Raw genomic sequence first — 288,358 nt, 5'->3', positions numbered from 1 at the left:
AGATTTTAATTGTGGTACCAGTTAAATGATTAAATCCTACACACCAGAGCACACAGGCACAGCTGGGGCATTTGGCAAACACCCACACTAAACAGCTGTGGTAAATACCATGAGTGGGCTGTCCAAGCAGCATTTCCATCCTGGATACCACTCTTTCTTAACTTGACATTGCTCCAAACCTCACAACTTTCCAATGTGTAAGAATCACTGATTTGATCTATTTCATGTTTTATCGGCTGCCATTTATTTAAACTGGGTTAGAATTAACCTCTACAGGCTTGTTTGCCACCATGCCATTAAATCTGCACTGTTGTGAGGGATTTACTGAAAAAGTGGAAAAAGCCTGACTATAGACACATTGCAAAGTGACGTCCTCATCTCCCTGCTGGAGGGCAAAAACTGCTCACCGATGACTACCTTTGGTTTTAGCTGTCAAGTTGTCATCATAACATGCTAAATCTTAAATTTACATGTGATCTATAAAAGAAAAATGGACTCTGTGCCTTGCTACTAATTTTCAACACTACAACAACTAAATAACAAGATCAGGAAAAGTTTTAATTAAAAAAAACTGCAAGGAAAAGGGAAGTAGGTCAATTATGCTAGCTTGACTTTGCCAAATTTAACATGTAGATTTGGTGTTTAGTTTAAGTAAAAAAACAAAACGCGACTCACACTAACACTCTGGCAGATCATCAATACAGCAGGTGTTAAATTAGCTAATTAAAAACCGCAGATCACAAAATTAATATCAAACCTGAAAACACAACACTGTAACAAACTGAATGTTTTCATGTTTTTGGTGTTAACATTTGGTGTAAACATCTTCAAGTTTCATTTTGTTAAGGGAATTGTTTAACCGCAGCAGCATGGCAATGGATGGCAAGTAAAACAATTGTCTTTTTACCCTCCAGCAAAATTTACATTTGTAAACAATAACATGTAATAAGAAAAGGTCTGTTTGCTGAGATAAGTGGAAGAGAAAATTTAATGAGTAACCAGTGGGGTTAATTTAACCAGTCCAACACTATTAAACAAAAAATCATTGGCTTGTTTTCTAAGAAACAATCTGTCTACAAGGAGGAGAAGTTGAAAGTTTGAAGGTATCCCTCCATTGTTCTGTCTACATCCGTAAAGAAATCACAATAGCTGCATTTCCATTGCAAATTTTTGCGAGACATTTTGATTTTCACTAATTTAAAAAAAATACACAATTTTGCAATTTTGGTGTTGCAATTAAATAAGAACTACAATCAAAATCACATAGTTAGTCATTAAAAAGAATTCAACCCCATCATCCTCCTACCACTTCCTGTCTTCTTCTTCATCTTTTCCATCAGTAATAATATCTGGTTATTGTTCACATGACTTGTGTGATGTGAAAAAAGTATTTACATTGAAGTTTCGCAAAGTACTCTAATTTTGATACAGAGTCACCTCATCTCACTGCAAAAACTTTGTTTAGAAAAACATGTTTTCTTTTACAAAATTGCCTTTGCAAAAGAAAGCCAAATTTATTTTTGTAATTAAAATTTGTGCAATTATATCAGTGGAAGCATAGCTGATGGTTTTACCACTGTCAGTAAGGGTTTGATATAAGATCCAAGTGCAGGAAACTGGTGCAAATTACCTTAATAATAAAGAAGAAAAATCTAAAAAAAACAAACTCTTAGGGTAAAGTCAAGGATAATCAGAAAAAAACAGAGTGTAACAAAGAACAATGGAGACTGATGGAAACAGTGGATAACAATGAGGTTAGCCAAGTTAATGGTCACATAATCCTCCTGTGAAAGAATAATCCTATCCCTGACAAATTTTCAAAAAGTCCAGCAAAGTGGGTGGAGCCAAGAGACGCTGAGGGACACGGCCAAGAGACAAGATAAGCTAAGTGGGGCGAGGCTGTGGTCAGAATGAAAGAAGCACTTTTGTTGACTTATAAAATGTGTTTTTTTTTCTTTTAGACACTTTAATGGCAGCTGAAGTTCAAGTGTTAAAGCAGGGGTTTCTTTATGGGTCTGAAACCTTTCAGTCCAGGTTGTCATTAAACTGGATTCTTTGTGCAGCCAGTGATCCAGCTCTTCCTCCATCTTCTAGGAATTGGTGATCCTGAGCCTCAGTGATTCCTGTTTGTTTCAAGCAGTTTTCTTTCTTGTGAGGATGGCAGTTTTGATAGATGGCAGTTCCAACAAAACAGTGATTGTAAACAAAAAACATATTTGGTTTTGAAATATAATAAGGTATCATTAGGATTGTCTGACTGTGCAACCTTAACCCCACTGGAAGTTTGTGGACTATGCTCAAAAGTTTCTTCTGTGACAGAAAGCAGACAATTTTCTTACCCTATATAGTTTGATAAGAAAAGTGCTCATCATCATCACTCAGGTCTTTTTTCTGTTCTTGAAAATGAAATGAAATTAAATCAAAAAGTCAAAATTGCTAGTTGTAGAAAACGATTGCCAATGGTGTCACAACCTGGATAAGAGGTAAATTACTTTCTCACAGAATCAGGTTTGAACATCAAGATTTTTTTCTCTTAATAAAGAAAACTTATTTTCATGTGATAACTGGGAGTTTCTTTGGTTTATATTAACATTTACTTGATGATCTGAAATATTCAACTGCAACAAAAAACCAAGACCTGTAAAAGATACATAACTGTTTTATAGCATTTTGCATTGAAAAGAAAATATACTCCCTCTTTATAGCCATTCATTAATGTGTAAATATGACTTTTACCTATTAAGATTCTTTTACACTAATACCAAAGATTCACCTCCATAATCCTCAGTCTGAACTTTGGAACTTCTCTTCCTTGTTGGAAGTAAACTGAACCTTGAAGACAGTTAATTTTGGACTGAGTATTTGAAACCTTATGGAGGAGCTGTCCTCTGTTCTGGTATCAACTTTCTCATTGTGAGCCTATAGCACAGTTAGTGGAAGTTACACAAATCTGATTTTTTTCATATAAATTCAAGTTTGCAGCGGGTTTCCTAGAAAATGAAATGTAGGCAAGAACATTTAATTTTCTATTTTTTAGCCTATGACTGACTTCAACATTGTTTTGCAATTTTTCCGGCAGTTACAGAGTCTGAGCTTGGGGAAAATTTCCCCAGAATGTTCACTCCAGAGACCACCATGTACACTTCAAAGATAAACCAGCAACATCTTAACTTGACTTTTAATCTGTCTGTAAATTTTAACTGAAATGCCTTTCTTTGTTTGTAAACAGACTTTAAACATTATTTTTATTGTGGATTGGAGCTGTATAAATAAAGTAAAATTATATTAATTGATATGCATGCTTTTAGGCCAGTGGGAGGAACCTGAAATATTCAGAGTCTCAAAGCATACTGTGTCAATGTCAGTTCTATGCTGAAGGAACATTATGGGTTTGAACCAAAGACCTTCTTGCTGTAAGGACATGTAACATGATCTATATGACTATTAATCTATCCAGATACAATCAAATTGATCTTGTGCTGCATACAACAAACCATTGAGGTTCCCAGACAGCCTGAATACAAAGAGAACAATAAAAGTTAAAAGTGCTAAAGATGGTCTGCCAGAATATCTCACAGCATCCCCCGTCAAGTTTGAAAACTACAAAAAGATGAAATCTTCCCAACTATTTTGGTCTTGTTTCTTGTGCAAATATATTTGTATATTTGAAATAAGACAATAACTTAAATTACTTTTCAGCAAGATACAGGAGCTTGTTTCAGGTCAGTAATTCATTAATATTTATGAAAAAGTTCTAGTTCCACTGGTAAATTATTTCACTTACAAGACATTTTTCCAATGTTATTAGAAAAATAATCTGCCAGTGGAACTAGTACTTTTTCACCAATATTAATGAATTACTGAATTAAAACAAGCTCCTACAACTTCCTGAAAAGTAAGTTAGTTTCAAGTGTACTAATGCATTTGCACTAGAAACTAAGCCAAAAATATTTGGGAAGATTTTGTGTTTTTGGTGTTAAAGTGATGTTTGTTTCAACTTAAAAATGCAGCTGCAGAAGCAGTCATTTAGAAAGATAATCATGACAAAGAGGCTGAGCTGACGTAGCTGTCCCCATTAGAGTCACATCACCCTCCAATGGTACCAAGTAAAAGAAAGGAAGAATGAAAAAAAATCACTTATAAAAGGTTAAAGTAAATTTATAATTAGCGTTCTCAAATAATTCACATTTCTGTTTCCAAGTTGATTCACACAATAACTAAAATATACTTAGAAAAATGTGTCACACAAACGAAAATTTAGCACACCATATACTGCTGATAAAATCTTGATATTTTTTTAGCTAACTCAGTTGGTTGCTGAAAAGATTGCCCCTTTTGTAAGTTCTCCTGATATCGAATGCTAGATCCTCTATAGCTTGGGAACGTCACATCAGGAAAATCTAGTGTGAAGATGGCTGTGTTTATTTATTTTTCTCATTGTACTGAGATAGATAGATAGATAGATAGATAGATAGATAGATAGATAGATAGATAGATAGATAGATAGATAGATAGATAGATAGATAGATAGAGTTTGTTATTATTATTATTTATTTTATTATTATTGGGATTTTGCAATGAAATTTCGCTTAGTACATTTTAAATGTACAACTGAATGACAATAGAAGGGGTGCCCAAAGTCGGTCCTCGAGAGCCGGCATCCTGCACGTTTTAGTTCTCTCCCTCGTGGTAGTAACAACCTTTCAGCATGTCAATGTTCTTCTTAGGACTTCTAATAAACCATCATTGGATCCAGGTGTGTTAAACCAGGGAGAGACCGACTTTGGGCACCACTGCAATAAAGTCTGTTATCTGTCTATGTCTGTTTTATAGTTTCTCATTTTGTATAATCTACAAAGGCGGGGAGGTCCTCGCTAAACACACAGGTCAAGTACAATTGTGTAGTTGAACCAATAAAGGTTGTCTTAACCGGAAGTATTGGAATACACAGAAATAAATACAGAAATCTGATATTTCGAGCATGACACTAAACTTGTTTGTTGTTGCTAAGCCCCTCCTAACATCTGATTGGCCAGTAGTCAGAGACATCTTGCTCGTTATTGGCTAATTTTTTGTCAACATTTGGAGTTTTTTGTGCTCTGTGTAAAGCTATTTAAACAATGACAGAAAACACAGGACGTTTACCAGTTTAATGTCGGCCGTTTTTGTATTTTGTTTTTAGGTAATTGATCCAAGGCTTTCAGTTGTAATGATTTGAGTTCAAATTTTCGTAAAAACTACTGATTTTATAAGAAAGTACCGTAAATAAGTTGTTGACTGCGATTTATAACGTCAAAATGCAAATGTTAATATTATTTTGGAAGTGTTGACCGGAAGTTAAGCAGCGGCTGTTCACCAAAGTTGACGTGGACACAAGGGAGAGGCGTAGGGTGAGGTCTGTTGTAGTCGGGAAAATAATGGAGGAAATGAGGGAAGTTAAATGAGTGAAGCTTGTGATTTCATACCGGTTAAAAGCGTTATCCTACCGCTTTGACAGCCTCCTGCTGAGCTGCGGGCCTTCAAGTCTTCCTGATGTGTTAGCTGTTAGCTTCATGCCGCTACACCTGTGTCCGGCCAGCCGGCTTCTTTGTCTCACTTCATTATCATGCTCTGTTTGTCTGCCTGAGCTGCACTATTTTGACTTGCTGCTTCCATAGGGACAAAGCTATCCTAATAGAGCCGAAGATATCAGCACGGAGTGAGACCTCTTTCCTTCTAGAGATGCGTTATATCCACGCTGGATGCGTCCCGTTCACTATCATTCCTTAATACAAATAGACGAGCTAGTCTAACAAATGGCAGCCCTGAGAGCTAAAGCTGCATCCAGCGGGGACAGCTCCCTGAGGGATGGGAAGAGCAGCGCGGGCTGTCCCGCAGAAGCAGCAGCGAACAGTCGGATATACAGCCTGGATGAGCTGGAGACCATGGCTACTGTGGGTAAGTTTACATGTAGACACAACAGGGGAGGGAGGGCACGGATATCCCACTCAGGAGAAGACTCGGTTATTTTATTTAAAAGGGCAGTAAAATTCAATTTCGATGATATCAACATCATATATGTAGGTTAGGAAATCATAAAGTTACAACATTGAAATGCCTAAATTGGAGGAAAAATGTATTCAAACGAGAAGTTTTGACTCACAATTCTGGTAGAAATAAATTGAAAAATGTGGAATTTTTTTAAAGATATTGCCATGAAACTTTCACTAAATGTTTTGCTAGTGTTACACCTGTCCACTATTCGTATCCAAAGACACATAACCTTTCTCCCAATGCATGAAATTAAATTAGACCAAAGTGTTACTGTTTTAGGTCAGTTGGGATTACCAAAATGATACAGAAGTTTACATTCACCTCCTCAGTATTTGCTAGAATAAATCTTTAAATTTTATTTTGGGATTCCTCCCATGAGCTTCTCACAATAGTTTTCTAGAATTTTGGCCCATTCCTCTTGACGGAACTGGTGGAATTGGGTCATGTAGGCCTCCTTGCTCATACACTTTCTCATCTCTTTTTCTCATTTTCCTTTTAATATTAACATTGTATTTATGTCCAAACAGTTTGATTTTAGTTGATCACAGGATGTATCTTCAAAAATGTTACTGTCTATTTGTAAATGGTTGTTTATGTTGCTTTTGGAGAAATGGCCTCTTGTTTTCTGATCAGCCTTTAGCCATTTTGACGTCAAAATGCTCAATAATCTATTTTAGTCTGCTTATATTTTTGCTAAATTAGAATTGGAATAATAATTTGATATTTGTTTTGTTTAAGAAAGGGCCAGTCATCTAAGCACAGCTAATACTGGTAATTTAAGTTGCAGAACTTAAGCCTATTTTTGCTTAAATATTAACCAATGGAATTTGACACAGTAAGGAACATTGTCAAATAATTTTATTTGCTTACACAGATGCAAATTGAAGATTTGCATCTTTAGTGAGTGGACATTACCATGCTGTTAATAGCTGCAGATAATTGGACAGATGAACGTGGAACATTCACATTCCAGGACATTTCAGGTGGTCTTTCCAAATATTTTAGCAGACTTAAACCGGAAAAGTTTAGTCTGATTTAATGTCAGAAAAATTGCATTTTTAAACAGTTTATGTAACTATCAGGAGTTTTGTTTCTGTAATCTGGATTCATGTTCATGTTTTACCTCTCAGGAATTGTAAGTACAAGATACACATTGAAAAAACCCACAGAAACTGGTGACCTTTGTACAATGAAACTTTGGCTGTTTCAGTCAGAAGTTCTATATTTCAGACCTACATAGTGGGATTTAACCTTTGAAGTTGGAGCGGGTCTGTAAATTGGACTAATCTGACCTTTAAATGCAGCTTTTGAGACATAATTAACAGACTGGAACAGGAAGAAGTTTAATTGCATTTACATTTAAAATGTAGGCTGCATATTATGTTTACGGTGTACATTTTCTCACAATTTGGTTCTTATGAAATAGATTGAGTTAAAACAGCTTTCTAAATGCAGAAACAGTTTTCAGTATTTACTGAACATGAAACATAATAATCTAAATAAATCTGGTAAATCCTCATCCTGCAACCCATATCTAAGTAGATTTGTTGATAACACTTCATCCTTGATATATTATCCATCAGACGTGAGAAGCGTCCTTGTCTTATATCTACTCTTTTATCAGTGTTGCCTGGTTCCATCTGACCTACTTTGTTTTTTTTCTTGTTTTCCTTTTAGTACATTTGTCTGGATAAACCTTGAAGCTGGCTGAGATTGTTTGGGAGTAGTAATCTGTGTCATACATCCTCAGATCTGTTGTCTAAAATGCTGCTGTGGACCCAAAGCAGGCTTTCTGTGAGAGCAGAGGGACAGATGGTAGAGTTCTGTTGTGGAAAGGTTTATATCAAAACTTGCTTCTTTCTACAGCGTAAGCTGCAGTATGTCTGACGTAGTAGTTTCTCTCTGAAGGACTGATAAACTTTAATTTTGTACGGAATATTCCACATTGAACTAGAAAACATTTAAAACACAACCAAAAACAAGAAATAAAAACTACAAACAACTGAAACCATAAATAAGTCTTTGAAACCATAATTGCCCTTCAAAAAATTACAAATTTCACATTAGAAATTCTGGCTTAAAGGTTAAAATAACAAATTCAGTTGAAAGCAGAAGTTTACATACACCGAATAAAAAGACTCAAATGACTTTCTTTCTCACTATCTGAAGGGTTGTCAGTTAGAATTTCCAAAATTATTTCTATTTTCTAAACGCCACAATAATTGAAGAAAGAATATGTCAGACTTATTTTTTATGTCTTCAACATCAGAAGTTTACATACAGAATGATTGTCTCTTTAAACAATGAGGGAAACCTATTGTTTAATAGCTGCTGCAGTTATCTGATTTTGAAAATATTATAAAGATATTTCTGACATATTATTTCTCTTTGTTGTGTCATTTTGCAATTAGAAATAATTTTGGTAAATCTACCTGACCTAAAACATGATTTAACTTCAGACAATGAGAGAAAAAACGACTTTTTATTTGGTGTATGTAAACTTCTGGTTTCAACAGTATTTACCTGCAAACAGCTGATGTAGGAAATCTAACACACACATCGTTATACACACACATATAAACCCAATGTTACAGTTCCAGCATTTATATATTGCTGCATTATGCAGCCCTATAAAAGGATTTTTCAGTACTTCAGGATCATTAAGTACACTTTAATACGAGACAGAGAAAACATGAGGAAACAAATTTAAAGAAAAAAAACCCAATTTAATCTATTAGGGGAAAAAAGTTATCCAAAACAACCAATGAAAAAGTAATCAATCCCTAAACTAGACATCATTTTGTACTATGGATCATTTTCTTGCTGTAGAACTCAACTGTGTTTGATCTTAACAAAACAAACTGATTTCTGGACATTCGCCTTTCGGGATTATTTTGATTCAACTTAGTTGACACAGTGAAACATCTAAATCATACATGACTGCAGATGTTGAGGACTCACGGTGGACATTACTGACACTGATTCAAACAAATGCTAGAATTACTCAGACTCAACCGTCTTCTGATATTAAGACGGTCCATTTTGACCACAAAGATCGTAGTATCAAAGGAATGCCTCCAAACATGTTATAGGTCACACTTAAGGAATAATTGTAGTTTTTCAAACACCACTACTAACCACTGCTGAGGTGTTTACGTAATTTACTGAACAAGCCACCCAGGTAATCCTGGGAACTTTAAGTCTCAGGAATTCATGAAATGAATATCAATAAGTCTTTTTCAAAAGCGAGAAAATACGGTTAGGTCTCTGAATTTGTTGGGTTTAAAATGAAAGTAGCTGTTGAAGGCCTAGCATACTGTGTGTTCATTGGTTGACAGCATGTTCAGACTTGCCTTTGGTGAGTGCTTATTGCTTGACTCAGTTCAGTAATTACAGCTTCGGTTTCCAGAGAATCCAGAAGAACTTGGCATGTGAATTCATTATCCTAACTTGAAAAGTTATCTGGTAATATTTGAGCTGTTACTCACTCTATGTTTGCTGTTGCACAATTTAAACATAGAACATCACACTTGATAAGATTTCATGAAAGGTACAAGGTCAGATTTCTTCAACAAAGAAAAACAATACACAGTTCTACCAATTTTGGAACAAAGATATTATAAATTGATTTCCAGAGTGTTTTTGCAATCTGTAATTTGGCTTTTTATGTCGCTGTTGTAGTATTGGCGTCTTCCTCTCTGACTGGCCTTCCAGCCTCTGTTGCTACATGACATATCTCTTTGGATATGAACATTCTGAACTCTCAAGCTGTTATTAGATCAGCTTCTATCTGAATCCATCTTACAAAAAAAAAAAACCTCATCATCTGGGCTTCCCAAATTGTTTAAAGAAATAATAATCTTTCTTAGTTTATGAAAACCTTCTTCAATATGAAGAAGGTTTTTATGGAGCAATATTAGAGTTTGGAAGGTATATAGATTTAAAGTGTATTAAGAAAAAATAGTCTTATGAATTACAAGTTTGTTTGACTTTTTTATGTTTGTTTTTTTTAAATTGTTGTCACATTAAAAGTCCAGAAATAATTTTGATAAAACTTTAAATCCAAATCTGTCACATTTCTCCAGGGACTTATATAAATAATCAATTAAGAACCTGAAAATTCATGTGTCTTTGGTTATGCAATGACCTTTATTCTCAAAGGAATATAGCTGAAGCTGCACTGTGACTCTTATGCAGACAGATCATAAAAAGGCTATGGAGTTATGAAACCACTGAGTAATAACACAGCATCCCCCCAAGCCTTTAGTGTCACTACAAATGGTAATATTCTGCAGGTACATTTAACATTGTAATTTATGATCTCAGCCTGGAAAACTCTTTCCATATATGCATCAAACTACTTGGGCCACAAAATCTGAGGCTAGTACGTAATAGGACGGTGTGCAGCAGCAAGCATCATCCACACTGTGCTTATGATCCTCTAAAAATTAATTATCCAAAGTATTTTGTGTGATGAGGAGGATTTTCTGCCTAAAACTGAATAAAGCTCTTTATTTGAACACTGTTGGTGAATTCTCATGGAATTCAGGACATTGCTTTTGCTCTGCCAGTGTTTATTTATCCAGACTGGGATGACTGGATTTCTATAACATCACTTACACACTGATGGTATTCCTGGATACCATCAGTATCATTCCAGCTTGTACCCTGGAGGAGCTACAGAAATTCACAACTTAGGTGGGAGACAAATCTGATCTTTATGAGGAAACACAAGAAAACCAAAGTGGACAACAAAACATGAAACATGTGAAAGATGATACTCTGCTTAGTGGAGACTGAAACTCAACTGTTTCATGCAAAATGATCACATCATGGTGGTCCCAGCATCAGTCTGAGTTGATGGGGAGATGAATGGAGCCAAATCCAGGACAGTCCTGGAAGGAATCTAATTGGAGGTTGTAGAAGACTGGAGACCGGGTGGAGGTTCACCTTTCAGCAAGACAACAGCCCTAAACATACAGCCAGAGATACAATGATCATAGCCTTTTCATGTGTTAGAGTGGCCTGGTCAAAGGCTGGCCCATAACCCTATATCCAACTGAGAATATTTTGCAAAATTTCTAAATAGATTTTCACAAATGTTCTTCATCCAATCTGACTGAACAAAGACTGTAAAGACACTAGCAGCTGTAACTGAAATGAAAAGTGGTTCTCCAAAGTATTGACTCATGCCAATATGCATGTCGGGGATTACATGAAGTCCCAATGAAATCCATTAAAATGTATGGTTGAAATGTCTCAAAACATAAAAAAAAAATTCCAGAGTTGTACATAGCGCTGCGAGGCAAGACACTCCATGGACTTGTCACTTTAAGATTTTGTCCCCATGGTAGCCTAGCATACCAAAAGCTAGTTTGGGCTGAACAACGAGAAGTGATCTCAAAGTCCAGACCTCAATGGCCAGTGTCCTGCAACTTTTAGATTTCTCTTTGCTTCAGTACACATGGCTCCAATATTACTAGCTCATTAGAAGAGCTGTGTGGAGTGTGACTGCATGTTATTGAGGTAGTTTCACTCATTTAACTAAAGCGGGTTGGACAAGGGAGTCATCTAAAGTTGGAGGAATATGGCCCTTGAGGAAAGCAGTTTGAGGCCACTGCTATGGAGGTTCATATCTCTTAAGGCATCTTCTCTCTGAAGTGGCCTTTAGACGTGGAAGTGGCTGTGTGATTTCTGAACTCACAAAGAGGATGGAGGTACTTCATGTTTTCCTTTCTGTGATCAAACACATTGTTGACCTTATTTAACACACTCTCCGATGTGAACTGGCTTGTTGCTATGCATGACAAGGGTATGTAGAGTGAGCTAGTACACTTTACTGCGCTTCATTAGAGAGAAGAGGTAATCTCCAGTGTACCTCTTTTGGTGAATCTAGTATTGGGTTCCTTTGGTATCATTCGACCCGTAGAGTTTCTTTCACCTAGCTACATGTCCATAGAAATTGTGCATCATGCCTACTACAGATGTCATCCAAGGAAGAAAGATGTCCTTTCATTCCTAAAAGCTCTCATATTAAGGGTTCAGATAACGGCAGCTTTAGGCTGCTGATGATGTTGCTGTGGCAACAGTAGACCTGAGACAAAGGTTGATTGTTAGTATAGAAGAAGAAGACAGACAGCATATTTGGGATTGAGTGTAGCTGTTATGCCACACATTGTCGTCGGTCGCTAATGCTTCCCTCGGTGCTTATCAGCTCCACAGGATCAAAATGCCAGATGCCTCTCTCCATCTTTGGAAGGAAAACAATGAGAAGCAGAGGCCTAAGCGAGGCAGCACAAATTGTAGTGATCGTACTTTGGGAGGACACTTGTTTCTGTGCCTGCTGAATGTGCAGCCATTACTGCCCACTCTCCCTGCTTCACCATTTCACTGTGACCCGACACCACTCAGTCTGCTCGCTCCCGCTGTCTGAAAACGCTATCTTCTATTGTCTTCCCCGTCTCTACTGACACATGAATGTTATTTCTTATTACAAGAACAACAGCAACCCTACAGAGCACATTTAGCATCGGTGAAGGCTGAGCTCGGAGTTACATCCTCATATTTAGTGTTATTTCTTCTTTTTCTCCTATGATAGGTGTTCAAAACTTGATGTCAGCATCACCTGTGATACTATTATTGTCCTCACTTCGTACGAAACAATGAAAGGCTATATTACAGAGATGTACACTAAGAGCAGGGTGATATCAGTCTATAAGCAATATAGACAGAGATTACAGTGAAATGGTGCCCTGCAGGCAGATTGTGTCTGCATTCATAAAGAAGATGCTTATCATTTCAGCAGAGAATGGATGATTCTTTAGTCTTCACAGTGACATCACAATGAGGAACAACTCACATCAACTACCTTCTGTGTTAAACATTAACACAATCACTGGTGAATGCTTAAGATACATTCACCTTGTACTAGATCTGAGTACTGTGTCGAGAGGACGGGGGGGTTGCGCGCGTAGGGAGGAGACCGAAACCGATGCTGTTTGTGGGCTCAATGTTGCTGCGAAGACGCAACCGACAGAATCCGGTTAAAGGATTTTCAAAATAAAAGATTCTCCAGACTCGATACATAACACGGAAATATTTAATTATTTCTTGCGCGGCCCGGTACCAATTGGTCGGGGGTTGGGGACCACTGTATTAGAGTATCAGGAACTAAACAATTTTTTTATCTTCCACACTTTTCAGATTTTTTCTTTTTACTGTACTGTTTTACCAGATCCAATATTGGATCTAGAGAGGAGAGGAACCATTTTAAATATTCCTTTGTTCCCACTTCCATCAAAATTTAGAATAAAATTTTTAAGTAGATAGTACACTGAGACATGGAAGGTGTAACTTGGTGTTTTGTTTTTTTAAACTGCTGTGTATGTAGTCTAGGTTGTTCATTTTTTTCTTTTAGCTGTTTGTTGTTTATATGTAGGCCTGTTGCGACAAACGATAAATCAATTAATCGTACGATAAATTAAAACTATCTACCTCATTTTAATTATCGGCTTTATCGTCTCTTCCAGCCTTTTTCTCTTCCTGTTGATGACACTGAATGAAAAAAGGCTCAACTCTGGTGCTCTCCGCTGACCCTCCCTTCCTCATTTCCTTAGTGTAATGGCAGCTGCACACTACACGATCTTAGAGTTGTCGGCCCATTTTCAAAACCTGAGAGGCCACACATTAGCTGACAGAAGTTCTAGGTGTAACGGTTCAATCGGTTCGATCGTGTCGTGTGGTGTCCAACAATGGACACAAAATAATGGCTACAAGTCCAGTGAACTAATTTTAAAACAGGGCATTAGTCAATGCTTTACTACAATGCATGTGGTTAGTGTCAGTCCTAATTGAATGCAAATCATTATAACCTATTTATGCCACATTAACGAAGAACAGCTGAAAAGTTACCGGGTTTATCAACTACGGTAGTAACGCCTCCCCTTGTCATTTCTGTATTCTTTGCACAAAATGTTGAATAAACATTAATGTTGTTTCCACATATCATCTCCAATGTCCGCTGGACTTCGGGTTGTGTCAGCTATTAGGGATTCCCCCTCAGAAAGCATGGAGGGGAATCGCGCTTTCTGATTGGCTACCTGTCACATTCAACAAACTGTGTTTAACTTCCAGTGGGGAAAACCCTGATTTAGATCGGAGCAGCCACGACGATCTACTGTAACACACCACACACTACAGGATGATCGGTTATGAAATCACAAGTGACAATCGTAGAACGGCCAACGTTCCAAGATTGTCATAAGGGTAAAATCAGGGCAAAAAAAAACCCATGTAGTGTGAACTATTGCATCAGGTAGTCGATGTGCCCATTTTCTCTATTTAAATCTAATTATTACTGAAGGGCAACATAATATACAGACTTCATAATCTGCACTCTTTTGGTTGAATGCAGTATTTATTTCCACTTTGGCTTTATGTTGTTAAGTTTTTATTCAAGTACATTTTTTGTTAATGGAGACTAAGAATCCATTTTATTTTTGTTTTTGGTTGTTTTGTTTATTTTGTTTTTCAGTTCCAGTGTTAAGTCTTCTTTTGAAAATAAAGTGTATCTGTCTTTAGCAGGAAATCGCATGCATTATTACGTCATTTCCATTAAATCAGTGTAAAAAGGTCTTCAAACAATATTATCATTTATTGCAATAAATTTTTAGACAATTAATCGCTCAGCAAAATTTGTTATCGTGACAGGCCTATTTATATGTATTTTGTGTGTATTTATTGTCTATTTTGGCAGCTGCTCCTATGCACTCATTTCACTGAGTCCCCTACGGGGCAATAAAGTCCTTTTTTCTTTCTATCCTATTCTGTAAAGCTCCAGTGTAGTAATCTTCTCTCCCTCTCTACCTTAGGAACTGGGACTTTTGGTCGAGTCTTCCTTGTCAAGGACAAGAAAAGCAAGGCCTTCTTTGCACTAAAACAGATGAAGATTTCTGACGTGATCCGGCTGAAGCAGGAGCAGCACGTCCACAATGAGAAGGAGGTGCTGACAGAAATCAGCCACCCTTTTCTCATCAGGCTGTGAGTCCACTCCCAGCACATCACATCTCAGGCAAACTGCTTCATGAACAAACAGTGATGGCATAGTTACTTTGAAAAAGTAACTTTAATTGGATTACTGATTACTCCTAGAAAAAGTAACTTAGATTACTGCTTACTTGATTTCGAAAGTAACTAAGTTACATTAAAAGTAACTTTTCTAGTTACTTTCAGCAGCTGCTAACAACAACACTCCACCACCTGTGAAAATTGCTTTGATCTTTGCCAATACTTAACTGCAAGTTATTTTATAGTGGTAACATCAACAATGTGTCTCCACCTATAAGGTTGAACTGAAGGGGAGATTGTTTAATGGTTACAACAGTACAAAAAAACTTCAGAAATTTGTGTGTTTTTGTGTGTGTGTTCCAGTATTGTCTGGAGAACTATAAATAGGATTTTACCCTCTCCTCCCCCCGCCCCATCGTCCAGGTTCTGCGTTAACGGCCCTGCGTTTGTTGTCAGAGCGCAGAGGACAGAGCTCCTCCTGCCGCTCTACAGCTCAGATGTCCCACAGATTTGTGACACTTATTTCAATATTAATAATTATAATGGCATTTAGTTGCACAACTTTACGGACACGTTAATTCGTGGCTGTTTTCACGTTTATTGCGCTGTTCATATTAGTCTCGATGTTTGCAGTTTTCTGGAGCGCAACGCGAAGCTCGACGTCATTCACAGGTCATACATTAACTGGACATTAACAAAGACACAGCAGGATGGATCATCTGGGAAATAATGGACAGGGAGAGGACTAAAACTAACTGGATGTCAAACAAATTCTCTGTTTATTTACAAGGCCAAAAACCGCAACCTGCGACTCATTAAATCTGCAAGCGACTTTAGAAAAAACAAGCCCAAAGCTGCTTATAATAATCGGACTTGGCGAGCGAAACTCAAAATAGTTTCTGTTTTATCAGCAACAAAATGTCTCCCTCTTCCCTCCATTGTTTATGTTTCTGTTGCTGTTGATAACTGTCGCACAGAAATGGTGGTTACTCCCCAAGACGCGTAGAGGAAATAAAATTAAATTACAAAAGAAAATAGTAACGCAAAGTGATTTCGATAAGTAACAATAGTCTGACTACTGGATTTGAAATAGCAACGCGTTAGATTACTCGTTACTGAAAAAAGTGGTCCAACGTCACTGATGCGCTACTGACATCACTGTGAAGCAGCAGCTGGATTACAGTCCGATGGGACACATAATGAAGAATTCTAAAACTTTTTCGCACAAATATAACATCTGCTGCGATCATAACTATTGATACACCAATCCACTTTTTACATTTATGATACAGATACAGATAGAACCAGACACCAATTCAATACTTTTATTCGACCTGATTTATTTTTTAAAAGTCAGATATAAATGTACAGGACTACACATTTATTTAACTCTGCACCAGTACAGCACACTTAAATACATTAAATACATCGATAGCTTCACAAGCTAACAAAGTAGAAACAACACAACTTTAATTTGTTCAGTCACTGCAATTAGGAGTATAACATCCAATATCAAATAAATAATAAAGAAACTGACTGAAAATGTCTACCTTGGTCAAACATGTAAAAATAAACTGTAACAAACTTTCTTTCAAATGGTTAAAAAAGTGCAGTTAGGAATTCTAAATATAATGTAAAATAAATAGCAAAAGCATGATGCCTTATAGAGTACAAAGCATAGAATTAGACTGAATAGATTTGCCCTTATGGATGGGGCACATCGTCACGATACTCGATCTAGATTTTCTTCAGTTATCAGGACCAATACAGTTATTAATATCAGGTCGCTTCATCTCTAGTCAGAACATGGGTAATTTTCACTGCAGATGACAGGTTGTGTCTTATGAACAAATTTATTTGGTGATCTGTGTTACTTGGTGCTAGGATGACTTGGCTGCATGAGACATTTCAGTTTTCTCAGAAGTTTTTGTTATTTTTTTATTTTAGGATTTGAGTTAACATTTGGTTAGGCCATTTTATACTGCATAGAGTTGAGAGATGTTATCCATTTCCTCCTCCACAGTTGGGTGTAAGCCTCTGATCTAATCTGATTTCACCTCTCGTCAGACAGCACTTTACCCCCTAACTGCATAATCAGCCATGACATTTTCCGACAGCTTCTGGACTCACCATGACGATCGCTTCCTCTACATGCTGATGGACTACGTCCCAGGTGGAGAGCTCTTCAGCTACCTACGCAGTCGCGGGCGATTCAGCAATGCCACAGGCCTCTTCTACACCTCTGAGATTGTATGTGCCATTGAGTACCTTCACTCCAAAGAAATAGTCTACAGAGACCTAAAGCCTGAGAACATCCTGCTGGACAGTGAGGGACATATCCGCCTTACTGACTTTGGCTTTGCTAAGAAGCTGTCTGATAGGTAAGAGACATAAAGAATCCATATATGTATAAAATAATGAAGAATATCATCAGCAGGTGGTGATCTTTGGTTTGGAAGAAGGTCTCACGTGATGGGTTAACTGGTTAAATTATCTTATTTTTCACTCCTGCTGATGATATTGTTATATGAAAAAGTTTGCAGAAAAGGTTAACCTGCTTCCTCTGTGTTTTAATAGGACTTGTTGATAAATGTATTTGTACAGCATTTTTAACAAGTCCAGAAGACCCCAACATGCTTCACACAACATTCAGTAATTCACACACACACATTTGCATACTGATAATGCCATGCTACTGGATTGTAGCCCAAGGACACAACTGAGCGGGGATTCCAACTACGGGGCAAACTCCAACCACTGTCGCCATCAGGAAATAACAATAATCTGAGAAGTAACAAATGTCAGTGCCCTCCTAGTTGATCCTCATGCATTTTTGGTACGTTTGAAACCTGGTTTCAATATTTCATAGGTCTGGATGAGAAAACTAAAAATTAAGTTATGAAAAATCACAACATCTAAATTTCTGATTTTGTTTCAGTTGTTGACTACTTTAGTTTTTGAATTAGATTCTAAACCAGATAGGGGCATTTCATTGCTTTTATGATCTCTTGATTCCTTATATTTCAGTTTTTTAAATACACAAACTTTTTGACTTGGGTTTGCTTTAGATGCCAAACATGTTCTTTCAATCCATGTTTTTTTTTTAATTAAAGTCCATAATGATCATAAACTGGATTACATTGGGTGACTGAGGAAGCTGGGAAACACAATTGGCTCATTAGTGAAAACCCTGATTTGTTTGATCAGCAAAATGTTGTGCTTGACAAACAACAGTTTTTTTTAGTCTATCAGGTGCATTTACAAATGTGATGAATATGTATGTTGGGGGTGTGATATTGGCATCAAGTGTTATGACAAACTTTTGTGGCGTTATTATGATAACAATAAGTGACTAAGAAGTAGCTACTTCTTTTTCAGGTAATTGCATGGCTGTGACTGCATTCATAGCCCCACAAACACTAATAATGCTCTTGAAAAACACAAGTCACAGAAGTAACATGTTATGCGCTTCTTTTCTTAAGAGGTGTTATTTGTATCACTAAACTGCACACAGGCAAATCAATGTTTACTGATCCTCTCTTTGAACAAACTGGAGAAAATAGTAAAACTAACAATCCCAACACAATTCCAAAACATCATTAATTGGAACTTATAAGGAAAAAGCAAAATTTTTATCATAATGAGAAATTTATCAAGATAACTGATAAAAAGATATGACAGGATTATCAATATTTTTTTGTTTGCTAAATGGTAGAGATTTATTTTTACGTCTAATGCCAACGTTTTCAGAAATGTTGCCAGTCTTTGGTACAATAGCTGGATTTTGTTGCCCTGAAGTCACTTTGTGACTAATCTGGTTGTATGCTGAAGGACATTATCCACTTGAAAGACACATTTATGTTCAGAGTTTTGCTTCCTGGTTAATGAAGTGTACCAGTCCTTCGTGCAGTATGAGGCTACCGCCTCTGTTCTTCACCGTTGGGTTGCCGTTTTGAGGCGACAGAAGCTTATGAAGTCATAAAATCATCACCTGGGTTGTCCTGGACAGTGAGAAAAAATAAATTGTGTGTTATTTCATCTTGTATGTAAACAGACAGGGCTTTAGAGGCTGAAGTCTTCTGTCATACTGGATGACATCACTGCAGTTGTCAGAGTAGTTGAGTCAAGGTTGTTACCAGCAACAAGACAGCATGTGAAAGCTTCCTTTGTTGCTTCTTTTCATACATAAATTCTGAATATAGTGTCACAGAATTGCTCTATTCACTCTGAATGCTTGGTCGACATTGTTACTCTGTCTTTAACGCTGAACATACAGTAGTTCTGTATGTAACGCCTCATCCACTGTCAGTTTACATCACCACTCAGACACGGCAGGGCTTGCAAAGGGTAACTGTAGGTGGAACAAAAGGGATAAGGAGGAGTGTGTGGTGTTTACTGGCTGTGTGTAGGGTGATGACAGATGGCTGCCTGCTTTAGTACACAGAGATGTTACTGGTTTGTGACACAGCCTTTCTCAGCTCTCCGTCAGCAGTGTGTGGGGCAGCTGATGAATGCCAACTGAGGTTACTCAGTTCTCAGCTCAGGGTGTTGGAAGTCTGATTGATTGTCAGTAGAAAGCAGCAGCAGCTGTTATCGTCACCCAGTTTGTTCTCATTCTTTACATTTTTTCTTAAGTTGTGCTAGCTAACTGTCTTCAGATATATGAATGCTGTGGAAACTCTAAAAAGGTAGGCAGTGAACTTAAAAGAAGTGCATGTGGAAGGTTGTGTGTTTTAGACTCGAGGTTGCCAAGTACAGTCAGCAGTTTCTTGGTATTATTTAAAGGGCAAGTACTATTATTATAGAACCAGAAAAGGTACAAATCTTGAAAATATAAAATATTCACTGACCTGACATTTAATCAAACTTAACCTTCCTGTTTTAGATCATTTAGGAAACTCAATTCTGTCCAATGAATGCCACAATGAGAAAGAATGTTATATAACTTTCTAGAAATATACAAGTTTACATTCACTATAATAAATATTCCTTTAAGCATGTTGGGGTAGCTTATGTCTTTGTGACCTGTTTAATTCACAACATTTGAGTTAAATGGAGGTCAAACTGTGACTGTATTTTAAGGCAGCAACTCAAATAAAGTTAAAACTGCGTTATGTTGTGTTCAGGCATATTGACGATTGTTACATTTGGAGGAGAAAAGTTGAAGCTTACAAGCCTCAAGACACCGTTCCAACTGTTAAATACGGAGGTGGCAGCAACATGTTTTGAGATGATATTCTGCTGGAGAGCCTGTTGCCCTTTACAAAGTAAATGGCATCATGAGAAAAGATAATTCAATGGAAATATAAAAACAACTTCTCAAGACATCAGCCACGATTTAAAAGCTTAGACAGTAATTGGTCTTCCAAATGAACAATGAGCCTCAGGATATGTCCAAGTTAGCTACAAATGGCTTAAGGACAACAAAGTCAATGTTTTGGAGTGACCATCACAGTCACTCCAAACAGCCCCAGAAAACATTAGTAGTCAGACTCTGTATGTCTTCTGGCACATGCTTGACTCTGTAACTTGACAAGAAATGAGCCACACCACCAGCCAATCACAAATAGGTATTTTTTTTCATAACAATGTGTTCCTTGCAAATATTGTATTTGTTTGGACTATGTTTCTTTTCATATCTTTTGCTTTTAAATGTGAGCAGCATTACATAGCTTGCTTTCAGATTCACTGTCTGCTGACTTAATTAGGATTTAACTAACATGCAAAAACAATATTTATTTTAATTATATTTTGTACAATTTGACTCTATTGTTGGTGTTTAAGTACTGGTATTATTAATAATGTGTTCCAATAACATAAAAGGTGTCCAGATAAGAACAGAGAAACAACAGAGCCCTTTGAAAATGTGGGTTTATTTAATCATGGATTCATTTCAGATTCTCATCAGCTCATAACTCCTCATCAGCTACGTTCTAGAAACACTGAATGTGTTGAGATCTCATTATAAAATAGATGCCATCAGACTTACTGTCTCAGCCAACTTCAATATCAGTTGTAAGTTCCCTTGAAATACAGCCAAAGTTTCAGCTCAAAGTGATTTATGGGGCTTTTCTACTTCACTATTTGTCACATTTAACAGAACAGTGAATATCTGTCTCTGATTCTGCTTCAGTTCCAAGCATCTTGTGTCTTCTCTTTAAACAAGCTCCATCAGAATGTGAAGCAGATGTTGTTTTGAGTGATGGTAGCTTAGGAGGGAGGAGATCATCCTGTAACCACTGGATTGGGCCTTGGACAAGACATTTTACCGTCCTTGTGATTTAAAAAAGGCAACCTCTAGTTTTTGTTAAGACTTTACTGTAGAAAATTGTTGTCCTTTCTATGAATGAACATCTTGTCTTTGTTGTTAGATTTTATATTAAAACTACACAAAACTTTTGCCAGAAAGATGGATGCATTTTCTTTCATGGGATATTGCTTTGGGAAAAATTACAAAAGCACGTAGTTCCTAATCTGATGTTTTTGAACAGCTCTACAAGTTTATATGGAATAAATAAGCCAAAATACCTGCTGGGAGGTGCAGAAGTCTCATTATCTGAATCGCTTGATTGCAGTGGTTGCCTCAAAAGGTTGTGCAACAAAATATTAAGTTAAGGGTACCATCATTTTTGTTCAGGCCTGTTTCATGAGTTTATTTTATAAAATAATTTTGTTGAAGCATGTTAGAAAAGCGATGCGAGTGTCTTGTGTTCACCATCATAACATTTTTATTATTTTTATTATCTTTATTCATTCAAGTTATTTCTGTGACCGTTGTAGGTTTTTCTTTCATTAACCGAGGGGTACCAACAATATTGTCCACATGTGTAACTCTAGTAATCTAAGTTACAGGATTTTATGCACAAACTATTCTTGCTTCAATATAAACTGATGGAATTTGAAACAGTATAGAACATAATAGAATTGTCTTAAATAGATGTACTATTTGTTTACACTCTTTTTCTCTTATCAGTCACATAATTTAAACAGAATCTCTGTTTGAATAGAAAAACTGTCTGAATAGAAAAATTGGTTCTGAATCGAATCGTGACTAAAACTCAAAATCAAATTGCTAGACACTTAAAGATTCAGATCTCTAAGCAGAGATACACAGCTGCACCAGTCGCAGAAAAAAGGCTTCTTCAGGATTCTGTCTGCTGCAGGTCATCTTGATCTACAAGCTTCTGCTGCTGTGGATCAACTGGTGACATGGGATGAAAGCTCCTCCAGCACTATGAATACTTTAATTAATCTTTTCAAGACATGATTCAGGTTGGAATCATAATGTGTTTTTAAACTGAAGTGCTGTGATGGTCGGTAGTTTGTGTTCAGTGTTCTTGAAAACGCTCCTCTCCAGCAAACACTCAACCGTGCCACTTCAAGCCAAACTCATGTCATTAGGTAAATTAGAGGAAGAATGAGTGTGGCCTCATCACAGGAGAAAAGATCCACAGGGGAGCAGATGAGATGGTGCGCTGACCCCAGCTGACATATAAACATAATGGAGTAAGATTACATTTTCTGCCAGACTGGGGGAGCAAACAGATGGAGAGTAGATAACTTTCTGACGTTCAAGTGACCCACTTATATAAATGGAGGGCAGCAGAAAAGCCATAGAGAGGAGGACAACCTAGAGGAGGCGTTTCAGTGCTGCCACAGTGACCCCTGCTGGCAGACAGACTCATTGACACAACAGGGCGCCATTCTAAACAGCCTCAGCTCATTCGTGCCTCATTTCTGCCCAGCCCACACCCACGCTTTATTCCCCATGACATCAGCAGCCCCCCTCATCCTTCACCGGGACCAGCATTATTTCCATGCAAATTACCGTCACCATGGCAACTAGCCAAAAGAGGTCATTACCCAGGTGATATTGGTGGCAGACGATGAAGGGCTGGCACAGGGCCAAGTGCTCTTCATCAGAGGAGCAGCCGCTTTCACAGAGAGCCCTGCATGTTTGTTCTGCATGCACAGCTCCTGTCAGCAGCACATCATCCACTTCAGATTTCCCTGTTTTCCTCCCTCCTCACGCCTGCCAGACATGCTTCAGTTGTTGTTCACTGCTTGTTTTGCTCCTCCATTCATTTGCGTCTCATTGTGAGCAGCCCTGGATCTTTTTACTCCCACCATGGTTGAGGTCATACTGGTCTCATGGTGTTGGAGCATGTGGTGGAGCCAGGTCACATGGAACAGGCATGAGTGTGTTGTTCCCAAAGGGCCGAGTCTCCACACTGCATAGCAGATATATTTAAAAAATCAAGCATCAACCAGCTTTTGCACTTTATTGCCCTTTATTTTACTTTAATGAAACTCTAATGACAATTAGGGAGACATTGTTCTAAAATTGCGCTGCTCATAGTGGCAGCATGTTGGAGTATCGCTTACATTACATCTGATCTCTATCTTTTAGTTATAATTTCATGTTTGGTATTGGATGCCATGCAGCTAAAAGTAATGTTTGCTCTTTCTTTTTTTTGGTTTCAGGCAGTTTTTATATGAAAACTTGGGGCAACAAAAACAGTGCTGCTGTATGCAATACACCTTGTAAAAGCAGTCATAGTTGTTATGATGCATTCCCATGGCAACAAAGAATTGCTTTTACTACTGGGAGCAATTGATTTAACTTATTTAAGTCAAAAACTTAAGTCAAAAACTTAAATAATACTTGAATACTTGATCACAATACTTGTGATCCCAAAATCCCACAAGAGTTAGAAAGAAAGCTTCAAGGTTACAGAGCAGAACCATAGAGAGATTTTCCATTGATCATAATAGACAAAGATCTCTTATATTCTTGACAATATGGCCAGACAGAGTTAATGTGGAGCAGCAAGAGCAAATGAGATTGATTAGCAGTGCTTGCCAACAACTGTTTCTGTGATCCAGGACAGAAGATAGAATATTGGAATATTGTCTCTGGATATTGAGCTGTTATGATGTTACAACAGGATCATGGCGTAACAGTGTTTAGTCAAAGGCCTCTTCAGATTTGTTGCAAGACTAGCTGCATTTCCATTGTGCCCAAAACAATGTCGATATTCCGCTATTGTCAGAAAATCGTAATTTCACAATTGTGGTGTTTCCATTAGATCACAGGTGTCAAACTCCAGTCCTCAAGGGCCGGTGTCCTGTAGTTTTTAGATGTGCCACAGGTACAAAACACTGGAATGAAATGGCTTCATTACCTCCTCCTTGTGTAGATCAGTTCTCCAGAGCCTTAATGACCTAATTATTCTATTCAGGTGGTGCAGCAGAGGCACATCTAAAAGTTGCAGGACAGCGGCCCTTGAGGACTGGAGTTTGACACCTCTGCATTAGATAAAACCAATCAAAATCACGTGAATAAGTTTGTTCACACGATGAGTTATTAAAAAACATGCTAAGCCATCATCCAAAACAACTCTGTTTTTGAATTTATTTATTTTTTTGTATAAATTACTACCTCTATCAAGCAGCACTGTTTGCTTTTGTTTGTGTTGTGGCTCTGAATAAATCATAGCAGTCAACATCTGAATCAACTTGTCACACTTCATAGAAAACCCGAAAATCTGTATCTGTACAGAAAACCTTTTGAAATGTGCAAGCATTAATTTCCAGTGTAAGTGTAAAATTTCTATATTTTCTACCTTAAATGTGATACATCTCACTCTCAAAACTCTGCACTCACATTCTGAATCCTGCTTGTCTGCAGATACACTCAGTTTTGTGATCATATTGAATCCCTCTCTCAGAGAAATATAATTATGAAGGATTGCAGAGAATATCTGTATACAACTTGGGGTTTTATGAGCGACGGCACAGCTTTCAAAGCAAGCAGTAAAAAAGTATGCTTTTAAAATTTAAAGGAATATTTCCCCCATCTCTTATTGTTTTTATACAGATTATGGTGGAGTCCCCAAGATGATAGATCATTGTGAGTAGAGTGAAACTTTTACAAATTTTTATTTATCATTTTCACAATGAATTCCAAAACTCCCCAAAATAATAATAATAATAGTAGTCGTCGTCATCGGACAATTTCTTCTAAGCATTTCAGTTCAGGGTTGTCACAATAAATTTCTTTTATTGGTGGTAAATAAAAAAACAAAACTTACAGTATGATTACAAATGTTATTTTTACTATTTTCTATACTTTGTTCTATGAGACTTTCAATACTTCAGTTTGTTCAAAAAATGTAATGAAATGCAGCTAATGTGCAGTTTAATTGTATAAATCACACTCTTTTTACGTAAATAGTATCTTGGAGGAGCTTATTGGTTTGGAATATTTTTTAAGAATATTTGTTTGTGGTGCTAAGAATTCTTTGCTATGAATTCTTTTTTATTACTTCCTAAAAAATAAGTAATAAATTAAAATATTTAATCATAATCTTTATTGTTATCACAATAGTCCCTCAAGATATTGCAATACATTTCTTAGTCCATATTGCCTACCACTAGAGAGCAACTTTGAACAGCAATATTCAAGTCCTCTAGCACATTCTCAGTTGGATTTTGGTCTGGGCTTTTACTGGGCCGTTTTATACTACATGAATATTCTACATTTCAGGATGGTGTACCTTGGTAATTTTGTTTCGCATGTAGCAGATAACATGATACCTCAAATTATCAGTGACTGTGGATACTTCACATTGGACTTTACAAAGTAGAATCCCCTATGGTGTCAGTTTTTTACCTTGTAACATACTTTGTGGTGTTAATTTGTTTCCCCTGGCCCCCAGGACCTGGACTCTGTGTGGAACCCCTGAGTACTTGGCTCCTGAAGTGATCCAAAGCAAAGGCCACGGCCGGGCTGTGGACTGGTGGGCTCTGGGCATCCTCGTCTTTGAGATGCTGGCTGGGTAAGTGCTGGAATGTCCAGGGAATGGGTCTGAAGTGGGACAGAAGGGGGCGCTCTTGTTTCCCAGTGCACTGATGGCACAACAGTGCTGAATTAAAGTGATGCTAGCTGCGTTATCATTGACCTTAAAATTGCGCAAATTGGAATTTCGAACATAAATTTATTTAATGGCAACATGCCAAAGTCACAGAAAAAAAAACGTTTTTTTTTAATAAAAAGTTTTTGCTCTAGAATGAGGTGGTTTTTAAGCTCTATTGAAACTGCAGTGGAAACAGTTTTTTAGCATCACATGAATCATGTGAATAAGAACTGGATGTTACTGCTAGAAAAAAAGAAAAAGACGACAGGAAGTAGTATACAGATAATGGTGTATCATATTTTTTATTATCTTTACACAAGTAAACAAACTTAACATGATTTTAACTGTATTTCGTATTTAATGGAAAGACCACATTTAAATATTTATTAATACAATTTGCAAAAATAGTTTTTTCAACATTAGTGGAATATGAAATGAGCTCTGTGCACTGGTGCACACAATTGGACATCAATGATCCAATGCAACACAATAGTTCTGCTCTGCACTACTAGAGTCATGCTGAAGGAGCAGAGGGATTATTCAATTAATCCTGAGGCTGTCATTGTCTCAGTGTGTTTCTGCGTTCTTTCTAACGTTCCCAGTGAATAATAACCCTTGAGCTCGTTGGCATTCTCAGTGAACAGACTTGAAGGTTCAGATTGACTGAAACATTGATTAGAGTTTTGTTTCAGAACACACCAGGTGACTCATCAGTCTAGCTCCTAATTGATTTCAGCAGTGCAGGAGCAGAGGCCTGCCCTTCTCCATGCTGCTCTTTAATGGCCTTTATGGGTCATCTCAAACTCTTTTCATTTCCAACATAAGTGGAGAAAATTCACTCAAATGAATATGAGCTATCATACCACAAGCTTTAAAGATACGGTTACCAAACTGCAAACAGCATGTCCATAAGCTGAAGGCCTTACCAGTATATATGGCACAACTACTTAACCAGCTAACGACAACTTGTTTTACTGTGTTGGGTGATTTCTTGCTGCATCTCTCAACGTTCATCTGAACCTGCCCTGACCAATACGTTGCCGGTCAGAAATAGTCAAAAACTGCTTCTTTTTTTATATCTTATTACTCTGACAGCTTGCTGTGCTAGCTACACTCTTTATTGTACAAGTTGCTGTTGAGTGAAGACTCAACGTGAGCAACTTTTTGCATCAATGATGAATTTAAAATAAAACCCAGAAATGTAGGAAACAGTTTGTCTGCTGTTTGTTACATCTCCAAAGGAAAGCGGTACATCTGCTGAAGGCTGAACAGAGCACACCAAGGTTCATTTGCTCTATTCTTCTGATTTCTCCACCTCTGTCTGTAGTGGAACATTCTAGGTTTGGAGTTAATTGAATTAAGAAATTAACTTTAGGACCAAAATTCTTTGGGATATGCTCATGAAGATGATGTAATGCTAACTCTGCTACTCTTGCTAACTGCTAATGCTAGATGATGTCTTTTTAGAATTCCAGTTCAGTAATCATTCTGACTTTTTAATTGGTAAACTGCTGCTTTAAAGAGACTTCTCTCTTCCAGGCAGTATGACATCACCTCTTCTTCCAAAATAAAGGTTTAATGGTCAGTGGCAGCAAGAAGGCTAAAATCTGACATTAAAAAAATGGCATGGCTAGCATAAATATGACTGTAATTTTTTAAATGTTGTTTTTATCAGTATTACAAGTTGTTGTTCCCTTAGGATTTCTACTAGAAATATGTAATTATTATAATTATCATGGTCTATTACAAACTTTCTAGTAAAACTAATTAGGTCACAATAATTACGATAATTACATTTTTGTTTAAATTTGTCTTTTTATTGTAGCTTTAATACCATGTCTACACAGGGACAAAGAGCAACAGCCTTTAGCCAGAGGCCTCTTCAGATTCATCTCAGATTCACCATTCTCAACTTTTTGAAGACACTTGGATGATATCAGTCGCAACATTAAATTTTTTTTGGGATAAGCCATTTTTGAATTAAATTTTAATTGAGTTTTCACTGACATGTTTGTTGTCCCAGCTTTGCGTAGCCTAGTCCCTTTAAGCTAAAATTTTTGATAAAATTGTTATCTTCTCCCATATCTAAGCTATGTTCATTTAACACAACCAGCATGACTTGAACATATAACACAGATTGTATGCAGGTTTTCTAACACATTAAGACTGAAGGACTGTTGAAATTTTCCATCTTTTTCTGTTTTTTTTTCTGTGGTACTTTGAAAACTTGTTAAACCGTCAGTTTAAGACATTGCTTTTTTTTTGCTTTTTTTTATTCTGTCACGCTATATACAATTGTTCACACTTTCTCAGATTCCTGAGCAATTACAGCATCAGGAAAACACACACACCAACACTTAGACACACACTCTCTTTCTCACGAGTGGAGTCCGCGGCTCGTAGCCAGATCCCAGATGCCCACACGCCTACGCCGCAGACTCTGGAGCTCTTTACGGGCAATGCAAGCACCGTGTGACAAGCTGTTGCGATTATGTGCCTGTCTGCTCCATGTGTAATGTGTTTAGAGGCTGGTGCCATTATGTAATTTGTGGGTAATGACTTGTCCAGACCGGAGCAGAGGGAAGCTCAGGAGAGCTGGGAAAGCGTTGAGTGGAGTGCAGCAGCAGGAGGCATGTGGGTGTTTGAAGCACAAACACACACACACACGCCGTCAGAAAAGCTGTGATTTATCACTTCACGCCACCATTCTAAATATTGACCTGTTCATGTGTCACATTAAAGCAGCATAGTGGGCAGAATCTTCTGTCTGCTCTGTTACCTGATCTTGTATCATGCTAATTTTTTGCAGGCTGAGTTTGTACAATATATCAGTGTGTGTGCAGCCTCCCAGAGTGTGGTTCAACAATGTTTTCTTCCTCAGGTATCCGCCTTTCTTTGATGACAATCCATTTGGAATCTACCAGAAGATTCTGTCTGGAAAACTGGAATTCCCACGCCATCTGGATTTCTACGTCAAGTAAGCACTAGTCACAAAGCGGCTGAAATATTCGCTCCCTCCTGCAATCTGTTTACAGTATCACTGCATGCTCAGAAAGCATCACTTTGTTCTGCTTTTAGATCTTCAAATAAAACAGTTGAGAAAGACAGAAAGAAAAAAGACACAGAAAGAGAAAGACAAAGACCCAAAGAAAGGCAGGAAGAATCATGGGTTGGGAAAAAAAAAAACTCAAAAGGAAAGAGGGGAAGACAGAGAAAAACGCAGACAGAGAGAACAGACAGAAAGATGAAAAGAAAGAAACAAGAGAAAGATGCAGAAAGAAAGAGACTGAAAAACCTTTAACTCATATCTATCCATCCAAATTCTACAAAATACAATTACTCAGTTGTCAAAGGAATAAAAGAAGATCTCAAATATTAAAATCAACTCGCACCTAAATCCATGGAGGTAAAAAAAAAATGCACAAAGAAAAAACATTTGTTTAGGATTTTGCAGGACTGGGTGGAAACCCTGTGTGAGCCATTTTATACAGCTGTTGTTTTCAATTCCTGTTTTAATTCATTTCCTTTTCCAATTGGCAAAGTTAGCAATTTGGAAAGCAAGTAAAAATGAAACGTTTGGACAGAACTGGACCAATGTAGTGCTAAGTTTAAAGGGTTGGTTGCATGAAGACTAAAAGTGGATCATGCTTTTTATGGTGCCACTTGTAATTTGAAGATGTTTACAATCTTGTGGGGTATTAGAAATATTTTATGTTCACTGGGAGAAGATGACATGCTCATTCTGCATTTTAGAATATTTTTTGTCTTTGTGAAAGACCATAAAGGAAGAAAGACAGAACGAAAGAGCGGCAAATCTGTTCTTTTCTGCGATGGAGGATGCTTTGCAGCACCAGTTACATTCAGTTTATGATTATAGTGAAGCTTTAAGTGAGGAACAGTTAAAGTAACCTGGATAATTTAGTTCTTTGTGCTGCTGTCGCGTGGTATCTGTAGCCCTTAGATACCATCTATAGATAAAAAGCCAGACAGGATAAGCACATATTGCACTACAGATAATCCAAACTGCACATTACTGTCCTGAACATTTCAACACAACTTGTCTGTTTTGAGTTCTTCAGCCACACACAAACATTTCAGTTATTCTTTTGATAACTAATGTAGTATTTCCTCATCTTTATTCCTCCTGTGAAGCTGTGCTGCCCTCCATGGAGAGCCAACTCTCACTTTGAGAATCTCTGATTTAAAGCTTTATGTGCCTGGAAATAACACAAATCACATCAAAGCTGCTTGGAGAAAAATATGATTTTCTGTTCGATGGAGGGGAACAGACTTTTCAGGTATACTGTCAGTGATATTTTTGGGACTCATGTTTGTTATGTTAAGGGGACGCCCTTATCGCAAATGATCTGCTACAATTGCTGATGGTCTCAGTTCTAATCTAATCTACTTTAGTCACATCCAGCAAAGAGTCAGAGCTAAGTGTTCCTTCAGGCACTGCTGAAACTCACCAACAGGTGGAGCTGTTCTGTATCTGTCCCTACTGATGTCACCTCTGACCTCCTGTCATGTTTGAGTGTTTCTAATTGTCCCAGCGTTCCTTTACATGTGCTCAGTAAGAACCCTCCAGCTAAAGCAGAGCTGTGGGTGGAGCTCCTAATGACACACCTGACTTGTTCAGAGTTGCTGCCCTATTTCAAACACACACACACACACACACACACACCCCCACACCCCCACTCACCCACACACACACGGACTAATTTTGAGTTGCAGGAATGTACAAGATTACAGAACGGGGGTCTTGCTGCGAGTGTAAGAGCTGTGTCTCTGTTACTGTGGAGTAGCCAGCCACACACACACACGCACACAGCTCTCCTGATAATTCAACCAGCTCACAGCCATCCCTAGTAAAGCCATCAATCTTACAGCTGGCAGAGGGATTTTTTATATTTCCAACATTTTTATCACATTTCCACAGTTCCACGTCACACACTCCCATCCATCAAGCATTAAGAGGCCTTCCAGAGGCTGCAGGCAGTATGCTGCCTCTGCTGCAGCACAGCATAATCACAGAGACAGGAAAAGCCAGCAGGACTGGGCATTAGTCAGGAAGTCAGCTTCTATTAGCAGCATTGTTATAAACATGTGGACTCTGTATTGATCCGAAGCTTTACGCTCCTTCATCTCGTCATGTATGTGTGCTGGAGTTTAGCTCAGGTCTCTGGATGGAGGAGCTGCCACCTCAGTTTGTGGCATTAGTAAAATATGTAACATTCAGGTGTTTCATCTAAAATATACTAGAATAGTTCATTTTAAAGAGTTCTAATGTTCAGTCCTGTTTTTCCTTCTATCTGTCTTTTTCTTCTCTTTTGTGGACTCTAGTGTCCCTTATATGAAAGTAGGCTGACAGGAAAGGGAGAAGGGAAGACATGTGGCAAATGTTGCCGGGTCCGGGAATCGAACCTGCGACGGCCGCGTCGAGGACTCAAGGCCTCCAAACACGGGTCGCGCTATCCCCTACGCCACCACAGCCGCCTTCTTTCTTTTAATCTTTTTGTCTTTCTGTATATATCTTTCTTGCTCTCTTTCTATCTTTGTCTGTCTTTCTTGGAGTTAGCAGTCTGGTTATGTTATTTTCCTGCGGGATGTTTTGATTTCACCTTTGCAGTGCTGAGCCACCCTGCCAAGAAAAGCAGGAACATGAATGACCCTTGATAACCTTTCAAGCCACTCACACAAGGGAGTGTATGCTACTTAGCCTGAGAGCTCCAGGATTATATGCATCAAAGTGAGACTGAACCAGCTCTAAGTGACGGAAATAACAAAACATGTCTCATTTGGAGTTTGGCACTGATCCTTTGTTTAGGCCGTCTCATTACAAGCAGCAATAAACTGAGCCATGCTCGCAGAATTGCAACATTCTGCATCGTCTGCAAACTGGGACTTAGTGAATGACTCACAGGAAACGCAACTCCAACAGTAAACACCCAAATATCGGAGCGATATTACATGTTCCAAATACTCCCATGTTAGAAGCACCATAAACAAAATGAGCGATAAAAGGCGTAAAATGAACTGCATTTCTCGTTTTCTTCTTTTTCTTTTAATGTCTCAACAATGTCCTGATGAATTTCAGCGGGAGACAAAAACACAAATATTTTCCTTCTGGAATAGATGAAAATGTGACACCTGTCTCAGGCATATGATAGATTGAGGCAAACACTCAGAAACAGCTGATGCATCAACATCCAGCTGCTGTATTTATGAGCGTTCCAGGAGCTCATCGGATGTGAGATACACACCTTTATCTAGAGCTCGCCGCTCAGCAGCAGGAATTACATTTCATTCCTAAACTTCATGCTTCCTTTTTTTGTGGATTATTTTCATTTCACCACCTTTTAATGCCTCCAGAAGTCTTCATTGGAGTTTTTTATTTTGGAAGTAACCCTTCATCCTCTTTCACAGGCTGTCAAACGGCTTTAAAAAAGGACCCATTTGTCATTTTGACAGTGCGGTGAGGACATCAGGACAGTCTGAGAGGGAACGGTCCCTCAGAGACACTCTACGCTGTAGATTCACTGACTACTTTCTTTCTCCCTCCAGAGACCTCATCAAGAAATTTCTGGTCATTGACCGAGCCAGACGGCTAGGCAACATGAAGGTGAGCTGGTCAGACTTCCCGTCTACCCGAACCACATGGCAGCTTGCTATGTTTCATACCTTTGGTAGATGGCCTGACGTCAACAGTCTGAGGACTAGGACAGTGCAGGAAGGGCTGCTCCACATGGTTCCAATTACTCGCAAATGAGGGGAAGTGTACCAAAAAGGCTGACTTGTGTTTTTGCAATTTTAAAAGGCTGGACGACTGAATTAAATGCAAATGATGACATTTCCTTAGAGAAACATCATTTAATTAATTCAATGTCAATGTCAAATTTATTTATATAGCACTTTAAAAACAGGCATAAAACTGCACCAAAGTGCTGTACAAGAATGACAATAACACAAATGAATAAAAACAGAGTATCAAAACACTAGTTTAATTAAATGCTAAGGAATAAAAATGAGTTTTAAGAAGCAATTTAAAATGATCCAGGTTGTGGGCAGATCTAATTTGGAAAGGAAGATTGTTCCATAGAAGAGGACCAACAACAGAAAAAGCCCGATCTCCTTTCCTCTTAAGTCGGGTCCGAAGAACTGTCAGTAAAAGCTGATTATTTGAACGTAGGGTTCTGGACACGGACTGAAATTTTAAAAGGTCCCGAAGATAAGGGGGAGCTAATCCATTTAAAACTTTATAAGTTAATAAAAGAATCTTAAAATCTATTCGATAAAAAACAAGCAGCCAATGTAAAGAGGCCAGTATGGGCCTTATATGGTCAGGCTTCCTGGTTCCTGTAAGAAGTCGTGCTGCTGCGTTCTGGATGATTTGAAGTCGCTGCATCTGTGATTTATCCATGCCTCTATGTAATGAATTGCAATAATCCAAACGAGATGTAATGAAGCAAACACTCAGGCCTGATGGCCACAAATCAATTTTAGAAAACGTACAGTTAGTATGAAGAAGTAACTGCTGCTGCTCAGCAATCTGGGAAGGGTTGCACGACCATAAGGATGTGAAGTGTTGCCCTCCTTTCAGATTTCTTATGTTTTTTTTATTTTGCAATGTCTTCGTTCATCAAACACATTCTCATTTTAAGCAAAAATTACCTGCTTGAATACAAGAATAAGTTCCCAAATAATGATTGCATTATGTATATGCAAAAAAAAGTTTTTTATTCATAATTTAACTATGATTAAATTATTTAACTGTTAATTTTTTTCTTTCGAGTCACTGATAAAACCCAGGCCTGATTACTGTCAGAGCCATAGAATGAGGAAAGCACTTCAGCTGAATCCGCCCGGCAGCATGAAGTAGACTAAAACACCCTAGAAAGAAACACATCTTGCCCCAATTTAAAAGGAAAGTATTATATTAAACCAACTTTTTTTAGCTTTACATTATGTCATAATATGTCACCCACTCAGTTCCTTCAGACTAGTCAGCAGCAATTAGCAAATACCTGGTGGAACTGTGCATCTGTTGAGCTTATTATTGGAGCTGCTTCTCAGTGAAAAGCTGGTAAAAACTTTGCTCAAGGGTTAATAGAAGAGCCATGTTGTGATGACTTCCTGAAGGTTGAGTTTTTAAAGAGACTAGGCCCAATTTCAAGGCATTAATTTACAAAGTCCAATTTCTTTTAAATCATATTTGATATACAGCATTTTTATAACAACTGAAGGGTAACATAGTTAACTTTATTTTGCTATAAAATGGCACTGTGTTCCTGGAAAACACATAATATTGCCTCTTTCAAATTCAAGTTGAGTCTAGAAAGGGTTACAGTTATTCCTAAGGCTTTGGGACTCTAGAAATTCCCAGTGAGTTCATATTGGACCTTAACTTTAAAATAATTGAGAAAAAAATTAACTGAAAGAGTCTGTGGATGTTGGGATTTCCTTTAATAACAGAACCATATTTAGGTCAGTGTTTGTGTACATGAAAAATAAAGCCAAGATCAAAGGTACACAAAGATGTCCAGATGCCTGAAGTCGTCTTTACAGACAATTAGCTGTAGAAATTGTCTGATTTCAGTCTATTTCTGCTGCGTTCATTGCAGCTCTGGCAAAAGGGAAGTGTGTAGATTTTCATTGCAGATGGATATGTAGAGTATTTTAATGAAAGTTAGTGTGAGGAGCTGCTCTTAAAAAACAAATAGCTGACTGAAGCCAGAGATTAACTCCACATAATTCCAGACAGCATGATATTGATTTGAGAGTGCCAGGATGCCTCTGGAGAAGAGTCACAGCACTCATTAACACCACTCACTTATTGATGCATAGAAGCTCAACAATGCTGCCAAACTTTTAGCATATTTAATTACAATCTGCTGAGAAAAGGGCTTTGCTTTATTAAATTGTTGCTTTAGTAAACACAAGATTAAACAATTCCCTAAATTTCTCAGTTCAGTTGTCATATTGTCATATTTTAAATCATGATATATATAACTATAGTTAGTCATTATTTCTATCCACTGAATTAAAAAAATAAATTACTAGTACTGGTTGACTTTGTAATGTGTGAGTTTATAAGTTTGAGTTAATTACAGGCATTAGTTGTTATCCAAACGTTGCACCTGTAACGCATCAAATCTCTGCAGAATGCCAAGGTCAAATAGTTTTGGAAGTGAAGCCTTATATTCCCATCCACTGTATAAAAATGACTCCACTTCTTTTCCAACATTAAATCATCTTTTTCCCATAATGTCATACAAGGAATTAGTGGGTTTGAGGTGTTGCCTTAAAATATACAAACAAGTGTGCCCCCATTAACTCCAATGATGTGAAGTAACCTATCACAAGCTTATAAAATAATGACAGTCATCTGGGATTTCCTAAATTGTTTAGATACACAGTACTGATCTGATCTCTGATCTTTAAAAATGAAGGGAAATAAAATCTGGCATTTAGCAAACAGAAATAATCTTGTTAATCCTAACTGAATTAAATTTAGTTGGATTCAGGATTGATCTGAAAAATACATGCCCATGTCTTTTTGTGCTGTGCATAGTTATATTATCTTTTTATGCAGTTAGAAACTTAGAGATCTAGTTTTAGGCATCTCAAGAAATTTGCATCACAGAAAATAAATATAACCTTATTAGTGTCTATTAGCAAAAACATAGGGATAGTTAAAGAATTTCTGTTAGATTCTATGTTTTATATGGCCTGTGATATCTCACCTTGGTGTATCGGCTCCTTCAACTTACTATACGACTAAGTTATGCCTTTCTTCTGGCTCATGGATTAACCCATCAGCCCAGCTGTTAGATGTCACACTGCTGTTTACAGATGTAGGCACAGTGTCATAATTATGAACTTTCCTGTTTCAGAATGGAGCAGATGATGTGAAAAAGCACCGATGGTTCAAGACCGTGGACTGGGAAGCTGTTCCTCTGAGGAAACTGAAGGTAGGTTTGCTCCCAAAACATATATTGTTAAGAACTTTTAGGTTAAAACCAACCTGTCCAGAGGAGTAGTTTTGAACTCGCATGAGAACCTAGCCATGTAATGTCTTCTTTTCTTGTTTTTATGTTTGTGCCAGATTCTGCTTAGAGACTTCTTGAAATGATATTGTGTATTTTCAGTCTACTAGTCAGTGTTTCTTGTCTATCTTCTTGGTCTGGTTCTATGTAAGCCAGCCAGGCTCATAGCCACGAAGGACCTGGAAGTAAAAGTTAAACATGACAGTGCTCAGTGGTTAGGAAAAACTACAAACTTCAAACCTTATTAATATATTTAAAAAATTTAATTTAGGGGAGAAACCCAACATCAATGAGAATCTATTACTAGCTAACCTAAAGCTAACTAATTAAAGGCTTTGCTACCTACTTTGAGATTAAGCACTTTTATCCTTTAAAAATACAGTAACTCTTAACTAGTGACTGTTTTAACTGGTAGTTGCAGTGTTGTATAAAGTACTGAAATCTCAGAGTCAAGTAAAAGTATAGGTACCTCTCCAAAATATGACTTTGGTAAAAGTCCAAGTCACTGACTGAAATGTTACTTGAGTTAAAGTCTTAAAGTATCTGAAACTTCTTGTACTTAAGTATGGAAATTGCTGTAAAAATGGATGTACTCAAGTAATGTAATGAAAAGTACAAGTAAAAAGTAAAACAAGGCAAATGCAGTTTGAATGACATTTTTTATATTTTGGTAAACTTGTCAAATACACTTAAAATAATGTACCCAACCAAGTGCAGGCAAAATTAAACCTGCTAATAGATATACCTGCAGGCATCATTTAGTTAAGAAAATTAGGTGCTTTACCTATAGCACAAGGTTAACTTAACCTGCTTTACAACTGAACCAGCTTCTTAGTATACCCTCCAGGACAGAAAATACAAAGTTTTTGTAAGCCTTAAGTTTTCCCTTCAAGTAAGGTCAGTGCTGAAAATGAGAAAAATAAATAGTACAGAAAATGCGGCCAACATGAAGAAAAAGAGCTGTTACGATTACTCCACAAATCAGTGAATCAGTCAATGCTACAGTCAGTAGGTGGTGCACACAACTGGTCATTATGCAAAAGAAAAAAAGAATTGGGAGGGAAATGCAGCTTATTGGCATCTGTAAACCTGCTTTTGAACTTGCATGCCTTTCCTATATTCGTTAAATTTAGTCTAAATTGCTATCGCTATGGCTTCTGTCCCCCCTTGAACAGAGGAGTCTAGGTAGCCTGCTACAGTCAACATTAGGCCTAAGCTAAATACACCACGTGTGGAACTGAAACAATGCCAAACAAAGTTCATTTATACAGGTAACGTTATGGTCAAGATTTCACAATAGTGCCTAGTGACCAAGCTATAGTTACTGAAACAGGAGGATTATAACCATTTCATAAGACGTTGCCTCGATGTGTTTCTTCAAGTTGGACGGGGAGTTTTTGTAAGATAGAATTTCCACATCTTTGGGCAGGAATAACATAAACTGCATGCGGTACGACGAATCTTTAACACCCACGAAAGAGTGTATTGTGTTTAAATAAGGCCATGGGCTCTCATCACCAGCTGGTGGTTCCCCTGGAGCCGTGTCCGACGTAGTTGCAGTCGTTGTGGTCTCCGTCTCCTCCTCCATGTGGCTGCTGCTGATTGCGAGATTTGCTTTGTGTTTAATGGGAGAAGCGAAACAGGTGTATCCTATTGGTGGTGATGAACAAGCCCAGGCAAGTAGGCTACCGACTTTGTTCGGTAGCCTGCTTGCTACTTGCTAATCAGTAGGTGGGGTCAAAACACTTGCGTTTCTCTCTCTCGCTTTTTTGTAACGAGTAACTAAACCACACATTGAAAATGTATCGGAGTAAAAGTACGCAATTAAGTTCGGAAATATTGTGAAGTAAAAGTGAAAATTATCAAAAATGTTCATACCCGAGGAAAGTATGAAGTACTCCAAAATATACTTAACTAAAGTAGTGAAGTGTTTTTACTTCGTTACTATACAACACTGGGTAGTTGTGATGTTTTTCACAACTAGTAGCTCTACGTTAGCTAGAATTGTAGCTTCCAGATCTACAGATAGCTGCAGGTTAGCTACAACTTCTTGTCAACTTCTGGACACAGCACTGTGCTGCTTGAAGATATGTCTGTCCTGTAAAAAAAAATAAAATTGAAAACCGAAAATATCAGTCGACCTCAGTTTTTTGACAGCAAAACAATTTGAACAGGTTCCAAAGTAAAGTACATGAAACAGACTTCAAAATAAAAGCTGTTAATGTTCAAATTGTTGTAGTTTTCTAGGTGTAAATCAGGTGACTGATTTGGTGCGACAGAAAGGTGTTCACAACTCAATAACATGTTAAAGAGTCTTTCTGTTAGGCTCTTGTTGCCACCAAAACACACCTTCTTTTTTAAGGCTGTAGCTTTAGACACTCAAGAATCCCGGACAAGCCCCCAACCAAATGTTGATGTGACAGAAAAAAACAACTTAGTTCACTCTTTTGCTTTTAATGTCCAACAATAAAACTTTATAAGTTGGGTCAGGAACATCCTGCCAAACTTAAATTAATAAAGAGCAAACGAGGAAGAGATTTTAAAGTGCAGTTATCTATTATTAGACCCCTGCGCATCGAAAAGTTGCCTCATGGTCTCAATTCAGAGTGAGAACAAATTTTCTTTGCAGTCTAGTAAAATTTGAAGCATTTGATGCTTATTTCAAGTCTAGATATTAAGAAATGGATTGGGGACACACATACGTCCATCTCTCAGTTCAGTGTTTAATTAAAACCTGACCTCTGCAGAAACTTTGTATTTAGAAAACTCAGGAACGGAGGGTTTGAAAATGTGTAGAAACCCTAAGAGAGTCTTATTGCAATGAATGGGGATTGTTGCATGTAATGGGAACCTATTGAGCTCAGTACAGAGCACAGTAATAAGGACATTTTATCCAAATATTTGATTTCATGTCTTATCCTACACACATGTAGCACTTTCGTCCTGCTCTCTGTGGTATGTGGAAGTCGGTCAGCATTAATATGAACTCAGCCTCTTCCTGGAAACAGGACTGAAGATTTCTCCTCTCCTTTGTAGCTGTATGAAAGACTCCCTGCTGCTCCGACGATGTTAAACGTCAGATCTGATTCTGCTACTTCCACCAAAGTAGGCCTTGTAGAAGGACAGCCTTAGGTTCTAGATGACTTAGCTCTAACCTCTCTTTCTGGGTGGATTACAGCCTTTGCAGCAATGTTTGCTCTGGCTGCCTGATAAGAGGGCAGAGATGGCCTGAAGGTCTGCAGCACCTAACCCAATCTCTGACCCCCACTGTTGGCCTGAATGAGTGCATTCCTGTCACAGAAATGGGACACAATAATTTATTGGAAAATTGTATACCTTTTCCGCCTCATTGTGCTGTTCCTCTGAAAGAACAGCACAGTCAACATTAGGCCTAAGCTAAATACACCACGTGTGGAACTGAAAACAATGCCAAACAAAGTTCATTTATACTGATTTGTGCTGTTCTTTCCTCTGAAAGAACAGCACAATGTTCGCAGTAGCACCGAACTGGAGCTAGTGAGGCTCCAGTTCGGCCGACTCATATTGGACTTAGTTACTGGCATTCATAGAGCTACACTTTGGTGTTTAGAACTGAATCAGTTCTAAATTCCACGCTGTGTGTTGGCCCCCACAGCGTGGAATCAGTTGCAGTCTGAACTTAAGATGTCGGAAATGATTTCACTGGACTTATTTCGAGCAGTTCTTAAAGATAGGCAACACGATTCTATGAAACAGTGTCATTGTTTTTAAATTGTTTGTATTGTTTTATACCTGTGCATATGTATTAATTGTTTTTTATCTTGTAACCGGGTTGCTATGTATTGCAAATTTTTTTGCCCAGGTCCCTCTTGAAAATGAGATCTAGATCGCAACGGGGTTTACCTGGTTAAATAAAGGAAATTGTAATTGTAATGTTCCTGTTGCTTTTCCATGCAATTTGTAAATCGAGGTACTTTGACGTTTTCAGTTCACAAACTAAACAGCAACTGATTTCTAAATAAATATTTGAGCTACTGTGAAATCAGACGAAGACCACCTGAATAAATGTAGATGCAAAAAGCAAATTTCACACTCTCCTCTATATGAAACAGTAATAGCCCCCAAAACATATTTGCCACACTGGAAGGCCCTTCAGACATAAGCCCAAACTTTAACTAGACCATTTTCTTTAGTTGTTTGTGTTTTTTTTCTACCCATTTGGAGGTGGACTAGCTGTTGTGCCTCAGATCACTGTCCTGCTGTAGTGAGCCTGAGCTGAAGGTAACTACCTGTTAAACCAAGCATGTTCTCATTCTGTTCTCCTGCATCCTCAGCCTCCAATAGTTCCTAAAGTGTCTCATGAGGGCGATACATCCAACTTTGATATGTATCCAGATGACGACTGGAAGAAAGACCCTCCTGTGTCTCCGAAGGACCTGGAGATCTTCAAGAACTTCTAAGAACAACTGATGGATGGACACACTGAGTTGTAAAGCTGCTGCTCCTGCTACTATCATGGAAATTTTATCACTTTTATCAAAAGCAGGGGAGTCCCATCTTTTCCCTTAACATTGAACCCTAAAATAAGAACTAGAGAACTAATAAGAACTACAAATGCTGGGACGTATGAAACCACTCAAATTTATAGTTTTTTCCATTTTTATTTATCTGAATTCAGTCACACCGTTACTGTTTGAACTTTTTTTAAAATATATTTTTGAGTGTTTTTTTTTTCTCTGAGCCTGTTCATATGCAAAAAATGTTTCTTTTAAAACCAAAAGACTGTTACTTTCTAGAATATTCAGGTCTTTTTTATATTGTCATGTTTTCTAGTTTGTCTCTTTTTAAAATGTCCATGAAGTCCTGTTGAAGATGACTCCAGACTGGTGCTGGCTGACTTCTCGTACTGTATGTGCTCAGACACTTTACTGGAAAACGCGTGACAGGTAGCTCTCAGGAAGGTGCCTTACATCAATGTGATGCAGACGATATCACAGTCACGTAGAGTTTTCTTGATGTCCACCTTCATGGTCGGCCTAATCCAAGTACATGTGAGGGTGTGTTGAGAGCAGATTGCTGAACATCCTGGCTCTTCTCCGTTATTTGCCCTCATACTTCTGCAGCAGCTTCCATTACAGCCAAAGGACTTGGATACAGTGAAAACCTCATCTCTACATCTCATGTAGAAAAACACATGACTGTTTTTGATCTCTGTGGAACTTTAGATCTGACTAATCTTTTCCTGTTTTATGTCACCTAGTATTACCTAAATTATTTCTATTTGCTAGATGCCACAATAATGAGAGATTTTTGGTAGCTTTCCTGAAATTCAAAGGTTTATACACACTAAGAATAATATTACTTTAGTCAAACAGGAAAAACAGGGGTCTTAAAATGCAGACATCAAGGTCTGGCATCCTGCAACTTTTTGATGTGTTCCTGGTCCAACACACTTTAATGAAATCACTGAATTTCCTCCCCAGTGTGCAGTCAAGTTTTCCACAGTCGTGCTAACGACCTCATTATTTGACTCAGATGTGTTGAAGCAGAGACGCATCTGAAACTTGCAGGACACCGGCCCTTGAGGCCTGGATTTGACAACCCCTGACCTAGAAGATGATGTAAGCCTTTAATTTAGGCTAAACAAAGGCATAAGTGTGAATTTATTTTAAGGAATTTTTGCATCTGGATCTAGATGAAGGTTCCAAGTTCATCTGCTCAGTTATCTGCAAGTATGAGCTGCATTGGGAACCCCGGAACCAAAGCTACAGACCTTGATGAAATGATCCTGAGGCTGGTGATCCACAGCGATGTCTGTACCGACATGGGCTAAAAGGCCCTCAGAGAAGAAGAAGTCATCAGTCTTAAGGCAACATTAAATGCCAGACAGTTTGCAAATGTACTTGCAAACTGTAAGAAAGATGCCAATTTCTGTGGTCTGATGGAACTTAAATTGTAGTGTTTGGACATAATGACAAGGATTATGGAAGAATGCACGGGATGGTGCTACTGGAGGAATTGGTGCACTTCACAAAATAGACATAACGAGGAAAGAACGTTATATGAAAATATTGAAGCAACATCTCTAGAGATCAATGAGGAAGTTGCAGCTTTGACACAAATGGCTCTCCCAGACGGACAATAACCCTCAGCATACCATCACATTGGCTACAATGTGACTTGAGGACAACAAAGTCCTGATGTCAATCCCAATCCCAACGTCAGAGATAAAAATGTTTGTTTGAGCAAGAAGGCCTTCAAACCTGCTCCAGTTCTGTCAGAAGGAATGGGTCCAGTTTCCAGCAAACTGCTGTGAGAAGCTTGTGAAAGAAAATTCAAATGTTTAAAAAGACAAGTGTACCAAATGCAAAGTATTTTGTAGACTTCTATGGGAACCTCAGAATTTGAATAAAATGATAGATTGATTTAAACAAATATGCACACATATTTCTCATTATTCTGGCATTTACAATGACTATTTTAATTATGCTTAACTGGCGTGACATAGAAAAAGTTTGTTCTGATTTCATGTCAGTCACAGAGAACAGGTTATGTGTTTTTATGCAGTAGATGGACGTGTCTGGTTCTCACTGTATTTCCTAAACGTATTCCCACTCCCTGAACTTTTCCACATTTTACCACCAACTTTCATTTATTTTATTAGGGTTTTATGCAAAAGACAAACACAGTGTCATGCATCATTGTGAAGTGGAAAGATTTTATAAATAAAAAATCTGCAAAATGTATGTGCATTTTTATTCTTGTAGAGCCATGTCTGCCTGTAGTTCCAGCTGTAGGCCTGCAGAGGGATGTCTTAATTTTTTGTGGAACTTTTGTTTATTCTTCTTCACTAAACAACTCCAGTTCAGTCAGATTGAATGGAAGCTGCCATGGAGACAGCAGTTTCCCACTGCAGGATATTGCCACCACCTTGTTTCATGGATGAATAAAAACAACTTTTCAGAGCACTTTTGAAACCATGTGTTGCTTTACACACACCTTGTAAGAAAATGGGAAATAAGAAAAATATACAGAACTGTTCTTGTTTTTTTAAAATTGCTGAGCTTCCCAAGCATCACATGTTTGTGTGAAATGGTTCGTGAATGGAAATGAGAAGTAGACGCGTCTTTTATCATCATCTCCTGTCCAGCCTCTTCCTTTTGTCTTCTCATCTCGGCATCTCTGTGAAGGCCAGCCACTCTGCCTCACATTCAAGCCAAGCTTTTATATTTACAAAATGGAAGTAGCACATTTGGGAAATAAAGCTTTCACAGACGTTTAAAAGCCTCTGTGGCTGAGGTTTTTATGGTGTAATGCAGCTAATCCCTGAGCTCAGATTTCAGAGAACAGCAAAGCACAGCGAGGCAGACTGAACAGTCATCGAGTTCTTTTCAGATAACACACACTATTCATCTCCACACAAAGAAGCAACAATATATGGTGACTAATGCCATAATCTGCCATTATCCATTTCCAGATTCAACTTGTTTACATGAAACAGTAAAACTAGAGCTGAAAAGCACAGAGCCAGTCTTTCTATCTCTGATATACCCAAACATTTACAGTAGCTTGCAAAAATATTCACACCTCATTAACTTTTTATTGCGTTATGACAACAAACCTGAGTGTATTTATTATGTTTAGTACAGAATGATACTACTGCACAACATTACTGAAAAGTTGATTTAAACCCAACCATCAAACATGGTGGTAGCTGCATCATAGTGAGTGAATGTTTTTTCACGCCGCAGGCTTTGTTTGTGAGACTTGCGGTCACGTGGGTCGGTTGTGGGCGGAGCTTGGTAAGGTCCATTGTTAAAGGCTTCATAAAGGAGCCATGTTGGGTTGACTTCCTGAAGGCGGAGTTTCAGAAAGACCAGGATTTTTTAAAGACACAGAGGCCCAATTTCAATGTGTTAAAATACAAAGTCCAATTTCTTTTAAGTCATATTTGATATATGCAACATACTTAAGGATAGTTACTTTATTGTGCTGTAAAATGGCACTAGTTTCCGGGAAAATACATAATACCTCCCACAAATGTATCAAAAAAACCAAAAGAGAATAATTATGTCAGATAAGAAAAACATTTGAACAGATTTGTATGTCTGTGTTGCAGCTCTTCATATCAGAACCAGTCTGTGTCTTTAAAGGGGAGAAGGTTGTCTCACACTGGTGAATGCCTGGACACTGTGGGCCATTGCTGGAGAGATGTGAAGATACACACTCACACACACATTTAAAAGTAATGACTGGATGATGTTCCAACACCAGACTGCTGAGTGTGAGGTGGCCAAATTTCCATGATAACACATCAGTGCCGAGTCTGGATGTTTTCACTGACTTATTCATGATTCATAATGGGATGGATGAGAACTTGGCAGGGTAGGAATTTAATCTTTTCTCCTTCTAGAAAGTGGAATCTAAACATCCTCCTTGGCATGTGTGCTAGGTGTTTTAGCGATTGAGTTTCAGTGTGAGGCCATCTGCATACAGTTAAACACAGACCCAGATACGGAGACTTGTGAAGAAGACACATTAGCTGTCAGGAATATGGATGATTCACTGGCTCACAGCTGGCTGAATGAAGAAGGAAAGAACTGTCTGATTGTGCTGCTGGCTAGCAGCACAATGATGGATGTCTCACAGACATCACACAATGTTTAATGTTTTCTTCCACCAGGGCCAAAACCATGTCTCCAACGGTGCGGAGTCCCATATCGTTTTCCACAGTGAGATACCAGTGGAAGGCCAGGGCAGCAGCAGCTGAGTCAGGAGGCTAAGTGGCTTTAATTTGCAAACAGTCCTGGCTGAACGGCCTGGAGGGAGGGCAGAGCTAAGATGAAAATCCATGAGAAAAATGAAGTAATGCGAGGGCTGGGAATAAAATGTCAGGCAACGATTCAAAGCAAACTGAAGAATTTTGGGGGAAGCTGAATGACTTCAGTCCTACTGGTGTCTCCAGATGATCCGGGGCACTGAGAGGCTCAATCACATCCAGATGAGGGGCCGGGTGGTGATGGATGGGTCAGGTCTGTTTGCCGAGTTTCACAGCGACATGCACAGGAAGAGATCAGTGTCTTCAGAAACTCTCCACACTCCACAAATTGTTTTCACTTTAAAAATAATCCACTTCCACGTCCAGTCCAGAGGTTTTCTGAACAGCTTGATTGTTTGCATTACTTGAGCTTTAAAGAGCAGAAAGCCCCTAAGAACTCATAGTACCTCAGACCATCCAGCAGTTGGCAGTTTGCTTTTGTTTAGTCATTTCAAGTAGGGTCACCATATTTTAATTTGGGAAAACCAGAACACCTTGGAGTCGGGGAAAAAGCGGGGAAACTCCATACATTTGCGCTTTGTCATGTTGTTGGCATACTGACAGCCACGCCATCTATCTTCTGATTAAGAACAGGGCTGCCCGCACTGACGCGGCTCAGGGATTACGTCACACGCAGCGCCGTGCGCAGTGCCCTAGTGCCTGTAAATTTAATGGTCCAATGAAGGAAATTTTAAAAAACAGGACATTTCCTCACTTTCTACAAAAAACCCGGGACGCCCGGGACAGGACGTGAAATACGGACATGTCCCGGGAAATACAGACGTTTGGTCACCCTATTTCAAGTGAAGTTAGAAGTTAGGAGATTCAAACATCTGCTCGTTCAGCTACCTGCATTTAGTGTTAGAGTTAGAGTTAAGGTTAGGGAAGCTGAACTCCGTTTCATTACCTTAGCTCTATGATGTTCATCGTTATCAGGAACTAATACTTAATAATTAGCACTCCAAAATGTGTCCCTGCCCATCTCTAACAATCCAAACCAACTGTTGGATCACATGTTGAGTTTCCAGACGAGTCTCAAATGTTGACCCAAAGTCATAAACCTTGGGAAGAGAAAACTGATCCTTATCCTCATATTATTCCATTAAACGCTTGTGAAAATCCTGATTTGGCCTGTTCTTGATAACAGCTGTGTTTGCTAACGCTGCTGTAGTTGGAAAGGTCGAGCAAAAACATGTCATTCACAGTCTTCCACTGCAACGTCATGTCAAATAGACTATAAAAATTGGGCCTTTCCTGTAGTTTTCACATATGTCCTGATGTTGTCACTAAAGAACTAACTGTGGGGAAACTTGTGTTTGGTGTAGTCTGTACAGATAAAATCGGAAGTTTTTCTATTGGCTGAGAGATATTTTGATTACTTTCTTCAGATTCATTTCCTCAGTAGAATTGCCATATAAGCAGTCTGCCTTGGGTCAAATATTTTGGGCTTCTTTCCACAATATTTAGCTGACAATTTGACCCATTGTGCCTGAAATAACTTGTGTATCTGGGTCAGGTTTGAAGGCATCCGGCACAAATGTTCTGGCACTGACATCCTTCTCCAGTATTTCCACATAAACATTTCAACTTAGCTTCATCAGGCCACAGGAAATCTCTCCAGAAAATAAAAATGTTAGTTCCCCGAGTGCATTTGCACGCTGTTACCTTTGTTAAATGTTCCTTTGTAGCTTCTTTATCTCTGAGCGGCCTTTTAGTCCATGTTGGTACACGACTCGTTTCAAAGTAGTCCCAATAATAAACCAGGCTGACACTTCTCTTCCTGGTCTTTTTCTGGTTTTGTAAGTTTTTCCAAAAAAAAAAAGGGTTTGAGGTGTGAGAAATTATTTCAGTATTCCTAAATAAAAAGTTTAGGTTGAAGCTATGAGGAAACTGGTTCTGTGTGTGAATGGAAATGTCTGGTTTTACTTTTACATTGAACTACTATGTAATACATAAAAAGACTTAGTTATAGATCTTTTGTGTAGAAGTTGTGGGAGCATCCATGTGCTCAGTGTGTTTATCTGCTGTTGGTTGCCGGGATACAGTCTCCATATGTTCCCCAGCCTTCTATCTTGCACTGCTGCATCCTGTTAACCCAGAACACTTAAAGGGCTGTGTTTTCTTGTGCTTGCTCACAAGAAGCCTGTGTTTACCATGATTCACTGCCTGGCTCTGGTTTCTGTTTGCAGTTACCCAAGCATGTGTCGTCCGTAATCCTTCATGGTTCGATTGGGAGGAGGAGAATCATATTTTCATTTGTTCCAAGAGTGACTTCAGTTTGCTGCCATCTCCCCTCAGGTTCCAGAGCATCAAATATGCATTAAGTTAAACCCAATCTTAATATTTGCTGCATTTACAATAACTGCCAAATAAAACTCAGTTTCCTACTGGTATTCCCACATTTGGAGACTCCTATCAGAAACATTATGTTTATTTGACTAGAACCAAGGTAGCTGCTCAACAACCTAAAGGATGAGCTTTCGTCAAGATGATGTCAAAAGTCTTCATAAACCTTCAACTTTTTCACATTTTGTCACGTTCAGTTTATAGGTTACCGAGTCCCTCGAAAAAATGTACACTTCAACAATTTGTCCTTTCCACCTTAATATTTTTTATTCTGTTTAGAAGCAACAGCAAATAATAACTATCAGACATTCATTTTAACAAATCTGGTCCTTTTGGAAGAATGGTAGGAAGAATGTAACAGGTTAAAGAGTGCCAGCAGCATTCTGATGTTCTGTATTCACACCTGATGGACTCAGTTCCATTAGGGACCAAAACTGCAACAGTCTTTACATTTTCAAATGGGGGGGGGTTAGCTTTAAAACTGCACTAAAAGATCAAAACCCTCTGGTGGCGCTGTACCAAGAACCTCTAAAGGAAACTGTGATGAGGTGGTGGAGTGAAGTGGTGAGGCAGATACTGAGAATCCAGGTAGATGTGTGAATGATGGTTTTTAATGATGAACAGTCCAAAATTAGTCCACAAAACCAGACAGCACGACAGAGCAGAAGCCAGGGCTCAACATCGGTAGCAACTGGTACATAGAAGATGGAAACAAACGTGCACACCCAGGACAGACGCCAAAATGAAACGACGACCTGACAAAGACACAGGTGACACTAAATACACAGGAGGTAATCAGGGAACGAGACACACCTGGGAACTAATCAAGGGGAGAACAGGACAACACAGAGACAAAGAAAACTCGAAATAAACACAGAAAAACACAGATCCTGACAGAAACAACACAAACATCTCAAAAGAAGACTTAAGAGCAGCTTCCTTCTTTTTCAAAATGTAAACAAGCTTGGAGAGCTGAGTGAAGCTGACACTTCACGTCAAAGAATTCAGCAAATAGTCTGAGTGGTTAGTGCTCCGTTTGTGCAGGTTTGTGCCGTTAAAATTTTTGTGCAGCTTTGGTTTCTGAAATATTAAAAATGATTTTTTAGGTCATCCAGAGTTCAGCATCCCCCCATGTTGCTCCAAAACAAACCAAACTGGGCTACTTTGTTAGTGCTCCGTTTGTGCCGTTAAAATTTTCGTTTGTGCAGCTTTCGTTTTCGAGATATTAAAAGTTATCATTTTGGCCGATTACATCACCATCCCCCCATGTTGCTCCAAACATCAAAATTTTTGCTTTGCAAAATAACTTTCAATAATGCATTGTTACTAGTCTTGTGAATTGGCAATTTAAGTACTTGTTAAATTTTTATTTCCCTTTGGAATAAATTATCTATGTTTCAACAGGTTTAAAAATTCTGGACTTCAAATATAAGTTGTGAATTTAAATAAATTCATATATAAGCTATCCATGCATACATCCTCTCTGCTTTTATGGGGCTGGATTGCGTCGAGTCAACATTTTATATGAAACCTGAGCATTAATTTACTTACCTTGTTCAAAAATCAAAATCAGAGGGTTGGAAAAATTCCAAAGATGACTTTTTCAAAACAATTTCTTTCAGACTGCTAGAATAATTTTAAGGAGAGGTTGAAATTACACCTGCTCTGCTGCCAAAACAACACTCACTACAGTGTGGGCGGAGCCAATCACAGTTGACGTGTGAGAACTTTGTCAAAGTTGGCAAAACATTTAACATGCTTTTAAAAATCCTTGAAGCCCACGCATATACATTTAATGTCAGAAATTGGATGAAATGAAACTCGTTGCATTTAAAATATATTTACTAAATATTAAGAACATTACTTGGATGAACTTTGTTGAACCAATGACGCTGCCATGCACTTCCGGTTTTACTCTGCAAAAACTTTATTTGCTCAAGCAACTAGCATATTAGCTATGGATTTTTTTTGCTGTTGTCATTTTTTACCCTTTTGCTGCATAATCAGCAGAAAGTAAGTCAACAATGTGAATATAATTGTTGAAACCACCTCCGAAACCAAAGCACAGTTGAACAGTCATACAAATACACACATTATGTTACGGTCACGGCCGCATGTCCTGTATTGACAGGATTCAATTATTGTGGAGAAAGTTATATTGGTGAGAAAACATTACTATCTAAAAACATTTCTTGAAATGAGACAAATTTCTTCTTGTTCTAAATCTTTATTGAAGTTCAAAACAAAAGAAGGGCTGCACAGTGGCGCAGTTGGTAGCGCTGTTGCGCTACCCGGCTGGGAATCCTGGGTTCGATTCCCGGCCGGGGTCTTTCTGCATGGAGTTTGCATGTTCTCCCTGTGCATGCGTGGGTTCTCTCCGGGTACTGCGGCTTCCTCCCACAGTCCAAAACATGACAGTCAGGTTAATTGGTCTCTCTAAATTCTCCCTAGGTGTGAGTGTGTGTGTGCATGGTTGTTTGTCCTGTATGTCTCTGTGTTGCCCTGCGACAGACTGGCGACCTGTCCAGGGTGACTCCGCCTCTCGCCTGGAACGTAGCTAGAGATAGACACCAGCAACCCTCCTGACCCCATTAGGGACAAAGCGTGAACAGAAAATGGATGGATGGATGGAAAATAAAAGGTACACATTGTACAACAGCTGAAAATCTGCAGAATTTAACTTACACAATAACATACGAAATTAATAACTGCTTGCTTTGTGGTTATGTCCAGAGCAGGCCACAGTCATCAATTTAGGTGAAGTCAGTTGGTGTATGAAAGAAAATTATGTAATATCTCATAATGAGCAGTAGCCCACAATTAGGTTTGTTTTGGAGCAACATGGGGGGATGGTGAACTCTGGATGACCTAAAAAATTATTTTTAATATTTCAGAAATCACAGCTGCACAAACGAAAATTTTAACGGCACAACCCAGCACAAACGGAGCACTAACCACTCAGACTATTTGCTGAATTCTTTGACGTGAAGTGTCAGCTTCACTCAGCTGAAATAGCTACCCTTTTCTTACAATGGAAAAGGTTAAATATGACACAAAGTATTAGTCTGATCATTGATAATAAGTAAAAACACATTTATCCACATTTGTTAGACCCAAATCAGCATTTATTCCATTTATTAAACTTGCCTAAATACAACAAGAATTTGGGAAAGAAGGACCCAAATCTTCTTCTTAAAACAGAATAAATTTGGGGCGTGCTGTGGTGGCGCAGGGGGTTAGCACGCCCCACCTTTGGAGGCCAACGACCTTTGCCGCATGTCTTCCCCCCTCTCCTCACCCTCCTTCCTGTCTGCCTACTGTGGAAAAAATATGAGCCACTAGAGCCGCAAAAACTCTTCAGAGAAAAAGAAAAAAAAAACAGAATAAATTTGTTCATCTGAGCTTAAAGGATCAGAAAAATTGTGCCTCTTATTTAATACATCAAATGTGCAAAATACTTGTTAAGTTTTGGATCTACATTTTTTTTCTACAAAATGATTACTACTTTATTTTCTTGATTGTGGTATATTTTTTTTCTTGTTCGCCCCTAAATACCACTGTCTCACCGATTTTGACCCTCTTAACAAAAGGTTTTAACACCTGTATTTTAAACAAACTGAAAATGAAGTATGGAAATATTAGATCAGTAAATAGCTTTTATTATTCATTAAACTGGCAGTTTAATTTGAAGGTGTCTGTTTAAAATTGACATATTTTAGTAAAGAAGGGCTGTGGAGAGCTGTGCTGGGTTTTTCTCAGGTCTTAGTCATTATTTACCTCACATCCTCTGCTGACGTTCCATCCTGTCGGCTTCCTGTGAAACTCCAAACTCAGCTCAGGGTGTTGTTACCTGGGAGATGTATGAAGCTGAAAACACCTGACTGTCATCACACCAAGTGACGCTGACAGCTAACAGCTAACTGTGTCAGTTTTGTTTCCCTGCAGGGAAGCAGTTCATTTTCAGGTCATCTTCAGCCACTGGGCTCACAGGGATCCCAGACTTTTCATCTAGTACCACCGTTTATGAAAAGTCTATCCATCCTATTTTATCAAACCATCTATAAAACATGAACCTCTTTACCTGCCAGCTTCAGAGAACTTAGTTATTCCCTCTTGAATACATTCCTCTGTTTCTTCTGCGTATCACTGAAATCTCATTGACAGTTTTTCCATCTTTTCGTCTGAAGCTGATGTTTTTTTTACCAAGTACTTCTCATAACGTTCATGGAATTTTCCAGGTACTATCTGGAACATTCATGAAACTTTTTTGAACCCATAATTAAACACAAAATTATTCATACCTCTTCCAGATTTAGATTTAAAATGCTTGCCATTCAACCAAGAAGTTTGTTATTGGCAGGAAATGAGACGAGAATCTGTTTCCATTGACCTTAAATTTGTGCAAATTGGAATTGCAAAAAAAAAACCCTGCTAAATGGAAAGACTCCACCTTTAAAAAAAAAATAATAAAATGTATATATGGTAGAATTAGGTGATTTTTCGGCTGTATCAAAATAAGTGCATTTCACAAAACTGCAATGGAAACACTTATCGCATCACACAGGTCACATGTTTGTTTCTATTTGCATTTTACTTAAGAAATGTGATGCCCTTCTCAATGACTAATGAAAAATCTGTATTGGCAAATCATTAAGTTTGGAAAACCTCCTTACCATCACCCTAATTTTAGGTTTAAGTCAAAACATTAACATTACATTTTGTATTACAAAAACTGTAATATTGTAGTATTACAAAATACAATATGGAAATTTAAATGTAATATTGTAAATTGCTAAATGATATAGTCAACTAGGGATTTCACTTCCACCCAGGAAAATACATCATGATCCTGTTTATGGACTTCATAATCAACACACACTAATCAACAAACACATCCACCAGCATAAGCTCAAAATTTAAAATGTTTAAGAGCAAATTGGAAGTGAAGTCAAATTCCATGAACAACATGATGAACAAAGTTTATTTTGATTACATGAAAGTGGTAAATCTACCAGTGATATAAATAATGTTGTACTTTGCTGTACCTTGAACTTACCTGAAACTTTCCAAAGCTTTCCAAAAAGTGAAAGGAAACTGTGACGGACCTAACCTGGAACTCTTCCAGAACTTACTAGACAGTTTCTAAGAACTTTCCTGAAACGTCCCTCATACTTTCTTGATTTGATTATTTGTTGACATGTAATTTTTTGCCACATTACTGTAATGCACATCAATTATTAGACAAATAGTGACTAATGATATGTAAAAAAGTGAAACTTCCAGATGCTTCCATTCACTACCATTATGTTTTACAAAACCTCTTTGATGACTGATAAGATTACCTTTATTTTTAGTAGTAGTAGAACCAAAATCAGGTGTTTGGAGAACATGAAGTGCTGGAGAATTTCCATACTGATCAGAGAAACAATGCTGGTGGAGCAAATGAAAAGGCCTAAATTCTGCCAAAGTTCAGTTTTGTCAAATAACAATTTTATTCACAAGCTATTAATCACCAATTTTTAAAATTGTAGAGAGAGAGGTGTTAAATCTTTGGGTAAGGTGCCGGACTGTTAGGTCTTAAGAGAACATTTCACTTGAATTCCTCCACCTCACCAAGGAACAGATTTTAATTAAATCTGATTTTTTTTAACGTAAAATATTACTCTAATTTGTTACATCTAATTTAAATTTGCTCTAATTTGAGTGATTCTGAAATGAGAATTACCGCTTGAGCAAAACTGTTAAAATTAGCTTTAACAAATTAGAATAATTTTTTAAAAGTTGGTTCAAGGAAACATTTTTCCAGTGTGCTTAGATTCCCATAATTTCGTCTCTTTTAGATTTCCAGCTGCCTCGTATTGATTTTTTATTTGCACATTTATTGAGCTCAGACATGGAAACTCATATAAATATTGTGACCTACTAACCTGATTATGACTATGTAGACATTTCCATGCTGCTGGGCGTGGAGACATTTTCTCACACTTATGACACGAGTGACTGATGCCTTGTTGGTCTCTGATTGGTTGATGCTGGAAAATGACCAATTCGATCCCTGCTTCCTCTGCTGTGGGTGGAATTTCAGAAAATCTGGCTCTCTGTCTGCTCTTTTGCAGCTCTGCACAAACAACAGTTTGTAAACTCTTAGGGTTATGAGCCGTTATGGATCGCTGAACATGATTCTCTGGCGACATGTCCCTCTGCTGATGGAGACAAATGATTCTGGCTGGATTCCCTTCCCCCAGCTGAGACTGGCTGCTGCCCAGGGGAGCTGATGCAGCTGAGAGGATGCTGCTCCTGGGGGAGGGAGTTAGAATGAGTGGATGTGTCTAATATGTGAAGTTATTGTCATAGACTCTGATACCTCCACTGGGACCTACAGGAGCAGGGATACTGCTTTATTACCGTGAAAACAAATAATTGAAGCAACAAGTTTACAGCATTATGCAGTGGAAATCCAAGTCTTGTTAGGTTGCTATGAGTAACAGTGAGACCTTTCAGGAGTGAGACAAGCCAACATTACAGAACGCCTGCTCACAAACAGGTGTTCTCCCATGGAACTGCAGTTTGCACATTATTCATCTGCATAACTTTGTGATGACCAAACCTTCTGTCTGGTCCTTTCCTGGACGAGTTCTACTGTAAGCATGGAAGACCTCCCAGTGTGAAGCCACAAACACACTCAGCTTCTCTCTGTATGTTTTCACTGTCTGCTACATTGAACTTTATAGTCTTACTTGGTTGAAGCTCAGTGACTCTGTACATTAAAAGTTTAAGGAGGACGAATATTTAGCTTTCAGCATCACCAATGTGACTGAATGAAAACACGTCATCCTACAGTTTCCTGGTTTTGACTTCTCATTTGGAATGTAAAGAAATTCTTAATTATTCACATTTTTCACATTTTGTTCACATTAAATTGAACAAATTAAACTTGAGATAAGAGGATTATAAAAGTGTTCACTTCTTCCTTCTCCTTTTCAAAACGAAAAGTGTGAGATAATTTTGTTCTTGTTTATGTATGCACATGCTTTCTCTTGTCCTACTTTTCTTTGCTTTTAAAAACATGTTTGAAAAATATGAATAAATACAATACAAAACAATACAATTTATAAAACACTTTAAACCAACACTGTTGGCCAGTCATATGAAACATACATAAAAACAAAACAACAAGCTCAAAATGAGTCAAAAGAGAAAGAAAAAAAAATGATATTTAAAATAAACATTAGAACCACATATTCCTAGGATCCTGTGTTTTGAGGTTTGTTTATTCTTTAGTCTTTTATTTTATTTGTTTTGTTTCTATTTTACCTTACTTCAGTCCTTCCTTTGTAATTCTAGTTAATTATGTTTATTTTTGTGTCTAATTATTCCTTCTATCTCTAGTTTAGTATCTTAGATCTATTTATTCTTTACTGTTAGATTTATTTATTCCATGCCTCTTTCTCTCTCTCTCTCTCTCTTTGTTCTCCTCTGGCTCCCTGTGGTTTTCTTGTAAGTTTTTCTCATAATTTTTTTATTATTAAATTTTCAACTCCACTCTGAAAGATTTAAAGAGGACTGAATGCTTTCCTTACCCAGTGTAGATATGGACTTTGGGCCATTTTAACATGTGAACATGCTGGGATCTGTAGACCTCTAACAGGTTATCTTCCAGGCAGAGAACCTGCCTTTCTGTATTTGTATTCCTTTTGCTTTTATTTTGTGGATCATAGTTTTTTAATGTAAAGTACGCGCTTCACATTGCAGTATGTACTCTTATAGCGTTCTGCCTCAGAATAGTAACATAGTGATGCTACATAGTTGACCGCTTATGTATTTGTGTTTAATGTATATTAACTCTTTTCCCAGTCCTTCCTATAATTAGTGTTTCTGTTTCATGTGTGCCAAGTTCTGCAGCAGCTGGCAGCCAGCTGCTGTCTGCCCTGCTGCTCCGCCTCAGGTGGTTCTGCTTTAAAATCCCCAGCACACCGACCAGTCTGCTGCAGCCCTGCAAACTGGTGACATCAAGTTCTCTGCATGCCAATTTGCTCATTAAGATTTATAACATAAGGTATAAAAAGAGAGGGAAATATATTTCTTGAGCTTTTCTGCTGTAAATGGTCATTAATTATGTAATGAGCAGAGTCGCCTTCACACTGGGTGACAGGCAGCTGCAGCTGTTAAACTGGGCTCCACTCTTGTTAACAAAGGAAACATTTCACACTGTAAAAACACAAAAGTATTTTTGGTCCAGTTTCAAATGCGCATTCCTGAAATAAGACAAATTGAACTTACAAATGACGTTTCAGCAAAAAATAGGAGTTTGTTTGTTAAATCCAATATGGCAGACAGAGGGAAACACATGCCGACTAATCCAGTCCCTCCTTCTACTGTAGAGAACTCTTACAGGTAAAAAAAATATTGTGACATCAAGTAACCCCTAAACCACACCATGAGCAAACCATAACCACACACACTAACAGCTACTTTTTACACACTGATTTTTGTGATGGTTTTCCTTTTGTTTAGTTTGCTTGGTTCAGTTTTTATTTATTTAAAAGATTTTTTTTAATCCAGTTATAAAAACCTCAGAATCATGAGCCCAGATTTAATCAATTATCCTTAAATAGTTTAGTGGAGTTGTGTCACATCCTGGCCTGCAGACGTCACCTGGCACTCTTAGTCTCTGTAGCCTTTTAATTACACGGGAAGGAAAACATGAATGAGACAGGATCTGTTCTAATCCTCAACTTACTAAACTGTGTTTTAGCAGACTTTATGTCTTGCTGAATCCTTTGGGACAGCTCTATTATGGATTATAAATATTAATGGCTGCTTCAACCGAACAAGAATGACACAGAGGAGCCAGAACCCAAATCTCCTTGATACTAACACCTGATCCCTGAACAGACTCCTCTGACAGCCAGAGCTACACATGGGAACCTTTTACTCAGACCACAGCGTCTCAGTAATTACAAAAGTATTCACACCCATTGAAATTTTCCACATTTTGTCCCATTCCAACTAGAGTAAGCTAGAGCTACACCAACTGCTTTCTGATGTAGAAGATTTGAAAAACCTGCACAAGAGAAAACAAATGATGCACAATTCGGATACATTTTGTAAATAAAAATCCAAAAAGATCACGCCTTTTGGTTTTGCAAAGAATACAATTTTTTTTCTATGTTTCCAATCTGTTTCCTCATGGCAATGAAGTTTTCAGGATGATGTGCAATGTTAGATTTCCTCCATGCATTGTGCCTTTGAACAAAAAACTTTGTAACTGAAACCAGAATGAATAAAAACATTTTTTTCTCTGTCTGAAGTTAAATCTGACCAAACTCCTCTTGTTTAGGTTTAGCCTAAACATTTTTTAGAGATTTTTTTCTGAAAAGTCACTCAGTGAGGAAGAAGCTTTTACTTCAAAAGTAACATAAAAAGTTAGCTTGCATGCACACAGAGGTAAAAGCTTCATTGTTGGAGGCCTGTCCTGTGGTCTGATGGAACTCAGGTGGAACTGTTTGATCATAATGACTGTCTTTACATTTAGAGGAACAACTGGATGATTTCACCATCCTAACTGTACAGTATGGGGGTGGCAGTATCATGGTGTAGTGTTGTTTGGCTGCAGGAGGAACTGGTGCACTTCATAAAATAGATACCAGCATGAGGAAGGAACATTATGGAGAAATACTGAAGCAACATCTAAAAAACAGCCAGGAAATAAAAGATTGGACACAAAGTGGACTTAAAAATGGACAACAACTTTAAGCATGAGGCCAAAGTGGTTATGAAATCACTTCAAGATAAATTCAAGTTTTTGGTGTGGCCATCACAAAGTCCTGATCTCAGTCCTATAGAGAAGATGTTTTAAGGTCTGGAAAGGTGTGTGTGAGTGAGGCGAAAACAAGCTCAGTTCTGTCAGGAGGAATGAACCAGAACTCCAGCTATCTAATGTGAGAGAGACAGTTCTATCTCATCCTGACCAAATGCATAAATTCAAGGAAAGCTACAAAAACAAACTCTAAGATATGTCCTCACTAAGTTTTCCGGCATTTAGTAAATAGAAATAATTTCCGTAATTCTAACTAAGCTAAAATAAAAAACGTTTGGTTTGATTTAACTTCAGACAGTTAGAAAAAATATGTATCTTTTTATTTTTATATTATGTAAATATCTAATTTCAGCTGTAAATAACAGATATTATGTGATAGAAAGTGAAAGCATTCCTCCATCATCTGCTTCAGATCAGGATCTTACATGAGGTCAGAACCGTTCCAGTGGACAGAATCTGTCAAAGCTACAACCTGACAGATGTTAATATCTGTAAATGTACTTGTGATTGACAAGGTCATGACTGAGAATCCATCAAGCCATGACTTACTTTTTCCCCTCTTTTGTCCGGAACATAAAGCTGTCTGACGTTAATAGTTGGAGCAGCATCACTATCTTTCACTACGTTGTAATTTGCCTACTGGAAGCTGAAAATGTGCAGGCCTGTGAATAAATCTTAAAGGAATCTACTTAACCTTATGCTGTCATGCTCACTAAAAGCAGTAAAAGGGAATGAAGAATGAAGTGCAAATCTTTCAACCTTCTGCTGTCGAGTCAGCCTGAACACCGGGATGCACTAACAGATGTTTGAGATTTTATTGCAGAACCTTCCAGGCACCCATTAGGCTTCTATCGGTGTTGACATTGTGTCCAAACTGCAGCCAGTCATGCTTTGCTCTTCAGAGACTCTCTATCACATACAAGCAGTGGCTCAGTGAGATTTTTCTGTTTCTTTTCAGGAATTTGTGGCTGTTTGGGGACAGATGGACACAGATCCCTGCATGTTGGTTTAAATGCCATTTTCCTTCAGATACTGTGATTTTTGTTGAGAAAATAGTCTGGGTTATTCTTCACTGTCAAGTATGAGCCATGACACTTAAAATGATAACTCTGAACTTTATAAACCACCTGCCAGTCATGAAGGCTGTGAATGGAGACAGTAAATCAAGATGTTTCTATCCCAATGTGGATGATTGCTTTGCATTGAAGTAATGTCTTGTGCATCTATTTCCTCTAATGTGATTGGATGCTGCTTCCTTGGTTTCAAGCCAACCAATTACCTGTGTTGCACTATTTAATTGGTGTGAAGCTGAACTTCAGTGCTTGTGGCCTCTTGACTGCTGTGGTACAGGCTTAAATGCCTCTTTGATCTTGACTTGAATAATGTAACTTTGGTCAGGCTGCTTTTGGAGGGAAGAACTATCCTTTTGCTTTAACTGAATCTTCTCCTGTTTTGTGCTTGTGGGAGATTATTTTTTAGGTGTGTATATTTTCTTTCAGTGTTGTTTTTATTATGCTGACTAGAACTGAAGCTTTTATCAGTCTGCACCAAAATCAACTTAAAAACATGGCAGAAAATAAACACCTTAAATGCCATCTTCCATTTTTTTCTCCGAAGAGTTTTTGCGGCACTAGTGGCTCGTATTTCTTTTGACAGTAGGCAGACAGGAAGGAGAGGGGGGAAGACATGCGGCAAAGGTCGTCGGGACCGGGAGTCGAACCCGCGACGTCCGCGTCGAGGACTAAGGCCTCCAAACGTGGGGCGTGCTAACCCCCTGCGCCACCACAGCACGCCCCCTTAAATGCCATCTCGACTCCTCATTCACTGTCTAGAGTTACACCACTCCCTTATATCCACTAGACCAAAGCAGGGGATGCAACAAAATTGGGGGCTCATCTGGGATTAAATCTTTTTCTTCTTGAATCAGATTTTTTTTATATAACAACAGAGCAGAGCAATGTGCACATAACTGAGGATTCCATCTCACCACCACTCAAGAGCAATATGCCACTTTAACTTCTACACCTCAGGTAGAAACCTATACCTGACCCAGAGGGAGGTGTGTAGCTTTTTCTTCTGAGGAACCACTGGTTCCAAATTTAGGGGGATGAGTTTCATTCCAGCACCTTCACACTTGGCTGTGAGTGGCTCCAGTGCATGACAGGATGATGCCAGTAGACCCACATCATCTCCAAAAGACAGATGTGGGTCCCTGAGGGTCCCAGAACAAACACTGAGGGCTTCACAACTACGCTTTGACATCCTGTCTGTTAACAGGATGCAAGAGACAAAGGAAAACACAGTCTATCTCACTAAGGTCAACTTTCTGACACTGTTTTTTTCTTTCTTGTTTTTTTTTTTTTTTTTGCATTTAGGTCTGGACTTTGATTAGGCCGCTTTATCACATGAATCTGCTTGGATGTGAACCGTTGCAGCTCCAGCATATGTTCCTTGTCCTGCTGGAACGTGGCCCTCAGCTCCAGTCTCAGGTCTTCTGCTCTGTAGGACACAGGGAACTTGACGTCAGTGAACTCACTTCTTTATTTCTTTCAAAACAAACATCAAGCATCTGCTGCTGCAGATTAGAGGACATCCTGTGATTTAGGCAAATACAGCCCTGCATCCTACAGTTAGTATGTGTAACTACTTAAGACGCTTTTTCTTATTTCAAAATGGTGTGTGGCCCGTGGTATAAGAAGCTATGACAAACCATTGGTTTTGGTTCTTCCTCCTCTATTAAAACAGTCACTCGTTCCTCTGCTGAAACACATTTACTTTCAAAAGACTTTTACAGCCTAAGTATTTGTAGGCCTTTCACAGAAAGCACATTGTTGCTTTTCCACCCAATTCCTGTGGTCCATGATCCTCTCATCACAGACCAAACCTCTTGAAAATAAATAATTTATTTCACGGAGATGGCTAATTATACTTTGATTTAAAGCAATAAAACTTTTATAAAGACCCATTAAACGTAACTGAGCCAAATCTCATTCAGTCGGTGAGCTGGACGTGTTGAAGTTCTCTAGATTTCAGCACACAAGCATGGAAAATGTCACAAAGCAGGAGGGGAACTTGAAATTTGAATGGGACCACATCATAAACACCATGAGTGATGTACTGCTACCAGCTTTCTTTTAAATTCAGTTTTCATTCAGATGTTAGATGGCTTCTTAAATCACAAATCCAGCTGAAAACTGAAGCTAGAACTTTACATACACTGGAAAAAAGACTTTTCTCCCCTCCTGTTGCAGGTCTGGAGTTACCAAGATTATCTTTATTTACCAAAAGTGACAAAAATAATTACTTCAAGTTTATAAGTTTCCATCCATTTCCTCAGTATTGCCTATGCAATATTTTTAGTGAATTGAACCAGTTCCTCTTGGAACAAAACACCCTTTGCAATCTGGGATTGTTATCAATGAAGAAAGTAACAAAGAAATTAAAACAAATAGAGTAATAATAACAAAATAACTGGATTTACTCAACATCCTGATAAATTCTACATGACAAGATGGAAGTTGTTGTAGTTGCTCATTTATAGCTTAAATTAAAAAATGAATTAACCTCAGAAAATGTACAAAGAGAAGATGAAGTAAAAGTATCGTATTGTTAGTTGTGATGGATGTTTTCTCTCAGGAATGTTGCTGTTACATAAGTCTTTGATGAGGATTGATCTTGTAATTTATTGAAATAAACTGAGTCTGATAGTCAATTTAGTCTCATTAGCTGCCTGAAATGAACTTGGTCAAGTTTTAAGTGAAATGAAAGTAATAGTTTTTTATGCTGCATTCCACTAACAGGAACATGCAAACAGAGATTTTATATTTGTGTATCCAGATTTGAATGAACCAGGACAGATTTAGTGTTCTCCACTGAGGTTTCATCAGGTCTCCCATCGAGAAAATTCTGCTCCTGTGAGAGGAAATGCCCAAACTGTTTCCAGTTGCAAACACAAAAATATAGGTCATCTGGAGGTAAGATTATTACTATATGATGATTGTAAAAATTTTCTCAGTTTGTTTGGTGTCCATTTGCTCTGTTTAGACAGCTTGGTCTGCTCACTGGTATCAGGTTGTCAGCTTGATCTTTTTTTCACTGGAACGGCTTCATGCAGCTGATCTGTAAATCTCTCAGCCGTTAAACCCAAAGCTGCTGAAGTGGCTGAAAGTCTGTCTTGGTAATGAATCCTCAGGTTTTCCTGCTTCTCATTTAAACATTACTTGTGAGTCTCTGTGTCAAACTGCCCATCACAGTATCATCTGCAAAAACATAAGTGAAATTAATAACCTGCTGTTATGAAAAGTTGATCATCCAGAACCTGCAAAAGTATTCACACCCATTTTAACTTTTCAGCATTTTGTGCCACAAACAGAACAACACAAAGGAGGGTTAGCAGTGGCATGAAAACGATAATAGATATAAAATATGCAGTCGATAAATATTAGGGCTGCAGCTAATGGTTATTTTGGTTAGTGGTTATTTTATCAATTATTCTTATAATTAATCAATTAATCAGATTTTTAAAAATGGCACATAATGCAGATTTTTCAGTTAACCACTTTAGCCTTTTTTACACAACATTAGAACTACATTAAAAGACACAAATAATCAAATAATCCAATTAGTTTTTTCAATAATAAAATAGAAATTTTAGAGCCTAAAATGCATTGAAAGAATTCCTTTAAAATACTGTCTATTAATCGGTCTCTTTTTTAAATAATTTAACGGCTAAATTTACGTCATGGTTGTTGTTGTTGTGCACAGACAGAAGATTTTTTTAATCTTTAATGCAAAGTGTAAATATTTTTCTACAGTTTTGACTTTCTGCTTGTTTCAAGAAACGGCCATTTTTAGAGTTTCTGTATTCTAGCTAACAATTAATTGATTAATACATTTGTGGACAACTATTTCAGTAATCAGTTAATCACAATTACTTTGAATAATTGTTTCAGTCCTAAGAAATATACATCTGAAAAATGTTGCATGCATTTCTATTTAGCACCTTGTCTTCCTGTTGCTGCTGAAGTGAATCAGCCCCCTGCATGATGCTGCCACCACCATGTTTCACAATGGGAATCATTTTTTTCAGGATCATGTGCAAGGTCAGTGTTCTCCACTTTTCATGTTAACCAAAAAGTTGAGCTTTGGTCTAATTTGAGCAGCAGGTCACAAAGAGCTAACAGCAGGTTTCGTTTGGCTGCTGCTCCAGACCTCTAGTGGCTGGAGCAACAAATTGGGGTGAAATGTGATTGACACGAGTCCTTCTCTGATTTTCAGTGCAGCACTTTAACCAAAACACCAAAGCTGTGTGTGTAGAAGTGGAGCAATGCCCAAGTGATGAGCAGCAGCAAAGGAACTTGAAAAGCTAAAGTTTCCAGACTGAGGAGAGCCAGTTTTATCTGAGAAAAACAAAACCCATTGTGAGGCACACTGAGCTGTCCGTCTTCAGGCAGTCTTTGTCAGCTTTAGTTTTTCCTGGGTGGGCCGTTGCTGTTCTGGGAGTCTGCCTGGATGTGTCTGTGCCTGTCCTCTGCATGCTGGTTATGTGTGAGTCAGGGTTAATAAGAGGCCCATGTTGGTTGCTCCAGCACCCAGCTGCCCTCTCTTTACACTGACACATCAGGATGAAAAACAATGCTTTCTTACACCTTTTACTCGGACATAAGAGCTTACAGCTGAACTCAGTAGATGCCAGTTTTATCATAAGTCCTGCAAATACCCGTTAATTCATCTCAATCAAACTGTTCTCACACAGGAGACATAAAGGTGAGTCACATGTTTACATGCAGTGTAAAAAAACTGAATGGCATACCATTAGATTAAAGCTTTTCTGGTTTGGTTTGGTTATGTTCATTCAAATTATTTCTGTTTGCTAAATGTCAGAATATTGAGAGATTTTTACTGAATTTAATTAAACATGCATTTAATTAAATGTACTTTTATTCATGTTGCGCCAGTTCACAACAAATGTCGTCTTGACACATTTTACAAAAAATAAAACAATAAAAAATACAGTTAGGGCCCACAGCCAAATAGCTAAAATTTGCCCCCAAAATACGTCACTGCCTGTTTTCTGTCATTTGTTTTAGTTATGAAAAAAATAGTGAATAGGAACATTTTCTGTAAAGCAGTTTGGAGTCACATTCCACAGAAATGGTGGCATATAGTTCATACTGGGAGCTGTTGATCCGTTCTGTGCAGCCATATTGGACACCAAACTCGGAGCTGCTCAGCAAGCTTCACCTTCCGCCTGGGAAAAACTTCAGAAATGAAAGAGAATGCCCCATTATACTTAATGGAGACTCTATTGCTGCAGGTAGCTGTAACCTGTATGCAGAACATCCTGCAATCCCTTTAAATCAATGGAGGGTAAGAGAAAAATGTGACACGCCTGAATGAGGAAAGATTTTGTTTTTCATTTACTGACTTTGCACCAGTGACAGTTTTTGCTCTGCTCTGCATCACACTATTAAGTATTTGGTGGCTGATTCAGAACTTGAGTCCTGACAGACAAACAGGGAAACAAAGGGAGAAGAATCATAGCAGAAGCCCAGTTTTACTCCTTCTCATTGAAACATATTGTTCCTGCTGTATTATTCCTCTCAGCCTTTCTGTATTCAGCTGTTGAAGTCAGTCTTTGTCATTCTAATCAAAGTTATCCAAGCAACACTTCAGCAAGCATTCCTCCTTAGCAGCAGTATGCCTGGCTGTGGGAGCAAATGTTCTGCCCTCCTTCAAACTTTCCTTGCTCCTCCCGCTGCGTCTCCAGCGATCGCTCTGCAGCTGCTCCTTCACTCGCTTCAGACTGGGAGTGAGGACAGCACTCTGCTGCTTGGACCTAACACCATCTTTTTGTTTCTTTTTTTAAAAAAAAAACACTTCCAGTTCCAGTCTGTGACTCCAACTTGTCTCTTTATCAGTTCATGATTTTTAGCTTTGTGTTCACACATGACAAAATGGGACATGAGGGGCTTCCTGCAGAAAGGTTTTCAGTACTTTAAGGTAAGAGCAACTTGATATTGTAACAATGAGTTGCCCTTAGGTTTAAGTAACAATTTGCATTTTTTTCGCATTGTGACTGAAGTGACACCATCTTCACATTCATTGCAACATGTTCAAGATGTGAATTCAGTTGAATCAAGCAGATCACAGACTTTCCAACATTGTGGTTGTTGTAGTCGGGCCCTCCAAGCAGCTGCTGTGTCAGTCTCTCTGGATGAAGATGGAGCACTCCACCCTGTGGGTCCTCCAGACTCTGCTGGTGCTCCTGTCTCCTGTGGGGTCTGCTCCCTGCCCCCGGCCCTGCTCCTGCCCTCAGCCTGCTGAGCTCCACTGCACGTTCCGCTCCCTCCTCACCGTCCCAGCAGCGGTACCCAAGCACGTGAAGCGCATAAACTTGGGGTCAGTGGGTTTTTTTCCATCCTTGGTATTACCAGGATGTAGTAAGAGTGTGTTTCAGGTTGATGTTTCCAGTGCAGGTTTGTTCAATTGCCCTCATAGATTGTTTGTTTCAGGTTCAACAGGATTTATAAAATAAGTGACACTTCACTGTCTGGGCTGGGGAAGCTGGAGCTGCTGATGGTCCATGGGAACAACATTCACTCTCTGCCTGATGGAGCGTTCAGGGACCTGGCATCACTTCAGGTACATCAATCAATCAATGAATCAATGAATCAATCAATCAATCAATCAATCAATCAACCAACCATCCAGCAGAAATGGGCATGTATTGTATTGAACATTTATCATAATAAATTTCTAATTGAAATAAGAATTTTGATTTATTGTTGTCAAAATAAATTCCAGTTGATAATATTTTAACATTCTGAAAACTGTTTTGTGGGATTGTATCAAGTATTGACTCAAAGGTGCTGAACAGAAATGCATTTCAAACTTTTCAAATTCTTACTTTTAAGAAAATGTTCATTTCACCAGTACTGGGTTCACAGAAAGTATCAGCAGTGCTTATGCAGGACTTTATATGTTGGAAAAAAATAAATGGGTAGAAGTCATAGTGTTTCCAGTATTTACCACTTTATAAAACAGAGGCATTCAGTCATTCAAACACCAATATGCAGATCAGTGGGACTTTGGGTTGAGTGCCTTTCTGATTACAAAATGACTTTTCTGTCTCTTAGCCACAGTCGCCCCAAAAAATAAGCAGTGAAGTTACATTCAGAACAGAAATGCAGTTTAAATAACTGAATTAAAAGAACAAACAAAAAACAGATTTTTTTTTCCCTTTACCAACCGTTCTTCAATTTCTGAAAGATCATCAGTTCATATTAAACCAGCTGGTCTGTGGACTGGAATGATTACAGATTTTAGATTTTGCAAAGAATTTCCTTCATACTTACTTCCTGTATCATTCAAATGTTTTACTCATAACTTGGTTTGTGGACTAAACCACATTGATTCCTTCTTACATGTGAACTAGCAGCATTTTAACCGACAGATGGTCTGAATTTTACTTCAGTGGCGCCATTAGAAATATTTTAGCTGAGGAAAAACACTGATGTGTCCAATACTTTCCCATTTATTATGATTTATGTTGGGTTAATATTGAATAAAGTATTTCTGAAATATAAGATTAGAAATATTTTTTATCACTCTTTCATAAAACATTATTGAGGTTCTTGTTTTAATTTGCATGTAATTGTCTTGATAATCTGGTTAATATTGGAACTTTTCTGTTATACTTGTTGGTTCAGATGCTGAAGATGAGCTACAACAAGCTGAAGGAAATCAACAGGCACACTCTCCAGGGGCTGTGGTCTGTGACCAGGTTGCACTTGGATCACAACCAGATAGAACTCATCCATCCGGACGCCTTCCAGGGACTCACTTCCTTACGCTTTCTGCAGCTGGAGAGAAACCAGCTTCAACAACTGCATCCTGCCACCTTCACCACCTTCACTCTGATGGACCAGTTCTACATCTCTACCCTGCGACACCTCTACCTATCTGACAATGCACTCACATCCCTCCCCTTCCAGCTGGTGGAGACCATACCACAGCTTGAGAACCTGTACCTCCATGGGAACCCCTGGACCTGTGACTGCAGTATGAGTTGGTTGCATGACTGGGAAAAAACTTCACCAGGTCAGATTATAATTATTGTTATTATTCTTAGGGTTAAGGTTAGGTCCAGTAGACTCTGTTTGATTGGGGACTGAAACTGCAACACTTGTTACATTTTCATCTTGTGTGGTTCGCTTTTTCACACTGCACTGTGTCAACAATCCAAGACCCTTGTAGACCCTAATCACACTCTCACCGGTGGAGACGCTCCACCAAGAAATACTGAAGGAAACAACATGAAAACTCTGAAGACACTGAGCGCAACTTCCTCTTTCGCAAAATGTAAACAAAATGGAGTGGCGTCAGATTTTAGTGTTTGTTGGATTTCTCCTTTGCTTTTGGTAGTAAACCACAAGCCATTTGTCCTGTTAGCTCCAGACTCGTGTTTATTTTTGTTGTCTTTAACCAGAATGCTGTGCACTATAGTTTGCTTCCTTCTTTTGGCACAATCTCCGGTCTGCTTGCTGTTCACATTCAAACTGCACTAGATTTCACTTCAGACCTAAAGAATGACATGTAGATTTGTAGGTGAACCAGAGTTAGCTTCTTTGGTCCGCATCAGAGTTTGATTGCACATTCATTAACAAACCATGTTTTATAGGGAAATAAAGTAGAGTTCAATTAAACAGGGCTGCTGTGAATGAACCCTTATTCGTATTGTTTTTATAAGTCGTATGTTGACTCTGTTCTTCTTTTTTTCTGCTACAGGGGTTCTAAAATGTAAAAAGGACAGAGCCCTTCCAGGTGGCCAGCTGTGTCCAATGTGTTCTTCTCCCATACAAGTGAAGGAAAAGGAACTCCAAGCTGCTCATCCTCTGGTTTGCAATAGCCCAGTCATCAGTTTCCTTCATAGAACTACATCGCTAGAATATTCTGAAAGTGAGACATTGACCTCAGAGGACTTTAAGGAGCCCATTGGTAACATATCTCTTGGCCTCTCTGATGAGCATGGGAATGAGTTAGATCTGGAGTGCAGTGCTCACAAGCTAAAAGAACCTGCCAAGGTAAGCTGGGAGCAGGTCAACCAGCTTCAGCTGGTCGCAAACGTTAGCTTCTCAGTAGACCTTCAGTGTTCTGTTGACAGAGAAAAATACGAGCAGCTGTGGAGACTGATTGCATACTACAGCAACGTTCCAGCCCATTTAAAACAACTAGTCATTCCAAGCCAAGAGCCGTACCCACCACATGTATATAACCAGGACTCTGTGCAGGATGCCCACTACTACACAGGTCTTAAAGCCAAAGTGTCAGCCCAGCCTGCATGGCTGATGCAACCATCCATAGAACTACAACTGAACCGGCCTCAGTCATCAACCAGCATGGTAAAGTTAATTCTGAGGACAAACTTCTCAGAGACAGTGGACATCAAGCTTCAGCAAAGACTCAGGAGGAACTGGGTCATGATCGAGTCAACAAACAGAACACAGAATGCTATGAGTGTTATCCTTGGAAGTTCAAATGAAATGGCCTGTAACGTGCACAGTTCTGACCTGCCAGTAATTCAGTGGATGCTGCCAGACAGTTCCAAGCTTAACAGGCCATTTAGGAGTCCTGAAAACAGGGTTTCTGTTTCCAGAGATGGAAGGTTGAAAATTAAAGCAGTAACTCACAGAGACACTGGAGCTTACTACTGCATCGCCAAGGTTCAAGGAGATTTTGCTGTGCTTTCCTTCTATCTAACTGTCCAGGAATCCTCTAGTCCTCCCACAGGGGAGGACACATCAATTGCATCAATAGAGGAATTTGCAGGAAACTCCATTTCTCTGGACTGTCCAGCATCCAGTTCTCCTGATGCTGAAATAAACTGGATTCTACCAAACAACAAAATAATTTATTTCCGAGCTAATTATTCCAAAGCACTGGTGACTTTTAATGGTACTCTTCAAATCCTAAAGACTCAGATATCAGATAGTGGTTATTACAAATGTGTAGCAATCAATCAACACGGTGTAGACACACTAGTGAAAAAAGTTAGTATAGTTAGGCGCAATGGTCTAATTAGACCAATGCGCAAGTTTACAACAAGGCCTCAGTCAGCCTCAGGGGTGAACACTCAAATAAACGTCCCTACAGAGAATCCAGAAGAAGCATCAGGTGACAGTGACAGGTCTACAATACGCCACCGCATCAATAGTGTTAGACGTAAACTCCCAGTGAGTCTAGTCCCAGGAAGAAGAGGTATTCATCCATCTAGGAGCACCCGGCAGCGACAGCCTGTGCTCCGGAAACCAACAGGGTCTCACAATGGAAACCTGAAAGGTTTAGCAGAGAACAGGAGGAGGATTAATCTTTCTAAAAGTAAAATTGACCCAGAGAAATGGGCAGACATTTTAGCTAAGATTAGGGACAGAAATACTGTGACCTCGCCTCCTGTTTCTTTCCCAACAAAGATGAAAGCAACAGAGTTGACGACACAGTCATGGGAAACTTCTGATGAGCCATCAGATGGTGGGGGTGTACATGAGCGAGTGAGTCAGCATTATTCCATACGTCAGAGCCCTGAAAAACCTACAGAATACAGTACTCATGGTCAAGATAGTCATGTGACACCTGAAAGCATCACTGCACAAGATGCAACTCCTAACAGCAGATTTGTTACTATAGAGTCCCATCCAACAGAAATTGCATATACTACACAGCACACAACCTATGACAGAGAGTTGAACCTAATCACAAGTTCAAACAGTGGGTTTTTCCTCCCCCAGACCACATCTGTTCCACCGCACGCTATTACTGTCAGGCAGCCCAGTGCACACACTGCAACCAGCAGCACATTTTCTTTTTCAGAGAACCTAAGCACAAGTATTACTGCCGATAAGATTCAAACAGCTGATCCGTCTGAGGGGCTGCAGAGCAGTGAGAGTAGGAACAAACCAAATGATGTCACTAACTCCATAAATCACAGAGAAGCCTTCTTTATGGAAAGTCAAATTACTCCTTCAGCCAACCCAAATCACTCTGCAGCAAGTCAAGAAGGAAGTGGAAACTATTTGAGCGAGACTTCAACTCTGTCACAGTTTCAGTCTCATCCAAAAGACACAACGCTCAATGATTTGCATTCTGAAGTTGTTGACACGACAGGGTCTCCAACAACTACCTTCAATCTCCCTGGAAAAAGAAGGGTGCACTCTACAAGACGGCCAAAGTCACGCCTTCGGAAAGTCAACTCTCAGAGGAGGAACGGTGGCCGGAGGAGACGGCCAGACAGAAAGAAACAAAAGCTCAAAACACTTGGCAGCTTCATCACCACTGCACCTGTAAATACTCCCTTACCTACAGCCAAGACCTCTGCCTCTAAATTGTTAAACACAGAAAGATCAGAAATTGCAGTTCGTTTATATACCTCTGTTCCATTCACAGAGAGCCAAGTGGCGTCATCAGACAGACTGAGTCATAAAGAAAGCACAGTCTTCAGTCAGAACCACGAGGTAATCAAAGAGCCTTCCTCACTACCAACCTCTTCTTTAGGAACAAAGGACAGCCAAAACAAATCATGGCAAAGCACTGCAGCTGCACCATCATTTCCAAGCATTTCTCCAGGCTTAACTCATGGAAATACTACTCCTCACAGCACTGCGGAAATCTCAGACAGTGCATATCCTACAGCGATTTCAGAGATTCTCCCATCAATCCCTCAGCAGAGGTTTGCAGACAGTCCTCCTCCACCTGCTGAGCATTTAGAGAACTGGCATGAAACAAGTTTTACAACAGAATTGGCACCTCTGCTGCACTCTGAAAGTCCCTCATGGGGTTTGCAAAGTATGACAAAATTGACAACAGACAACAAGAATCAGCAATTTGTCCATCAGGAGACTTTTTCTGAGGAGGTTGAACAAATACATTGGGAGAAGACTGGAATGGATTCTTCACTACAGCCTTCCTATTTTACCCAAACTGCTTCACCCATCCAGGGAAACAAGACAGACTCTGGAGAAACTTCCAAAGGATCACTCTCAACTCCAAGGATGCTTTTTGAGGTCACCACTGAGAGACTTGCACCATTAGAAGATTTAAAGAGTGAAGAAAATGAGAAGAAACCTCTGAATGCTGGAACCGATTCTACACATATGAGCAGTGTAAAAACAACACATGCCTCAGCTACCTCAACATTGCCATATCATATTAAACCATCCAGAGAGATTCCCTATCTCTCAAAACCCAGACTTTCTCCTTTAGTACCTCTTCTAATTTCTTTATCAACATCCATCACTCAAAATGCCACAGTCACAGTCAGTACCAGCCAGGATCAACAAATAAAACCCATCTCTACCACATCCGTCCTAAGAAGATCATTTAACTTTCATCCTACAACATTTCCTCCAAATCACAAACCAATAAATACAATTCCAACCTCCCAGGCATCCACCTCTATACCAGTACCCACTGGGATCCCATCCCAAAAGACACTGTCACCAGTAACTCTGGATATGTCCACACAGCACCTAAACGAGCATGGATCTGTTCAAAGACGGAAGCCAAGGATAAAAACTACCCATTCTCAGACGATTACTGTCAAAGTAGAAAAAGATGCTAAGCTTCCATGTGAGACTGGAGGTCAGCCCATGTTTTTCCTGTCTTGGACAAAAGTTTCCAACGGTATGTAAGACTTGATCTAAGAACTCAGTTTTCTGTGAAGGTAAACTTTTTTCTGCAGGTTCTTAAAGAAAAGATGAAAGATTAAATACAATTATACAGCAGGATTCCACATGCTGCTGGAGCTAATATTTACAACACAACCATGTTTTCTCATTATCTCACATTAAAACAGAGAATATATTTCTGGTTTTCATCAGTTATGATTACCAAAATTGTTTCTATTACATTCTATATTCAGAATGAGAAGAGATTTTTTTTATCACTTTTTTCAAACACATACATTCACACACATGCACAACCTGATGCTGCCACCCCCATATTTCACATTTAAGACTGTTTTCAGACCTAAAACTTTTACCACTATTTCCTCCAAATGTAACAATGGGCATTGGGAACAATTTTAGTTTAGTCAAACCAGAGAACAAGTATTCTGTAATTCAGGTTTTTGTGAGAGAACATTTGCAAAATGTATTCACAAAAACAACAAAACCTTACCAAATATTTTTGGTCCAGTTTCTCATGCAAATGTTTTAGTGCACTTGAAATAAGACAAAACTAACTTGCAAGTAACTTTTCAACAAGACACAGGAGCTTTTTCAAGTCAACAATTCCTTAATATTGATGAAAAAGTACTACAGTAAAAAATGTCTTGTTATAAATGAAATTATTAGCTAATGGAACAAGTAATCTCTCTTCAATATTAAGGAATTATTGACTTGAAGAAGCTCCTGTATCTTGCTGAAAAGTTGCTTGCAAGTTGTTTGTAAGTTAGTTTTCTCTTATTTAAAGTTTTCTGAAGTGTACCAAGATATTTGCACTAGAAACTAAATCAAAATTGCATAGTACAGTATAGTGTTTTTTGTGCTTATGTTGTATTTAGAATAACGACATCTGCGGCTCTGAATGGCGTTTCAGCCATGTTGGTACAGGACTCGTTTCAAGGATAATTACACTCTTTCACCAGCTTCAGCAGCAATTATAGTGTATGTAAACTTCTGAAACCTGAAGTTTGATCTGTTTTAATTTCAGACAAACAGCAGAGAGGGTGGTGCCTCTTTTTATATAATATGTAAATATCTGCTTTCCTTTGGTTCGAATGTGACTGCTGTGTAGTTACATCAACAAGATTTGAAAGTAAATAACTACACTTACATAATAATTTCAGTACATATAGGTGACAACTGCAAACTGGGGTGGAAAAACTTTAATGAGGGAAAGGGTAATCATCTCTCAACATGTATTTTTCTATGTGAAGGATACAGATGAAACATTCAGACTCTTCAAGGCATACAGCTGTCTGAATCAGGAGGTTCTACTGGAATATTTAAGTGGATTAAATACTCATTAAAACACACCTACAAATATATCCTTTGTTTAAATGTCAAGTCCTGTGCACACAACATTTGGATCTGTTGGAAGTTAATTCAGTATTATCAGTATGCATGGATGAACCCTTACAGGCTTCAGATGAGATTCATACAATCTTTTTTTCTTTTTCATCCTAGAGTATGTTGTATCCTGTAGCGATTCTGTCTATTTCAGAAAGTATATCATGCATTCTGGCAGCTTATCTTGCTTTTAGTTCAAGTGGTGCACAGAATAGGTCAGAAGTTTACATGCACCCATAACTAACAATTTGATTTGCAAGTTGTGAATAACTGAAGTTGGTCTCTAATGCATTTAAAAATCAATTCATAATTATAATATGCCAACTGTGGTTCTGGAATATGAACTCATTGACTTCATTTTTTTCACCCTGAGACACTGAGGGCTGCAGACCTTTAGACTTTGGGTTCTCCTGAGACCTGCCAGATGAGTCACTAATGAGGTCTTGGAGTAATTTTGGAAGGATTGATGTTGCATTAGAGAGAAAGCTCAGTTATTTTACACACTGTGCCATGTTTTCCCCATTTGCTTATAAAGTTCCTCACTGTGCTTCTTGAGAGTCCCAAAACTTAGAAACTGACTTGTCTCTCTTCTGTCTGGAACCTCTTTAGATCAGAGAAAACCAATTTCTTTGACTGCTTGGTAGGAATTCACAGATGAAAATTAACATGAAACTCGCAAAAATCAGATAACTAAGTGCAAACATCTAATGTGAAACTTCTAAGCTATTCCTTACAGAGGACCTCTTCATGGAAGAATTTTAACAGTTCTTAATGGATAAAACAGCTGAGACAAAGTCTGTGGTAATGGTTTTAAACCACTGACATAAACTCAAAGCTTTAAGAGCATAATATCTCTTGTCTCCATCATAGCAAGATATTCTCTACCTCACCCTGCGCCTCTCCACCCACAATTCCCTCCTGACTCTACATCCCTAATTTTCTTCCTTTGAACAGGCTTACTATTTCTTCCAGTGACCCTGGAACTAAATGCTAAACCAAGTAAATGGTCTCAGGCTCAAACACCAGCTTTCCAATATGTCATTTCAATGTTAAAAGCAGAAATTGCTCGGGACCATCAGTACATGGGCAGATGAGGGGAGTGGCGCCTGGATGTCAGGAGTAGATCATTTAGGCCTTGTGGGTTGGTGTGTGTAGTCTGGCAGAAGTAGGCACTGTCAGCTTAGTGAACAGTGAGTCTATAGTTGGGCAAACTGACCATGGGAGTGAGTGGGAGTTTGCAGTGTGGCCATTGTGATCCAGTTAGCCCCATAAATATTGGACCTTTCCACCAATTTGGATAAGCAGACTGTCAAATAAAAGTTAAGAATCTGCTCTTTTCACCTAGGCTACATGCATTAAATACACATAATTTTAAAATGTCTCAGTAAACATCAAAAGTGTATATATATATATATACATATACTGTATATATATATATTCCATTCTCTACAGAACTTTTCAGAGAAAGTAGCTTTACTTTCAGCAACTTAACTCATAGAAAATGGATTTAGATACATGTGTGTGGTAAACTCATTTTGGTCTCACACTCTTGCATCACTTTTGTTCCACAAGCAGATTTTGACACTAATCAGTCCTGAAGAAGATGCTCAGGTCAGGTGAAATTCAGCATTTATTTATTTTTTGCTTACATGCAAAATCAAGCCTAAAAACAAAAATCATAATTAAAAGAAAGACATAAGAAGTCCACTTTGTAGTTTGTTTCAGATTAAATGTAAAATACAATGCATGGTAGAAGGCTAACACTGCACATCAACACTATCGTTACTGTGAAGCATGGTGGTAACAGCTTCATAATGTGAAGGGGCTTTTCTTCAGCAGGGATATGTTAGAATGCCTAGTCAAAGTCCAGATCTAAATCCACCGAAGAACCTGTGGAAATACTTGAAAATTGATGTTTACAGGCACTCTCCATCCAATCTAAACTGAGCTTGAGCTGTCTAAGATGAATGTGCAAGAGTATTTTACTTTATGTTGGACAATCAAAAAAATTGGAATTTGTGATTATAATGTGACAAAATGTGAAAACGTTCATGGATAATGAATGCTAAACTCTTGTGTGCTTCTGTTTGTGTAGGAGCGAGTATCGCCAGGAACATGAAGGTGCAGAGGTTTGAGGTCCTCCATAATGGAACTTTAATCATAAGAAACTCACAGCTAACCGATGAGGGCCAGTACGTGTGCACCGTTCAGAATCAGTATGGTACAGACAAGATGATGGCTAACCTTATAGTCATGTCTCATCATCCACGGGTCCTTCAACCTCGAGAGCGAGATATCCATGTGTATGAAGGAAGCAAGGTTGAACTGGAATGCAAAGTTGAAGGGGATCCTGTGCCTCGGGTTAAGTGGGTCCTCCCAAACTCAATCCAGCTGATGACGACCTCACCTTCTGTGCCATCTCAGTGGCAGGTGGCTGTAGATGATAGTGGAACTCTTCATATCAGCCGGGCTAGTTTGACTGATAGTGGAATTTACAGGTGCACTGGCAGCAGTGCAGCTGGAGCTGATACCGTGTCAGTGCATCTTCATGTCTCTGCAATGCCCTCTTTGATTCAGCAGAGACTAGATGAGAACATGACTTTTCCAGAGGGCAGCGCTGCTTATATTGACTGCACTGCCACAAGAGCCTCTCAGCCAATCATGCATTGGATCACTCCTGATGGCACACAGCTCACTCCTTCCCAACTAATTACTAGAGATAACCTTACTGTCTTTCCAAATGGGACACTCCACATACAAAGATTGGACCTCAAGAATTCTGGGAGATATGTATGCAAAGCCAGTAACGGAGTAGCCTCAAGCAGCAGGACTGTGATGCTAAGTATCAGAAGAAAACTGTTGTCTGCTAAAGCCACAATTACATCTTCATCTCCCCATAGAACAGATGTAATATATGGAAGTAAGCTACTTCTGAACTGTGTGGCAACAGGTGAACCGGAGCCTCGAATCATCTGGAGGACGCCCTCTAAGAAGCTAGTGGATAATCAGTACAGGTGGGCAAATGTAAAGGACAAGTTCTTCATAGTTATTATTATAGCAACTCTTAATGTCCTGAATATTGAAGGTTGTTTTAATGGTACCATTTAATTTTTTGTGCAGCTTTGAGTCTAGGATCAAAGTATTCCTTAATGGCAGCATAAGCATTCATTCTGTGACTGACAAGGATGGAGGTGACTACCTGTGTGTAGCCCGTAACAAAATGGGTGATGACTACGTTCAACTGCGGGTCAATGTCTTGACCAAACCAGCAACAATTGAGCAGAAACTTCAGAAATCCAGTCAGGAGGTGGTACAAGGCCAAGACCTGAAGGTGGACTGTGTGGCATCTGGCCTCCCCAGCCCAGAGATTAGCTGGGCACTACCAGATGGGACCATGGTCAACCCAATAAAGCAGAAAGCAGGAGTCCATGTGGGACGCAGTCGCAGGTATGAGTTATTACTCTTTAGCTCAAGGGAAGTTCCTGATTTGCCTGTGTTTGCTTTGCCAAACCACATTCAAATGCTAACTAACAATAAGTAATTTGTTTAATGAATCAAGCCTATTTTCAACTGACGAATTCTGTCATCAAAGTGTAATATTCATCCCCCTCTTCTCAAATTGTTTGTAGGTACGTGGTGTTTGACAATGGGACTCTGTACTTTAACGATGTTGGCCAGCCAGAAGAAGGTGATTACACTTGCTATGCACAGAACCAACTTGGCAGAGATGAGATGAAGGTGAGAGTCAAGGTGAAAGGTGGTACATCCTCACCTCAAATCCAGGATAAAGATCATAAGACTGTCAGAGTGATCTACGGTGAGACAGTAACACTGCAGTGCAATGCCAAAGGTGACCCAGTACCTGTTGTCACTTGGATGTCTCCCAAAAATAGACCAATTTCCAATGCAATAGACAGATACAAGGTGCTTAAAGATGGAACACTGCTTGTTCAAAATGTTCAGCAATTTGATGAAGGTAATTACACCTGTATGGCGAGGAACAGTGTTGGCCAAGACAATAAAGTTACCAGAGTGGAGGTTTTGGCAACTCCTCTAGTTATCAATGGCTTAAGAGGAACTTCAAATACCATCAAAGTTACTGCAGTTCAGGGAGAACGGAAACTGTTGGATTGTGTGACCGAGGGAACCCCTTCACCTCGTATCATGTGGATCCTCCCAGGAAATCTAATACTTCCTGCTCCATACTACAGTAATCATATGACAGTTCATCAGAATGGTACTTTGGAAATACAATCAGCTAAGAAGACAGACTCAGGACAAATGGTGTGTGTTGCTCGTAATGAACGAGGTGAGGTTAGAATGTTGGTCAACTTGGATGTCAAAGAAATGGTTGGACGTCCACAAATTGATGCTCCCCAAAGAGAAAGCTTTTCCCTAAAAGTGGGGAATACAGTGACTCTAAATTGCTCGATTGATGGCTTGGAGTTAACTGATATAATGTGGACCTTACCCAGCGGGACTCCTCTGCAAGCCGGTGCTCGAATTTCAAAGTTTTTTCACCGACTTGATGGATCTTTGATCATCAACAATCCATCTGTTGCTGATGTTGGTATGTACCGCTGTGTGGGGCATAACTCTGCTGGGATTTTTGAGAGTACAGTCACCCTGTCCCCAGGAAGGAAGCCACAGATTCTGAACAGATACATCTCTCCTGTCAGCATCCTGGATGGTGAAACACTTTTCCTTCATTGTCAAACAACTGGTGAGCCATTCAAACTTACATGGACCCTGCCCAGTGGGGTTGTTCTCAACAGGTTGCAGAAAGCTAGACGCTATTCGATATTGCGTAATGGGACAATTGTCATTCGACAAGCATCAGTCTATGATAGAGGACCCTATGTTTGCAGAGCCGCCAATGAATATGGCAGCTCCTTGCTTTCAGTCTCAGTAAATATCATTGCAAACCAACCCAGGATTACCAGTGGCCCTCCTTCTGTGACTTACGCCAAAAATGGAGTTGCTGTTCAGCTGAACTGTGTCGCCACTGGGCTCCCCAAAGTAGAGGTGGCTTGGGAAACACCTGATAAAACCCGCCTGGTTGTAAGTACACAGCCACGCCTTTTTGGAAACAAGTATCTCCATCCACAAGGTTCCCTAATCATTCAGAATCCAACCCAACAAGATTCTGGTGTTTACCGATGCACTGCCAGAAATACTGCCGGTGTAGACTCTAAAACAACATTTCTGAATGTGTTCTAAAGAATTTTACTTTCAACCCATACCCAAGGCAATACTGTATGCCCAAGCAACTGCCTAATAAAAAGACATTATATCAGAACACAATTAAAGTCACTGTAAAAATTGTGAAATCACCATCCAATTAGCATTCAGTGGCTCTTTAATTATGTTCTGACTTAGAGGCTTAACACTGGGAGTACCAGGGTTTCGACCTGTCCCCTGAAGTCCTGAAAGAGGGTCAAAAGACCTGAGTCCAAACTGACGATTCTGATGGCTCAAATTAGCATCCCTTTTTCAATTGTAAACGTGGCCATTGACCGTCAGGCCAGAAAGGAGGAGTGGAAAATCGTGCAAAACTGGTTATAGCTAAAATAACCAAATATAGCTAAAATCCTTCAGGTCAGTCGACCCGTCTCTGGGCTCCAAAGGTAGAAATGTTAACATAGGACCCTTCTCTGGTACTCACAGCTAAAATCATGTGCACCCTACTTTCTTTGTTTGTACAATTTTGTGAAAGATCTGTGTGTAAATACATAATTGCTCAGGTAATTTGGATACAGAAAACCTACGTACGGGTTATGCTTTCTAGACTGGTCACTAATGGTGGTCTTAATCATCTTTGTATCATATTTAACTTTCCCAATTTCACCATCGACCTTTTTAAATGGGAGTAAATTATTTAGAAGAAGATATATTGTTTCGTGTTGTTTGGCAAAAAGTAGAATTTCTGATGTATTTATTATAATTAAATGACAAAATCAGTTTGCTATGCAAAAAGCCTGACATTTTTTACTACACGCTCCTCAATGGCAGCATATCAAGTCACTTACATATCGCCCATTAACCCTAACCCTAACAATCTTTTGAAAATCCATATGCATTTTTATGAGTTGCACCTTATTGGTCTTGTTAAAACACTGACACTCTGAGAATTGCCTGAAAATGTTTATGAATAATCTTAAATATTCACACAGACAAACAGGAAAGGGTATCATTTTTAGTGCATTTCATGATTCTTACAATCAGAGGCCTCTGATTGCCATGTTAATTTCCATGTCAGAAATCAAGCAATATGTGATAAAAAGGAAAAGAAATAAAGAAAGGCAAATAAGAGAGCCAGCAATATAATGTTCTACTAATATGGTATACATAGTGACAGTGACCTAAAGGAGCTGAAAGCCTCAGTTTCTACAGTAGCGCACCTGTGAAAGTATTATCACCGTGAGCACATCACAATGAATATCTACAATTCATTTTCTCACAGCAACTTGTCATTTAGAAGTAAAAAGTACTTTTAAGCTAATGCTACATGCTGGAAGGGTCTTATTAAAGCAGTAATTAATTTTACTTAATAACGTGATGTTGCCAGTCGACATGTTTTTATTGGCAGAAGATGCAAAAACAATTTAAAAGGACAGCAACAACAGGTTTAATTGACTTAGAAACTTTAGTCTCACAAACACCTGAACTTCCTGAATAGTCTGGCTGCTGACAAGACGAAACACATTGTGTTCATTTACGACTTTCAGAGCTACAAAGATGTTTTATGTTATAAACATATTTTAATTCTGTTTTGAAACAAAAAAGAAAAAGAAATTCATGTATGATTTATTTATGTTTAATGGTTTAACACGTTTTGCTGTTTCTGACTACGATGTGGTGTTTGTTTTTCAAACTTTTGGAAGTCCTACCAAATTTATACACAAACAAATAGAAACCAATGAATTGGGTACAAAAACATAACTCAGGAAAATCTGTGTATGTATGAGAAAAGTAACTCTTCCATTCTCAAGAGTGTTAGAGGAAAAAGTAATAAAATGAATTGCAGGATCCAAATGCAGGGAGGAGCCAAGCAGGTGAAAGTCAATAGTTGACTAAAGGAAATAAGAAAAACTAAATCCAAAAGGGATAAATCCAAAAAAATGTAGAAGAAGCGAAACAAGCTGGGGGCATACAGAGTGCTCAGTGGTAACTTGTACCAAATACATTTTTATGTTAAGTTTTACATTAACAATTAACTCAAAATTGAGGTGTTGCTCTTTTCACTTCAGTCATATTGAAATAGGATCACCGTTTTCATATTAATCTTTTTAGCTTACCTTTCTTACAATGAGTTTACTATGCCTGCAAAACTCAAATATGAGTCTTTCTTTTCTTACACTTTTGTACTTCACAGCAGTTCTGAAATTGAGCTGTATATTGCAGCTTAAAATTTGAAATCAAATTTCCTCTGTCTAAGGTGGCCTTAGTGTTTTGTGTTTTTTTACATTAACATATATTCTGCAGTCTTTGAGCAAACCCATTTTAAACAGTGCATGGAAACATCTGGTTTCAGCTGAGGGGCTTTCTGTCTCTGCAATGGGGTCTGTGGTCCTGACACAACAATCATGTCCTCAGCTGTGATGTATTTTGTTGTTGATAGACTGAGCAGTTTTCCACAATGCAATAAAAACGTATTTTCAGTCTGTGTTCAAAGCACTTTTTTTGTTGACTTTGGAAAACAAAGAAAAGTACAAATCAAATTATAACAGAAGTTACCAGTGCCTCCCTCTGCTACACATGCTGTTTTATTGATTATCTTTTGGTTATGACTAAATTCTCTCATTAAGTATGGATAGCAATATTTTTTTCTTCATAAGGTCTGGGGAAAAATGTTTCAATTTTTAGCTCATAAAGTGGCTCTCATTTATGAATCTGTTTTCGAAGGATTCTAAATGTTTCTGTGGCTTCACATGATGACAGAATATGGTGCAAGTACACCTAAAAAAAGAATATTGTGAAAAAGATCAACTTCTTTTTGCTTAAGTATAAATTATTTAATTACTAACCTTTGGGTGTCAGGATGTGCAGATTGTTGGTGGACCCACAAGGCAGCAGGCAGAGGTGCAGAGCAGGTTTTGTTGAATTTAATGAACAAATGAAGAACAAAAACTTACAACCAAAAACCATGAAGAACACAAAGAACACAGGGACCCAGAACTGAGCAAAATAGGAATCCAGAAAGATGACTGGGAATAGACGGGAAGATAGAGGGAGTAGACGAGAGAAACCAGCAAGGAGTCACTGAGAATAAGGTGCTAACGCACTGGGAGGCTGAATGATGAACAAAAGACCTGGGCTGATGAGCTAACTGATTACAGGTGTGAGTGGAGAGTCCCGGGGGCCGACTGAAGAGAGTAAGAGACAGAGAAAGTGGCTCAGAGGTTGAGGTAGAGTACATAGGGGAGTAGGGAAATGAATCTAATGTCACGATCTATGTTTTTCTGTGTATTTATTTAGAGTTTTCTGTGTCTTTGAGTCTCTGTGTTGTCCCGTCTCCTCTTGATTATTCCCAGGTGTGTCTCGTTCCCTGATTACCTCCTGTGTATTTAGTGTCACCTGTGTCTCTGTCGGGTCCTTGTCGTATGCACCAGTCTGTCTTCCTGTCCTTCAGTTACCTGTTGCTACCGGCGTTGAGCCTTGGTTTCCGCTCAGCCTTGCTGCCAGGTGTTTGAACTGTGTATTCTGGATTATTTTAACATTAAACCTTCATTACTCATCTTACCTGGGTCTACAAGCGTCTGCCTCACCTCCACCTCATGACATCTAACTATAAAGCAAACTAAACATAGTTAAACTAGAGTAACTAAAAATAACTAGACACAAGAAATAAAGATAATAAACTACAATGACTATAAAAGGACTGAACTAAAGAAAAACAGAAACACAGCTGATCTAATTAAAGAAAAGGAACAAAGGAGCACAGAAATTAACTACACCCAACTAAACAACCCAAGATTCTAACATTGGAAGCAGAAAACAAAAAGAAAAAGTTCAGCATTTAGCAGTTCAGTTCAGTGGAACTAGGTCACCATTATTCTTCAAGAGTAGAAACTTGTAATTATTACTCTGGGAATACAGCCACGCTTTTATTACATTATTTTTTTTTTTTTTGAGAGAGAGAGAGAGAAGAAACATCTGGAGCCACATGGAAAACCTCTGTTAGTTCATCAGAACCAGGAGTATCTGACTGGGAGTCATCACAGCTCAGAGGTTAACCAGTGCCTCTGTGCTCCCTCTCCTTCCACCCAAATGGTGCATTCCTCTGGCAGATTAAGTCCATCCAGGTTATGTTTCCATCTTGGAGAATCCTTGGACCACGGTGATAAATGTTTTCTCTGAGTTATTTAAAGGCCTGAAATGTTAATGTGACCCTTACAAAACTCAGCTTTTCCATGTTAGACTATGAAGTAGCAGGAAGATATTTTATACACAAAGATATTTGTGATCTTGTTGCAATGTTATAATTATAAAGAACAACTTAACCCTATCACTTACATTAAAGCAATAAAAACAATCCTACTGTAGCTCCCAGACAAGGTTCCATCTTGAATCTTTGTTTCCATAGTGACCTCCCACCATTATGTCCCATTATTATGTAACAATGTAACGGGTACCAGGGTTCCGGACTGGTCAGCAGCAGATGAAGCTGAAAAATGTATGGAAATGAGCACACGGGCTACTCCAATTTCTCTCAGCTTATTTATTGAACAAACCAGCTCATTTAACTGTCAATACAGCCCAATTTATAGTTCAGTAATTTACTGTACATATTAGACATATTCCATCATTGACATAAACATCAACATTCGCTCTCCTTAAACCAGAAATAATCAAATAACATCATATTTTGTCCCAATTCCCTCAGGTAACATGCACCTTCAATTCACTGTACCTTATATGCATATTTAATCACACACAGTGACATATTTAATGGGCATGTATCTAAAGTTATTGTAAACTGGCATAACTATATTAGAATTCAAACTACTTTAATCAAGTGAATGCATTACATCACAATTTAACCTTTCACCATTGTTTAGAACACAAATAAACCCTGGAGCCTGATCTACATATCCCGCTATTATCTGCCGCTACAGTGTGCTAACCAACTAGCATCACGGCATGTTAGCTACTCCCTCTAGCCACTGCTGGCTCCGAAATACAACAAAACTCTTTCGATATCTTTACACTTTGACGCATTTCCTTAAACATTTCTCGAACGGTACCAAATAATAAAAAAGTACTTTATTAAAACGAACTTGAAGGTTATTCTCACCTGAAAAATGGAAATGGAAATGAGCACACGGGAGACGCAGTCTGTGTTACTCCAATTTCTCTCAGCTTATGAGAAAACGGCAGAGCAACAGGCAGCTCAGAGCCTCCATGCGCCACCTACTGGTGAAACACCATTACTACACCCATCGTCAAAGAAATGCATGCTCCTTTTTTCTATTGTGAGCACACACCCGTGGGCATCACACAGACAACAGTTGATTATAGTCATAGGGAGTCAGAACTTAAAAAGACAATCCTTAAATATGTTTGAAATGTCTAGCTATAACATATGATGCTACATCTAAAACCAGAAGTTTACATACACCTTTCTTTTCTTACTATCTGAAGTTAAATCAGACCAGACTTCTTTTGTTTTATGCCACTTAGAATTACTAAAATATTTCTCTTTACTAAATATTATCTCCACTTACATCAAAGTGAACCATGTCCTGAAGAAGCATCATGTTTGACCCTATGTATAACTTGCGTTTTCTTAAACGCTGTTTGTTTTACACAGAATTTGTACAGCTGCTGTGTAAATGCATCACCTTTCTATTTAGTCATCTTAGTGTACGTAAACGTCTTACATATTTGTGATGAGACCTGTTCTAGATTCCACTTTACTTTAGTATTAATTATTATTATTGTTATCATTATCTGTTGACCTGCACACGGTGACAGATGTTAAAAATAATGTCGTGAAATTAGTTGAATTTCCTGCTTGGTTTGTTGGAATTCCCTGTTGATTTAGTTTTATATAACATATTTAATGTAGGTACCTTCCCAGGTGTTAAATCCTGAGTGAAAAATGAATCCAAGCAAGTCTGGAGGTGAGCTGGGTTCTCATGTCTGTGCAGATCCATTAAACTGTCCTGTACTTTCATGACTAATTGTGGGAATATGGTTTAGTCTCTGGCCCAGATTTCAGTGGAAACCAGCCCCACCCACTGAAGTGGCTTGGAAACAAGGGCACCCCATATCCCCCGCTCCACAGCTGACTGTCATTACTCATGCAATTCCCAATTATCCCGATCTCACAAATTACAGGTCATAAGAATCTGGTGGAACCTCTGATCCAATTAACCAGACAGCTCTGCGCATGAATCAAGCTATGACTGCCACACATGATGAAAGCAGTTAGTCCAGAGCATATGGAGGAGTTTAGGATTCCTTACTGGTTATCACATTCCCCTCTGTCTACATAGCATGCAACTGAATGCAGCCAGAGCATGGCATAACAACAACGGCAGGAGATAGGCAGAGGTCTTTTTCCAATCACTTTCAAATGCTGAGATTCCTCTACAGTCATTCCAGACTCACAATCTCGTTATATCTCGGAAAATCACAGAGGACGCCTTTCCAAAAACTTTACCACAAAAACCCAATTAGACTTTATTGGGATTTTATGTGCTGACCAACACAAAGCTATGAGTCATTGTGTAGTGCAAAGAAAATGCTGCGTTTTCTTACAGATAACAATCTAGCTATAATTGTGTATGTTACTTTTTTCACGTCCATTTACTAAATTATTCATCCCAGATGAACATATTTAGAATTGGGGTATGCTGTGTTTTTTTTTTTGTTTGTTTGTTTGTTTTTTGGCGTTCAAGCTGAGACCCAGCAGATGTCTGGATGAAGGTGCTCTGATTGGTTGAAACTTCAAAAATGTCAATTTTAGGCCTGACTGTAACACAGTATGCTCAGTACATAACATAGTGCTGGCAGCATCATGCTGTGGGGAGAGAAGCTGGTTGGAGTTGATGGAGGTAAATCCAAGAGTCTTGGAAGAAACCCTGTTAGAGGCTGCAGAAGATTTGAGACCGGGGTGGAGGTTCACCTCCCAACATGACAACGACCCTAAACACGTATCCATAGATACAATGAAATGGTTTGGATCAACACATATTCATGTGTTTGGATGGCCTAATCCAGACCTAAATCCATCTAATCCTAAACCTATGGCGAACCTTGAATGTTGAGGCTGATGTTTAGATGCTCTTCATTCAATCTGACTGAGCTTCAGGTGTTTTGTCCTTTAACCATTGGGATGCTGGTTTGATTCCCCACTATGTCCATCTCAGTTACTTTGCCATTGTGACCTTGGGCAAGACATTCACCTATTTTACCTGCTGGTGGCGCTCAGAGGGGCCAGTGACGCCAATGGTATGGCAACCTTACTTCTGTCAGTCTGCCCCAGGGCAGCTGAGGCTGCAGTGTAGATCACCACCATCACTCTCTGAATGGGTCGATGAAGGGTTGTAGTGTCAAATGCTTTGAAGTCCTCAGATTTGAAAAAGCTTTGCACAAGTATAGACCATTTACCACTAAACTCCTGCTGCTGATGTTTTCACATTGTGTCTTTGGCTATAGGCTGACATTAGCATGGTTGTTCTCTGCTTTGACATGACTTGATGATAATTGCACTACTAAAATTCTGTATCATTTGTTTCAAGTACAAGAAAAAAAATTCTGTCACATTTAACACATAGCGTTTTGCTTTGAACATCATAAATTGCAAGATGCTTTTGTTTCAGCTTCTCTCTTTTTTTCCACTAAGACTTAGCTAAGCCCGGCAAGCAGAGGAGGTCGCATAATAGACAAGCAGCAAGGTGTGGCAGCCAATATTTTCTTGTCAAACATGGAATACATGCTTGACAATGTTTTTGTCTGGTAGAGAATGAAGTGTTAACCCCAAGTGAACAGAAAACACTGACTTAAAAATAATAGGAATTAACTGAAAACAGGTGAGTGTCATCAACAAAAACACAAACATTTTTGAGTAGTTGCTCTTTGAATCCAGCATGAATTCTATAAAATTTTATGAAAAATGTGGGCTCATCTAAAAGCATGAGCGCTGAAGTAGAACTGCATTCTGCACCTGATCTGGATCTCTCAGATGATTTTGAGTTATTTAAGACACAATAAACATTTTTTTGGACATTCTTTCATTTATTTAGTAAAACACTATAAATATTTGGTTTACATTCCCAGTGATAAATAAAGCTAAATCATTAGGTGAATGTTCAACGGAGTGTGCAAGTTTTCTACAACTGCAGCTGCTTCTTTAACCATTACAGAAGCATAACCATGTCACATAGCTTAGCATGGTGGAATCAAAGAAGCACATGAATTTACAGTTTCTGTTTTGCTTTGGTGTCAGAGCACACATCACTAATCATTAAAGATGTCTCACAGTTTGCTTCTTGGAACTTTGTAATTCATACAGCCATGCATCATGCAGAGATCTGAGAGCAGAAAAGACAGAAAACAGCAGCTTCCTCAAGTTGGGTGACAATCTCAGATCTGTGTCAGTGGTGAAGAAAAGACTGAACTTTTTAAGGTTTGTTTCAGGAAATCCTTCTAAAACATTTGAGCTGGGCATTGCACCAATTTTCAACAACCATTCATGGCAAGTTTAAATCACAGTAGGAAAACTTTTTGTAACTCTGAAGGAAATATTTTAAATCTGTGAAAACTCTGAAAACATTTATTATGCATTACGGACTTGACATGAAATATGGTTTGAATCGAATTTTCATAAATAAAACTGAAATGAGCCCAGTGGAATGAGAAGTGGGCGCTGCATTAGAAGTCAGAGGGGAGCAGCTGTCCAGGCAGGTGATGACAGATGAATTTTCTTCCTGTTGTGCTTCACAGGGTTTTTATCAACTTTCTAACCAAACCTTAGTGTCTTGGATTAAATTAATCAAAGTCTAAAGTTTTTCTGACCACCACTCCATCTCCATCTGCCACTCCATTTTCTTCTCATTTGAGAACAACACTCCACATCTTCCATGAGGATAACTTCTTCACATTTCAACAGCTTATTGACCTGAAACGGTTTCTTCAATATAACCAATTAAAACAAGCCATCAATACATTATTAGACATCAATAATGCTAACCTTAGACAACTAGACCGCTTCAATGAAATTGCAAAGTTGCCAAAAACACTCTAAAAACTATATAAAATATAATGTCTTCAAGCAATTTTAATTCTGATCAATAAATGGGAAAAAAAACTTTAGCATATAAAATAATCCATAGAACTCACCTCACACAGCACAGGATGCTCAGCATGGGACTTACACAATCAGACATTTCCACACACTGATTACCACCTCCACACATTCTGGCTCTGTCCACCAATACAAACAATCACCAAACTGTCTCAGATCTCTGGCCACAACATCCCATTATCCTCTCTGTCTGCTTACTTGGTAATCTAGAAGAACTGAACATTAAACTCCAAACAGACCCAAACCCACTGCTTGACTATCACCAAGGAAACAATACAGCTTATCTGGAAAAATAGGGAAAAAATTAGTACCTCACAATGGCTAGACTTTCTCACACAACATATATCAATGAATCAGCAACAAATAAGAATCAATTTGAATATTTCATTAAAATATATTCCATAATTCTACACCATTTCATTATCGGTGAATTAGTGCCACTGTGGAAACAAAGACCGGGGGAATGAGAGAGTCTAATAAAGAGTGTTCTTCTAGTTATCCTTTATTTATTTCATTATTCATTTATTTCCTTTCCCTCTCTTTTCCACTTCTGCCCAAAACATCTGTGATCCTAGATTAATCAAATAATATTTCATTGTTTTTGTCGTGACACTATTGTGTTATTTTTCCGTGCTTTTTCTTTTTTCTTAGTAAATCTTTTTTTAGTCACTTTTTATGTTATTTTTTGTTGTTTTACTTTTGTTGCTGTTATTCGTTCTCTTATCTGGTTATTTATTTTGTAGATCAATGCTTCTTTTAGTTATTCTCTAATGTTTGTTCTACTTACAGTAATTGCTGAATAAAAACAAACAAAAAACAAAGTAACTTGGATTCATTCTCAATGGAGATGAAGATTTTGAACTCTGAATGCAGAAGCTCGTTTTTTTTCTCTAAGTCTGGATCTCACTGGGTCTTTAATCTGATTAAAAATAGTTGAAAAATGTTTTTCTCTCCTCTGTTGCCACATACCTGTTCAACCAGTGATTCCAGTAAAGTGAAGATTTAGTAGAATCTGCTGGTTAGATACCTTTTACATAGAAGACATACAACAATAATCTGTAGCTAGAATAGAGTAGAATATACTTTATTAATTCCCAAGTGAAATATATACATATACAGTACAGACCAAAAGTTCGGACACACCTTTTAATTCAATGAGTTTCCTTTATTTTCATGACTATTGACATTGTAAATTCACACTGAAGGCATCAAAACTATGAATAACACATGTGGAAATATGCACTAAACAAAAAAGTGTAAAACAACTGAAAATACCCCTTATATTCTAGTTTCTTCAAAGTAGCAACCTTTTGCTGTGATTACTGCTTTGTACACACTCTGCATTTTCTTGATGAGCTTCAAGAGGTAGTCACCTGAAATGGTTTTCACTTCATAGGTGTGCCCTGTCAGGTTAATAAGTGGGATTTCTTGCCTCATAAATAGTCATGAAAAAAAAGAAAACCCATTGAATTAGAAGGTGTGTCCAAACATTTGGTCTGTACTGTATATATATATATATATATGACATATATAAGTCATATATATGACTTATATGTTATAAGTCATAACATATATGACTTATGTTTAAGTCATATATATGACTTAAACATAAAATAAATAAAATTACAAGCATGTACACATAAATATGTTCGTCTATATAAAAGAAATCACTAGATGAATCCAGAGTAAACCGGATTCAACAGTTAATGTTGGTTGGTTATTGTTTCAAAGAAGCATTTTATTTCCAATCAAATTGTTTTAAACTAGCTTTTAGCTGATGGTTTTAAAGATTTGAAAGATTTAGTTTTCCAAAACATATGCATCTAATCATTCTGGTATTTAACAAACAAAAATAATTTTGGTAATCATAACTGAGTCTGTCAGTAGATGTTCAACATGAAAGAAGCTGCAATTACCACTGCAGACGTTAGTACCTTCAGGGACTGTTCCTTGGTTCCTGCTCACCTCTCATAGCCTAATCAAAGTGGCTGTCGAAAGAAAGCAGCACTTTATCTCAGATCAGCTCTCCTTCTTTAATCTTGATCAGTCAGAGCAGTCTCCCTGCAGCAAGCTCTGCTGCAGTTTTTCCTTCCGCTCCATCACTGTGACAACACAATTCAGGAGGAATGCCCATGAAGATGACATGCACAGAGCTGCTATTAGATAAGGATTGCTCAGCAGTTTGTTGACTGCAGTCAGACATCTAATAATCTGCATTACACTCTCATTGATGGCCTGTCATAATTGAACAAGCTTGCATGAAGAGCCACAGTGCCCCCTGCTGACAGGCATCACTTGTTCAAGGGTTGATTTTGTGCTTTGGGTAATTTAAATAAAAATATGCTAAAAGCAGGACAAATTGATTTAGTCTGCACTGTTCATATAAAAAACACTCAACATGTTTTAGAGCCAAAACAGTTCTTAAAGAGAAGAAAACTATACATTATGATTCCTTTTGAATAGAATAGAATAGAATAGAATTTTCTGAAGAAATTTAAACAGGGCCTACCAAAGTAGGTTGGAACACAACATTCTGATGCTAAAAATTAGCATCAGTGCTAAGCTTAGGTAACATGCACCAAATAACAAGTGGAGAGTCACAAGCATTTTGACTAATATGGACTTACTCCATTCAGTATGTTAATATTAGTGTATAATCTAAAATGAGCCAAAATGTTAAGCCTAAATGCTGCCATCACTAGCATGCTGTCTTACTTTAACTTGTTCCATTCAGTATGCTAAACATAGCTAATAAATGAAATAAATAGCAAAAATGCTTATTTTAAGCACCACCTTGCTTAGCAAGTTATCTCTAACTGTAAAAGTTAATAAAAAGAAAAAAGGTAATAAAAAAATCTTTGTTGTTAAGACCCTTAGTCTACATAAGCCCAATACAAACTATTTTGAAAAGTATAGGGCTTCAATCTAAATATAATCTTCAAAATGTATAGAAAACAACATGATCAAAGTTTTAAAAAAATAGTAATTAATTATTAAATCAGTTTTCACAGCTTTGTCAGAGAGCTTTTATCCATAACAGAACACAAATAGGAAAACATATCACACAGTTTAAATATGAGTCACAGTGTCCACGTCCATCTAGAGTTACAGGAAGGAAAAGGCTTTGTCCTTTTAATGAAAAGATCATAAAAAAGCTCTACAGTATTACTTAGGCTGTATGGTGATTTTACACTTCATGACTTCTCTAAGAATTGAAAAGCTCATATCAACACCAGACTTGAACTATTCCACATTTAATCCCATTGCAACCAAAAACTAAAAAAATTCATTGTGATTTCACATGATTGTTATTGCATCACTGTAGAACTGGAGGAAAATTATGCTCAACTTTTCCTGTTTTTGATGGAAAAAAACATGAAAATAGTATTTTCTATTGATCACTCCCATAAAATCCTAATAAGATTAATAAAAGTTTTCATTTGGAACAGTGCAAATTGTGGACAAGTTCAAGGGGTGTAAAAACTTCAGCGAGTGATGGCGCACTTTAAGGAAGAGAGGTTTCATTTTGTGGGTCTAGGAAGCGGTCCAGCATCTTCTGGATGTTCTGGAAAGCATCTCTGCCAAGGTAGTCCACCTGTCCTGCCTCCCACATTCTGCGATGCTCTGCCTCTCTTTCTTCTGCCTGATGAAATGAAATGTGGCAGAAACAACAAAGGGTTATCAGGTTTTTTTTAATAGGCTTTGTTATGATTGAAAGAACAGAGTGTTTTCTGTGAAGAAAAAGCCCACTATTGGCTGACAACTATTGTGGAGGCTTATTATTTATCCCGTCATCTTTTTCTTTAGAGCAAAAGTACATGTTGTTTTCAGGCAGAAATAATCTGAAGTAAAGAATCTTTTCAACTCAATACAGTGTTTTCAGCTCATAAAAACTGAGAATCAATTAGACTGTTTCATGTCTTTCTTCAGTTTCAGTCACTAGCTCTGCTTGTCTAATTTCACTAGAGTCCAAACTGTACATTTGGCTCATAATTTATCCTGATTCAGGCAGTCTGTACTTGTACTACATTATGGTAAAAAAACAGGTGATTTTGTATTAGTAATACAGTAAAAGATTGTTTGAGAGGCTGAGTTTTGTTTCTTTATTGATTAATAAACCCAATTTGCTCCCAAAAGTGATCAATTTCAATTCAACTGACCTGAACTGAATACAACTCAACTGATTTGATATTAACTGAATTAAACTTAATTGAACTGACTTGAACTAAACTCAGAATAATTGAATTGAATGAAACTGAACTGAATAGTATTGAACTGGGGCTGCACAGAGCTGAAGTTGGTAGAACTGTTGCCTTGCAACAAGAAGGTTCTGGATTCGATTCCCGGCCCGCGGTCTTTCTTCATGGAGTTTGCATGTTCTCCCTGTGCACGGTGGGTTCTCTCCGGGTACTCCGGCTTTCTCCCACAATCCAAAAACATGACTGTCAGGTTAACTGGTCTCTAAATGCTCCCTAAGTGTGTGTGCATGGTTGTTTGTCCTGTCTGTCTCTGTGTTGCCCTGAGACAGACTGGCGACCTGTCCAGGGTGTACGCTGCCTCTCGACCGAAACGTTCCCTGGAGCGGCACCAGCACCCCTCCTGACTCCATGAAGGACAAGGGTGTAAAGAAAATGGATGGATGGAAATGTCTGAAATTGTTTTGATTTGAGTTGAATTAAAATAAACTAAATTGAACTGAATTCAAATGGATTAGATTAAACTTGACTGAATTGAACTGAAATGAAATTAATTGAGTTGAGTTGAAAAGATACAAAGATATAAAATGGACCTGCATGTCCAGTAAACCATCTCGGGAAGACTTCAGTTGTGAAATATTGGAAAGTAAACTAAGTTTCCATACCGGCTGAGCGTCTTCATCTGCAGTGCCTTTCCTGTCCTCTGACGCTTCAGCTCCAGCTCCAGCTCCAGCTCCAGGGGTGTCACTGACCTCTGCTGTCTCTGTTGATGGAGACTCTTTCTCCAGGACTGGTGATTCCTGCACTGGAGTTCTGTCTGTGCGGGGAGCCTTCAGACATTGAAGCCTTGTTACTAATCAGTGCACTTAAAATCTAACAAATCTCACATAAAATGGAAATTGAAATGAACTGAGAGTGACATAAATGTGATGTAGCTCAGAGCACCATACAGATAACAGACTGTGTGTTACTGCAGGAAGATTGTAGGAAACACAGTGAAGCAGAGATCCTGATCTGCTGGAACTAACAAGAGCCACTTGGCCTGTCTAATAAGCAGCCATCATAATTACCATGATATATTCCAAACATAAGTAGCTATGCTAATATGGCCTTTCATTCTGCTAATTAATAGTTTTATCAACAAATATTTTAATGACTACTCACAGAAAGAGCATGAAATTAAACAGAGTCAAAGGAAATGAAGTGCTCTCATTTCAGCTTCTCTCTTTTCTACCAAGATTCCTGGAGGTCACATTCATCAGGACATAGTCCCGTGTTTTTCATACTCATCGGCTTTTCGTCATAGAGTCTTTTCTGAGGTACACCTTTTCAGTTATGTGTCAATTTTAATAGTTTTGGCTATTTGCATGTCAGCAACTCAAAGCAAAGAGACATTTGGATGTACTGAACAAGACTTGTTGAAGTTCAAAGTGAGAATAAGAGAAATTGAACACCTAATTCGAATTCAGTTCAGTTTATTTATAAAGCTCCAACTCAAAACAATCGTCGTCTTAATGCACTTTACAAAAAATATTTCAATTCAACCACACATATAACCCAAGCATCAAGCAGTACAGTAATTAAATATCTCTGAGGTTTTCAGAACAATAGCTGTGTGTGTAAAAATGTCTTATGTTATTTTAATATTTTTAAACAGTTTTTTAATGATATAGCAATCAGAATTGTTGTTTGAATGTCAAAAAGAAGCTTTACAGTTTTACTTTCACAAACAAATACAGCTTTTGCTGTAATACTCAACCTGATAAATATTTGATAAATACAAAACCTATCTTTCATAAATGAAAGAAACCCAAGTGCTTGTCTGTGGTGTGTTGTTGTTTTCTCTCAAAGAGCTTTAAAAACCCCGGGGGAATTTTAAATTTAATCATTCCACCATCTACCCTGTTAAAAAACGTCAATATGGTTAAATTTAATCTTTTACTGAATATATAGGAGCTCTGGTAGTTAATGGAATTTTTGAATAACTGCATAATCTGTGAGCGACCAGTTCAAGATGTGTCAAAGTTGACTTTTACTCCACTTATACTGACTTTGGAAGTTTTCAAATCAGATTGAAGTTTTCATTCAGTGAATACAGATTCTTCTAGTGTTTTTCAGAGTTGATGCAGGTCAATAACACAGAGCTTTCATCTTACCATCATCTCTTCGGTGTGAGAGTGAAGACTGTTGGAGGATGGAGAAAAATGTGCAAGCAGTGAACTGGAGCTGTCCAAGTTTCCTGTAAATGGCACTTTGACCTCTTGTTCTTGGATCTGCAGAATAAAGAAAGCTTGTTGTAACGTCATGTTGGCATGGAAAATCAGAGTCATGTTCTGAGTTCTCTGCCACTCTGGATGTTCACAGCAGCCTCAGTGGAGAAACACTTCAGAGTTTAGGGGTAGAAAGCTGCCAGCCAAGGACAACCAAAGCACTCAGAGTCAAAAGTTACTTTTTCTACAACCACATCTACTGCTGGGTGTTCTGAATATTTCCTTTATGAATATGTTTTACAGTCACAATGTGAAGGAAAAATTTAGTAGCAAAGTTTAAATAAATTTAAATGTACACTTTATGATGTTTTTATTAAAGGTTTGCACTCAGTTGCAGCTCAACAGGACATATGCTCTTCTGACCCTTCTCAAATAAGTGAAGAACAGGGCGTTCAGCAGTTAGAAATGTGAGACATGGCTAAGGTGATAAGCCTGTTTTGTTGAAGTTCAGTTACTAGTATCTGTTTAGAAATCAGCAGAGAGGCTTTTTGGAAAAACGCCTTACGTTGAGCTGTGAATGTGTATGCAACTCTGCTCCACTGGAACTGATAGATAAGTAACTTATAGATTTTAACCTGACACTTGAGCCAGGGGGTGTGACTAAGTAATGTGTGATGTATCCTATGTAAATGAGGGGACGTTCAGCCCCAAGTCAGAACTCATCCGATTCTCACTGAGATGTGAGCTTTGTATGTTTTCTCCATTTGCAAATGTTAATTAAAGCTGTGTTTGTTCTCTTTTAAAGCTGAAGTTTGGTCTCGAATTTTGTGCAACTTAACAACAAGATATGTAGGTGATTTTACTGGAATTTTCTACAAAGTAGTAGTAGTTTCATTGTGAAGTGGAATGAAATATTAAACATGACTACCAGATTCTCAGATAGTATTTTACAGCAAAACATTGAAAAGAGGATCTGTTTAGGATGGAGTCTTGCTGGAAGCTGAACCTCCACCCTATGCTGCAGTCTTCTCAATATTTCTCAGTGTTTCAGTAGATTAACATTTTTCCACATCACACATATCATGTGATCAACAACCAAATGTTGTTCGGTTGTAGTGGCAGAAAAGACAAAGAAGACGACAGGCAAGTTTTTTTTAACTAAGCACATAATTGTGTTTCTTATTAAATGGAAATATTGCAATTGCAAACAAATAAAGAAATGGGCAAAATGCATAAAAGAAAAGAGCTGAGCAATAAACCAGTAAACCTTTCAGTACCTGTTGTTTGGGTCTTCTTGGAGTGCGCTGAGTGTCTGGAGCAGAAGGTGTCTGACTGTGATATTCCTTCCACCACAGAGACTCAAACTGCTCCAGACTCTGTGAGTGGCAGCCGTCCCTCTGTGGGCTCCACGGCTTCACGGCTCCTGCAAAGTGGACTATCTTTGCCTGGTGGCCGAACCTGCAGGAAGAACAGCAACATGTTCAATACATTAGTCAGTGGGCAGCAGATTGGAGTCACACGGTTAGCCAGAAGTCATTTTTTTCCCATATTTTCACAATCACTCAAAGTTCAGGCTGCACCTAAAGAAAGAAATACTAAAGTTTTGTTACAACTAATAAGAGCAGTGTCATAACATCCCCACTCACTTTGTTATTGCTTAAAACTGTATTTATTTCAATAACTCAACACATATAGATGGACGTTTTCAATCCTATATATCTCGTATACATCTATATATTTTGAGGATATTCTACCTGAAACTAATAAAACATGACATTTTTGGTCATTTCTAAAAATTATTTTTACTTTTTGAGTTTTAAAAACTTGGAATGCAAATTAATATATTAGGGGTTATTGCAATAGCATCCAGGTGGCATATTGTGCTTCCTTGAACAGGTTAGGATGAGTCTATAAGTTATAAAAAAAAACATGTTTATTGCATTTTTGGACAAAATAATTCTTTGATAATGAGATTTTAATCTGGTCAGTTCTGTCAATTTTGATCGCCTTCCAGAATAAGACTCTTGTCACTTTAAATCCAAATAAGCTGCTGGCCACGCCCCCAACTCAACATTTACATTGCCACAAATGTGCAACTATACAGCTGTACATCTTTGAAGAGCAAAAGTTGAGTGTCCTGTACAACCAACAAGCATGTAGAAAGTGATTTCTGGATGGTAAGTCAACAACAAAACACTTGCATTTTCCAGCAGCCATTATGTTCCAGATGTTTTTGAAATGGCTCTGAAATGTTTTCCAGACACCAAGGAAACATTAAATTATGGCTAAAACCATCTACGTTCCCAGGGGAGTTTTATAACAGTCAAGTTTGTTGCTGACACACTCACTGTTGGAAAGCAGGGAGGTAGGTGTACACAGAGCTGGCACACAGGTTGTAGATGAATGGCAGGTGTTTACTGATGTCTTCCACACTCCAACTGCTGAAGAATGAATTTAGGAGGCCCTGATCTCCTCCTGATAATATATAAGAAAAAGAAATTAGTAAAATATAAATTTGTTCTTACTTGACAGATTTGTCTCTCTGATCGCTGCGATTTGGGGTAAAAGGAGAAGGAATCTCAGCTCATCCTATCAGGGTGATTATCATATTAATCCCACTTCCAGCTGACTGAAACAAATCCAGGTTTTATTGCAATGGTGATAGACAGCTGGAAAATCTGATAAGACATTTAAGTGTACATTTAAGTAATGAATGAATCATGTTACTTCATAAGATCTCCCTTGACTTTACATTAGCGTATTCAGTTGAGACATCTGTCCTCAAAGCAATCAGCCTTCTGCTTTTTTCTTGCCTGCAGCCCAAATATGTTGTGATGCATTACCATCAAAGCTGCCGTGTTGCAGGGCGAGATCCAGCAGGCTGGTGTAGGTGATCTTGGACGGTCTGAAGACAAACACGCCAGAATTAAAGCAGTCGGGCCAGCCAGGGTCAGGAGCAGCTGACAACTCGTCCCGTTGGAACAACTCGTCCACATTGCACAAGACCTGAGAAGGGACAGTGTGGAAAAATTTTAAATTTTACTCTATGGTTTCATTCATAACTGAGTAAAAACTGTTGGACCACCCGTGAAGTTGTCAGCTAGATTCCAGATTCTCTGGTGCTGAAATTAAAAAGCTCCTTGATGGTAAGGCCCAGGGGATGAATGGATGGATCAGATTTTCCTGGAGTTCCTTAAGCTGTTGTAGGGTTGTGTTGCAACTCAGCAATATTGCGTGGACATCGGGGGCAGTTGCCCTTGAGTGGGGACCTCCATTTCTGTTTATAACATTTATGGACAGAATTTCTGGGCACAGCTCAGGTGTTGAGAGGATCTCTTTCGGTGGCCTAAGAATCATGTCTGATTTTTGCATACGATGTGGCCTATTAGCTTCATTGGGTTGTGTTCTCTGAAGTGGTTTGTACTAGAGTGTGAGGCAACTGGGATGAGGACCAGTGCCTCCAAATCAAGGCCATGGTTTAGAGCCAGAGAAGGGTAGAGTACCTTCTTGGGGTCCAGGTAGGGGTCCTGGCCCAAGTGAAGAAGATTGGAAAAGGAGATTGATAGACAGATTGGCGCAGCATCTGCAGTGTGAAATGTGTTTCCTCTGCTGCTGCTTCTCCATGTCAAGAGGAATCAGTTGAGGTTTAGGATGCCTTCTGAGCACATCCCACTGTGAGGAGACCCAGAACACACGGGCTGGTCTCAGTCACTTCACCAGAAGGAGTTGGTGAAGTGGCTGTGGGTTCTTCAGTCGAGAACTTCAAAGGAGACACAAATATTACTGACCACAGTAAACATTGCATGTCCATGTATGACCTCAGGAACCTTGTATTTACTCAGCTTGGCCTTTAAACATGCCTGCAGCCTGCAGCACACATTTTCACTGACTTCACAAGCCGAGAAATCACAAGAACAAAGTGCAGCTGAACATGTCAGGGTTCATATGTTGGAGATAAGCAGGAGGTCAGAAGAGAAGCAAATGAAGACTACCAGATTGATGTGTGTTGACTCATGACCTAACTGCATTGTACTATAACTAGGATCAATTGGAATTGATCTACTTGACTTGAAATCTGTTTGTATCAAACCAGTTGTATCAACTGGTCATTATCTGTTTGTAGATTAAACAGACCTAATTTTCTGAAGTCACGTGATGTGAATAGGTGCTATATAAATGAACTGAATTGAATTGTGACACTTATTCATCTATCCATCATGCATCCATCATCTCTTGCTTATCCAAGATTGGGTTATGGGGATGATCCAGGATGATAACCTAGATATCAGAATCAGAATGCTTTTATTGATATTGTACAGAAGCACAACAAAATTTGTTTCAGTACAGAACAAGGAAGACAGGGTGCATGTGCCCGCTCCCCTAGGGCACTGCCCTTTATGTTCATCCCTTTACCGTGGAAAGGATTCCTGAAAGTCTTCCAACTTTTCATGTACCAATATTTTCATGCACCAGCGAAACACAAGGCAGACTGAACCCCCTAAAGTGGAATATTCCTATTAAACTCACCAGTGTATCAGCATCCAGGAAGACACATTTGTTGTACTGAGTCAGATTCCAGCAGTGGAGTTTAGTGAAGGTGACGCCAAGCTCAGGACGTCCCAGCATGGACAGATGGAGTTGGTCCTCGCTGTTCTTCACATCCACAGTGATGATCTCATCAAAGACGTTCTCAAGGACTTTTCTGCTCAAAAGGAGTTCAATTAGTCAGAAAGTAAATTGTAACTCATTGCAAAGTACTATTTGAATTACATGGCCTCTCTGTTTCAAAGGTATACGTTTATTTTGTTCTTTAAGTTCTAAAAACACAATGTGTTACCAAACTCAGTGAGTAAACCAGCTGCTTAGTTTCATATCCAAGGCATAAAAAGGCTCATTGAATTTTTTTTTTTCATTTCTTTAAAGGGATAATGTTATGTATTTTCAGGCACATAGTGTCTTTTTTATAGCACAATCAAATACAACCTTCAGTTGTTATAAAAATGATATATACATAAGAGAAATTTGACTTCGTAATTTAACACCTTGATATTGTGCCTCTGTGTCTTTAAGAAACTCTTGCTCTTTCTGTTATGATGCCTTCAGGAAGTCACCATATCATCGCTTCTCCATTAACCCTTTAACACCTTGTAACTCATATAATTAGCTCAGCTGATGTGCATGTGATGGCCAAATCCATGGCCACACTCTGATGTTGGTAACTCTTTTTTATGCACAGTTTATTTTTTCATACAAACACAACAACACTTTAGTTTCAATAAAAACATTTATTAGTTGATTTGAATGCATTTATTCTATTTGTTAGCGCGCAGTTGTATTTATATCAACTTAAAGTTAATTTTGTTTGCTTAAGATTAATTCTGTTTGTTTTCCCACCGGTACTTACCTGCCTTGGAGTTTGCCAGACAAAGGATGGGGGCCAGGGCTCAGCAGGCTTAAATGCTGATTGGACTGCACCACTAGTTCCTGCTGGCAGGGGGAATTTGTAGTTTCTTTGTTTAGATACGTTTTGTATTTAAGTAAATATTAGTATTTAAAGTTTAATATTTTTGATTTTCAGTTTTGGGTCTTTAGTTTAGCCAAACTTAGCTGTACTGTTATTTGTTTTTGTGTTATTTGTATATTAGCTGCCCAGTAGTACTGCCTGAAGTTGGGAAGAGCAAGTCCACCCTCATAAGTTGGGGACTGCAACACTGATTTACGAAGTCTGGCAGGTCTTTTAAGCCATAAGAATTGAGATATTTTCCTTTCCAACTTGTCAAAAAAGGTCTTTGTAATTAGTATAGGAACATGTTGGAAAAGGTAGAAAAATGTGGGTAAAATTACCATTTTAACCAGGTTCACCCGTCCCAACAAAGATAATGGTAATAGGGACCATCTGTCGAAATCTTTCTCCATGTTCTCTAGCAACGGTGAAAAATTCTTATTCATCAAGTTAGACATAGAACAGACAAATATCCCTAAAGTTTTTGTGTTATTTGTAATTGTATTCTGTTTATTTACCCCTATTGTGTCTTAATTGGTCTGATCAGCCAGTATATAACCCCTGTGTGTCATTTCTTTGTTAGGTCAGTTATGTTTGTTTGTTCAGCCAGTTTGTTTACATTTTTTGCCTGAGTTCAGTTTTGTTTCTTTGACCTCTTTTATGAACTCAGTTTATCTTTTGTTATTTATAATCTTTGGGTTAAAATAAAAAACCCTATTTTTCTAATATGTCCTGTGACTCCTCCTGTTTTTAACTCGGTTCATCACAGTGCAGCTCCACCAGGTGTTTGCTAATTGCTGCTGGCTAGTCTGAAGGAGCTGAGTAGAAGAGTTGTGGGGACGGCTGCTGTGAGACCGAAAGCTCGGAAATTTGAAAACTGCAGCTCCAAGGAGGATCTTCATTGTTAAAGGCCACCCTGGCATTTTGCACAGCTGAATGGTTGCCACATTAGATTAAAGGATTTCTCAAACATGGATGAAAGAATCAAAGAAACACTTTAGGTATGTTTTTGACATGATGCTCAGAAAAGACGATTTTAATGTTTTTATTGGAATTTTCTGTTTTGAAATTGGAAAATTGTGGTATTTTTTGTATTGAATTCTACGATAAGTTTGAGTTCATCTTGGACATATACAGAATTATTATTAGAACTCAACGTCAGAAAGAAATGAGTCCCCAACCTTGACTGTTCAGAGATGTTTGGGGTCACCATGACGACTATGTGGCGAGTTGTTCCATACCGTCGCAAACTTCTGGCCACCACTGTCGCCCCCTGGCAGTAGGAGTCTGAGGTGGCCAGGGTAACGAAAGCCTCACCAGCTGCACACAGAATGGAGACAAAAGAATTAATAGTGCAGTTATCTCAAGGTTTATCCATCAAATAGATAAAAGAACTAAACTCTATGGATTGTTTGTTCTGAGTTTCTCTGTGTTGTTCTATTATGGACCAGCTGTAGCAGGTGTGTGGCTGCAGCTCCATAATCCTGGCCTGCAGCTTGATATGGAGGCATGTAACCTTATGTCTGAGGACAGTGTTAGATTTCACTTGGCTCCCTTTTTGATTCGAACCAGAAGAAGCAGAGAGTCTGTTCTCATTTCAAACAAGCCACCCAATCACATTGTTAATAATTCAACATCACAGAGAGACTATCACAGTTGGAGCAAAAGAGCAGTGAGCAGAAAACATGCAGCAGCTTATCAAAGCATTTGTTTTATTTATTTGTGCATCTTGAAACATGCTGAGCCCACTAGCGGGAGGATATTTGAAGAATCTGACGTTAAATCCATGATGGAATCCATAGATCCCATCATTTATATGAAAAGTAGGTTCCTACCTGACATTTCTTGTCTTCAGTCAGTTCCAAATCCTGGAGGTTTACTTTTCCACAGGGGAGGTGAGGAGCAAACTACGCCTGCATGCTGCCGGTCGTCAGCGGTGACATCAGAACAGTCGACGGCGAGGGTGTACTGGTGCACCAGCTGGATCTGGGACACTTCCTAAATCCTCACTGTGAGCATAAATCTGCCACAGTGATGTGGAGTCACACGTCAGGCTGCTTTTAATGGTCGAATAAATCAGGAAGCAGAGGCCTTGCTGCTTCCATCCTCTGATGTGTTTGTCCAACTGGTCATTCAACTAGCAGGAAAGGGGGCTTGACAACAAGGGTTGTGCAACAGCACAATCTCTTACTCTGCTGATAACCCACTCAGGAGAGCGTTGCTTTTCACTTTCCACATCAGCCATGTGCAAATAACCTATAACCACTGCAATGCATGAGTCTCAAACATTCACTGCCTTGCAACAGGATTTACTCCTCTTGAACCTTTTCTTGTTTTATTACATAAAAAATCCCAATTTTGCAGGAATCTTCCACCAGATTGCATAAAAAGCAACTGTTCATATCCTTCTTTGTTCTGGATTTTGACTAAGCCATTCTAACACATGAATGTGCTTTGAGCTCAGTCATTTCTTTGAAGGGAATGTATTTGGAGCAACCCAAACCCCAGCCTCAGGTATTTTGAAACCTCAAACAGGTTTGGCTTCATCTGCCTTCTTCTCAAACTGAGCAGCTTCTTTGTTCCTTCTGAAGAAAAGCATTTCCACAGCATGATTCTGCCTTCACCATGGTTCACAGTGGGGATGGTGTGTTAAGGCTAATGTCAGTTTTCTGTCTTCTTTGGATACAGATCAAAATCACTTAATTACTTATTGACAATCCTATATATCATCTTATTGCACTGTTATGCAACAACTGAGAGTCTTCAGTCAGAGGCTTCTTCAGAACTACTGTAATACACAGACTGCTAAAGGAAATCCTTCTTTCCACAGCCATCAGCATCTGCAACAACTTTTTGAAGAAACTTGGATAAAATGGGTTAAGACATTTATTTTTCTTTTTGAGTTAATACAGTATTTTTTTTATTATTATTGTATTTCCTAATTGAACAAAACCAATTAGGTTATTGTACAGTTTAAATAGCCAAGTGGAGAGGAACTCTGCTGTGAAGGTGTTTGTTACCTCTGACCTTTATCTCAAGATATAAATGCTCTTTGACCGAATAACATGAGTATTTATAAATAGAACTTATTTTACACACCTTTAACAAACTGCAGCACATGTTTTAGCCTGATGACAGCTGTTGGTGGGAAGCCAGAATAACTAAATTTAGCTCAGACAGCAAAAACTCAAAGACAGCTTTGTAATTTAAATCTGGCCAATAAGACAAGACTTCTACTGATCTTCAGTGTTACACTTAAATATTTCAGGTATTGTGGCTTTTCCCCTAGATTCTCTGTTGAGTATAGTTCTGTCAGATTTAAATAAGGAAGCTACAAAAAACAGACAGGAATAAACGACAGATAGATTTCTGATAACTGGATAGGAAATAAAAGAAAATAGAAAACATTTTCATTTTTTCATTCTTTTTTACACATTGGACCTGGAAAATATGGAAATCAAATTCTAGACTTTGCAAGATGAGTACAAATCCTGTGTATTTAGTTTCATTCATCAGCTGACCTGCACTTGCTGAAGAATATCCCCAAATCATGATACGTTCACCACCATGGTATACTAATGTTCCAACAAATCCTTTACAAAACAACTGCAGCCATACTGTTAATACATCACATACAGACATTAGGGTAAAAGCAGAATACAAATGCATTCCATATTTTTAAGAATATTAGAGCAAAAAAAATTTGGAGTTCTTTTGTATTATTTTCCTTCTACTTTACAGTAATGTATTACTTTGTGATGATCTGTCACTCCCAGAAAAATAAATGAAGGTTTGCTGTAAAGTGACAAACTATGAAAATGTCCAAGTTAAACTGCAGGCCACTGTAAAAAGATATCACAAAATTACTGAAGCCTTTAAATAATTTTTTTATTATTTTGGCAGTAAAAAAGTTTCATTGTGGCTAAAACTCAGAGATCATTTCATCAAAGTACAACTCGGGGTATTTTTGGGCTTGTACTAACAGAAGTAAACAACACCAAAATAGTGTACAATAACACTTTATTAAAATCATGTACACACCAAAAATCCTATGACAAATCATGCATTTAGTATTCCAGTAACAGACCTGCACAATGTCGATGTAGCTAAAACAGACATATGCTTAAAATAACAAAACACACTTCAAACTGATGGTAGAAGCTGACAGAACAAGTCATAGAACTCATATCTAAAGGAGTGGATTATTTACAGCACATAGAAATGCAGCTTGTTTTTGTATTTCATCATTCAGACGTTCTGCAACAACACGTCCTTGTCTATCAAATTAAAAGGCGCCAAACACAGACAGCAGCAACCGCTCAATGAAAAGAGAAGAGATAAGATTCAACAAAGAAGTGGAACCTCAGCGCGCGGTGATGTTTTATATGAATCAGCAGAACCAAAAAGGACTAAGCTAAAGCATTTATATTGTATATCAAAGGCATAATAAACAGATATCCAACTCTGAGATAAAAAACATAATTTTTTAGGTATCAGTACTTAATTTTTCAACTAAAAAACAAGAAAACAATCCTTTAAAAATGGCCTTTAGCATTATGTCTTTGTTGCAGCAAAGATGTTAGCGACTAGCTAACTGGCTGCTAGTTAGTCTGGCTATTAACATGTTAGCAGCTAGTTAGTCAGCTTAACCAAGCAGCTACTCTACAGGTCTAGTTTGGTGTGTGAAAATCCATCAGGAAACAGTGTAAACGGTTTAGAAAAGAAAAACTAAGCTAAACAGAGTGCAGCATTAGAACTAGGGCTAGTAATTTCAAACAGTTCAGAAATAATTAACTTCTACAGCTAGGAAATAAAGCAGCTCATCATAACAAGAAAGTTTCTTGCCATTTAGATACAAAGTCGTAACAATGAAACACTTTGAGGAATAAGACTTATTTCTCATTATAACCAGAAAGTTTCTTGTTTTAAGGAGATATTGCAGCTTTATTTATATTCCAGCTTTAGCAGCTAAGTGCTTCCGTAAAACAGTACAAAGCTCTGTTGCAGCTTTCTGTGTTTTTCTAAAGGTCCCTCACAAATACAAAATTCAATTCTGTACATTTACTATTTGCACTTTCAATTAGCCCTTGGTTACACGACAATCAGTTTACATTAAAGCTCCTTCAGCCATCAGCATGGCTGAAGGAGCCATGCTGATAAAACATAAAACAGCTACATAAAACACTTATGACCAGTGTCTTATAAAACTAAAAACATCTCAACGAGTCACACATCATGTTTGTCTCAGAACTCCCATTATAATAAAAGTTCTGAGTTTCTTATCTCTGAACTATATATATATATATATATATATATATATATATATATATTATTATTATTATTTATTTATTTTTTCCACAAATGATGACCAATTTTTCTGGCAGCTCAGTGGCCAACTAGAAGATTCTGACTCATTGTGGGCTGACCAGGACAGTGGCTGAGATTACTTCTGTTTTCCTCATCTTTGAATTATTTGGGAGGTGAGATTAGATACTCCACAGTAAACAGAAGCCAACGCCACAAGCGTCCTTTCCTGATGGGTACAAGGTTTTTATGGAAGATACTGGAGCAAACAGATTTCCTGCAGTGACTCATTACATGAAACCAACAGGTTAGCAAACATGAAAAAGACAAAAATGAAGTTTACAAGAGTAACATAAAGTCAAAACACATCAACAAAAAATTATATTCTGACTGTTGCTGAAGCTCAGAGTAAGATAAGCTGGCTGTCATTTTGTTCTGGATGTGTTGGTGGAACTTGTGGCTCTTTTCTGTACCAAAGACGTCTTAAGGCTGTTGGCTGAAAAGTCGGATCAAGTTCTGGTTCAGGATCTAGTTGTTCCGGAGCAGGTTGCTAAAAACTAAAAAGAAAAAAAGAAAAAGAAAAATTAATCACAAAGGCTACTGGTGAACAGTAGGTATCAGACTGCTCACACTCAAACTGTATTTTCCACTTTACTCATTCCATATCTTTCACTAGATGATGAGTTAGTTAGTTTCCTCCAAGTTCTTGCCATTGGTGTCAAGGCAGGTTTCTTTTTTTAGGTGGAATTATTGGTATTGTAACAGAACTTCGAGAAGTTCAAGTAGAACACACACACACAAAAAGGCTTAGATCTAATAACTGCCACACAAACACAATAAACCAAATTAGCATTTGATCCAAAAAACCGTTTAGGATATTCTGCTAATGTGGCCTTGTTATGCTAAAGATCAAAAGTTGTTTTTGGAACAACGTGTCCTTTAAAGTGCAATTGTTTCCTCAATAAAAAGCAGGAAACACCTCCCACAATGCATCTTCTTTAACTATTTGAAATAAAAAAAGTAATATTTAATTTTTCTTATTGACTGTCTAATACAATGTTTCCAAAGATAATCTCTGATTGGTTGATTAGGCCTCATGGTTTAGGTTATATAAATGCTGATTCAAACTGACAAGACAAAATATGAATAAGAATCCATAAACATGTCTACTACAGTTAGTTTCTACAAAAGCAGCAAAAATGCTTTTACAAAATTTGGTCCTGGAGTGATCCAACATGGAGTCACTAAATGACCTTCAGGTCCACTTCACACATTAGTGAGGAGATTTTTACTGTCAGCCAAACTACAAATGTCACAGAGCACCTCAATAGTTTGGGTCAAAAGCCGTCTGGGAAAGATCCGAAACTCTGACCTTCAATCAGTGTTGTGGTCAGTGTGGTCCACTGACCACTAGGGGTCCTCCTACTGGAGGACCACCTTTGCTTCTCTTTGTTTGCAGGCCTGCTGTCACACCTGGAACCACTTCCTCCTCCTTAGGGAGCTGCAGGAAATCTTCAGTGATCCAGTTTTTCCCCTGGGTATTTTTCTGTCACATGGCTGACTGGAACCCACCGGTTCAGAGTTGCTTTAGAACCATAATAAATGGAACATTGACCAACATATTTGAAGTGCATTGATGATTTTGATGATCATCAAAATGTAATGTTTGTTTCTGGTTTCTTAGTTGTTGACTGTATGCTGTTTTATGACTTCTGCATGTTTTGCATATTAGTGTTTAAATGGGGAGTTTCCTTTGACTAATTTCTTTCCTGTTTTGTGGTCAGTCAGGGAGTTTAGTAGTTTTAGTTTTTTGTTTAGACGAGTGATTTTGTTTTCTCAGCTGTAATGGGATGGATTTTTGTTGGTTTTGTCTTAGAAACCCAGAACAAGGCCACAAGGTAAAGATTCTCCTTTGAACTGTCTCTCCCAGTCATGGAAATTTTCTTCTCAGATAGCTTCCTCTTTTGTTTCTTTACATAATTAATCACTAAAGGGTAGAATTTACAGTAGTTGTTAAAATAATCCTAGATTATATGTAATTATTTGATTTTAAATAAATCTTTTTTTTTATTTATGTTTAGTTTATTTCACAGGTCCTGCCTTGGCATTCTGAACAAAGAAGCTGGTTGCCTATATCTGCCAGGGCAATTTTTGCCCTTCAAAAAGCATATTTCCCTAACTATGTGACTGACTTCGTTAGATCAGGGTTGCCTCTGGCACCAAAGCAGACTAGTTGCATTATGAAATATAAACCTTTTGTGAAATATGATCTTTGGCCTTCTGGATAATGTATAATTGAAGGTGGATGTGTTTGTGGATAGAAACCACTATATGAACTCTAGAACCAATATTGGTCAAATCTACACTATGTGATACGTTAAGAGTTCTTGACAATGTGGGAATCCACAGTTACTCACTCTGGTTGTCTCCTGGATTAGACTGACCTCCTTGGTGACCTTTCTCTGGATCTGCACCTGAACAAGTCAAACTCTCATTAGGACCAGGATGTCGCTGTGATCCAGCAGCTTCCACCATGTGTGAAGAAATGCAGAGGAGAACACCACTGACCTCCCTGCAGCTTGAAGCAGAGCTTCTTCTTCTGATAAGCAAAGTAACTGGACGCGGCTCCCACCAGAGCGACACCTACAGCACTAATGATTCCTGCAAGTGGTCCAGAACCTGCAGCAACAAAGAAAAATGTTTGGTTAAGATTCCATTCATCTTAGAACAATTTGACATAATTTATAAATTTTTGCTTTAATAAGAACTGAAAAAACTGAGATAGCATAATAAAAATTGTATTCACCTTCTTCATTTAATTGAAAAAGTGGAATAAAATAATAGTTTCACAACTAAACGTTTTCTTTTGGGGGTTCAATCTTGCAGTGACGCATGTTATCCACAAGAGGGAAGTAAATATAGTACTAAAACCAGGAAGTGAGCAGTCCCAGGCTGCAGGGCATTGACGCGCTCATGAGTCATGCGTGTCTTGTGATGATTCTCTGCGATAACAAAGGGAGTTGTCCCCACATGAAAAGCAGAGCGGATTCCAGCTTACGGAATGACTTTCTGCTGAGGAACCTTCGGCATCTGCTCTCAGCATAAACTCAAGATTTCCCCCACAAACAGAGCGCCTGAACGGGTTCTGCACAAGATTCTGGATCTTGTGCAGAACTTGACTAAAGCTGCTCCCTCCCAGTGCAGAATGGTGCTCTCTAATGTTAGCACGCATATATTTTCACATCTCCATAGTAATAGGAAATCTGCAGTAATTGTTACTGCTACTTTGTCAACAAAAACCCTTAGAACAGGAAATTGTTTAACCTTGTTCCGTTTACAGCCATTTCCAAACATATCGCATTCCTTCACTTTGTTAGATTCAGTCCGGCTCCAACAATAGAGTCGAGTGGAAGCTTTCAGGATTTCATCTGCATCTTTGTGAAGTTATTTCCAAAATATCTGATAATTGTGGCATGTAATTGTATTCAAAATCCCTTCTAAGTTGTTTTTTAATGACTTATTGCGTGACCAAATTTATTCAAGTCGTATTTTAATTCTCATTTTTCTTATATATATATTTTTTCTTTCTCAGAAGAGTTTTTGCGGCGCTAGTGGCTCGTATTTTTTTTCCACAGTAGGCAGACAGGAAGGAGGGTGAGGAGAGGGGGGAAGACATGCGGCAAAGGTCGTCGGGCCCCACGTTGCCATTTATAACATAAAATCTATAGATGTTTGTCTGGATTAAATGTTTGAACTATGTAATGTCAAGGAACAAACTGAAAATTCCACAGAAATGTTTGCAAAAACAATATTGCAAAAAGGGAACTCATTCAAGATTCAAAGTATAAGTGCAAAAAATTTAACAAAACTTTTGATCCGTGTTCATAGAAGAACACATTAAGATTGATCAAGCAGAGAACCTGCACAGACAGAAGTGGACTGTAGGTTAGCATGGCTCCGTTAGCAGAGCACTCTGAACACTGACTATGATAAGAATGTGAGCTCAGGCTGCTGATTCACAGGGATCCAAGGTGAGACAACAGATCAGCAAAAATGAGGCATTTCAGTCATCAAGCCATGACAGCAGAACATATAAACAAAACAAGCAAACCCCAAATATAAAGTCAGCTAAATTTTCTCCAGACAACCTCTGCTTTTAGAAGCCACAGGAAGGAGCAGCAACATAAAAGTTTATTAATGGATCTTAGCAGCTAGATTCATTTGTAGGACTGAACTTTTAGTTATGGAAAAACAAAAAGTTCTGATTTAATAAAAGGGGCCCGGCTGCTGGGCTTAAGGTTCTGCTGAATCAGCAGCTGTCTCACATTTCACTCTGGAAATATAAATTAGCTGAAATCAGTTTTGCAAAAGCTGGAAATCAAAACAAAACCCTGATACATTAATAACCATATTTAACACCACAAGTAGTGGTTAGTTTATTTTCAGAACAAAGTAAAAAAAAAAAAAAACAGATGTAACAAAGTCTGAGTCCCACCAAAACATCAGGATTGTTTTTTTACGGTACATCCTCCTTATAAAGAAAGAGCTAAAAATATATGAAAGTAAAGGGCAGCCCCACAGTCCAAATCCCAGTGGCCACATGGGAAAATATCTATTGTATGCAGCACAGCTTATAGTAGTAGAATAACCCCCATCTGAGAGAAACTTCTATTTTAACCTCGCAGGAGCAAGAAAAAAACAACCCAACGGAAATCACAGAAGAAAAGTGCAGCCAAGCTACAGCTGAAACCAGATATTTATATCAACCAACACATTTTTTTCATCATTGTCTGAAGTTTAGTCTCACCAAACCTTTCTTGTTTTAGGTCCAGTTAGCATTAGCATAATTATTTCCATTTGCTAACTGCCAGAAAACTTAACGAGAAAATGTATTAGATAATTTTTGTAACTCTCCTCAAATTAAAAAGTTTACATACTTTTGTTTAGCATCAGGTCTTTTAAAATGTACGATTTGAGTCAAACGTTTCCGTATCCTCCCACAAACTCACAACACTTTGCTGGAGTTTAAAAGATCCCGATGCTGACCATAAAAATGTATGTAAACTTTTGAATTTGAAAAAAAATCTCTAAAAAATTTTCTCACCAAGTTTTCTGGCACTTAGCAAATAGAAAGAATTCTGCTAATCCTAACTAAGCTGCAGCAAGAGAGGTTTGGTTAGATTTAATTTCAAACAGTGAAAAACAAATTTGTTTGTCTTTTTTTATTGGCTGTATGTGAACATCTGGTTTCAACTGCAAATACTGAGCAGGGATGGTTCTGCAAGCCAACAGCGTGGGTCTAACTAATGCTCATGGCAGATTCCGCAGGAGCTCCATAGCCCTCTCTAACAGGGGGTTCAAAACTTTCATTAAGTTGGACATCCACATAAAGAATTCCTCTGGCATGTTAGCATTTAGCATCTTCAGGATTTGGCCCCACAGAAGGTCTGGATCTGCAACGACACACAATCGAAGCAGGAATTTAGCTACGACAAACCAGACCAGGATTGGCAACATCAAACTGAACTGAGCCTCACACCACCTCCATCTCTGGAGGAAAAGCTGAATGAAACTAAGTGGGAACCTCCAACTCACACTCGCTGCCTTGTAATCAGACAAACTGAATTAATACACAAAGATTCCAGCCCAGTCTTCACAGAGAAGCTATGAGGAAGTTGTTCTGGGTGAGTGAGGAAAACAATAAGCTGTTAAATAGACTCTGTTAGAAGAGAAGCAAGAAGTTCCCAAAGAACACTCCAGAAAACATTAATCCAACAGGAAACCATCAAGGTGCCCAAAGAGAGTTTACACACACAAAGGCAGGAAGAAGGAACTCTCGGCTGCACGCTCCGATCACCATGACGATGCACTGCAATTTTCCTGCAGGTAATGTTATGCTGCAGGTCGCATATGTAAACGCAGCAGCCGCTGCTGGAGTTGATCAAGACTTGGGGAAATAAAAAGGTCAAGCTTCTTATAGACTCAGTAAGTTTAGGAAGGAGAAGTATGAGTTTCAGCAAATACACAGCCTGATGAAAGTATTCACACCCTCACACTGTCATGGGGACAGAGCAGGACCAGAGCAGGACCTTGTCAGATGGTGGACAAGGATTATATTTACAACTCCTACATTTAACTACCAATATGCCCAGAGATTTAAAGAGCATCAGCATCCATAACGACTCTGAAAATACTCGGCTGATATGAGTAACAACATTTCATTTCTCTTTTGACTAAATAAAAGTTTAGGTAGATCTGAAGAGTTTAAACAGGAGTTCCTGCAAAACTTCCTAAGCTAGATTAGTGGATTTTTTAAATATATATTTAGGGGTCTATTCTATGTTGAAAACCAGGCATTAATTTCTGCTAACTCTTATGTTCCACTTTGTGATGATGTATCACCTAAAACCAGAGAAAAGACACCAATTGAATGCAGAAGTTTAAGAAGTTCTTAAACTTTGGGGTGCTGTGGTGGTGCAGGGGTTAAACACAACCCACATAAGGAGGCCTTAGGTCTTGATGATGCTGTCGCAGGTTTGATTCCCAGCTTGGTAACCTTGGCCCCATGTCCCTTTATCTCATTAACTATTTTCCTGTCAATTCACTATCAAATAAAGGGCAGAGCCAATAAAACCTTTAAAAATAAATTCTTAAACATTTGCAGAAGTTTCAGAAGAATAGACTTTATCTGGGCTCTTTAAAAAAAAAAAGACAAAAAATTGTTCCAATAAGTGGTTCCTCTCTATAGATGCTGCTTTGATCAGTTTACAGCTCATTTTATAGAAGAGGTTTACCTTGAGGTTTACCAGCTCCACCTGCGAAAAAAATCAGAAACCAAGTCAGTCTGTGTTGTTCAACCCGTAAGAGCACATTAGCTCTTATTATTTAGCTTAATAAAAAAATATATATTGCAGGGAGTAAAATTCAATATAGTCAGATAAAGGCTGATGGCTTCCAAATGGTGAAATGCTAAAAGTCATGTGGTCTGTCTGCTGAGCCCTCCAGCAGACAGACCACATCCTGGAGAACTATTGATCGAAGTAGACTCTTGGCAGCAAAGTAAAAGAGAGTGGCTTAAAAGTTTCTCATCTCACTCTTCAATTTTAATCTTCAGTACTTACATCCCTGCTCGGCAAAACTTAGCACTGCTACAGCTGATAGCATCAGAGCTAAAGAGCAACATGCAGAACTGTGGTACAAACCAAACCAAAAGCACAGGAACTTACCTTGGTCATCATAGCCAGGGTCCACTGCACGGCCTGGATGCAGAAGAAGAAGTAAAGTTTGTCAAGTTAGAGATTTTTAGCTTCTGGGTCAATAGAAGAAGCAAAAATGAACCTGTTTTACATTTTCTTTTCGAAAACTAAAGTTTGCACTTTGCCTGGATCTATGACTACCTCACAAACAGACCACAGTTTGTGAGTCTCAAGGACTGTGTGTCCAACCAGGAGATCAGCAACACAGGAGCACCACAGGGCCCTGTATTCTCAATGTTCCTTTTTACTCTCTACCCTTCAGACTTCCACCACAAGTCTGACTTCTGTCATCTATAAAAATACTAAGATGAATCTGCATGTGTTTTGTGGACTTGGAGAAGGCGTTCGACCGTGTCCCTCGGGGAGCCCTGTGGGGGGTTCTCTGGGAGTATGGGGTACCGGGACCTTTGATACGGGCTGTCAGGTCCTTGTATGACCGGTGTCAGAGCCTGGTCCGCATTGCCGGCAGTAAGTCGGGCTCGTTTCCAGTGAGAGTTGGACTCCGCCAGGGCTGCCCTTTGTCACCGATTCTGTTCATCACTTTCATGGACAGAATTTCTAGGCGCAGCCAAGGTGTTGAGGGGATTCGATTTGGTGGCCATAGGATCTCATCTCTGCTTTTTGCAGATGATGTGGTCCTACTGGCCTCATCAGGTCATGATCTGCAGCTCTCGCTGGAGCGGTTCGCAGCCGAGTGTGAAGCAGCCGGGATGGGGATCAGTGCCTCCAAATCCGAGGCCATGGTCTTGAGCCGGAAAAGGGTAGAGTGCCTTCTCCGGGTCAGGGGGGGTGTCCTGCCCCAGGTGGAGGAGTTCAAGTATCTCGGGATCTTGTTCACGAATGGGGAAAGAAGGGAGCGGGAGATCGACAGGCGGATTGGCGCAGCGTCTGCCGTCAAGCGGGCGCTGTACCGGTCCGTGGTGGTGAAGAGAGAGCTGAGCCATAAAGCGAAGCTCTCGATTTACCGGTTGATCTACGTTCCCACCCTCATCTATGGTCATGAGCTTTGGGTCATGACCGAAAGAACGAGATCGCGGATACAAGCGGCCGAAATGGGTTTTCTCCGTAGGGTGGCTGGGCTCTCCCTTAGAGATAGGGTGAGAAGCTCAGTCATCCGGGAGGGACTCAGAGTAGAGCCGCTGCTCCTTCACATCGAGAGGAGCCAGTTGAGGTGGCTCGGGCATCTGGTCAGGATGCCTCCTGGACGCCTCCCTGGTGAGGTGTTCCGGGCACGTCCCACCGGGAGGAGGCCCCGGGGAAGACCCAGGGCACGCTGCAGGGACTATGTCTCTCGGCTGGCCTGGGAACGCCTCGGGATTCCCCCGGAAGAGCTAGAAGAAGTGGCCAGGGAGAGGGAAGTCTGGGCCTCCCTTCTGAAGCTGCTACCCCCGCAACCTGACCCCGGATAAGCGGAAGAAGATGGATGGATGGATGGATGGATGGATGGATGGATGGATGGATGGATGGATGGATGGATCTGCAGGTGTATCAGAGATGGACAAGAGGCTGAGTACAGAAATCTGGTGAACAGCTTTGTGTCATGGTGTGAAAACAATCAACTCATCTTAAATGTGAACAAAACAAAGGAGATGATTGTAGACTTCAGGAGAAACAGGATTAGATAAACCCTGTTTCCATCATGGGAGAAGAAGTGGAAGTGGTTGAGGAATATAAATATCTTGGTGTTCATCTGGATAACAGACTGTACTGGAGACGCAACAGTGAAGCGTCTATAAGAAGCAACAGAACAGCCTGGACTTGTGGAGGAAGCTAAGAACCTTCAAGATTTGCAGCAAGATTCTGTAGATCTTCTAGAAGTCTGTTGTTGAAAGAATCATCTCTTCTGCTGTCATCTGTTGGGGCAGCAGCACCAGAACCAGGGACCTAAAAACGCCCAACAGCCTGATAAAGAAGGCTGGTTCTGTTCTGGTTCTATTTTAGGGGTGACTGTGGAGAAGATTATACAAAGAAGGATTCGTCATCAAAATCTAGAAAGTTATGAACAGCCCTGACCAGAGGCCTCTTGTAGCTGTATAGCAGACAGCTACAAGAGAACTGTCCTGCCAACAGCCATCATCATGTGTTGGCATGATAATGGCCAACACATGATGGCCATCATCATGGCCATCATCTGAAAGAGACTTCAGTCTCTTTCAGACTGAAGTCTGTGAGTCTTCAGTCTGTGAGTCGTCACTCAATGAAGACTCACACTTTGAAGACTGAAACAACATTTGATTTCCCTTTGGGATCAATAAAGTATTTTTGAATTGAATTATTTTCATGTCTTAGTACTAATAGAACTATCAATGCTCCCTCTGGCATTTTGTGCTGAGAACTTGAAGTGGCAAATAACTTATGGAAGTTCGGGGCAGCACCATGACTGGGATCATGGGAATATCAGGTTTTGCTTTTGGGACATTTCTACTATTTCATCTGAATCCTAAATCAAAAACATTGTTTTGGATGTGCTGTACTGGTTTGGACTTTCAAATGGGCAGATTTAAAGCACATGTTTAGCCTGAAAATAAACATACACTATATATGACAGCAAGAATATTTCAACAATAAAATATTGCATGTAATTAATATAATGTTGAAAAATCCAACAAGCACAAACCAGAAAAGTGGGACTCCGTTACATGATTCTCTAGAATGGACCAGTTCAAGCAGAAGAACCACCAGTTTTCACATTCCATCCTTCAGTGGATTTTATGTGACAGAACAACTAAAGAGGTGCAGATCTGTAGCGCTGAAAGGAAATGACTCATGGTCCGACATATTTAGCAAATGAACATCTGAATAGTGTGGCGGACAGTTGTACTCAGCCCTAAGTCACAACTTTGACTTAATTAAATAGAAGCTACTTATTTAGAAAGATATATCAAATGATGTTCAACTTATATCACCTGAATCTCTTCAAAGATATTTGCTCTTGTGTGAATAAAGGGCTTTCCAGTAACAGTCAGACTTGCAGCAAATCTGAAGAAGCCTCTGACTGAGGACTGTTGTCTGACAGTCTCATGACTGTCATGACATGTTAAAATTTCAGGCAGCAGAGAGAATATAACATTTTTTTTCTCACTGTGTGAAGTTAAATCAAACCTAATCTGTCTTGTTTTAGGTTAAATGGAATTACCAAAATTATTTCTATTTCCTAAATGCAAGAAAACTTGGCTACTACATTTTTAATAATTATGTTCATAACTTCCCTCAAATTCAAACGTTGACATACATTTGATCAGTGCCAGGATAATTATCTTTTAAACTGTATGACTCAGGTCAAGCCTTTTGGGTTTCCTTCCACAAACCTCTGATGGGTTAACTGACACATCTGAGTTAATTGAAGGAACACATGTGGATGTATTTAAAGGCCACACCTGAAACATGCTGCTTTCTTGTTTCAAATGATAGAAAAGTCAAAGAAATTCAGCCAAAATATCAGGAAGAGAAAAGTATAAATGTGTTTATGTCTCTTTATTCAGTTTATATGTCAAAATCTGGTTTCAGTTGTGTCACTGCCACACACGTTGATGCCAAATCTCACAGAAATGCTCATCTCCAACCTTGAACCATCAGTCCACACGGTAAAACCAGACTGGAAGCATGAGATTCTGCTCTCCTCAAACCACAGCACATCATCAACTATCAGCTTCTAAAGACGGTAGACATTCATGTGGTCCTACCTCCAGAGCGTCCTCCATCATCAGGCTTGTAACCATCATTGCTAACATCCATCAGGTCAGAATCATCAAAACTTCCTCCTCCTGGAAGAAAAACAGAGCAGTTCAGGTCCATGTTTGACTTCCCTCCCACATATCAGGACACATCCATGTTTCCCAGGCTCATATTGGTGTTTTAGTCTTTGCATTGTGTGAACTCGGCTTCACAGCTCTAGTTCTGGGCTGCTGGTGTAGCAGCCTTATCTACTCACTATAGTGAGTAGATAAGGCTGCTTATCTACCTTATCTGCTTATCTACCTTATCTATCTTATCTATGCTTATCTACCTTATGTGAGTAGATACACACATACTGGTGTATCTACTCACTGAGGTGAGTAGATAAGGCTGCTACACCCACTCACTTCCACTCACCTCCACCACTTGGTTTGTACCCAGGTTTTTTTGGTTTCTCGGTGGGGCCTGCACAAAGAGACGAAACAGTCATCAAGATCTGAATAAGGCAGTTGCTTTAATTGATTGTTTTTCCTGTTGAAAGGTCCAGAACTGGAGACATCCACGAAGTAACGTGATTGGTCAATGGTTTAACACATAACTGAACAAGGATTCAGTTCTAGTGCTTTTATTCCAAATGTTAATGTTCGCTTGAGACAAGAAGAGGTGGACGACATGATGCTGAGAACAAATTGATGTGATTTTTGTCCAACAAAATAAAGAGAACTTGTACAACAGTTGCCTTGATGTACAGTAGTGATCCTAAATATGAAAAATTGCCCATCTCATCCCTTTTCTCCCTTAAGAATCTATAAATGTGGGAAAGCTCCAGGTGTGTAAGGATTTTGCATGGCCTACCTGGTTTGACAGCATCCTCCAGGTCAAAGCCACCTGCAGCAGAACACACACCCATCAGGTCACTTTGCCAACATGTAAACAGGTAAGACCTGGTTCCAGTTTAGTTTTCAGCTCTCTACACGCTTTAAGTGTAGCGAAATGAAACCTGATCCTACCAGAATTTCCAGAACTTGGCTTTTTGGGTGTTGGACCTGTACAAAGAAAAACTAATGTTAATAATGACATAATAAATGGCTCAAGGTAATTAATCCATTGTTAGATGGGTGTTAGGAAAGTTTCTGGAAAGCAGATTTGTGTCTTACCTGGTCCAAAAGCATCGGAGAGGTCCAGCCCACCTGAGGACAGGAGAAGTATTAACATTGCAGGGATTTTTCTATTTGATCACACAACCTGTCTCACATGGAAACAGATTATCCCTGCCGCACAAAACACTTTTCAGTCATTCTGAAAAACACACACTTCATGCAACCTGAGCATACAGCTAAAACAAAGTCCAGTTTCAAACCTGTCTGATGACTTCAGACAGTACTCCAAGTAAAACATGCTCAACAAACTCAGCCACTGCATGATTGGGTCCACATGTTCTGCAGCGTTCAGCAAAATAAAACCACATCCAGCTATATTGGGTCGTTCTTCTGTCCAATCAGAGACCTTGATTCACCACTAACAAGATGAGTTCTCTACAGGATGACGACAGGATCTCTTGCAGCTACATGAAGTGCATGTGGTTTCATTTATGAAAGGGTAGTCATAGCAACCTGTGCATGACAACATCTGGGTCATAATGTGCAGAAGAGAGAGGCTGGTATCTTAGTGGTTTTCTTGTCTCACCACCCTTGCCTTGAACAAATGCCAGTCTGTGTCTCAGTATTCTGAAGTTTTACTTCTGTAGCTTCTCAGACACACACAGCAGGTCACGCCCACTGTCCAAAATCATTTCACACTCTTTGATAGTCCTTTAGAAATCTGTGGAAACACTGTGGAGACATAATCCCGACTGGATCTGGGAACAAATATCGTCAGGCTAAAAAAACCCACTTACTGAGGATTAGGGTTAGGGTTAGGAGTAAAGGGCTAGGGGTTGATTTTTTTTTTTCTAGAGCAAATCTGAACTATTTAAAAACATAACGCTGCTCAGGAAAAACCTAGCCACAATGCAATTTGACATACATTTGACTGGAGTTTGCAAAGCAGCCAAACAATCTCATTGGCTCAGTTCAACGATCTCATCCCTCAGTGTCCGTCATGTGCCTCGTGTGATTAAGTGACATAGTTGCAAAGGGTCAATAGGAGAAGTTGACTAAGCTAAAAGCTGAATTCAATTTGATTCAAAACTAAAAACAATAACTTTTTGCCATGATTTAGTTTTTCAAAACAACTGAAAAACTAAATCCTTTCAGCTGCACAACATCCAAAACCAGAAGGAATAATTGTCCTAACATACAATACCTCAAGCAAACAATGCTGAACAAATGAGAAGAACAAATCAGACCTAATGTAATAGAGCCACTCTAACACGCTGCCTCACCATCAGCAACACAACGTTAAACAGAACTGGTGTTTCCTGCAACATTGCTCTGGTTTAACGTTTGACTTCCTCTAGGAAGAAAGCATAACCTTATTAAAACATTGTGTGATGCACAGAAACATCTGTTCCTGTTTCTGTGCAGGAAACAGGAACAGGAAGTAATGAATCTACAGGCTTTGATGGTGCATGTCGAGATACAAACCATCACTTCCAGATTTCTTTGGAGACGCTGGCTGCTCTTTGGGTTTTTCTGGTGTTGGGTCTAAAACGAATGAAAGTGCATATGCAGAGTTGATGATTCTGCTTTCAGTCATCTAAATGACCAATGTGCTCAAACAGAGAGAGTCTCTCACCTGGTCCAAGAGCGTCTGAGAGATCAAATTCTGTATGACAAAGAGTACCATGGTTAGAGTTACACAGTATTACACACATTTACATATAGTGACATAAAATCAGATTAAACTTCTACAGTTTTAGTAATGATCACAAAAATTACTTCCATTTGCTTAATGTCTGCCATTTTATTCCTTTTTGTTCCAGAAATGTGGACAATACTTCCTCAGTATTTGGTAGAATTGCCTTCAAATTCTCTGACTTAAGCTTCCAGAAGCCTTTAACAACAGTAATTTGGGTCATTCCTCCTGACTGAACTAGTACCTTCCTATGATTGCTGTACATGAACCTATCAGAAGCTTACAAAGTCATGACACCAGCATCTGGGCATCAACTAACCAGTTAGGGGCATACACAGCACAGTTACAGTGTGTGTAACCTTCTGGCATTTAGACCCTTCAGGCATTTATGGTCCTTTGGATATAAAGTTTAACAAAAGGTTTAGTCTGCTATATCAGACACTGAGGAGAACTCAGATCTGTGTCTATTCATGGAAACGTGGTTCTTACGCAGTTTAACGATAGATTGTTGACTCCTCTTACACAGTTCTCTGTTTTCTGCTTAACAACAGAAACATGTGCTTGGCTACAGTTTTGAGGAAATCTTATAATTTCTTTGGTGGTTCCCATGGCAGCAATGACTGACATGCAGAGCAGCTTTAAATAGCATGAGTCATCACTGAAAGCAGAGAGGGTTCTGCTAGTCTTTCTGGGTGCAAACTATTTAAAGCTGGGAGCTTTGGATACAAAGAGCTGACCAACAGCAAGGGAAACTCTTATGAACTGTAAAAACACTTGCAACTCAACTCAAGCTACTCTATTATGATTGAATAGCTAGTAGCAAAGATAAAACATTAAAATCAGGATGTCTAACCTGAACCAGGGTTCTGATAGTTTGGTACTATTCATTATAGTTTTGTTTTATTTTATTGTGACTTTTTGTTTGTCTGATACAGTTAGTTTTAATTAGCTTTTAGAGTATGTTTGCAAGTTTTTATTAGGAATTACTAGTTAAATATTGTTTAGTTTTAGTTTAATTTGCTACTAGTGATAGTAGTAGTTTAAGTTTGGTAATTTTTAGGTGCAGAATTCAAAAAGGTCAAAGTATTATATTGTGATTATGTAGATATTGATTGGGCAACCAGAATATACCATTTTCAAAAAATGTATTCAATTATTGCTGAACAACAACTGATGGTGTTTTATCCCATCTTTTGCTGGGTAAGAGCTTCCAGAACATTTATGGAGTACCATAATTTGCTGACAGCTGATGTATACTTGTTGTGAGGAAAAATAAACTATTTCACATCAGTTCGAAAGGCAGAGATTCACAAATATCAAAATGAAGATATTATACATATAATTTCAGTTTGTATTAGATTAATAGTTCCAGTTACTTGTAGTTTTCCACATTAATTACCATTTTTATTCATTTCAGTTACTGAAAATATTTCTCTATTTCAGTCTTTGTTATTTTGTTAGACGTAGCTAACTATGCTAACCTGGACCTGAACGCTGTAGTAAATGGACACATAATGAATTAAAACAACTTTTCTATGCATCTATCTAGTTCTATCCAGAATATCTACTGTTCATGTCACCATCTTCAAGGTTATGATCCATTTGAACCTTGGTAGTCATTGGTTGTGGATGAGTTGAATATCCTAACAAATAAAACTTGCCTGAAGACACACTTCATATATGCCTCAGCAATTGTCAACAGTAAGTTCAATTTTCAGCTCCAGCTATAAGCGAACCTTATTGACTTAGATCATGCCTGTGGTTAACAGTGTCAACCTGCAGGTGAAAAATATGTAGCTGATTTATCAAAGTTCATTGTCTTTACAATAAAAAAACAAAAGAAAATTATTTGTTGAAATGGCAAATGCACATAGAATTATGGAGTTGTGCAAATATGCTCATGAATACACCCCTCAAGGTGTGTGTGTGCTCATCAATGTCAATATAAAAACAATGTATCAGAATCAGTTGTAAACATGCTCTTTATTCAGAAAGCCCTCAAAACAATTAAATAGTCACATCAAAATGTTAGAAACGTTGTCGTTAGTGTGTTAGCGCTTTCTCACACACCCCAATAAATTAGGGTGTGTGAAAGAATGTATCACTGACAGGTATTAATGTAAAATACTTTGTCGAAAGGCGCTTTATCAAGTTCGGTCAATTTACTTGTATTAGCTTACTGGCAGATATGCCATATCCAAAATGCAAATGAAAACAAAAAGCAAATGCTAATGCTAAAACCGGTCAAACAACATGCTGAGATCAAGCTCCAGGGAAAAGGGAAGGGGGAAGACTAGAGATGAGTAATTTTCATATCTTGAGAGACTTGCCTCCCTCTAAATATCTTGATTTCCAGATCTACTGTCACAACTTTTTAAAAAACATTAACACAGGAGTTGCATGTTTTCATTATGGGGCTTGTCTCAAAAAAGAAAAATAAAACAGCAGGAGGCCCCTAAAGCTGACTGTAGCCTCGCCTTCAGCCTTTTGGCTTTGACCTGATGGATAAATAAAGCATGAGGAAAACCAAGATGGTGGGTTTGTAGGACAGAACTTTCTTGCAGTAACTGGAATCTTTAACACAGATTATTAAAAATCTGGTGTTAAGGTAAACCTTAGCTAAGAATGTGATGTGATCCAGAAGTTTAAGCAGATGGCATTTCCCTCCATTGTAGCTAATAATAAACCACCTAGAAGGTAGTCCACAACAATGATACAAATTTCTAAAAACAAACTCAACCACAAAGAAAAATCACTGAAACAAAATCTAAACAGATGGAGAAACCAGCTGCAATATTCTAACAGATAACCTTAGATTCAGAGTAGCAGGAGCAATCTGTACGAGACACCATGAAGCGAAAAGCTGAATTTAATTCAATTCAAAAATAATTGAAACAAAATGTAATTTTAAGCCATGATTAAACAGCATAACAACTGTCCAAAAGTAAGACTGAAAGAAAAATAGCCTTTCAGCTACACAGATGGGTGTAGTGACATTATTACTTAGGTTTAGGTTTCACCAGTTTTCAGTTCGTCTCTTTCAATGTAGAGGTTGATTTCAAATATCAGCTTCATCAGGAGCTTATCTCTCTTTTAATCTCTGTTGCTAACTGTTATGAATTTTAAACTGGTTCATCAAAGACATCACTCAGAGGAAAGGCTTTTTGTTGCTGTGCAAAAACTGTAATGCTGACTTTTCTCCCAGAAACATATTTTGATACTAAACTTAAGAGCTCTCTGTTAACCATGGAACAAATCATTCAGATTTACTTTTTATCATCCACCACAAATATGTAACAAATTTAACAACTCTTTCCCTCCATTAACCATTATTAATCATTAAATAAAAGGGAATTGAATAAAGACAAGCCAACAAAAAATATCCAGTTTTACATAGAGAGGAATTAAAACCAAAAATATCTTAAATACGCCTGGATAAACAATCTGTTGAGATCTTTCTAAAGGAGCATTTATATGTTCAATAAAAGGAAAGCTGAATGAACCTCCTGTAAATGTATTGCCAGCTTTTATAGGAAATGTTATCATTAAGACTAATTTGATTGATTTACCTAAAAAGGCCAGCTAAGCATTTTATTTGATGCATATCTTTCCCCAATGAAACAAAATACAAAGGTTAACATGCAAATGTCCAGAGAAATCTAATGAAGCAAGTCGTTATCCCTCTAAGCCTCAAAGCTGATAAATTATTAATAATATAATATGTGGTTTTGTGAGACATAGCAGCTGTAATATTAGACTTGTTCTATAACTTATTGATTATGCAGATGTTGTGAGCTCAGAGGTTTGAGGTTTTATTTCTTGTAACGAAGAATCCAAAACAGTCAAACACAGTTCACCATGTCAGACACTAAACGTTTTTTAGCTCCAGGTTGTGAAAACATAACCAAACTGGAACCTCTAATAGATGATATAATCTCCTACCTGCAGAAATATCTTTCTGAAGAAATACTGTCAGAGAATGTAACCTCTGCCAGCATGCTGATGGCACAGTTTTGTTTGTCAAAGAATAAACTCAACTATTCTCTCAGCTTTATGAATGATCCATGATTCATCTAGACTAGATTACCTGTAAACTGTTTCCATTCTGTCCTTTAACAAACGAAAAGCAGCACACAAAACTCTTCTGTACAAAAACTTAAATATACTTTTGATGAATAAATCACTTTTTCCTCCTAAATGCTTCCACAGATTAAAAGGTCGTGCTTTATTTGATGATTCAGAGATCTGTGTTCTTATCAGAAATACAACTTTACAACATTTTAACGTTTCACTTTGTAAATGGAACTTGGTAACTCAGTTCCTAAAGTTTTCATTCAACTTTTTGACTCCAATAAAGATCCGTCCCAATCTTCTTTGACACTTGAGATTAAATTAAAATATCAAACGAAACAACACATGAAACTACGCATACAACTTATCAGATAACACAATGTATACTGGAAAATGGCTGCACTTCAAAATTCCTCATGGAATAAACTTCGTTAAAGGAAACCTGTAGTAAACAAACTCTCCCAACTTCTTGCAGAGGGACGACGCAGATACTAAATCCTCCTTTTCTATTGGGAACTGTTGTGTTACTGTAATCCATGTTGATGCACTGTGATACTATTCAGTCCCATGGTTTTATTTATGTACCCTATAAAAACTGAAGCATTGAAGCTGAGTGCAAAAATGACCTGATGGAAAAATCAGCGCTCACTGTGATTAACTCCTACTTTCCCCAATTCTTTCATCCTGCTACTTTGTTTCTGAGATAATAAATGTTTCTGACGGATACATTTATTTACGTTCTGTCTGTCTGTCTGTCTGTCTGTCTGTCTGTCTGTCTGTCTGTCTGTCTCAACAGCACTGAAACATTCTGAACCCCCCACAAAGAAAGAGACTAAAAAGTTTCACATTGCAAACTCACCGTCCTGCGTTAATGTTGCAGCGATGAGCAAAAGGAGGGAAAGTATCCGTAAACAAAAGTTCATCCTGAGGCCGGGTGGAGGTACTCCTGAAGTCTTTGCTGGTTTTGATCCAGTTCGCGTGAGCTCCGAGGGTTTGTGGTCGCCAGTCTGTTCCCCTGCGCTGAGCTGGGCTGAGTTGAAGCGGGTGTAGAGTTACACTGTGAGTCAGCGAAGCCTCTGAAGCGCAGGCTGGGTGTGTCAGCTAGAGAGGGCGTGGTTCTGGTCCGCCAACACCCTGACTGAGTCACCCTGGACAGAGTTCTGCTAACAGACACCCATCACCGTCACGTGTTGGTTTAATAACAGAGTGATGGCTCTGACTGACAGGCGGTGAAGGTCGAAGAATGAAATGAAAATGCACATAGCTAAAGGTTGTAATGTTGTCTTTAAAAACGAACATCTTGAACTTGCCCACGTTTTAAAGCTGTTTTGTTTCTGGTATCAGATGTTTGTTGGGAACATTAGTACTCAGACACTTAAAGGAGCTTATGTAACTTTTGCAAAACATTTATTTTATTTTATTTTTTTTTGCATAGTTGTTAAAATTGTCTCCCCTTCACCTCTTTGCTCTCGGCAAGGAGAGCAAGGAGGTGAGAGAATGTATCACTGACAGGTAGCTAGCAAGTTATGCTAGCTGCCAGGCTGCAGCTAGCATAACTTGTCATGAATGTTCAAACTAGTTAGCATAACCACTGATGAGGGCGAGTATACAGCTTTCCTGTAGCAGTAAGTTGTTTCTTCATTAATGTATTTAGTAGAGAACATGAGAATGATTGACAGTGATAAGACACGCCTCCTGACTGTGATTGGTTGTTTGAGATCGGGAAGAATCAGAATGGTGCATCTTCAGATGGCAGATGTAGTTCAGGGAGGAGGTGAAGAAGATAGAGCTTTTCACAGACTGTCTGTCTCATAACACTGTCCATAGTGACAAATGTTGTGAAGACATTTAACAAATGTGTAATGTGTTTTACTTCAAATAAAGAAGGAATCTAAATGATACTTTTTTAAAAGGTTTACACTCAGACACATTTTACACTTGGACTTGTGATTATGTGCATCAGAATTTCTGGGATGACCTGGAGTTAACGCAACAGCCATATTCTGTAGACAGACACTTCATTTAAAAAAAAACAAAAAACAATATTTTTATCACAAAGTGAACGATTTTTTTTAAAGAGTACAGGTAATAAAAGTTTGTAATAGAAATAACTTATATTTGCACTTGTAATGTTGTTCTTTTGGCATTATTACTTAAAATTAAATAAGAAAGATTATTCTTGGAACGTTTTTATTTAACACAAAATCAATATGTTTTTTAACTGCAGTAAACACATTCAGGCGTTGTCTGCCTGAAAAGACAACCCATAGACAAACCTTACAAGGCATTCACATTTCAACTCCAATTTGTCATCAAGTTAAAAAAATACTTTACATTTTTTTAATGGGTCAAGTGAACAATATTTTAATTTACTGACACAATTTTCAAAACTTGCAGCCGCGTTGTGATGTAACATGAGAGTAATGTGTAATGCAACAACTTATAGATGTCATGAAGTGCGGTGTGTTGAGGTGGTGAGGGAGACGCAGCGGACCCAGGTAAGATGAAAAATGATGGTTTAATGATGAAGCACAGTCCAAACAACGAGTAGCAGGCACACGGAAACACTGAGGACGACTAGACTGGACATTGACGTAACATTGACGAGGACCCGACGAGGAACAAGGAACACAGGTGGAGTTAAATACATGGGAGGGTAATGACAGAACGAGACACACCTGGGAACAATCAAGGGGAGGACAGGACAACGAAGAGACGCAAAGACACAAAAAACTCTAAATGAACACAGAAAACACAGATCCTGACAGTACCCCCCCCCTCAAGGGCGGCTACCAGACGCCCACAAAACACAACAAGGGTGGGCGGAGGGGCGCTGGACGGGGGGCCAGAGTCCAGAAAAAACAAAAAACAACCCACCGTTGTGGGCGGAAACACAGGGAGGGCCAAGAGTCCAAAAACAACAAAAAACTACCCACAGGGTGGGCGGAGGCAAAGGAGGCGGGAACCACGGAAGTGGTCTGGCGGTCGTCCGCGGCGGCGGGAACCACGGAGGCGGTCCGGCGGTCGTCCGCGGCGCCGGAGGCGGGAACCACAGAGGCGGTCCGGCGGCCGTCCGTGGCGCTGGAGGCGGGAACCACAGAGGCGGTCCGGCGGCCGTCCGCGGCGCTGGAGGCGGGAACCACGGAGGCGGTCCGGCGGCCGTCCGCGGCGCTGGAGGCGGGAACCACGGAGGCGGTCCGGCGGCCGTCCGCGGCGCTGGAGGGGGGAACCACGGAGGCGGTCCGGCGGCGGTCCGGCGGCCGTCCGCGGCGCTGGAGGCGGGAACCACGGAGGCGGGAACCACGGAGGCGGGAACCACGGAGGCGGTCCGGCGGCCGTCCGCTGCGCTGGAGGCGGGAACCCCGGAGGCGGGACCCCAGGAGGCGGTCCAGCGGCCGTCCGCGGCCCTGGAGGTGGCGATGATGAGCCCCGGGGGCCGCCCACAGACGGCGATGACGAGCCCCCCGAGGTAGGGTCTCTGGTGGAGCACAGGGGGTCTCGGTCGGAGTACAAGGGGTCTCGGTCGGAACGCTGGGGGTCTCGGTCTCGGGTGGAACGCTGGGGGTATCGGTCTCGGGTGGAACGCAGAAGGTCAGGGTCTCGGATGGAACGCAGAGGGTCTCGGTCTCGGATGGAACGCAGAGGGTCTCGGTCTCGGGTGGAACGCAGAGGGTCTCGGTCTCGGGTGGTACGCAGAGGGTCTCGGTCTCGGGTGGAACGCAGAGGGTCTCTGGAGGAACGCAGGGAGTCAGAGTCGGAACGCAGGGAGTCTGGGTCTCGGAAGGAACGCTGGGGGTCTGGGTCTCGGAAGGAACACTGGGAGTCTCGGAAGGAACACTGGGAGTCTCGGAAGGTGCGCCGGCTGGAACGCCGGCTGATTCGGCCTCGGGTGCGCCGGCTGGAACGCCGGCTGATTCGGCCTCGGGTGCGCCGGCTGGAACGCCGGCTGATTCGGCCTCGGGTGCGCCGGCTGGAGGTGAGCCGGAGCAGAGCCTCGGGGCCGGCTGCGGGGGCGAGCCGGAGCGGAGCCTGGGAACCGGCTGCGGGGGCGAGCCGCAGCGAAGCCTTGGAAACGGCTGCGGGGGTGAGCCGCAGCGAAGCCTTGGAACCGGCTGCGGTGGCGAGCCGCAGCGAAGCCTTGGAACCGGCTGCGGGGGCGAGCCGCAGCGAAGCCTTGGAACCGGCTGCGGGGGCGAGCCGCAGCGAAGCCTTGGAACCGGCTGCGGGGGCGAGCCGCAGCGAAGCCTTGGAACCGGCTGCGGGGGCGAGCCGGAGCGGAGCCTGGGAACCGGCAGCGGAGGTGACAGCTCCGGAAGGCGACGAGGGGCCGGGTCCACCGGCGGCTCACGTCGCTGTCTCCGGGCTGACCGTGGAGGTGGCGGCTCCGGAGAGCGACGAGGGGCCGGGTCTGCCAGCGGCTCACGTCGCTGTCTCCGGGCAGACAGCGGAGGTGACGGATCCGGAAGGCGACGAGGGGCCGGGTCCACCGGCGGCTCACGTCGCTGTCTCCCCCGGCGTGAGTAACGGCGGGGGCCGAATCCGGAGGGCTTTGGGGTGGTGACTGGTGGGATCTGACATTTTCTAAATGCCAGGGTATAGTCTGAGTCCAGTCCCATCTCCTCCAGCAGCAGCGGAGATGGCAGGATCTCTACGTCCTTGTAGAGATCCCGCTGAGCCAACTCCAACTGCTGCTGGAACCATGCCTCTTGGTCGTGCTGGGCCATATGCTGCATTCTCACCGTTCGGTATGGTCGGGTCCTTCTGTCATGAAGTGCGGGTGGTGAGAGTGGTGAGGCAGAATGCAGCGGACCCAGGAATGATGAATATGAGGATTTAATGATGAGAACCGGTCAAAACAACGGACAGCAGGCACACGGAAACACTGACGACACTGAAGCTAACATTGACGAAAAATTGACGAGGACCCGACGAGGAACAAGGAACACAGGTGGAGTTAAATACATGGGAGGGTAATGACAGAACGAGACACACCTGGGAACAATCAAGGGGAGGACAGGACAACGAAGAGACGCAAAGACACAAAAAACTCTAAATGAACACAGAAAACACAGATACTGACAATAGAAACATAGTAAAGTAGAAAGTACAGATACTTAATGTAACATGTAGTGGAATAAAAGTCAAAAGCACTCACAATTAAATCTACTTAAGTACAGATACATGAAACATACAGTACAGACCAAAAGTTTGGACACACAGGTGTGTCCAAACTTTTGGTCTGTACTGTATACTTAAGTAAAAAAGTAATTGTACATCTACAAACCTGTTATAAGGACCAAGGAACACAGCAAACAGGTCAGGTTAGAAAGTTGAGAAGGTTAAAGCAGAATTAGCTTCTAAAACAGACAAACTGTAGATCTACCAAGACATGGACATCAACCTGGAGAAGGAAAACTAGACAACATGCAAAAATGGAAGGTACATCATCCTGAGTGCAACTTCCTCCTCAGTGAAACATTGTGGGAATGCTGTGGGAATGATTTCCTCAAGCAGGATCAGGAAAGCTGGTTAGAGTTGATGGAAAGATGGATGAAACTAAATCCAGGACAATCCTTGAGGAAAACCTGTTAGAGGCGGCACAAGATCTGAGATTCACCTTCCAGCAGGGCAACAATTTTAATATACAGCCAACGATGCTATGGATGGATGGAAATCAAAACTGATGTGTGTGTTACAATGGCCCAGTCAAAGTTCAGACCTGAATTCAGCTGAGGATTTGTGGCAAGGCAGAAAAATTTGTTAAACTATCCTGACCTAAACTCAGTCTGACTGAGCTTGAAGTGTTTTGTCTGTAGATGTTAAAGCTGCTGGAACTACAGCCAGATGGTTCAGGAGTCTGAATAGAAACACACCACACTAATCAGCTCATTCATAGGAAAAACTATTGTAAACCATAAATGTTATTCCTTTCAAAGTGTAACATAATGTGTCTGTGAGACTAGAAAAGAACATGTGGAGGAAATACTTATTGATTAGTACTGATGGTGATTATAGTGATCATCATTGTTTTGTCATGTAATTTTAAATAAAGCTACATCATTAACTGAAGTCTGGTGAGAGTTAGTGCAAAGTGAAAGTAACAAAGTTTAAGGTAATTACATTCTGAAATTGCCTGTGGGTAGAAATATGAAAATATGAATTATAATTAGTTTCAAAATCCACCTAATATTAACAAAAATGGTGAAGTTTCTTCTAAAAGCCTCGAGGCACTGCAAGTTGTTGAAAAGAACATCTTGTTTTCTCTGCCAAATGTTTTGGCCTTGTTAGATTCTCTGAAATTGCACAATTGTATATTTTTTCCACAATTGATTTTATTGAGACATTTTGGAGCAGAACATCTTACAAATGTCTTGTTATGGTTATATTGTGCATTCTTTTATATTGATCTCTTGCTTTCAGAAGAGTTTAATAAGTCTTCATCCCTCTGTTCGTCCAACCTTTAAACACAAACAGCCAAAAGACACGATACTGAACTGAGCATAGGCCTGTCACGATAGCAAATTTTGCTGAGCGATTAATTGTCTCAAGAAATTATTGCGATAAACGATAATATTGTCTGAAGACCTTTTTACACTGATTTAATGGAAATGACGTAATAATGCATGCGATTTCCTGTCAAAGATAGATACACTTTATTTTCAAAAGAATATTTAACACTGGAGCTGATAAACTAAATAAACAAAACAACCAAAAAACAAAATGGATTCTCAGTCTCCATTAACAAAAAATGTACTTGATAAAAACTAAACAACATAAAACCAAAGTGGAAATAAATACTGCATTCAACCAAAAGAGTGCAGATTTTGAAGTCTGTATATTATGTTGCCCTTCAGTAATAAGTAGATTTAAATAGAGAAGATGGGCACATCGACTACCTGATGCAATAGTTCACACTACATGATTTTTTGCTCCTATTTTTCTCCATACAACAATCTTAGACCTTTGGTCTTTCTAAGATTGTGTGGTGTGTTACGGTAGATCCTCGTTGCCGCTCCGATCTAAATCAGGGGTTTTCCCCGACTGGGAGAGTTAACGCTGCCTGTTGAAAGTGACAGGTAGCCAATCAGAAAGCGAGGATTCTCCTCCGTGTTTTCTGAGGGGAAATTACGTCGGGGAATCCCAAACAGCTGACATGGCGCAACCCGAAGTCCAGCCGACGTGGAAACAACATTAATGTTTATTCAACATGCAAAGAATATAGAAATGACAAGAGGAGGAGTTGGAGCGAAATTGCTACCGCAGTTGATAAACCCGGTAACTTTTCAGCTGTTCTTCGTTAACGTGACGTAAATATGTTCTAATGATTTTCATTCAGTCAGGACTTTACGCTGACACTAGCAACATGCATTGCAGGTAGATTGTAGTAAAGCATTGATTAATGCCTGGTTTTAAAATTAGTTCACTGGACTTGTAGCCATTATTTTGTGCCCATTGTTGGACACCACACGGCAGGAACGAACCCGATCGAACCGTTATACCTAGGATTTCTGTCGGCTAAAGTGTGGTCTGTCAGGTTTTGAAAATGGGCCGACAATCGGCCGCCAGCTCTAAGATCGTGTAGTGTGCGATGGGCTTTACACTACGGAAATGAGGAAGGGAGGATCAGTGGAGAGCACCGGAGTTGAGCCTTTTTTCATTAGGTGTCATCAACAGAAAGAGAAAAAGGTCGGGAGAGACGATAATGCCGATAACTGAAATGACGTCGATAGTTTTAATTTATCGTACGATTAATCGATTTATCGTTTATCGCGACAGGCCTAACTGAGCAGAATGAAGTTCAGCTTGATATTCTCACCCTCATCTTCCTGCTTCATCATAAGCAGTTAGCAAGCAGCTGCAGCAGGCGCAGTTCCTGGTTCTGGTTCTCTATCACCGTGTTCAGCTTTTGGACTACAAAAGCTTGGTCATCTGCACACACATTTCACATTTCATTCCACTTAACACAAGCTATGTCTGATCCATTACTAACAACAAGGATGGCTTCCCTTTTTTCATTTAGTCTGAGACAAAGCAAGACTCACCTCCTCCTCTGGGTTTCACAGCTGTGGAAACAAGTTAGAACACCATTAATACCAGGAGGAAGACACAGTGTTACTGAGGGACATCTGTCTGCTGTGATGCTGAGTATTGTCTAATGTAATATAATAAACAGAACAACTGCATTCATACACACAGATGAACTCTGTTTGGAGGTAATCTGGTCACCTTCAGGTTTATTTGTATCTTCTGACTGCTGTTCTGTTGCAACTCCTTTTTCTTCATCACTTGATTTAGCTTCTTTCTCAGACTGCAGCTAAATTTCTCAAATCGCTCACAACTTCCTCTACTTCTTCGTATTCAGTCATATTTATGTTGTGGTTTACCCTCTGTAGGCCACAGTTTGACACAATTTCATGACTAGAAAATAGAGAGACAGAGAAGATAGATAAAGAGAAATAAGTACTATGACTAAAAGAAGGTGTCATAAAGAAAAAGAAAAACGGAAATAAACAAGGAAAGAGAAAAAGAGATAACAAAGACCTGCAGAGGATGGAAGGAAAAACATGAAAAGTGGTGAAAATAAGAAAAAAACAAAAAAATGAAGAAGAAATAGAAAAAGCAAGAAAAAAGGAAAACAAATAAAAATCAGCAATAGGTTGCCCCATGTGTCTATGTTGCCCTGAGGAAGAGCAACATCTCTTCCTCAGGGCAGAGGTGTTGGCTTCCTACTCTGGATGTCCTTCCTTCAAGGACATCCTAAGTACAGATGGATAGACTTTGTAGAATTTTGTTCTTAACTTTATTTTATTTTATCTATTTATTTGATTGAGGTGTTGCATCTTTACAAAAATGATTCCCTCTGGTTTTGGATGCTGCATTGCTGGAAACATTTTTGCTCTAATCTTTTTGATTTTGGACAGTTTTTATGATTTATAATCATCGCAACAACGTTTTGTTTTTACAACCAGGATGCTTTTGATTAGCATCTCAAAAGCTCAAATAAAATATTCCTCTTCAGATTTGTTGCAGGACTGGCTGTGATAGAGATCCCTCCTGTGAAACTTCGCCATCACAACGGCTCTTTAAATGGATGATATGAGTTATGGAGACATTTAATATCCCTTTTGGATAAATAAAGTATTTTTAATTAATTTTAATTTAATTTGACTTTCACTTCATAGTTGACATCAACTGTTGAATAGAACAGAGAATATAAGATGTGTGGCTTTTCCTTTAGAAGTAGTCAAAGTAATCTAAATAGATCTATGTCATTTTTTCCCTTATTTGAGCTGTTTATGTTTCAGAGTCATGAAAAATTAAGATTTGGAAAGATTAACTTAGACCCAGGTTACTGGGATCTACAGGAGATCTGGGATGCAGTAACTAGATTATCTGTCCACATGGTGGCGCCCTCTGCTCAAAAATAAATCATTTACCTTCTGACAGTAACTCCTCATTCAGGAACAGTTTCTTACAAGTTAAATAGATGGGAAGCACACATCATAATGTCTTTATACTCTGATCCACTCTGATGCAGTGGTTCTGATTAAACGGTGCTGAATACAGATGTTAAATATGGTGCTTTAACTATTCCTTCAGAAAAAATTGCTTTAGCTGTTTAATAAACTCTCATGCATCATCACTCGTTTCATAGAGGTGTTCAGGGTGATGTGTAAAAATACTAGAAGTAAAGTTATTGAGAAAGTCTGGATTTTGAAACAATTTTTGGATTTATATTGATAAACAGACATCTGACTGACAGCTTTACCTGGCCGCAGGGCATCCTCTAGTTTGAACCCAGAGTCATCTGATAATAGAAAATGCATCAGACAGTTAGTAATTAGATAATAACTACTAGATCATTCATTTCATTTTAACTTGAAAATATTTGGGTTTATAGAAAATCCTCCAAGTGCTTTCACATTCATACACAGAGCAGCAACTTAAGGTGAAGTTCTTCTCCCAGGAGCAGCAACACATACCGGACTGGAACCCACAACTGTTAGACTGCAGGAAAACTAAACTTCCCTTTGAGACACAGTTACTCCTATTGATGCAGGGCTCCTTCGAAAGGATCACATTTTGTGTCAAAATTTGAGAAAATACTGGTAATATTAGATGATCATGAGGATTTTTTCATGTTCACATACAATGTTTTCAGTTTGGAAACACAGATTGTGACTTCTGTCTGATACATCTCACACTGTATGAAGTCAGAATGAGGGTGAAACAGGTGGGTTCTGATCTATCTTAATATAATCTGAAGGAGATCAGACTCACTTCCTCCCGATGGCTTGGAAGTTTGGGGACCTGAGAACAAGAACAGACTGGGTCAGCTTCACATGATGTTGATCCAAACTGAGCACTGAAGCACATCTTCATCCATATTCATCTCCCATCCCGTCCTTCAATAACATGAAACATCAAAGACTACTGAACTAATCAGTGGGATTTACCTGGTTTCAGAACATCTGCCAGATTGAACCCAGAGCCAGCTGAACATGAAGGAGATAAAAAAACACACACACACACACACACATTTAGACAGGGATGAATACTTTGACCAAAAGTCAAGTTAGATTAAACGCTGTTGGATTCACTGACCTGCTGTCGGGGGTTAGTTGGCTTGGTCACTGAGGAGTGTCCTGTAAAAAAGAAATGTCTTAGAGAAACATTTTGAGTCACTGACAGCTCAGAAGAACACTGAACAGCTGTTCTTTTATAAGCTCAGTAATTACACTTCATCTCTCTGCCTATAGCAGACCGAGGCTTTGCTTGTCTTGCAGTAGGTGTAACATATTAATCCCATTTTAAAAAGCTACAAAAATCAGAGGTCAGTCCTTTAAAAGTAACATAAAAACACAGGTTACAGTTTGTAATTTCACTCAGGGACATAGAGTTAGCTCTCTGGAGACATGTCCTCTGCTGAAAGTCAAGTTGAGATCTCTGACCAAATTGATAATTGTTACATTTGGAGGAAAAAAAGAGAGCCCAAAATCCTGAGCTACAAAAACTATACAAGCACCAGTTGGCTTACAGCATCAGGGACTGGTGCACTTCACCATAATTCTTTCATTCTTTGACAAAAAGAAATGTATGTTGTGTATTATGTACATCTCGGTTTCAACTGAATTCAACAATTATTTCCAAAATGGACAAGGAAAAATTGCAGTTGCAAATGGTACTTAAGATTGTTGTTTCTAGTCTTAGTCCAGATCATAAGATGCTGTCTCTTACAGTAGAGTAAGCCAAGCTTTTATCAAAATGATTGAAAGTTCATTTAGTATTTTATGGTTTTTTATGTGAAACATTTACTTTTTCACAGATGATGTTGGCATTTCCCCCTTTTCACTTTTCTCTTTTTGCAAAGGAAGAAGACTGAAAGGTGTTTGCTATCAGTGGTTTGCTGCCTGATACAACCATTTTCATTGCTAAATTGTTCTGAACATAACATTGCAGTTCAATAAAATTTTGGTTGCAATACTGAGAATTGGCAACCAAAAAAACTCTGAATAACCCTTCATGAGTAATCTGAATATTCCTAAAACGTTGATATAAAGAAAAAAACTGATCCAAAGGCAAACCTCTCCCGTTTTTAGTCAGCTTGCATTCACTTCCTCAACTATAGTCACATGTAAGAGGATCATGATCCAGAAAAAGAAATACTTGATTAGAGTGGCTGAAATCAGTCTCACTGTTCCATTAGGAGGTCTTTTAACCTCATGAGTTTCCTTGTGGGAATTTCCTGGGAATGTCCACGGAGAGGAAGACGCTTGATGAACAGGCTGTTCACATCTTCTGGCCTGGGGACATCTTGGAAACTTCCAGAATGAACTGGATATTGTTACTGAGGATGGGGATGTTACTCTGTATCTAAGATAATCAGAAGATGGATGGATGGAGGGGTGGATGACCCAAAGTCAGTGATTTTTAAAGGAAATTACTGACTGTGGGTGAATTTCTTTGTATGAGGGGCCGTTTAGGACAAAATTTACGTTTTGTCTCTCACACACTACCAAAAAGTCTCGCATACTCCAAAAAAGTAGCCACGCACACTCCAAAAAATTACGTTTTGTCTCTCACACACTACCAAAAACTCTCGCATACTCCAAAAAAGTAGCCACGCACACTCCAAAAAATTACGTTTTGTCTCTCACACACTACCAAAAAGTCTCGCATACTCCAAAAAAATAGCCTCGCACACTCCAAAAAATTACGTTTTGTCCCTCACACACTACCAAAAACTCACGCATACTCCAAAAAAAATAGCCTCGCATACTCAAAAAAATTACGTTTTGTCTCTCACACACTACCAAAAACTCTCGCATACTCAAAAAAATTACATTTTGTCTCTCACACACTACCAAAAACTCACGCATACTCAAAAAAATAGCCACGCACACTCAAAAATTACTCACGCACATTCAAAAAATACTCAAATTGCGTATACACACACTACTAAAATGTCACACACACACACACAAACGTTAACTTTCTCGCTCACATACACTACTATCAGCTCGCTCACATACACTGTACTAACAGCTCGCACATTCACAAACGTTAACTTTCTCGCTCACATACACTACTACCAGCTCGCGCACATACACACAAACGTTAACTTTCTCGCTCACATACACTACTACCAGCTCGCGCACATACACACAAACGTTAACTTTCTCGCTCACATACACTACTACCAGCTCGCGCACATACACACAAACGTTAACTTTCTCGCTCACATACACTGCTAACAGCTCGCGCACACACACCCAAACGTTAACTTTCTCGCTCACATACACTGCTAACAGCTCGCACACACACAGACGTTTATCTCTCACATACACAAGACTAAAGTTGAACACACACACAGTACTAAGACTCGTTTTATGTATGTGTGAGAGCGAGACTTTTTATGAATGTGTGAGAGCGACACTCTTTATGAATGTGTGAGAGCGAGACTCTTTTTGAATGTGTGAGAGCGACACTCTTTTTGAATGTGTGAGAGTTGTCACGGAAGAGGCGGGGCATAATTTTTGGATCAAACTGCGCATGCGTAGATCCTAAACTATAAGCTTCGATTGTTGACTCACTGTATGTTCTATTACTTAGTATATTTGTGCTTTTAAATATATATAGAACGTTTAACTTTCTTGTAGATTAAATGTGCTATAGAAATAAATGAATCTGATTGATTGATTAAAAATAGCAAAATTGCTGTAGTACAATCTGTCCACTGGGTGCCAGTATTACAGGAATTATTAACCGGCGCCAACTAGTGCCGAAGAAGAAAGAGTTTGCTATACCGAACATGGCTAACTCTAATTCGAAACGAGAGAGAATTGGTCAGGCAGCTGCCATTTTAAACACCATTCTATCTTCTCCGGAGGCAACCAGCACTTTGACAGGCGCATTAAACGATTCAACGACTGCCCGCAGTGCTACAATCTGGCACCCAGTGGACAGATTGTACTACAGCAATTTTGCTATTTTTAATCAATCAATCAGATTCATTTATTTCTATAGCACATTTAATCTACAAGAAAGTTAAACGTTCTATATATATTTAAAAGCACAAATATACTAAGTAATAGAACATACAGTGAGTCAACAATCGAAACTTATAGTTTAGGATCTACGCATGCGCAGTTTGATCCAAAAATTATGCCCCGCCTCTTCCGTGACAACTCTCACACATTCAAAAAGAGTGTCGCTCTCACACATTCAAAAAGATTCTCGCTCTCACACATTCAAAAAGATTCTCGCTCTCACACATTCATAAAGAGTGTCGCTCTCACACATTCATAAAAAGTCTCGCTCTCACACATACATAAAACGAGTCTTAGTACTGTGTGTGTGTTCAACTTTAGTCTTGTGTATGTGAGAGATAAACGTCTGTGTGTGTGCGAGCTGTTAGCAGTGTATGTGAGCGAGAAAGTTAACGTTTGTGTGTATGTGCGCGAGCTGGTAATAGTGTATGTGAGCGAGAAAGTTAACGTTTGTGTGTATGTGCGCGAGCTGGTAATAGTGTATGTGAGCGAGAAAGTTAACGTTTGTGTGTATGTGCGCGAGCTGGTAATAGTGTATGTGAGCGAGAAAGTTAACGTTTGTGTGTATGTGCGCGAGCTGGTAGTAGTGTATGTGAGCGAGAAAGTTAACGTTTGTGAATGTGCGAGCTGTTAGTAGTGTGTATGTGAGCGAGCTGATAGTAGTGTATGTGAGCGAGAAAGTTAACGTTTGTGTGTGTGTGTGTGACATTTTAGTAGTGTGTGTATACGCAATTTGAGTATTTTTTGAATGTGCGTGAGTAATTTTTGAGTGTGCGTGGCTATTTTTTTGAGTATGCGTGAGTTTTTGGTAGTGTGTGAGAGACAAAATGTAATTTTTTTGAGTATGCGAGAGTTTTTGGTAGTGTGTGAGAGACAAAACGTAATTTTTTTGAGTATGCGAGGCTATTTTTTTGGAGTATGCGAGAGTTTTTGGTAGTGTGTGAGGGACAAAACGTAATTTTTTGGAGTGTGCGAGGCTATTTTTTTGGAGTATGCGAGAGTTTTTGGTAGTGTGTGAGGGACAAAACGTAATTTTTTGGAGTGTGCGAGGCTATTTTTTTGGAGTATGCGTGAGTTTTTGGTAGTGTGTGAGGGACAAAACGTAATTTTTTGGAGTGTGCGTGGCTACTTTTTTGGAGTATGCGAGAGTTTTTGGTAGTGTGTGAGGGACAAAACGTAATTTTTTGGAGTGTGCGTGGCTACTTTTTTGGAGTATGCGAGACTTTTTGGTAGTGTGTGAGAGACAAAACGTAAATTTTGTCCTAAACGGCCCCTCATATCTTTGAATGCCATCATATTTAAACATTAGATAGTTCACTCACCTTTGCCATGAAGAGAATCAAACAAGCTGATCCCTGTTTAAGGAAAACACACAGTTAGCTTCCAATCTTTCACTCCCAGATTCAGTTGGAATAAAACCCAAAGAGAATTTGAGGTTTTTACAAACTAACAAACTCATTAACCTACATTAATCCATCTACATTTCCAAACATGTTAGATTAATGTAGGTCTGGATTAGTCACTAAGTTTGTTCAAACACTGTTGTATCACAACTGACTGCCAGCAATACAATATGAGCAGTCAATGTGGAGTTCCAGTTAGTTCCAGCTTTCACCCTGTTAGACACAGTGATTTGCTCTGGTGTTCTAAAAACAACTGAAACAAATAAGTGTGAGCTGTTTGTTTTCTTACCATTCCAACGTTTGACTCGGCTCAAAACCAGGTTCTGTTTCAGACCTGAGAAAAAGCAACAGTCAGTACTTCACAATGGGTCAAGGAGGATAGACGATAGACACACAGATTCCTCCAACAAGCAAATTACCATTGACTGGCTGATTGAAAATATGTAATTTGGAGTTAAACAGGAAGTCAGAAAAATAAAAGTCTTTGTCTATAAAAAATAGCTGTGAATTATGGGGCTTAGTCCTCGCAGAGGCAGAACCGGTCAGCTGTTGGTCTAACAGTAGCTAGACTACAAAGTAGATATGATCAGTCAGGAAAGCAAGATGTTGTCTCTATATGTGTTCTTACAGAATATTCTATCTTTAAGAAATAGTTAACTGACTGGATACAAAAATTTGATAGGTTTGAAAGCGTTTTAAAATGGAAGCACATTTTCAGTGAGAGTCGTATTAGCCTTAAGTGTTTATGAAAAATTGTTTTCTCAAGTGTCCATTGAAAGACAGAAGGAGTTTTCCTTTGGTGTTTGAATGGACACACAAGAATATTTTTTATATTGGCTAATAGTAGTTGTCTTGGTCTGTGATCTCAAAAGTTAACAAATCTCACAGGTTTTCTAGAACATAGTCAGTTTTTCACATTACAGACACGTTGTGATTTATGAAACATCTAAATATCTGAAGAACAGGCTCTTCTGTAACAAAATATTCATAAATAATGTGAATCAAGATTTCTATGGCACCTCATCCATTCCACTCTATATTCAATCTATTGTATCAAGGTTCTTTAAATAAAATGCCTACAATTTAAGTGTTGATTTTAAGGTTAACTGTTCCATGTTTTCCTCATGTGTGGTTCTTTGGAGTCCCAAATCCATAGAAACATCTTAGTAAATCAGATGTCAGTGACTTTAGATTGGGATGTGAAATGCTGCCTTTAGCCTACTTCATGTTGTCAGACAGGTCCTTTAAAAGAGTTCTTGATTCTAGACCTTCTCTGACTTCTGAAATTGAACTGAGCTTCCCCCAAAAGATGATTAATCATAATTAATTCATAACTATTTCACATGTTACCAGGTTGGTTTGGATAGCTTGTTTCATCATTTGAAAGATGCTTCCAGGATTTACTTAGATTTATTCTTCATCTGACAATAAAATTAGTTTATCTTAGTAAAACAGATGTCAATATAAGAACTATTGTCTGAGGTCAGCAACAAAACATCATATGCAAAGAACAAAGGTAGGATCCTGAGGTTCCCAAACCAGACACCTTCAATTCAGATTCTTTCCATGAACACCACAAACAGGTTCAAGAACTATGAGCCGTCTTGAAGGATTTCGGCCAGCAAAAAGTACATAAACCGGTTTTAGCTTTGGGCCTACAGGTATGAGGCAGCCCTCAAAAGAAGCCTATACTTCTACAGAATCCCACACTAAATATTTCAAGGGTCATAAAGTTTCAACCTTTTTCCAGTGTTTCACTTTTCATCTTTGTGTTTTGATGGCATGACAAAATGTATTCCATAGAATAAGAACATTATGCAGCATCAACAAAATCATGGATTCCTCCATGTATGTCTTAGGTACAAGGAAGCATTAAGACAACTTCAACCTTTCTTTTATAGACTTTAAGATGGAACTATTTATGATTGTCGAGCCGAAAATGTCTCTTACCATGGTTAATGAGTCCAGGCAGATCTTCTCCTGTATGGAGAAAATACAGAATAAGGTTGTGCCAATCTTCAGCATGGTAGATGAAAAGCTTTAAGCCCCATAAAACAAACAAATCATGAAGGTAATTCCTAAGATTTTCCTTTTCCTTTGACACATAAACCACCTCTCTGTTGAAGGGCAGCTTCTTGCCTTGATGTTTCTTACCTTGGACCATTGATGTTCCAGCAACTAGAAACAGAAGCAAGGTAAACTTTGTCATGTTGGGTGGACCTTTGAGTGCATGCACTGGATAACAACAGATGTCACGATGTAAACTTAGCCTGAGGTGTTGGTTTTAAAGAGCAGACTGGGCGTGTCAGACAGCTGGGTCATTAGAGGAGGAGAATTAGGAAAGACCCTGACCATGATGACAATAGATTGCTTCAAAACAAGTAGAAAACATTTGGTTAAGATTAAGGGGGTTCATGTTACTCAATGCTGTTGCTACATTATATAACCATTCCCTATAGAAAAACCTACTGCAGTTGACATTTCAGTTTTCAAGCATCTTTCAACTTCTCCTGGTCATCCACATCCATTGGTGGTTGGTGCTTTGCTGCCTGAAGTTCAGACTGGTCCAGACATAAACCTGGTGTCCTCTTCGGTAAGTGCCATATTGTGTAGTCATCATCTTCCCTTGTCCTCAAGTCTCCAGACACATTTGTAGCAAGTCCATGTCGTCTAATGTAAAACAAGAGCATCACTAATCTCATACACATAGCAACACATAGCAAGTATCTTGGGATCTTGTTAACGAATGAGGGAAGAAGGGAACGGGAGATCGACAGGCGGATCAGCGCAGCTTCTGCAGTGAAGTGGGCGCTGTGCCGGTCCATCATGGTGAAGAAAGAACTGAGTCAAAAAGCAAAGCTCTCAATTTACTGGTCGATCTACGTTTGACCTCATCTATGGTCATGAGCTTTGGGTGATGACCGAAAGAACGAGGTCATGGATACAAGCGGACTAAATGGGTTTTCTCCATAGGGTGTCTGGGCTCTCCCTTAGAGATAGGGTGAGAAGCTCAGTCATCCAGGAGGGACTCCTGGATGACTGAGGAGTCATCCTCAGCAGTAGATCTGCTGCTCCTTCACATCCTTCAGTGGAGGTGGCTCATGCATCTGGTTAGGATGAGGTGTTCTGGGCACATCCCACTGCGGGGAGCGCCCGGGGAAGACCTAGGATACGCTGGAGGGACTATGTTTCTCAGCTGACCTGGGAACACCTTGGGATTCCCCCTGAGGAGCTAGAACAAGTGGCAGGGGAGAGGGAAGTCTGGGCCTCTCTACTTAAGCTGCTCCCGCCGCGACCCTACCCTGGATAAGCGGAAGAAAATGGATGGATGGATAGTCGGACAGACAGATGGATGGACATAGCAATAGGAACAGAAGAGATTTAATCCACCACAGTTCCAACGGCATTGTGGAGATGGTATGCTCCTATCCTGGGAAGAAATTGAAAGTTGTCATGCACTGGATCATAAACACATTGCTATTTGATATGTAAAACACAAAAATGAGATACAGGCAAAACACGAAGCAATCAAAAGGATAAACATTTACAAGTTGTTCAATAGCCAAACAAAGGCTAATGAACTGTGCAGGTCCAGGGACATTAGGAAATGCAGTTTCCAATATTTTGCCAATATACCTCCATATATAATATTTCCATTAAATAAGAAACACAATTCAAATAAAGTGAATAAGTTTGTTTATTTGATAAGTCAAAATCATGTAACACTGTAAATTACTTAATTAAAAAGTATTAAACCTCCATAGCGTATTAATCATAGTATCTGTTGACTTATTGAGGGCAAATTTGAAGCTTATTTCTGTTTGCACTACAAACCTTGGTAAAATAAGAGAACAGGTGGTGTCTTCTCATGATACACCAACTAAAGTCACTGAAACACAGTTTTGTTATTTGGATGTCATTTCACACTTAAAGAAACTCAAGACGCTGTGACGTTTATCCCAAGTGATTACTGTTTCATATGACTAGCTAAAACCACATGAAACAGGCAGAGTGAAATAACATCTAAGGGCAGCATAGTATCCCACAAATCTAGCAAGAACTGTAGTGTTCTCTGTTTTCAATTATGTTTGTCTTTGCTTCAGTGTATGCAAACCTCACTGCTAGAAACTATCTGTTCCTGCATTAGCAACACACTGCCCCTTTAGTATGGATGGTAACCACACATCACACTTTTCTGATTTATTTATCAAAATCACAATCTAAAGAGCAGTAAATAGTATCCAAAGAATATGGTGTTTATCTCACAGCTTCCAGGTTCAGATTTTCTTTTCCAAATCAGATTCTGTAAAACCATCACTTTTCAGAATTTCTACATGTTGTGCTGCTGCTTATAGGAATGCATTCAAGGAGAGTGCCACCCTCTGTCATGCTTTATAGTGATTTCTCAGGGTTGTTTGGATGCTACAGAGTTGAAAGTAGTTAGTTTCAGCATTTTTTAACTTTTCTGGAAGTTTGTTTACAGATTAGAGCAGAAAAACGTATGTCGACTCAACACAGTTTGTCTGTGAAATTGATGATTTTAAACATTTACTTTAGAAAATCACTTGCTAGCATACATGCTAAGAAGTACTTGGCCCTAATGAAATCAGAGTTTGAAAACGTTTAAATGAGCATCTCTCAAAATAAAAATCAATGGTGTTTTTCTTATGATATAATAATATGCTTTTTAAATTGAAATTTCACAAAAAGGCAAATATTTTATTAGTAAGAATAGAGGAAAATAGATCATTTCATGCAATATGTTAATAAAGTTGACAAAAGATTCTAGAACATATTGATTTATTCATTTTAAGAAAATGGGTATTTTTAATTAATTATTAAATTATTAAATTAAAATTAGGTAGACAAAAAATTATGACAATTAAAAGAAAAATATTGAAAAATATGTTTTATGCTATAATCCAAGATGGGGGGGAAATAAACCAACAATAACAACAAGATCCATCTAGTTACACCCTTGTCCCTAGTGGGGACAGTGGGGGTCTGGTGCCTCTCCAGCGAATGTTTCGGGCGAGAGGTGGGGTCACCTGGACAGGTCGCCAGTCTGTCGCAGGGCAACACAGAGACAGACAGGACAAACAACCACACACACGCGCTCACACCTAGGGAGAATTTAGAGAGACAAATTAACCTGACAGTCATGTTTTTGGACTGTGGGAGGAAGCCGGAGTACCCGGAGAGAACCCACGCATACACAGGGAGAACATGCAAACTCCATGCAGAAAGACCCCAGGCCAGGAATCAAACCCAGGACCTGCTTGCTGAAAGGCAAATGCAACAGTGCTACCCACTGCACCACTGTGCAGCCCATAACAACAAGATGTTCTGTTAATTACATAATACAATTTTAAAGGTAAATATTAAGTCAATACAATTCAATTCAAAAATACTTTATTAATTCCAAAGGAAAAATAAATGTTGTAACTTGAGGTTCTTCAAATAGTTGTTCCTTGGGACGATGGTGGAGGCAGTGATAGGAGTTTGCCACTCAATCAGAGGTTGTCGGTTTTATTCCTGCTCTATCTGCCTCTGCTGTTGTGTCCTTGAGCAAGACATGTCACGCACCTTGCCTGCTGGTGGTGGTGAGAGGGCCGGTGCATGGCAGCCTCACAGTTCTCTTCTTTACAGGTTGTGTCTGAACAAAGGCTTTATATTTGGTGCAGAGAAACACAAGGTTGTGTTCTAATTTCCCAAGCTGAGGTCTTGCTTTGGTAGTTGTCAAATCTTTGATATTTGTCTAAAACAAATCCAATGTCTTATTTTGCTGCAATGTCTCTGGTAGAGCAGCTGAAAAACTGCTGAAACATTGGAAGATGCGAAGAGAGGGGGGCATAATTAAAATCACCAGATATTGTTACAAATGCATTGGGGAAATTTTAAAACATGAAAACAAAGCAGGCCAGACAAAATGACTCTGGGTATCAAATAGATCTGCAATGAATCGCTCTTTTGTCAAATCATACAATATGTTTAGTGTTTTTTCAGCAGCATAATAAATCCTTTGCTGACATTTTCTAGATTTTATGACCTCGGAATTCATCCTTTTTATATCCTTATTGCACAGCGTTGCCCTGGGTAACACATAACTTCAATTCTGAAGTATAAAGAAATAATTTTGCCAATAAATTGGTCCAAAGTGAAACAGTAAAAGATTAACAGTTTTTCAGAATGTACCACACCATATCTGATGGTTTGCGGTAGTTGGTCAATACTGCATTTCTTCGATCATAAAGATGTTTTGTTCTGTAGATGGAAAAAAAAGTACGGAAATGAAAAAGTGTTACGCGGAAATGTGTGGGGGCGGAACCACAGAGATATTATAGTGTTGGAACGGAGAGCCGGACTCATTTCACCACCGCACCGCATTACGTCACATCGGCTTACACAGGCTGCAGGTTGCAGGATGTGGCTGCTGTCAACGCTGATTCCTCTCCTTAGGCTGTATCTGTGTGGGATCAAAGTTCTGCTCTACCAAATGTTCAACCGAACCTTTGAGATGCCAGGTTAGATCCAACCTCTGTTTCTTTTCACGTTTGAACTGCAACAGGAAACGAACTTGTATTGCTGTTTTGACTGTAGTAGATGTTTGAGTTCTGAATGCACCTCTGTTTGTGCTTTTGTGTGTTGAGAAGAGTAACAAATGATCCTTAATAGCCGAGTCCCTAACCCTTACCCGTCCCTCTCAGGACCTGCAGAAATAAAAACTCTGGAGCTGCCACTGCTGTGGCAATAAGAATGATTCCGAGATGGGAGCTCAGGCAGGACTTCCTGCTGTACATCATTGACATTATTACACTTTAAAATATAAATGTATATGTTCTGTAAAACTATAGATGAGAAACAATGGGCAGACTTTCTCACTTTAACTAATGAATCAGACTAAAATCATCCAAAATCGTGGTCATAGTAATAAGAGTGGAGAATTTTGATTTCATTATTTGAATTTGGATGAAGAGAAAGTTGTCACGTGTTCCAGATGGAAACAAAGAAAGAACTGTTCCCTTAATCCCTTACAAATCTTCCCAAGAATGTCCGTGGCTGAATATAAATTTTCCAACCGTTTTACTGCCGTGTAAATTGGATAAAGATTTTAGTTTGATTCACGTTTTTGAACTTGACTGTAAGGTTGGTGAATACACACAGATAAAACAAGGGTTTAAATGTTCTGTTGTAAACTTACAGAACATGTGATCCCACCAAGCAGTTTTTTTATCTGGGTTTGACCTTTCTAAAAGTTTTAATCCACTTTGTAAGACGATCAAAACCACTGGATCAACCTCTGATCCATTGGTGTTCCTTATACATTTCACGATCAGACGGAACAAGTGTGACGTAGTGCAACAACACTTACAAACAGATTCTTACAAACAGATTTACCAGTATTATAGTGGTCGGTACGGGTTCTATGTTCTGCCCAGCTGGTTTTTTAAAATCTAGATAAAACTTTCTATTATCAGCTTAACTTGGAGGGTGAGTGAGAAATGTACAGTTTCATCCCAATAAAACCCTGAACTTGTTTAGAATAAAGTGGACCTAAAACAGTTTGCTGAACCTGTCATTTAACTCCATTTCTTTAACTAGAAATGAATGGCTTCTTCTCACATTCTTTTCTTAGCCTTACCGAAGCAAAAGGGAAGGGTTGCCATAGTGACTGGGGGTACCAGAGGAATGGGGTTTGAGACTGCAAGACACCTGGCAAGCCTGGGCATGCATGTCATCATAGGTAGGCTGCTGCCTCACTAATAACTTGTTCCTTTTGTCAGATCTATCAATCATTATGACTTTGACATGTTTTCCTTCTACTGTAATTCTTGCAAAGCAGAGGCAAGGAGATGACAGCAATGTGTGATTTTTTTGTGACATCTGTTCTTAAGTTATTTTTTAGTTTAAGTCTTGCATGCAATGGCCTGTCATTTAATACATAAATGCTATCAGTTTGATGCCTCAGACAGAAGGGTTTAGTTAAAGTAAACCACATCCTGGACATCATCCCACCAAGCCCCTTTATGATCTCTATGATCTCCAGCTGGGAACGAGCCAGAAGAGGGCGCTGCAGCTGTCAGGAGGATAAATGAAGAATGCAATGAAGGAAAAGGTAATCAATTACAAATTTTAATAATAGATCTACTACATATTTAAACCATTAGAGTGAAATATAATTTATTTACATTATTGAGATATTATAGATTCTTGCTCCTTTACAGGTTTCTTGTGTTTTTGCTTTTTTTTTTTTGGTCTCATTTAAATGCTTCAAAGCATTTTGAGCACCAGAGAAAATCAAAAATCAATTTTCAAATATTGATTTTGTATATTAAAGGGAAAAAACTGATGCTATTTTATGCCACTTTGGCCTCCCCTTTCTGATTGTTGAATCATGACCTCTGACCTTAGGCAGAAGGCCTATTTAGTGATGTTATTCTGGGTTTCTTTGTTTTATATGTTCAAAATTGCAGTTATGTGGATTTCTCTGTTAGTTTTAGTTATTTATTTGTTTCATTGCTAAGCTCGGGGCGTACGGAAGTCATTCAGCAGCTCACTGTGTTTTTGAGTTAATAAATGTTTAAAGTTGACAGAAAATTTGAAAATATCACTTGATGTTATTGGAAGACTGGAAGATTAAAACCTAAACAACTATAAAGTATTTTTATAAAAAGGCGATTGTTAAAAAATAAATAAATAAATAAATAATGCTTAGCCTGGTGGGGACACGAGTACAGCCTGGTGGCCCGCCAGGCTTATAATACACTGGGAAAAACCCTGTAGAGCTACAGTAGTACTTACCAGATCACACAGTTCGACCAGAGGTAAGTGTCATTCGTTGTTTCATTTACGAAGCTGAAGGCAGCAGCAAAATCCCAGCAGCTCCACGGTCAACTCTGTCCTCTTCCTCCGTTTGCTCCTCCTCATTTTCATCACCTCAGATTGATTTCAACGCTCCGGTTCAAGTTAAAAAGACTTAATAACGTTACTCATCACTGTTTTGGCTGGACGGAACCAGTCAGTTGGACCATTTGACATCATTTACTCATAATGCATTGCAGCGTGCATAACATGGTAACGTTCCTGTGACAATATTGTATTAAAATTTATAAAACAGAAATAACCTACAGTATTATTACTGTATTGTTTTGACATCTAAAATAGATATTTGCCAAATAAAGTCTATCGTTATAGCTAATTGTGGATCCCTTTAAGTTCTTTACTGGACAGCCACATAGTGGAGTATGTCAAGATCATCCCATTTCCCCATGCTGGACATAGAATAGAATAGAATTCAACTTTATTGTCATTGCACTGTCACAAGTACAAGCAACGAGATGTAGTTTGCATCTATCCAGAAGTGCTCTACGAGATATAAATATTTATTTACAGATGTACAAGACTATGTATGTATGGACTATAAGGGGTTATAGCAAAGAGATATAGATATTGTGTATAAATATAAATATAAATATGGGAGCTGTATGCACAGATTATACAGATTATACAGAATATACAGATTATACAAGAATGTTAGGGAATGGATTATATATGTATATAATATAATACAAGATAAATAATGGCAGATAAAATTTACAGGTTGTATGTGTGTGTGAAGAAAACAGTCCGTGATGTGTGTGTGTGTGTGAGGATAGTCCATGTGTTATTGTTGTATGAGAGAATAGGGGAGTACAGTCCAGTCCTTATAGTTTATGTTTTATGTCAGGAGGCGTTCAAAAGCGTGACAGCTGTGGGGAAGAAGCTGTTCCGGTGCCTGGTGGTTCTGGTCCGTAGGCTTCTGTAACGCCTCCCAGAGGGCAGGAGGGAAAAGAGTGTGTGTGCTGGGTGAGTGGAGTCCTTTGTGATTTTCCCGGCCCTTTTCAAACACCGCTTCCTGTAGATGTCCTTGATGGCAGGGAGCGGTGCCCCGGCGATATACTGGGCGGTTTTCACCACCCTCTGCAGCGCCTGCCGGTCTGAGACAGAGCAGTTCCCGTACCAAGCTGTAATACAGTTGGTGAGGATGCTCTCAATGGTGCAGCGGTAGAAGTTCGTGAGGATCTCTGAGGACAGGTGGTTCTTCCTCAGGGTCCTCATGAAGAAGAGGCGCCTTCTTAATGAGTTTGGAGCAGCTGGTCGTCCAAGTCAGGTCCTCGGAGATGTGGACTCCCAGGAACTTAAAGGTGTCCACACGCTCCACCACTGTCCCCTTAATGTGGATGGGTGGATGTAGGTCAGCGTTCCTCCTGAAGTCCACGATAAGCTCCTTGGTCTTCTCGGTGTTCAGCTGCAGGTTGTTTTTGTCGCACCACTCAGCCAGACGGTCTACCTCCTCCCTGTAAGCGGCCTCGTCATTATCTCTGATGAGGCCGATCACTGTGGTGTTGTCTGCGAACTTGATGATGGCGTTAGAGCCATGGACAGGTCTGCAGTTGTAGGTGAAGAGGGAGTAGAGGAAGGGACTCATCACACAGCCTTGTGGCACTCCGGTGTTTATGATGATGGTGGATGAGAAGTGGTTGTCCAGCCGGACATGTTGAGGTCGACTGGTCAGGAAGTCGAGCAACCAGTTACACATGAGTGGACTGATGCCGAGGTCTGTGAGCTTGGTAATGAGTTGTGATGGGATGACAGTGTTGAATGCTGAACTAAAATCTAAGAACAGCAGTCTGGCGTAAGTGTTCTTACTGTCCAGGTGAGAAAGGACAGAGTGCAGCGCTATAGAGACTGCATCCTCTGTGCTCCTGTTCTGCCTGTATGCAAATTGGTGGGGGTCTAGTGTGGGGGGGAGACAGGATCTGAGGTGTGCTAGGACCAGCCGCTCCAAGCACTTGGTAATGATGGGGGTAAGGGCTACCGGGCGGTAGTCATTGAGTCTGGTTGGTTTGGGATTCTTGGGGATTGGGACGATGGAGGTAGACTTGAAGCAGGTCGGTACCACAGCGCGGGCCAGGGACAGGTTGAAGATGTCCGTCAGCATTCCTACCAGCTCCCCAGAGCACGTTCTGAGGACACGTCCAGGTATGCCATCAGGACCCGCAGCCTTGTGGGATTTAATCCTGCTCAGAGCCGCTCCTACGTCAATGGGGAGGAAAGTCAGTGGCTGTTGGCCTGGGGTGGTAGCTGCTTTGGTTGCAGTTGTGGTATTCCCTCTCTCAAAACGAGCATAGAAGTTGTTAAGCTCATTGAGGAAGGAGACATCAGTAGAAGCGGGGGTGGTATTGGGGTTCTTGTAGTCTGTGAGAATCTGAAGGCCTTGCCACATACGTCGGGGGTTGGAGTTAGAAAAATGATCCTCCACCTTCCTTTTGTAGTGGTGTTTGGCCTTCTTGATTCCCTTCTTCAGCTCAGCCCTGGCTGCACTGTAAGTCTGTGCATCCCTGACCTGAAGGCGATGTTGCGGGCCTTCAGCAGGAGACGAACGTCTCGGTTCATCCAGGGTTTCTGGTTGGGTTACATGGTAATGCGTTTGCAGGTGGTGACACGTTCTATGGTGGTGGAAATATGGTTCAGTACAGATTAAGCGTACTGATCCAAGTCTGTATGGTGGAAAATAGTCCAATCTATATTCCTGAACCGGTCCTGGAGCACAGCGTCTGAGCCCTCTGGCCACACCTTTACTGTCCTCACGGTAGGTTTCACACGTTGGATGAGTGGTAAATACCGAGGTGTGAGGAACAGGGAGAGATGGTCTGATTGTCCGATGTTGGGGAGGGGTGTCACATTGTAGGCTCCAGTCAGATTGGAGTAGACATGGTCCAGGGTCTTGTCTCCTCTGGTGTGGCAGGAGACATGTTGGTGGAATCTAGGAAGAACTGTCTTCAAGTTGGAGTGATTGAAATCACCCGCAACAATAAAAGCAGCCTCGGGGTATTTGGTTTGGTGTTTGCTAATAGCCGCATAGAGTTCTTTCATGGCTAGCTTGGCATTAGCATCCGGGGGGGTGTACACGGCAGTGAGGATGATCGAGGTGAATTTCCTTGGTAGGTTATAAGGTCTGCATTTGACCATTAAAAACTCCACATTTTGTGAGCAGTGACTCTCGGTAGTAGCAGAGTCTGTGCACCAAGCTTTGTTAATATAAATGCACAAACCTCCGCCTCTGGTCTTGCCGGAGTCATCTGCTGTCCTGTCGGCTCGGTGTGTGTGGCGTCCACTTAGGTGGATATTTTGGTTTAGCTGTAATAATACATGAAATTACCTGTAAAATTAATCTTATAAAGTAACATCTAGACCTAACAGTAGATTGGAACTTCAATAAGATCAATGGGGTTGTTACAACACAATGACACAACCCCATTGTGTTGTATGTCATGCAAACTTTGCTTTAATTCTATTTCTTTTTGTATTTAATCCTAAGAAATCAAAGTTATAATCATAGGCAGACAGAGAGTGCTGTCAAGCCATGAAAATGAACAGCAGGTTTCTGAAGGTTTCCAGCCTGCAGAAAGTTTTAAAGAATGAAGTCTAAACATTTTTAGTAACTGAATAAGAACCAATGCAAAATACTTGTATTAATGTTGCTTTGATGCTGAATTGGAGAAGCTAAAGAGGTTCTAGATGGGATTTTGACAATGAACTTGAAATTATGTAAAATGTGTAACTGCAATCAAAGATCACTGATGTTGTGCTGGAGAGAGATGCTAGGTGAAAGGTCAGGAAAAGGAGAATAAGTAATAATCATATTGAATGTGTTTGTGAATCAGAAATGACCTGTAACCTCAGTAAAATTGATCAGAGTTTAATAATGGTTGTTGATATATAGTGTCCTAGAGGCGAGATGGTGCTGATCAGGAAACGGATGAACAACCCAAAAGAGGAACTGAAACTGTTGAAGAGAAGGAAAGTTTGCAGGCTAAAGGATGGAGTGACCCTTGAGCAGGCCAGGGACAAGAACACAGACATGACATAATGTCTTCAAAGCTCTGAGATCATCTATTCAAGCAATGGAAAAAGGAAGACTGTGACGTGAGAGTGACCTTTGAGCATTCTTGGGATGCTTAAAAGTCGTCTAGAAAAAAAGAGAAGTGAGTTTTTCCTTCCATAAGGTCACCGAGATGGTTCAATGATGCCTTGAATCTACACAGAGGGGTCCTTTGAGCTGTGGGACTGCGACAGAGCACCTGTAGGTGCAGAGAAAATGCCCCATGATCCAACTTTGGATTAAGACCCCTCTGGCATCCTAACGGCCCATGGGCCTCAGCTCGTCCCAGGAATCAATCAAATTTTATATGTATAGCACATTTTAGCAGCAAGGCATTTCAAAGTGCTTTACGTTATAACAAACACAAAAAGACAAAGTCATGCAACATAGAATCAACAATCAAACAGGGTCCGTCTCCCTCTACCGAGACTGATCCTATACCAACAGACTGAGTTGGAGCTTGTGGTTCAGTTCTCTGTCTCACAAATTGTTCTCCCAGTGCAGGCAGTGATGGCGATTAGGGTGAGAGATGTTGGATTGAAGTTGATTTCATTATATAGTTGTCTCTTTGATTTAATGTTTGCATCTATTTTCTGCTACTGCTAAGTGCAGTATAATTCCTATCCATATTAAGCAAGCATACAAAGACAGTCAGGTGGTGGACATTCATTCTGTGTGTCACCCTGCAGTTCTCCGAAAGGTGTAATTCCTCGTGGTGTTCGCATGACATAACTGACACGAGGTGTAGCTTAACAAACCAATAGAAGATATAGATACCTCTGTGACTTGATACTCAAGATGCAAAAACCTAATCTGGGCAAACTTTAAGAACCAGTTTTTAAAACGAGAACAACTGTTAACGGGTGTGATCTGTAGGACTTAATTTAACTCAGGCTCACCCACAGGAGGAAGAGAGGAGGAACATCCAGATGGAAGTGGTTGCTAGACTCAGGCGAATCTCCTCCAAGTGATTCCAGCTGAAATGCTCTGACTGTGCTCGGCCCTCTGCCGCAGCTGGATGATTCCCTGGCCTCTCCTGAGAAAAGTGTGGACTTTAACAAGTACTTTGATGCATGTGATGGAAAAATCATGATCTTCTTGAAAGATGCAGACTTTTCCTGAACCACTGCTTGAAGAAAGTGTTATCTAAAAAAATTGATTTTGAGTCCATCTTCACACCAGTACTGCCCCCACCCTGCTGGCATCTGGTGCAAAGTGGAGCTCTGTACCCATTACTGATGCAGCCACAGGTCCATCCATCTGGTCCATCAAGAGTCACTCATCTCATCAGTCCATAAAACCTTTGAAAAATCTGTCTTCAGATCTGTCTTGGTCCAGTCTTGATGTTCCAACTTATGTGTCTTGTTCAGTGGTGGTTGGGTTTCAGCCTTCCTTACCTTGGCCATGTCTCTGAACATCTTGTACTTCTGGAACTCCATATAGGTTGCAGTTATGGAAAATGACAGCATTGGAAAATAATGGGTCACTTTTTATTCTTCTCAAATCTTTGGCAGTCAATTTGCGTCTTTTTTCTCAACATGTTTCTTGCGACCCTGTTCACAGCAAAACATTTGATGGTTCTGTGATCACACTCCAATATCTTAGCAGTTTAAAGAATGCTGCATCTGTCTGAAAGACTTTACAAGTTTGGACTTTTCAAGTCTCTTAAATCTCTTTTTTGGCTCATTTTGACAGGAAGAGAAGCTGCCATCCTATATTATGCACCTTAATATAGGATGTTGATCTCCTTAGGGACCACCCTTCCTCATTAAACAACTAAACACCAGCTGATATGTTTAAATTCAATAAGCTCTCGAGTTTATACAGCTTAGAGTTGGAAAATATGTATAAAAATGATGATATGGTCAAAACTTAAACTTGCCTAATAATTGTGCACACAGTGTAGTGTCAGGCAGTGGGAAGGTTTCCCAGTGGTCCCTGACTGTGTGTTCTGATGTTTCTTCATTCTGTGTAAATCCAGTTATTGCTAGAATCATTTCTAGTCTGCATATTTAATCAACTTCCCCACTGTGGATCAGACCTTCTGCTTGCTTAATAATTCTCTTGTTAGTGATTGTGATTTCAGCCCAGAATGTTGGACTGGGAGCTCAGCAGTGTTCTGTCAGAACTATGGTACCCTAACTGAAACATTTCTTTTCTGCTTCCAGCTGAGTTTGTCTTTGTGGACCTGACCTCCCTGAAATCAGTCAGGCACTTTGTCCAGAAGTTCAGAGACAGATCTCTGCCTCTGCATGTTCTCATTAACAATGGTAGGCTCCACACATCTTTCATTAGATGGTCACAGTTAATGACAGCAGACGCTTTATTGTCAGACTCTAAAGACAGCCAATGCCTCTCTGACCTGTTCCGCTTTGACACAGCTGGAACCATGCTGGTTCCTGAGAGACGGACAGAGGACGGCTTTGAATTCCACTTCTGCCTGAACTACTTGAGCCACTTTCTGCTGACCAACATGCTGCTGGACCTGCTGAAGACGTCTGGAAGGCAGGGTCGCTGCTCCAGAATTATCAACATGGCCTCTGCCACACATTACGCAGGAGAGATAAATCTGGAGGACCTGAACAAGAGGTATGTGCAACCATAAAAGCACCATAGACTCTATGAACGGTAAATTGTTTGTTGTACATGATCTTGTTTACTACCCCTTTCCCAACAGAGCTGTCTACAGCTCCCATGGTGCCTACTGCCAAAGCAAGTTGGCCCTGGTCCTCTTCACCTACTACCTTCAAGAGCAGCTGACGTCTGGGGGATTCTCTGTCACTGTCAATGCTGTGGACCCTGGGATGGTGGACACGGCACTGTACGATAACCTCTGGACATTAGCACAGATGATGAAGAAACCAGTGGCCAGTATTCTGTTCAGGGTATGTCTTTAAAATCTTAATCTAACTTTGTAAAGACTAGTTTAGAACTGGTTGTACTGTTGTCCTCAGACTCCAGCAGAGGGAGCCTCCATATCGGTGTATGCTGCAGCTGCCTCTGAGATGGAAGGGGTGGGCAGCTGTTACCTGTACAACGGTCAGAAGACGCAGTCCTCTGATCTGTCCTACGACTCTGAGCTGCAGGCCAAGCTGTGGAAAAAGAGCTGCAAGCTTGTGGGACTCCAAGCCTGATACCTGGAGGACTCCCATGTCCACAATGGTCCTCCATTATTGACCCTTCTCAACTACGTCACCCAACCACGTTGAAGCACTATGACGATTGTCAGAAGTGACATACAGGAGCGACTTTGATTGTTTTCCCAAGTCATTTTTGCCAATACAAACATTACTTCTACTTGTTCAGAAGAAGAAGAAGACGTTTTATTTATATAGCACTTTTTCAGCAACTGCAGAAGAAGTAGTAGACCTAATTGTGGCTCATAGATGACAGTATTTATTAAAGTTGGAAACAGCTAGCTTAGAAATCGGCCCATGCCTTCTTCCTTCTGACGTGTTTGTTGATTTGATCAAATCTTTGACCAAATATGACTTTGCCTGAAGTCATAGCACATGACTTATGCACCTATGTCCTAGATGGCATTTCCCTTTAATAGTGTCAAAAATCTAGATGCTTATCAGTTTTTTTGGTACATGGTTGCCTACATTATGTTTTTCCTTGATGGTTGCAAATGATTAGAAGCATTTTCTTTAGAAGTATTGTATTATTCTCTCCATAATACAACATTTCATTACATCTTACTAATACTGCTTACTTACAAAGTGTATATGAACGTTAATCTTTTTGCACCAAGAGATGCTAGTCCTTTCAAGCAGCACTTGCTATCCATCGCCATCTTGTTTCCTCATCAAAGGTTTATGATCATATGACAAGTTTGGTTTGCATCCTAATCTCCTAATCTGTGCAGCATCTGTGACTATTTTACTGTGACATCAACTGTGTGATTTTTTTTTTTTTTTTTTTTTGGACAACCTCTACAGGAGTCAATGTACACATAAGTTGTTTTGATATCCGTCATGGCCAAGAGCACGGCATCTCGTGCAAAGGGTCAAAAGATCATACTGAACTACTGCCAGCTTTAATCTCTGTGGTGATTTTATGCTCAATAAAATCACCACAGATTTCACCATATGCCTGTTTAATGTGACTCAAACAAGAAACAAATCCAATTAATTATGCAGAGAAATCAGATATGTACTCTTTTTTATCACAAGCCAGCAATAATGCAGCCTCATGACTTTAACTGACCTTACTTCCAGAGTGACTTGACCTTTCACTGTAAAACTCTTCAGAGTTATATACCACTGTCTGGTTTATTCTTCTGAGGACAAAGATCCCGTTGCCTTAAGATGACGTCTGCCATGATGCCTGAACTTTGACACACTTACCTTCATTTTGAATGAAGTTTGCAGACTACTATTTCCACATATGCCATCTGAATGTTTAAGCATTTCAGTTTGAACTTTAAGCCTGATAATTGTTTTTTTAATTTTATTGTATTTTTGTTAGACTGGTGGCCTCACATTTGAATCCAGGATACAGAAAGCCTCACGCCAACTCAGTGACTGAACGGTGAACAGTTTATGTGGTTATAATGATGCTTCTTAAAATTGTGTAGATCTGTAAAACCTGCTTCTTCTCCACTAGGGGGCAGCAGGATTTCTGTACTAGTGCAATTTGAACATTTCAAAACTTAAACCAGACTCTCAAACAGTTAATGTTGACTGATAAAATCATATCAAATGGTTCCCTTTTAGCCTGTTAATGCCTTTTTTGTTATTTTTTGTATTTTTTTAAAGTACATAAAAAGTGACCTAAATGTTTCTCCAGTTTTTCATAGATCATGTAAGAGAAGCAGCAAGCGTGAACTTTTAGGGTGTGAAGATGGTGTGGACAGAGAAGACTTTCTTTGTAATTTAACATAATTTGTTTGCAACCTTTTCTGTCTTCTTGATGTCATTTATCAAAAACATTTATCAAAAGTCTTACATTTTCAGCTTTTCCACATTTTTTCCTGTTCCAACCACAAACCTAAATGGATTCCATGTGACAGACTAACACAAAATTGTGCAGAATTGTCAAGTGGGAAAAAATGATTCATGCTTTAAAAAGCACACACACAACGTAAAGTTTTGTTAAGCACCACTTCAGGTAATATTCTGCTGCAGGTTTTTAATGTGTGTCTCTTCGTGATTTGAGACAAAACAGCTCAGTTTCTGTCAGATATAATGAAGTTTAACAAGTTTATCTCCTTTTTGTGTCTTAAGTAAAGCCATGATCTGCAATGCTGAAGAAAAAAACAGCATACTTTTGCAAAGCATTACACAGTCCTTTAATAAAGCATTTCTACTTTGTTAATAGACTTGCACTTTATATTTGTGTTTTTGTTGTAATAAGCAGCAAAAAATAAATTATGTATAGGAAATGTCTCACCAGTTGCTGTTAAGAGTTGAACACACTTCACCTCATCTCTTTATTGTATACAATAAACATGTATTTTTTGCACTGCTGTCAAAGATTCAAAAAAATTATTAAATTGCATGTGACTACTCTGAGTTGTTTGTTACCGTGGTTTAAGACACAGGCAAATATTTCTAGTCAGACGCTAAACCTGTTTAGCCTAGCACAGCTTATGAGTAACTATTTTTATGCTAACACTATTCAACTTAAAATCAAAATAATTAAACTATTATAAACTGTAAGTTGCAAACTGTTTAAATCCGTCTTGTGGGGGGGGTGAAAATGAAATATTTCAGCTTCATGATCAGTTGTACTCTCAGAATCTCCCACTAGATGTCAGTGTAGGTCAGTATCACGTATTCCTCTGATTATCAATATAGATATGAAACACTTATTCATCCGAATGTGATCTTCTTCAGAGTCTCAGACACTGATGTTACACTGCTGTCCTACACTGACACCTAGTGGGGGAACCTGAGATTACAACAGACAATGAAGCTGAAATATTTAATTAATTTTCATATATCATTTATGACAGCAACAAACTTAACTAACTTTTAGAGAAGAAACACAACAGCAGAGTAGATGATTTGTTTTGTTTTCAAATAAAATTTTTTTTTTTTAAAATCCAATAGATTTTCATCAAAATCTCTTTGGAGATAACTCAGAAATTCTTACCCCATTAAATATATATTTTTATCAGAGCTCCCAAAAAGACACATACAGCCCTTATAAGCATCATTTAAAAATGCATTGCATAAACATAAGTTCGAGAGGGCAGCAGAACCCTTAAATTCTTACTCAGAAACATGAATAGCAGCTGATCCTGAGGAGCCAAGTGTCTGATCCAGTTTCTCACAGGTGGCGTTAAAATGTCTACATTAGAGGAAGTCCTCTCTGCGTGAAAAATACAGTGTTTTTGTAGGCTGATTGTGGAAAGTTCCAGGTGAGTAACTGTATGTGGAATGAGAAGTCGGTGCAGTGTGTGGGCGAGGCTGATCTCTGACATGACACAGCATGTTGGTGAATAATGAATTTCTTCAAGTGGAGCTGTTAGCTCAGAGAAGAGCACATTTTGTCCCACAACACCCACAAACATCAGCTTCATAAATACTGAGGAATCCAACATAAAACATAAAGTCCCAGAAGTTCTGACTGCAGTTTGCTACAAACATGTGGAAGATTGTGTTCTGCTTTGAGGAGAACAAAATGGAACTTTCGGGCCTATAAGCAAAACACTGAAGTGGAAAAAAAACTAATCCTGCACATAGCTCTAGATTCACTATGGTGAAACAAGGTGGTGGGGGCATCATGCTGCAGGAATGCTTAAAAAAATGTTTAAACCATGGTTATTTCACTACTTTGTGTCTATTTTTCCATGGAGGCACAAATAAAGAATATTCTCCTCGATTCACATCCAAAAACCAAGGACTGTGTTTAAAATATGACTGGAAGTAGGGCTGGGCGATATGGCTGAAAAACATGAGTGTTTCACGTCAAAATCAATACTTATCGATTGGTTTTTCGTTTTACATGACCAAAATACTGCCAAACTGACCTGTTCTGTTTTGTCCACAATTTCCTCTTGAGCTGTTGTACTCATGTTGTCCTTTCAGAAAATAAGTCCAGTGGTAACTTGGTGAAACACAGCCCCTTGTTTGCCTAAGCTCTGCTTCGTACAGATGGTGAGAAAGAATTAGTTCCTGGAGGTGTGGGCTCTGTTAAGTTTGAAACTTTACCCAGTTACAAACGTTTTGCCATGACGTATATAATGCACCAGTTCAAAGCGTCCGAAATTGCCTGCGCTGTAAACAACCTCCGCTACCACTGCTAAAGTTTCAGCCAGAATACAAAAAAATGTTGTCATCTTTCATAATTTGTCCGGTTTACTGATTGGCCCGGTAGAAATTCTACTGAAGGAATCCAAGTGAATGAGAGAAAGCCCAAACTGTCTGTGAAGTGAGAATTGAGCAGAATTACACAGGAAGGCAAAAGCTAGAGGCACAGTGGCAAAACAACAAACTGCTGCTGCACAAATTACTCAACAAGTTATTGCTAAATTACCAATGAGTGAACAGTTGACCAGCTAACAACTTTCCTTTGCCTACATCCCCCAGAATGCATTGTGGTTCTAAATTGAAGTTCATTAAAATTATTGGAATATTCTGTTGAATGTATTTTCTGTTGATATTGAGCATCTGCTCAATATCTATTGATATTCTGTTATCACGATTTATATTGTTAATGATTTATTGTCCAGCCCAAGCCAAAGACAAACAGGACACTGTACATTAACTAACACTGTGTCCTGTACCTTACAACTTTTTACAACTAATTTCTGTAAATAAACATTCTTAATTATGAGCCTCTCTAAATCCAAAGCATTAACTGTGAACCAACTTATCTTTGGCCTAACTTTGGTCAGTTCAGGTTAAAAATGTGCAGAGACACAGAACACACACACCAACGTGTTACCTAACTCGTCAGACCTAATGAACCCCATGAAATCCAGATTAGCCCTGATGGCTCCTGCTCCAGGTTGCACACGAGGCTGTCAGCTGAGGACGGATAAAAGGAAGCAGGCCAACCCAGAGCCGGGTCAGAATGTCACAGCTGGCTAATCTGGATTAGTTTTTCAGCTTCTTATGGGACACTTAAACTTTGGACTATAACTAAGCAAAACAAAAAGGAAAACCCCCATTAAAATACCATCAGAAACTGGTTTATATAAAACTATAGGACTGAGTTTCATTTGCGTATTCTGGTCTTCATGAAGTACGACAAATAGCTGATAGTTGTTTATTTAGTCAGGCTGTTGCAGTCTAGAGTCAGTTGCTCAACAGCAATGCGAGCTTAAAGAGGTGACGAGTGGTGCTTCCTGCTTTTCACGGCTGGAAATATTTCTATGCAGATGAATCAGATTTTGTTGTATGCAAGGGAGAAATCAGAATCCTTCTTTCAGCCAGCTGACCAGCAGTGTGAAGCATCAGGGAGAGAGGGACACCACTGAAGGTAATCAAAGATTCCTGCTAACATGATTAACCCCAATCCATCAGAAGCGTCATGTAGCAGACTTGGCCTCAACCTAGGAAGTGGGTTTTAGGTCTGGACCTAGAGGGTTTCTCCTCAGATTCATCCAGCTCCCGTTTATCCCGGAAAGAAGTGCTGTGAACGAGCTGGGACGCCCTCTGGCGTATCTTCTGCAGGTTGGGCTTCATCCTGCTAAGCGAAGACCTCCTCCGGACAGGTTTGCTCCTCAGATGGTCCTCCCCGCCCATAAGGTCGCTGTCTCCGAGGCTGAGCCGGTGGATGGGTTTCAGGTTGTTCTGAAGGACTTTGGAGAACCTCCAGCGTCCTCCAACCCTAGGCTCTGCACCTTTGGATTCAGCAAGCTCATATGCTCCTATGATGTCTCTAATGTCCACACTCACATTGTTGGTGAGGTAGTGACAGGCCTTCCTCCCACTGTAGTCCCTGATTTCCACGTCTGCGTTGTAAGCCCCCACCAGGAGCTTCAGCACCTCCATGTGGTTGTGGATGGCAGCTATGTGCAGCGGTGTGTAGCCCATGTTGGAGCGAACATCCACGCTAATGGGAAGGTTGTGATGTTTGGCAAAGTTGATGATCAGAGCGATCAGCTCTTGCTTGCCGTGCTTAGCAGCCCAGTGCAGGCAGGTGAAACCAGTGACAAAGTCCTTCTTCAGGACCAGGTTGGGTTCGCTGCTGAGGAGGGCGTGGAGGCTGTCCCACTCTGCATCCGATGCGCACATCATCCACTCGTGTTCCGCAGGGTCCAGGGTGACGGAGGTCCTGTCTACGTCCAGGCTGGCAGAGCCCACCGAGGCCGAGTCACCATCGCTCCTGGGGGTGAGGCAGATGGGGCTGCGGAGATCTATACTGTTCCTCACTTCAGGAGAACTGTTCATCATCACCTGGATGAAGTGCTTCCGGCTGCCCTTCGGACTGCAGCTGTCCTCGCTGCCAGACAAGCTGCTGCGTTCATCCTCCTTGTCCTCTGAGTCCTCCTTGGTGGAGAGGAATGTCTGCTTAGACGCAGGATCTTGTTGCTCTTCCTCTTTCAGGCCCTCAGGCGTCCAATCGGTGTGTATGTCAGCTGCAGCTGCAGAACACTCAGGCCCAGGCAGGATGAAGACAGATCCGTCCACAGGGAGCGGCGAAGCTTGAATCACTGTGATTTGTGGAATGGCAAGTTTCTCGACCTTCTCCTTCCTGGAGTCCTTCCTCTGCGTACTGAAGCTCCCAGAGTTCCCCATGTAAGCTGAACTGCCGGCCACTTCATCCAGAACACCAAGCAACCCCTGATGTCCACAGTCCTGCTCCGGTTTGTCCGGCTGGTCGCTCTCTGCAGTGATAATATGCGGAACTGTCCTCCAGTCATTTCCGTAACCTGAGTCGCGCGCTGATTTCTGCTGTACCTGAGCGCTCGCGGCTGCGTCATCGCGGCTCACCTGGTCGTCAGGTGAGGGGGACGCAGCGCAGTAACGGAACTGTCTCCTCAGACAGACATGTTTGACTCCGCTGTCTGTCTTCACGAAAGCCACGCTGTCCACGCAAGACTTAAAGATGCTGCGGACAGCAGCCCTGCTGTGCGGCTCTTGTGGGAACACGGCTTTAAAATGCTCCAGAAGCTCAGGGCTCGTGACGGTGCCTCCTCTCTGCCTCAGAAAGTCCGCTATGGAGTCCTGGCTGAAGCCGCTGGCCATGAGGAACACATTCCCTGGAGCACGAACAGTCTGAGAACATCCCGACAGTCAACGCACCCTGAATCAAACCGATCCTTCACGCAGCAGAGCAGAAAGCAGCATTTTATCCCCAGCGTTCTCCGCCTCCTAGCAACGGGAGACTTCCGGTCTGGGCCTTATACGGTCAAAGCCAGTTTCCCAATAACAAACTCAAAAATTACTGTGAACTAATTACGAGGGATGGTTTTTATCTTCAAAAATAAAATCCAGTTTTAGTTTTACTACTGAAATAAATCAAAAAATAAGAACCACGTGGGTTCATTTACGTCCGAATATCTACCAAAAGCATTCCATGTTATTTATTCTACATTTTATTTATTCTAGCACTTAATAGTTTGTTTCGAAATTAATAAGAGAAGTGGGAAACCTTTGATCTTGCTACCAAAACCTAGAAAATAAGTTTTATTTTAAAACAACTGGACGTCTAAAATGTTGATGACCTCATTTTAGGATAGATTATTTTAGTTTTCACTTAATTTATGTCCTGAAACAGAAACGGTTTAATTTTCTGTTTCTGTAATGATCAAAAACATATCCTGGTCAGCTCCAAACCAATCCAATACAACTTTATGTATAAAATTTGTTTGTATACGATTTAAATCAAAATGCTAGTTAGATGAATTTAAAAAAAAAAAAAAAACACATTAAAAAACATACTGCACAGAAGTTCCAAACAGCCATATGACATAAAGATAACAAAAAACCCAGAAATAATTAAAATTAACATCTCAAAGTGTGTCAAATGTCAAGGTGAATATATTGATTTAATATTTAGGAAGCTAAGTGCTATCCAGGCTTTAGCGACATCAAGACAGTTCCAGAGTATGTAAATAAAAGGCATTTTATTTATTTTAGTATAGACCTGAGAGTTGCATACAAATGAAAAACAATTCCATGTTTTCCAAGTTTAAAGTCAAGTGGGAGTAAATGCAAGGAAAAGAGAAGGTGGCCTAGAACTGGAGAACCATGCTCAAAGTGGACAGTATCTTTGGACATTAAGCTGAGCCTTATTCCAGTTCAGTAGATAACATCAGTGGTTGTAGCAGCTGTTTGTTGTGGGGAAACATGGATGGTTGCTCTGTAGCAACCAGCTATGCTTGCAGGTAGTATTAACATGCAGACAGGGTGTGTTAGCGTTCCTCCTGACAGACCTGTGAATCAGTCTTTAGTGGCAGGAAGCCCAGCTGGTCCAGTTCCACACCAAACTGCTTCTCCTCCTGGGTGTAAAATACAATTTCCTAGATGTTTTTTAATTTAAGCTTTCACAATGACTGTGAAAGCATTTTAAGGCTCATTGACAACATTGAAATTATAAGAAAATACTTTAAAAGAAATGAGGAGCAGATATCAACATGTGTTCTTCAAAGAACCATGACATTTATTAAAACTATCTTGTCAGTCAGATGAGCTCTGGACATATGAAAAATATTGCTTAAGATTTAAAATCTTTACTCGTTTCTTTATTGTGAGGTAGAGGAGCACAGCACTGTCTCTGGTGCCAGATTATCTAAGCATTGTTCTGGGAACTGTCACATAACTTTCCAAGCAAAGACAGAGCCCTGTTCGCAAAATACATGTTATGTAGAGTAAAATGATTTTACTCATGTTTATAAACTTGCTTTCAAGATTTTTCCATCATTTCATCACTGAAATGACTAAAAATTAAGTCCATGTTTTTCCAGGCTATGGTGCAATCCTGGCAGGGTTGTATAAGAGGTTACACAGTCATTCACAGGAATTTAATCCTGTACAGTTCCTGGGAAAGGTAGCTCAGGCAATTCCTGTCTCAGTATCTGAAACTAAACATTTTCAGTTGGATTTCTGCTTTATTTTAGGCACATGGTCGTTGTGTGCTGCCATCTGATGGTGAGAAACATACTACTAAGCTCAGTGGGTGGTTCTACAGCCATCAATGTCTGAAACTTGATGGCCGCAGTTGTGATGACAACATAATAAGTAAATGTAAGCAGTAGATGTCCAGTGGAGGAAGGAGGATCACTGAGCCGTCTGTTTCAGAGACTGCAGAGCAGAAAGTATGTCGTCCAGGTGACTCACACCTGCAACACACAGAGAGCCATGTCAGCAGATCATGCAGAGGAAAGGAGACAATGTAGTCACTTTAAAGTTTGACTATAGTAAAGCAAAGTACTTTTATACCAAGAATCTTTAAGATTTCTGTCACGAGGTTGTGGAAAGCAGGAAAAAACTCATCATGTTGCTTCACTTTGATAATGATGCTGAAAAACAAAAGCAGACAACAGAAAAGCAGCTTCATGAAGACCAGCACACAACCTGTAACAAGAATAAACCAGGTGCTGCTGGTGGAATACTGAACCTGTCAATGTCTGCCCGTCCCAGTCCTGGATCCAAGGAGACTAGTCTGGAGACCTGGTTCACAACTTCAGTAGGAGAAGCTTTGCTGTCTAACATCCAATGGAAAGGTTAGCGAGGCTTTATGTGAAACATGGACAACTAAAGCAGATTTTTGAAAGTCACCTAGGTCTAGAACATTTTGGAGGTTCCTCATAGTGTTGGTCATCTCTCCCAGTCGGGTGTAGACCTCATTCATTCGAGGGTAAACTCCGCTCAGGGAGGGAACGTCAAACAGTTTCTGGAAGTGAGCCACCATGGAAGCCAAGGTGTATCGAGTGGGACTCCTGAGCTTCTGGCAGGACAAGCATGAAGACTTCAGCACCAGGAACAAAAAGCTGAGTTCTAATCTCAGAAAAGTAAAGATTAACCTGTTTATCGTCAGAAGAGGCATTCTCCAGCAGCGCCTCCACCAGCAGCATCATGTCCTCCACCTTAAGTGCTTTTGCATCAGCATGACAGGGCTGCAGTGGCATCAGTGTGGCACTCAGTTTATTCAGTCCGCAATGAAGATCCTGAACACAGGAACAGTCTGTTCAACGCAGCTTCCCGCACTGAGTAAATAGTGAGGCTGTCTGAGTATTTACCCTGAGCATGTGGAGCTGCTGGGACCACTGGTCCAGAGTGGGAAGGACAGCCTGGAATTCTGCTTCCTCCGATTCTCTGGGCCAGCGTTGATACTGGTGCAGCCTGGGGTTGATAATGAGCGTGTTGATCTCAGTCAACAGCTGAAGAGCAGAAAAATTAGAACAAAGCGTTGACAGACAGAAAGTTAGAACAAACTAATCTGCTTAGAGAAAAGCTCACTTACGTGGTGATACTGGACCCATTGCCTGGAGGTTTTGGACTGGTCCCTGCTGTTCCCAGTGAGGTCACTTCTACATCTAATCAGCGCAAAAAAGCAGAGTGCTTTAAAACAAAACTACTTCCTGTTTCAGTTCTGAGCTTTAGATAAATCCTTCAGTAAATCCCTCTTCAGTCAAACACATTCTGAATCAACCAACCATTGCATTGGAAAGTAAAACATTGATGACATTTGCAGATTTTTCCATAGAGCTTATTTAATATATGTAAAAGAAAATGTAGCTTGGAAAGCTGAAATACCTAGGCACAATGCTGCTTGACAGGAGTTTGGAAAGCTTGGTATTTTCCTTGGTACTGATTGGCAGAGATAGCGTAGCCCGTAAGTGTTAGCTTCTGCTGTCAAGCCAAGATGGCTTACACTTTGCATATTAATGCACATTAAGTATTAATACGCACAGTTGTGTGTGTTAGTGTGTTTTTATTTGTTGATTGAACTATTGAAATAGATATTCATAAATGTGATTCCTAACCTCTGTCAATACTGTATTACCTTTACATGACCCATTTGACCAATAAAGGTATCATTCCACCCTATTTAGAGATGTCCATCTTATCTGGTGTCTCTTTTCTTGGCCTAAACACACACACAGTCACATGACGTCTAGTTCAAAACCATCTTTGGTGACAAACACACCTTGTGTCCAGTTCTGTCTTGAGCCATTCCACTTCTTCCTCCAACTCCTGTATGCGAGAGCGGCTTTCCTTCTGCTGGTCCTGATATGTCTGGGCACAAGCCGAGGAATCAGACCTGCTTTAATAACACAACCTGAACAATAGGAACAGCTTAGGGAATTACCTTGAGGATGGTTTTGAAAGACGGGGAGACAGAGGTCCTCTTTGTAGCTTGATCCAAATGTTTGGACTCCTGTAATCGACTCTGTTGAGTCAGTCGCTGTTGCTCTTCTTTGACAGTCAAATACAGTTTCTTCCTGAGCTGTGCTGTTTCTTCCTCCAGATTGGCTACCTTCTTTTCCAGCAACAGATACCTCCTCTAAAAACAAACAGTGGAGTCATCCCAATTGCCAACTCTCCCAGCTGACTAAATGAAATGAAGACTTTGGACGTCTGAGTAGACCTGTCGCATCAATCAACCGCAATAAATGATAAATTAAAACGAGCTCAATAATTTCCCTTTTTATGATTTATCCATTTTCTCTCTTTCTACCAAAACTGGATAACAAAAGTCTTAACTAGCCTTTTTTTGAAGAACAATTTTGTTTGCAAGGACTTCATAATTCATTTCTTTTGTTGTTTCTTTTGTTTTGTTTATTTATTTTGGATATTTGAAAAGACTTTCAGTGTTAAATGTTGATTAGAATTTAAAGTTTATTTATCTTCGAAAGGCATTCTTGCATTATTATGCTATTGCAATATTACTTCAAAATGACCTCAAAACAACAATATTATTGTTTATCGCAAAAACATCTGGGACAATTAACGTCCAGCAAAATGTTTTATTGTGACAAGCCTAATTCTGTGCAAAAGTTCAGTTTTGTTTCTCCTTTCACCAGATAAGCAGCTCTGTTTGTCAGTTCATATTGTTTTATGTATTATCAAATTTTCTGAGACGCAGAACTTTGGGTTTTCTTTCTTTGCAAGTCTTAACCATCAAAATTACAAGAAATACAAACTTTAAATATTTCACTGTGTGTAATTGCTCTATATAACTTTCTGAATGACAGAAAATCGTGAAGTTTTTTTTCTTTTTTTACCGTATTCAGTTTTTTTTAATATATATGCCTTTATAAAAGTTTCTGTAAATACTTGGACATAGGAAACATAGCATTTTTTCTGGCCAACAGCTAACATATATGTGCCAGAGAAGAACAAAAACTCAGTAAATCACCTTAGCCTCTTTGTTTTCCTTCTGCAGCTGCTGGGTGTGGCTGTGCTGCTGGACCGCCTTCCCCAGGCAGCGTTCCTCCAGGTGCTGAACTCTGCTCTTCACCTCATCCAGCAGCCCCTGCAGCTCAGTGGCTCTTTGGGACTGCTGAGCTGCATGACTCATGTGCTTCTGTACCTCCTCTCTAACAACATGCAGAAAAGTGTCACTTAGTTTGCTGTGTAATGTCCCCATATCTTCAAATATCTAAGTAGTTCTAATCAAGAGCAAATTAAATATCTGACAGATTATCAATTAGAGTGAGAGATGGTTGCATTGAAGGTTGCAGAGCATATTGCTGATTTCCATGGTCACCACTCAATGCCCATCAGATGCTGATGAGATTGGGTGACAAGAGGACAGGTGGTCCACACAGAACCAGATCCATTATTAAAGAGCCAGAGCTTGGTATGACACTAACTGCTGTTTGTTCTCCAGCAAGATGAAATCTGCCAACCAAACTGATGGTTTCAGTTACTTCATATTATAGATTAAATATTGGTGAAGAAATAGAGATACAAAAATATTTTTTGTGCCCATTAGATTTCTAAACCTCATACTGTGGTTATTGGCTGAATCATCTACTCTGAAGCAAGGTATTGCCATCAACTTCAAGACATAACATAGATTATCTGAATACTCTGAAAAAATACAACTGATTTAAACACAAATTCTACTTATTGGAGTTCAAAGCTGTGCTTTCTCACAAGTCCTGCCAGAAATTGCAAATACAATGACTAATAAGGTTAGTACATTCGCACAACTTGTTCCACGCTGTGTTTGAGGGCATCCGTTCAAAACTTTGCAGCTCCTCCAGAGTTACTGGCGCTCTTCTGTTTAAATTCAAAAATATCTGATTTATTTGAAAGGAAAATGAAATGTTACCGCAACTCATATTCAAGTGTCTTCAAAGAGTTGTTATGGATGCTGTGAGCAAAAAGGATCTCCAGTAGCAGTCAGTCAACAAATCTCAAGAGGTTTCTGACTGAAAATTTCTTTTGTGGCTCAGCTAGGATTTTGTCTTGTAGTTGAGATGTTATTTGAGCTTTTGAGATTCTAATAAGTGGCTTCCAGTTGTAAAAAACACAATGTTGCCATGGTTATGCATCATAGCAACTATCATAAAGTAAAAAAATAAAGACACGTAAAACACCAGAAGGAATTATTTTTGTGAATTGTCCAAAGATTCAGTGTTTGAACAATTCACAAATATTATTGGAACAAATTGTACTCACACATGCCGCTGCCATGAGCGTCACAGTTAGTAGTGAATGGTGATTTGAGTAACAGACGTACTTGAGCTGGTTGTTAGACTTGACGAGCTCCTGGATGAGCGTCTGTCTCCTCTCAGAGTCCATCAGCATCATCCTCAGAGTCATCCTCAACTCATTCGCTGACTTCTTGTCCAGCAGGACCAAATCTGTGGGACACATACAGGTCCCATCATCAAGAAATGTGCAAAAAGAAAAACCACATCAGACATTGCAGCTGTGAACCATCCATTTCAGAAACAAATCTCCTCACCTGTGAGATTCCTATTCTCCACAGGATCCGCAAAGAACACAGGCTTAAAGCCGTGATGCTGCAGCAGTTTATTCACGTCATCCCACTCTACCTGCTCCTGCTGCAACACACAGCCACAATCAGCATCACTCAAACCTGCTACACATACATAATGAAGATTTAAGTGGTACCTGAAACTGCCCATAGGTCCACAGATAAACATAAGTCTTATTTGTAATGCATGGAAAATGCGTTGTTCTGGCTTCTGTAGCCATTCTTAAGCAGTATGCAGCTGTTACCAGTTTAACTCCTAAATAAATGTGTTCCTATGTGAACAGGAGCTGACCCTCCTGTCAGTGATCCTACCTCTGAGAGCAGAGGTCTCTATTACAACTCAACAATGGAGGAAAGGTGATCCACCAGGGGAGGGGCCCTCCACTTCACACACAAACACACTAAAAGGTGAGGAGGAGTCTTACCGGCTTCATCTTCTTTACAGCCCTGCAGGAAACAAAGCAAAAACAGCTGGATCAATACCACAGCCCTCTTTTAGCAGCAATAAGTGATGCCTTCGAGTGTAATGAGTAGAGACCCATTTTTTACATGGTGCCACTCTAGAAGAAAAACTCTCAGCTCTTGGAATGAACTCCTCCAGATCAAATTTTAAACAGTCACTCTCTTATCAGTTTACGTAACACCTGATACCATTTACAGTTGACTGATAAGCTGAATTTTAAGGCCATTCCTTTAATGAACTTTTTACTAATACATTTTAAGTTTTATCCGACTTAAAAGAGTGAAACAGACCTTAAATACGACGCTAACTCCGGCTTCTTGGCACGGCCTCTCGTGAGTTAAGCTAGCTAAAGGGAAATAGAACAGAATAGCATCTGTAGCTAACAATAAAGTAGAACATTAGGTATAATAATGATAATAAACATTTATAAATACAAAACGCCATAAATTACCTTGCCAACCAACTCCATACAACCTTGCTGCAAACAGCAGCGCGCTTCCGCAGTTCAAACTGTGCGTCCTGACGCAATTATTGTAAACAAAAGGACTTTAACCAATCCGCTGACAAATAACAAAACAGCGCTTTATTGCCCCACGACCACAAGATGGCGGTAACATGACAGTTAAACTAGTCCCAATGACGGATTTTAGGCAGTTGTTCAATAATAGAACGAATATTATATAATATTATTTACAAAGATGAACACCTCTGGTTGATATTACAGTTGAGGAAAACATCAAGGTGCTATAATAAAATGATCTCCCTCTACATGATGTCTGACCTTTCTTGTCTCTAGCAGGGGGAATCTCTTATGTCAGTATAGTGATGTGCTCAGCAGAGGAATTGGAGTATCCATGGAGTCAGAAAGCAAAGGTCATTGTCAGTTATTAATGGCTAGATGAGAGCAAAGAGTCTGGCCACTCACTGTGTCCCTGCATGCATCATCTCCACTGAGCAGAAAATTAAAATGGAAATTTAAGCCTTCAGAGTCAAGGATTCCGTTGACCTGTGCTGTATGATTTTGGTAGCTGCTTACATCACCTTGATGCAGCCCGGACCACCCAACTTACTGACACTTCAACCTAGAACCATTTAAAAGTGCACATTTATTATATTCGGCCCCCCTGTGTGATTAATGTGTAAAACTATCTACAGATTACATCTACAGACCGAAGGGTTTTGTCCTTCCTTCATTGAAAAAAATGCTCTAGTTCAGTTAGATTGGATGGAGATCATCAGTTTCAAGTCCTACCAGAGACCCTCAATTGTATTTAGTCCTGGACTTTGATTAGGTCATTCTTACACATATGCTTTTTAACACATTTAAGCCGTTCCACTGTTGTCTATCCGGCATGTGATGTCATCTAGTTGGTCATCTAGTGGTCATCTAGTTGATGTCCTGAAGCAGAGGTATAGATTATTCAATTCAATTCAAAAATACTTTATTGATCCCAAAGGGAAATCAAAAGTTGTTGTAACTCATATTAACTCAGATTCTTCAAATAGTTATTGTTGATAGTGACTGCTGTGGGACAGATCTCTTGTAGTAGATTGTGTTACAGAAAATTTGAAGTAGCCTCTGACTGAAGACACTCTGCCTTCCCAAGACAGTCTCATGAAGAGGATGGTCAGGGTTGTCCATAATATTCTTGATTTTATGAAGAATCCTCCTTGGCATCATCATATCCATAGGTTCCACAGTCCCTACAACAGAACCAGCCTTTTTTAACAATCTGTTGAGCCTTTTATGGTTCCTGGCTCTGATGCTGCTGCCCCAACAGATGACAACAGAAGAGATGACCCTGTAAACAACACACTTATGGAAGATCTGTATCTTGAAAGATCTTAGCTTCCTCAAGAAGTACAGTCAGCTCTGTCCCTTCTTATAGACGCTTCACGGTTGCAAATCCAGTCCAGTCTGTTGTCCGGTTGAATACCAAGGTATTCTTCTCCCATGATGGAAATAGGGTTTGATATAACCTTGTTTCTCCAGAAATCAACAATCATCTCCTTTGTTTTGTCTACATTCACGACTAAATGATTGTTTCAGTCCACCAGCTGTACTCAGCCTCTTGTCCATCTCTGATCCGCCCGAGAACTGAAGACACTAAGCCTTACCTTAACTCTTGTGCTGGAAGTCTGAAGTGTACAGAGTGAAAAGGAACATTGAGAGTACAGCTCCCTGTGGTGCTCCTTTGTTGCTGATCACCTGGTTAGACACAACTCACAAACTGTGGTTTGTTTGTGAGGTAGTGATTGTTGAGGCCTCCATCTGTGTCTACTGGAATTTCTGACAAAGCAAATCAGGCTGAATTGTGTTAAATGCACTGGAGAAATCAAAGAAAAATTGCCTCTCTGCAGCTTCTCTACCGTTATACATTACCCCATTGAGACAGTACCATGCCCATGGCCAAAATGAAATAAATTAAAAACCAAATTCATCTGCCACCATCACTTTGAAGCAGTGTTTTTAAATCCTTGGAAATGGTGTCAGTGGTTTGGCTATAAATTGCAATTAATAGACATTCAATTCATCCAACCATCATCTGTACCCACTCCCACTATCACTACTTTCTTCATGGATGGCCAAACATGGCCAAGTACAACTAGTTAAAAACAACAAAACCAGACAAAATGACAGTAATATATTTTATTAAACACTTTGTCTGTTTTAACATATTATTTTATATTAGCATATTTGTGCTTTACATGTAGAGATCATGCATTGTGCCTCACAGTTTGACTTTATCATGTCACTGAGAAAACAATCAGCAACAAAATTTTCTGACTCATCCACAAAGGTAGTTTCTGAGCAAATAGAGATATCATTTCTGCTAATGCAGAACCGACAAACAGATAACCATCGTTCTCCATTCACTTCACCCACTCCAATGCACTTTGCTACAGTCAGGAACATATCACCCTGCCAAGCAGAATGCCATTAAAGTGAATGAGTTTGTGCAAATATTCAGCTCATGCCTATAAAAGAAAAGCATGACTACAAAAAGAAACTAGTTAGAAACAGGAGGATAAAGGATAAGGGTAATATATTAAATACAAATATCAAATAGGAATTAATTTATAGATAAAATATGTCTGCAAAGGCAAATACAAAGTAAAACATGCTTAAAGAAATACAAGATTTTTTTATTCCATCTTTTAATGTTTTAGGGGGTAAATCACACTACATTAAATCCACATCACATATAAAAAGTTTCACAAATTATTGTTAAAGGCAGAAAACACTAAAAGAAACAAGGAAAATGAGGATTCTTGAGGTAATGTGTCATGGTTTGAGTTTTTCTTTGTATTAATTTTGAGTTTCCTCTGTTACTGAGTCTCCGTGTTGTTGATTAGTTCCCAGGTGTGTCTCGTTCCCTAATTACCTCCTGTGTATTTAGTGTCTTTGTCGGGTCCTTGTCGTGAGTCAAGCCAGTCGTCTGTTGTTGTCTGTGCTGTCTAGCTGTTTGTCAGTCGTCCATTCGTTTCGCCAGTTGCTACCGGTGCTGAACCCTGGATTCTGTTCTGCCGTGCTGCCTGGTTGTTGGACTGTTTGTATTTTGGACTTGCTCATCATTTAACCATCACTTTACTTCTACCTGGGTCTAAGCGTCCTGCCTCACCATCTCCACCCACACAACGTGACATAATGATGCTTGTATCACTTTTAGTGAGTTTGTAAAATAAGTTAAACATTAAAACAGACATAAAATATACATAAAGACTGCAATCAAAAGAAATACTTTCAAATGTTTGGTCCATCCTAATAAAATTTCCACCCAAATGTTACCCTAAAACTGTAAAGGGGGCTTATTAGCAGCAATAATTTAAATAAAGTATGAGATAGCTCATTTGCCATTTTGTAACTTTTAGAAATGTTGGCACCTTTCCCTAATCTCAGAGCTAAATGATCTACTGTACATTCAGTAGGGAATATACATGGACCCTGCTGTTTACCACGAAAGTGGCACAGAATGCTAACATAAAATGCTAAGTGAAGCTTTAAATGTCAATTTAAACAGTTAGTCTCTGTCCTGAAATCATAAAACATGATTTTCCAGTAACTACTATTATCTTGCACATTGTGATGTCACCTTGGCTTCTGAAGTAAATCACTGATGACCGCAAGGAAGGCTGAAAGAAAATATTTTGAACACTGTTTATATGTAATTACGGTTCTTACAGAGAACTCTACATTTCTGGCTAAGATCAGTACTGTCAGGTCAAAGCGTCACAAAAACTGGAGGTCAAACATGGATAACAAATCCATGTCAAAATGTCATCTAGATTAGAGCGTCTAGATGACGGTGTGAGCAGAAGACCTTGTGTTTCCACTGGATCTAAAATCCTCCACTGTTAACCCATATGGCCCTTGTTCTAACTCCTTGAAAATCATTCAGAATTCCTCCATTTGTCTGCATGTGTACTACTTTCCATCCGAGCTGATCACTGGTTTTGTGAAACAAACAGTTTCTTTTAAGCCTGTGAAAATCACGTCACCTTGATAACTAGATCTGAGTGGGTCATCAAATAAACACTTAAATTGAACTTATTTTTATTGTATATTTGAGTCAGTCTAGGAGTCTGTCCACCACCATGAAGACATATTTAACATTAAAATTTAGTTTATACCAAATAATAATCATAACCATGTAAACTAAGATTCATGTGATGTTTATTAGCCTAAAATAGACTTCAGTCAATAATAAGTTGACTATAATATCATAATATATAATATAATATAATAATATCATGACTTCAGTCATGATATTAAGGTTACAGGATTTCCATCTGCCTTGAACACAACTGGAACTAATCATCCACCATATAAAAATACACATAGCTGTTATTTTCTCTATTTCTGCTGTGAAACTGAATATTTCTTTCCCCTGTTTTAGGTCAGTTAAAATTACCAAAACTATTTCTACTTGTTAAATGTTAAATCAGAGAACGACTTTTTATTACTTTCTTCAAATTCATGGTACCACTGTCCTGTAGTTACCTTAAATGTGAAGCTGCATCCTACTGAGGGTCGATGCAGTCAAACATGCAGCAGAACGGAGCTATATTCTGTTTCTGCAGACTGCATCTTATTTTGTGCTTTCCCTCTATTCTATTCCCCATTGAACATACTAATAATGACAAATGGAATAATTTAAGAGTTCAGTCTATTGAAAATCAATAGGGAACATACTTCTCTACCTAAGATCCATGACCAGCTCACACACAATTGCTGAAAGAGAACTGGTCCTGCTCTACAGGTTTCTTAACCCAGGCTCCAAGTCCGGCCTTGAGGAAGGCTATGAAGAGAGTCTGCTTGGCAGAGTGGTACTGCGCTGCGGCCTGCTTAGCTTCATGGTAGCTCCTGGGCTCCAGTGTTTGAATGCGCAGGGTGGAGGACAGCTGTTAAGCATAGAAACAAAAAGGACGTTTTAAAGGAAAGTTCATAAAAGATTAACGATTTCACAGAGTCTGCTCTTGCATAAAAAGCACAACATCAGGGATGAATACAAATTAAGCAAAGTGTTTAGAGAATACAAACAGGATAACCCTTGTAATGCTCACTGGCTTTGCTAACACATGCTTCAGTTCAGGTGAGCTATTGTTACCCTGCAAGATAAAGGATCACCTCTGTATGTGATCTGCTCATATTTCTTGTTCTGTCACAATACATGCAGTGTTCTGTCTCAAAGGCCAATATGTGTTACCTTGCTGTGCAAGTCAATCCAGCGGGTGTACAGAGCATGCTTGCAGAGTCTCGAGGGTCGGCCTAGGTCATCCTTCCCTGTGGTGGCGTTAATCAGCTCCAAACCCTGGTCTCCGATGGTCCAGTTCACGCTGAAGTTTGGGGCTTTTCCAGGCTGACGAGCCTCTGTGTTACTAATTCCTGTAGAAAATCAGGTTCTTGCTCATTCTGGTTCTTCATCAGACTTTTGTACAGGTTAGATCTAAAAACATTCTAACAGAGTTAACTGTACAGCTTACAAATTTGATTGGATTCGTTCATGACTTTCAAAGCAAGGCAGGCTCAAACTAGAAATGTTCCACTTAACTCAGAAGCATTCTGATTTTTATGGAATCTAGAAATTGATCAGTATAGTGAGAGGTATAAAACAGGTGAAGGACACAATACAGTATCATCATTTCACACTAAAAATGTCTCTAGCAGTGAAACAGAACCTTCTCCTTACTGTCTTGGTCCTGCTTGCTTATTCAGTTACTTTATACCATGACAGTGCAGAGTTACTACATGCATGCTTAGTGTGAGTAGATTGATTCAATATACTGGTTTTCCTTAGATAGACCAATTTTAAACGAATTTGAATAATAAATTGAATTTGACTGCATTGTTTAATAATTAGAATCATTTGGAATGTATGTATGATTGTATGGAAATACATTTTTGCAAAGTGCCTTGAGATGACATAGGAATTGGCACTAAATAAAGTTAATTGATATTGAATTGTAATTGAGTTTTGTCAAGAGAAACCGAGATCATCCCACTTCCCCATGCTGGAGATTTAAGTTTAACAGTAATAATAAATAAAGTTATCTTTAAAATTAATCACACAAGTGACATCCAAGCCCAACAATAGACTTTAACATCAATAAAATAAATCTGGTTGTGTGTGTTGTTTTTGTCTCTTCTGCAAACTTTGCTTTAATTCTATTCCTTTTTTCTATCTAATCATAAGAAATCATAGTCAGACAGAGAGAGTCATGAAACAGGAAGAGCAGGTTTCCTGGAAAAAGAGGAAGTAAGTTTCCAGCCTGCAGATTTATAAGAATAGTTGAGACTATTCCTTATTCAAAGCATGAAAGTTTTAAAGAATGAAATCTAAACATTTTGAGTAATTGGATAAGATTCAAAGTAAAATACTTATATTAATATTGGTTTACTTTTAATAATACTCACACTTACACCCACACTTGTGGGTACACTTACAAGAAAAACAAGTAACTAATTTTGGTATCAAATAATTACAATCATGGATTATTCTTGGTTTCTTTTCAGAAAACATCTGTAATAACTCACATTAAGATTATAATAAGAGTAATTAATAAGTTATGGTTATAACATTATAAATGAATGCTAAATCAGAGAAGCTAAAGAAGTTATAAATGTGATTTTGACATTGAACTTGAAATGGTGTAAAAGGTGCAACTGCAATTAAACATCACTGATATGTTGGAGGTAGATGGTAGATGAAAGGTGAAAGGTTAAGGGAAAAGGGGGAACTAACAGGAGAGCAGAGATGATCAACGCCTTATATGGAGACAGATTGTTGAACAACGTAAATGTTTCAAAGAAAAGGTTGTGCAGGCCATGGTCATAGGAGGACCATTGGGCAATCCTGAGAGATTAGTAGAGACATCAAGGCATAATGTCTGTAAGACAGTGATGGATATGAGATCATCTGTCTGAGCAGACAGACAATTAAACAAGCACAGCAACAGTGCTAGCCAAAGCAAACGCACCAAAAGGTGGATAAACCCTATAAAAGGTGGGTGCAAAAGAGGAATCTTTGGTTGGATCCTCCAGGCAGCTTTGAGCCAAGATCCAGATGGACAAAGAACTCTGCAGCTGAAGAAGAGCCGGGGCCACGGAGCCGAAGACTGTCCTGTGCATGGGGACCAACCCGTCAGCCCCGCAACATGTGACTTCAAATCGCACTTCTCTCATCAGCTGGGTTCAGACCCCAAAGACAAAGATGAAGATAAAGGCAAAGATGAAGACCAAGACAAAGGCAAAGACAAAGAACAAAGGCAAAGAAGAAGAACTGGTGCCTTCCTTCCTGCCAGCACCCAAGTCCTGTGTGACCTCAGCATCCATGTGGAGAAGAAGCTTATCAGACCTACAGAGATCCCTGCCTTCCTCGATCAAGTTCCTCCTCCTGCTGCAACACCTTCTTCATCATCAGGCCAGGTCTGGGGTTCAAAACGCCATACTCTGTCAGTCTCTCTCAAAGGTTCGCTTTTTAGTTCTCAGTGTCAGCATTAGGGAAAGATAGACTAGATAATTGATTTTACTTATTTGATTATTTCTGCTACTGAATTAAGCTGTACTGACCCTTGCAAAAATGCCTTACTAATAAAATATTTAGCATAAAGAAAATCTAAAAGATGTTGTGGACATTCAGTTAATGAGTCTCCTTAAAGTTCTTTGATGGTTGTAAAAATAGCTCTGATGTTTGATTCTGGAGAGGAAAAGGTGGAAAATGTTTTATAGGTTGCTGGTAGCCCATATGTAAAACAACATCCTTAGGACTCGCCCGAGTCACTAAAACCAACCTGGTTCAGTACCAAGTGCACGTTGTAATACAGAGAAGGAGCGACCGTTAACAGGTGTGCTCTGTGAAACTAGTTGGCTGCAGGCTGCTCAGTCTGGCTAATTCACAGGGGGAAAAAGGTTGGGACACCTGGATGTAGGTCATTAGAAACCAGGCAAATCTTTTCTCGATGCCAGCTTGAACAGAGTTTACTTCATTTCTGGACAGGGTAAATCCCAGCAGATTTAGGAAACTCAATTAACCCGTTAGACGGAGAGCTGGTAGCACATCTCCCCTCTCAGAAGAGGAAGTAGAGAGTGAGAAAGCAGAGAGATAGAGTGAGAGAGCAGAGAGATAAGGGGGAAAGGGGTAGTTGTTGCACAACAACAGTTTCAGTGTGAGATAATACTATGGCAATAAACTAGTTGGTTATTTTTAAGGTTTCACAAATTGCTACCAGATTTACAGGAATCTGTGTAAGGAAGATCAGTCCTTGAGAAGAAATGTCCTGCAATTCTTATGTGCATCACCTTCATCAGCAGGCCTTTAGCTCAACAGAGGACTGGTGATGAGCCATTCATTTGATTCTGGGGTGTTGGAGAAGGTTTGCTTCTAAGAATAGCAGAATAGCCGCTCTCGAGGACTAGACATGGCCACCTTTGTGGGATATAAGTATGACATCTGTTACCACTGAGCAGAGGCTTGTTCAGGCTGAAAGGTGGCGGTAGCACCTCCATCTCAGTAAGTCTCTGGTACATGGCTCTGGACAGATGGTCCGCATGGTACAAGCTGCCCAGGATGATGCTGGAGAAGTAGATGGGCTGAGTGAAGTAGGTCATCAAAGAGCCTTGGAATCCAACCACATTCCACCTTTTCATGATGCCAAAAGACAAATACAGAAAAGAAGCTCAAAGAAAATCACAGATCTACAACACCCATTGAACATTCTTGCAATGAAAATGTATCCTAGAAATTCTGACAGGGTTAGGTAGTTGTAATAATTCTGCTGACTCATCAAAACAGCATAATCCGAGAACATGTTGCATACAGACATCTACATAATCTAGAGACACAATGACGACGGTAGTAAGAGTTCACTCTTCAACCTGTTGGGTGATATAGCACAATCATGTGAAGCATCTTTTAGTGTCCTGAAAATCACTATGCAAGTCTGATATTATGTCATCAAAGTTTTACAGGTATGAATACTCTCACAAGGCATATTATGCCAGAATTTGAACAAAAGGTGGATAATTAAAATGACAACACAGAAAGTACTGACATCTAGAAACAGAGTCCGATGAAATCAAGGTGTCAAAAAAGCTTTACAACAAAAGTGAGTTAGTCAGTTGTCTATGTGGGGGGGCCAGAAGGCAGACCTGGCAATCTTGTCGCTGCAGGACATGGTGAGCAGCCTCTCACCCTGTAGAACCCCGTCCCATGTCTGAATGGTGCTACCAGAGCTCACTGGGATTGTTCCTTCACCAGACTCAATCTTAGTCCGCAGCTGCCCGCGGGCCTTCCTGTTAGGGTGTCTGTCACTCTGATCTGAGAGATTCAAAGTGAGAAACAAGGAAAATGGAGCAACAACCTCTGAGGAATGAGGAGAAAACCTTTTGCTAAAGGCAGCTGAAGAACCCGTCCTCACCTTCTACAGCAGCTTCGTGAGGTGAAAAAATGCGAGCGTCGCCACAGGGGGAGGTGCTGATGTACAGGTGGAACTGGACATTTTCATTCAGTCTGAAACCTTGTTTGTTGTCACAGCAGGTGAAGATAGATTTGTGATGATCCTCTTCATTAGGACTAAAGATTCAAATTCATAAAACAGACAGGAAGTTTAGTTTCAAACTGGTATCAGGCTTATGAAACTGAGTCAACACATACAGATGCAAGGCAAAGATCACAGTTCTCTTCTATTAATATTGGTGAGTGGGCGTATCGGTCATAATTTAATTTTTTGCTTTTTCTTCAACTCTGCAGAAATCACCTGAGAAAGTGTTCCAGTTGGGAGTACAGGAACCTGATGAGAGAGCGCCGAGCGATAATTTCAGCATGGCAGTCATTCAGGGCTAGTCCTCTGTCGCTCATGTATTCACCATTGATGCACTTTGTCCCTGTGGATACGCAGATAACCTGTGCCTCCTTTACATCTGAACCTGGGTGGGGAAAATCCAAATCTCAGATAACAACGGTTTCTTCATAAGTTCTCCACATTTATCTTTTACATTTTCTTTATTCTTGACAGAGCACCTAATAAAAGACAGAGTACTTTAACAAGGAACACAGATTTAATCAAAAGTCCTCCAAACTGGGTTAATTGTATAACTGTGGAGAAAAAAAGAGAATAAGAAAATACCTGTTGTCATGACAACACCTGCCAAGACTTTCCTTCGAGCATGTGGAGATGTGAAGTTATCAGTTAGTTCACTGAACTTTTCGACAACCAAACGAGAGACGGCGTCAGCCAGGACCTAAAGCAACACAACAAGACACAAAGCTTCCAGAAACAGCCTGAAAGAAAGGCTCCTGATTAGCACTTGCATCTCATTATAAGTAATGTCCATTATGAAACAGCAATAGACACCGCAATAAAAAGAGGTAAAAAGCTATGAAAGTTCTTCTGCACTTCATTTGAATGGAAAGTTTTTTGCTGGTGTAAATGACAGGCAGACAGCAAAGAACTCCTCAGGTTCTCCATTTGAAGTGCTGTGAGAGCTGCGCTTTCTGACTACCTGAGGCAGCTTGATGAAGAACAGTGTTTGAATAGCACTCAACTATGACGATGATACTAATTATGATAACAGCTCTGTTATCAGTGTGCAGGGATTACAGGTATGGATCAGTTTATGTGTAAATAGACTCTCAGTGAATTGAACTTGTCTCTCCTGAAGTCACCTTTTATCATATTTTGTCAAACTGGTCACAAAAAAAGCTTTTTTAGAAAAAAACTATTATCAGTTCAAGGTAGGCTATCTCTTTATGATTCTTTCTAAATAGCAATTAGTAATTCCATATGTTCCCATACTCAAATTTCCAGTTTTCCTTCAGTTTCATAAAAATCCATGGACGTTTCTAAACCAGGTGGAGTTTACGTGAAACCTGACGAAAACCAGGAAGGAAAGACAAATATGCAATGAATGTTTATGTTGAATGTTTAAAATATGCAAATATTTTTAAGTGTATTTTCTTTTTCAGTGTTCATCTCCTGGAAATTACTGAAATAAAGTTCTATAGTTTTTCACAATGTGTATGAATCATGTAAAACTGAAAGAAAGTGCTTATATGGATGAATAACTTACATTAACAATTAATCACTGCAGAAAGAGAAATCAGTATCAGTTAAATTTGCTGTTGGCAAATCAGTTTGGCTAAATCATGGGAAATATTGAAATAATAATTGAAATATTAACTTCATTAACAAATTAAAGAAAAAAATCATAGTTATTTTACATTTTACATTTTTAAAATCATAGTTATTTTACATTAATTCTGTTTTATAAAACAGAATTAATTAAAACATAAATGTTTATGAAGTGTTATTAAGTTGTTTATAATAGGTAACTATTTTCTTAATTGATAAATGTCAATAATGAGGCGCTGACATTAATTTTGCATCCATTTTATTATAATACAGTTTCTGGATTAAGGATGCTATATAAATAAAGTTTTTCTTACTTTAATTCTACTTATTTAAATCACATATGTGATCAGAAACAAGATACCTAGCAGCTGATGTAGCAGCACAAAGTGAAAATCAGTCTGTAGTAACTAACTATTATTTTAGTAATTGATTATTCAATCAATTATTCTGTTGACTAATTGACTGATCTGGTAAAATAAAATGTCCAATTCTGCAGATTTCTCATTGAAACCACTTTTATGCTATATTAGACAAACACTTTTTGCTTCATAACAGCTCTTACTAGTTGTTCATGCAGCAAATGGCTGTTTTTAAAGTCTGTTAACAATTAATCGATTACTACGTTAGTTGACGATTATTTAAATAATTGATTCACCATGATGAATTGTTTCATCCCTAGTTTATAGTACGGCATAGTTAAACAGTAAAACAAAGTAAAATCCTGCTCACCTGTGGTTGATGAAGCTGCAATCCCTCTTTGGGTATGGGTTGCCGGGACGATACCTGGTCCGGCTCAATATGAAAGAGTACAGACAGGGCAGCCTGGGCAGCTCGAGCTTTGGCCAGCCTCTTGTTCCGCCCAGAACCCTGGAAGTTCTGAGCGTCCACTGTCACTGACATGACAAAGTTTTTGGCATGGCTCTCCCCGCTCTCAGACACAGTATTATATTTGAGTCCTGGCCTCATCTCATTAAGAATCATTACAGGGTTCTTGCCACTTGTCAAGGAAGTGAAGGCAAATGGATTAGGGGTTAGGGGAGACTGAACAATGTTTGAGGTAGGGGGAGGGAGCATTGGGTTTTCTATTCCCAGAGTTGTGAAAGATCTCCTGCTGTTGGGGGCCAGGTATAACGGGTCACCTAAAGCTCTGGATGTCTCAAAGGCATTGAAGAGCTCATCAGGAAAGTCCCCCTGGTCTGAGGTGAAGTCTGTGTGAACAGCCAGAGTCCGACCCATGGCCATGTGGGCTTCAGACGCATTAGGGAACTGGACAAAGGAACGCAGGGCCTTCTCTGCAGCGCTTAGCTTGGCCTTCTTTTTTGTCTGACCTGAGCCGTCAAATACCTGCCCATTGACCTCCACAGTCATCACAAACACAGGCGCATGGATTGGGCCAGACTGAGAAAGCAGCTTGTATTGAAGTCCGGGCTTTATTTCATTCAGCTGCATGAGGGCATTCTTGGGCACAATGGGTCCTGAGACCTTTTTACGCTTTTTCGGCCAGTACTTGCAAGGTGTGCGGCCATTGTTACCCTCCGCTAAGGGACGTTTCCTACCTCTGCTTGTCCTTCCACTGTGGAGCTGAACAGCAACAGATGCAACCCTTTCTTTTGAGAAGAGGTTGTCCAAGTTGTGATTTTCCTTAACATCTGTGCTGCATGAACCTGCGGTGCCCAGAAAGAGTAACTTACAATGCCTTCGTTGCAGGATCTTGTAAATGTAAAATTTAGAGTCCTTTATTATCTCTTTGCAACTGAGCTCAGTGATGTGTGTTCTCCAAACGGAACTCAAGTTCTCACTCACAGTTAGTGTATTAACAGTGTCAAATATTGATAGAAGTTTTTATGAAAAATGAAAGTCTGACTACATATTTAGAATAAATTTACAACTGAAGTGTAACAGTATTTTCATCATTTATGACTGCTAAAACTTACAACCAGGAAGAGTTATTCTTTAAGACAAAAATAATGTTGCCTTTCTCTCATTTGCACCTAAACTGGAAAGTTCATATGAAAATTAAAGCTCAAACTCCAACTGAATTTTTCCTCTTTCTCAAGTCATTCAGGGCATTTAGGAACACATATCACCAGACCCTGTTAACAAAGTCATTGGAATGCTACATAAATTTCCATTTATAACATCCTCTAGCAAAAGCTTGATAGGTTACTGCTTTTGGTGCTTGTCAGAAAAAATTCAGGATAACAAGAAAAAAACATAAAACGAAATGTATCAACTCTGCAACATTTAAACATTAGCAATCCTCATAGATAAATTCCAAGTTTTGTTTTGAATCTAACTAAATTATTTAGCTTTTTTTCTGCTTCTCAGCAGAAGAAACTTCTGTGTTCTGGAAATCCTCGTCACGTCAGCAAGAACAGCTCAATTCAGCAGTCAACTGGATGGAGTCATAGGGGATCAGAGTTCAATTCGAACTGTATAAAAACTTTTCACATTAAACAATTACACATTGCACAATATTCAAATTGTCATAGCAAATAATTACTATGCAATCTAGATTTTAAAAGAATCATTCAGTTTAATTCAAGCTTCATCTTGACAAAAGTAATGATTTGACATTATGAATTTGTTGGCCAGGAAAGAAAGAATCATCAAGTTATTCTGTTGCAAACACTGCGTTTAACCTGAAAGTGGAAGAGTGTCACATCTTGTGGCTCTGTAACTGCTGCCCTTTTATTTCCACTAGTAAAGGTTGATGTCCTGTTTTGTCATGTTGGGTCCAGATTGATCAAATGGGACTGAGGCCAGTTTCTAACCAAAACTCATTACCAGCTCAGCTTCATGTAATCCAATAAGAACTCTAAATTACAGGAGTGCCAGCACTGAACAGGACAAAGTTTTTGTTTTAGCAGCAAAATGGACAGCATGCAAAGACAATGATAAAGACAGAAGGGCTGGATGGAACTGAACGACAAAAAGGGCAAAACCCTAAGCAACAAGAGGGGGAGGGGAAGTTACTCCTCTTAAATAAACAGCTGGATAGTTCAGCAAGAAAATTTTTATTGTGAAGCAATATGATAATATTGTCAAACCATGTTTAACAATATGATGGATTACCTTACATTGAGTGAAACCTGTACAAATTGCTGCATTAAGCCCTTCAATAACCTTGAGCTCTACCACTGTCAGCCATAATCCACATGTTCCTCCAACAGGGATGGGATTATTACTACCCAGCACTAATAACCAGTGTAAGGAGGCTGCATGTGTTAGTGTTGAGTCAAATAAGCTGTTGGCTCAGCCACACCACAGAGGAGAATAATTGCACTATCACTGTTACACTGAAAGCAATCATCATTCACTTCCATTTCCCTGACTGTCTCAGTCTGTTGCACTGGGTTGAGCTGGATTATCTGTCGGATTAAACATCTTCCTTCTGTCTACAAACCTCAAAATTCACATTGTGTAAGTTGAAAATATGGTAACATGTTATCACCAATTAGAACTATCATGAGTGTTATCTAAGGTAGAATGGACTTGGGGCTAATCACTAATGCATTAGCCCCAATGAAATCTGTTCCACATCTCCTATATGTTCCAAAATAAGTCATTGTTCACCACAGCTTGTATTTTTTTATTTTTGTACTAAGTATGGCTGTTAGAATGTAACATAAAAATAGTCTGAAATCATACATAATTTGAATCTGGATTACCCAGATTCAAATTAATCTATTTCTTTCCCCTTAAACAACTTCAATGGTACATTTTGTGATGACACTCTGCTAAGAATGCTTGCATGCTAAAAGAGAGCGACTGGAGCCAAAAAGAGTCACTTTAATTCTCCAATAAAAGCAGAACTTTACTTAAAGATATCAACATGTAGTTTGGACTCACTCATGCTTCGTGTTTCCATCCCCTCTGTGATGGGCTGCCTCTGCTGGGTTCGGGTCGGCCGGTTCCCTGATCCACCTGCAGGAAACACAAACTTTAGTCAGCTTTCATTGGATTCTCTCGTTTCTCATGCTGCTAACTACTACTTGATGCATTTTTTAATGTTGTAATATTCGAGACCAGTCTCGATCTTGTGTCGGTCTCGGACTTAGAGGACTCGGGGTCAAACCACAACTGTAAAAATGTCACTAAATTGCTCAGCATTGTTCAGCTTATTTGTCAACATCCTTGTTTTCACTGGATAGAATAACGTGACTTAGTAATTACGTGTTTCTGTTGCCCTGTAACGCGTCGCCTCCCCGTTAACTCGCTCCAAGACATGCGCAGTGTTTATCTCGGAGCGGGAGGAGATGTCTGTCTAATCATCGGGACTAAATTTCCCTACATAAATCGTAAGAAATCATGACGACATGTGAATTCAGAAGCGCTTCGCTTTCAGAGAAGGTGGGACTAAGTTCAACTTTTAGGGTCACTTTTTAATGAAGCTCAATGAAGGTAAGCTCTGTGAAGTGATGTTAGCAAAGCTAGCTGTACAGGGACAAATATGTTTCAATTGCGATGATAAATGCTGTCACTTACTGCGCTTGTTGTGCGAAGGTGTTGACTGACGTGTCGCACATTTGAGACGACTCTGTGACCAAAGTCTGCAACGTAGAGACGCATGCATCACTATATTATCCTATAGGACTGAAGCCTCACTGAGAACCGTTCTTTGTTTTTGCAATGCTCTGCGCACACTAGCTCAGAGCACAGTAGCTATTATTATTCAGTTGTATATATTAATTAATCATCGAATAAATAAAATACAAGAACTAAGGTAAGACGTAGCGCATGCGCATTGCTCTTTGATTATTTTCGTCCCCTGGTTTCATGCAGCGGGAGACAGGGTGACAACAGTAACGGTTCTCCTTGTGCCTGGTTTCTTCTTGCTTGTTGCTCCTTGGTCAGTGTTCATAGTTGACTGTTTACCGTTAGTGCATTTCTATGTTTAATGTTGCAGACAGTGGTGGTTTCTAACATGGGTAGGGTGACCAGACGTCCTCTTTTGCCCGGACATGTCCTACTTTTCAGACCTAAAAAGATGTCCGGGGGGAATTTAAAAATCGTCCGGGATTTTGGTCAACTGCAAATTACGTAATCCCTGAGCCGCGTCAGTGCGGGCAGCCCTGTTCTTAATCAGAAGTTGGCTATCAGTACGCCAACAACATGCGAAAGCGCAAATGTATGTAGTTTTCCCGCTTTTAGACTTTCTGTCCAGCACCCCCCCCCCCCCTCCACCTTCCCGCTCCAAGGTGTTCTGGTTTCCCCAACCCCTCGCCCCCACCCCAACCCCCCGTTGCAGGTTGTCCGGGTTTTCCCAAAGTAGAATATGGTCACCCTAAACATGGGCCATATGAGCAACCACCCAGGGCGTCAATCTGTTAGGGGCGACATGAGACCTCTGCAGATTGTGGCACAGAGATGGAAGTAAAGCAGAATGAAAAAGAGTTTGAATTGATCATTATAATTTACTTCAGCTCTAAGCATTTAATGTCTGGGTCCTTTTATGGGAATGTGAATCTTTCAGATCAATTTGAAAAGCAATTTTGATCATATTTCGCATTTTATTGTGTCATGTAGCGTGGAGCGCTGGTCTTGGTCTTGACTCCATCTCGATGCACTCTGGTTTTGGGTTAGGTGATCCTGTCTACAACATTGGCATCTTTGTCTTTAAAGTCATATTTTTACCAAATAATACTTCATATTATCAGTCATAAACATTGATGAAGTCTCCTTTATATTCATAACAGGTGTTACTATGTTTATGACGGTGTCAGTCTCACACACACCCCTTCAAATGAAGTGTTACCCACTTTTCTAAATTCAATAATAGGATCTGTGGTTTGGCATTTAATTAGAATGTAAATAAAACAAATCTTTGAAATGTGACATTTAAGTGATGAAGAAAAATATCGCAAAGAAAGATATTTCTGTAAAGCTGAGTTAATTCTCCTAGATTACTGCCTGACCTTTTCAGCTTGAACGGGACAAAAAGAAAGCTGATTAACCTGCAGTTCACAGGAAGCTTCTGTTTAAAATTCACTTAACATTTCACAGGCTTTTAGATTTGGATGGAAATGTGACATTTAATGCAGATTTTAGGGAAACCAGACCAGAATCCATCTAACGAAAGATTCAGCAAAAGACAGAAAACATTTTTTTACAACCTGTTAAGCTAAAATACTTACTGACAGTTGGAAAACTGCACAATCTATCAAATGCAGACAGCACTGCAAAAGCTGTTTCAGTGCGTTTTGGCCAGTGTGACAGGCAGTCAAGCTTGATGAATAAGCCCATAATTCCAAGCAAGGTATCTCGAGTGGCTTGAGGAAGAAAGCTTGAAACATTTGACTCAAATCCTATAGCTTAAACGGCAATTCTACCAATTACTAAGAAAGTAGGTGAAAACTTCAGCTGCAGTCCAGAAACAGGAATGTCAGGTTAATTGTTTTCTCCAAGTTAGGTTGGGGTTATATGTTTGAATCACTTCTGAGTTTCTGGCTGGATTACAAAGAACACAATCCTCCAAACCTCTGCTCTGTGAAATCTTTATGACAGCTTTAATTTGTTGTGTGACTCTGGAAGTCGCTGCAGGGCCGGAGTCATTTTCACGTACTAATGCCACTTAAAGCTAACAGGGTTACCTTGCAGTCACATTGGCCCCAAACCAGAACCCCCACCTACAGGTATTAGTGCTGCTGACAGCAGGTGAGTTAAAACGCTGTAGTGGACTCTTTACAGCAGCTGAGGAGAACTGAGCAACTTTTTGACTAGAGGATTACCTTTAGAAGATGCAGACAGAGAACACTGTGATGGACTATGAAGGTATGAACATGTGTTCCCAGTCATCTGGGCTTCAGCAAACCCCTGATATTTGCTGGAATTAAGAATCACTGCCACCCACAAGTAGCTAACATCTTGGATTACTGGAGACTTTGTCTAAAAACGCATATAAGTGCCAATTTTAACAGTTCAAACCCCAAATATACCTTAACATGCAATAATATGCACAATAAGTTCATAAATAGTAACTGCAGAATATCTGCAGTTTTCCTTATTGCTGTGATGTTGGGTACAGCCAGTTAGAGCCAAGACAGCAGCAGCCAGTGAGCATTGCGACTTGGTATTTTAGCTTCCCAAGCTACATTTTATTTTGAATATTTTAGATATGCTCTATGACAAAAATCCATGATTAGGGGGATTTTGAACAAATCTTGTTGAGTCACTGTTCATAGAAAAACCTGAGAATACTGAACGGCAAAAAGTTATAGAAAAGTTTACAATAATACCCAATAATACAAAAATCTTCCTAAAAAGATTTCTCCTTCTTCATAAAACATTCATTACAGTTAGAAAATTAAGGAGTTTGCAAGTATATGGACTTTTGGATTGTGTCTTGTGAATTATCACTACACATCTCAGTTGTTATAGCGACGGATGCACAGAGTCAGAACAGTTGCTGGACTCCCATCTAGCATAGTTTCATCACAGCCTTCAAAGCTTGCAGCATGTATTTCTGGTTAAGGAGCAGATCGACAGAGAAAGTTCACCTGTAAAAACTTAATCTTTGTGATAACAAGTTGGAAATATATAGTGGAATACTAACAATCCAAAAAGGTGCAGGCATGCCAGCTCTGCTTCACCTCAGCTTTTTAATAAAGATGGAGGAGTTTATAGGAATGATTTCAGATCCCTGCTGCCGTCCACTGACCCATCTCTACCCCGTTCTGCCTGCATCACTGAGCTCACTGTGCACCACAGACAGTTATCTCTGCTCTACCCGGCCGAGCCACAGCCAGGCCGGGTCCACTGCTATTCCCTAGGAGCTCATGATGGACTGATGTTGAATTTCACCCTCTGAGTCTTTGGTTTTAAGGCCAGCAGTAGCTGGTGGAAGGGCAGGTAAAGGTGTTTTCTGAAGCCTAAGAAGCAGGGAATATCAGCACAGTCAAAAGATTTCAGAAGGGCACTTTTTGTCCAGAGGAAAAATTTCAGGTACTAATCAGATTAATGTGTGTTTTAACAATTGATGTAAATAAAAAGTGACTCTGAGATTTAACAGGCATATGATGGTCTGTCATGGAGGAAGTCTAACAGACCTGTTGGTTAAAGCCAGAGTTTGATGACAGAGCTGAGCAGCAGGGTGGAGGAAGGGAGGAGTGAGGGCGATATCAGTTCCTGCACATCACCTGTGTGTGAGACAGATCAAGTTTTGAGCCGACAGGCACATCCTATGGAAGCGGCATGGCATGCACGCCTCACAGAGCACATCGGCTTAGAGCTCGTCTGAAAATCACTTTTGCTCCCAGTAGATTAAACTCACACTTCAGTTCATCTCCCAACACCTCGCTTAGCAGGGACATGAAAATAATGGGCTTTCTACTCTCCCCGCATGCAAAGTATGGCTGAGTACAGTTTTTCTTTTTTCATACGATGTTGCTGTTTACCACACTGCATGAATTATCATTAGACTAATAAAGGGATGAGGAAGCACGGCACATCTGCTGCCTTGGCTTTTGGTGCAGCAGCTAAAATTTTAATACATGTGCGGATTAAGTAAACTTGAGCATTTGCTCCCGAATGGATATTAGTTGTTGTTTGTAATCTCACCCAAAGCCAATAAAGATGAATGAAGAGGAAGCAGCTGATGATGTTGTACTATTCTTTAACTGTATCCTAGAAGTTCAACAGCTTCCAGTAGTCCAGAAACATCCGTGTCTGACAATGACTGCTGTTGGGAAAATGTTTATAACTTTTAATAAGATATGTTGTTATCCAGTTTGGTACTCTGGTCTGTTCACTCAAAGAACACACTTCAGAACAACACTGAAGAAAGATCTGGAATAAATTCCCAGATTCTTTATGATGGGTGAAGTGGAAGGAAAACTATAACTAACCCTGGATATGCTATCAACAATATTCCATTCATACTTGGATACAGATCAAAAGAGAACTTGGGGAACTTGGAGAACTCGCCTTGCCCATGAGCTCATCAACATGCACCAGGAAGAAGCTAAGATCAAACCACCAACTTTTAGATCGCAGGATCACTACTCTCTAGGGTTGGGGGTGGAAATAAATGCAGCACATTTCTGGACAAAAACCTGCAAGACCCTCAGACGATTTGAGGCTGAGGTGGAGGTTTACCTTCCAGCAAGGCAACAGTCCTGATACAGCCAGAACTACAGCAAACTAATAATGAAATTAGCTAATCTAAACTATATATACAGTATGTAATAGTAATTTTAATCCACAGTTGAACATTAGTTTGTAGTTTGGATAACATGTAGGTAAATTCAAAGGGTGTAAATACTTTAGTAAACACCACACCAAATAAAGGACAGAAACTGATCAAACTGAAGCTGTGGAGCTAACATCAAACATTTCTCCCTGAGTTTAGAAGAAAGACAAAAACACCACATCCACAAATCCAGTGGTTTAACTAGAGCAGCATCACTCATTGAACATGAGCAATGACTGAACAGATATTTTCCTCTGAACAACACACACCTTAATAATGACTAAAAGATACAGGCTTTGCTACAATGAAGCACAAATACAACTAAAACTCCTGTGAAGTGAAAAGCAGCTTCTAAACTCAGCTTCATGCAAAAAGGATGAAGCTGGAGCAGCAGGTAGACTCCTACCTTTACGCTCTGAGCGTTTCTTCCTCCTCCTCCTGAACCGCCGGCGGATCAGGCAGCAGTGTGCAGCCACATTCAGCAGCAGAGCCATGGCTGGTCTCCCCTGCAGGCTCTGGAAGACTGTCGACAACTTTAGACCGAACAGGGAGGAGGAGCAGAGGACTGATGTGGTAAACGGCTGTCAGATGAATGGGCTGCGATGGCTCTCCACCTCCTTCCTCCGCCTGCCACATTGATTCTTCCTATCCCACACATGGCTAAAACGTTGCTGCTGACAACGCTAGTGACCTGTGGATTAGCTCCACTCCACCCTCTTTCATTTTAGGGCTCCGAACATTTCATTTAATACTTATCTCCGATTTGTTTTGGTCCACTTGAGATTGAATTTTTGATGTAACCTGAAGCAGTGCCTTCCTGAAGTATTCACATCCAATGAATGTTTTGACATTTTTCCCTTTTCACAATGTGGCACAACAACACAAAGTAGAGCATCATTGTGAAGTGGAGGGATGAAGATAAATGTGTTGGGATTTTTATTTACTGTTTAAAACCAGAGAACATTCTAAGCAAATGAAACAGATCTGATCCAATTTCTGAGTAAAACAGATGAAAAGGAAAAACTGGGAAAAAAACATATATATGAAGATATCTAACAGACATGAGAAGGAAAATTAAACATGACATAAGAGGATGAATTATATAGCTTGCAGTGGATTATAGCTAAAATATTGAAGGATAAAACCAAAGTGAATGTCAATATAATGTAAGATTCAACATCCGTCTATAACTGCTCATCCTTACAGGCTCAGGTAGCTGAGCACCATATTCAAAAGTGTTTGTTTTGGGGGGATGGGAGGAGATGATAATATAGCATCAATTCATAATAAATGTCTCAAGGCATGTTACAAATAAAACAATATCCAATTTATGTAGTGTATTCACAAAAAAAGAATAAGGCTTAAAAGTACAGTCACATTAAAAAATTAGAATATGCATTCTAATGAGACTGATTCATCAGAATAAAAATACCTTTTATTTCACTAAGGGCTTGAATTTTATTTCTGTTCATGAAGACGTCTGTGTGGAAGTCATCTAGATCACATTTCACTTTCACAGTCAAGTGAATTACTGAAATAAAAGACTTCAAAAATGTCTTAATTTGTTATACATGTATTGATCCTAGTCATAACTGCACCATTCGCTTACATTGTGTCATTGACTTTGCAGCAATCCCTCATATTAGGCATACAGCAACAGTTGAGAAGAGAAGTGTCCGTTTTAACAGGAAGAAACATTAAGCAGAAGCAGAGCTTACGTTAAAGAAAAGGTCAGTCATAGAAGCAGTGAGTCTAGTGGCTGCTCTAAACCACTCAGAAAACAGCTAAACAGAAAAACTCTTCTCCAAAGATCACAACTAATGTCTTCTCTAAATTTTAAAAAAGAAAATTGAAAGTCACGCAGGTTTTTATATTTTCCACAGTAAGGCAAATTTACTGAACTTATTTAAATTTGTCTAACAGTTTGTTAACTAGTAAATAAAATCTATTTTACACAAGTCTCATGCAATGAAGCTCCCTTATATTTATAGCACCAGCATCCCAGTTTCAAAATAAATCTAGCTGTGAACTTTAAAAGTCATCAATAAATCGTTACATTTTCATAGAGCTTGTTCAGGAAAAACTGTTTTCATGGGATTAATCTAAGCCAGTAACCCACTGGACAACATACTTTTAAATGAGAAGCTATAAAAACAGCTGGTAAAATAAGCATTAAAAACATCTGCACAAAGAGTAGGTAGGTGATGTGGAAAAATTACAATAAGGTCACACCTGCTACTTGTATTGCTATATGTTTATTCTAAGTTCCTGTATATTCCCACCAAGTTCAAGCTATTTGGGTTACATGTACAAGGTTGGACGTTGTTTTTCCCAGCTGCATGGGAAGCAGTCTGTTTCCCATGCTTAGGATCCCTTATCCCTTTGTATAAAACTCATGCGTTGTCTCTGCCTGGCGGAGCTTTCCGTGCAGACTTGCTTGATGTCAACTATATAAAGATGGAGACGCTATATATTTTTTTGATCTTTATACCTGAAAAATAGGTATAAAGTGATAGAGTGATACCCAGTGATGCTATGTAATTTGATCCAAATTGTAAAACGTTTTGAAAATCTCTGCCAATTTGACATGTACTCTCTCCCAGCTTTTAATTGTATGTCTTTTTTAATTAGTAATTATGTTGCTTGATTGTCCTACGAGCTTTCTGAGTTGTGCACAATTCATGAATAAACTTGATTGAGTGATTTTACCTGAACAGTGCTTGGAAATATCTTTTTTTTTACAACAGTAGGCTAGTCTACAAATAAAGTTATGGATAAAAAATATAAAAAAAACAGATTATAAGTTTGATGTACCTTATTCAATACTTGAGACAAAAGATTATTTTTCTAATGAACTTTAAGATTCTCTTGTACAGAGAAACCAGTCGGTACATTGCAGATGTGTGATTTGGGAAAAGTCCAGACATAAAATGACCAGATCTGTGGGAAGAGCTAAAAACTGAGATTAACATCTGTTCTCCAAACAATCTCACTGAGAACAATTGGCCAAAATTTTAGTCAATAGATGCTCAAAAATTGTAGAGACAGACTCCAGAGAACTGCAGCTGGGACTGCAGCAAAATGTGCTTCCACAAAGCATTGAATCAGGCTGGCTAAATAAAAATGCATGCAACACCATTCAGGGTTTTTTTTTCACAAAATCCGTGCAAACCATTGAAGTTTATGTTTGTTTAAAGTTGGAAACGTCTGACAGCAGCCTCCTGCTGTGTCACACTTGAATACAGTAGTGTAACTGGAGAAATTGCTCCACCTACTGTTCACACCAACAAGTCCCAACTCTGAACTGCATCAGTTTGTGCAGATTTATTGAAGTTTGTAGATGAGTTTCTGTACTTACTGTAAATGCTGACACTGCTGCTCTGATAAGATTATTAGGACCGTTGATATGTTTTTGTTGTGGGGTTTTTTGCCAACAAATATCCTACTTTGTTAATACTGCATTATTGTTCCATTCTTCCACACAACAAGCTGTTTGTTACTCTGTGAATTTTGATTTGACAGGATTTGCCTGATCTCAGTGTGTCAGTTCTAAAGTTTGGTGGAGGGAAGACTACCATGGGAGCATGTCCTTCAGTGGTTGGGCTCACTCTGTTGGTTCCAATGAAAGCAACTCTTAGTCATTCTATCATACCAAAATATTTTGGACAGCTTCATTCTCCAACCTTTGTTGGAACAGTTTGGAGATGATCTTTTCCTCTTCCAACATAACTGAGCACCAGTCCACAAATAAATGGATCAGCAAGGTTGGTGTGAAGGAATTTGACTGTTCTGCACAGATTCCTGAACTCAACCTTATAGAATTACAGTAGAGACTGTGAGCTACGCCTTCTTGTCTAACATCAGTGCCTGACCTCACATATGCACTTCTGAAAAGATGGTCAAAACGTTCATACAGACACCCCTAAATCTGTTACAACCCTTTCCAGAGTTCCTGAAGTTGCAATAGCTGGGCAGGGTGTGCATACATTCTATTTAACCCTGTGGATTAGGAATGGGTTGTCACGCAACTTCACACAGTATGTGTGAAGGGAATTAACCCAATGCTTTTACTACTAAATCATTCAGTTCAGTACAAATGATTCATACATCAACATATTGATCTTTTAATCAGAACAATATGTTTCATCTGACAAGAAGTAATATTAATGTTTTGGAGCTGCCCAATCAAAGTTCAGAAATGAATCTGTTGGAGAACACAGGCAGGTGATTCTAAATAAATAAATGTCTCCTTTTGCATTCCTTTATCATGTTCTGATAGGATGCTGTTCTTAGTCCACAAAATGTCATCCAAGTCTTACAGCCAACAAACATCTAGCTGGCTATACATAAAGCTAGAAGGCTCTAAGATCTTCTTCATTTTTGTCCCCTGGCTGACAGATGTTTGGAGTTCTCTTCATATAGATGCATCAGTGTCTTGTCCTTCAGGATTTTCTCTACATGCTGGGAGCTTTTATCTGGACAGCAGCTCCTCTGAACGAGTCCCCAGAGAACTCTTGAATGAAACTGGTTGATTGGTTGTCTCTTCCCGCGTTAGAAAACGTCTGTCTTGATGGAAGCAGCGGAGTCAAAGTGTGTGTGTCTGGCCACACACACTTACCTCGCACAATAAATACTAATACGAGAGCACGGCGGGAAAAGGGGTTAAGGAAGGATACTTTGTGGCCAAAACAGGAGACTGTACAGGTATGCCATGGAGAAAAGTGAAGGTAAACATGGTACCATTCATATGATGGCATAATAACTCCAGAACCCGATAAAGTCCAATCACCCCTAAATCTTAGGGGTGAATCTTAGCAAACAAATGGTTTGCTCTTATACGATATAAAAATGAACATTTAACTTTAAAGCAGACATCACAATTGTTAGAGTTCCAGTTTGTTTGTTGTTCTTTTTTCAAACCTTATGATCTGAGAGACCTCTGTCTGATTTTCTGTCAGAAACAAATGTCTTATTCAAATTAGAATTTTAAATCTAATTCTGCCAGGGGTATGAATACTTTTAGGCTTGGCTGCAGTTAGGCTTAGATTGTCAGAGGCCGACAAGTTGCCATCTTTTCCCCTCCAAATCCAACTAATGGTCCAAATTCTAGAATTACTTTCACCAGACCAGAAACTTGGGTCTTTGTCCCAAAGGACATTAAAGAACTGTAATCTGGCTTCTTCTGTTGTTGGTGGAATAATGTCTTCTTCCTGTCTGAGTGGCCTTTCAGCTCAGACATCGATTGGACTTTATCACATGTAGCAATAGAAACTAAGTTCACCCCCCAAAAAAATTGATATTTTAAGTCTAATTTGGTAGTTTGCATTTAACTCGTGCTTTTGTTCATCTACAAATATTATTTTCTCCTTCCAGGTTATGTACTTTCATAGAAATCTGATTTATTATAGATAATGCACATTTTGGCCATTGTTACAACTTCAGTAACTATATACTATGCTTTCAAAGTAATGGCAGTATACCAGTGGGATGTTTGTTCCACTGGTTCTACAGTCATTAGGGTTCTGAGGCCGTGGAATCCAGCAGACGGCCGTCCGCCTGCTGTTTTCACTACGTTTTTCCATTTTTCTTATTATATGTTCTTCTCCGCTGAAACTCATACTGCAGCTTATTACAACTTTTATCAGGACACAAACTGCTACCCAGATACACAGATTCAGGTATGTGCACCTGCAGGAGGCGCTATGGTAGAAAATAATTGTTTATGCTTATAACTTGAAATTGGCATGTCCCATTAATAAAATTGATATGGGCAAAGTTTCCAGCAGGAGGCAGCACTGAGCTCAGGCTCAGTGAGGACATCAGAAGGACAGGAGGAAGAAATCGCAGAGAGAAATGCTGATAACCTGACTGCTGTTTATGAGTTGCTCTTTGGGTTTCATAAAGCAGCAGAGAGACATAAATCCTGCTTCTGGAAGCATGGAAACTCGTTAGAGTAATAAAACACGAAGAAACGGGAAAAACCCAAGAGGAAATGCTGACTGAACGAAGGACTGCAGAAATATTCCAGTCAGCGTCTCACAGACGGCAAATGCAATATTGATGGAACAGCTGCAGAAGCTGTAGTAAAACGCAGAGTTGAGTCAGGGCTTTTCAACGGTTACTAAAGGAGCGACCTGACTTAGCATTTGTTTTTAATTGAATAATGAAATCAAAACTTGTCTACTGATTTTAAAAATGCCGCTTTATGAGATGTGCAGCATTCAGTTTGGAAAGATTTTGAACTAAGGTGCTTTTTAACAACAGTAGTAGTTCAAAGAGTTTTATAAATCTCAATTTAAACCTCAAACTTATAAAATAAAAATATGCATAAACTGCCAGGACATTTTATCTAGATTGTTGCAAAAAATAATTAATAAAATAAATAGCCTATAAATAAGTCCTTACCATCATGTAACGCACTTATTGAGAAACAGCAAGTTAACATAAATTAGCTGTTTTAACAGGTTGCAAATTGCAGATATTTCAGCTTCCCGGGCTACATTTTTATTTTTGTCAAATATTTTAAAGTCACTCTACAGCACAAGTACAGCAATTTCATTTGGAGTATTTCACAGCAATGTGATACTTGCAAGAAAAATGCTCACATTCCATAAATATGAATGTTATTCAGGCAGAGTCCAGCAAACGCAATTACTTCTTTGATCTGATTTGCTTATATTTTTCATTTTTAGTTTGAATCTGATTTGGGATTCTCATTTGTCAACAACATTGAAGTACAGATGGAATAACATTAGAAACTAAAAGTTAATCTGTGTACCAGTGTTTTATAAAATATAATTCGATCTCCATCCAATCCAGAAGAAACATTTTTTGAGAATAAATCTTCTTTAATGAAGTAATTTTGCCCTAAAAATATCCCACTGTGACTAATTGTAGTCAGTTAAATTTAGTCAACAGATGTGTAAGATTTAGTAGAGTTGATCAGAACTACAGTGATTTGAAGTGACTAAAGTTAAAATAAAATATTCTGTTGAAATTATCCTTCACATAGCAAAGCAGACAAACCTGCTAACACAGAGTACTTCCTGTTTCCTCTGGAGCAACAGAACTCACATCTGATTTTTCATTTCATTTTTTTCTCTACACAGAACCCTAATCTACGTAGTTCTACATTCAGTTCTGTCAACTCAGTTGTTCCAACGTCATGTGAAACTTCAGACCTAAAGATTGAAGAATGTAAAAGTGAGCTTTATGGTGTTCTTGGAAGAATGTCCGTGTTTTCATCATTACTGGGCAGAATGAGAAAAAAAACAACTTAAAACAAAAAAAAGATATTCTTGATATTTCAAATGATCTCCTTAGACTCATCCCAATTACACAAACATACTTCCCCTATGAACACATATGCAGGTCATGTGACCTTTGTTTGTCTTGCTGTCTATCCAGAGGTTTTAATGTATGACTTACTTAAAACTTGCTTTAACTCAAAATGTCTCCTTAACAACCTCTTGAAGGATTATGACTCTTGTGGGAAAAGTACATTCAAATATATATACAGCTTGACATTGGAAAATATGTTAAAAGTTAGGCCCGGTGGGACTGGATCTTCATCTCTCTGGTCATCAGAAATCCAAAATGTTATTTTGTCTAAAAAAATCCTTTTACACAATGTTTGTAATTGCTTTCACTTTTAACCTTTTTGCCAGACTGAATTTGGCATTTTTGCTTCAGTGTTTTAAATTATTATTACACGGTCATAGACACACATTCACACTGCAGAACATCCAGATGTTGAAACTTAAGGCTTTTGGAGAAACGATGCATAAATGCTCATTGAGAACTTTTTAACAATCCTATGACCATAAAACTGAAATAAATCCAGGCTCCTTTCTGGATAAGTTTGACCATGATGCTGTTCTTTAATAAAATCATCACATTTTATTAGGCTGAAAACAAATGATCAACCATGAAATGAAATAAGTGCTACTTTGGCTCCTTTTAACTGTCTGAACTGAAGTGTTTAAAGTGTAGATTGCTCCTGCAACTTCCTGAACTTGGCCTTGCTGCATCTCCATTCCATAAAGATTAAATTGTCAAAACAAAAATAACATTTTAACATCACAAATAATAAATGAAATAAATATAATGAAAAAACTAAATCTGTTAATGACATCAGTTCTTGAACTTTATTTGTATAAATATTTTTATTTCTGTAAATGTATTCATTTATATTACTGTACCTTCTTGCTTTTTCCTTTGCTGACACAAAATTACAAAACCAACTTTTCCATGATTTTTATTATTTTCAAAACATATACTCAGATGAAATTCTGTTGTTTCGGGACCCTTCTTTTACATTTTAAGATTAGGGTGATGGTAAGGAGGCTTTCCAGCCTTACAGATTTCCAGCTCATTAGCAAAGATAAATTATGCAAATTATTGGAAGAGATTAAATGTTTTAATACCAATAAAACCTATTCTGATTATTTAGAAGCTTGACAATCACTTTAAACATGACATGTTTTAATAAAAACAGATAAATATTTATTTATCTGTTTTATTATCTTGAACAGACAAAGGCCTCAGAGACACTTTTTGATTAAATGAAAGTAGATTAATTTAGTTTTAATTATTACTAATGCTTTTTATAATAACTGTGTTGTAGTTTCCCTTTTGTGTATTTACTGTTTGCATTTATTTACTAAATTTGTGTAGTTAATTTAAATTTTATTTGAATAACTTTTGGTTGTTTTTAGCGAACCTTTGACAGCCTTTAGGTTAATTCTGGCACATTTACAAAACTGTTAATTAATGTGGATTGTCTCTACCAACTAATTAAATTAAATTAAAATCCTATATCTGATGGGAATATGAATAATTTTGAGCTTAACACTCAGGTGACTTTTCAATGTTTATCTTTAAGATTTACATCTGATACACAGATACAAATTTCCCCCTAAAATATGATTTATATATGGAAATTATTGAACAAAACAATATATAACCCTGAGCCCATCCTGATGAGCTGCCCTGAATCATTCATGTTAAAGGTGAAGTCTGTAAATAGTTCTCATCTGCAGATTGGAGCCATTTTGGTTCCATCGGGGGAAACATACGTTCAAAAGGATTTATTAGAAACAAACAAATCAGTACTTTCTTTTATCAGATCACTATCAGCATATTTTCTTTTAATAGTTGTCACTTTTAATCATATATTAGTTGGAAAATCCTTTGTAAATACACCTCCTGTGCAGTTGTTACGATGATGCCACTGCTCTGATGCTGCGGTTCACTTTTGTTTTTCTTTCCTTTTTAAAGTCATTTTAATACACAAATTTAGCTATAAAATACCAAGAATCTGCCTAAATGTACATCATATAATGGTTATGATGGTGTTTTCTTCTTGTCAAGTCACAGTTCTACTCCGTCTACATTTAATTTGAACTTTATTTAAAACAGCACCTACTAAAACCGTCACATAAGCCACTTTTTTTATCAATCTTTCAGTTGTTTTTATACAAATGTCACCAGCCATTGTTGTTCTCATCATTATGCTGTAAAGCTGTAACAGTAGGAATCTAACAAGGTGGTGAGTTTAATCGTCGCTCTGCTGTGCTCAGCTTTTTAATAGACCTGCTGAATTATTTCCAATTTGCCTTTTTTTAAGCAAGGAAAAAATGTGTGTCAGTTTAGATTCATCTAAACAAATCACTCAACTAAGCTAATTACATAAAAATATTTTATTGAAATGACTTGTAATAAATTCACTGAAGTGTTTATTTATCTTCAGGAATGCAATAAAAAGGATTCCAGCTTTTCTTGGTTAAGTCCAACAGGTTTGTTTTATCGGCACAGCAGCTGGATGGTTCAGTAAATACTGCTGCTCTCTGTGGTGGATCAACGCAGAATAAAGTTCTTTTAGAGTCATCTGAACATTAAGTAGAACACGCACTGAGCTGTCAGTTCAATTCCAGAACATTGTTCAGGCTTAATTTTCACATATGTGAGTCCGACTGCACAATCTGGACAAGTAGTCTTCAGAACCAGAACCACTACTACAGAGGTAAGCCATGCTTTGGTACTTACTGTGTGCAGGAGGTTCCAGATGCTCTGTAGATCCCAGCACCGGCTGGTTCATTCTCTTTCCTCCAGGACCTGCCTGTCTTATCTGAGAGGACTGGAGAGGAGGAGACCGGATGAGAAGAAAAGGGGTGGGAGGATAAAGCAGCAGTGTGTCTGATTAGACAGCAGCTTATTTGTAGGACTGGACTAACAGGACGAAACGCAGCTGGCTGCACCAGAGGTCTAACAGTTGATCAAAAGTTGAGTCATTTGAAAGTGTTGAATCCATAGCTGCCCTGTAAAACTGCTCACTATGATTTTTTCAAAACGCCACATACAGTAGATACATCTCCTCTCCCAGGCATAAGGAGCTTGTTGCATTGGGAAGAAAAGCTGCAGAAATTGGAATTACAAAAATAAATGTGCTTAATGGAAACATATCAATTTCAAAAAAAGGTTTTTTGATTAAAAAAAATATTTGCGCAAGGACGCGGTGGTTCTTTGGTTGTAACAAAATATGATCAACTGGAGGTTGAGTATGAACAACCAGATGATACTACTAGCAGAAAAGAGGAACATGTTTTCTAATTATTAATCACATGAACAAACTTATTCACGCATGATTTAATTGAGTCTCTTATTTAGTAGAAACATAGCAATTGCAAAATTGTGGGGTTTTTTCCATTAGTGGAAAATTGAGAAAGTTTTGTGCACGTTTGAAATGGAAATGTCATGATGTTGTGGTGGAGTAACACCCAAATGTAGGAGAAGCAGAGGCATGAATATTTAACAAAAAGATGAAGAACAAAGACTTAAAAAACCCAAAACAAAACAACAACAAAAACACACACACACGTTTGCATTGTTTGTCTTTGTGGGAACTTTCCATTGACTTCCATTCATTTCTACAGCCTAAAACTAATCCATATCCTAACCCTAACCATTACTTACCTAACCCTAACCAAAACTCAATTTTCATCTTAGTCCTAAATCTGACCCCCAACCCCAAAACAGCGTTTCCCCTTGTGGGGACCAGGCTTTGGTCCCCACAAGGAGCAGTGGGTTCCCACACCGTAGTATGTGTCAGGACAATGGTCCCCACAAGGTATTACAAACAAACACACACACACACACTCAAAGCCAGAGCAGAACAAAAACAGGGATCAGGGGTAGAAAGATTTTTACAGGGAAGTAACAGGAACATAGTGGGAGGGGCCAGCACAGCGAGACTGAATAAATGACATATATACTGGGAAGCTTGATTTACAGAACAAGGAACGGATGGCTGATTAGAAATGGGTTGCAGGTGTGAGGGGAGAGAATGGTAAAAATATTTACAAATATTTTACAAATAAATATTTGTTAAATTTGTTTGTAAAATGAATTTAACAAATAATTAGGCATTGGGAAGAAATGAGCATGCGCTAAAACAGCTAAGAACTGACCTAAGGTAAAACAGAAATAAGGCTGATCAAATTTTAACTAGGGCTGCACTGAATGCAGTTTTCTGGCCGATCATTGATCTTTTAAAAAGCTTAACCTTCCGATTTTGGGCAATATCTTTTTTTTTACTGAAATGTTGCTCAATGAAGCAAGAAAATTATTGAGTTGACAACTGTGGGGTCACTATTGCTAATTATGTTAAAGTCTAATGAACATCTTCACCTTAATTTTTATCTTTCACCAACAGGGTAAGCTGCCTACTTCTCTATTTAGACTATAATAGGAAGATTAACACTACTTCACTTGGCTCATTCTTGTTTGGCTTTCTGTATGTTGTAGGCTTATTAAAGCTGGAGCCAAATTTGTAGCTGGGTTCAGGCCATAAATCTAAACTCTAATTTTTCAGGAGCACAATCCCAACATACTTCAGTTTCAGTGGAAATGACTCCAGCCAGGCCCTCATCAATGAGCTACTCCTTTATTCACTTGTTTACTCTTAAAGCCCCTCTCACCACCATCATCATCATCGTTTGAGTAAGGTGTTGATCATCACTTCAGCTTCATTCAACATAGCTGCATCACGTCTTATACAAATGAGTTTAAAAAAAAACACATGTTCATTAGTTTATTGCCATGATTCTGTGTGTTTTCCAAACTTCAGTGGACTTTATGTGAAAACAGACAGCAGAGAGAAAGTTGTGGAGTGTTTAAAGACCGTGTTTCCCAAGCATGGTCCTCAAGTCACACTGCCCTGCATGTTTTAGCTAGCTCCCTGCCTTAGTATTCCTGATTCAGGTGATTGTAGTTCAGCAAATCAGTTGGGCTGAAGAAAGGAAGCACGTAAAACATGCAGGGCAGTGAGCCTGGAGGACCAGGGCTGAGATACACTGGCTTAAGATACCATCACCACTCAACATAAACCCCAATAAAATCTGTTGTTGAAGCTTCCAATCATACCAAAATGACAACATAACACAACATAGTCAGATGTTAGCAAGCTGAAAGTTCAGAAATTCAATGTTTGCTCTAATGACTTTATTTGAGCCTATGCTCTTCCTGTAGCATCCATTATTAATGAGCACTAATGGTCCACATGAGCCCTGAAGCTCCTATTGATTAGGTTTGTCTTACCTCTGATCTAACCACAGCTAACCACCCAGACCCTGCTCAGGGTCTTAGAACTTCCAGCCATGAAGAAGTTCAACATGACATTTCCAGAGGAACAAATTTAGATGCTGAACTTCTTTGTGGACGATGATGGCTCCAGCACATGGAGAACTGTTATTGGTGAACAACAAAATAACAAGAAGACCCTCTAAGGATGTTTGAGAGAGACAAGCAGAAGTGGATGCTTGCTGGAAGCTTATTTTTGAAAAATACTCAGAGTCACAATGGAAAGCAGAAAGCTACAGTCATCAGGTGGTCCAGTCTGAGAGTCCAGCTGCTACTAACTGGGGCCCTGCTCTTCCTCATGCCTCATCCTCTTCTTAAGCTGCTCTCCAATGTCCAGCAGTGGGTTCTGTTTGCCGGAGAGTATCCTGACTGCATCGCTGAAGCGGCTTCTCTCGGTTTCCCTGTGGAAGCAGAGAACAGGTTGACCCTCGGTAACCTAGCCCTTTGTCCCTAATCCAGCGTTTAACAAAAGTTTTCAGGCTGAAAATCACTCTACCAATTTAACAAACACTCATGAACCACCTAAATTGAAATCGCCCTTACAATAACACATCATCTTAATATATATAACCTAAAGTTAAAATATTAGCCTCTTAACTGCCGTATTGTTGTCTTCTTTGTTCGTCCTAATGAGAAGAGTGATGCTATTTTGTAAATGTGTCTGGCCACAACAGAACCATGAGAGAGTTACTCCGGGTGTTTTGACTTATTTACAGATTCTGAAAGAACAGATTCTAAGTTTCACAATGATGAAAAACTCCTAAAAGTAAAAAGAAGTTATTTATTACAAGTGCTGTGTGCATTACTAAAGGTTTAGAGTCATTTATAAATTAGAAGCAATATAAAAACATAGACGTAATTTGCTATAGCAGAAACAAATATTTTCTTTTAGCCCTAAGAAAGCTCAATTTGAATAATTGTTTTATTTGAGATGTTAAGATATAGTTAGTCAGCGTGGGGCGCAGCGCTGCTCACTGCCTCGTCACTGTCACATCACACTCAGCACAGCGGTCAGGGTCAGACCTGGCCACAGTCTAGGTCTGTTCTAAAAACAAACACTCTGCCACTCACCCACAAAAAGAAACTGAAAAATATTCCTGCAGACATAAATTCTTCCAATCATGCAAGCAGTCTGGGTTTTGTTTTCTTTCCACTGGTGTACTCAGCTTTTCTTCTGAGTGAATATAAGCCGCTTATTCATTATTATTTTTAAACACAATCCTTAGGTAAGCTAACTGTACACACTTTAAGATCATGTTACAGCAAATGCAAAGCCTTCCGGACCACTAGGGGGTTTGAGAATAACTGTCATCATCGAACAGAAAAGCGATGCTTACAGCAGTTTCCGCTTCTGGGACTGCTTCATCTGGCTGAAGTCTGTCGGCTCAGGCCTCTTCATGGGCCTGAAACAGAAGAACAAAACATGTTACAGTGACACATCTCACAAACTTCTCTGATTTAGAAGGGTCTGAAGAGAAGTTTGGATTTCTTCTGATGAATCTTCCTGCTCTTTCTTGGACCTGTCGTTAAGAGCTGAACAGAATAAGCCCTGAACTGTAACTTACGTTTTGTTCTTCCTTGTCTTACGACGGGATCCCAAGGCAGCAGGGGGCCTAATGAGCTGGCAGAGCTCCGGCAGGGCGTCCACCAGCGGCCTGAGGTCTCCCACCACAGGGGTGGCCCGCCGCCGGGCCTCCGCCGCCTGCTTCTCCTTGGCCTGCCTGATGAAGCTGATCTCTGTGACAACAGAAACAGAACAATGGCAATAAAAACAAGCTAGCTAGAAACATCAGAAATCAGTAGACCCTAAAAGAAACTGATCCAAACAGCAGTTTTATGCTTGTTTCATAACTAGTTACTGTAGCATCTTTTCTTGGTGAGCAAAAAGTCAGTTCAGTCAAGTCAGTTGACTTGATCCTGAACTATTATTATTAAAAGGATTAAAACATGAATCCATTATGTGTTCTACTTTTTAAATGTGAAACTGTGGATTCTGGAGGGTTTCTTCTTTGAAGAACTGAAAAACACACAGCTATGAGAAAGTCCAGTAGCATTTTACTCCTTGAAGGTAAAGCTCCACAAGAAGAATCTCAAGGTTCTGGAGTGGCCCAGCCAGTCTCACACCTGAACACAACAGAAAATCTTTGAAGGAAGCTGAGCTTTCATGTAGTGTATCCACAGCCCTGTATGGACAGACGGACCAAAATCCCTGCTACAGTATGTGCAAAACTGGTAAGGAACTACAGGAAACAGCTGTAAACAAAGATTCCTGTCAGGGCTGAGTGATACGTCTTAAAGATAAAATCTCTGATTTTTATTTTAATTTATTTTTTTCAAACCAAATCTAATTTTTGATTTTAATCATTTTTTCTCCCTTTCCTTCTTTAGAAACAGTCAAAACAAAAATGTAACTGCACTTTCCTGAGAGAGATTATAAAATAAGGAGTAAAAGAGAGTGTGAAAGAAGAAATCAAAGAAAAGAAAAAATTAAGTTAGAAATGTAAAAAGCAAACCACAAAAAAAATACACCAACAAAAACATAGTATAAAATAATTATGAAGTATGGCTGTCATAGGAGAGTGGATTGTCGAGGAGATTTAATTTGGTCAGTACCTTTGGTCTCTAAAAATGAAATTAAATCTTTTAAGTTTTACATAATCTACCCAAATCTGCCTCCACTGACAGAAATGTTCAGTCTTGTCATTGAGAGACTGTTATTTTTTCCATTTTATACATGTTAAATGTATAAACATTTAACATGTTTAACATGTTTAGTTGATCCAGTCGTCTAAAGTTGGTTTGTCTTGTGATAACCATTTTCTTGTAATGTTTTTCTTACTTGCTGTTAATAAAATAGTCATCAGATATTTGTTTCTTTTTGAAGCTTCTTGAGGAATTATGCCAAAATACATAAGCTTGATCTCCAAAGGAATGTTCTGCTTGAAAGTCTTGTAAGGCATTATTTATCTCTTTTCAGTAATCTTTTATGATTGGTCAGAAGACATAATGGTTTGTGTTGTGATTTCTACATTTTCTCCAACATGCAGAAGGATTTCCATCATAGTGGCATTTCCGAGAAGGTATGATAAAGAATCTTACCAGATTTTTACATCCAATTTCTTGCCATTGTAGAGATTTATTATATGTCCATCAGTATCGCCACATTATTGTCCGTTCCTCCTGTTATTGCCCTCTCTTTCCCATCGTGCTTTGATATGTAGGGTTGAATCTATTTGAGATCTATTAGGTTTTTATAGATAAGTGAAATAATTTTCCCTTTAATTTTTGATTTATAGGCATTAATAAAAAATTCCATTAAGTTTATATTCTTGTCAGTAACTGGCTTAATTTTTAAGTTAACAAAATTTCTTATTTGTAAATATCGATAAAAGTCCTGTTTGCCCAAAGAATATTTTCTCTTGAATGTTTTGAAATCACTTAAGATTTTGTTGCTCATTATTGTGCACAGAGCAGTGAAAATGATAATTATTCAAAAATGATTTGAATTTTTCTAGGTCGTCTCTCTTTACCTACGATGAGGCTTACAGACCTCGCCATTCTTTGTAAGTGGTGAAACTTGAAAAATCAGAGCTAAATAAAATATTTATTTTCCCAACTATAAGAGGGCAATTTTTTTTGAATTACTAGAAAATTAATAAATATTTCAGGTCAATCACAATAAAACTGTTAGGTGAGTCAGTCATGCTTTTCTTTTGTCCTTTCATATATTCATTCTTTGTAGACCAAGGAAACCTGGAACAAGCTGTCCTTCTAATTTCTTCCCTAATTCTGGAAAAGCGTCCTCTGTGGAGCCGGGCTCGGATTTCAGCAGGTCTGAGGCAGCAGCCATTAGCACCTAATTATACGCGTGAAGAAGCTGCGGGTTGTGTTACTGAGGAATTGATTGGCTCAGCAGAAGGCTTTGGTTACAGGCTTCATGTCAATTACTGGAGATGATGGCCGCAGAGTCAGAGAGCAGCAATAATTACACTGAGACACAATAACGGTCCTGAATCCAAAACCCACTCATGCAGTCAGCATGTGTCACATTTATAGATGGATCCTGAAGAGGAAAACACTTCTGAATGTTAAGTTAGTGCTAACAGTGCTAATTTTCAAACTACTAAACAGATAACCACTAACGGCTCAGCAACCCCTGGTTGTTCTCCTGACACATGCAGTTTGGATCTGTGGTCATACTGCAAAGTTTTGATAAATTCATTTTTCTGGAGTTTCTGAACATTAGAACAGACAACAACTTTCAAATGCCATTTACTGCATCTGATTTGGACCCACAGTGAATCAGGTCCTAGGCTGAAAGGCCACTCCGAGAGGAAGAAGCCATTACTCAAACAGCAACATAAAAAACTAGATTACAGTTTGCACTGATAGATCATTTAAACGGCAAATAATGTGGAAAACTTTGAATTTAAAGAAAGTCATCATTATTCTGGCATTTAGTAAATAAAACATAGAATGGTAGCTAAAACAGGAACATATTTTGCTTGATTTTAATCTTAAAAAGTTTGTGTAAATATCTGCTTTCAGCTGAATGTGGAGAAATAAAGTTTTATGAATGAAGACAGACATTGAAGCATGTGTGTTTTCCGTGAAGAACAGCAGGTCCTCAGTGGTGGAAACATGTTCTTCAGGCGCTAATGAACTTACTGCTGAGCCATCTTTCTCTTCTTTCCTTCATCTTCTCTTTCTTTGACTTGAGTTTTTTCTCCACTGGTCCTGTGGAAACAGTATTACAGTTACATGGTAGCACATATAAAACCCGGTTGAGGTTTCTAGGGGCAGAGAATGGAGCTGACCTGCACTCAATTATCTAGATAAAGAAGGTTCAAAGTGTGGCACAGGGGCCATTTGGAGGTCTGTAGATCATCTTGTTTGGGCCACATACTGCAGGTCCATATTTGACCTGCGAGCACAGGCAGCTGGACGCTGTAGTGATGAATTCAAACTTTTCATCTTCTGTTTTAATCATACTTTTTCTTTCAATTTCAATTAAAAGTAAACAGGACTACAAACATTCAGCAACTTTCACTCAATTTAGAAAAAAGACGATTAACTCAAAAACTGCCGGTGATCCCTATCTAGATGAATTATTATGCAAATACAGCATTTCATATTGCCCAATGTTGCTTTTTTAACAGAAACTTACAAAAAAAAACACTCAGTATACTGTTAAGTAATAATTGAGGTGGATAAAATAAAAAAGGAGTGGTAGGAAAAACTTAGCAGGTTGAGACTAAAATCATTCCAGTAGTTAAGTCCTCTGCACATGCTGGGTTTTTATCTGCCACCACAGAACCAAACAACACAAGTGTTTGCAGTCAGAACAGGTAAAGATAAGCATCTGATGCTGACTACAGAAACCAGGATAGATAAGAGAGGGGTGGGGGGATTTACCACCACTCTGCTCCCATGAGGAGAGTCAGCTTTCTACTGTTAGATGAAATGGATAGCTGCTGTGATTCTGGCTGAATGGACACAAGGCGACCCTCCAACCCACACACCTTGAATTGTAAAAAAATGACACAAATTAAAGACGTATTAAAGTCTTTAATCTGCTTATGTGCTTCATGTCTGGGCCATTTATTTAGTTAGCCATTTTGAGGAAACACAAAGAGGACCATCTAGAATCAGATGAGCTTTAAAACCATATGGAGTCAAGTTTGGACTGGAACACTACAGATCACTGGTACACAGTTTCATTAATGAAACCAAAAACTGGGAATACAGATATTTATTGGCTCTAGAGGTCTTCATTGACAGTCACCAGACAAGAAATATGACGAACCATATTTCAGAATTGTCACTTTATCAACAGCATGACAGAGAAACAGAGAAATAGCATTTTTTTTTTTTTTTTGTGACAGTAGGCAGACAGGAAAGAGGGGGAGGAGAGGGGGGAAGATATGCGGCAAAGGTCGCCGGGACCGGAATTGTCGAACCCGCGACGTCCGCGTCGAGGACTAAGGCCTCCAAACGTGGGGCGTGCTAACCCCCTGCGCCACCACAGCACACCCCCAGAGAAATAGCATTTAAAGTGTATTGAAGGTTCACTGGTTGTGAGTTGTAAAAGTGAAGGCTCTGGTACACAGGATGAAATTAACTCGTTTTATTTCACACTAGCTCATTTCACACTAAGTGCACACAAACAACTTGACTTGTGTTGTGTTTGGCGTCATTATATTTAAGCATCACTTGTGAATGTTGACTCTTTAAAGCAGTGGTCTTAATCAGGAAACAACTTCATGTTTACTGTCTGTAGCTCTGGACTGCCAGCAAATTCAACACACACACTTCATCTTGAGAGGTGTTTTAAGAAAGTGCAATAGAAATTTTGTGATAAAACGTCTGTTGCACTTGCAATAGAAAAACAAGACACAAAGACAATAAAGACAACTGAATCCTAAAAACAAAGGATTCAATAATCTTGAATCCTAAAATCCAGACACAGAACCAAACAGTTGCCCAAAGAATAGAATCAAAGTGTGGCTTAAAACCCACTGACAGAGCAAAACAGATGAATTTATGAAAAATTTCACCCTTAAAAAGAACGATTTCTGCTGATTGCGATGTTGAAATGTGTGGAGTTAAGTTCAGACGAAGCCCTCAAATAGTCCATAGGTTCAGTGACCAGCCTGCTGGCGGCCCCTGCTGGTTTCTTCCAGTCAGAGCATTCACAGGAATTAAATATTTAAATAAATCGATTTTAAAATGTGTTGGCTTTTTTTTTCATAGATAATATAGTTGGAAAAAGATCAATTAGAGCATTATCCTGACTACAACAATGACTGTACCTGTTTGTTGCGATTCCTTCCTGATGAGAAAATCAGGAAGGAAACTGTTTTCTGCTGCACCAGGTCCTGAGTATTAATGGCATAAAAATTCTGATCTTTTTCGAGAGTGAGCTTGTTAAACACATTTGGATAGTTTAGAAAAATTTCTAACGTCCTGACAAAACTTTGATCTAATCTCTACATTATTACATCCCAAAACTGGAACACAAACTGCCAAGCAAACTGTAAGACAGTAACATCTGGTATTTAGACTTCTTCAATTTGGACTCGCTCCTCCATGGGCTGCCACCTTATCGTGGTGGAGGGGTTTGAGTGTCCCAATGATCCTAGGAGCTATGCTGTCTGGGGCTTCATGCCCCTGGTAGGGTCACCCAAGGCAGACAGGTCCTAGGTGAGGGACCAGACAAAGAGCAGCCCAAAGACCCCAATGATGAAGGAAAACTTTGGACTTGGTGTTCCCTCGCCCGGACGCGGGTCACCGGGGCCCCACTCTGGAGCCAGGCCTGGAGGGGGGGCACGATGGCGAGCGTCTGGTGGCCGGGCTTTTACCCATGGAGCCCGGCCGGGCTCAGCCCGAAGAGGAAACATGGGCCCCCCCTCCCATGGGCCCACCACCCGTGGGAGGGGCCAAAGGGGTCGGGTGCAGTGTGGGATGGGTGGCAGCAGAGGGAGGGGACCCTGGCGGTCCGATCCTCGGTTGCAGAAACTGGCTCTTGGGACGTGGAATGTCACCTCTCTGGTGGGGAAGGAGCCGGAGCTAGTGCGTGAGGTCGAGAGGTTCCGGCTAGAAATAGTCGGTCTCACCTCGACGCACGGCTCTGGTTCTGGAACCAGTCTCCTTGAGAGGGGCTGGACATACTTCCACTCTGGAGTTGCCCAGGGTGAGAGGCGTCGGGCAGGAGTGGGCATACTTGTTGCTCCCCATCTCGGCGCCTGTACGTTGGGGTTTACCCCGGTGAACGAGAGGGTAGCATCCCTCCGCCTACGGGTGGGGGGACGGGTTCTGACTGTCGTTTGTGCTTACGGGCCGAACGACAGTTCAGATTACCCACCCTTTTTGGAGTCCTTAGAGGGGGTACTGGAGAGTGCTCCTCCTGGGGACTCCCTTGTTCTGCTGGGGGACTTCAACGCTCACGTGGGCAATGACAGTGAGACCTGGAGGGGCGTGGTTGGGAGGAACGGCCCGCCCGACCTGAACTCGAGCGGTGTTCTGTTGCTGGACTTCTGTGCTCGCCATGGATTGTCCATAACGAACACCATGTTCAAGCATAAGGGTGTCCATATGTGCACTTGGCACCAGGACACCCTAGGCCGCAGTTCGATGATCGACTTTGTCATCGTTTCATCGGATCTGCGGCCGTATGTCTTGGACACTCGGGTGAAGAGAGGTGCGGAGCTGTCCACTGACCACTACCTGGTGGTGAGTTGGCTCCGGTGGTGGGGGCGAAAGCCGGTCAGACCTGGCAGGCCCAAACGTGTTGTGAGGGTCTGCTGGGAACGTCTGGCGGAATCCCCTGTGAGACGGAGCTTTAACTCCCATCTCCGGCAAAACTTCGAACACGTCCCGGGGGAGGTGGGGGACATGGAGTCTGAGTGGACCGTGTTCCGTGCCTCCATTGTCGAGGCGGCCGATCGGAGCTGTGGCCGCAAGGTTGTCGGTGCCTGTCGCGGCGGCAACCCTCGAACCCGCTGGTGGACACCTTCGGTGAGGGATGCCGTCAGGCTGAAGAAGGAGTCCTATCGGGCCTTTTTGGCCTGTGGGACTCCGGAAGCAGCTGATGGGTACCGGCGGGCGAAGCGGCATGCGGCTCGGGCGGTTGCTGAGGCAAAAACCCGGGCGTGGGAGGAGTTTGGAGAGGCCATGGAGAAAGACTTCCGTACGGCTTCGAGGCGATTCTGGTCCACCATCCGGCGTCTCAGGGGGGGGAAGCGGTGCAGCACCAACACTGTTTATAGTGGGGATGGTGTGCTGCTGACCTCTACTCGGGACGTTGTGGGCCGGTGGGCAGAGTACTTCGAAGACCTCCTCAATCCCACCAACATGCCTTCCACTGAGGAAGCGGAGCCTGGGGACTCTGGGTTGGGCTCTCCAATCTCTGGGGACGAGGTCGCCGAGGTGGTTAAAAAGCTCCTCGGTGGCAGGGCCCCGGGGGTGGATGAGATCCGCCCGGAGTTCCTTAAGGCTCTGGATGTTGTAGGGTTGTGTTGGTTGACGCGACTCTGCAATGTCGCATGGACATCGGGGGCAGTTCCCCTGGATTGGCAGACTGGGGTGGTGGTCCCCCTGTTCAAAAAGGGGGACCGGAGGGTGTGCTCCAATTATAGAGGGGTCACACTCTTAAGCCTCCCTGGCAAGGTCTATTCAGGGGTCCTGGAGAGGAGGGTCCGTCGGATAGTCGAACCTCGGATTCAGGAAGAGCAGTGTGGTTTTCGTCCTGGTCGTGGAACGCTGGACCAGCTCTACACCCTCGGCAGGGTCCTGGAGGGTGCATGGGAGTTCGCCCAACCAGTCTACATGTGTTTTGTGGACCTGGAGAAGGCGTTCGACCGTGTCCCTCGGGGAGCCCTGTGGGGGGTTCTCCGGGAGTATGGGGTACCGGGCCCTTTGATACGGGCTGTCAGGTCCCTGTATGACCGGTGTCAGAGTCTGGTCCGCATTGCCGGCAGTAAGTCGGGCTCGTTTCCGGTGAGAGTTGGACTCCGCCAGGGCTGCCCTTTGTCACCGATTCTGTTCATCACTTTCATGGACAGAATTTCTAGGCGCAGCCAAGGTGTTGAGGGGATCCGATTTGGTGGCCTTAGGATCTCATCTCTGCTTTTTGCAGACGATGTGGTCCTTTTGGCTTCATCAGATCGTGATCTGCAGCTCTCGCTGGAGCGGTTCGCAGCCGAGTGTGACGCGGCCGGGATGAGGATCAGTGCCTCCAAATCCGAGGCCATGGTCTTGAGCCGGAAAAGGGTAGAGTGCCTTCTCCGGGTCAGGGGGGGTGTCCTGCCCCAAGTGGAGGAGTTTAAGTATCTCGGGATCTTGTTCACGAATGGGGGAAGAAGGGAGCGGGAGATCGACAGGCGGATTGGCGCAGCGTCTGCTGTCAAGCGGGCGCTGTACCGGTCCGTCGTGGTGAAGAGAGAGCTGAGCCAAAAAGCGAAGCTCTCGATTTACCGGTCGATCTACGTTCCCACCCTCATCTATGGTCATGAGCTTTGGGTCATGACCGAAAGAACGAGATCGCGGATACAAGCGGCCGAAATGGGTTTTCTCCGTAGGGTGGCTGGGCTCTCCCTTAGAGATAGGGTGAGAAGCTCAGTCATCCGGGAGGGACTCAGAGTAGAGCCGCTGCTCCTTCACATCGAGAGGAGCCAGTTGAGGTGGCTCGGGCATCTGGTCAGGATGCCTCCTAGACGCCTCCCTGGTGAGGTGTTCCGGGCACGTCCCACCGGGAGGAGGCCCCGGGGAAGACCCAGGACACGCTGGAGGGACTATGTCTCTCGGCTGGCCTGGGAACGCCTCGGGATTCCCCCGGAGGAGCTAGAAGAAGTGGCTGGGGAGAGGGAAGTCTGGGCCTCCCTTCTGAAGCTGCTACCCCCGCGACCCGACCTCGGATAAGCGGAAGAAGATGGATGGATGGATGAATTTGGACTCGCTTAACCAGATGTTGATGTTTGCTAATGTTCTTTAACAAGCTGGACTCTTTACTAACTAGGTGATTTCTGAAGATTATCAGAAGTTCTGGATTTATTTAGGTTGATCCAAGGGCTACTAGATTTATTTAGGTTTGCTGAATACAATTTCAAGTCACAGATTTCAGTCTTTTCTTAGAAAAAACAATGTTGAAAATGTTATAAATATGTGTAAAATCTATAGGACTACAGTTAGGCACCAATTTGTGTTGGTCTATCACGTAAAATCTGTTGTGATTTGTGGTTGTAAGGAGACAATACACTAGATTACCAAAAGGATTCGCTCACCTGTCACTTAAATATGAGTTTAAGTGACATATTGTCATGTTGAACCCATAGGATTCATTATGACGTTGATCCACCCTTTGCAGCTAGAACAGCTTCAACTCTTCTGGGAAGGCTGTCCACAAGGTTTAGGAGTGTTTATGGGGATTTTTGACTATTCTTCCAAAAGCAAATTGTTCATGTCATACACTGAGAAGGCCTGCTCTCAGTCTCTGCTTTAATTCATCCCAAAGCTGTTCTATCAGACTGAGGTCAGAACTCTGCAGGCCAGTCAAGTTCATCCTCACCAGATTCTTCCATCATGTCTTTATGGACCTTACTTTGTGCTCTGATGCACAGTCATGTTGGAAGAGAAAGGGGCCAGCTCCAAACTGTTGACACAAAGTTGAGAGCATGGAATTGTAAAAAATGTCTTGGTATGCTGAAGCATTCAGAGTTCCTTTCACTGGAACTAAGGGGCAAGCCCAGCTCCTGGAAAACCACCCCACACCATGATCTCTCCTCCACCAAACTTTACAGTCAGACAAGTACCATTGTCCTGGCAACCACCAAACCCAGACTGGTCCATCAGATTGCCAGATGGAGAAGCGCGATTCGTCACTCCAGAGAACACGCCTCCACTGCTCTAGAGTCCAGTGGCCACACACCACAGCATCCGATGCTTTGCATTGCACTTGGTGATGCATGACTGGGATGCAGCTGGTCACCATGGAAACCCATTCCATAAAGCTATCTGCGCACTGTTCCTGAGCTAATCTGAAGGCCATGTGAAGTTTGGAGGTCTGCAGTGACTGACTCTGCAGAAAGTTGGCGACCTCTCTGCACTATGAGCTTCAGCGTCCGCTGACCCCACTTACATGGCCTACTGCTTTGTGGCTGAGTTGCTGTCGTTCCCAAACACTTCCTTCTACTTATAATACAGCTAACAGTTGACTGTGGAGTATTTAGAAACAAATAAATATCATAGAATAGAATAGAAGTACTTTATTCATCCCAGCAGGGAAATTACTTCGCAGTTACAGCATAGAGACAAGACAAGACAATAACAACGTCTGGGTGTTTAGTCTGGAGTTTGGCTGTTTCAGAGCTGATGACGTCACAGGCCGCCGCTGCATCAGCTGATGGGGGAATGTAAACAGCGATCAAAATGGCGGACGTAAACTCCCTCGGTAAATAACACGGCCGCATTCCCACAGCCAGAAGTTCAATATCCGGGCTACAAATCTGTTCCTTCACGTTAGCATGGCCGGGATTACACCACCCCTCACTCACATAAGTGCAATATGCAATGCAATCATGCAATCAGTGCAATCATGACTGGATTTGATGCACAGGTGGCATTCTATCACAGTTTCATGCTGGAATTGACTGAACTCCTGAGAGAGATCAGTCAATTATTTCACAAATGTTTGTAAAAGCAGTCTGCATGTATAGATGCTTAATTTTTACAGCTGTGACCTTGGAAGTGATTAGAACACCTGATTCCCATCATTTGGATTGGTGAGAAAATACATTTGGCAATAGTGTCCTTCGGTAAGGTAGCGTCAATCTTACCTGTGTTACTGGGTTGGACTTGTGGGCGTTCCTCAAAGCTGAGTGTTTGGACCAGGGACTCAGCAGAAATCTTTGTGGCAGCAAATATCCCAGAAGGAAAGAAGCTCTGAGAAATAGTCTGGAAAAATGTAATGAAATCAAAACACATTATTATCATTGTAGAGAAAAGAGCTAATTATGAATCTTTGAGGGGCTCCATTTTCATTAATATATTTTCTTAAACAGTTTTATCCTATTTTTTGTTTTCCTCTTATAAATTTTTTAACCACCTGTACATCCGACCTTTAACAACCAACTTGGACAGTTTGATCATCAGTCCTCACTTCCACATTGTTGTATAACTGTATAATCGTCGGCACTCGTTATATCAAAAGTACAGCCACCATACTTTCTGTTTATCTGTGCTTTACTAATTTTATGGTCCACACACAGACGGATCCACAAATTTCCTTCCTTTTCTGAAACTACTTTAGCATCTAGATATTGTTTACTTTCTATATAACAACCTCCATTGTTTTTGCACATATTAGAAGTTAATGCAACAGGCCTTTAATTCCCCGGGTTGTAGGCTTGTATTTTCCCTTTTTCCAAACCCGGTTATACAATTTCAGCAGAATATCATTTGATGTTTCACTAAGTTGATTTATAACAATATAATATATTTGGTCTTTTCCTGGAGATGACTTTTAAAACCTGACATTCTGACAGATGATGTATGACCTGTCCTTCGCCTTGGGTCGGTTCTTTGTCCACGGGTGGCGCCGCCGGTGTGTTGTGGAGCTCTAGCGGGCTTTGGGACAGCTCCGTCCCGCTGGTCTGAGTGAGGATGTGGGGACCGTGGAGCTTCACGGCCTCCTGATGGAGCTTCTGACGGACATGTTTCACCTTTCCAACCATGTTAACATCTCCAGCACCTCCAGCTTTTTCTTTTATGTCGACCAGACTACTTGGACCTGTCGTTTCTACTCTACAACGGTGCGTTGAAGACCACGTGGGGTCTGACTGTCTGAACTATCGGAAGTTCATGTTTTTACATTTTAAATGTCGTGTATGTACATCCTTCAGACAAACATTAGCTAAATTTATTACTGACGGTTTCAGAGTGAATAATATTTTTGCTTAATACTTGTTTAGCAACACGAGTTGGAAACGAGAAAGATACTAAAACCGTAACAGAAGCACAAATCTTTTATTTTGACGACATTTAACGGAAGTGTTGTGTTGAGTTCAACTTAACGCTAATTGTGTCACGGTTGGCTCCGTCGTTAGGAAACAAATTAAAAACGTTCCGCATGTCCAGCATAAAATGTTGTCACAGGGCAGAATGTGTAACACTACTACTACTACTACTACTACTACTACTACTACTACTAATAATAATAATAATAATAATACTTTTGAAGAATGTTTTAGCTCACAAGTATGTGGAACGTTTTCCATTTATGTTTTCTGATGAGATGCCAAAAGAATATTAAATTGTCTTCTTGGACCAGAATTTCAAAGCTGAATTACAATGTAAACTGGAACACAAAATTTGAGGTTCTTCATAGTTTATAGTTACAACACAGTTTGTCTCATGGACTGTGTGAGTATAGGTTAGAACCTAGCACAGTCCAACATGTAAACAGATCATTTTAAAACTTTCTTGCAAGTTTTATCTCTTTGCCAGCATCATATGAATGAAGAAGCAGCTGGCATATAATGAAAGGCTGATTCAGATGTTTGAATTAGTTACATTGTAGCAGGAATATGGACAATAGTGATTTCTGTTTAAGGATTTGAAAGGATATTTAATTATTTTTTTACATTTAATTCATCAGCTGAAACTGACTGAGACTCAGGGTCTCACTGTCACCCAGAACTGTTTCTGAGAGATTTCAAGCCCTGTTGGTTAATAGTGACAAGATAACAGTGACATCACCAGGGATGATAAAATTTGCAGCCCACCTTATAAAGAAAAGGAACTATTCAATGTACAGTCTGTAAGTCTTTTATTTCTTCCTGATTGTGCTCAATGAAAATATGTCCAATACAAAACAAACAAAAAAGGTTTACAGTTTGCTATAAATATCATGGTATAAATACAAAAATAAATTCACACAATTATGTATTATGTACACACACTGAACTGTGAGGAGTTCCTCACTTCAGCTTCAACTCAGACCAATGTGCTTCAAAGAGAAGGTGGAAAAATGCTGTCCACTGAAAGTGTGTGTAAGAACTCCATCATGACAGTAGGAGCCGAACTGAAGACAGGAGCAATGCAGACGGATACATAAAGCAAGGGAGGGAATTTCCTGACTCAGATATCTGGTGGCACATTCTCCACTACAGCACAATAAACAAGAACAGCAGAAATTCACATGCATGCAGTCACTAACAACCCAACACACACACACACACACACACACGCCTGCGCACACACTATAAGATGGAGAGCAGCCATCCTTGCATCAGCTCTTTAGAATCGCTTCACATTTGGCATAAAATTTCGATTCACTTCAAATAAGAATATTGCAATACTAACATTTAATCTAATGCTTTATGAGACAAATATAAATGGACTTCCATTATTAAATACAATGTGGAAAGCTGTTCTTTGCAGAAAATCCTTTCAGGTTATTCCAGATCTGTGATCCTGACATGAACAAACAAGGATGAGGGAGAAATCCTGGTTCCGTCTCTGGACAAAAGGTGAATGTGACGATAACCTAAAAAACACAGAACCAAACCACGGACATTAGGTAGCAGGAGTGGAAACAGCTGTTTGTTTGACATTAAGTTGTTTTAAACATCCATCTTTAGGAAGAATAACTGCGTCTAATAACCCTTCAGGCAGACCGTGCTTTGTCTACTTCATTATTCTCTGTTGGAAATCCTTCTCATGACCAAATATTGGCAAAATTGGTTGGAAAAATAACATTGGAATTTTTCATACAATAACACATTTGATGGTAACCCCTCCTCCTTTTGTTCTTCAATTTAAGAGGAAGGATAGAACAAGGTGATTAAAAAGATCTACCTTTTTGCATACAGCTGAGTGGGAGTGTAAATTGCCCCACAAAGTCGTTTTTGGATGTCTTGTCGTAGTCTTCCACCACAAAGCGGACCAGAGCCAGTTCAGGTGTGTGGATGGTGAAGCGCAGAGTATCATTCCACAGGGGATTGAATCCTGGAAAACAAATCAACTGGTATCTTCTGCAACACATATCACTCAGCTTTTGAGGAACAAATGTCTTATTGCACAAACAGTACCTAATGAAAGTATTCACATCTTTTCTGTTTAGACTTTTTGTTGGATTAAAAGCACAAACTTCAATGATTTTTATGTGTCCAACCAACACAAATTGGAAAGAACTTGATACGAGATTTTCCACTATTATTTTACAAATACAATGTATAATTAGTTCCCTTTACAATGATACCTTGGAGTAAAATCCAACCAATTACCCCCAGTCATCAACTATAGTAAACAGAGTCCATGTGTGTGATGTAATCTGAATGTAAATCCTCCTGCTCTTTAAGGCCTCAGAGGTACAAAGCATGGCTTAATCAAAGTCCAGACCTAACTTCAACGGAGAATCTGTGGCAAGAATTGAAAACTGATGTGAACAGACATTCTCTATACATGAGCCACTTTCATTCCATTTATAACTATGGACTGCTTTGCAATGTTCTATAACATATTAAAAGTAAAACACAAAGTGTGAAAAAGTCCATAGGCTTTGAAGAACTTTACAGGATTTTGGGTTTAGAGTCTAATGAAAATTGTTTGTTTTTATAACTTATTTTCCAATTAGTTTAAATGCAGGATCATTTTTTCTTTCCTTTTTGTTTTTTTTATAACATGTTCTTATGAAACATACAAATGTAAAGAAAATTCTAACAAATACTTAGTTCTGAATTTCTAGCAGTAGGGTCATGTAAATGCTACACATTGGAATATGAACAGTGCAGAGCTCAACATGTCATACCATTGTTTTCAATGTGTCTGGTTTCCTGTTTGGCCTGGTCCATCAGAACTCCATGGATCTCCACTCTGACTAGAGGATCCACTATAGAATCCTCTTTGATGTTGACTTTAGGCAACTGCTGGCCACTTATCACCTTTATGAGATTGCAGTAAAACACATGCAGTCAATGCAGGATTCTGTGCAGCCTAAGAAGCCAACTCCTGAGAACAAAAATCATTGTTTCTTTTAGGTGGATTGTACCTGAATGGTGAGGACAATGGGTTGGTAGTCCTCTCGTTTCTGAGGCAGCTCAGGGTCAAACCTGTCATTTTTGTCTCTCATGAAAGCTGGCTTCAGGACGTAGCCACAGCGGCCATTCTGACTGAACAGGCCATCATTTAAATCCATCCCCTCTCCAGCTGTCTGGAAATTCAGTGCAACTGGGTGGAAAAGTGACAAAATGTATGATGTTACTCATTCTAATTCTCAGTACATTACATAAAGTTGATCCAAACTGACCACAAGGTGGAACGAGGCTGTCATGACCAACATTTTTGAGAAATTCTGATTTGTTCCCCCCAAAATCAGTGAGTTTTGTTGTTTGTAGATTTATTTACAAGATATCTCTTTGGAATGATGAAGTTCCTTAATTAAAAAATTATGTTTCAAAGTACAGCTGGATGATATTGCCCACAATTATTATCAGGATGTAGTTTGTATTTAACACCAGACATAATATTTGTACTACAATGTTAAAAAAATGTGTGCTTCATAACTATAATTATGTTCAACCCTTAAATCTAGCTGTAAACTCAGACTCCAATCCTGAAACACATTTTGCAGCTGTTTTCCACATCATGCAAAAATACACTGCAAACCATGATATGAGACAAATACAAATCCCTCTGATTAATCATTAGACCATGCAAAAGTGAGAAGACCCACAAATGTATTAGCAAAAAACACACAAAAACTGAACAAAAGCAGTTGACAGTATAATAACACACAAACGAGCTAAGCTTTGGAACAATGTTCAGTGACTGGAAGAGCAGCCATGTAAATGCACAATGTTTTTTTAAATTTAAAATTAACTCATAAAAATGTGGACAGGAACCTAAGTGAACTATCCATATCTATCACTATCATATTTCAGAGTGTGATATACTTGTTATATCGCCCAGCACTGTTTCAGAGGGTTGTATTGAGATTACGCATTGAGTTAGTGAAAAATGCTAAATGGGCGTCACTTGAACTAAAATCAGAAAAGCTTCCTAACATGGATCTTAAAGGTTTTGATCCCTGAGACACTAGATTATCATTTTGGTTTTGTCCCACATTTCTTCATCATGTTGAAAGAAATTCAGTTGATTAACATCAAATCCTTACTGGATTGTTGGGCAAGCTTATACAGAGTTCTCAGGCATTTATAGAGAAACAGTCAAGTTGGTGTCAGTCTGAAAGAAATTGGCCGTGATTGCAAGACAGTTTGAAAAGCAAGTCAAAGGTCAGACTGCAAAGTCAGTAGTCAGACTCCTCACCTTGCAGGTAAGGTCTGTGCAGCCAGTTTGAAATCAACATTTTGACTAATAAAAACCAAGTTTGGGAAACAGTGCTCTCTTTTGAGTGTGTTTTCAAGTTTTATGGTGGTTAATACTCTAATGGTTCAATAGGGACTTAAAGGGATCCACTAGTAGTTGTAACAATAGATTTATTTCAGAAATATTTATTTTAGATGTGAAAACAATACAGTAATACTGTAGGCTGTTTAGTTTTTATTAATTTTAATAAAATATTGTCACACCTACGTTGCCATGTAGTTTACATTGCAATGCATTCTGGGTAAATGATGTATGCTTGGTCCAACTGCACTAGCTCCACCCACCCAAAACAGCAATGTCATTAAGCCTTTTCAATTTGAACCAGAGCACACTAAAATCGATGGAAAGGCAGAAATCACAAGAGGCGATGAAGATGAAGAGGACCACACGGAGGAAGAGGAAAAAGTTGGCAGAAGGAGCTGGTGTTTGTGCTGCTGCCGTCACCTTCAGCTTCATAAAAGAAACAATGAATCATAAATGAAACAGTCAACAGCACATACCCTTGATCGGACTGTGATCGGGTAAGTAGTTCTGTAGCTCTACGTCCAGTCCGGTAACAGCTGTTTATGGGTCCAGTTTTCAGTCCAGTGTCGGGTCCCTGGTTTCACAGTCAGTACCGGTGGCAATAGCTTCGTTATCATTTAAAATAGTTCCCAGTGCTGCCTATCTCTGCTGTTTTGCCCAGTGACTTTCCCTTGGTAGCCAGCAACTCGAACAAATAATTCAAAATCTTCTGGAGAAAAATGTTGAGGACATAAATGTCCTTCGGAAGTTGTGTTCGGCTCTCTCCTGTGCTTGTCTTTTTTTTAATGTGAGAAATAATCCAAACTCAGCCTTCTTGCGTTTACTCTGTAGATTCCAGTACAAACCCAACTGCATTATCAACCCATCATGCATTGCACAGGTGAAAAAATGGCGACCTTCATGGGTGAAAAACATAACAAAAGATACAAATTTTAAAAAAAGAATGAGTTTTTTCATGTATCACAAACAGCTATTTTTAGGCCAACATGTTCAACTAATTGTGGATCCCTTTAAGATTCCTTTAAAGGCTAGTTCTTGTGCATACTTCACAAGACCTTGGTACAGAACCCTAGGAATAAAAGTCCTGCAGAAGATATCATCATACAAAATTGCACCCAGTTCAGCCATAAGCAAATACATAGAAGGCAGAGCACATTGTGTGATTTGTCTGATCAGGACCAGTAATCTTTGGGTTGTAGTCACCTATTTGGCACCCAGCATTCCACATTTCCTGGGGATTGAAATTGGAAGAGTCAGTTCGGAAGCCAGTGGGATATACCCTGGTCAGTTGCCGGGCATTATGGCGCACAAACTCTGCTCCTGGAAAGGAAATGATCCAGTGCAATTCACAACAACACAAAAACAAAGCTATTTTGTGCAGACATCAATGCTAAATATGAAAAATGTATGATATTTATGATGGATGGATGGAACTAACCAGCCTCTCGTAGGTGCTTGCGAGCTTTGGACTCTGTGAAAGAGGCCACTTCGTAGAACTTGGAGTGGATGCGGGCATGTTTAAAGCTCCTGAAGTGAACACTCTTGCAGTAGACCACACAGTCTGACAGCTCTTTAGACAAACGCTGCTTTGACTTCTATGGACAGAAACAAATGATAGAAATACAACTGTAACAGTAAATCACAGCTTACTTTTACTTTGATAGCAGAGAGAAAAATACACTGCCTGGCCAAAAAAAAAGTCGCCACCTGGATTTAACTAAGCAAACAGGTACAAGCCTCCTATTGGATAAGTACTGCATAGGTGATTATCTTTCAGCTGGCAACAAGTTATTTAACCCCAGCTGATGCAATGAGTAACTCCTCATTTCTTAAACAACCATGGCAAAAGACACATCCTGTGGTCGTGGAAAAGACGTTAGTCTGTTTAAGAAGGGTCAAATCATTGGCATGCATCAAGCAGAGAAAACATCTAAGGAGATTGCAGAAACTACTAGAATTGGGTTAAGAACTGTCCAACGCGTCCTGTAAAGGTCCAGTTTGTTCAATCTAATGTGAATATTTATGTCACAAAGCCATCCTGTCTGATGTCCCAACTTTGAAGTTTAATCGCTCTCACAGCATGAGGTTTCTCTATTATACCAATGAACTAGCTGTGCATTAACATAACCTGACTGTTATTTCAGTCCAATCACAGGATAGCTTGAACCCTTATGCTGAAAACAAATCCCATGGTGAGTGGAAGTGATATCCCACTGCAATGTGAAGGAGGCGTGTCGGCATGGTTCCTGTCATGGCTGCTCAGATCAAAGGTTCTGCACAGTGAGACTGTCAGAGCACCTCTGTATGCATGCCTGCCTTCCTGGCTGCTTTCACATGAAAGCCAATCTGGGAGGGCATTCCTGCCCTCCACCGGCACTATCACCTTCACCCGTCTATAAGACAGAGACACAGACACCTAAACCATGAACAGAGACACTGAGGAGCTTATGTCACTGTCCAAAGCCTCACCTCTGAGGAATGTGCTAACAAGTCTCAATAGCAGTTCATGTTTTGTTCTGATGCTTTTTACCAAACAGGACTGTGAGTGCTCAGTGGATTTGTGTCCGCTCAAATGCTTTTACCCAAAGCTTAACAAAGCAAGTTGAGTGAGTAAGTTTGGGACTCAAAGAGTCCCAAAGTTTAAACAGTAGAACTCTACTGCAGTTCTTTGCAGTAGAGAACCTAAAGATAAAATAAGAGATTCAAGAACTGAATATTATACTATGTTTTTTAGCACTGTTATTCAAACTTACAAACTTTTAAGAGAAGGTAAGCCTTCTCTTTCAAACCTGTAGTCAAAGTATTGTGTCTTCCTTTCTGCAGGAAAAAACCTTTACCTTACCAGACACCGTCTTAGCTCTAGATGGCGTCTAGATGTTTAAGACATTTAAGTCTGAAAGATTAAGGTGCTTGTTATTTTTGTTGTTATCATAGTTTGGTTAGCTTGTCAGTGGTTCTTTCTTTGGTTATGCTGAATATATTGTCACATGTTATAGGCTGGAGTAAAGCTTGTTCTGCCTCTGTGGGTCACCAGTGTGAAAGTTGATCACATCATGTAACAGCCTGTCTCTGTTTCCTGGCTTTCAAACCTTTTTTATTTTTCATGAAGGGTAGGGAGGGTTTACCCAGTGGCATAATGGTTCATGCTGCTTCCTTGCAAGAAGGAATCCCAGCTTGAGGTCTGTCTTTGAAGAGGTTGCAAGTTCTCTCCGTGCATACCTAGGTTCTTTTTGGGTACTGGGACTTCCTGCCACAGTCTACAAACTTGACTTTTGGGTTAACTTGTTGCTTTATACTGCTTCTAGTTTTAAGTCTGTGTATATGGATGGGTGTCTGACCTGCCTGTCACCCCCCGCAAACTCTACCCCCACTTATTTGTAGCACAGAGATAATGACTTATCAATTGTTCACTCACCTTCTTTACATGGATGCTGAGTAGGTTGTTGTTTTTTGGGGGGGTTTCCCACAGGTCCAATGTGGAAATAATATTTATAATTAAATGCAACAATAGAACTTGGTTTAATCTAATTTAATTTCTGCTTTTAGGAATTTAACTTTTTAATTTCTTTATTCATGCACCAACTCAAACATTTTTTTTCATTTTATGAGTTTCCAAAGATTTTAGTGTATTTTATTTGTCATATGTGAATTTGATAGACCTGGACTTTAACTAGTCCATTTTAACATATAACTGTGCTTGGATCAGAACCATTCCATTGTAGCTCTGGTTGTATGTTTAGAGTCATTGTCCTGAAAGGTAAATCTCCACCCAAGTCTCAGGTTTTTTGCAGATTGTAGCAGGTTTTCATCAAAGATTCTCCTGGATTTAGCTCCATCAATTCTCACAAGTTTTTGTGTTCCTTCAGAAGAACTTTAACATGATGCTACTGGGCTAAATATAAATGAATGCCAGACTTTTTACATTTTCATTTGTGTAAATTGTTGTGAAAAAATGTGAATTAGTTATAGTTCACAAAGTTCAATAAAACTTCAATTTTATTGAAGTTTATTAAACTTCAATAAAATCCACTGAGGCTTATTATTGTTACAAGAATTTAAATTTGAAACAAGATGTGGGAAATTCCAATTGCTACAAAGAGGTTGACAAGAAACTCCATGGGCTTTAAAAATAAATTTTCTATAAAAGCACAATTTCTATAAACACTAAATTTATAGAAAACGTTAAAATAGTCCAGGAAATATAATGGGCCAGACAGCAATCAATTATTTTGATGTCAAAACAGGGTGAATGTATTGGGGATTACCTTCATTTATTAAATGTTTAATTCATTCATCACATACCACTTCCTGATTAAAAGCTCAACAGAGGCTTAAAATCTAATAAAACAGATGGTTCTGAGAGTAGATGAGCCAGGATTATCAGACTGTGAAAAGACAGTTTGGGTCTAAGACACAGAAACTGAACATGTGAGCAAACCCACCTTTACTCTGCGCCGGATACTCTCACGATGAAGAATTTCTTCATCTATTTCTGCTACTTCATCTTCATCACTGACCTCTCCTGTCAGCGAGTCTTCGACAGTCCCATTGAGTGTTTCCTCTAAACCACCAATTTTTTTTGCTTTCAGAAGAATCTTCCCTTTAAGTTCCTGAAAAAGATACAATCCTGAGACATGGACTCTGGTGCTATTTGTAAGCAGTGTCTGCAATAATTCTTGTTGAATTTAGAGGAAAATGCTATTATCGAAGGAGATTAAATTGTTAGGGGATCAATTTTAAATATAGACAAGATCACCTGGGAAAACTCACCAATTTCATGATAAAGCTAAGAATTACTGCTTGCTGTAACAATCACTCTGATATGTGACTACAGAAGTATGTTTATAAGCTCCTGGTAAACCTTTGACAAAAAACCTGATACAACTTCTGTGATAAAGCTATCCTGAAACATTATTCCCAAGAACTGATTTCAGTGAATTATGGAGTCTATGAATATCAGTGGCCTATGATTTGGGACATAACTGACCATCTTCCTGTCATTGCATAATATGATGACAACTGTAATTACCATAAAACATCTCAAAAATCCATATGTAAACATGTACTATTAAGCTACTTTACCATGACTTAACAGAACAGGACTAGAATACTGTTTATAGTATGTAGAAAATTTTTGGATTGTGGATTTGATATATTTTTAGATATTTTTAAATTGGCATACAATAAAAAAATAAACCTTCAATCCATCAAATTAGTGAAAATAGCAAAAAAAACAACACAGATATAAAATGTCCATGATTAACAAAGAAATTAGAATGTTTGATAGGAAAAAATACTTGACATTGAAAATTTCTTATATCAAGGACTGATGCATCTGACTATAGGTATAAAATATACTGCTCAAAAAAATAAAGGGAACACTTTAAGTGTTAAACACCTGTTTAAGTGTTCCCTTTATTTTTTTGAGCAGTGTATATCAAATCACCTGACATAATAACTCGTAGGAAATTATGCTATACCACTTTGTTGAATAATAATAAAATTAACACTAAAAGGGTCTGGGGAATACTAAATACTGTTATTAAATGTAATATAAGAATATTTCATATCCAGACTCCTTCAGTGACAACAACGGTGATAATTATAACAATAAATGAAGTTGTAAATAGTTTCAACAAAACTTTATATATGTTGGGCCAGATTTGGCAGATGAAATCCCTGAGTGTATGGGCAAAAACCTGAACAGTTTGTCCATAGAAATAAATTCAAAGACAATGTTTCTCTCTGGAGTAACTGAGATAGAATGAATAGATATTGTTAATAACTGTAAAAAAAAAAACATTTACTGATTCTTATGATATAGATACAACATTAATAAAATACATAATAGCTCATAAATACATAATATCTCATAAACCTTAATGTATACATGCAATGTATATGAAAATTCCAAAAGCAATACCTCTAGATTAGAAACAAACATTTTCACAAAGTACAAACCTGTCTCTCTGACTTTTAGTTGGATTCAAATGTATTTAATAAGGAGACAGCAGTGGGAAGACAGCAGGTATTTCCTTGAGTGGTCCACAGGGATCTGTATTGGGTCCATATTTGTTATATATATATATATCAATGATGTATTTGATGTACTGTATCTAAATCATTAGGAATAATTAATATTTTAGGATGACACCACCATATTCTACACAAGTGATGGTTATAGTGATTTTAATGTATAATATAAATAATGAACAATTTAAGCTAAAGTCATGGATAGATATTGACAAATTATCTCTAAATTTAGATATAACTTAAATATTTGTTTTTTTCTGTATTTAGTTCTCTTTTCTTATCAAGTTTAAAGAAATTACATTATATTGTGTTGTATTTGATTTCTTACTGACTTGGAATGAACAATAAACTAAGGAAACAAACAAAACAAAACAAGCGAACCAACCCGCTTTAGCAAAAACCTGGGTTAGCTGCATATATCCTATGCTCTCAGATAGGCAAGTTAAAATTCTGATTACACAGGAAGTAGAATAGATTACACTATTTCTGTTTGAACTAGACTACACCAACACACTATCCATGCACCATCTTGCAGCTACACATTTTAATGCCCAGCCATGGAACATCTACACTGCCTAAAATTTCCCTAAACAACAGTGGCAGATCGCTCACCTCAGGAGATGGAAGCCCTACTGGGGCCCTGCCATCCAACATGCCTCTAAGCAACTTGTCCCCAAGAATGTGCTTGAGGTGTTGGGCCATGACTCTCTGCTGGTCAACACTGCAGTGGTTCTCGATTGACAGAATAACTGGATATTCTGATATCTGGAGAAGGGAAAAGACGGGGAAGCATAGAGTGTAAAAGAAGGAGAGCAAACCCATAAATGGAAACTATAGACCTTTCCCAAGCTAAATTTCCAAGCTGCTCCTTTCCACTAACTAGCAGCTAGCACAGCTAGTTCTGTGTTAGCAACTTCTTAACAGAAACTAGCTCTAAATTCAGTTTAAACACTCATTGTCGGAAAAAACACTCATTGTAGCGTTATCATTTTAAGCGTTACAGTTTGATCCATCAGTAAATGCGAAGTCAAGGTGGCATAAAGGAAGAACCATGTGACCAAAACAGGATATCCATGCACACTTATTCACTCAGCACACTAAGATACACAGAAACTAAGCCCTCAAAAGAAATGTTCCTACTCTTTTTCTGTGAAATATTTACCCCGAAAAAATGCAAAGACAATCTTTCATTCACACTCAAACAGAATACGACGTAATAATGTCAGGGTGAGCTAAGTACTATTATTGCTTGAAAAACTGAGCCTGAGTCGTGAGCCGTATGCAACAAAATTTCATTCTGTATACACCCTGTGCATGCAAAATGACAATAAAGTCAGTCTAAGTCTAAGTCTAAGTCTAAAAACAGCATGTTCTCAAAACTGTGACCTCCACTCATGAACTATGCACAACATTGTCTTGTTTACTGTAAGGCCTGAACATTGAAACACAAGCGGTTACATAGCCAGCATGTTCTGCTGGATTGAAATACTGTTTGTCATGAACGTAATTCTGCTAGCTTTTTTTTCTGGCCACTGCTTTCACTTTATCTGTTGTGTATCATTGCACAACCTTACCGTCTCTTTTCCGTCAAAGGGAAAAAAACAGCTTATTCTGCTTTTACGTCAGTTAGTGTTGTTTATTAGTTTGGATGATTGCAGATAGACATATTATCAATTTAACAATTTATTAGTTTAAGGCGACTGTATAATGTGTTTTAAAGCCATATACTGCCATTTCATAGCACAACATAGTCAACAAATTGTCCATTTCAACAGAAGGTTGAAATGGACAATCTTCAGTTTATGAAAATAATGCTCCATAAATCAAATATAACTTAAAAGAAATTTGACTTCATACTTTAACGCCTTGAACATGATACTCACCCAACAAACAGGGGACTCAGTAGTGTGTTGGTATACCATACACAACCCAACAACCTGGAACCTCATACTCATGCTGGTCGCCATGTTGGTCACCCACTTCTGTGTGATGACCAACCATTCCTCAACCAGCATTTGTTGGAAGTCAGTCAATGTGATTGCGTTTGTCACTTTGGCACACCCTAACTGAATTCATAAGTGTTGAATGGCCTTTTCTCCTAGATTCTGGAGGTAATTTGTGATAAACCCCATTTAGTGGGGGTGAAAATTAACACAATGACTAATAGTTTGGTCCCAGACTATGAAGATATGAGATTACTGGTTACAAAGGTAAAGGTAAAGGTAATTTTATTTAAATTTCACATTTTCAGCAACAAGGCAATACAAAGTGCTTACAAAAGTGTTTACAAAATCTAATTTCAATATCTATCTGGAATGAGGTTGCCCAGATATGTTGACAACCTTATTTTTCTAGTAAGAGTGGTTCCACCCTACACCATCACAAAGCTTAAACCAAAAACTGCAAACCTTTTTACATTTGCTGCTTCATCAGAGTTATTGGAAGGCAATGCTGGAACACTATTCACTTAGAGATGCATATCTTCACACATCATAGGAAAGTAAGACAGATACAATACATACTGGTGGGAAAGGGTTATAAATTGGAGCTATGAGTTTGACATAGTATTAAATCTTTAACCTACCTACATGGAAGCATATTTTTGCACAACATAATTTCAGTCAGCCAAATATTTGCATCAACATGACATGACATATATGACAGATATCATTACCTTGAAAGCATATTTTCCCACTGCATTGACCACATCCTTGAAGAGGATCTTAGAGGTGAATGTATGTCCATGATAGACAATGGGCTCTCCATTGGCACCATCCCAACAGTCTACTTCCACACACCTGCAGCCGCGATTAAGAGCCCTAAACAATGACAACAGATCCACCTTTTAACCACTTGGTCATGTTAATCAGAAAAAAAGCTCTTCTGCAGAGCTTATCTCTTCTGTTAATCCGAATATCAGAGTAATGAAACAGAATTAATCAACTTAGAGCATTTAGACATCAAAGCTTTCATAAAAAAGGTGGACAATTAAGGTTAAGGGAAAGGTCACTGTGACTCTAATTTTATGATAAATCTCATCACATTTTAATATCACAGCATCTTGTTACACTTCATGTGATACAAATGTACAATTAAAAAAAGATTTCTTCAGCCTTTCCACCTTTCAACACTACATTTTGAGACTTTTGAGAGCTACCTGATGTATCCTTCCACACTGCTTTGTCCTCTGAGCTGGTCCTCCATCAGATATGTGTTGTGGGAGGAGGAGATGAAGTAATGACACAGCGGCTGAGTCATGTCTTGAAAAATGCCCCTGCACTTTGGACTGAAGATAGAGCCTTCAGCAGAACCGAGGTACATCAAGAAGCCATCAAATGTCATAGCCTTCAGTTGTTTTGCTGGAATGCAACAAGAATTAATCAGCTCTGTGTTTGTAAGGCAAAGGCAACATGTATTCCTTAGTGTGTACCTGTATCTGAGGGCTCATAGTATTTAATTAGCTCTTGAGCATGGTGTTGGATATCAACATCCTCCAGCTGCTCCTTTCTCAGGAAGTCCTCTATGTCACTCTGGGATAACTTCTGACCATCAGATGAGTACTCCTGGAAAATGTTCAAAATATCTTCTCTCTGGGTTAACATCTTGTAGAACAAGACAAACTCATCCCCTTCGAGGGCACCAGTCTGTGATTTATCTGCCATCTGATGAAAAGAAAATAATGATCAGGGTGTGACTGTCAAAAACACAGTCATTGCAGACCCACACCCTGGGTCTTTATCAAAAGGCTCACTGTGAACAGACGGTGAGCATGGTGTTCATTCATATCCACATTCATCATCCTCAGGAGATCTCGCACTTCCTTGAAGTTCATCCTGCCATCGTTGTTCTTGTCAGCCTTTTGGAACCAGTCACCTATCCATCTGAGAATCGTGCTTAAAGAAGCAACAGTCACTGTGTTCTTGTCCAGTTAGTTGGGGAAATTGTATACCAAGCATCACTCTTGGAAATTATTATAAATTTATAAGGAAAACTGTTCCTCCATGGGAACATTTGTGAGGTTTGTGAAAACTTTTTGGAGACAAAAGTCTAGATCTCACAATCTTCCTTAATTGAGTCCAAATGTGTTCTGTTTAGCTGAGGTCAAGTTCCTCCATAACAACCCCAACATCAATTTCTTTTGGAGTTCATCGGTGCACACTTGAATTTGGAACAGGGAGAAACCATCCCTAAAACAGTTCCCACATAGTCAAGAGCATAGTACTGTCCAACATTCCTCATTATGCTTTAGCATATTTGGATTTCTTGTTACTGGAAACAAGGCACTGACGCCAACCCCTGGAAATCAACCAAATACCCTTCCACCAAAATCATTCTACCAATTTCTTGACAAACACAGATTCGTTTATCAGAATGCCTTTTTCCAACTCTGGGATTTCACATGACCAAATCCTTCAACTTCGAAATTGCTGTATTTTGTCATTGCGTCCTTTTTGCTGAGACCAGTAGTTGGCCCTGTGATTTTTAGAAGCAACATTTAATTACTGAATTTACTGCACAACTTGTCATGCTTGAATTTACTTAACTCTTGAGAGCAATCCATTCTTTCAAATATTTTTGAAAGAAGTCTTCAAGCCAGGGTGCTGGATTTCACTTCCTGTGACCACGGAAGTGATTTGAACTCATGAACTGAATGAGTTGCTGACCCTGCACTTTTGGCAATGTACAGTGAGGCAAAATGCAGAAACTCTTTATAAGCAAACTCCAAATAAGATATAGATAGATAAATAGGATACTGGTCTAGTTTTTCCCTCTCTCCCATGTTTTCCAGGTTTTCAATCAGCTTCCTCATGCCTTTGATCCAGGACTGGGCCTCCTCGGCTGACTCGGCCACCAGGTCCAAGTTTCCTCTGCGACCATGGAACACCACCGTGAAGCATCGGTTAGCAGGGAACTCGTCTGCGATGCTGAGAAGTACTTCACTTTGATGGCCCTCTCGCACTACCTCCACATCCCTCATAGAAACTGCACACAAAGCACTGTGTAAGCATCACGTGGATAGACCACAGACCTAATATACAGACAAAGATCTGAATGTAACATAAAAGCACAAATTGGCTTTTTCTTGATCCAAAATCATGAGCTATGACCAGACTAAAGCAAGATAACTATTGCCTTTTTTGCAACCATCTGCAATATTGTTAAACTGTCAACTCTTACAGGTAGAGTGAGCTTTGCCAGCTTTCTTGGATTTGTACCAGATGGTCATGCAGTCATCCTGGAGCTTGAAATATCGTTGTTTTTTCCAAGTACGAGACTTAATTTTTCTCATAACTGTCCCCACCAGCATGGACTGCAGGTTTTCATCCCCCTGAATACCTGAGAAGAAAAGAAAAGCAGAGATGCTAAGCTGACAGTCCTCCTGGGAATATTCACATACAGAGGAATGCTTAGTAAGTGAAGTCAATAAAATGCATTATTGTTAAACATAATTTCTTAGAATCATGTGAGGACTAGAAGTTTGACTTGACTTACGGAGCCCACTCTCTGTGGAAGCCATCTCCTCCTGTCTTATAGAGCCATCTAAGTAGAAGAACACAACAGGCAGTAACAGACCTGATAGAGTACAAAAATGAAGCTCATAAAACATTCTACAGGGTTTTTTAGTAGATTACAAATACATATACATATTAACTGTTGGTGATGGTGACTGTGGTTGGAGTTTGTCAGTTCAATCCCCGCTCCCTCTGCCATTGTGTTCTTGGGCAAGACACTTCACACACCTTCCCTGCTGGTGGTGGTCAAAAAGCCTGCTGGTACCAGTCAGTGCATGGCAGCTTTGTCTCTGTTAGTGTGTGCCACCATTGTTCTAGACATTTGGTTGTGTTGACAATCTGTGTTGTTATGTGCAGCATTTTTCTGATGGTACTTTTGCATAAAAGCCAGTTACATAGGGAAGCAGGTCTAACTACTTTAATGCAAACTATTTTGTAATGTCTGTGGTCTAACAGAGGAGAATTTGTTGCAGCAATTGCTTCTGGGTTTCATCCCAGTGGAACGTGACCTGAACGCCTCACCATGCAGGCGTCATAACCAGATGCCCTAGCTACATCAACTGACTATTTTTACTTTATTTTAAATAATTTTTCAAATAATTCATTATTTTATTAATGCATTAGTTCACCTTTTGCATTAGGTAAACTAATGCAAAAGGTGCATTAGTTCACCTTTTGTAACTAATGCAATTAATACCTTTTATGCTCTATAAAACAGAGGCAAACTGGGTTTGCTGTTCCACCACTGTTCATCTTTAGTTGCAGTGTGAATATTCAGCCTGTGCCTCTTTGGAGGACGGTTAAAGCTGATGTGGATACTGCTTTGCTTCTCCATTGTGTTTCACTGCATTCACTTTTTGAAAAGCTGCCTAAGCCGACTAATCTTCTCAAATCCCTGTCACCTTCACTCTTGATCTCAACACTGAGCCAGAGCAGCACCGGGTCATCTCTGCAAGTTGAATCATCTACAGAATTGCAACAGAACATTTGCTTGTTTCCCACACTGAGTTTCATGCAGAAGTCTAGATCCTACTATCTAGATCCGAAGCGTAAAATGATGATACAACATTCCACTGCAACAATGAACCGAATAATCGTTTGGGTGCATGGCTTTGCATTTCTTTGACTTTTACTCTAATCTATACATGCTCCAATAGCTAAACTATTTAGCTACAGGAGCTAAATACTTCTCATATAGTATTAAACATTTTGAATATTATGCTTAAAGGCTGCACTTGTACAAATAAACCAACTAATTAAATTTAAATATACCCCTTTTGCTGAAAAGTTACAAAAAATGTTACAAAAAAATTCTAAAAAATGTTCTTGCCAAGTTTTCTGGCATTTAGCAAATAGAAATAATTTTGGTAATTCTAACTAAGCTAGAACAAGAAACGTTTGGTCTGATTTAATAACTAACAGTAAGAAAAAATGTGTTTGTCTTTTTACTCGACGCACGTAAATATCTGGTTTCAATTGTACATATAAATCAAGCACTTAATTATACTCACCTGGTACTTTTGGCTAAAAAAGTTTGATGTTACCCAGCCAGCAAACCTAGGTGGGCCCCATATGGGATAGGTGAGGGCAAACAATATGCCAACAATGGCCCAGATAGAAAATCTCTCTGGACAAACCCATGTAGGGCCACCATGGAAACCACGGACAAAACCTTCTGGGACCCATATTGTTTGCTTTCATTTATCCCATATGGGGCCCACCTAAGCATCCTGGCTCAGTATCTGTTCAAAACATTAAAAACTTAACTTGAATTTTGTTTTTAAAATGAAATCAGAGGTCTACACATAAATGCTGAAAACTGAAACTTGTTCACAGTTTAGCCAGTCTATGTACAAAAGTAGAAAACCCAGCATATGATAAGAATTAAAAATTTAAACAGAAATGTTTAGAAACTAAATGTGTGTCTGACCTGTTGGATGACCATTCCTAAATTCTAGTAGCTGATCCTGTAGTTCTGCTGCTGTCACATTGCACTGTGTGCAGCAACATGGGAGAGCAGAGTCACCCCTCCTACCCCCTCCCCTTCTCTCTCCCTCTCATTTTTTTTCTCTCTCTCTCTCTCTCTGGCATCTGCAACAAAGCAGAGGTTCAGTGTTCAGTCGGCTGTTTGATAAGTTGTCTAACTGTTGCCTTAGTGCAAATTGTCTGGAAATGTGTTTGGATTTACCAAATCATGATACACATCATATTTCTGGTGCAGAGGAAGTCCAAGTTTGTTGTTATGGAAAATGACTGAAATTAATTATGTGGCGTTTTAAAGGTTTCATCACAATCTGCTGCTCCTGTCATTCTACATGATCAGTGTTAGAGGACCACACAACCCCTTATTCAGGAGTAGTGGAACCCCAGCACACAGTGATCCACCATGTTTTCTGTCACATCTCAGGTTACTAAGATCTGCTCATCAAATTTTGATCAGCACAGTTTTCAGGACTGGAAGGACGGCACCACAAGAACATAAGTTCCTGCTCACAGCATCCGCATTCCCTGTGGAGTCAAGACATACATGATTCACACACACAGACGCAGGTTCTTTTCATTGGACTGAATTCTCCTTTCTCGCTTCGGCCATGCTCCGTGCTTAGGTTGAGACTCATCAATAATCCACAGCTTCAGCTCAGTTTCACACCTCAGATTACACACACTGAGCCAAGACAAAAGTGGACAGATCCCCTTCATGATAATCTTAAATGGACCAAGCGTCACCTTCAATTTAGATCAAAAGGCATAATTTACCCAATATACACATTTAGTTTGCTTAATTTGTTTAAAATTTAACTTTCCGGAAGGCTATAAAATAAAGAATAGCTTTATTATCAGATAATAATATACTCTTTGCCAAAATAAGCCAGACTAAGGAGCAGTGAAGAAGTAAGTAATCACTGGGTCTACACGCACACACACACACGAGCATCCCCCCCACACATACCCACACATACACAAGGCTGGTTTAGAAACATTTTGTTAAAGCTGTGATAGGTTAAAATGTCTTCTCCAAACTGTATGTTCAACTAATCCAAAGACGAGAAGGAGCCAGACGTATTATTCAGTTGTACTCTGGTGAATAAAATAGGACGAATGAATCATACATAATAGTTATGATTTACAACAATGTTGGAGCTAAAAAAAATAGACCTCTTCTCTAATGAAAGTCTTCTTCTCCTTCTGCCTGTACTTCTGAAGCATCATGGGATATATAGTCCCTTCTGCTAAAGGTAAACAAAATAGTGCTGTTTGTAAAGTAACACAGTAAAAAATTAACAGAAATATTTAGGTTAATTTAGCCTATCATAGAGAAATAAATGTGTTCATTTTTCAAAATCATAATTTCATCATGTTATGCACACATTTATAAACGTCAGAGTTCCAAACTAAATATTTAATTCACAAGGTGAATATATAGTTAACAGACTATATATCTAGCTTTCAAAATAAATTTGTAACTTAAATATTTAGTTTGAAAAGGTAAAGGTAATTTTATTTATATAGCACATTTTCACCATTAAGGCAATACAAAGTGCTTTACATGAATTAAAAGGAAATACAAACAAAATAACAAACCAAAGGAAAGAACAACAACAAAAAAGAATCTAATGTTGATCTAAAGTATGTAAACTAGGTGCTCCTATTCAGGGTTGGTAGATGAGTATAAGTAAGTATCCTCTGGTCTAATTCCTGTTCTGGGTTGGAAGAACAGGAGTCTAAAACGTAGTTGGGTGATTCTCTGAATTCGGTACATTTTGGGCTCTCAGGTTACTAAAAAATATACCACAAAAAATTGTGTTTCTGATCACTGCATCTATTGACGGACTCTTAAAACCTCCAAGAAAATATGTTTCCCCACCTTATGCATGAAATCCCAAACAGTATTTCTTTGTCACTGAGGTTGCTTTAAATTCAACCCTGTACAGGGACAATTTGATTCCTCTATGAGTATAACTCTATAATTAAACTAATTCTTCCAGTTCCTTTGAGGTCACATGTACCTTTATTAAAATAACTAATTGTAAATAGATTTTATTTGATTTTGAATCATAACAATTAGACTGATAAGTAGAATATGGCAACTTGATGTAAAAGCGCTTTTCATAAATCATGAAAATACACTTTAAAATAAACATTTGGTAATCTTAAACTTTGCATACAGTCCAACAAATATTAGTCTAATATTTGCTGTTATTATAAAAAAAATCACAAGAATGTGTCAAGTAACGGAGTTGAACCCAGTGTAAAAGTTGACTAGACTGTAACGGGGTTGAACACATTCACATTCAGCCTCGTAACAAAAAACAGTTTTTGTTACGGGGTTGAAGATTTTCACTAAAAGCTGCCATAAGTCCACATCAGCTAGGGTATGGAGCAACATATGATATGATGAAAACAAGAAATTAATATATGTTTCATAGACCATTCTTTACTTTTTCCCAAACAATAAATATCATTTACATGTGTAACGGTGTTGAAAGGTTGAGCTTGACGATGACAATCTATGGAAAAAAATAATCAAATATAGGCAAGAAACTATATTATCACTGAAATCTCTTTACAGTGTGACCAGGAAGAGACTTAAGTGATGTCACTTCCAGGGTGCTGAGGAAATTGGACTGAATCATTATTTATAAAAAGGAGGGATTGGTATGTTGTTACAGGGTTGAACAAAACTGCTATTTTATAAATAATTCATGTATTTTTCACATTACAGTGTAACTTTAATGGCACCTCAGAAATTATCTTTAAATCCTCAGTGACAGAAAAACCTTCACAGGTTTGTATAAAATAGAATTAAGTGATTCCACTGTTAAACTCTTGTCTTCATTGTAGTATGTCTGTTAATAATCAAAATGAATCAAATAGTTTTTCCAAATAAAAATATGAAAATTATGGCAAGTAATTGTGCTTAGCTCTCACTACTCTACTACCCTGGAAAAACACCAATACTCACATGTTTGGTACCGCCTGTTAGAGTTTAAAAAATTGTTTTAAATAAACAAAACTTTAAAACTGCGTTGAAGATTATAAGGATACTGGGAAGAGTTGGAATGAGCAACTTGAAAGAATTCATCAGAGCAATTAGAAAAAAAGATTTTCATTTATTTTAATGACAGCTGTGTCACAAAGCAGCCACACACACCACATCATCCAGATCTTCCAAATCATCTGTGACTTCTCCACTCTCTTTAGTGAGAAGCTGCTATGTCACTAGCTATTGTTAGAAGAATTAGAATTTGTAAATGTGAAGATGCAGTCCAGCCCAAACAGCAATCTGCTGATTTCTGCTCTGTTGGCTACACGGACAGAGCGATGTGTTTCAGAAATTCCACACAATCGTTTCTGCAGTTCCCAAATATTCCCATGCAGATGATGTGTTGGTTGCCGTGGCCACTGATCTACTGATTCATCCCTAACTAAACTGAACATTGTAAGCGGTGATCCATGTCCCCTCCTGTGAATTAAATATGGTGGAGAGCTCTGAGAACACACAGAACCACGACTGTGATCAGCAGAACTCCACCAATAATTCCAATCCGAACCCATGGGAAATCCCCAAGCTGGAAAACACTCCAAGTTGCAACCAGGTTGCCTGCAGTAAAGAAGGAAACAAGTCAGAATTTTTCTCCATTCCTAATTCCAACATTTATTCAGATGATGTCACTGACCCTTATCTGAAAATGTCTCTTTTTCCTCAACGGGCTCCGTCTGCTGTGTGTTGGCGAGATCACTGGGAAGAAGATGCCCATCATCTGGAAGCACAAAACAGAAACAATCAGAGTAAAATCAAAATCAGTTTCCTGAGCAAAAGACAGATCATGACCAGTAGTGAAACTGTAGATTCATCTAATAAGAAGAGACGATACAAGATATTGAATTCATAAAAATAAGATGAGATGAGATTTAAACAAGAGATTGAAAACATTTTAGTCGTAGTACTGGCAAGAATTTAAAATTACTTTCACCGCTGGACATAAGTTTTATAATTCTGTTTGGACCATAATAAATATTTCAAAATTTGTTTTTTGTATCAGTTGTGCCATGTCAGAGCAACACTACAACACTGAGCATTTTAGCTGTGGGCACAAATAAAGTTGAAATGGAGTTTTGGGGAAAGTTAAGCCAGTGGCTCAGCTATGATTCTGGAACAAGGATTAAGTTCTAGAGTTTTTTTTTCTCCAGATGTTAATGTTCACTTCCCAAACCAACTAGAAAGAAAATTTTAACGATAATTTGTAACAATTAAAAAAAAATGTTCCCATAAATTGTGCACAAGTAAAATACACTTGATGCGAAAAAGTGATTTATTTTTGAAAGAAGAAGGCAAGTGAGTGGAGGGGAGGGATGGACAGTGTGTGTGAGGGGGAAGGTTGGTTTTTAGAAATATCCCTGTGTACAGGGAAAGTTGAACCATGAGACAACTTTATTTAGAAATACTATATTATTGAAACAGTCATTACACTCATTCTGATTGTTCGAATGGATGCAGAACCTCCTGAAATATATACAGATATATGTTAGTGACCAAACTGAGGCTGCCTCTATATAGTGATTCTAAATATAAAACATTGCTTATGTTACCCCTGGAAACATAAGCAACTATAGAATTACAGAGAAATGCATAAATTATCTTACTGGACAGCAGGGCCAGGTTGAAGCTAATAAAGCCTACATGCATTCATTCTATTATTCTACCTTGAATCAGCTGGGTGGAGTCTTCCAGTAGACCAGGAAGCTTAGTTTGGAATCCAGTGGCTTCAACAGCATTCGCCTCATCTGAAAGGAGGGTCACCATCTCTTGGAATGTTCTGGTTTGTTCTACTGAGGATGTCTCAACAGATTTTGTAGCTGTGTGAAAAGGTAAAGATCTGTTAAAATTTCTATTTTCATCTATGTTCATGGGTTATTTATAGCACTCAACAACTGGTTCTATTCTGTCACAGCGCATTTAAAGGGCCATGTTCTCTTCAGATCCTCACCTTCCATTATCTGAGTGGACATTTCCAAAGTAACTGGTAGATGATCAGTAGGTGTTTCTGAAGTCCCAGCAGCAGTCTAGCAAAAATATAACAGAGCTCCCCCAGACATTTTTATTCGTCTCTTCCATGTCAAACGCTGTTTCTGAAGGGGGGAGAACGTCTGTAGTCGTTTTAAAGGAATGAAGATTACCAGGATCAATGGTTAACCCAACCACAGTTAGTGTGTAGCTTTCTGGTAATGCAAGTTTAGGACTGTCAGACTCCCTAAAAATGAAAAAATAAATAAATAAAAGTTGTCAGTGAACATTATTTTAACAATTTTATAAGGTTTTATAGCAATTATCTTCACCCCAGTGTACCAGTAGAACAGGGAAGATGTCCTACTACTGAAAGAGACTACAAATATCATCCATGAAATAAGATGCCAATCTGCAGTAACGTAACAGTGTAGCCAGAACTTCCTAAATAAACTTCATAGACACAAATTAATTTATCTTAAATTAATTAATTGAAGATATTATTTTTGATTCTTTTATCAAGATGGAGTACAATCTCAGAATGTACTCTTAGATCAATGCTGCTGTGTTTTGTTTTTTATTTATTGCTGTTGCTTTTGTCTTTTCAGTTGCAGCAAATGTTTATGACGTTGAGCCTGGTTCAGGTTCTGCTGGAGTTTTCTTCCTGTTGTTGTTGACTTGCTGCCAAGTTAACAACACTAAACATGTTCACTGTTGCTTAGTGCTCATTGCTATAAGTCAATAGCTTTGTTTCTATTAACCACAGAGTTGTGTAAATCAAAATTACAAAAATACATTTACTCAATAGAAACACACTAATTTTGAAAAACGTTTTTCGTTTCTTGCATTAGGATGAGGTGGTTTTTTTGTTCATATCAAATTAGATGTATTTTGCTATACTGAAATGGAAACACTGTTTTCACATCATAAGAGTTATGTGATGTTACAACTGATGAAAACTTCAAAGTAGGAGGAAGAGGAGATTTATTTTTCTCTGTTTAACAGCATCACAAAGTTTATAAAAAGTTTGTTGTTCCAACGCCTGAATAAGATGTTGACGTCTCCTCTGATGGCTGACAGACAATAAGCACAACAGCTGAATTATGAATATATTTCATATTACTGTTTACATCTGTCGTTGCCATCATTTATAATGATTTATAACCTGAACAAGCTTATTCATGTGTGATTTTAATTTCATTTTATTTAATGGAAAGACCACATTTGCAAAATTATGTTTTTTGACAAGTGGAATATGAACAAAGAGGTGCATAAATTTGTGATGGAAATGCAGCTTCTGACTAATTTGCTGGGTTCACTGAGGCAGAAGTCTTTGATAAGAAAAACCAGGTGGAAAAGCAGCACAACAGGCAGAAATGTCAAACATTTTGGATGTCTGACTGACCACCAAAATGTTTCGTCTATATAAACTCAGATATTTCATCATGTTTTAGTTGTCATCTTCTTGTTATTGACATGAAACAATGGGTGTTGACAAAACAATTTTGTTATCGTTGTTAATGAAAACAACAAACCAAATGAGTTGATGACTCTTACCCAGTTGTATACCAACACTGGTACTTCCCACTTTCATTCCTAGTGGGTCTCAAATAAAGATGAAACTCTTCTTCATTAAATTTCATTGATTTAGGAAACTTGTACCGGTACATCATTACGCTAAGGGTTTGCTGGAGATAGAAAAGAAATACTGATCATCCAACATAATACATGTGGTATAAATGAAGATTAGAAGTTTCTTAAATAAGAAACAGTGCAGTTCTATAGCTTAGAAAGAAAGGAAGATGTATATTTTGTTATATTTAAAGGCAATGTATAGGCAAAGATTTTGCCCCCAACTAATTGACTTTTACCACTTGGATCTTATACACCCCATATTTTCACTTGTCTTTCGAGGATTGCTATATTGTGCATCTGAAATAAGTTAACTAATATTATTTGATGGTTTGGTTATTAGCTTGTGCTAAATTTAGCTGATTTTCCATTTGTTCCTTTTTCCTCATTGTATGTTAAAGGATCCAAAGGATCAAATAAAGATAAGTAAACATGTATGATTTGCCATCTGGAGAATACCATACGTGGTCATGTTGAATGAGAAATCTGCCATTCATAGTCCAATAAAAACGCTTTATGTGTTCTCTCTCAGGTTTAATGAAGCATGCCAGGTGCACCTCAGTGCCCTCAAATGCAGTGATGAACGGGTCGACTTGGGGCTCTTGTATGAGAAGCCGAGCAAAAGGACCGAGGCATGTCAGCACATGAAGAGAAAAGACAATGATTGTATCATTAGAATTTTCTTCAGGTACCGCTCCAAACATTAGAATACTAAGAAAATGTTCAATATTTTTTGTCACTCGTTTCAGAAAGTGAAATAGATGCAGTACACAAAGTAAAATATTTCAAGAATTAATTTCTTGTCACTTTGAAGATGATGGCTTATGGATGTCGGGCTTCCATTTTGCTCACACACCACATTCCCCCGGAAAAGTGCCACACAAATAAAATGTATTGTTATAAAATTACTAATTATTATACATCTGTTTCCACCATCTACAAGGTCTTACTTAATTTTCCAAAAAGGTCATGGTAATACAACATTTTTCAATCACAGGTAAGAGAACACTTACTTATAACTTAAAAAAATATGAATTCATCGCTAAATGTAAATCAAATCTGTGGCGCATGGCTTTTATTATCCAAATGCAACTCCTTTTTTCTATCAAAGCAAACCACAGTAGTCCATGTAGCCAACAGGGTAACAATCCAGTTATTTTTTCTGAAAAATATCAAGCTGTTTCACAATATTAACATTTTTGGAGCTGTGCTTGAGCAAAAAACATCTCTGATAAACTAACTTTAAAAGGAAACCTCATCACACGTAACTACAGCACCATTATATTGCCCATAGCTGGGTTTGCTAAATGCTGGAAATAAGAAGGTATTAGCCTCCACCTTCTTTTGCTAAGTCAGAAGGTAAGGGAGAGGAGACGAGGATTTGCTAATCCCTTTAGCCACTATCATGTTGTGTGAAAGATATCGAAACTTTCTTAAGCGAGGGCTTCATCAGCACCAAAGGAAACATCTGTGCTAATGCACTGCTACCGTTATTTACCCTTGATTTTATATATATACGTATATATAAATTATTTTTTTCATTTTTAGTAAAATCATCCAACTCACCACTGACTGAGAGCCAGACAGTTGATATTGTAGTTGCTCCTCCAAAGATGCACTCATACATATCAGCATCTCTGAGTCTGGTTTCTCTGAGGACTATAGACCAGTTCCCTTCCCTGATCTGCTCCTCTGAAGGCAGCTCAACCCGACCCTGGGATATAGATCAGAAATATCTGAAAACAATTACTCCTCAAATTTGTTTGCTGTTCACCCTGCTGGCTCTGTTACAGCTTTCAAATGCAGTCATGGTTTACGCCATATTTGAAATATGCAACCTAGTCAAAGATTTTTTTAAGTTTTTTGGGGGGCTCTAGTGGCCGTTATTTGAAAGTGCTATGACAGGAAAGTAGGGTAATGAGAGCGAGGGAAGACATGCGACAAAGGTCACCAAGCCGGGAATCGAACCTTCGACAGCCAGGCTGAGGACTAAGGCCTCCTTATGTGGGCTGTGTTTAGCCCCTGCGCCCTAGTCAAAGATAGACTAGTTTTGTGACTGTATATAGTTTATTTTGTTTGCTAATTGTTTATTTTGTTTGCTAATAGTTTATTTTGAATGGATTGTACGTTTAAAAAATGTACTTCCAGGAGGCTACATTCTCATAATATTATTCAAACCTTAATATTTAGAAGGTGAAATATTGAAAATATTGGAGGTACTGCAAGCATTTAGAATGCTGAGGTGAGTTGATTCTCATTAGCTGAGACACTCTGGTTTCAGAACTCATTACACTGGTTAAAGTCACTATGTATTGTCATGGCCTCGGATAATGGATTTCTGTTTGTGTGTGTTCTGTTAGATCTCAGACAGAGACGATCACAATAGTCTATTAGAAAGGCTTAAACATGCAGGGATTTATTTCATGTAATGATAAATCTTAACACTCCAGGGTTCACAGAGTTCAGTACATGGGTCAATTCTTTTAACATTACAAAAGTAATGTAAAAAGATTACGTTTTACATATATATACAGTACAGACCAAAAGTTTGGACACACCTTCTAATTCAATGGGTTTTCTTTATTTTCATGACTATTTATAAGGCAAGAAATCCCACTTATTAACCTGACAGGGCACACCTATGAAGTGAAAACTATTTCAGGTGACTACCTCTTGAAGCTCATCAAGAAAATGCAGAGTGTGTGCAAAGCAGTAATCACAGCAAAAGGTTGCTACTTTGAAGAAACTAGAATATAAGGGGTATTTTCAGTTGTTTTACACTTTTTTGTTTAGTGCATATTTCCACATGTGTTATTCATAGTTTTGATGCCTTCAGTGTGAATCTACAATGTCAATAGTCATGAAAATAAAGGAAACTCATTGAATTAAAAGGTGTGTCCAAACTTTTGGTCTGTACTGTATATATATATATATATATATATATATATATATATATATATATATATATATATATATATATATATATATATATATATATAAACCAGGACAAATCACCTAAAAAACCGTTTTTACCCGATGGCAATCATGGCACTAAATTCAAAGTCATAAGAACTTCTGCTCTTGACACCACTTTGTTAAAAATGTAAATTATTTTGCGACACCTCCAGGCGCTGCAACCATCTTCTGATGTCTATTTATTTCTCATTTTGTACTATTCATTTCTTTATCTTTTTTATGTATGTATATTGTATATTATGTATATATACATAACCTGCATTTTAACTTGAGTCAAGCATATCTCAATCTTGTTGTAATCTGTTGATGACAATGACAAATAAATAAATCTTATCTTATCTTATATGTATATGTATATATATATATATATATATATATATATATATATATATATATATATATATATATATATATATATATATGGGGGTGTGTGTGTAATGTAAAAAGAATTTATATATATATATATATATATATATATATATATATATATATATATATATATATATATATATATATAAACTGTATATATATACAATGAACCCTCGATATATCGCGGTTCAGCTTTCGCGGTCTCGCTGCTTCACGAATTTGCATCGTGCATTGTGTTCTGCATTCTGATTGGTTAAACAGTCTCTCCGCTTCTTCTCTACCTGTGTGTGAATCGTGGTTTAAAATGTACACGTACGTAAAACAGCTTGCCAAATTTAAGTTTGTAAATTCTCTTGCAATTTCAAAAATCTTTTTGCCCAGAAGAAAAAAGAGCGACAACTACCAACTACCTATCACGAGTTCTTTTTGGAACGTAACCCCCGCGAAAAACGAGGGTTCACTGTATATATACATATACAGTGAACAGTATATACAGTAATATGTTGGTATAATTATGTATAATTTTGAGAGAGAGAGAGAGATTCAGTATGCCTCAAACTGTCTCATATGTAGTCAGACTCATTTTTAATGTAGTCAAGAACCTGACCTTAAATTTTTCCGGTCCGGCTAATAGGAAACATTGAACTGAGACAGGCGCATCTGCAGAGCCTCTTGCCTCGCCGCTGCCACGGCTCTCTGAGGGAAGGTGAAAAAGCCAAAGAGGACCAAACAGCGGGGGAGAGGACGTTGGGGGAGAGGACGCTGTGGAGAACACTGTACCAAATCGGTTCGTGTACGGAGGCTCTACTCGGGCGCTACTGTGGAGTTGTCGACGGTGAGAGGAGCGAGGCTAACAAGGCTAATTGGAAAGCTAACTGGAAGCGGGCAGAGGCTGGTATGGCGATTTGACTAAGGAATTGGATGAAGATGGCATTGAAGGTAATACAGAAAGATATCGAAGAACTAAAGGACGCTATGAATATGATGTCTGGTGAATTGGCGTCACTGACAAAGCAACAGTCAACTATAACAGACTTGCTAACTGAGATCAAGCAGCTAAAGATACAAACTGCGGAACAAGCAAAGAAAATTGACTTTTTGGAAAACAGAGTTGCAGACCTAGAACAATACTCTCGAATAAACGATGTCTTGATAACAGGACTGGATATAAGATCAAGCTATTCTCAAGCTGTGAGAGGGAGCAGGTCTGATACTAACTCTGAACATGAAGCTACTACCGAGGAGCAGGTTATTGCATTCCTGCAAAGTAAAGACATTGACATTGAAAAGGAGAATATTGAAGCTTGTCATACTCTATCAGTTAAAGGTCAAAGAGGGAAGAAAGTACCATTACCAATAATTATTCGGTTCACAAATAGAAAACATAAGATTGAGCTGCTTAAACAAGGAAAAAATTTGAAAGGTACAAGTGTCTACATAAATGAACATCTCACAAAAAAGAATGCAGAAATTGCAAAAAAAGCCAGAATACTGAAGAAACAAAATAAAATTCAGGTAACATGGACGATGAATTGTAAAGTTTATATTAAAACAAAGGATGCTCCTGAAAATGCTCGAGGTATATGGATTAGATCATTAGAGCAACTGGACAAGTAAATAGTGGATAAATAGAGGATGTCCAACAAACAGTGAGGTGGCTTTATGTTAACATTATGGGTTTATTAAGTACTTTTTTGTTTTTTTATTTTTTTCCTTTTTTTAAATTGGATTCTTTTATATTAAAATACAATAAACAAAAATAATGAATGATTATGAATTTTCAGATTCTAAATTGTATGATGTAAACTTGATAACTGCAGATCCCTTTCCAGATATCGAGTGTGAATACTATGATGAGGAGAAATTTAACAACAGTAAAATGATAAAAGCAGGTTTCTCTGTAATTCACCTAAATAGTAGAAGTATGAACTCTAATTTCTCAAAAATAACAGATTACTTAAAACGGTTAAATGGACAATTCAGTATAATAGCAGTTTCAGAGACTTGGTTGAATGAGGAAAACAAAAACAATTTTCAAATAGATGGATATGAATTACATTATGTGAATAGAAGTAGTAAAAGAGGTGGGGGTGTTGCTTTGTTTGCTGATAGTGAAATAAGATGTAAAATAAAGGATACTATGTCAACAACTGTTGAAGGTGTAATGGAGATGATTACTATAGAAGTGTTAAGTGAGAAATCGAGAAATATAGTGGTGAGTTGTGTGTATCGAACACCAGGATCTAACTTAGAATTATTTACTGAAAAATTAATAGAGCTTATTGAAATGAGTAAAAATAAAACATTATTTCTGTGTGGAGATTTTAATATAGATTTAGGAACCCAAATTGATTTAAATAGGATGTTTGTTGATACAATGTGTAGTTTGGGTTTCTTTCCATTGATATCAAAACCAACAAGAATTACGACACACTCTGCCACAATAATTGATAATATTTTTACTAATATTACGGATGGAGAGGTGCTGAGTGGACTCTTCAAAATCGATATAAGTGATCATTTACCAGTTTTTGCTATTTACAAAAATCACCAGAAAATTATTACTGTACCTGTGCCAACGAAAAAAGTGTTTAATATGTCAAAAAAAAATTTGGATAAATTGAAAAATGATTTGTGTCAACAAAATTGGAATAATGTATATGTGGATGATGTACACAGAGCATATGATGAGTTTATGAATATTTTGGGAGTTCTGTATAAAAGACATTGTATGACAACTAATTTTGTTAAGAAAGATGCTGTTGACAAGCCATGGATGACAAAAGGGTTGAGAAATGCTTGTAAAAAAAAGAATAATTTGTATTCATCCTTTTTGATGTTAAAAACGAAAGAAGCAGAGGATAGATATAAGAAATATAAAAATAAACTGACATGGATTATAAGAAAACATAAAAAAGAATATTATACCGACCTATTAACAAAAAGTAACGGTGACACAAAAGCAATATGGACAGTTATACATAGTGTTTCTACAAAGCATACAATAAAATCTGGTATTGCAACACACTTTTTAAAAGAAAATACTGAAATTTATGATCGGAATGAAATAGCAAACGAATTCAATCATTACGTAAATGTTGGTCCAAGACTTGCTGCTCAGATACCAAAAGATGATAGCGATGTTACCCAAAAAATTGGGAGTTGTCCAAACAGCATCTTTCTTGGAGAAACGGATGAGAAAGAAATACTGAGTATTGTAAACAAAATGGCGGATAAAAAATCAAAGGATTGGGTAAATATGGATATGAAATTTGTAAAGGAAATTATGTCTTATGTAATTAAACCATTCACCTATATCTGTAATTTGTCATTCTCATCAGGAAAATTTCCAGACGCCATGAAAATAGCAAAGGTAATTCCCATTTACAAAAATGGTAAGAAATGTATGTTTAGTAATTACAGACCGATATCGTTGTTGCCACAGTTCTCAAAAATTTTGGAGAAACTATTTGTAAATAGATTAGATACATTTATAGATAAAAATAATATATTAAGTAGTAGTCAATATGGATTTAGAGCCAAAAATTCGACATCAATGGCCCTTATGGAACTGATAGAACATATAACAAATGCTATTGATCAAAAACAATATAGTGCTAGCATTTATGTCGATCTAAAGAAAGCATTCGACACGATTGACCATAGCATTTTACTCAAAAAACTTATTAAATACGGGATTAGAGGGCCGGCATTACAGTGGATTTCGAGCTACCTGGAGAATAGAAAACAGTTTGTACAAGTACATGATACTAGATCCGAATTTTGTGAAATTACATGTGGAGTTCCACAGGGCTCAGTACTTGGACCAAAGTTGTTCATTTTATATGTAAATGATTTGGTAAATGTATCAGGGTTTTTCAAATGTATTCTATTTGCGGATGATACCACTTTTTTTTGTCAGGGTAATGATATAAAAGGGATGTTAAAAGAAATGAAAATAGAATTTATGCAAATACATAAATGGTTCAAACTAAATAAATTATCTTTAAATTTGGACAAAACAAATTATATGTTATTTACAAGGAGACAAAGAATTGTAAATACTCCATTTAAAGTTGATGGTGTAGAGATTTGTAGAGTTAGTGAGGTGAAATTTTTGGGTGTGATAATTGATGAGAAATTATCATGGAAATCCCATTTGAATTATTTAAGAACAAAATTAGCAAAATCAATTGCAGTGCTTTATAAAGTACGGGGTTTTCTGAATGATCATGCACTATTTATGTTGTATAATGCACTAATTGTTCCACACTTGGTTTATTGTGTTGAGGTATGGGGAAAGGCATGTTATACTAGTATAAAATCTGTTTTTGTTTTGCAAAAAAGGGCAATAAGAGTTATTGCTCGAAAACATGGTAAATATCCAACAAATACATTATTTTGTAATTTGAGGTTTTTGAAATTCAATGATTTAGTTGATTATAATATTTTGTTGGTTATGTATAAGGCACATCTAAAAATATTACCCTTAAACATCCAAAAAAATTTTGAAAAGAGAGAGAGTGGTTATAACCTTAAGGGGACACAGATTTTTAAGAAACCTAAATTCAGAACTTGTTTGAAAGAACGATGTACTTCGATACAAGGAGTCAAACTGTGGAACGACCTGCAAAACGATGTTAAAAATGCTAAATCATTACACATGTTTAAAAGAATGTTAAAGATTGTTTTTTTGAAGAAGTATGAAATAGTATAAAGTCAAAGTATAGTATTGTTCAGTTGAGATTGATGATTGACCTTGTTTTTTTGGTCTTCCTTTGTTTTCTTTTTTTTGTCACATAAGACAAATCAAAAAAATGTTAGTTTTTTTTTTTGTTTGTTTGTTTGTTTGTTTTTTGTTGTTTTGATCCATAGTTGAGAAAAAGGGGCAGATATTATAAGATTATTTTCTTCTTTCTGCTACCTTTCATTTCATTTTTTTAAATTATTTTATTTTCCTTGTATTAAAAATTTTTTTTTATTTGTATTGAATGAAATGAATAAAAAAAAAAAACAAAAAAAAACTTGTGCTTCTCCTTCTCGTAGAATTATCACATCCTCTCCTCTCAGCTCCCAGTGCACCACCCCTTCTTCTTCCAAGACTGAGCCGTAACAGTGCAGTACAGCAGGTTCCCCATACTCCACCTCCACCCGTGAAGTTTGAAAGGCTGGACACAAACAAGAAAACACAAGGAGAGAATGACATAAAATTTTGCAAAAAATGGTGTGTAAGAGGTATGAACAAATAGAATCAGAAGATGACACAATCATACAACAAAATGTACATAAAACAAGTATGTCCATTTAGTTTAAAATGATCACTCCATGTTAAATGTATACTTACCTTAGTTTGTACATTAACAAAGAAATGAACTGGCTCTTAATTTATGGCAGAGTTTCATTAAAGTTGTTTGTATGTCAATGAAAAAGTTTTTATTCTGAGTAAAAAATGACCTATAATATGTTGGTAAACCATGTAAACACTTCAGTATCCCAAGAATCAAAAAATGAATTTGTTATAACCTGCTAACAAGAAGTACCATAAAAATCACACACATCTGTCATTCTAAGGAAATTCAAGAACAGATGCGAAATAAAGTCACCAACATCTAACATTTTCAAACTTGTGGCCCCAAGTTTGAAAAAGGCCACAAAGCCATTTATAAGACATTTGGACTCCAGAGAATCACAGTCAGAGCCATTATCCACAAACAGAAAAAACATGAAACAGTGAAGAACCTTCTCAGGAGTAGGCAATGAATCCAAAAGCTCATCAACAAATGAATTGTTGAGTCACAGAACAACATCTAAAGCTCTGCTGGTCTCACCACCTCAGTAAAGGTCAGAGTTCCACAATATGAAAGAGCAACTGGGCAATAATAACCTCTGTGGGGGAGTTCCATAACCAGAACAACTCCTCACCCAAAAGAACACAAAGGCTGTCATGAAGTGGGGTGTTTGGTGGCGAGAGACGTGATTGACCCCAGTTTGTAGTGATAATGTTGACTTAATGATGATAAACAAGGCATACAGAAGTCCAGGCAGCACAGGTGAGCAACAAGGCAGGGAGCTCAAACACTGGTAGCAACTGGTCAGGCACAACACAGGAACTGGGGAGATCATTCAGACTCAACGTGTCATAGTGTCAATGTCACTGCTGCAACTTGCCCTGCAAAGTACAGCAACAACTGGATCCTATTTAAAAATTTTTTAGAGATTCTCAGTGGGTGGAACAGAAGGAAGTGGGGCTAAAACAGGGATGTCAAAAGTCGGTCCTCGAGGGCCGACATCCTGCAAGTTTTAGTTCTCTCCCTGGTAGTACCAAGAACCTTTTCAGCATGTCAATGTTCTTCTTAGGCCTTCATCATTTGATCCAGGTGCGTTAAACCAGGGAGAGAACTAAAACATGCAGGATGCCGGCCATCCAGGACCAACTTTGGGGACCCCTGGGCTAAAAGAACAAGTGTGAAGCTGTGCTTTACAAAAAGTCGTTATCTTAGCCACCATAAGTCTGTGATGTATAAATGACTATGGGGAAACATTTGTTTCCAGGGAAATTTTAGAGATGGCTGCATTTTAGCATTCAGAGAAATGTGGCCTACTGGACAAGACTAGGTCTCTAATGTTTTTCTGAAGGAATCACCTTTTTATTTGAATTGAAATGTTAAAGTATCCTAAAAAACTTAACTATGTGTACATTAACATTGTGTACATTCACCTGCCTCTGTTTCTAACACTATTAGAGATGTAGTGCAGAAACACCAGCCTTTTCACCAAAGTCACCAGACCATATACTAGCTGACTTTAGTTATGTTTTGCTGAAATTGATTATTTTCAACAACAAACATTATTGTCTCCACTTGACTCTTTAGATTGCAATTCTGTGCACTTGCTGTTTAAAACAAAATACATAAAGAATTGGATGGAAAAAGCTGTGCTCTGCCTGCAGGAGAGCAATGACTCCAAGGACTCAGACATGTAGAGAAGATTTACCTACATTTGCTCTTAGAATGACTAAATGTGTCCAAGATACAGAAACGGAATTCAGCATCTAATACTCAGTTACCACTACTATCTTAGAATTCAACATCCAAAAAACATGCAAAGAACAGAACATTCAGTCTGTTAGTATGTCTTCAGACTTGATACTTGTTTGAAGATTATTAATAAGTAATCTTCTGAACACAGAGGTGGTTGATTAGCCAATTTAAACACCTGCTCAATTGGTGATCTGTCAGAGTTGGTGTGTAGATTGACTTATTTTTTTAACTGAACTGAAACACAGAATTCTGCATCACATCTACATGTTAAAATCGTCAAAGTCAAGCTAGCATAACTGACCTACTTCCCTCTCCCTTGCTATTTTTTTTAAATTAAAACTTTTTGTGATACCATTGGTCCTTGTTGTCTTGTTGTAGTGTTGACAATTAGCAGCACAGCACTGCATGTCCTTTTCTTTTATTATTAAAACTTAGTGTGTTATGCTGACAGTAAAACCAGTGGTAGTTTTTGCCCTCCAGGTGGGGAGGTGGTATCTTGATCTCACATTTTCAACTTGTCTTTAAGGTGCTCATATGTTTTGCAACAAAGCAGACATTGATTATTATTAGTGATGTATGATTTAAACAGGGAATAATATGAATGACTCTCACCACTGCAGAACGTTCTCTGATGAAGACACAGAAACACCACAAAACCCCAGAGACTAAACATCTTGTTCTCCTGCAGTTTTGATCAAAACACAACAATCTGGTTCAACATGGGGTTACTTATCAAAATTACAACAGTAGGTTTTTTCCATCACATTCCTACACATTGAAGACATCATAATGTCTATGATATTGGCTATGGCTATGATATTGAATCACCTTACAGTAACAGAGTTTCAAGTTCTGTTCAAATTATATCAGAACAAAATAATACAAATGTTACATTGAATTGTCACAAACAAGACTTGCTCTTACCAGGAAATGGCTGCATGAATAAAAAAAATGAATCCTTCAGAGCTGGGTGTTGCCGTCACCCTTCATATGTTTAAAATAACACCAGCTGCTTCCTCTCACTTTACACGGCAGCCTTAAATCTCTGAAGCACCATGGGCTGCTTTCAAGTGTTGTGGGTCATGTCTGAACTACAATGAAGTATACCATCAAAAATTCACACCCCTTAAACTTTTCCACGTGAAAACTAACACTGGATAGCCCTCATGAATGTACAGTGTTAATTGCACCACCAAGGTGCAACTAACACTGGTGGTGCTTTCAACACCAGGGTGAAACATGGTGGTGGCAGCACCATGCTTTTCTTCAGCAGGATCAGGGAAGCAGCTCAGAGCTGAAGAATAGATGGATGGAGCTAAATCCAAGATAATCCCAGAGGAAAACCTCAACGTTTTAGAACGGCCCAGTCAAAGTCCAGCCCTAAATTCAACAGAGAATTTGTAACAAGACTTCAAAGCAGATATTTACAGATGCTTGCCATCCAGTCTTAGTTAGTATGATACGTTCAAATCTGGTAGAAACAAAACCAAAAACCTGGAGCATGACGGATTTACAAACTAGAGGTGGGCTCAATGCAAAAGCATGCCACATTATGATTTTTTTCTTTTTTGCAAAATAAAATTAGAAGTCCATGAATCAGGGGGTGCTGTAGTGGCACAGGGGCAAAGCACAACCCACGTATTTAGTCCTCGTGCCGATGGTCACAGGTTCGACTCCCGACCTGGTGACATTTGCCGCATGTCTTCCCCCTCTTTCCTGTCACACTACTTTCAAATAAAGGCCACTAGAGCCAACAAAACCTTTTTTTTTAAAAAAAAAGAAGTCCATGAATCACAGACCTTCCTTCACAATGATTCATTACGTTGAGAATCATTGTGTCCAACTAGCTTAGAGCTGGTTGGTAAATGTGCTCCCTCTGAACAAACATGGCAGATTTGCCAAAAGGAAAACGTTTGTCTCTTTAAGACAGTTGAAGGTGCCGGTGGTCTTCACCTGATTGATAAGCTCCTTTATGTTAACCAGGCACATCCATACTAAGGGTAAAAATATAACCTTTTGCACATGCTGCTGTTTTTGCTTGGCTGACAACTGAAACATGTTATCGGACACCAAGAGGCACGTGGCAGGATTCCTGCATGTGGATAATGTTTAAAGTGCAGAGCTATCAATAATACTGATGTGGAGGAAGGGAACTAAATGTGTTGCAAGAAACTCTGGATAGTGGAGCCCACAGAGCAAGTCAAGAGCAGTCTGCAAAGAATGGCAGTAAAACTCTGAGAAGAATTTCAGGATGTAAGATGACTATGGGATTTGAATGTAAAGGAGAAGATCGCTCTTAGTTCAAAATCTATTTAAATTTGATACATACAGTAGGTGCAGTCAACATTTCAGGAATTATATCTCTGCACAGAGCTCTGTGAATTATTACATGTACGCCATAAGCATTGAGGAAAGTGAGAAGTGGCATCAGAACCTATACGTGTGGATGCCAGAATCTCATGTGACCACAGGGACACCCACTGAAGATGCATTCACAATCACTGGGAGAAAGCACTGCTTGATTGCCATTCTTTAATTGTGATCTTCATAATAGTAAACTAATAAAGTCCTGTGAAGACAATCAAAAGGAAACCTCTGTGCAGACCTAATCTTTAGAATGAGGAAAGTCATATAGAAACTTCCAGACTCCACTGAGGTATTAGAGTCAATGCAGCATAATAAAAGTCTTTGAAATATTTTTTAAAATTGCAGCATGTACATCTAAAAGAAAAAAGCATAACAAAAAATCCCAGAGTTTCAGTCTTGTTTGGGAATAAAGAGTTTAAGAAACTGGACTAAAAAGTGCCTATAAACCTGTTTGCTTTTACTTGTGTCTATAAACAGCAGGTGGAGCTCTGGTTCTATAGAATGTGATAACTCGACTCCTCATTCTGAGCACCAAACGCCATTTAGTTAATTCTCAGAAGTACAAAGCTCATTTGTTGTCTTTACCCTGTGAAGGAAAGACCTTCAGCACCTTTCCAGTGACCGAATCGCTAATGTAGAGAAAAAACATTAATGAGGTTGCCTCTTATAAAGGAGTAACCTGGAAATAACCTGCTTGTTTTCTAGTGTGATGGAGCACTGGTTCACTGGGCAAATGATGAAAAGATTCTAATTTGGATCCCAACTGAACACTTGCTCCCATCTTAAACCCAACATGGAAAAATCAGTCAGGAATTGTTGGAGTCAAGTATCAACAGGGCAAATGGCAGATGTCTGACCAAGTAGATTTACCTGCACTTTGCACACAATTGATATATTTGTCAATAAGAGCATTTTATATATATATATATATATATATATATATATATATATATATATATATATATATATATATATATATAAGGCTTCCCACCTGGAATGAAGTTGTTTTTCCATATTCAGGTTTCTAGTTATGATTCCTTTTCCAAAGTGTAAATAGAGAACATGATAAAAAACTGATCAGGCTTTAAAAATAGGACCTGTAGCAGCAAGTTGTAAGAAAAATGTAAAAACACAGCTTTCTGTTTGGATCCAACAGATTTGTATAAAAATAATCATATATATGCCTATAATCATGCTGAGATAACACAGGAAGAAGTTTCTCAAACTTCTATTTATTGTTGTTCCACAAACAGTAAGTTATAGTTATCAAAATAAATGTACCAGGACTAAAACAAAGAAGACACAGAGCCTTTTGCAGGGTTCAAATGTTTTCTCACAGTGCTGCTAACCCAGAGCCCCCTGTAACTTGCACATATATAACATTGTCAAGTGATCAGCATTTATATAGGCATTAATCACTATCACTTTTTAAACAAAGAAAATAACATTCCCTACAGAGTGTGATCTCTGTCATTAATAAACATATTTCCAGAAGCTATTAGACAACCTGGTGGTTATGTCCATTCATTAAGTGATGCTAACACTGAAGACAACACAGGTACATCAGGTCTGCACACCCTGACTAAAATGACATCTGTGCAAATGTGTGTTTTCTGTTACATGTTAACAGTTAGAGCAGGACACACAGTCAAAAAAGGTATTCACACCCCACTGAGCTTCTCCACATTCTGTCCAGGTCCAACCACAGTATTGATAATAATAATAATAATAATAATAATAATAATAATAATAATAATAATAATAATAATAATAATAATAATAATAATGAAAAAAACTTTTACTTTGTTCTCCCTCCTCTGTTTTTATTTTTACTAAAAGACATGAAGCTGAAAGGTCAGAAGGTGAGAATACTTTAGTCATGCTGTGACGCTGCAGGAAACATTCATATGATGATCTCACACAAAATCCCAGCAGAAACAAAACAAGCTTTCTGGAGCCTGGATTTTCCAACCTACCAACACTAAATACATCCATCTGGAAAGAGGCCACCCCTGCTTGGCTTTCTGTTGCAGAAGGAAATGCCGCCACAGGAAGTATGGGTGCCTGCTTGGTTCAACAGAGCAGATATGTAAAGCTCAGTCATCAGATGAAACAGTAGCAAAGTCACCTGGCAAAGCAGGACAAAAGAGTTCATCAGCAGCAAGAATTCGCTCCTTCAGTTCCAGTCACCTGACCAACACTTTGTTCATATCGGAAATTAAAGCAACCATACAATAAAGTGAATGGATGATTTATTTAGGCTGGGCCTGATTTAACACTGGATTTCACCAAAGTGGAAAATCAGGCAAGCTGGATGAGGACAAAGTTTTTACAATGATGCAACGGTAACATTTCCTTCAGCCCTCAAACCCAAACACTAAATATCATCTGATGGCTAAGCTCAATTGGTTCTAACAGGAAACTCTCATAATGTAGTTCCCATTGGACAACAGTCCAATCAGCAGCTAGTTTTCTGTCTCCATCTTAGAAGACACGCCCCTCACCAGGATACCTTCGCTCCCTAGAGGGCGCTCTTAAATCCCCCTAACCGTCAAAGAATCTTTGTGAGAGCATGGTCAGCTCTTGACCAATGACTTCATGATAAAACTTTGCACTCTGTTGTGGTCACTGTTCACTGCTCCACCCTGGGGGTGTAGTCGGGGCGTCGAGTCTGGATGATCTTTGGCCGGGGGGGACAGGGCTTGTCCTCCTGGTCACTGTCGGGAGCCGCCGAACCGTCAGCATGCTCATCCTCACACACATGGACGACCACGCTGGGGGTAGTGGGTGTGGCCGTGTGAAGTTCATACTTCTCTCCTGCAGGGGAAAAGGAGCACAAGTTAGCAACATTAACATAATAAATATGTGGAAACACAATGCAGGGTTTGTCCCAGCGTGCTATAGGTCTGGTAGGCTGCCAGGCTTTGCTTGCCCACCACCAGGCTGGTTTGTTTCTTTATTAATTTCAAATATCCTTTTACATACACCAATAACAGCGATAGCAAAGATATCTAAAGAACATTTTTGGTGAAACTGCAGAAAGAGCAACGGAAGTCTGAGGTCAGGTGTCTTTTTTTAATTATCTGAACTCCGTAGCCACAGCTGACCTGTGAATAAAGCAACAAGCCACCGATAATCGATCGATAAACGCTGGACATTTTCTTTTTACAAAGTCTCAGTGTTTTTTATCCAGTCTGAATATTCTTTGCAAATTCGATTGGATAAATAACAACCAATCACAATACTAGAAATAGTGGGATTTAGGAAAACACAAAACGATTTAATATTATAAATATTAAATCGTTTTGTACCCTATGAATATTTAGTTAACCATACGAATACTCATTACTGTCCATCTTGGTTAGTATTTATTTTAATCATTTTATTTTTAAATGTGACCAGCATTGCATAGCTGGTTTTAAGATCAACTGGCTTGATAACTCAGGAAATCTTAGTGCCTAAGATTGATATTTATTTTAATTGTATTTTTATAGTTGATGTTTTAATCAAGTCAGTATTTTTTTCCAATAACATAAATTCCTGGTCATATTTTCAAATTTCCTGTCAGCTTTTAACATTTTTTAACTGGTGGACTGCCTCGGTGTCTCTACCACTGGGTTGACAAGATTTCAGAGAAAAAGCCTACTGGTTCCCAGGATGCAGGAGTGACACACTGCCCAGTTTATGAGATGAAGACTTAAACAGAGAGTTCTTTTGAAATGGACAGACTGATGCTTGTGACTACTGCTAGTGGAGCTCAGGTGTCCCAGTTGAGGTTCTACTTACCCTTGTTCTTCATTAAAAGTGAAGGGGAAGCTGAGTTCTGTACCTGGTCCAAGTGTGGAGATGGCACACAGCAGGTCGTAGTTGATGACTGGTGTGGCATCATGAGACTGTTCCCAGCCGACTGGAGGGGAGGCTGGAGGGGAGATAAGGAACTGCTTCTCCGGCTTTGGAGGCTCCAGACGAGGACTCCCAATGTGGACAGACTATAGGAAATAAAAATGAAAAAACAAGTGAACAAACCGGCCTGTTCAGCAGCTTTTAGTTTCACAGATGAATATATTTAAAATATCAAACATTATTGAAAGTTAAAAAGGTTAAACAGATTACCAGAAGCTTACAAATTCATTAAAATACTGCTAAACGTTACTGTCTAGCTAATTTCTTAAACACATTCTCTTTTTATTCATCAAACTGTTAGGAAATGTGGAAGACCTTCCAGCCTGGAACACAAGCATCACCTGAGGAAAGTACAGTCTCATCTCTTTCCCATTGAACTCTGTCTTGTGCAGCCTGAGCCTCGCCTCAGCTGCTGCCAGAGCATCTCTGAAGCTGATCCTGACCCGTCGAAATGACCGGAAATACTGGAACTGAACTTCTGGGTCAAATGAACGGAACAGGGACTCAAAGCTGGCCTGGAAAAAATATATATATAACAGGGAGGACAATGAAATAAGAATGGACAAACTTGTGTAGCTTATCCTCAAATCCTTTCAATTATTTCACTCTCAATTCATGTTACTGACCGATACCTTAATAGAGAGATTCCATGATTCCTTGGTATTAATAACTCTAGCTTAAAAAGGTAAGGAATCAACTAGTGTTTTAAATATAAATTTAATAAGAAGTTTTTTTTCATGTAATACATAAATTTCACACAACAGAATGACACTAAAAGTGATATCGTTTTAGTTCTTTTTATCATTAAGTTGGAAACTATATACCATTTCTTCATTTTCCATAAATTTAAACATCCCACAGAAGCAAACATATATACCTTCTTTTCTGCTAAGGTTTTATGTTTTCTTTATTATAAAATGTAAAAATAAAAAGTAGATATTTATCAAAATTTTAAGTCATCCTTTAAAGATAAAGTAAGTCAGGTAACATTTACGGCTCTAAAGTTATTTAGCTGGACGGGAGGCAATTATGGCTCTTAGGATTGTAAATGTTGCAGACCTCTGGTCAGGTCAGGAAGAGGGCATCTATCATCTCTGTAGACTCCACATATCCTGGACACAGACTTTTATCTTCAGGTCAACTCTGACAAACAGTGGTTTCAAAAACAATAAAAGTTTCTTCTTCCAGGCTGCCTCTCTAATAAACATCTTACAACCCGGGCAGTCAGATACTCTGGCGTGAAACAAAATAAGCAGATTTAGGCTACCACAGCCTTTCTTTTTTGAGTTTTTATTTTTACAAAAGTGAAGTGGCTGTACAACACACAAACAGATCCTGTAATCCTTTATTTTATTTCCTTTAAATTTTATACTGTACAACATCTGTACGTTGTGAGTGTTTCTTGTTTGCATACAATCTTGGCGAATAAGGATGATTCAGACCTCTGCAGTTCTCTAACAAACATCTGAGGTCAATCTGAAATTAAATTACAAGCAGGTGGAATTTATTTTCTACTTTATAAGTGGTAAATCACCCTGAAACCATGCATCATTTTCTTCCACTTCGGGGTATGCTGCATAGTTTGATCATGGAAGGAAAACCCGGTAATCTTTCAGCCACTTGTTACCTTCAGACTGCTGACGGTGAACAGATCATCCGGGACCTTCCAGGCGATCAGGGCGTTCAGTAAATCAGTGACCTGAACATCTAATGCCACCTCCTCTTCTTCCTCCGCGGCTCCGTTCACAGCCTGCTGCAGCTCCATCTCCAGGCTCTCCTCCTACACACAGACACAACATCACGATGAGCTAACACAGAATGTCCTCGCAGAGTGAAGCTGGTCTGAGCTGACAGACGGTTGAGTTAGCTCCTAGTAGTCTAATGACTCCACACTAACCTGCTTCAGACTGAATCAGAGCTGCTAGGCCAAAATGAACTCTGGATTATATCTGGAGACACAGAAATACTGAGTCTGTTGACATGACAGCTGCTCACAGGATAAAGGACATGACGCGCCTCTGCATTTTCTCCCAGGCGCTTCACACACCCAGTAAGCTATCGCCCCCTGGAGTCCTGGAGCAGAACAGCGAGAACTTCGCTTTTGACTCAGTTCTCTCTTCACCACGACAGACCGGTACAGCGGCAGCTTCATGGCAGACGCTTCGCAAATCCGCCTGTCGATTCCCTCATTCGTGAACAAGATCCCGAGATACTTGAACTCCTCCATTTGGGGCAGGACATCCCCCACCGACCCGGAGAAGGCACTTTACCCTTTTCCGGCTCAAGACCATGGCCTTGGAGTTGGAGGCAATGATCCTCAGGCCGCTTCACACTCAGCTGAAAACCGCTATAGCGAGAGCTGCAGATCACAACCTGATGAAGTCAATAAGACCACATTATCCTCAAAAAGCAGAGACGTGATCCTAAGGCCACCAAAACGGATCCAGGGTCATAAAACCCCAGACAGCATAGCTCCTAGAATCATTGGTTCACTCAAACCCCTCCACCACAGGAGAGAAAATGTAAATAATATCACATGCACTATGTAGACAATGCTAGTTTCTGGTTGGAACCCCACTTTGCTTTCAGAACAGCTTCTTTCCCTCATAGACTTAGGTGTCAGAAAATAATTTCAGAGATTTAGGTCAATATTGACAACACAGCATCACACAATCATTGCAAGTTTGTCAACTGCATCTCTATTTCTATCTCTAGCGGTCAACAGGTGAGAGGCGGGGTCAGCCTGGGCAGGTTGCCAGTCCATCACAGGCATACACACACACATGCACGCCTCAGGAGAATTTAGAGAGCCCAAGCAACCTGAAAGTCATGTCTTTGGACTGTTAGGAAGCAGGAGAACCCAAGAACTCACACATGCACAGGGAGAACATTAAACCTCCATGCAGAAAAACCCAGGGCAGGGAATCGAATCCTGGAACCAAGGCAAGCGCTACCAACTGCTCCACTGTGCAGAAATGAACTTTTCAATAATAGAATTTAATTAACCTGATTGTTTGCACAAACTGTAAACCTAAGAGGTGCAAAGGTTTTAGTGCAGGTTCTGCTGAGTTGTTTTTTTTCTGTTTAAAAGGTGCTGGTCCTTGAATTGCAAAGAGATTAAAGCCTTTGGTCATATGGGGATCAGCCTTGTTTTAATCTCTGAACAGAGAGGGAGAGAGAGAGAGAGGACATAGAAGAGGAGGAGGAAGTGGAAGAGAAGGAGGGAGTAAGATTGTACATATTAATATCCAGCATTTGCTAGTAGACAGGAGCAGAGGAGTCTCACATCAAGAAGTCAAGCTGATCCTTCAGGTGGATATTATTCATATTGTACGCTTGAACTTCTTCATTTCTGTAATTTTGGAGTCTGGATTTTGAAGACATCGTACTTCTTTGAATATAAAGGTTTGGTAAATATTCGTCTTTGCTTTGTTCTGGATTTAAAGACTCATCTAAAAGTTACCGAACAAAGAGCAATTTAATCAATTGAGTCAATCGTATCCTGGGATTCTGGGCAACATTAGCTCTGGATTAAATTCCATCATTCAGTAAAAGTTCCTCATGGCTCAGTTCAGCTCCTGCCAACACCCAGATCTGTCAAACAGAGCCGTTATCTACAGCCCAGTAGCCATCTGTTCAGATCGGGACACACAGAGCGGTAAAGAGGATGAGGAGGCAATGGGGGAATTTGAAGAGGTGGAACTAGCAGAGGAGGTAGGTGAAGATGTCTTAATGTTAACTGCAGAAGGACAGGAGCAAGTTGATGACACTGTGAATGAGTCGAGACAGCAAAGTCAAAATGAGGACACAAAAAGAAGTGAAGTGGCTTCACTACAACACGAGGAAGGAGAGGAGCATGTAAATGAGGGAACTGAAGCGGAGGATGAAGATCGAGGAAAGTTAGATGAACAGACAAAAGACAAAGAATGTGAGACATTTATAAGTTCTTCTTCTGTGTTAGCAGAGGCTAAGAAATATCAAATTTCAGCCAGCAGTGAAGTCCTCAGGGAGGAAATCTATGCAGAAGAATGTATGGAAACAGATTCAATTGAAACAAATATGCGGGACTCCAGTTTAAAAGAACTCAATGTCAACTGTCTTGACGTCTGCCTGGGGCAGTCCAGAGATGGAAGAAAATATTCTGTTAGAAAAACTTCAGAAAACACGACCCAATATCCTGACCACATAGAGAGAGACTTGGCCCAAGTTCTCACTGCAGTAAAGGAAAATGTCAGCTCTCAGGGTAATCCATGCCAAAGCAATGACTGCACAGAAGTCAATACACTTACCCAAACCGAGGACAACCAGATAATAACCAACCATCAAGATAAGGTGAAAAACAATGAGAACAGGAAAAATACAAACACCATTTCTGGTTCTAATGATCAGCATTCCAATGTTGAGTCAAAGATAGGAAGTGAAGCAGGTGATGAGACAGAACCGGGAACGCTGCCTGCTGTAACCTTTGAACCACAATCACTGACAGAGAATGGGGTTGTGGAAAGGAAAACAGGGGCCAGAGTTGGCCAGGCTGAGACTTTGGAAGATGAGGAAGATGAAAGAAAGACATGCCAAAAAATTATTGGAGACTTAGTGTTTGAGGGGAAAGATGAAATGGAAAAAGAAATGTTTCATCAGATTGAAAACCTGGCAGCTGATATTCATGTAAAACCGGGTGAGCTGCATGTGCAGGATGTGTCTGTAGATAGACACAAAGATAAGATTTTTGATAAGGAGAGGGACGCATCTGAAATGAATGAAAAAACTGAAGTCCCATTAAAAGAAAATACAACTACAACAGCTGAAAGAGGCAGAGTGCAGGAGCATCTTTTGCAAGATCTCAGAATGTCTGAAATAGGTCCAGGAGACAATCAGGAACTCAGGCAACTTGCTGAAGATAAGAAAGAGACTGAACAAGAAAATCCAGTAGAAGCAGAAGTTGAAATGGGAGAGGAACCTGTCACTGTTTTAGATGATTACATTATAGAGTCCACCGAAGTCCCAAGCATTCCATTTATAAGATGGCCTTTTGGTACAACTAGTGAGAGACAGCAGGATAAAGAGCTTCAAAAAGTGAAAGTTCAAGCTGGAGAAAAGGAAGAGGAAAAAAAGAAACAAGTCAAAGAAAAAGAAAAGTGCACAAAACAAGAGGGGGAGAAAGAGAAACTAAAAGAAAAAGAAGAGAAAAAGAATTACCAGATTTTAAAAGACATAAAGAAAGACTCTGAAGTTAAAGGATTGAAGCAGGTAATAGAGAATGGAACTGTGGGGGTACAACCACAACCACTTTGGAAAGAAGGACAGGGGAAATCAAAACTGGTGTCAACCATGAGAAAAGATGATGACTGGATTAAAAGAGACCAACAAGATGAAGGGATTGGAGAAGAGGTGAAGGACCGGAGAAAAGAACTGAGGCCTTTTAGAAAAAATATCTTGGAGAATGAAAGGAGAGACCAAGAATGGATGATAAAGAAAAAAGTGCCAGAACCGCAAGGTTCACCAAAGAAGGGAGACTGGATGAAAGAGTTAAAGTCAGTGATCAAAGATGAATCCCAGTCCAAAAAAAAAGATGACCAAGTGAAGAAGAAGCGAGTAGTGCTACTGGAGGATGGCCATTCATATATACCACAGCGGGAGGAGATGACCCCGGACGAGAGAGAGGAGGTCAAGCTGATCTTCCACAGGAAAGTGGAAAGCCCAGTACATCCTAAACGAAGAAACAGCAGAACACTTCAAGATCAGAACCATGAAATTTCTCTCTATGTGAAGGTAATGAATGGAGTTCTAACACTGCACTTCACACACAATCTAGTTGTATATGCAACAAAACTGGTTTAAGGCCTATACATGGCTCTGGAAAAAATCGAGAGGCCACTTAAAATGATCAGTTTCTCTGATTTTACTTTTTATAGGTATATGTTTGAGTAAAATTAACATTGTTCTTTTATTCTATGAACTACTGACAACACATATCCAAAAATAGTATTTATTTGCAGAACATGAGGAATGGTCAAAATAATGAGAAAGATGCAGTGCTTTCAGACTTCAAATAATGCAAATAAAACAAGTACATATTCATTTAGAAACAACAATAGTAAAATTTTTAACTCAGAAAGAGTTCAGAAATCAATATTTGGTGGGTTAACCATGAGGTTTTCAATGGAGTTCAGTGTAGTGGTCTCTTAATTTTTTCTAGAGTTGTACATATCAATATTTACAAGTTGATGTTATATTGAATACCAAACTAAGCCTAAACCATAGAAGGTTCTGGTTCAATAAGACTGTAAGATCATTTAATTGTATTGTCCTTCATAAAATGAAAATTAAGTTTTTCAAATGAGAAGATCTACAGTGACTTTGTAGGCTGAAGTTTAAAATTACTTTTTCAAAACTGATATTTCTGGCTGGAGCTTCATTCATTACCACTACCAGATGTCAGAGACAATACAGCAGCAATAAGGCCTAAGTTCCTTTAAAATGTTGCCTTAGAAGGGCTGATTACATACTTCCCTTTTGTAAGTCCTTTTGTAAGTGCTTGAGTAGAAGGCAATTGGACTTGCTCTGCAGAAACAGAACAAAACAAAATGCTTCTGCAGTTCTGATCATGGATTTGAAATCCTGCACACACGGACATGTACTTAAGATTTTTAATGTCATCACTCACTTGTAACATAAACCGGTCCTTACAATGATGAAAGTTAAGGACAAGGCACACAAAATCATCTGGAAAGTACTTCTTAGAAAGTACCCTCACTGGGCCTTTGCTAAGGTGTCCAGGATTCCAAGAAAACACAAAACTCAATCCAGTAAAGGGAAAGACAGAGAAACATATGTCTGAAGTATCCCAGAAACAAAGAAGGATTTTTATCCATCCATCCATTTTCTTCCGCTTATGCAGGGTCGGGTCGCAGGGGTAGCTGCCTAAGTAGAGAGGCCCAGACTTGTTCCCCAGCCACTTGTTCCAGCTCTTCTGGGAGAATCCCAAGGCGTTCCCAGGTCAGCTGAGAAACATAGTCCCTCCAGCGTATCCTGGGTCTTCCCCAGGGCCTCCTCCCAGTGGGACATGCCCAGAACACCTGAGGAGGGAGGCGTCCAGGAGGCATCCTAACCAGATGCCTGAGCCATCTCAACTGGCTCCTCTTGATGTGAAGGAGCAGCGGCTCTACTCTGAGTCCCTCCTGGATGACCGAGCTTCTCACCCTATCTCTAAGGGAGAGCCCAGCCACCCTATGGAGAAAACTCATTTAGGCCGCTTGTATCCTCGTTCTTTCGGTCATGACCCAAAGCTCATGACCATAGATGAGGCTAGGAACGTCGATCTCCCGTTCCCTTCTTCCCTCATTTGCAACAAGATCCTGAGATACTTAAATTCCTTCACTTGGGGCAGGACATCCCCCGACCCAGAGAAGGCACTCTACTCTTATTAAGCCTTACATTCTGGTGCATATTAAACCAAACACTTTCAGACATGATACTAGACAGAGACCCTAACACAAGCTCAGCAGAGTGGTATATGCAGTCCAGTTCAGCGATTTGCATTTGCAATTTTGTTTGAGAAATAAAATTGTGTTATAAAAGCAATGCCAAACACAGAAGAGCCAGCTCATTGGTTGAAGGCCTGCATCTCAAAAATAAGGGACACTCTTTAAAAAGAATCAATGTATAAAAAGACAGGGGAGACAGCTGTAGAAAGGAGTTAAATTAGCCATCTATCTTCAACATGAAAAACAAATTTAAAACAGAGGAAGCACCTTCCAACTTTATCTTTCTAACATCTGCAGTACTCTACAGTCCTGATTTGTCTCAGGTGCTTTTACAGTCAGTCACTCTTTGAGACACATCAACTAACATTTTGGTATTCATTTTCAAGAAACAAAAAAAGTCCAGTGTTCTACTTAAGTATTTAGGATTGTCAAATCCTAGATGACTAAGAATCTACACCAATGTTTGCAACTGCCATAACCCAGTAAAGGAATTGTGGCTAAAATTTTCAAATATTTGAGATCACTTCTAAAAACACTAATAACAATTTTTACAGCTCAAACACTATTAATATGTGTTATAATGCACAGTATTATTGCAAAAGCTAGCATTTATAGTGTTCCCTATCCCCACTTATGGAGATACAATCAATCAGTGACAAGGAAATCAATGATGTTCATGGATTTGCTGCTTTGCAAACACCAGCCAATGACATGTCAACTAGCATTCCACCTATGTATTCCGGGTTCCTAAGCTGAAATACTAAAGAGTAAGTATTTCCATATACTTTAGGTGAATAGGTTGATTATCTGTGAATAATTTGGAACTATGTCCCACATAACATTCTGTGAATAGATGAATCCACGACTGCTGAATCACAATAGATGAGAGTCCACTATGCTTTTGGATTAGAACATGGCAGAATGCTAAAAAGTAATTTGGACAAGAATACTTATGCAAAGCAGCAGATTGAATGGTGAACTGATATACTTTCAAAGCTTGGTAGGCTGAAGAATTTAACATACTTTTCTTAAACTAGTAGTTCTGGTTGGAGCCTACCACTATCAGAAACATCCATAGCAGCCATAGATAGCATCACAACATCTTTGACTGCCATCTGGAATGTGGATAAGCACGTCATGTAGCTCTTCCTGGAACCTAATTAAATTTAAAGAATGCAACCAAGCAATTTGCAATTCAAGGTATAGGGAGACTTCTTCTATCACCAACCACAAAACTGAGACAAACACTTTAAGCAAAAGATATCAAAAGATCTACAGTAGTAATACGAACTGAGGAATTTAGCTCCAACACCAGTTTCATTTTTGTAAGAACACACACCTATAGGATTTGTGGTCCATGTACAGTATGTGTGTTTGACAGACTGCTTTCTTTATCCTATTAGACCAGTGCTGTTCTAATCCAACAGACAAGATAGCTTGCTTTACTTTGGCATGCAATCCTAGTGATAAGGGACAGAATAGCACATTGTGTATAAAGTCTTAGTTATTCTATAATGATGGAGAGTTTAGGGTTTCCCTCATCACCATAGAGCAGCTCATTCTGCTCTTCCATAGACCAGAAGCCTTGGAAAAAGGGCATGAATTACAAAGGGAATTAGCAATGGTCCAACTCCACAATAAGGGGGTATTTGAGCTGTGCCTCAAATATTTGCACAACAAGCTTACACACCACGAGACCTCACATTCAAACAATAGCCTCTTTATTAGGAGCTCTGGGGCATTGCCTGTAGATGGATGAAAATATTATGGAATGAGTACATGGACTGGATTTCACTGTGTTGGTTGTGTGTACAGGTCAAATCGTCAATAATATGACAAGTTCTGATTCAAAATTGTCTCATCTAGAGACAACATCAGGGTTGTCTATTTATGAGATAAAAACCAATGGCTTTGCAGTGTACTTGTGTTATTCTGCTCCCAATAGCAGGTTAATCTCCCCATTCTCACTCTTTAAGCTGATTAACCCACTATTTGATGCTGAGAAGAACTGCTGACCACAAATACCCACTTCTACTGTGTTCGTGTTGAATGTGTAACACCTCAGAGCCTACTCCAGGCTCTTTTTACTAGGGGAGCACCGATTGCAGTTTTTTGACCAGTCATTTATGTTAAGTGCAAACCTGCAGACAAGACCTAGTGGGCCAGTTTATTAGTCAGAACTCTCTCACAGCAGAGCAAAAGAGGACAATGGTTGATTTTTAGATCTTTTAGATCACAGCAGTTATCTGATTGACTTTCTATGCTGACTAATGACGACACTGTTGCAGTAATCAAACTGACTAAATATAAAGGTTTCTCTAGATTTTGTTGGAACATTAGTCTTTTAATTCTGGAAATGTACTTCAGGTGATAAAAAGGCCAACTTTATCATTGGCTTTATGTGTCTCTGAATGTCCAGGTCTGAGTCAATCACACTACATCCAGACTCAAAGCAGAACTGACCACTTGGCATACTGGACAATGGATGAACATCCTCTGGGTATGCCTGCAATGAATTTGGGGGATGTAGAAAAAATGCAAAAGGCTAAAAAGTCTTCAGGCAAAATGTACCACTTGTTTGCCACCACACTCTACATTGCTTTGTTCACCCCTTCACACACACAGTTTTTGCCCTGCGGTAGTCTAACAAAACCAACTTCAGCAAGTCCTTAAATTTAAATTCCTCCAGCTGTGAGACATATTACCCTGCTGATTACTTTTTAATTGCCATTAGGCATGGCAATCCTATACCCAATTGTCTTTACAGGATCATATGGGGCTGGTGCCTTTTTATTATGAAGAATATGTAAAAAATGAACATATTTTTGTATGCATGTGTTTAGGCAGGAAGTGATGGAGAGAGCATTGGAAACTGTCCTTTTTCTCAGAGAATCTTCATGATCTTACTGCTGAAAGGAGTCGTCTTTACTGTCACCACAGTGGATGTTAAGAGGTAACTTCTTGTCACCATCTTTTCATATTGACAGTGTAAGCATTAAAGTTTGTTTTCTTAGTTTCTTTGGAGGCAGATGTCAAGAAGTTGTTCTTGCATTTTTACGCTATTGTTCATGTATCAATTAATGTGTACCTTCAGAAAGCCAGCAAACCTACAGGACCTCGCTCCAGGGGTCAATCCTCCTTTCATGACATTTGATGGCGAGGTCAAGGTTGATGTTAACAAGATAGAGGAGTTCCTGGAGGAGAAACTGACTCCACCACGGTATACACACGCCCACACACACCCACGCACACGCACACCCACGCACCCCCACCAACGCACACACACACAAGTCTGTTATCACAAGGACTGTGCATTGACTTTCATTTGTTTCTGTAGCCAAACCCTGACCAATATCCTAAACCTAAACACTACCACTGCATATCTAACTCTACACCTAACCTAAACTCAATTCATATCTTACTCCTAAAGCTAACCCTTAACCCAAAAACAACATGGGGCCCAGTCCTTGGGTTTGATATTTAGCATTGGGTCCTCACAACACAGTATTTATTGGAAAAATTGGCTTCACAAGGTGAGAAGTGCTAAAACATGCACAGGCTATGTTTATGCCCACTTTGCTGACTACTTATGCTGCCAAAATATATTAGCACACAGTTTATTTAGCTCTTTTTTGTTTCTTGAAAAAAACAGGTACCCCAGGCTAGCTCCCAAACATCCTGAAGCCAACACAGCAGGAATCGACATCTTTGCCAAGTTTTCTGCCTACATCAAAAACCCAAGAAGAGACACACATGATGGTAAGAGAGAGATTATATGATTTGGACAAGAACGTGTTGCTTTACCGTTGGTCTCATCCTCTGCATCTGTGCTTAGAGTAGCTAAACATCACCCTCATGTGGTACAGATGTAGTGGTGTAGTCTTTTGGGTTAGTAAAAGCTGAAAGATTACTAAGTTTTTGATTTGGTGTGGGGACGAACTATTGTTTTTGATGCTATTGTTCTTTTTCTCAGACTTTCAGGTTTTGTTATTACAAGTTAACATAATTTCTAAGGTGTTCTTTAAAGTTGTGATGATTATTACACTAATACAGTACAGCAGGGGTCTCAAACTCAATTTACCCGGGGGCTGCTGGAGGTAGAGTCTGGGTGAGGCTGGCCGCATTCACACACACGGTCTCCTCAGCCGAACCTTTCTGATTGCCTATTACCATATTTGGCCGTAGTCAGGCGCTGTAACAGCCGTAATTGTGTAGTGTCTCTTTAAGATACTCTAGTATTGCTAATGATGTCAGAAGTATGCGCCACGGCTTCTCTGTAGAGAGCGTGGGAGAAACGTGCTAGATGGACATGTTAGCTCCCTAACTTTTTAGTAATGTTACGGGTTGTTTGGACGCTGCTCAATTTTCATGTCTGATAATATAGCAGCCGTTCAACCGGGCTTTGTAAGGTTGGTGAAAAGCGTATTTATTAAAGGACAACATGGTGGAATTCCCAGTACCAGAGTGGTTATGAGTTTTTGACCGTCCTGACGAATCTGCCGCCTCCTCTCCTCCCTTAAACACAACCCAAGCGTTACAGCGCCTAACCTTAATTACGTTACACTGATCAGCAACTTCCGGGTCTAGACTGGACGCTGAAGCACGTGAAGCAGGCCGCGGAAATTGCGCATGTACCGCATGCAAATAATGACAAATAGGCCCGGCCGATGTCCCGCCCCCGAGAGCAATATACTCCACCGTGATTGGTAAGTTCGTTCAGCTCCGCACACAACACTGAAAAGTGCCAATTATGTAAAACTCGCGGGCCGCACTAACATTAAACTTTCATATTAAGGAGGGGGGGGGGGCACAAACTATCGTCCCGAGGGCCGCAGTTGGCCCGCGGGCCGCGAGTTTGAGACCCCTGCAGTACAGGAATTATAAAGGTTCATATTATTTTAGTAATATTTTTAGCACAACAGAATACATTTGCCAGCAGAAGAATTACCTGTGACTATGAACATTTTCTGTGAACATACCCTTGTGATGACCATAACAGCATTTCCTAATTTTGATCAGGATAATTTTACCTGATGCTGTCTCAAAAATTGCTTGCTGTATAAATATGTGAAAAAAAAGTTCTGTGTTTTCCAAAAATATTTCTAACCCTTTTTATCTCTTATGAAAAAGATCTTCAATTTTATTTGATTGAGATTTAATGACACATCAGCAAAAAGCAGTGGATCATCCTAAAGTCTCCATATGTGTGATTTTAGCTCCATATTTAGCTGTCGTTGATGCCCATACTTACTAGCCAGTGTATCAGAAAGCACTGCAGCTAGCCGGTGAGGCAGGGAGAGATGATCAGTGCCAAATAAGATTGTGATTGACAGCGCTAAGACCCTCCTCCTGGCTCTGATTGGTTATTTATAGTTAGCACTGTGAGCACTGGAAGAAGGCATAGGAGCTCAGTTTTTCCACATTATCTGTCTGATACCATACAATTACATATTTGTTGACACTGTCACTATTCTGTGATTGTATGGTATCAGACAGATAATGTGGAAAAACTGAGCTCCTATGCCTTCTTCCAGTGCTCACAGTGCTAACTATAAATAACCAATCAGAGCCAGGAGGAGGGTCTTAGCGCTGTCAATCACAATCTTATTTGTGAAAATTCTTTTACATATTTGTTGACACTGTCACTATTCTGTGAAAGAATTTTTTATCAGTTACATACTGCAGCTTTAAATGTTGAAAGGAAGTTGTTGCTTTTGCTTCCACAGTTTGCAAAATGAAGATAATGTGTATGTATGAAAAAAATCCAACTTGATCCATTTTTATGCTTCAGACTTTTTCTTTCTGTCCCTCTGTAATGAAAGCCTTAGAGAAAGCCTTGTTAAAGTCTCTCCGTCGTCTTGATGACTTCCTGAGGACGCCGCTGTCTGAGGAGATTGATGCAGATGCAGTTGGAGACCTGCCTGAGTCCACCAGAAGCTTCCTGGATGGGCCTGAACTCACCCTTGCAGACTGTAACCTGCTACCTAAGCTACATATTCTAAAGGTTTGGTCACTAAAGTTCAATCTCTTCACTGGAGATTGTGTGACCTGTTGTGCTCATTATTCTCTGGTTTCTTCATCAGGTCGTAGTGAAGAAATACCGTGGACTTGACATCCCTGGAGAAATGACTGGTGTGTGGAGATATTTGACCTGTGCCTACTTAAGGACAGAGTTCACCAGCACTTGCCCTGCAGAACGGGAGACTGAGTTTGCCTACCTGGATGTTGCAAAACTAATTAAATAGGAGCGGGGAAAGGAATAGTTGGTTTGGAGGAATAAACTGCCTGACTAAAAGAAATCAAAAATCTTTTTTCCTACTAGAAGGAAAAGATAACATGGAAAAATTTAGATGCAAGTTCTACAATGAGCTAGTTTGAATGTTTAGGGTCAAGATGTAGAGGGAGGAGAGTCAGATTATAACAAAACAAGATCCAATGTGAATTTATAGTTTTTATAGACAGACAGAGACTTACTAAAAATGATGAGGTATGATTTTGTCTTTGTGCACTCACCGGTTGGGATGCATGTTCTGGTACATTTTTCATGTGATGTTTCTTTACTCTCACATGATGGCAGAGCCACATTTACAGTAAAATCACTGCATGACATATAACTTACAACAAAAAATGGATATCACAATGAAATGAAAGATGTTATACTGTGATCACAAGTAAAGGCCTTGGTCTTTAAACATCTGGTATCCTTATTTCTTTTCTTCAGTTTCTTAGTTCTTATGACTGTGAGTACAGTGGAGCCCACCTATTATTAGTTCAGTATACTCATAGATTCTTCTGTTGTCAGATTTTTTTTTGGAACCTATACTCAAGTGTTTTGTGGAAAATTTGCTCATTCAAGGATTGTTTTGTAAAATGTTTTAAAGAAAATGCAGGTTGTTCGGCTGAAATGCTGCTTGACACACTATTGGCTGGTGTTTGCAAAGGAATTCAGTTCATTTTCCTTGCTGCTGATTAGCTGTACCACCAAGAGAGACGTTATCTTTGCAGTAGTGCTAAGGTAGTGTTTACTGTGCATAATTCTAAGGTGTATTAAGGTATGTTTGGTGTTTAAAATATTAAAATAAGGCGCTATAGGCATTTTCTGGGGGTGGGGGACTTGAGTATTTGTAGATTTGAGGTAGAAGTGCAAATAAATGTCCTTTTCCACACATTAATTGTTTCAACATTGTGACTTTCTCTTAAACCCGAGTTAGCTGTTATCACAACACTGTTAAGTGTTAAATAAAATATCTTTTGTACACAATTTATTTGATAAAAGTGATTCTGTGATTCTGTTCTTGTATGATAGTTAAAATAAAGCCACAAACATGCTTGCAGCCAAATGAAAATGGAAAATTCAGTAGAAATTAAAGGGAAGGATCACAAGTGGCTTTATATGATATGCCTCTATATAAAAAATGACATCAGCAATAAAAATAACTTCACCTAGAATTATTATTTTTCCTGAATTCATTTTTTTATGACAAAGCACAATCTGAGGTTCATGATGCAGCCTACCGCACTGCATCATATAAATACAGTAACAACACATTGTGATGCATTTTCATTAATGCGTGGTCCTTCAGTCTCGTTTTCTACATTCTCCAGTTCTGGCCCCAACACGTAAACTTCGATAGACAAGTCTTTCTTTGCTGACATCTTTAATACACTTGGGAATAATCGCATTACCGCTATCAAACTACAAACATGGACGAAAAAGTTTGAGGAACTGACTTTAAAGCATTTTATGTCCATTTATCCAACTGTAAAACTGTTGGCCAATCAGGAAAAAAGGAAAACTCTGTCATACTTTTATACTTTGTTTAAAATGCAACTAGATTCAGCTTTGTTTACAACCAGGTGGTGGAATTACAGTCAAATCTTGCAATGCTTTTTCAGCGTTTACAATAAAATCTCTTTCCGTTTAATGCAGTGTGAATTGTATGCTTGTTTGATCCAATGAGATATCCTGAAAATGCAGAAAAAAAAAGAACAAAGTACTGAAGGAGCATCATGGAATGTGTTTTATTTTTGTTCCAGTTTGTAAATAAAACTTTTGGAATTAAACTCTACTAAATACTCCAAAAGGGCAACTTTTTATACAGCAACATCAGTTTTAAAATCATGAAAGTTTGAATCAAACTGACAGTGAAACTACAGAAAGCTGATGACATTTTTCATACATTGTCGCCATGGCTGCTGTTTGTCATGCAACAGATGAATTTTATTTTAAACATGGCACAAACACAAAACTGACATGTGCCCATCCTTTAACAGAATGTGGTTAACAAAGCTATCTGTTCATGTGCCCAGACCACGAGCACACATCGTCTGTTTTTGATTGGTCAGTCTTGTTAATAAATGAGTAAATGAAAAGGGCCAAGTCAAGACTGGCGCCAGCCTGAGGGTAGACATGGTGCTTTCTGAAGCCTGGCAACAGTCTCCTAGCACAAGTCAGAGAAAAGACACAGCAGAGGAAAGGATACATTCACCATTTTATATACAGTCAACTTATTGTTGTAGCAGGTATTCTGTTTGCACTATTGATAACCTCTATGTAACCATTTCATTACTGTAAAATAACAAGTTTAACCTTACACTGCTCATTCAAAGTTCTTGACAATGAAACAGGAACAGAACAAGAAAAGAGAACTATTTGTGGCTGGCTCTGTTGGGATAGATGGTTGAGTTGATCATTAGTTGAGAAGACATCACCGGTAGGAAGATCAGACATAGGTGACTAGTGTTGAGTGGACACCAGTGTTAGCTGGGAGACTTCAGTTCTGGGAACAGTACTTCCAGAAACACACTGTAAACAGAAGACAAGATAGGTTAAACTGTAACCAACATTTCTGCCTGCAACCATTACAATGCTCAAGTCTGGGTATGTCGTGATCTGTGTTTTTCTGTGTTTATTTCTGAGTTTTCAGTGTCCTTGAGTCTCTTCGTTGTCCTATCTCCCCTCGATTACTCCCAGGTGTGTCTCGTTCCCTAATTACCTCCTGTGTATTTAGTGTCACCTGTGTGTCTGTGTCTTTGTCGGGTCCTCGTCTCATTTGGCTTGTTCGTATGTGTTGTCTCCATCAGCTGTCCATTCGTTTCCTCCAGTTGCTACCGGCTTTGAGCCCTGGATTCTGCTCAGCCGTGCTGCCTGGTTGTTGGACTATTGTTGGACTTGTTTCATCATTAAACCTTCATTTCTCATTTATACCTGGGTCTACCGCGTCTGCCTCACCACCTCATCCACCACCTCATAACAGAGTAACTTAAATCTAATTTTCACTGCACTCATTTATCGATTAACATATTTGCATGTACATGCTTGTTATTTAATTAATTAAGTACTGTAATGATTTGAGTTCCTCGATTGTTAAAATTCCTCGAGGAAAATTTATCTGCCTTCGAGCTTCGTTAAATTCTGTTTTATTATTTAGCACCGTATTCCGGTCAGGTTATTATTTGCATTGTGCAGCGCTCTCACTTCCTCCTATAAGTTGTTGAGGAAAGCCAAGTGGTAGCAACATGTTTTTGGGGGACCAATAAGCATCCTTAAAATGACTGGCGCGATGTCTGGGGTACGGCAGGCTTTCTCCTCCCGGAGCTGCTGCCTGGTGGCGAGAAAGAGTGCAGCAGGAGCTCATATATGAAAAATTAGACTGATGTTGATAAGCTGTTATGTTAACACAGCTGTTATGTTAGATTTACCAATATTTTATTTGATCTTTTTTTATCCGATTACTTGATTAATCAAATAATCTAATGGTTACAGGCAAAAATGTTGGTTACAGTCTAACCTATCTCGTCTTCTGTTTACAGTGTGTTTTGATTAATCTAGTAATCAGTTAAGAAGATATAATCGGTAAGCATAATCAATAGAATACCCAATTACTAAAATATTCATTTACAGCAATCCTAATTTATTTATATTCAGTCACATTGAATTACTTACATCACTCTTTCATCTCATGGTTATATTAATAATATAAATATATTATTAATATTTAACACCTTGGATAGAGTAGCTTGTCAACTAATAAACAATTTCCCCTTGGGGATCAATAAAGTATACTCTATTCTATAGCTGTTTCAATTCAGGTGAGTTTAAATCAATTTTATCTCAGCATAGAATGATATGTTGTTGTAACTCATATCATCCAAGTATCTTCAAAGAGTCAGATGGTTATGCTCTGAGCAGGAATGCTCTTCGGTAGCAGTCAGTCTCGAAAAACAAAATCTGAAGAGGCTTCCAACTAAAAACTGTTGCTTTATGACAGTAGCTCATGATAATAGCTCAATTTCAAGACAACAGGGAATATATTCCACAACATGTGCTGGATGTCACCACCAGTTGTTAGCAAGCATTGCTTCATCCATCTCATTTGCTTTAGCTGCTCCTGTTTAAATATCTGTATGACCGTATTGTTAAAAAGTTTAGGAGAAAGACGGGGATATGACCCATTATGACCCATTGTGACCCATTATGACAGACGGAAGAGATCATTTGAACTTCCTCCTTCTATCTCTGGCCTCTGGCCCTTCTCTGCAGTCGTGGAACTGTTATTTGAACTGTTGTGTTATTTGAGATCATAGTTAAGGTTTTTTTTTAGATGCTTAATTAGCTGCTCCTTGTTGTAAAACCAACACATTGTTGCCATGGTTATGCATCATAACAACTGTCCAAATATAAAATCATTTGAGCAAAACACTTCCAGCTACACAGAATTCAAAACCAGAGCAAATATTTCTCCAAACATGCAGTGCCTCAACCAAATAAATTTTGAGCAACAGCCTACAAAAAGAACAAAATTTAACCCAGTTTAACCCTCCTGTGGTCTTAAGAGACAGGGAACATTGGAGGGTCCACAGTGACCCTGAGTGTGCTTTTACAAAGGTTTTCTTTTGTGTGGTTTCAGGAACTGGCAGTCTGACGGAACAACCCCCCTCATCCCTGCTGTCCAACCATGACAGCATCATGACCATCATACTAAGACCGCCAGAAGGTTAAAATAGCCCATTGCTCATCTTGCTCATATCAAGTAATGCTTTGGGTAGTATAGTTTTAACGTACTTTAAATATTGTTGGTCACCCCAACAAAATGACAAAATGTGGCATAATGAATAATAAAAATGTCATTTCTAGTTTCTAAAAAGTGTCAAACACAGATGCATAGTGAAAAGGTTTTGGCTTTCTTCACCTCTTTTGTTGGTCTTCTTGGTCTGTGGTGGCAGAGACTTCCTGAAGTTTCGGCCCGGCATACTCAGGGCAATAGAGTCTGGGCTTGACCTGGAAGCAGTGGTCTGCGAGGCTGGCAGAGAGGCAGCAGTTGTCTTTACTGGAGCAGGGAGCTTCTCACAGGAAGAAATAACAGGCAACAGGTTTTACATACTTGGAAGGAATCATGCATATAAAAAGCACTTCTGATTTTTATATACATCATATTGTATCATGGTATACAAAATATGATGTAGGCTGTAAATCATAATACTGGAGTAAAGTTAATTGATCTGAATACTGGATCTTACCACTTTACTTTTTCTTCTAGGATTTTTGCTGTTTGCTGAAATAAGAAAAGAGAAGAAAAAATGGCAAATGCAGATCAGGAAAAAGAATAGAAACTGGTTTTAGAATCCACATAAGTGAGAAAATAAAGTAAAATTACCATGAGGGATAAGAGTGATTTGTGAACTCAGTGTGCTGTTGAAGGTCTTGTGCAGCTCTGCAAGGACTGAGATCATCTTCAGTATCTTGGCTCGATTACCTGACCTGGAAGTGTCTGTACTTTTTTGTGATCTTCCAGCCATAATCCCAGCAGTGATACTTCGTTGAGTAATTTTTTCCGCATTTCTTGTCATTTTATCAAGCCCAGTTGTTTTTATGCAAAAACTAAATTTCATGCATTGACTCGTATTTAATGGGGAGGCTTTCGACAAGACAGATGATGCTATAGTGCCAGGCGGTAAAAGATCTGATGGTGTCCCAAACCCTGCTAGAAAGAAAAAGAGGATACAATATGCATGCTGAAAGTCGTGTCTGAAATGTATTAAGTACATTTAGTGAAAGGTCTAAGTAATTCTAATAAGACGTGAATTAAAACTAGTGCTGTCAATCGATTAAAAAAAGGATCAGATTAGTCACACTCTAGCTCAGTGAATAATCACAATTAATCACTATGCCTGACTTTGTAAGCTTGAAATATAAATTTGTATGGAGAAAAGTTCCTGGTGAAACAAAGTTGTAGCAATATTAAAAAAGCTGAAGTGACCAAATCAGATTATTTTTCCCTTAATGTGACCTTCATCTGATCTTTTCATAACAGTCTGAACAACACAGATAGGATTTTTTCTAAAGCAACTCACAAACATATCGGATTTAGGATCACCTGGATATGTGGTCCTAAATCTGATATCTATCTGATCTTTTCAAATGTGACCTGTGTCTATACCGTCAGGTCGCATAAATCCCATGATTCATCTGACCCGAATGTCATTGATATTCAACAAACATCACTATGCTGTGACTTCATACGCTCAAGCAGGAAGAAAAACAACAACCATGGCGGATGATAATGAGGATTAAGTTGTTGATGTGCTGGCTGTAGTTGGATAACAACTTTAACATGAAAAGACATGCTCGTGTTTCCTCCCGCAAACACTGAGCACTTCTGTCTTTTTTAATGTGGTTGGCTTAACACGTTCTCTCTGTGTGACATTATTGCGCCCTCTACCATGCATGCGGCACAAGCTCAGATCCCTTGCAATTCACACAAGAGATCATACATATGTTTGAAAATGTGAATGACTATGCAAAAGAATTTGGATTTCACAAAATATCTGTCCCTATATCTTCCCTATAACTGTGTCTAAGTGAACTTTTTAAATTTGCAAGGAGACAGAGTGAGGCTTGTACCCCTTTTCCTGGATTGATCCATTTCTTCTTTGTGTGGAAAACATGGTAAAAATCCAATTTTCCCCAATGGTCAGATGTAGCCCCAAAAATCTAATAAAAAAATTCTTCAACTTGTTCTTGACAAAACCTTTGAAAGTTCTTGTATCCAACAAAAAAAAGAAACCCAATGTGAAGCAGTAGTCCTGAGGAAATCCAAATTCTGAAAACTCAATCTTAGGCTCGTGGATTATCAGCAGTTCTTCAGATGGTCTTTATGGTCTCTCCTCCTGATGTGAACACAAAGACTGTCCCCGAGGCACAACCCCGAATATTAACAAGTGCTTCTGCCTTATACTTTTTTGGGCAATGCCTTTGTGACACGTAAAATCATCCCTCTGTACTGGAAAATTCCTCTTTTTTGCCATTAAAACTGTTCCCCTATAGCCACCTATATTCTGTCCAAGACAACTTCCACTTTTCTCACATCACATCTGAGTCATCTTCTGTTCCTTATCTTACCAATCAATACATTTTATACACATGTAATCAAAATATCATTTAAATGACAAAGACTTAGTTTAAATTACTTCCCAATTATTGATATCATTGTTTAATATTAATTCATTATGGATATTTGTAGCATTTAATTCCACAGTTATCAAAAATCATCTAATTGCTCACAGTTTTAACTTGTTATATAATCCATACAGGTTAGATCAACTTTTCATCATCATAACTTTTCCATGTTTGCAACTTATGATTATACATAGAAAGAAAAACATTAAAGTTTTTATACAAAGCAGATATGATTCTTCATTATAGAATAAATTGGATGATCCTAGATTATTTATTTCACACCAAAAAATCATAAAATCCTCAAGTTATACTAATGTCATCAAATCAAATATTTATTTCCTGCACTTGTCCCCACCCTGGGCTTGCATCATCCTAAGTTCAAATCTGTACCCTCAAAATACACTCATTAAGAAGCGAAGAATCTCAATGACTGTTAAAATGATTACTTTCAACATTAATTTGCAAAGAATAAAACTTTCTGATCATTCACTGAAAAGGATAAGTAAATACTTAATTTTAAAACATAATGAGAATGTTCTCCCTTAGAGCACACACACCTCAAATTCTCTATTTCTCCCTTTTTAAGATTTTACAATCTTCTGCTCACTTTTGCTCAAAATTTACACACAACAAAACAGCTGAATTCATGCTCATTAACTGTATTGCAATATTATCTTACTGTTAATTCTTTAATTAAGGGGGATGGGGGAGTTGGCAAATCACAGGTATTTCGACAACATCAAGGTTTCACAAACATTTTAGGTTTCACAACTATCAGTATGTTGTAGTTACAGTATGTATCACATGTAAATATATAAATATTTTTCTGGATGTTGTTGTGGTTAAATAACCGCAATGTTTAATCAAGTTTATTTGTATGCCACATTTCAGCAACAAGGCATTTCAAAGTACTTTACATCATAACAACACAAAAATACAAAGTCATAGGACACACAGTCACAGTCAATTAAAACATTTCATTCTGATCGAGTACCATCTTTATTAGATTAGACATTAGATTGCTGATTAATGTTTCATTTATGATGTTTCAAAAGCAACTATAAACAAGTTGATTTTTAGTCTAGATTTAAAGACACTTAGTGTTTCGGCTGTGTTTTCTAGAAGTTTATTCCAGATTTGTGGAATACATTTGTGCATAAAAGCTCCATGTTTGGTTCTGGTTCTGAGGATGCTGAGCAGACCAGAAGCAGAAGACATGAGAGGTCTGGAAGGTTGATACAACAACAGCAGATCTTGAATGTATTGTGGTTCAGTAATTTATAAACTAACAGTATTTTAAAATCTATTCTCTGAGCTACATGGAGCCAGTACAGAGAATTTTGAACTGGGTGATGTGCTCTATCTTCCTGGTTTTAGTGAGAACGCAGCAGCGTTTTGGATGAGCTGCAGCTGGAGGATAGATTTATTAGGCAGACCTGCAAAAACGCTGTTGAATTAATCCATGTTAAAAAGCAGTGTTTCAACAGTTAAATGGCTTCCTAAATATAACCAACTACCTTGATGTCTTTCAGTCCGGTTTCCATGCTCATCATAGTACTGAGGCCCTTGTCAAAGTGTTCAATGACATACATATAAACAGATTGTGGAAGAACCACAGTGCAGCTTTTGACACTGTTGACCATGACATATTACTGAAACGACTGGAAAGTTGGATAAGCATGGTCCAGTACTCAATTGACACAACGCTGGCTCCCTCCGAGCTTCAGGGCCCCCCTGGGAGGATGGTAGGCCCTGAACCTGGGGGGCCTACTGGCCCAAATGAAAGACAGAATGGGACTTCAGAAATCCAGCTCTGAAGAGAGCTGGAGAAAGCAGGCCCTCTCCTGATGAGAGGTGTATGTAGGATTATATAGGTTGCCCCAGTCAGGGTTGACTCATGGTTGCTAAAAACTTTACATGATCAAATGATTTTAGTGATGTAGTGAGTGTAAAATATTGAGTAAAATGTTGTGCTACATAACTGGCCTTATAAATTACAAGTGAATAGCCCATATGGTCTCCAAGTGTATTCTGATTAAAACTTGTCACTTGTCACTTGCCACTTTGGCAACAGATGGAAAACTATGTAGAGCATTTTTATGGACTAAGTTAACATGAGTGGAGCTTCATGGAGCTAATTTTTCTGCCAGGAGCACACATTTTCAAATCCTGAAATCCTGAAAACAGGATTTCATGTCTTTTGTTCTCAAAACTTTTAATACTTTTTCTTACATTTTCATTTGAAAGCAGGACTTCATATATTTCTTCTCAAAACTTGTAATGATTGTACTCAAAACTTCTCCTCACGCTCATACTTAGTCTCTGCTCTCTGCTCGCTTTTGGAAATGCCTTTTGTCACAGTCACCTGGCAACCTCTCAGCCAATAGAATGAAAGTGTGGTACTGGGTGCATTTGTTTCCTTGTAGCGGGTGTGCCTATGTGGCTACTATTGATTGTATCAACCTGTGCCATTCACTGGATGTAGAGAGTTGTTTGGGTGAACAAACTCCTCAGATTTGGAGGCACTGATCCTCATCCCGGCCGCTTCACACTCGGATGTGCACCAGTCCGGCGAGAGATCACGAACTGATGAAGCCAATAAGACCTGATCATCCTCAAAAAGCAGAGATGCAATCCTAAGGCCACCAAAACGGATCCTAGAAATTCTGTCCATGAAAGTAATGAACAGTATCAATGACAAAGGGCAGCCTTGGGGGAGTCCAACCCTCACGAGAAACCAGTGGCGGGCGTGCATTTCACACCTAGGCCTTCAGTAGTGCTCCGTCTGAATCAATCCAACCCTCAATAACTACTTTATCGCTATAAGAAATCTGCTGCAGGTACAGCTGCAACACACATAAAAAAAAGCATCAAAAATAACCTGATAAAATTGCAATATTGTTTAGGAATATAGCAACATTTTACTCACCAAAAATCCTGATTGTACACAAAATCCATCCTCCTTTCTAGTAAAGTTCCTGCTTGCCCAAAAAAAATGACACAGTCTATCAGTCTTTTTAAGATTTCCCTATTTTTCTTCGCGGTTTTCGACGTTGTGGAGCTCCGTTTCCCTGCGCACTTGCTCGCTCAGCTGTAGATCCACTCTGGTTTCCCCAAAAGTTTTGGAAAGCACCGTTGCTTGTAAGTGTCCGGCAGTGCTTTGATGCCTCGTTGCTGCCTTGGTTAGGCAAGTCAAATTTACAAATCCAGTGTGGCTCCAAACACCATGTCGATCAGTGGCAAATAACAAGCACTCCCAGCAATACAATTTGCAGCATTCCTCGGAGCCTGTGAGCCAGGAATACCGCTCCTCGTTAGTAGACTGAAAGTGGCGGACAAATCCTTTTCCCGGTTGTGACAGGCTTGCTAGCTCCGGAGTTGCCCGACCTTGCTTAACAATGTCCAGCTTTTCTTGAAAAGTCTGTCTTGAAAATGGCTTTGACAGTAAATCTCCAACCAAATCCATTTCTTCTCCTCCTTCACCCATTGTGGGTTGACAAACCAGCTATTAAATCAACACAACAATATCTTTGCGGACTTCCGGTCATGTCGTGGTGCTGAACGGACGTGCGGTGGAGCCCTCTCCAATTTCCTTCTAAAAAACTAAATTAACAACCTGTACTATCTTGCTTTTCGTTTCTTTAGTTAACTGTACTAGTTATCGCTGACCAAATGGCACCAAAGAACTCAAAACCAACCTCCAAAAAGGCTTTAATAACGTCTATGTTGAGCCCAGCGCAACAGTCTAGGAGTAGCAAGCTAGCTAGCGTTAGCATGGCCTTCAGCGACGGGGCAGCTTCTCCCCCAGTTGGCAGTGGCTCTTCGGATATGCCTCCCGTCAACAACGAATCCACAGTCACAGATGGTGATGGTCTGGCGGCCATGGAAGCAGGTAGCTCTAGTGACCTCGTGGCGGCTATTAACTCGATGAAAGATGACTTTGTGAAGAGATTTGATAGCCTGCTAACTGCTATCCAGGGGGTGCAATCGGATATAAGAATTGTTGCCGCGCGTGTTACACAAGCGGAGGACAGAATCAGCGCTAGCGAGGATTCTATTGCCTCCCTGCAAGCCGATAACACTGCTACGAAAACTACCATTGAAGCTCTGCAACTAAAGATAGACGACCTGGAAAATCGTAGTCGCCGTTCCAACCTCCGTCTTATCGGTCTCCCTGAGGGGACTGAAGGTTCTGACGTGTGCATTTTTGGAGAAATGGCTGCCTGAGGTGCTTGGTGCAGAAACGTTCCCGATCCCGCTGATCATAGAGAGAGCACACAGAGTCGGGCGGGTTGACGCTGCGGGGACACGGTCCAGAGCGGTGGTCATGAAGCTGCTGAACTACGCTGACAAAGTCCGGATCATGAAGGCTGCCAGGACGAGGGGAGAAATACGTTTGAAGAATAACAGAGTCATGTTCTTCCCGGACGTTTCTGCCGAACTTCTGAAAAAGCGCAAGATATTTGACCAAGTGAAAAAGGATCTGTCTTTTATTTCTCTGGAGTTACCGGAGCTGCGCTACGGTGTTGTTCACCCGGCCACACTTTTGGTGACCTACAAGAAGAAACGTCACGCTTTTGACAAGGCAGCAGAAGCGGAGTCCTTCGTCCTGCAGCTCCAGCGGGAGCGTAACCTGGTTACGAACCAGGTAGAGGTCCAAGAAAGGTGAACAATTATATGACGTTGTCTAATCATATCTCACTATGTATGCAAATATGGTCACATATCTGTAAGTGCATTTCTATATTCATATCTTTTCAATTCTTTGACTTGATGGTTTATAATGGTTATTAATGCAGCTCTATTTTGTGTTTAATACACATGGTCAATTTACAATATGGTTAGGGTAACTAAGGTTAAGACATGCAAATGTGTGTTTATTTTCATTATAGTTTATTGGTTGTTAAGTTCATTACTGATTTTCTGGGGGCTGCGGTTTGATGGGGTTTCTCTATATGCTGTTCCTCTTCGTCATGAGTGCTGGGGTGGACCAGCAGGGCTTCATGGCCGAGCCTGGATGGCTCCTTGGGAAGTGTTCTCAGTGGGTTGGGTGGGTGTACTTCGTTTGGGGATTTACACCCTATTGTCTAATTGTTGTTTGTTGTGTCTGTATTTTCTTGTCTTTATCTGTCATGTTTTCCCTCTGCAGCTCACTCTTTAATACACATGCCATGGCTGAAATAATTTTTCCTTTTTTCTGATGGCCTCTGACCTTCAATTCACCTCTTGGAATGTAAGAGGTCTGAATAAACTTGTCAAACTGAGACAGGTGATGAAAAGGATTCAACAATTAAAGGCTAAGATAGTTTTCCTCCAGGAGACTCATTTGACCCCTGATGATGTTAGTAGAGTGAGGAGAAGATGGCATGGTCGGGGTTTTTCTACTTCCTTTAGCTCACACTCGAGGGGTGTTGGAGCCTATTAAGAATTGGATTAATTTATTTTTGCTAATGTATTAAGGTTACAGATCTAAATTTATATAAATAATATATCTATTGTAACTTGTTTATTTATTTGTTTTGTTTAGACCCTCCTCCTTATCAGGTGGCCTCCTGCTGTGATTAGGCAGCGGAAGCAGCTGCTGCGGGGCATCTGATTGTTTGGTTAAGGAGCGAGGGGTGAAATAGTTTTTCCACCGCACCAAATAAAGTTTAATTTTACATTTTTTGGAAAGTCAACTCGGAGAGTGTTTCTGTTATTTTTGTACATTGAGAAAGTCACCGTTTGCCACCAGAAAACTTTCCGCGAGTGCTTTGTTTTGGATGAGTCGGAAAACCCTCCTCCTAGAAGCTACTCTGGCACCTTTTGATTTTTGATTTTTGTTAAAATCCAAGAGTAGCCGTAACAAGGGGCGTAATCACACTAATCCACAGCTCGGTGCCATTCCAGCTCATCAATGTAACTGAGGATCGATATGGCAGATATCTAATTGTACAATGTGTGATTCTGTCTGTGAAACTAAATTTGGTCAATATTTACGGGGCAAACAATGATAACCCTGCTTTTTTTAGACACCTGTTTCTGTCTGTAGCGTCGCTTCCTGGAGGGTACATCATAGGAGGTGATTTTAACTGTACGCTCATTCCAACGTTAGATAGATCAACAGGCAAAGACGTTTCTCATGCTCAAACAAGGAAAGAACTACTTAACTTTATGAAAGAACTCAACTTGGTTGACATATGGAGAAATATGCATCCTAATCAGTTTTCTTTCTCATGCTATTCTGGTACTTGCCAAACATTTTCAAGAATTGATTACTATTTAGTCTCAGCTGATCTAGTTCCACACATTACTAATAGTTGGCATGACAGCATAGTAATATCTGATCACGCTCCGGTGTCATTCTGCCTTAGGGTTCCTAATCTTTCCTTTTCATCTAAGTGGCGTCTACAATCAATTTGGCTTAGGGACCCAGATTTCATACAATTTATTGGAACAAAAATAGATATGTCTTTTGAATTGAACACTCACCAAACCTCGGCTACGGTGAGATGGGAGGCCTTTAAGGCATTCTTAAGAGGCCAAATGATCAGTTTTACCAGCTTCAAGCATAAAACTAACAAACAAGAATTGGAACAACTAGATAGATCTATTAAAACACAGAAATACAACTATTTCATAATCCTTCAACCCAACTAAACACAGAACTTCTTAGGTTAAGAGCTAAATACAACATGCTGTCTACAAATAAAGCAATTAAAAGTTTAATGAGACTGAAACAATCATATTTTGAACAAGGTGAGAAGGCTAGTAAGTTGTTGGCTTGGTATATCAAACAGGAACAAACAGATAAAGCAATAAACTCAATTCAAACAGCTGAAGGAGTGTTTACATCTGACCTAAAAGAAATAAACAGCACGTTTTCAAAATTTTACTACAATTTGTATAGCTCAGATTACTCAGACCTAGCTCCCCATGCACAAACTGTTTTCTTGGATTCATTAGAATTTACTCCCCTAGATAGTGAATCCTTAAACTTACTTGATTTTGAGCTCAATGCACAATTATTATCTGAGGCTATATCCGGTTTGAAAGGTGGTAAAAGCCCAGGGCCTGATGGAATCCCAATTGAAATATATAAAATTTTTCAATCCAAACTGATACCTCCTATGCTTGACATGTATCTGGAATCCTTTAGTAAAGGATCTCTTCCTCCCTTACTTAATACAGCAATCATCTCCCTACTCCTGAAGCCAGGTAAACCTGCAACTCAATGTAGCTCATATAGGCCAATTTCTCTTATTAATAATGATGTTAAAATTTTGTGTAAAGTGTTAGCTAGGAAGTTGGAGCTACTCTTACCCATGTTGATTCACCCTGATCAAAATGGTTTTGTACAAGGAAGACAGGGTTTTCACAACATCAGAAGGGTGTTTAATGTAATTTTTGAAAAATCTGGAGTTCCAGACAATGCCATCCTGTCGCTGGATGCAGAGAAGGCCTTTGACAGGATAGAATGGCAATATATGTTTGCTGTTATGGAACGCTTTGGCATAGGAGGGAAATTTCTTAGCTGGGTAAAGCTAATTTACTCTAACCCACAAGCTGAAATTTTAACCAATGGTCTAACTTCATCTCCCTTTAAATTGAAACGTGAAACAAGGCAGGGCTGCCCCCTTTCTCCTCTGTTGTTCACATTGGCCATCGAACCTTTAGCTATGGCAATTCGCAAACACGATAATATAACCGGTATAAGATTAGGGAGCTTAGAAAACCGTATAGCCTTGTATGCAGACGACATAATCCTGTTTTGCTCCAAGCTGGGTAACACTGTGCCCGCAATAACTGATTTAATTAAGTCTTTTGGAGTTTTTTCAGGATATAAGGTAAATGATGCTAAATCTGAAATACTGTACCTATCAGAAAACGAACGTCTCAATCCTCCAATTTCAACTCCATATGTAGCGTCTAAACAAGGATTTACCTATCTAGGTGTTAAAGTTACCCCTACAATACATAATATCATTCCAACTAATTATAACCGCCTTACAGAATCAGTTATGCAATTAATAGAAAGATGGTCCAGACTACCCATTTCCTTAATAGGCCGCGTCAATATCATAAAAATGACAATATTGCCAAAATTTCGATACGTTTTCCAATCAGTTCCACTTTCCCCTCCCCTCTCCTTCTTTAAGGGGATAAATAAAACTTTTTCCAACTTCATCTGGAACGGTAAGCATCCTAGAGTGAGACTGTCCCTTTTATATCTACCTTATGACAGGGGTGGTTTACAATTGCCAAATTTATTATGGTATTTCTGGGCAGCCCAGATCTATGTTTTACTTTATTTCCAGAGAGCCCCCAGCGTGGGTTACGATGGAGTCCCAGCATATCTCTATTCCTATAAACTTATACTTGTACTCATCAGACAGGAAAAAACTTATTAAACAAACAAAAAACCCTTTTCTGAAAAATACAATGCTTGTCTGGCAAAAAGTACTTGATTATTTGGGAGAAAAGCAACAGCTATCCCAGTTCTCACCCATCTTTGGAAACAGGGACTTTGGTCCAGGTAGAGCAGACCCAGGTTTTAAACTCTGGTCTGCTAAGGGGTTAGCTAAGTTATCTGATCTTTTTATAGGGAGAGTATTTATGTCATTCGAAGAACTTAAAAACAAACATGACATTCCTACTAAACATTTCTATAAATATCTTCAAGTTCGGAATTTCATTTTATCCAAGCAACAAAATAATCTGGATCTTCCCTCTTTGTCTCCACTAGAAGACATTATTGTAAGTCACCTATATGACGGAGGACAGGTGTCTCTCATTTATTCCTTGTTGGTTGACAATTGTAAAGAATCTTCGACTAACATCCTAAAAGCATGGGAAGCGGACTTGGGAGAGAACTTGTCGAGTGAGGAATGGTCAGTAGCTTGCACTTCGATTCATACACAATCTGCTAACACAAATTCCAAATTATTACAATACAAATGGCTGACTAGGCAATACATCACTCCAGCTAAATTGCATAATTTTAACCCTAATATTCCTGACACTTGCATTAAATGTACTTCCCAAAAAGGTTCTTTATTTCATTGCATGTGGGCGTGTCCCCGAGTGTTAGCGTTTTGGAAAGATGTATTGATTGTGATAGGTCAGATGATTGGTAAAAAGGTTCCTTTGGATCCTAAAATGTGCATCTTGAATATTTATCCTGAAGACTTTGTTATCCCAAACAACTTGAGATCCTTACTTAATGTCTCCTTTTTGGAAGCTAAACGTTGCATTGCACTCTCTTGGAAGAAAAGGACATTATGTGGAATTTCACAATGGACCACACAAATGACGTTCTACTTTGCACTTGAGAAAATCAGTTACTTTACTAAGAATAAGCTTGATAAATTTTGGGTGGTCTGGTCTGTCTTTTACACTTGGCTGTGCCAAAATGATATCCAACTTGATGGATGGAAAGAGGGATGGCTATAAGGCCATATGGTGAGTCAAATTGATGTTTATGTCGGTTGGTCAATTGAGGGTCTGCTGCAACCCCCCCCGCCCCTTTTTTTTTTTTTTTTTTTTTTTTTTTTTTTGTCTACCCTGTGTATATGCCCTTTGGGTTTTCGTCTGGTCTAGGTCTACATTCTAAGTATTTGTAAGTGAATATATGTATGTTCCCTGTTCTTCTATACTTTAGGTTTTTGTAAGTGAACATATGCATGTTTCTTGTTCTCCTGTTAAAATCAATAAATAAATGTTTAAAAAAAAACAAAACAATATCTTTGCTTGTGCAGCTCGCTACAGATGCAGTTTGCTAGCTCTGGCTAGTACACTCTTTGACTATCCAATCAGAGCGTGTGAATACGCTTACGTTTCCGTACGCCTGCTAGAGGGCCTTGGTGTCGCCAACTCAAAATCTGATTGGTTGAAGCAACAGTTCAATCGACATTTATTTTATGCTACAGGGCCCGCGGAACTGATTGTGAAGGCTTCCAGGCAGATTTCTTTGACCCTGGCAACAAATAGTGGCTAAAATGTGATTGGTTAAATGCTTAAATATGAAAATACACGTCTGGAAGCAGCTCAACTAGGGGGTTAGCAATGAAAGGAAGCGGACAGACCATTTGGATTTATTTAATACGTATTCATGGACAAAATATAATTAACATCAGTCTGTGATTCAGATATTTTTAGGCCAGCAGAGAAGGCCTTGCAGGCCCTGACGGCCCACCACTGCGAGAAACGGGCCTGACTTACTGCCATTAATGCAGACTATAGAGAGACCTGACAGCCCATATCAAAGGGCCCGGTAACCCATACTCTAGGAGAACCTCCCACAGGGTTCCCCAAGGGACACGGTCGAACGCCTTCTCCAAGTCCACAAAACACATGTAGACCGGTTGGGTGAACTCCCACGCACCCTCCAGGACCCTGCTGAGAGTGTAGAGCTGGTCCAGTGTTCCACAACCAGGACAAAAACCACACTGCTCTTCCTGAATCTGAGGTTAAACTATCCGACTGATCGTCCTCTCCAGGACCCCTGAATAGACCTTGCCAGGGAGGCTTAAGAGTGTGACCCCTCTGTAAAAGAAGCACATCCTCCAGTCCCCCTTTTTGAACAAGGGCACCACCACCTCAATCTGCCAATCCAGGGAAACTGCCCCCGATGTCCATGCAATATTGCAGAGTCACGTCAACAAACACAAACCTACAACATCCAGAGCTTTAAGGAACTCCGGGCGAATCTCATCGAACCAGAGGGCCTTGCCACCAAGGAGCAGATTGGAGAGCCCGACCCCAGGCTCAGTTTCCTCAATGTAAGGCATTTTGGTGGGATTGAGGAGGTCTTCAAAGTATTCTGCCCACCAGCCCACAACATCCTGAGTCGAGGTCAGCCGCACACCATCCCCACTATGAAAAGTGTTGGTGCTGTACTGCTTCCCCCTCCTGAGATGCTGGATGGTGGACCAGAATCACCTCGAAGCTGTGCTGAATTCTTTCTCCATGGCCTCTCCAAACTCCTCCCATGCCCGAGTTTTTGCCTCAGCAACCACCTGAGCCACATGCCGTTTGGATTGCCGGTACCATTAGCTGCTTTTGGGGTCCCACAGGGCAAAAAGGCCCAATAGGACTCCTTCTTCAGCCTGACAACATCCCTCACCAAAGGTGTCCACCAACAAGTTTAAGGGTTGCCGCCACAACAGGCACAGACACCTTTGCGGCCACAGCTCCTATAAGCAGGCTCAACAAAAGAGGCACAAACATGATCCACTCAGACTCAATGTCCCCCACCTCCCCCTGAACAAGTTCACAGTTCTGCTGGAGATGGGAGTAAAAGTTCCGTTTCACAGGGGAATCCGTCAGACGTTCCCAGCAGAGCCTCACAACATGTTTGGGCCTGCCAGGTCTGACCGGCATCCTCCCCCACCGCCAGAGCCAATTCACCACCAGGTAGTGGTCAGTGGACAGCTCTGCACCTCTCTTCACCTGAGTGTCCAAGACACACGGCCGCAGATCTGACAAAGCGATGACAGTCAATCATCAAACTGCGGCCTAGGGTGTCCTGGTGCCAAGTGCACATATGGACACCCTTATGCCTGAGCATGGTGTTCATTATGGACAACCCATGTTGAGCACATATGTCCAACAACGGAACACCACTTGAGTTCAGATCGGGGGTTCGTAAGGAGACTGGTTCCAGAACCAGAGCCATGCGTCGAGGTGAGACCGACTATTTCTAGCCGGAACCTCTCAACCTCACACACTAGCTCCGGCTCCTTCCCCACCAGAGAAATGAAATTCCGCGTCCCAAGAGCCAGCTTCTGCAATCTACGATCAAATCGCCAGGGCCCCCTCCCTCGGCCACCACCCATCCCACACTGCACCCGACCCTTCTGGCCCCTCCCACAGGCGGTGAGCCCATGGGAAGGGGGACCCATGTCTCCTCTTCAGGCTGAGCCTGGCCAGGCTCCATGCATAAAAGCCCGGCCACCAGGTGTTTGCCAACCTGCCCCACCTCCAGGCCTGGCTCCAGGGTGGGGACCCTTTGACCCGCATCCAGGTGAGGGAACACTGAATCTCCAGTGCTGTCAGTCATCAAAAGTTGTCTCTGGGCTGTGCTTTGTCTAGTTCCTCACCTAGGACCTGCCTGCTTGGGCAGGGGCACGAAGCCCCAGATAGCATAGCTCCTAGGATCACTGGGACACTTCCTCTACCATGATAAGGTGGCAGCCCATGAGGAGGTCATGTGACTCTATTTTGCGAAAGACGTGTTTCCATTGCAATTTTGTGAAATACATCTATTTTGATACTGCCTACAAACTACCTCATCTTAGCACAACTTTTTTTTATCAAAAAATAGTTTTTTTCAAAATTGGCATCTTTTCATTAAGCAAATTAATGTAATTTCAATTTGCGCCATTCCATGATTAATAGAAATACGTCTATAGTTGTGAAAGTACATACAGTCAGAGAGGGATTCACCAAATTCTACTTGTTGCTGCACATTGTTGGTCAGCTGACAGCTAATTTTAGCAGCTAGTTATTTTTAAATACATAAAAACAATGAAACAAAAAATACACAATGTTAACATAACATTTTTCAAAATGTTTATGTTAAGTTTATAAATATGTTACATAGCAATAGGTTGT

The 288,358-nt window shown here is 39.2% G+C and overlaps 13 protein-coding genes and 3 long non-coding RNA genes across 24 annotated transcripts; 5 read left to right on the top strand and 11 right to left on the bottom strand.

The window, feature by feature from the left end:
* The first annotated feature begins 5,321 nt into the window (after positions 1 to 5,321).
* Positions 5,322 to 43,008, top strand: prkx (protein kinase X-linked). The gene is made up of 8 exons (XM_032556506.1): positions 5,322 to 5,937; positions 14,904 to 15,072; positions 17,217 to 17,480; positions 25,821 to 25,940; positions 28,900 to 28,995; positions 32,583 to 32,640; positions 35,912 to 35,989; positions 40,378 to 43,008. The coding sequence occupies exons 1-8, from the start codon at positions 5,796 to 5,798 to the stop codon at positions 40,501 to 40,503; spliced, it is 1,053 nt and encodes a 350-aa protein (XP_032412397.1). The 5' UTR covers positions 5,322 to 5,795; the 3' UTR covers positions 40,504 to 43,008.
* A 20,011-nt stretch (positions 43,009 to 63,019) lies between these two features.
* mxra5a (matrix-remodelling associated 5a) lies at positions 63,020 to 79,758 on the top strand. Of its 2 annotated transcripts, none has more exons than XM_032556501.1 (8): positions 63,020 to 64,029; positions 64,206 to 64,428; positions 64,542 to 64,671; positions 65,739 to 66,129; positions 66,817 to 70,704; positions 74,188 to 75,106; positions 75,213 to 75,539; positions 75,722 to 79,758. In XM_032556501.1, the coding sequence occupies exons 2-8, from the start codon at positions 64,244 to 64,246 to the stop codon at positions 77,310 to 77,312; spliced, it is 7,431 nt and encodes a 2,476-aa protein (XP_032412392.1). In that variant the 5' UTR covers positions 63,020 to 64,029; positions 64,206 to 64,243; the 3' UTR covers positions 77,313 to 79,758. The 2 variants fall into 2 exon arrangements, with proteins under 2 accessions (XP_032412392.1, XP_032412393.1); XM_032556502.1 differs by having other exon boundaries at positions 64,148 to 64,428.
* Positions 79,759 to 89,408: 9,650 nt separating this feature from the next.
* LOC116715822 (glycogenin-1-like) lies at positions 89,409 to 100,473 on the bottom strand. The gene is made up of 9 exons (XM_032556505.1): positions 100,151 to 100,473; positions 99,497 to 99,635; positions 97,340 to 97,514; positions 95,656 to 95,818; positions 95,161 to 95,287; positions 94,090 to 94,270; positions 92,759 to 92,875; positions 91,268 to 91,432; positions 89,409 to 90,049 (listed from the first exon to the last, which is right to left on the bottom strand). Exons 1-9 carry the CDS (start codon positions 100,155 to 100,157, stop codon positions 89,912 to 89,914), a joined length of 1,212 nt encoding a protein of 403 aa, XP_032412396.1. The 5' UTR covers positions 100,158 to 100,473; the 3' UTR covers positions 89,409 to 89,911.
* A 1,845-nt stretch (positions 100,474 to 102,318) lies between these two features.
* cd99 (CD99 molecule) lies at positions 102,319 to 122,483 on the bottom strand. Of its 3 annotated transcripts, XM_032556507.1 has the most exons (13): positions 122,277 to 122,480; positions 117,287 to 117,316; positions 117,136 to 117,195; positions 115,708 to 115,740; positions 115,561 to 115,596; positions 115,406 to 115,438; positions 114,968 to 115,015; positions 114,559 to 114,639; positions 110,846 to 110,878; positions 110,414 to 110,434; positions 106,188 to 106,298; positions 106,037 to 106,093; positions 102,319 to 104,176 (listed from the first exon to the last, which is right to left on the bottom strand). In XM_032556507.1, exons 1-13 carry the CDS (start codon positions 122,338 to 122,340, stop codon positions 104,148 to 104,150), a joined length of 636 nt encoding a protein of 211 aa, XP_032412398.1. In that variant the 5' UTR covers positions 122,341 to 122,480; the 3' UTR covers positions 102,319 to 104,147. The 3 variants fall into 3 exon arrangements, with proteins under 3 accessions (XP_032412398.1, XP_032412399.1, XP_032412400.1); XM_032556508.1 differs by lacking the exon at positions 110,414 to 110,434 and having other exon boundaries at positions 122,277 to 122,481; XM_032556509.1 differs by lacking the exons at positions 102,319 to 104,176; positions 106,037 to 106,093; positions 106,188 to 106,298 and adding an exon at positions 108,023 to 109,072 and having other exon boundaries at positions 122,277 to 122,483.
* A 6,754-nt stretch (positions 122,484 to 129,237) lies between these two features.
* On the bottom strand, positions 129,238 to 129,869 carry LOC116715750 (uncharacterized). The gene is made up of 3 exons (XR_004338245.1): positions 129,644 to 129,869; positions 129,460 to 129,480; positions 129,238 to 129,346 (listed from the first exon to the last, which is right to left on the bottom strand). It is a non-coding gene; the product is annotated as an uncharacterized LOC116715750 (long non-coding RNA).
* A 12,844-nt stretch (positions 129,870 to 142,713) lies between these two features.
* dhrsx (dehydrogenase/reductase (SDR family) X-linked) lies at positions 142,714 to 154,805 on the top strand. The gene is made up of 7 exons (XM_032556773.1): positions 142,714 to 142,894; positions 144,007 to 144,114; positions 144,418 to 144,486; positions 151,464 to 151,565; positions 151,677 to 151,884; positions 151,973 to 152,180; positions 152,250 to 154,805. Exons 1-7 carry the CDS (start codon positions 142,795 to 142,797, stop codon positions 152,427 to 152,429), a joined length of 975 nt encoding a protein of 324 aa, XP_032412664.1. The 5' UTR covers positions 142,714 to 142,794; the 3' UTR covers positions 152,430 to 154,805.
* A 492-nt stretch (positions 154,806 to 155,297) lies between these two features.
* Positions 155,298 to 159,565, bottom strand: LOC116716030 (ankyrin repeat domain-containing protein SOWAHC-like). Its single transcript, XM_032556772.1, has one exon. It carries the CDS (start codon positions 159,438 to 159,440, stop codon positions 157,797 to 157,799), a length of 1,644 nt encoding a protein of 547 aa, XP_032412663.1. The 5' UTR covers positions 159,441 to 159,565; the 3' UTR covers positions 155,298 to 157,796.
* Positions 159,566 to 160,297: 732 nt separating this feature from the next.
* Positions 160,298 to 167,161, bottom strand: cep70 (centrosomal protein 70). Of its 2 annotated transcripts, none has more exons than XM_032555905.1 (15): positions 167,067 to 167,161; positions 166,906 to 166,961; positions 166,578 to 166,599; positions 166,120 to 166,219; positions 165,892 to 166,015; positions 164,560 to 164,740; positions 163,510 to 163,704; positions 163,348 to 163,436; positions 162,661 to 162,733; positions 162,437 to 162,577; positions 162,221 to 162,364; positions 161,976 to 162,144; positions 161,815 to 161,902; positions 161,637 to 161,716; positions 160,298 to 161,536 (listed from the first exon to the last, which is right to left on the bottom strand). In XM_032555905.1, exons 3-15 carry the CDS (start codon positions 166,584 to 166,586, stop codon positions 161,475 to 161,477), a joined length of 1,455 nt encoding a protein of 484 aa, XP_032411796.1. In that variant the 5' UTR covers positions 166,587 to 166,599; positions 166,906 to 166,961; positions 167,067 to 167,161; the 3' UTR covers positions 160,298 to 161,474. The 2 variants fall into 2 exon arrangements, with proteins under 2 accessions (XP_032411796.1, XP_032411797.1); XM_032555906.1 differs by having other exon boundaries at positions 161,976 to 162,141.
* A 2,089-nt stretch (positions 167,162 to 169,250) lies between these two features.
* On the bottom strand, positions 169,251 to 189,597 carry LOC116716292 (double-stranded RNA-specific editase 1-like). Its single transcript, XM_032557212.1, has 10 exons — positions 187,843 to 189,597; positions 182,099 to 182,173; positions 178,976 to 179,910; positions 177,242 to 177,356; positions 176,873 to 177,041; positions 176,534 to 176,688; positions 176,265 to 176,433; positions 175,574 to 175,755; positions 172,324 to 172,502; positions 169,251 to 172,018 (listed from the first exon to the last, which is right to left on the bottom strand). The coding sequence occupies exons 1-10, from the start codon at positions 187,928 to 187,930 to the stop codon at positions 171,836 to 171,838; spliced, it is 2,250 nt and encodes a 749-aa protein (XP_032413103.1). The 5' UTR covers positions 187,931 to 189,597; the 3' UTR covers positions 169,251 to 171,835.
* Positions 189,598 to 189,877: 280 nt separating this feature from the next.
* LOC116715834 (uncharacterized) lies at positions 189,878 to 202,771 on the top strand. Its single transcript, XR_004338265.1, has 3 exons — positions 189,878 to 190,182; positions 192,699 to 192,711; positions 202,761 to 202,771. It is a non-coding gene; the product is annotated as an uncharacterized LOC116715834 (long non-coding RNA).
* slx9 (SLX9 ribosome biogenesis factor) lies at positions 199,367 to 213,422 on the bottom strand. Its single transcript, XM_032556523.1, has 6 exons — positions 213,128 to 213,422; positions 212,408 to 212,525; positions 204,744 to 204,812; positions 201,641 to 201,812; positions 201,413 to 201,478; positions 199,367 to 200,476 (listed from the first exon to the last, which is right to left on the bottom strand). The coding sequence occupies exons 1-6, from the start codon at positions 213,302 to 213,304 to the stop codon at positions 200,350 to 200,352; spliced, it is 729 nt and encodes a 242-aa protein (XP_032412414.1). The 5' UTR covers positions 213,305 to 213,422; the 3' UTR covers positions 199,367 to 200,349.
* A 959-nt stretch (positions 213,423 to 214,381) lies between these two features.
* plcd4a (phospholipase C, delta 4a) lies at positions 214,382 to 231,542 on the bottom strand. 2 transcript variants are annotated; one of them, XM_032556516.1, is made up of 15 exons: positions 231,459 to 231,542; positions 229,509 to 229,556; positions 229,194 to 229,352; positions 228,770 to 228,998; positions 227,767 to 227,896; positions 227,446 to 227,677; positions 227,173 to 227,374; positions 226,690 to 226,834; positions 224,628 to 224,780; positions 222,425 to 222,592; positions 219,421 to 219,577; positions 216,622 to 216,800; positions 216,382 to 216,514; positions 215,430 to 215,579; positions 214,382 to 215,118 (listed from the first exon to the last, which is right to left on the bottom strand). In XM_032556516.1, the coding sequence occupies exons 2-15, from the start codon at positions 229,531 to 229,533 to the stop codon at positions 215,027 to 215,029; spliced, it is 2,154 nt and encodes a 717-aa protein (XP_032412407.1). In that variant the 5' UTR covers positions 229,534 to 229,556; positions 231,459 to 231,542; the 3' UTR covers positions 214,382 to 215,026. The 2 variants fall into 2 exon arrangements, with proteins under 2 accessions (XP_032412407.1, XP_032412408.1); XM_032556517.1 differs by lacking the exons at positions 228,770 to 228,998; positions 229,194 to 229,352; positions 229,509 to 229,556; positions 231,459 to 231,542 and adding an exon at positions 219,186 to 219,302 and having other exon boundaries at positions 227,767 to 228,736.
* Positions 231,543 to 234,851: 3,309 nt separating this feature from the next.
* Positions 234,852 to 253,008, bottom strand: LOC116715831 (uncharacterized). Of its 4 annotated transcripts, XM_032556520.1 has the most exons (11): positions 252,895 to 252,990; positions 249,164 to 249,233; positions 246,533 to 246,679; positions 242,119 to 242,132; positions 239,733 to 239,880; positions 238,631 to 238,767; positions 238,092 to 238,222; positions 236,518 to 236,781; positions 236,234 to 236,386; positions 235,207 to 235,290; positions 234,852 to 235,130 (listed from the first exon to the last, which is right to left on the bottom strand). In XM_032556520.1, the coding sequence occupies exons 1-8, from the start codon at positions 252,907 to 252,909 to the stop codon at positions 236,562 to 236,564; spliced, it is 882 nt and encodes a 293-aa protein (XP_032412411.1). In that variant the 5' UTR covers positions 252,910 to 252,990; the 3' UTR covers positions 234,852 to 235,130; positions 235,207 to 235,290; positions 236,234 to 236,386; positions 236,518 to 236,561. The 4 variants fall into 4 exon arrangements, with proteins under 4 accessions (XP_032412411.1, XP_032412409.1, XP_032412412.1 ...); XM_032556518.1 differs by lacking the exon at positions 235,207 to 235,290; XM_032556521.1 differs by lacking the exon at positions 235,207 to 235,290 and having other exon boundaries at positions 236,528 to 236,781.
* Positions 253,009 to 253,153: 145 nt separating this feature from the next.
* On the bottom strand, positions 253,154 to 256,880 carry rcan1b (regulator of calcineurin 1b). The gene is made up of 5 exons (XM_032556524.1): positions 256,719 to 256,880; positions 256,449 to 256,601; positions 255,163 to 255,336; positions 254,748 to 254,907; positions 253,154 to 253,735 (listed from the first exon to the last, which is right to left on the bottom strand). The coding sequence occupies exons 2-5, from the start codon at positions 256,584 to 256,586 to the stop codon at positions 253,551 to 253,553; spliced, it is 657 nt and encodes a 218-aa protein (XP_032412415.1). The 5' UTR covers positions 256,587 to 256,601; positions 256,719 to 256,880; the 3' UTR covers positions 253,154 to 253,550.
* Positions 256,881 to 257,749: 869 nt separating this feature from the next.
* On the top strand, positions 257,750 to 269,566 carry LOC116715598 (trichohyalin). The gene is made up of 6 exons (XM_032556073.1): positions 257,750 to 260,590; positions 265,149 to 265,258; positions 265,400 to 265,525; positions 265,958 to 266,064; positions 268,128 to 268,309; positions 268,389 to 269,566. Exons 1-6 carry the CDS (start codon positions 258,383 to 258,385, stop codon positions 268,548 to 268,550), a joined length of 2,895 nt encoding a protein of 964 aa, XP_032411964.1. The 5' UTR covers positions 257,750 to 258,382; the 3' UTR covers positions 268,551 to 269,566.
* Positions 269,567 to 270,303: 737 nt separating this feature from the next.
* LOC116715799 (uncharacterized) lies at positions 270,304 to 275,456 on the bottom strand. The gene is made up of 4 exons (XR_004338257.1): positions 273,963 to 275,456; positions 273,826 to 273,860; positions 273,498 to 273,648; positions 270,304 to 271,111 (listed from the first exon to the last, which is right to left on the bottom strand). It is a non-coding gene; the product is annotated as an uncharacterized LOC116715799 (long non-coding RNA).
* Between the last annotated feature and the right edge of the window lie 12,902 nt (positions 275,457 to 288,358).

Source organism: Xiphophorus hellerii, chromosome 24 (assembly GCF_003331165.1).
Source record: "Xiphophorus hellerii strain 12219 chromosome 24, Xiphophorus_hellerii-4.1, whole genome shotgun sequence".
Classification (NCBI taxonomy): Eukaryota; Metazoa; Chordata; class Actinopteri; order Cyprinodontiformes; family Poeciliidae; genus Xiphophorus; species Xiphophorus hellerii.
Note: the sequence above shows the minus strand (reverse complement) of the source record. Positions and strands in the feature narration are given on the sequence as shown.

Excerpts from the sequence above, each read along its gene's own strand:
- rcan1b (XM_032556524.1), bottom strand. The coding sequence starts at position 256,586 with ATGGAGCTGCAGCAGGCTGTGAACGGAGCCGCGGAGGAAGAAGAGGAG. Across the intron at positions 255,337-256,448 it reads TCACCGTCAGCAGTCTGAAG|GCCAGCTTTGAGTCCCTGTT; the intron begins GTAACAAGTGGC and ends TATTTTTTCCAG. Across the intron at positions 254,908-255,162 it reads TGAGACTGTACTTTCCTCAG|TCTGTCCACATTGGGAGTCC; the intron begins GTGATGCTTGTG and ends TATTTCCTATAG.
- LOC116715831 (XM_032556520.1), bottom strand. Across the intron at positions 246,680-249,163 it reads TCAGAGAACGTTCTGCAGTG|CCTTTCAAACTTCACGGGTG; the intron begins GTGAGAGTCATT and ends GTTTGTGTCCAG. Across the intron at positions 236,782-238,091 it reads CAGTGTTGGTATACAACTGG|GGAGTCTGACAGTCCTAAAC; the intron begins GTAAGAGTCATC and ends TTTCATTTTTAG.
- cep70 (XM_032555905.1), bottom strand. Across the intron at positions 162,145-162,220 it reads CCTCTTCTGACGATAAACAG|AAGCTCAGGAGTCCCACTCG; the intron begins GTTAATCTTTAC and ends TTGTCCTGCCAG. Across the intron at positions 161,537-161,636 it reads AGAAATCTTAAAGATTCTTG|GTGTGAGTCACCTGGACGAC; the intron begins GTATAAAAGTAC and ends TGTGTGTTGCAG.
- LOC116716292 (XM_032557212.1), bottom strand. The coding sequence starts at position 187,930 with ATGGCTCTGCTGCTGAATGTGGCTGCACACTGCTGCCTGATCCGCCGG. Across the intron at positions 176,689-176,872 it reads CAACTGGAACACTTTCTCAG|TCCTAATGAAGAGGATCATC; the intron begins GTGATTTCTGCA and ends TTGAATCTTTAG. Across the intron at positions 172,503-175,573 it reads GAACAAGCCTCTGCTCAGTG|GAATTAGTAACACAGAGGCT; the intron begins GTAACAGATGTC and ends GATTTTCTACAG.
- LOC116715598 (XM_032556073.1), top strand. The coding sequence starts at position 258,383 with ATGGCTCAGTTCAGCTCCTGCCAACACCCAGATCTGTCAAACAGAGCC. Across the intron at positions 265,526-265,957 it reads GAGAAACTGACTCCACCACG|GTACCCCAGGCTAGCTCCCA; the intron begins GTATACACACGC and ends TGAAAAAAACAG. Across the intron at positions 266,065-268,127 it reads AAGAAGAGACACACATGATG|CCTTAGAGAAAGCCTTGTTA; the intron begins GTAAGAGAGAGA and ends CTGTAATGAAAG.
- dhrsx (XM_032556773.1), top strand. The coding sequence starts at position 142,795 with ATGTGGCTGCTGTCAACGCTGATTCCTCTCCTTAGGCTGTATCTGTGT. Across the intron at positions 144,487-151,463 it reads AGAATGCAATGAAGGAAAAG|CTGAGTTTGTCTTTGTGGAC; the intron begins GTAATCAATTAC and ends TTCTGCTTCCAG. Across the intron at positions 152,181-152,249 it reads TGGCCAGTATTCTGTTCAGG|ACTCCAGCAGAGGGAGCCTC; the intron begins GTATGTCTTTAA and ends TGTTGTCCTCAG.
- LOC116715822 (XM_032556505.1), bottom strand. Across the intron at positions 97,515-99,496 it reads AACATCTCTGAACAGTCAAG|AAAAGTCCTTGAGAACGTCT; the intron begins GTTGGGGACTCA and ends CCTTTTGAGCAG. Across the intron at positions 95,288-95,655 it reads GCAACACGGCAGCTTTGATG|GAGGAGATCAGGGCCTCCTA; the intron begins GTAATGCATCAC and ends ATATATTATCAG.
- plcd4a (XM_032556516.1), bottom strand. The coding sequence starts at position 229,533 with ATGGCTTCCACAGAGAGTGGGCTCC. Across the intron at positions 229,353-229,508 it reads TTCCACAGAGAGTGGGCTCC|GTATTCAGGGGGATGAAAAC; the intron begins GTAAGTCAAGTC and ends TTTTCTTCTCAG. Across the intron at positions 226,835-227,172 it reads AGTGTGGAAGGATACATCAG|GGCTCTTAATCGCGGCTGCA; the intron begins GTAGCTCTCAAA and ends GTCATTGTTTAG.
- mxra5a (XM_032556501.1), top strand. The coding sequence starts at position 64,244 with ATGAAGATGGAGCACTCCACCCTGTGGGTCCTCCAGACTCTGCTGGTG. Across the intron at positions 64,672-65,738 it reads GGGACCTGGCATCACTTCAG|ATGCTGAAGATGAGCTACAA; the intron begins GTACATCAATCA and ends TTGTTGGTTCAG. Across the intron at positions 70,705-74,187 it reads TTGGACAAAAGTTTCCAACG|GAGCGAGTATCGCCAGGAAC; the intron begins GTATGTAAGACT and ends CTGTTTGTGTAG.
- cd99 (XM_032556507.1), bottom strand. The coding sequence starts at position 122,340 with ATGAACTTTTGTTTACGGATACTTTCCCTCCTTTTGCTCATCGCTGCA. Across the intron at positions 117,196-117,286 it reads CTCAGACGCTCTTGGACCAG|ACCCAACACCAGAAAAACCC; the intron begins GTGAGAGACTCT and ends CATTCGTTTTAG. Across the intron at positions 115,439-115,560 it reads GCCAAGTTCTGGAAATTCTG|GTGGCTTTGACCTGGAGGAT; the intron begins GTAGGATCAGGT and ends GTTCTGCTGCAG.
- LOC116716030 (XM_032556772.1), bottom strand. The coding sequence starts at position 159,440 with ATGGCCAGCGGCTTCAGCCAGGACTCCATAGCGGACTTTCTGAGGCAG.
- prkx (XM_032556506.1), top strand. The coding sequence starts at position 5,796 with ATGGCAGCCCTGAGAGCTAAAGCTGCATCCAGCGGGGACAGCTCCCTG. Across the intron at positions 5,938-14,903 it reads GGAGACCATGGCTACTGTGG|GAACTGGGACTTTTGGTCGA; the intron begins GTAAGTTTACAT and ends TCTCTACCTTAG. Across the intron at positions 17,481-25,820 it reads GCTAAGAAGCTGTCTGATAG|GACCTGGACTCTGTGTGGAA; the intron begins GTAAGAGACATA and ends CCTGGCCCCCAG.
- slx9 (XM_032556523.1), bottom strand. The coding sequence starts at position 213,304 with ATGGTTGGAAAGGTGAAACATGTCCGTCAGAAGCTCCATCAGGAGGCC. Across the intron at positions 204,813-212,407 it reads AGTCCAACCCAGTAACACAG|GACCAGTGGAGAAAAAACTC; the intron begins GTAAGATTGACG and ends CTGTTTCCACAG. Across the intron at positions 201,813-204,743 it reads AAGAGAAAGATGGCTCAGCA|AGATCAGCTTCATCAGGCAG; the intron begins GTAAGTTCATTA and ends CTGTTGTCACAG.